At 39.4% G+C, this 264377-nt stretch overlaps 5 protein-coding genes and 1 non-coding gene across 7 annotated transcripts; 4 read left to right on the forward strand and 2 right to left on the reverse strand.

The window, feature by feature from the left end:
• Positions 1-27272: 27272 nt before the first annotated feature.
• Positions 27273-27710, reverse strand: LOC100346996 (small ribosomal subunit protein eS26). The gene has a single exon (XM_002717313.6). It carries the CDS (start codon positions 27693-27695, stop codon positions 27348-27350), a length of 348 nt encoding a protein of 115 aa, XP_002717359.4. The 5' UTR covers positions 27696-27710; the 3' UTR covers positions 27273-27347.
• A 15832-nt stretch (positions 27711-43542) lies between these two features.
• LOC149122621 (rab proteins geranylgeranyltransferase component A 2-like) lies at positions 43543-45692 on the reverse strand. The gene is given in 4 exon segments (XM_089311653.1): positions 43543-44554; positions 44557-45140; positions 45142-45441; positions 45443-45692. Coding segments are annotated over 4 exon segments (1953 nt in total). The 5' UTR covers positions 45631-45692; the 3' UTR covers positions 43543-43673.
• Positions 45693-48359: 2667 nt separating this feature from the next.
• LOC149122622 (uncharacterized) lies at positions 48360-58123 on the forward strand. Of its 2 annotated transcripts, XM_089311655.1 has the most exons (3): positions 48360-52394; positions 56252-56412; positions 57811-58123. In XM_089311655.1, the coding sequence occupies exon 1, from the start codon at positions 51250-51252 to the stop codon at positions 51922-51924; it is 675 nt and encodes a 224-aa protein (XP_089167781.1). In that variant the 5' UTR covers positions 48360-51249; the 3' UTR covers positions 51925-52394; positions 56252-56412; positions 57811-58123. The 2 variants fall into 2 exon arrangements, with proteins under 2 accessions (XP_089167781.1, XP_089167782.1); XM_089311656.1 differs by lacking the exon at positions 56252-56412.
• A 9094-nt stretch (positions 58124-67217) lies between these two features.
• On the forward strand, positions 67218-228861 carry LOC100345702 (WD repeat-containing protein 64). Its single transcript, XM_008268195.5, has 28 exons — positions 67218-67490; positions 72206-72336; positions 80131-80233; positions 83890-83993; positions 87178-87207; positions 91186-91296; positions 93185-93399; positions 95679-95813; positions 131610-131689; positions 143635-143774; positions 168399-168525; positions 171240-171388; positions 175470-175593; positions 178809-178984; positions 180556-180732; positions 187745-187875; positions 191943-192044; positions 193182-193248; positions 194492-194528; positions 195070-195209; positions 196309-196414; positions 198768-198826; positions 210539-210648; positions 214886-215071; positions 218651-218756; positions 222263-222343; positions 223129-223242; positions 228644-228861. Exons 1-28 carry the CDS (start codon positions 67346-67348, stop codon positions 228725-228727), a joined length of 3270 nt encoding a protein of 1089 aa, XP_008266417.4. The 5' UTR covers positions 67218-67345; the 3' UTR covers positions 228728-228861.
• LOC149122623 (N-acetyltransferase ESCO1-like) lies at positions 87915-90385 on the forward strand. Its single transcript, XM_089311654.1, has one exon. The coding sequence runs from the start codon at positions 88008-88010 to the stop codon at positions 89385-89387; it is 1380 nt and encodes a 459-aa protein (XP_089167780.1). The 5' UTR covers positions 87915-88007; the 3' UTR covers positions 89388-90385.
• LOC127483639 (U1 spliceosomal RNA) lies at positions 220594-220755 on the forward strand. Its single transcript, XR_007910077.3, has one exon. It is a non-coding gene; the product is annotated as a U1 spliceosomal RNA (small nuclear RNA).
• Positions 228862-264377: the final 35516 nt, after the last annotated feature.

The raw sequence follows: 264377 nt of genomic DNA on the forward strand, positions 1-264377 counted from the left end.
AAGAAGATGTGTAAAAGAAAAATGTACTAATTTCATTATTTTCCCTGCCTTTACAATAATTAAATAGCAACTTAAAAAAATAGAAAAAATAGTTTTCCACATGAGTACTGAAATATGGTCTACTATTAAATATAAATTAATAAATACTAATACATTAATACATTCAAATATCAGAACATTATACCAAGTTTAATTCCAGGAATTAAAGGAAGACTTAAGAAATCTAAAAATATAGGGGCCAGCCTTTTTGGCATAGCGGTTTAAGCTACTGCCTACAATGCCGATATCCCATATGTGCATCGGTTCCCAGCTACTCCAGTGCCAATTCAGCTCCCTGCTGATGGCGTGGGAAAGCAGTGGAGGAAGGCCCAAGTGCTTGGGCCCCTTCCATGCATGTAGCAGACATAGGAGAACCTTCTGGCTCCTGGCTTCAGTATGGCCCAGCCCTGGTCACTGTGGTCACTTGGGGAATGAACTAGCAGATGAAAGATCTCTGTTTCTCCCTCTCTCTTTCAAATAAATCTAAAATATATGTGACTATATATATAATGTATAAAAACTATATATAACTCAGTTCATCCCATTTACAAATCAAAACCAAAAAAGATCATTAAAATATGTTAATGTTGCTATTTGCTAAAATTCAACAAGCAGCCCCTAAAAAATAAGACTGAGTAAATACTTCTTGAATCAGAAATATTCAAAGACATGTATTGCTATCATTTTTCTTTAACACTCCACAAATGTTTTAACCATGTCATTGAAATAGATATAAAAGGTGGTAAGGATTAAAACAATCATCATTTGCAAACTGCAAATCTAGAAAACTTAAAACAATCAGCTCAATTCAATCAATTACTTGGGGGAAATCAATTCAGCAAAATTAACAACACTTTATATATACAACTAAAAAACAAATTTAAAAGACCTCTATTACTTTTTTTTTGGACAGGCAGAGTGGACAGTGAGAGAGAGAGAGACAGAGAGAAAGGTCTTCCTTTGCCGTTGTTGGTTCACCCCCCAGTGGTTGCTGCTGCCAGCACACCACGCTGATCCGAAGCCAGGAGCAGGTGCTTCTCCTGGTCTCCCATGTGGGTGCAGGGCCCAAGCACTTGGGCCATCCTCCACTGCCCTCCCAGGCCACAGCAGAGAGCTGGCCTGGAAGAGGGGCAACCGGAACAGAATCTGGCACCCCGACCGGGACTAGAACCCGGGGTGTCGGCGTTGCAGGTGGAGGATTAGCCTAGTGAGCTGCAGCACCGGCCAAGACCTCTATTACTTATAACAGCAACAAGAAAAACAAAATTCCTCGCAATAAATAGAAGATGTGGCAAAATCTGTACAAAGAAATTCTGAAATGCTATGGTGCCGAATATGAACAAATGGGAATTATATGTGTTTTGTTTGGGTGGGGGGCAACAAACCAGCAAAATGAAATTCCAATTTATTGTTGGAGAACACTATTTCACACATACATCCAACAGGACAAAATAAATAAACAGCAACTTCATAGAACAAAAAGGGTAAGTGGTAAATCAAAATTTTATCTCTAGTCTTAACTGTCTCATACAAACCAAATACAGCACATCTAACCACATACACAAAGTTTCTAGAGTGCCTGGAATAACCTTTGTTATATTTTTTCCTGTTTTTTACAATTTTTTTTTCCTCCTGAGGGCACAGAATGACCATGGTCACACACACGGAGAACACGCCACAGGCTGCCTTGGCCGAGATAAAGGATGGCCAACTGCTAATGCGCACAAAAATACAACTTACTTAATCAAAAACACAAATAAATCCTCCTAGTGGAGGATGGCCCAAATGCTTGGGCCCTGCACCCGCATGGGAGACCAGGAGAAGCACCTGGCTCCTGGTTTTGGATCGCATGGTCTCAGTGCGCTCGCTGTAGTGGCCATTTGGGGGGTGAACCAATGGAAAAGGAAGACCTTTCTCTCTGTCTCTCTCTCTCACTGTCCACACTGCCTGTCAAAAAAAAAAATGTACTCTTATTTTTCCAAAAGAGCAAAACCTTTTAAGTTTCGGTTCTGTATCCTTCATACTTTGCAGAACACTCAACTCTCCGGGTGCAGAACTCTTGTCACCGGGGCAGGGCAAAGGCATTACCGGTAGTGGTGGGTGGGCTTCTTGGCGGAAGCTGATTCAGTTCCCACTCCCAGACAGGAAGTGGAAGGCAGGGAGGCCACAGCCCTTTTTCCCAGTCTGGCTGTGCCTTTCCTGGCTAGTCAGTCATCCTGATTACTTCTGTAGCTGCCTCAGCTCCTCACCTACATCTCCACGCTCTTCCTTCTCTACTTTCTTCATCTACTGCATCTGTCGGCCCCTGTGCCCACTTCCCTCACTAGCAGTCATTAGCAGGGGCATCACTTCTGTTCTCTGCCTCCTCCTTTAAGTTTTCGGGGGTAACCTTATCTGGTGTCCAGAGCCATGTGTGACAGGGTGGCTGGCCCACGCCAGTGATCTGGAGCCAGGGATAAAGCTAGGGGGCTCCACCGAGGTGGATGCATGGGATGAACAGTGCAGCAGACATGGCTTTTCAGAGCAGCCAGTGGGGCAGGAATTCTGACAAAGATGGCATTTTGCAAGTGTTGTTGGAAATGCTGATTAATTAACTAATGTATGGCATGAGGACTAGAAAAAATAATGATGGTACCCTACCTTAGTCTGCACTTCTATATTTTAGATCACATTTAAATATGAAAAACAAAATCACCAAATTATTAGAACAAAAACACTGGACAGTGTTTCTCACACTGATATTGAGAAAAAAGCCTGAAGGCATTATATGACTAACACTTTTACATCAAATCAATTTCAAACACAAAAAACAAAACCTGAAGTTAAAGTACACATGACAAGCTGGCAGATTCACCTGCATAGCACAAAACACCTAACAAGTCCTACAGATTTGTAATACATAAGGAACTCCTGCTTATACAGATTGATTATCCATTATCTGAAATGTTTGGAATCAGAAGTATTCAATTCTGGAATTTTTTGGATTTCAAAATATTTGCATAGACATAATGATGTATCTTGGGAATAAGACCATAGTCTAAATATGAAATTCATGTGCTGTGATACCAAGAAATTTAAAAATGTCCATATTTTAAAAACTTTATGTTCCTGAAGAAGTGAATAGGTGGTTTGTTTTCACAGCATAGCCTAACCAATTCTGCCTATCAGGAAAAGGTGTGGAGTTGTTACACAGTTTGAGTATCCTTTATTTGAAATGCTTGAGTCCAGACATGTTTCAGATTTTGAGTTTTTCCCGATTCTGGAATATTTCCATATATATATATAATGAGATATCTTGATGATGGGATTCAAATCTAAACACAAGGTTTATGCCTACTTTATACACATAGCCTGAAAGTAATATTATTGAATATTTTAGTGAGCCTGTATTTTGACTGCAACTTGTCACATTAGATCAAGCATGAAACTTTCACTTGTAGTACACTGGCATTCCAAAATTTCAGACTTTGGAGTATTTGTATTTTGAATTAGAAAAGCTAAACCTGTAGTAATATATTTCATATCTGTCAGATCAATTTGGTACTATTTGCCAAAAATAGAAGTGTACTCAGCCTTTGATCCAATAATTCTATTGCTAAGGACTGGCACTGTGGCATTGTGGATGAAGCCGCCACCTGCAGCACCAGCATCCCACATGGGTGCCCGTTACAGTCCTTACTGCTGTACATCCGATCCAGCTCCCTGCTGATGCACCTGGGAAAGCAGTGAAAAATAGCCCAAGGCCCCCCTGCACCACATGGGAGGCCCAGGAGAAGCTCCTGGCTCCTGGCTGCGGCCTGGTCTACCCCAGCGGTTGTGGCCATTTGGGGAATGAACCAGCAGATGGAGGACCTCTCTCTCTGTAACTCTACTTTTCAAATAAATAAAAATCTTTTCTTTAAAAAAAGAATTTATCTAGACAATTCCTTTTGGAGCTAACTTTGTAGCAGGGAAATAAATACAAATGTGATTAAGGTTATGAAAACATACAGGATTCTCTGAAGTGAGCCACTATAAGTAACAGGAATATGGAATAACTCTCCAATGAGATGAGGCAGACAAAACAATGGAAATTGATCTTAAACACTTAACCTCTGATTTTTTCTCCCTCTTTCTGTCTCTCTCTCCCCCTCACCTCCCAACTTCTTTCTTTGCCCTCTTCCTTCTCTACCTCCCTCCGCCTTCCCTTCCTTCCTTTCCATCTTCAGATGAAGCTAATAAAATCAAGAATAATAAATATGAAAATAATAACTAAAATAAAAAATCAATATTTGGTAGGCAAATAAATTTTTTGTATTTAATTTAAAAACTATGGATCCTAAGACTTGGAGAAAAATATACCTTGACACCATTTAAGGTCACACTGATGAAGAAAGGAGAAAAAGGAATGCTTTTCAACAGTCTTTACTATAAAATGAGAAGAGAAATGCAATCATGTTAACCTCTGTCCTTTACTACACTTTAAAATATGTGTACATGTATACACACAGCCATTACGATAATCCAACAGAAACCTGCATCATTACTGGAGAAGTTCATCCTCCTAGTCCCGCAGTAGCAGTTGGTTACACCCTAACATTAGCACTCACAATGGAAGATTCTGATGGCTTCTTAGAGAATTTACCTAAATCTTCTAAGAAAGATGTCACAGATTAGAAAGACACGATAGTCTGAAGAAGTGAAATAATTCACTAAAGCCCACAGGATTTTATCTTAAAAATCACATCTAAAGAATACTGTCTTACTTCAACACTCTTTTGTAAATAATTTTGATATATAAGAACTGTATTTTTAAAAAGTCTCACCCATGGATTACTGATGCCATAAACAGGAGTGTCAATTTGTAAAGTCAACAACAGGAGTCACTGTGCACTTACTCCTCACGTAGGATCTCTGTCCTTAACGTGCTGTACACTGAGGCTTAATGCTATAACGAGTACTCAAACAGTATATTTCACTTTGTGTTTCTATGGGGGTGCAAACGATTGAAATCTTTACTTAATGTACACTAAACTGATCTTCTGTAAAAAAAAAAAAGAAATTAAAAAAAAACATGACAATAGGTCTGATCTGATTTCATCATCATTTAAAAAAAAATCATCTATTATTTTTCACTTTATGTTTCTGTGCGGGAGCAAACTGTTGAAATCCTTACTTAAGGTATACTAAGCTGATCTTCTGTATATTAAGATAATCGAAAATGAATCTTGATGTGAATGGAAGGGGAGAGGGAGTGGGAAAGGGGAGGGTTGTGGGTGGGAGGGACGGTATGGGGGGGGAAGCCATTGTAACCCATGAGTCGTACTTTGGAAATTTATATTCATTAAATAAAAGATAAAAAAAAAAAAGTCTCACCCATGAGAAAATAGTTAATGGTATTTATTCTTTGAGATTTTATGAGAAATGTTTCTAATGATCTCCTTATAATGTACATGTATTTAGTTACTATGCCTCAAATTATTTGCTTTATTTAAACACATAATTAAGGTAATAATTATTAAGATAATAATTATTGCCGGCGCCGTGGCTCAATAGGCTAATCCTCCACCTTGCGGCGCCGGCACACCGGGTTCTAGTCCCGGTTGGGGCGCTGGATTCTGTCCCGGTTGCCCCTCTTCCAGGCCAGCTCTCTGCTATGGCCAGGGAGTGCAGTGGAGGATGGCCCAGGTGCTTGGGCCCTGCACCCCATGGGAGACCAGGAAAAGCACCTGGCTCCTGGCTCCTGCCAGGATCAGCGCGGTGCGCCGGCTGCAGCGGCGGCCATTGGAGGGTGAACCAACGGCAAAAGGAAGACCTTTCTCTCTCTGTCTCTCTCTCTCACTGTCCACTCTGCCTGTCAAAAAAAAAAAAAAAAAAGATAATAATTATTAAGGTAATAAAAATTATTACCTTAATTATGCGTTTAAATAAAGTAAATAATTTATTAATAATTACTCTTATTTTCCACACAATGATATTTATTTTTTATCTATTTTTGTTTTGTTTTCCCTATTAATCTACGGGAGCTAAGAGTTGTAGTTAGGCAACTTAAAAGTATACAAAGGATGAGTGTACAGTTAGATCAGATTAGGGGACCAGCGGTGTGGTGTAGCAGGTAAAGCCACCGCCTGCAGCAACGGCATCCCATATGGGCACCTGTTTGAGTCCTGGTCGCTCCACTTCCGGTCCAGCTCTCTGCTTTGGCCTGGGAAAGAAGTAGAAGATGGCCCATGTCCTTGGGCCCCTGCACCCATGTGGGAGACCTAGAAGAAGCTCATGGCCACTGGCTTGAGATCAGTGTAGCTCTGGCCATTGCGGCCAACTAAGGAGTGAACCAATGGATGGAAGACCTCTCTCTTGTGTGCTCTTTCCCTGCCTCTCCTTCTCTCTGTGTAACTATTTCAAATAAATAAATTAAAAAAAAAAACAGCTTTTAACCTCAAACCTTTCTCTATTTGCTGTACCTTTGCTCTTAAATTATCTTTAACATCTTCACTGGGAAACAAGGAAGAGACAGAAACATAGGGAACTAAATTGTGTTACTTGTTTTTAAAAGCCAAAACCAAAGGCATTTAAGTTATGAGCTGTTATACATTATCTGTCCTCTACTTTTACAGAAACATCTAAAGAATACAGAAGGAATATGTATAAAAAATCTGTCCAAATTAACAATAAAACATCATCCACTTTAAAAAAAAGAGATAAATTGTTTACTCTTTTAAAAATACACAAACTGGCCAGCTTTGTGGCACAACTGATTAGGTGGCCACTTGAGATGCCCCTGTCTCAACTCAGAATGCTGGTTTAAGTGCCAGCTACTCCAGTTCTGGTCCAGCCCCCTGCTGATGCACTTGGGAAGCAGCAGGTAATGTCCCATTAGTGAAATAATTCATAATCTGTCAGTTGTACCAATTCCTGCTGATGACATTCAATACAGATAGTTAATACTTAAAGCCCATTTTTTTTATTAAATCTTATGCAACTTATTGATCAAGAATATGTATAGGGGCCGGCGCCGCGGCTCACTAGGCTAATCCTCCGCCTTACGGCGCTGGCACACCAGGTTCTAGTCCCGGTCGGGGCGCCGGATTCTGTCCCGGTTGCCCCTCTTCCAGGCCAGCTCTCTGCTGTGGCCCGGGAGTGCAGTGGAGGATGGCCCAAGTCCTTGGGCCCTGCACCCCATGGGAGACCAGGAGAAGTACCTGGCTCCTGCCATCAGATCAGTGCGGTGCGCTGGCCGCAGCGCGTCGGCCGCGGCAGCCATTGGAGGGTGAACCAACGGCAAAGGAAGACCTTTCTGTCTCTCTCTCTCACTGTCCACTCTGCCTGTCAATAAAAAAAAAAAAAAAAAAAAAAAATATGTATAGGGATATCCCTGGCAAATAAAACTGAGTCATGTAACTTGGTCCCTAAAGCAAAGTGGTGATATAAATTCAAATTAAAGGTTTATTCAGAGGCAGGGGTGTTTGGCACAGAGGTTAAGATACTGGGATGCTTGCATCCACTGTCAGGGTGCCTGGGTTTGGGGCCCAGCTCAACTTTCAATTCCAGCTTTCTGCTACAGCATACCCTGGGAGGCAGCAGTTGATGGCACAAGTTCCTGGGTACCTGCTGCCCAGATAGGAGACAGAATCAAGTTCCAGATCCCTGGCTTCAGCCTAGCCCATCCCTGGCTGTTGGGCATTTGGGGAATGAACTGGCAGGAGAAGATCTGTCTCTGTTTCTGCTTAACTAAGTTATAAATAAAAGTTTTAAAAATAAAGTTTACTGAACTACCTTTCAGACTAAAATTAAGAAGTTAATGATATAATAATGAAATATGGGTCTAAGGCCACCAAAAATTCAACTACTTTGGGAAAATAGAATTGTTGGTCCTGGGAAAATAATAAAAAAAAAGCACAATGAAATCAAGAAAACCCTAGAATAATAGAATCTATGTTAAGATCTCAACTTTGATAAATTTAGGTAAGCAAAATCTAATTGATTTAATGGGGGAAATATTTGGGTATACATTGGAATAATTTAATTCTATAATCTGAAAAAAATGGTATAAGCTATATATGTTAAAATTCTCAAACGTGGTGAACTTACTTTCATTCATTACTATATGATTATGAGGTGCCTAGCATAAAGCTAATTGGCACCTAAAAAGTACTCAATAAATATTTAATTGAGAGGATAAATTTCAAGACTATTTAAATTTTAAAATAAATGTTGTAATTATGCCAAAACTTTCAATCATAAATTCTATCAGCTGTAATTATTTGGAAATATTAAATTACTAGTTTAGCAATAACACTTAAGGAAGTATATGGGGGAATAGTTGTGCTCCCCTAAGCAAGCTGAAATATTGGTATTTTGAAACTGAATGAAAAACACATTTGGAACCATTTGTCTATTACCTAAAGCTGTTCTTAAGATCAATGTGTAATTAATTATATTAAAGGTTATAAAAATATCTATCAAAATTTTAAAAAATACAAAAGCTTGTAATATAGGAAAAGCTTTATTACATAGCTTCCAGGTTAGTAGTCTATTTACTTACTTTAGTTTTCTAACCATTAAGGTATAAAAGTTCTCACCATTTTAGTTTTCAAAAGTAATTTTTGGGGCCAGTGCTGTGGCATAGTGGGTTAAAGCCCTGGCCTGAAGTGCCGGCATCCCACGTGGGTGCCGGTTCTAGTCCTGGGTGCCCCTCTTCCAATCCAGCTCTCTGCTATGGCCTGGGGAAGCAGTAGAAGATGTCCCAAGTCCTTGGGCCCCTGCACCCATGTGGGAGGCCCAGAAGAAGCTCCTGGCTCCTGGCTTCAGATAGGCGCAGCTCTGGCCAATGTGGCCATCTGGGGAGTGAACCAACGGATGGAAGACTCTCTCTCTCCCCTTCCCTCCCTCTCCTCTCTCTGTGTAACTCTGACTTTCAAGTAAATAAAATAAATCTTTAAAGAAAAAGTAATTTTCAAATAGTTTGTTGGTATACCTAGTGCTACCAACATGGTAAGGCAATTTGCAAATAAATAGCAAAATAAATGGCGAATTAAAACATCCACACTAAGCCTGACCTCCGCTTTCACTGAACCTTTTCTTCATAAGAAAACTAAAAATGCTCTCAATAGCGTTTGTTTTGCTTGACAGCATAATTGAGTAGTAACCAAAGTAGTCATTTGTGGTTTTTTTATAAAAAGCATCTATTCAATCAGTGTGCCTGGCACACATTTTGTGCCCAATAAGTACTTGCTGAATAAACTATTCCAGTAGTGCTAGACTTGGGTCAAGCCAACCAAATTCTCATAGACTTTAAGGAAACAGCATGCAGAGAGAATGAAAAATGCAGTTTGAGAGACTCAGGAGGTGAGCAAAGCTAATTGGCCCAGCCTTTCTACTATTAGATGATACACTAACCACTCTCCTCCTGCATGCCCATTTACCAAACCTAACAACAAGTCGTTATCAGCAGTTTGTGGGCTCCTGGTGTTGTGGTGGGCTATCAAAAATTTCTGGAAGCAATGTCTTTTTCCAGAGTTCTGTAATAGACTGCATTTTTCCACGAGATATTTTCCCACAGTTTTCACCTTCTTTCATAAAGTTCTATGTAGGCCAGCGCCAAGGCTCACTAGGCTAATCCTCAGCCTTGCCATGCTGGCACACCTGGTTCTAGTCCCGGTCGGGGCGCCGGATTCTGTCCCGGCTGCCCCTCTTCCAGGCCATCTCTCTGCTGTGGCCAGGGAGTGCAGTGGAGGATGGCCCAAGTGCTTGGGCCCTGCACCCCATGGGAGACCAGGAGAAGCACCTGGCTCCTGCCTTCGGATCAGCATGGACTTTACAGATAATAAACACTTTCTGTAATTCATGTGGTCCAGGATACAGAATCTAAGGTGCAAGATAAACAACAGCTCTTCCACAAACTCTCAGAATCAGAAGTAGATGCACAGTGTAGAAAAGGGATGGGGTAGGAAAACCTATAGCATATCCGAGGAACAGTGAGTGGGATGGGTTTCCTGGGACAGCAAGTGCAGGAAGGGATAGTTACACTGAAAGCCTTGATAGTATTTATTTATCAATGTATTTTAAGGAATTTAAGTGTTTCTAAATTTTTATATAACCTAATTTGAATTCTTGATACTAAAAGACATTAAGTTAAGTTGTACTTACTGCCAGAAATGTTATTGATTGCATCTGGGGAAATAATTTGCATTAATTCTCCAAACTGTTCATTCTTCTCACAGTTTTCTTTAAAAGATTGGAAAAGCAAAATGCAGGGTTCCTTTCCATTTTAACTGAACAGCAGCTTTCGCAAAACATGAAAGGCAACAGGAGACTGAAATTTTACCTTCCCACAGGGGGTTACAGGAAATGACTTCAAATAAAAACACATCTATAAAGCACATCTAAAAGTGAAGATGGTCAATCCAGTCTCCAAAGGGACTTTAGAAGATGATTGGTAATATGTTATAGTTCTCTAAACATATTATATTAAACAGAAAAAACAAGACATATGAAAAGTTTCTGAGGAGTTGAGCCTAGCAGTCAAAACACCCACATTCCACATGAGAGTACCTAGTAGCTTCAGCTCCTGCCACCACACACAGTAAGAGGCAGACAGTAACAGCTCAAGTAATTGGGCTCCTGTCACCCACACAGGAAGCCTGGATTGAGTTCTTCATTCCCAGCTTTGGCCTCAGCCCAGGCCTGACCACCATGGGCATTTGGAGAGTGAACCTGAAGATGGGAGTTTTCTGTCTTTTTCTTGTATATCTTTCAAATGAATAGATTTTTTTAAAATTCAGAATGCTGTTTAAATGACAATAATTTGAGGATAACTTTTTTGGTAAGATCATCCCATTCAACATTTGAAAAATGCTAAATTATGAGCACTATGGTCCAAGAAAGTAAATTGGGAAAATATCTTTTTCCTTGCAGTTATCTAGAAATGAAGTCAAATTATCTATAAAGCAATATTACTAAAGTAGACCATACTGAACTGATTTCTCCCAACCATTCTCCATCCTGACCATCTTGCTTTTCCCACAAGAAGCAGTCCAGGAGTTAACTTATTACTATTTCTTTTCATTCAAATGTTCTATTTTAAATTCTTTCCTTAAACAAAGGGCCGTTCTATCCTTTTGTTATTGTGTGCTCCTTTTGAATAGTTTCCAGGAATAACAACTGATGGTGAAAAAAATATTTGCTCTTAACATCCTTTGTATAAAGTTATTGGATGATGGTAGTTTTCATGATTAACAACCCTAGCATACCACAGGCCACACATGGTGTGTTAAATGTTTCCATGACAATAGACATCTTTGGGCATGCACATGATGGATTTTAGGAGAAAATGTAGCTGTAGAGGAGACAGTGTTACTTTTTGTTGAGAATATTTTCACATCACCAAAGGGACAAAAAAACAATGAGAATACATCACATAAGGCAGCTTTACCCTGCAGTTTTAATGCTGCATAAATGTTTATTCATTCCAGGGCATCACTGAGAAATATTTTTGGAAATCTTTCCTTCGAAACTTAATTACCATGGATGTATAAAAGTAAATAACAGGGACTGGCGCTGTGGTGTAGGGGGTAAAGCTGCTGTCTGCAGTGCCTGCATCCAATATGGGTGCTGGTTCATGTTCCGGCTGCTCCACATCCAATCCAGCACTCTGCTACGGCCTGGGAAAGCAGTAGAAGATGGCCCAAGTCCTTGGCCCCTGCACCCATGTGGGAGACCCAGAAGAAGCTCCTAGCTTTGGATTGGTGCAGCTCTGGCCATTGCAGCCAATTGGGGAGTGAACCAGCGGATGGAAGACCCCCCCCCCCCCCGCCTTCTCTCTCTGTGTAACTTTGTAAAACAAATAAATAAGTCTTTTTTCAAAAAAAGATAACTAGTGTATGGTGAAGTCAGAGCTTGCCCAAGGCAATCTAACCAGACATACCAGCATTAATCATATCTTTGAATACTATTTGCATCATATTTTCCATGGCATTCTGTTCATAAGGTCACTTTGGCTATCACATCATGAGTTTATTATCCTGTGGGTACCTTGTCTCTTAGGGATAAATTCTTTCTTTCCTGGAACATGCATAAATAGTCTTAAGGCTTCTAATGCAACAAGACAACCAGCAGCTGCCTCCTAGGCCTCTCCTAACACTGGCTCTATAGGGATCCAGCTTTGGGATAAGAAATTACACCTACTGCCATGTAGTGAGGAAGCCAAAGTGAGCCAAGTAGAGACACGGCCTAGAGGAATAAATGGTTACCTTCCGTCAACTTAAAACAGCCTCATGAATTAAGGAACCATCAGCCCCACTCACCATCAGACTATACACACAAGGGACTCCAAGTAAGAACCTCCCTTCCATCCCCATAATCATGAGAAATTAATATTATATAATCCACAATGTTTCACGATGGCTTGTTACATGGGATGAAAAATTGCAATGAATTTCTTTCTGCACCGAGGATTGCACTGTTTTTCAATATAGGACCTTCTAATTTATTGTGTTTAATGCTAGACCTGGGACTTACTCTGTGATTCAATGATGCTGACAAATGTTTATGAGCACCAACTATCTGTTAGGGGTTCCTAACACCCTGTTGAACAAAACAAAATATTTTGCCATCTCAGAGAGCTTATGTTCTAATGAGGTTTAAAACAATAAAGGCAAAACAATTAGAAATACAAGAGTACTTCCCAAAGTTTATGGAAACTGATGTTTACAAGTTTATTTTGGTGCAGTTTTTTTTTTTTTAAATCCATGCATGTGAACTTCAAAAAGCTCATGGAAATTCCCCTCATGAAACACCCTCATGACCAACAGCATGAGAGAAAGCTCTGAACTCTGTATTGATGGGAAGGTATAGCACCAGGTATGGAAGATCAGAAAGCCAGGGCTGATGGGAGGCAGGCAATGAGAGGAGCACAGCTCAATGAGATGACATCTCAGCAAAGACTGGAAGGAGGTGAAAGAATCCAAAGAGTATCAGAAGAGTCATTACAAAGGTGCTGAGGGCTGCTTGTGAATGCATTGTTCAAGGAACAGCAGACAAGCATGGTCAGCTGGAGTAAGGCAAAGATCTCAAAGTTAGAGGGCAGTGGGGAGCCAGATTATGGATGCTTGTGAGGTTGTTATGCTTATGACTGGTATTCCTCTGAGAAAAAAGTAGGATTGTTGAAAATCAGGGTTGACAACAGCAGATCTGACAATCTAAAAAAGTTTTCACCTACCATGTTCACATGAAAAGAAGGTGTATTACTCAATTTTGCATCAGAAGATCAGAGGCAACTAACTTTATAAGGGGAAATGTTTTTTCAGCTCACAGATTGGAGGTTCAAATCAAAGATTGAGGGAGAAGTATGGCACAGGCAGAATGTATGTGGAGGAACAGCTGGCTGGCAAGTGGGGAGGCTGAAAGCAGTTAGGCCCAATTCAGTCATAACCACCATCTCACAAGAACTGTTCTCTGAGGACACACCCCTAATGGCCTAAGGATGTCTCTCTAAGTCCACCTTTTAAGACACCATAATTGAATTAAGTTGCCACCCTCTGATTACAATTAATATATGGCTTTAAGTTTCAATGTCTGCATGATGTTGGGGGGCAAGGCATATTCAAATTATAGCAGAAGGCAATGACTAGAGCAATGAAATACACAGAAACCTGCTAAACTACTGCAAGGGAAGGATGATGGGGTGTGAAGCAGACTGACAGGTGTTCAGCTGATGAAGTGGTCTGGGTATACCAGTAGAGCCAAAAGGATTTCCCAATGCATTGGCTAAGGGAAGTGAAAGAAGAGGAAACAGCAACAGGAAGGTAGAGTTGCCATCAACTGAAAAGGAGAAAGATACTGGGTGGAACAGAACAGAATTGGTGACAAGTCCAGAAGGCAGAAATATCTACTAGATGTTCAAATGTGTACTTCAACTATGCAGATGGATACAAAATTTTAAAGATCCTAAGAAAGGTCTGGAAGAGAAGCAACTCCTGGCATCACTGGTATAGAGAGTTTTTTTTTTAATTTATGCAAAATAAAAGCACTTCTGAATATGCAGAGAGGGAACATTTCAACATGGAAGGGTTACTTGGTAACAGATGAGGATACATGCTGTCTGCTATTTCTACCTTCCTGGAGGGTAAATTATGGACCTGAGAAACAATTTTCCCACCTCTGGCCCAATCTTCCTTTTGAATCTTGCATTGTTGAAGATCTACTTTCATACTGCTTTCCAAACTCCCATTTATCAGAATTCCCTGATCCGTTATTAGTGCAAAATCTTGTGTGAAAATGAGCTTAACACTCAATAGTACAAAGTAGATTTTGTCTGACATTGGATAAAGCTGAGTGGATCTGGAGGTGTGGTACGAAGGGTTAAACTGCATTTGGGACACCAGCTTCCCATATGGGCCTTTCAGTTTGAATCCTGGCTCTTCTGTTTCCGTTCCCGGCTAATGCATCTAGGAGGGCAGAAGACGACAACCCCAATGCTTGGACATTTGCCACCCATGTGGTAAACCTGGATTGAATTCTTTGCTCCTAGCTTTGGCCTAGCCTGGCTGTTGTGGCCATCTGGAGAGTGAACCAGTGGATAACAGACCACACTTTATCGTGTGTGTGTGTGTGTGTGTGTGTGTGTATCTATCTACATACACACACTATACATGTATATAAAATTCAAGAAATCATTCTTGAGGCTGATATTGTGGCATAGCTGGTAAAGCCACCACCTTCAGTGCCAACATTCCCATGTGGACCTGGGAAAGTAGTAGTGGATGGCTCAAATACTTCGATGTCTGTTTCCATGTGGGAGACCTGAAAGAAACTCCTGGTTTCGGAACAGCACAGCTCTGGCATTGTGGACATCTGGGGACCAAACCAGTGGATGGAAGACTCACTCTCTGCCTCTGCCTCTCCATAACTCTGCCTTTCAAATAAATAAAAAGAAACCATTCTCCATGCATGTCTCCAGATATAGACAGACAACAAATTACAAAAACAGTTACAAACATTCATGCAAACATAAAGACAGGACACATAAAGCTTTGTAAGCAAGAAATGAAACCCAGTGTATTAGAAAGTTAATTCTACTTGTAAGGAAAGAAACGCAGATCAAGTAAAAGTTGACATAAAAGCTTTGTATTACATATTTATTCTATAAAGACTTTCATCATGGACTGAGGTCTCTGTGCCACACATTTTCACAATTAAAGTATTCAGAGATAAAAAGAAAATGATAATTACAAAAAGCCATAACATTAGGTTTGACAAAGGTGTATCTGGGCCAAACAGACAAATTAAAACTGAAATTACATTTCGGCCTGAATAAAAAATGACAACTTTGCATAAGAATCTATCCCGTAGGAACAAAACAGCAAAGTTTAAAAATTTACATGTTGGCATATATAAAACTAGTCCAGGTCAAATTAATGGGAAATCTAGAGGGCCAAAATATTAAAGTCATATGCATTGTATTTAAAAATCATTAATCCTAGATTTTTAAAAAGGGAAGTTTCATGAATTAGTACTTACTAGCCTTTATCATTTCAGTGTCTCATGAATACAGACTCAGGTATTTCTGAATTCAGCATTAAACACAGATGGTTTTGATAACTTCTAAGGAGCAAGAGACAGCAGGAACAGAAATCAGCACAAGACCTAGAGAACAGGCAGAAGGTAACAGAGAATCCTATTCCTTTCAACCTATCTATGCTGAATTCCTACTTCCCTAGCCACCCCAAACCAGAAAGCCTCTCTCCACAATCAACAGGCAGATACTTCTATGATCCTGGAAACTATCTGCAATACTGCTCCTCAGCTGGTCTAGCACTGAGGCACAGGTTAACCACAGCCTGTGATGCTGGCATCCCACATGGGCACTGGTTTGACCCCATAATGGGGTCAAGTCCATAATGGTTCAAGTCCCAGCTGTTCTACCGCTGACCCGACCTCCAGCTAATGCACCCAGCAAGGAAGCAGATGGCTCAGTATTTGAGCCTTCCCCGCAATGTGGGAGATCTGGATTGAGTTCCAGGCTCATAGTTTTGCTCTGACCAGCCCTGAAATGGCAAACATTTAGGGAGTGAACCAGTCAATGGAAGACTCCCTGGCCCCCATCATTCTGTAACTATCTGTAACTATGCCTTTTAAAAAATTTTAAAGAATGTTTTTCAGAAGTTAACCATTAAGTTCAAAAAATTTTATTCATTACCTCACATCCTACCCAAAATACCCCAGAGAAACATAATTTTACTAGTATTGCTTCGCTTTTTTGGCTATCAGCTACCAAAAAAAAAAAAAATTATGGAACAGGCCACAACCTTTCAGAAGCTGCCAAGTGTCAAGTTGTTTCTGACACATTGTCGTACAAACTTTGAAGTAAAGACTAAACAGAAAATCCAGTGCTAACTGTAAGGAAAAGGGTGCATGCAGTGCAGTGCCTCTGCACACTGGGCACCAAATGTAGGGAAAAGGATGCAGATCAACAGCAGTTGGAATACAAACTCATAGCTAGGTCAAATTTAGTCAAAGAAAATAAACTCTCAGAGTTGGACCAAATGCCAGCGAGCACACAGACTGAACACATGGCAGATGGCCCAGACCCCAGTAAGCTGGGCCTTTTTATATCTTAAGTGGGCTGGGGGTGGGGAGCCATAGGCAAAGGGGAGCATTCCATAGAAGTTTTTCAAGTTTTGCCTCCTGGCTTTGAAACCTGGGGAACAATGAGAATAATAGAATGAGAGGTGAAATTGGCCCCTTGAAAGAAGGCAGGAGTAACCAGAACTTAAAATGGCTGAGGCTTGTATACTTGTTTCCTCAATCCAGATTCTGAGTATAGATAAGGAGGTGGGGCATCAGTTTCTTTCTGGATACTTCCTGCTGATATGTGGTGTAGACATGGGAAGGGGTATCTATACACTGGATTGGATTGATTGGAGAAGGAAAGCAAGCAGCCTTGTGTTGCTCCTGCATGATGGCTCCAGATCTAGAAGTCATGCCCTCCTCCAAGGGCTTTTGAATCATGTTAAAATGAACATGGTAGGAATAGGAGCACTGTGACTATGAGGATAAATGGAGAAATTTTAAAAAATTGCCCCAGTGGGAAAGATGGCCAAAATGAGGACAATGGAGGATATAGGACAGAAAGAGGCCTGTCCAATTAGTGGGAAGACAGTTGTATGCCTGACTGCTCCCATTTTGTTTAGGGTGTCTAACAAGCAGATCAGTACACAGGGAGTAAAACAGAGGACAGAGTCATTATTAGAGTATCAAAGAGAGGTGGGAGTTTTCCTATTTAGAGGTAGGCAGAAACTGACAGAAGGGGCTTGATAATAATCAGGTAGGCTTTAAGGCCTGGCCCAGGTATGTTGTGAGGCCCAGACCTATCTATCTCTTCACAGGTAGCACTGGATGAGACACAGTTGTTGTGGATTCGTTTCTTGGAGGAGGAGCATGCTGGGGGCAAGAGGCGCGGAGTCACCACACAGACCCCGGGAGTCAGGTGAAAGCAGGCCAGAGGCAAGCAGCCTGCAGACTCGTTTATTTCAGTTGCTACAGCAGCTTATATAGCCAAGGCAGCCAATCTGGTCAAGGGGCGGTCTATGCCCTAACCAATCACACCCTGTTGCCAGGCAGTTTCTGAAGCCATCCAATCACAGTCTGTTGCTAGGCAGTTTCTGTTGCCAGCGGCCATCTTGGCATGGCTTTCTCATTCCACCACATTTCCCCTTTTTTGTTTATTTTTGAGCAATGGGAGACATGATTCTTGGCCATACTATTGTTGACCCCATTTCCATGTGGTCTCTGTACGCAGCCGTGCCTGTCTTAGGTTGTCCCCCAGGGGATCTTACCCATCATTGACTAACCAGTGCTCAAAATGGGAGACCACAGGAGTGCTTTCTCAGATGGGGGTAGGAATGAGGAACAATGGTAATCAGGAATGGCGTGACTGCACACAGGCTGTGGGCCATTTGAGTGGCTGACCAGAGCTAGTGGAGTATAATAGAAAGTGTTGTTGGAGTACGTTTGGGACTATGACTTAATGACTGTGCCTCATCTTTGAACTCACTTTGTGTTCTGATATCACTTGCCAAGTCTTTAAATTCAGAATCCAGGTCTCTGTTTTCAGCATCTACTGCCAATCCAGTGGCTTCCTCTTCATAAGGGAGGTGTGAAGCTCTGTGGGGGAAGACACCCCATTGACAGCCATTACCTAGCTGGCTGGGGAGGAGGGCTGGCCTGAATAGGAGGTTAGTATCGAATAGGTAGCCTCTGTGCAGCATTGCCTTGATTGGTACTGACCCTAAGCTGTCCTACTGATGGCAGTGGTTACTTTGGAAGCTGGGCAGAGGGAAGGGCTTTGTAGCCTGGGGCCAACAGGGTCTGTGATTATGACCCAGGAGTCCTCCAACCCCTGGGGCAGTTCCATTTCCAGTGTCCTGGCTCCTGGCAGAGCTGACAGGGCTCTTCATGACAGCTGCTTGCCCAATGCCCTGACTCCTCATTTCCTAAACAGGTGCCATCTGGGGGGGGGGCATAAACTGGCCTTATTGGGTCTCCTTGATGGCAGATCACCATGTAAAGCAGCCATTAATTGGCCTACCACCTATCCTTACATTGTTCCTGCTGCCTCATTCACTCCTCTTTCTTCTGGTTTCTGTTAAAATAGAACACAGAAGCAGTCTTTAGGAATGTCTGCCAAGGGGTTGCTCAATCCCTTCCCTAATTTTGGTGGCCTAAATGAGATACTTATGGTCACAGGCATGTTACAACAATATTCTTCCTGTGAGGCAAGATGATGCCCATGAGGAAAGCTATGTCCTTCTATGTAAGATCAAAAGATAAGACCACCTTATCCAAATTGTCTTCTATAAGATCTGAAGATCAAACTACACCCTGATGGAGAGTCCTGCAGAATAGAATTAGTTTCCCATCTTGAAGAGACTAGAGAAACAAGGGAACAAGTCAGGCATCCCAGATTGCTTACTGTCAGTAACAAAATCAAGTGAAAACTTAACAATTTAGGCTGTCAAATAACTTACAAAAACATTTATCAAAAGGTCTAATGCCTTCTACCAATTTTAAGAGTACATGTAGTTGGAAGTATTTCTTGACTATCTAACACAAGTACAAGCCAATTGAAACAGAGCTGTTAGTAAATTCTCCCATGTAGGGCCCGGCGCCATGGCTCACTTGGTTAATCCTCTGCCTGTGGCACTGGCATCCCATATGAGCCGGCATGGGGTTCTAGTCCTGGTTGCTCCTCTTCCAGTCTAGCTCTCTGCTGTGGCTCAGGAGGGCAGCGGAGGATGGCCCAAGTGCTTGGGACGCTGCACCCTCATGGGAAACCAGGAGGAAGCACCTGGCTCCTGGCTTTGGATCGGCACAGTGCCAGCCGTAGTGGCCATTTGGGGGGTGAACCAATGGAAGAAAGACACTTCTCTCTGTCTCTCTCTGTGTGTCTGTAACTCTACCTGTCAAATAAATCTTAAAAAAACTCTCCCATGTAGATATACAATATGTACACAGATATAACACATTACAGGAGAGAACAACAAAACACTTCCAGTTATTAGAAGAGAGAATTAGGCTGCCAGTACACAATGGAGGGGAACATATAGAAGATGATCAGGGGCATTGTTTGCAGCAATGTTGTTCAGGAATTACTGCTATTCTTGAGTTTTTCCTTGATAGCTCTGCTTAGAGATGGCTGAAACAGAGGTTTTGTCTTTGTGTGAGACAGAATTTAGATGTGATACAGAGTAGCAGTGCGAGATGCAGCTCCATTATGTTAGGTTTAGGATTTTAGGGTTCATAGGAGGAGAGGAGACAGCTAGTTTTAGAGAAAACTATTTTAGGGAGGACAGAATGGGGGGGGATGGTAAGGAGAGAGTAGGGGCTTGAGCTCCCTGGGATAGAGGGCCAGGTGGGGTGTGTGGGTATGGTGTTGAAGTCAGGCTTCACTGCACTTGAACAGCCTTTCTTTCCTTTTTTATAGAAAACTTTTATTTAATAAAAATAAATTTTGAAACTAAAACTTTTGGATTATAGTGATTCTTCCCCCCATAACCACCCTCCTACCTGCAAAACATCCCATCTCCTACTCCCTCTTCCATCCCATTCTTCATTAAGATTCATTTTAATTATCTCTGTGTACAGAAGATCAACTCTATACTAAGTAACAATTTCAACAGTTTGCACCCACACAGACACACAAAGTATAAAGTACTCTTTGAAGACTAGTTTTACCATTAATTTTCAACACATTAAGGACAGAATTCCTACATGGGAGCAAGTGAACAAGGAGCCTGTTGTTGATTTAACAATTGACACTTTTATTTATGACATCAGTAATCACCCAAGGCTCTTGTCATGAGCTGCTAAGGCTATGGAAGCCTCTTGAGTTCTCAAAGTCCAACCTTAGTTAGGCAAGGCCGTAATCAAATTGGAAGTTCTCTCCTCCCTTCAGAAAAAGGCACCTCCTTCTTTGATGGCCCCTTCTTTCCACCGGGATCTCACTCACAGAGATCTTTCATTTAGGTCATTTTTTGCCACAGAATCTTCCTTTTCCATGGCTGAAATACTCTCATGGGCTGTTTAGCCAGATCTGAATGCCTTAAGGGCTGATTCTGAGGCCAGAGTACTGGTTAAGGCATTTCCATTCTATGAGCCTTCTGTGTATCCTGCTTCCCATATTGGATCATTCTCTCCTTTTTAATTCTATCAATTATTATTAGCAGGACACTGTTCTTATTTATGTGATCTCTTTGACACTACAATGTGACTAGTTTTGATATGCTAAAATCAGTATTTTCCCTATTTGATTGATCAGTTACATTGAACCATTGATTTTTGGCTATACCCCTCCCAATACGGAACAAGGTTCGATTGTTCCTTACCCATTGTACAAACCCTGCTGTTTTAATTCCATTATCATGAGTACATAAACAATTTAAAACGACCAGTGCACCAACAGAGGCGGTGACATAAGTTTGGCTTGATGTGAGCCGGCAAGCTTCATTCATTTTCAGGGGGATCCCGATCAGTAATGTTATCATGATGAAGATCAAGGGGCTGCTTCGTGACATTGTCTGTTTGCTGCACCAGTCACTCAGGTAACCACCATACTTCATTGTCTTTCTGTGAGAATATAGAAACATGTCCACATCCCCAGGGTCAGGTCCATACCATTGAGCAGTTAGAGGGTCTTGTTGTCTTTTGGTTTCAGGATGCCAGTGATGATCGGCTGCAGATTTCCCTTGATTATCCAGTATTAAAAAATTTAAGATGAAAAGAGCATGTGATAGCCATTTTTGTGGGGAATTTGCTGTGACCCCATATTACCCCTTTTTTATTTTTTGCAAATGATTTTTTAATGTGGCATGTGCACGTTCCACAATACCTTGTCCCTGGGGATTATAAGGAATCCTGGTGATATGAGAGATGTGGAAGTTAGTACAGAAGTGCTTAAAAGAGTTGGAAGTATACACTGGCCATTATCAGTTTTTATTTGTATAGGGGTTCCTAAAACAGCAAAGGCCTGAAGGCAATAAGAAATGACATGTTTGGCAGCCTCACCCAATTGTGGGGTGGCGAAAACAAAACCTGAACATGTATCTAAAGAGACATGTATGTATTTTAGCTTACCAAATTCAGGGAAATGGGTGACATCCATCTGCCAAAGCTGATTAGGTGTAAATCCTCTAGATTTACACCATAGTGAGGGATGGGGAGAAATGTAACACAGGAAGGGTAGGATTTTACAATTTATCTTGCCTGTTCCTGGGTGATTCCATGTCTTAGTCCTACGGTCTGGGCATTAAGGTGATGTAAATCATGACCATGGAATGCTTCTTAGACTTTGTCAGTCCCTCTTTAAAGGGTCTGGCTTCTGTGCCAGAGACTGGAGCAGCTAGAAAGAAACACGTTTATAACTGAAGTTTAGCATCATTTCACATCTTGGCACCACTTTTAATCTAAACAGCCCGATTGGTTATTATCTCTGCAAGATGAAAGATGTATCTTTTGACATCTCCAGAGGCCCCTCTGGAGATATCAAAAGTCCAGATAATTTAGAACTTTGACTTTCAGAAAGTCTGTTAAAGGTGCCAAGAGATCTTAGATTATCTGGTCAAAACGGAATTTCTCAACATCCTGAAATGATAGTCATTCACTTAGGTCGATTTTAACACTTTTAGACCAGATCTGATAATGCTTTTCATCAATCTGAACTTAACAGAGACAGTGGAGTACTTTGGCAGAACATGAATTCTAGGTTACTTGTTGTCGAATAAACCAGAAATAAAAACCTTGGACATAGGAATTAGCACATGAAATTATCATATAACTCAAAACTATTTAACAGAGTCAAAAAGAGCTTACAGGACCTAACTCTAGAAATGGCAGAGTAACCAATTAAGCAGACATTGTTAAAAAGAGATGTTACAGTTTTTGCAAGAACAGATTTTAAGATTTACAATTGAGACAATTTCCAGATATTTACTAACATTAGTACACATTTTTTAAAAACCCCATTGTTGTAAAAGAAGATCAGACTTCAACTTTAGGTCAGTATAATTTTGGCATTAACACTCAATTTATAAAAAAAAAACCCTGTAAACAATGTTTTAAAATCATAAACTTTTAAAAACTTTTCATGACTTGCTCACACCTTCTGAAACTTACACCCATAGTTACTTTTACATAGTCTTGAATTGTCATGTATGGACAACCTATGAGAATACATGCTAAAAAAAAAAAGAAGAAAAAAAAGAGAATACATGCTAACAAACTCAAACAGTCTCTTATCGAATTTAAGATGTTAAAAGTACACATAATACAATTTCCCAAGCTTTACTTAGCACTGAAACCTAGATGACTTAAGACCCTGAGTTATTAATGAATACTGTTAGGAAACTGGTGCAGTTTTAGCCAGGTGGCCGCATGGCCCAGCTACCTGAGCCAGGCTCCACCCCCATCCTAATGGGATTCGCTGCTCCTGCTTCCCTTCCCACCCTCAGGTGTGAAGTTTTAAAAGGGCCTGTTCCTGCACATGTGCTCTCTTGGCTCTTGGCCCTTCTCTCCTGCTCTCTCTTGGTCCTTCTCTCCTGCACTCTCTTGGCCTCTCTTGGCTTCTCTCCGCCTCTCATCTCTCTTCTCCCTCCTCTGTCTCTCTCTCTTACAGTCTCCTTCTCTCTTTTTCCTTCGCCGCCCCTTCACTCCGGTCTGTAGGGTGTTCCCCAATAAATCCTTTCCCTTACTCCAGAGTCCGCTGTGCTTTGTGACGGCTAACATTAAGATATAACAAATACTGTTAGAGTCGAATTAGAGTTGAATTGCTCTTGCCACCCCAAAAACGCTCCAAGAGACCTTCTCTCATGTAATTAACAAAGGGTAAAGTTTATTGATGTTCCGACATGTCAGGGCCCCCGTCCCAGTACAGGCGAGCGGCCTCGAATAGTCTTGGGTTGGGGTTTTTATACACGTTTAAACAAAGAAAATCAATCATTGCGTAGAGCAGACAGTGGTATAGAGTAAACAATTGATACAAGTTAAGTGATTTTACAATCAGTTGATTTATGAACACAGGGAGTATCAAAAAGCCTCCTATTGCCAAAAGGGAGGGCCACACAAGATTGCAGGAACTGCCTTGATGATACCTAGGAATGCAGCCGAATGGTGATAAGGGACACCTGGTGGGGTCAGGGTTCCAGGAGGCAAAGAGATATATGGTGACTTCTTCTATCTTACTTAGGTGAAACTAAGGTTAAGCTCACATTGGGGTAATTTACTGACCAATTAACTTTATAGAGAATGGCTATGCAGAGCAAGTCTAACAAGGTCAGGAAAGTTCACCAGAGGAGGCTGGGGGGGGTGGGGGAAGCGGCTTTTAACTTTTTAACCCTTCAATACCACACCATTATCTGAATTAAAAGTCAAAATTACTTTTCCATGCTTTTAAGTAACATAAGGTTAACACCTCCTGAGCAGCAAACACAGTCACTAGTGCATCTTTACAACTTTGAAAAGATCTTCATCCTTAAGAGAAACAAGTTTAAAGCATATCAAAGACATGTAAAACTGAGCAAGCAAACCAAGCAAACTGAAGGGCTTTTGCATTAACCCAATTTTCTGAACCAATCTTACTTTAATTAACAACATAAAGGCTTGTATACACAGAATTTACTCTAGTTTTTATAAGACCATTTAGCTGGAAAGCAAAAACATGAATACAACATAGGTCTGACATCATTTACAGCATTTTAATACACTTCGCATAATTTAAATTGACTCAAACAGTTGTACTTTAACAAATTTAGAGTTTCATCCTTTGAGAGTTTCAGGGATCCAACTGGAAGCCCCGAAGTTGGAAGACTCAGTTTAGAACTGTCAGAGAGTCAAACTGTTTTAGCCAAAAATTAGTATGTTTAACCTGAGCATTTTAACCAAGGCTGTGGGCTAGATCTGATCAGTTAGGTAATCACTCAAACATTAAAAACAGACAAATAACGTAAACAACTTCACACTGCAGTTTTCCCAATCAAGACTCTCTACTGGCAATAGAAAAATGCAAAACCTTCAAGACACATGAAAGCTCTCATCAGATAAGTTAGCTACAGTAGCACAGAAAAGAGCTGATCGTCAGCGTATGAGCCCATTGCTTAGGTTTCCATTAACTGGGAAGAGAAAAGCCCATCCATCAGGGTGGAAAGGGTTAATGGATTAAGGTTCTTGCTCCCTTAGGAAAGGCCAGAAGTAGCCAAAGCATTTCCTCTGCCCCCCTCCCAGTGAGGAGCAGTATTGAATTGGAAATAGAGAGAAAAAAAAAGCAGCCCTGGGGAGCTCTTTTCCAAGAGATATCTTGCTATGCCTGCATGGGTGAAGCAGGCCACATTGACTGGAATAGAGTGCAGAGAAAGACCGTGGTCCCCCATTCACAGGGAAGACTGCACATGCCAGGGCCTAGCAGGACTGGCCGTGGGGTTGGGTATCGGCAGGATTGATTATCCTCCCCATCACTGCTTCTGGCTTTCTCAATTTTCTCATGTAGGAAGCCAAGAGCTCCTTTTAGCAAGGTTTTGTCTCTTTTGTAGGACCCCAAAAGCGGTGTCCTCTTGTGACGACCCCAGAAACACAGACTCCAGACCAGACGATGCAATAGAGCAGGAGGTAATTTTATTTCATTTGCGCAAATGGGCCCTCTGCTGCTGCAAGCAGCGAGAAAGAGAGAGGAGCCCCGAGCAGCTATCTCACACAGCTTTTAAGGGGCAAAACCACAAAATTAACATACCATAGGGTGGCGTAAGTTTATTGGGTAACTACAAGGGGAGGAGGTCGTCGAGGAGGAGGAGAAACGGGGGCGGGGGCTACGTGCCCTACGTGTCTAAGCTTGGACAAGGGGAGGTTGTCCTTGAAGAGCAGAAAGGGATGGCTACGTGCCCTACGTGCCTCGCGGTTTCTTTGTTAAGCTTGAACAAGCACAGGGGAGGGGGCTTAGGTGCATACCAGGATGTTCTGTCGCCCTTATCTCTGGGTAGTAGCCCTTATCTCTGGGTAGTAGCTATCTGCTTTCTCTGTGAACTTAGTTTACTCCCCATTTCCCAGGACTGTTTTATTAAGGCCATTTTTTTATGGCGGCTCTTGGCTCCTTTCACTTTGTTGGGTCAAAATATCCTTTACTAACAACCATAAGGAGAAAGTTAACAAGGGTAGTGAATCAGGTCCATGTTTTTGTAAAAATTAAGTTTGTTGTCAAGTTCCTCCCAATGTGCCTCATCAACAAGGCCTTCTTCAATAAATTAAGGACATGCAGTTTCTATGGTTTCTATAAATTGCTCTATTGCTTTCTTTTTTAACCTTATTCCTTGCATCTGTAATAATGCCTTAACTGCCTTTACTATTGACGGTTTTCCTAATGCTTGTCCCATATTGCCTGTTCAAAAAAACCTCCACAATTTTGGTGTTGGGTACTCACCCACAAATTGTACATATCTATAGTCGTGACTCCATGAATCTCAGTTTCCTCACTGCTTCTCTAATTCTCAGGTCCCTGTTCGGGCGCCACTTGTGCTGGCCTGCAGCACAAAGAACCAGGCTTCCTGAAACAGAGAGTGGGAATGGGGACAAGGACACAAAGAATGGAGCCAAGGCAAATCCTGATCAAGGCTTGTTTATTCTAAGTTTCCAGCAGCATTTATATATAACTGGCCGAGGTAGAGAGAAGTACAAAAGATAACATACATAAACGACTCATTGGGGTCACAGAGAGTTCTCGACAGGGTGTCTCTACTTAATAGGTCATAAAAGGCTTCTAACTACCAGACTGTAAATTAGTAGTTACAAGGGTACAATAAAACACTTAAAGGATAAATGCAGGTTTCAGGTGTGATTGATCATCTGTATCTGTTTTTTATAAGAAGCTTTAACAGTGAGATAGGTTTCTTCCTGCTTTCTCCTGGAGCCCTGTTAATCTTTTGCCCGCATAGTGATATCTCCCTCCATATGTTCAAACATAAACAAAAGGCGATAGTTTTCCAGCTGCCCACAAAGGCTGAATCCTATTCGGATTCTAAGATTTCAAGCTTTTCTTCCACATCATCAAATTGGGATTAACTTTAACTTTCCCTTTTGCTGTTCAATTTAAAATTCCCTTAATCAGAGCAGCAGATCTCTTTCCCTCCATAGGAATAGTGTTTTCAAAGGCCAGCTCTTAAAATAGCTACCTACACATCTCCTGGGAGATTGTTTAAATTGCTACTTCCAAAGCTTTGCTCTTGAATGATCCAGGAAGCCTGAGACAAAACTCAGGAATCTATATAATAAAGACCACTGATGATACTGACTTTCAGAATGACTGCTCTAGATTCAAATCAAATCTTCTCTAATATAACCTCATGGCTGTTTGCTCATTTGCCTGGTTTTCCTTTCTAGACCTGATCATCAGAACAGTGCAAATGTCTAGATAGTGTGGTTTGTGCCCACACAGCCTGTTTGCATTTCAGCCCCAGACATCCTTCCTTTAGTCCTGACCTCCATCATTTGCAGCATAGCAACGGCACACCCCATTCTATGTCTCTTTGTCTAGGCAGTAGCATAAGGTTGCAAAGATATTTAAGGACCTCAGCACTCTCTGGAATGATTCTGTGCAATAAGCAGAATGAACAGATATGCTCTAAGCCCCCAGTGGAGAGATCAGTTTATATGTATTTTTTCAGATATAACAGGATCTCCCCAGGCAGGGAAGCAGCCTATGTATCAGTGCTACTGTATTTTTTTTTTAACCATAGATTCCACTTTATTTTTCCAGAGGACAACTTTTCTTCAGCCCTTAAAGATTACACTCCTTACATGGGCTTTGGTGGAGGCGGTGGGGCAGCACCAGCAGGTCTAAATCGCGGAGGTGGCGTCCGGTCCTTGCGGGCTTCACGAGATCGATTTCTGACCACCTTGCTGTGAATGGCGCAACTCACACAATAATGCAGCTTCACATACAGCTTGGGAAGCACATAGGCATCGAAAACGCTCGCTTCGGATATGTCCCTGACGGCCGCGGCCTCCACTATGTTGCGGATTACGAACTTCTTAATGGCCTTGTCCTTGGGCACGCAGCGAACGCAGTTAGTGCAGCGAATAGGCTGCACGTGGCCGCGGCCCTTTTTCGCACGGCCGTTGTTCCTTCTTTTCTTTGTCATCTTGGAACCGAGGACCTGAACTGTATTTTTGTTCTTTAGAGATCTTTTTGTATCAACATTCTCTCATCTCTTGGCACTCAAGAACAAAGGAAACCCCCCAACTGCCTCAATAGGGCAATGAAACACGCTTATCTTTCTCCCCACCTGCTGCTCAGCAGCTGTGTATTACAAGTCTGTAAATTGCCCCCACAGAAGAACTGAATAGAACCATCTGTTTAACATTTCACAAAGCTATCCTGCACAGGGACTGGAGGGTAGTGTTACACAATATGTTCCCTCATTCAGAGTGACAACAGGAGCCCCAGGGTGCAGAGCCGGGCCAGCCCTGAGGAACAGGGACATTCTCTGATTGACACAGGCTGCTCTGATTTTCACATTTTATTCATTTCTAACTTCAGTTCCTCTCTACCCGTTGCTTTGCCTCTTGCGATCCTGCTGCTTCTTCTAGTCCAATAAGCTATACTAATGCCATGCTTTGTAGAACTAGACAGAGCATCTCAGGAAATAGCTGGAGGTGATGTCATTTGAAAAGGAACTCTTCTAAATCTACATTTAGATGTAGCCTCATACATGTGAGACTTGCCCTGGCTCAGCCAGTTACCCAGACTCCAGGACCCATGAGGAACTGAGAAACTTGTAGGGGAGACAAGAGCAGTTTCATCATGGAGGAGGAGGCACAGTGAAGACAGATGTTATTTCCAAGGGAATTATATCCTATATTGGAGAGCAGAGTGAAGCCTGGATGCAAAAGAAATTTGAGGCATATTCTAGGTAAATAAGATACAGTTGTTCCAGGACACATTATAGCATAAAAGTGGTCACCAGGCCAGGAGTATCTAAACTCCTAAACAAGACTGAGTGTCTCTAACAGGCAAGGCCGTTGAGTTTAGGGCTGAGGAAACAAAGTCCTAAGATATGACCCTTCGCATAAAGGGGAAAAGGTAGTATAACAAGATAAAATACAGAGTTGTATAGTGGAAATAAATGCCACATGAGACATATGGATGTAAACATCATGGGAGTTCATAGAGAAAAAGTTTACCAAGACCTAGAAAAGTAAAAGGTGAGACTGAAGCAAGTAGAAAATGTTTATTTATATCCACTAAGTCAGTATTCTTAAGTATAAATATTATGTGAGCCACATACATTATTTGAAATTTTCTACTAGCCACATTTAAAAAGTAAAACTATGATAAAATTAATTTTAATAACACATTTTACTTCATTCAACTATTACAGACTGAATCTCCTGCAAATGCATATTGTCGCTCCCCCATTCGCGGAGGAACGACACTGGACCCTGCACTGTTCTTTCTGCCCAGCTCTTCCCGGGTTTGCTGCCGGTCCCTCACTCAAGGAGGAACGACGCTGTCCCGGGTTAGCTGCCAGCCCCTCCACCTCCGTGGAGGGGCAGCACCCCCTGCCGCTTTCCCCGCTTCCGCGGAGGAGCGGCATACCGCCAGCCGGCTCTCTCGAGGGCTGCTCAGATGTTATCCGGATGTTCCTTCAGATGTTTCTGGTGCATGTTGTCTCTCTCCTCCTTTATAGTCCTCTTCCACCAATCCCAACTCTGCTACCCACACGCCGAGCACGCTGCTCTCCTCCAATCAGGAGCAGGATCAGCTCCTGCAGCTTATCAGTCAAATTGGCGAGAGGCAGCTGCGTTTAAGTTTTACTCCTCCCCAGCGCCATATTGTGGGAGAGCAGATGCATAGAATAAGTCTTAATTCCAGTAACTTAGTCCAGTCTCAGTTGCTCCCCACACATATGTTGAAAGCAGGACCCTCAATGTGACAGTATGTGCAGTGGCGTGTTTATGAGGTGATGAGGCCATGAAGGAGAAGTTCTTGTGAATGGGATGAGTGCTCTTATAAGATGCCAGAGAGGTAGCTCACTCTCTGCCAGGTGAAGACACAAGAAGTTGGCAGACTGCAGTCTAGCAGATAGCCCTCATCAGAACCCAACTATACTGCTACCCTGATCTCAAACTTCCAGCATCCAGAACAATGAAAACTGAATTTCTACTGTTTATGGTACTTTGTTACAGCATCCTGAACTAATACAGTAATATTTTCTTTTTTTTTTTTTTTTTTTTTTTTTTATTGACAGGCAGAGTGGATAGTGAGAGAGAGAGACAGAGAGAAAGGTCTTCCTTTTGCTGTTGGTTCACCCTCCAATGGCCACCGCGGCCAGCGCGCTGCGGCCGGTGCACCGCGCTGATCCGATGGCAGGAGCCAGGAGCCAGGAGCCAGGTGCTTCTCCTGGTCCCCCATGGGGTGCAGGGCCCAAGCACCTGGGCCATCCTCCACTGCACTCCCTGGCCACAGCAGAGAGCTGGCCTGGAAGAGGAGCAACCGGGACAGAATCCGGCGCCCCGACCGGGACTAGAACCTGGTGTGCCAGCGCCGCTAGGCGGAGGATTAGCCTAGTGAGCCGCGGCGCCGGCCAAATAATACAGTAATATTTTCAAAATACTATATTACCATTTCAATCTGCATTCAATGTAAAATATTTTATATTTTTTCTCATAGTAAGTCTCTGAAACTTACTATTTTATTTTTACTTGTTTTTTTAAATTTTTACTTCTTAATGTAGATTCAATACATGTCAAATGCTCAAGAGACATGTGACTAGCAGTTACCATATTGGATAGTGCAGCCCCCAAAACTGTAATTGGTTAGGAAGAGATGTTACAAGGATACCTTTTAAGCATTATTATATTATAATTAAAAATGAGAAAGAATCCAATATCCACCCAAAGGAAGAAATGGGTAAATAAACCGTGACCTATAGTGATGGTCATGCCTATGGTGACCTCTTGGAAGGAGAAGATATGGACTGGAGAGAGGAAATGCATAGTTGTAAATTTTCTGTAGTATTTTATTTCTTTAAAGATAGATTAAAACATTTGTTGGAATATTTATTCATTTTGGGTGGTTGATACATGGGCACTTATTGTAATTATCCTTTGTACTTTCCTGTATTTAAAAACTTCTAAATAATTTACAAAACTTAAAAAAAAGTCATTGAGAATATAGAGGTAGTGAGTAATTTAAGACTGGGTTTTTAAAGAAAGACTGGAAAGAGGTAGTCACAGTCAAGGGATAATTGGAGATGGCGGCTAGTCTGTCAACTGATAGGAATGATCCAGGAAGAGATAAGACCGTGAATGAAGGATGATTGCTAAAGAAGCTTAATATTTCTTGCACATCAGTATGATAGCGTGAGTTAGATTTTGCAATCTCACAATGGATGAGTGTGGATGAAACAAAGGGCTTTACAGAATGAGGTAGCAATGCTTTGGAAGTGGCGGTGATACTCAAGGTGTCACCTACTCTAGTACCTCATCCTGGGGTTTATGGGGTGCTAGGATAAAGTTGGAAAGCTGGGAAATCAGGATCCTTGGTGGAAGCCAGGATAAATTTTAAGTTAGAGGGTAGGAGAAATGTTCAGAGATCTTAAAGACAGAGGGCAGGCTCCAGAGGGCACACAGTGGGAGCTCAGGATTGCACCAGATTAAGAAATATATTGGTCTGTAAATAGATGTGTCTAATCATGGCAACTGGAGAGGCTCCCCTTCTGCAAGGACTGACCTCAGCCTCTGAGGGAGGATGGGATAGCTTCTGATCATCTTTGGGGCAGCAAACAGTGTTTCCAGCATCTGGATCCTGAATGATTTGCGTTCTAATGTTGCCATGAATACAGCCCATTTAACATAGCAATCAAGGGCCCTGAGTTGAAGTTTCATAGTCTCCACTTTTTGTGTGCCCTTGAATAAGTTAATCCCCTAGTACCTTAATTTCTTTAACTATCAAATGGGGTAATAATACAAATGGGGTAATAAACCTCACAGAACTGAGATGACTAAGAGTTAATAGGCATAAACCACTTATAATAGTATGTGGTATATGATAGTCACTTAGTAAGTGTTAGTTCTGGACATTATAATCCATTTAGCTATATGTTTACATACAAGAAAAATTACCTCTCTAATTCTTGGCAATATGTTAGATGAAGAGTACAAAAAGTGTCGATGCTTGCCATACAACTTGCCAAAACACCCCACTAGCAGAGAAATTGCGACCACCATAACATCAGCTGTTCATTTTATTCTTATTTATGTCACAATACATGACAACCCACCACTCATCCAGCAATTGATTGCAATTCCCCTTTGAATACCCGCTGAGCCTACACGCAGGAGTGGTGCCTGAGGATCTTTATTTTAAACAACTTCCCATTTGATTCCTATATATTCCTCAGCTTAAAGTACTGCTTATTGCATTTATTCAATCAGTAAGTCAATCGTTGAAACATTAGTTTACCCAACCTCTTTGCAGTATCAACGCTTTGGACCAGACTCTTGAGGAAAGTCCTCTTAGGTTCTGTTAACACCTCTCTCCTGCATCACCTGCTATTTCAATGTCATGTGTTTTTTTTTTTTTTTTTTTTTTTTTGACAGGCAGAGTGGACAGTGAGAGAGAGAGACAGAGAGAAAGGTCTTCCTTTGCCGTTGGTTCACCCTCCAATGGCTGCCATGGCCGGTGCGCCGCAGCCGGCGCACCGCGCTTATCCGATGACAGGAGCCAGGTACTTATCCTGGTCTCCCATGGGGTGCAGGGCCCAAGCACTTGGGCCATCCTCTACTGCACTCCCTGGCCACAGCAGAGAGCTGGCCTGGAAGAGGAGCAACCGGAACAGAATCCAGCGCCCCGACCGGGACTAGAACCCGGTGTGCCGGCGCCGCAAGGCGGAGGATTAGCCTAGTGAGCCACGGCACTGGCCTCTATGTCATGTTTTAAGGAAACATGTAACTGGCATGTCCAAGTGACTCTGGAAATAAGTGAGCCACATAATCTAGAGCCTGAAATCATGTCAGCAGGCCCTTGTCTCTGTCCCTCCCCTCCTATCATCGGCTTGTTTTCTATTTGACATATCTTGGATTGACTCTGATAATCAAAATACTGACAGTCTCTGGATCAAATCCTTAAGTTTTAACAAGCCCAGGAAGGGGTAGGGGGGAAGGTATACCTAAAATGAGGTGGGGCATCATGCTTGCATCCTCATCACTCCTTCTTAAATTTCTTTGGATTGCTTTTTCTATCCTGCAGCATCCACATCCAATCAATTACTGCCATGCAATCTCAGATCTGCCCTATGCTCTCCTGACCATGAGTGATCTAATTCAGACCCTCACCACCTCTTGGCAAACGATTTTCATAGCTTTCTGTCTGGCTTTCCTTTTCCATATCTGTCTCACTTTGATTCATCCTTTGTACAAACACCAGAGACTGCAACTGATTTCTTTGTTCAATAACATTAAGGACTTCTCACTAGGGTAAAGTCAAAACTCAGCATGGCATTCAAAACCCTCCAAGATCTTCCAGAATCATCCTGATTACCTTGTGTGACAAAAAGCAAAGCCATTTGCTTTTCTTCAAAACCAGTTCCCAGTCTTGGCTAAATGTATTATACTTAATCAAGTATTAAAGCAATAATTTTAGTCATTTTCAATTCCTTCCTCCCTTGTTTGAAGGTATAATCAACCTCCAAGTCCTGTGTGTCTAACTCCAAATTATTCTCTGCCTTGTTCATTCCCCTCACCCTGCCCTTCCCAGGCCTCTCACATCCTTCCTCCTTACCAGTCACCTGCATTTAGTCTCTGCATCTTCTCTCCAGCCTTCTCCATGCTGCCATCAGGCTAAGCTTTGAAATGTTAAGTCTCATCTAGCAAAACTTTCCACAGCATCTGTTTAAGCACATAATCAGTGTCCCAATTTTGGTTAGCATGTAATTCAAGACTACTGAGCCTGGGCCCTCTCCTACGTGTCCCACTTCTCTGCACCAGTCCAGGGACCCCATGTTTGAGCCATGGAGGACATGTCCTTGATGCCTCCATTCCTTTGTTTCTGCTATTCTCACTGTATGGTATGTCACTTCTCCTATCAGCCTGTGGATATCCTTCTCAACCTTCCACGTCCTGCCCAATTTTTTTTTCTTTTGTGAAGCATTCCCAGATTTCCCTAGAGAGAGGGAAAATATCTTCTTTTTCTCTGACATGCAGTAACTAATAGAGTACAAAAAAACCCTGAATGTGCAAGAATGAAACTGACATCTTATTATTTGATTACTATTTATAGTCCATGTTTATATTGCTGCGGAACAGTGGTCTTTTACTTGTTGAATACTATGATTAGTGGTGCATTAAGCCCAAGATTATAAAGCAAATTCAAATTAGGTTACTGCAAAAAATAAAAGAGATGAAAGAAAGGAGGGTGGATGGGGAGAGAGTATGTTTGTCTTCTTAGAATTGTTATCTATGAAATCCATGAAATATTCTTTATATTAATAAACATTCTAAAAATTTAAAAAATAACTGCATCCATTAAAGCTTATCTTTGTCACTGAGATTTCAGGCTTATTAATACAGTGGCTAATTGGGGCATCAATGTCAGCCCCAGTAGACTGAGAATTCTACCTCTCACCAAATAACTTTGGGAAGTCAGCTTTTCCATCTACACATCTATACATGGGAATTTCAGTATCTACCCCATATGACTGTTATAAAAACTGAAATATGTTGAGAAAATGAGAACAATTCCTGACACATCTGTTGTTACTTGTATTTCTGCAGTTATCCTGACACCTCTTTGAAGACCACCTCACATCTCAGTTGTAGCCACCTGAGTGAAGTGTGTGGGCTATGAAATCATACTGCCCAGGCTTGAAGCCTGCTTCTACCACTTACCAGCTGTGTGATTCTGGTCAAGTTCTTTGTCTTCAAAGTGACTGTGTCTCTTTCTGCAAAATGGGTATAATAATGGCACCTACCCAATCAAGACATTCTGAGGACTAACTAGAGCAAACACTTAGAGCAGGACTATCATACAATAAATACTCAGTAGGTGTTGATTAAAATTACCACCTCAGCAAATGTACAAGTTAGTGTGAAAACAAGAACACAGTCCATGCTCAGTAAATGTTTCATTCACTTTTCAGTACAATCTAAAGCTCTTATCAATTAAGAATATGGACTCGTGCCATTACATACAATGAGGTATTGCCTATAGGTAAGACTCATCTATAAAACATCAAGTTGCTGCACTATCTTATTGCTTGGTCAACCACTAGTGAAGGTAAATCTGAGTACAATTCAATTACAGATGGTTTAGTCTTAATACTGGCTTCTCCGAAACTCACAGGATATTGTCATATGCGTATACTTTGATTGGTTTACTCATACAGGTGGAGAACCTTTTTGCTGTCAAGGGCCATTTGGATATTTTTAACATCATTAGTGGACCATACAAAATTACCTGGTTTAAAATTAGCCTGCTATAGATTTATGGAATTTTGGGTGCCACCTACAGTTGCCTTGGCTGGGCCAAACCAAATGGTTTCATGGGCCTTACATGGACCTCGGGCTGGACATCCCTCAGCCCTCCGTGAATAGCCTTTCTTCAAAAAAGTGGGCTGAAATATTTTCCCATTGACTTTGAGGTAGTTGACCAGGACACACAGCACATTTCTCCATAACATTTCCTTTCATTCTAGGAAATTAACTATTATTAATTGCCTAAAAAACAAGATTTCTGATTCATGTCAGAAGCATATTCCTCTACGCTTCTTCTTCACATTAACAAAAATACTGAAATTGCTACAAAAAACTGAATACAAATTGAACTTAGATATAAATAAATTTATGTAAAAATACTTTTCCCATACTGCATTAGTAATATTCCTGTTATTTTTAAATATTAGGAATGAACAAATAAACTAAAGCAAAAATAAGGGCTTTAGTTTATATACCTGTAAGAAAAACTGATTTTATAAAACATTGTACCAATGTTCCCAAAGATTCCTATTTATAAAATGTCTAAAGAGGTTCTCACTGAACTCTAAAGAGGTTCTCATCACACTGTTGCACTGTCATTCCTTTTTTCTCTGGAATGCATATGCTTTTATTAATACTAAAGAGTTGCTCAGCATCTGTTTAAATATATATTCAGCAACAAATATAAAAAATCATAGGGTAACAGCAAGAACTAATAATTAAACATAAGGAAGTTCTTGACTTAAATATGAGAATAAAGAGTTTGTTTTGTTTCAGGTTTGAGCTTAAATCAATTCCCTTTTCTTTTCAACCACATCAATCCACTTTAATAATAGATTTTCATTTACGGGACTTTTTGTTGTTGAAAAACAAATGTACTCTAAAATTCTAGGGGCTGGCGCTGTGGCATAGCGGGTAAAGCAGCCACTTGCAGTGTCAGCATCCCGCATGAGCACCGGTTCGAATCCTGGCTGCTCCACTTCCGATCCAGCTCTCTGCTATGGTCTGGGAATGCAGTAGAAGATGGCCCAAATCCTTGGGCCCCTGCACCTTCATGGAAGATCCAGAGAAAGCTTCTGGCTCCTGGCTTCGGATTGGTGCAGCTCCGGCTGTTGCAGCCATTTGGGGATGAACCATTGGATGGAAAATGTCTCTTGCTCTCTACCTCTCTCTCTTTCAAATAAAAATAAATAAATCTTTAGAAAAATTTCTAGAAGCCACCACTTTTAAAATAGTGATTTATATATTACATTTGATTATTTGCAACAAATCACTATTTTGAGATGGTGGCAAAGCAGACAGTAAAATGTCAATTCTTACTGATGGAACTGAATACTTACTAGGAGTTCAGGCAACTCACTTAATTCCAGGTCTTATACATAGAGTTAAGTACAAGCACCTGCCCTTTCTTACCTGAAATAGTTGTCCTGAGGATCACATTAAGAAAATGCAGTTGTCAGGAGAAAAATCATTCCTACAAATGCCACAGCACAATTGCTGTCATAATAGGCATGTTACAGTCACATTCTTTCAGTTGAATCACTCACCTTCCGTACAGTTTGTGCCTTACAGAAAGCTGAAGGTTCTGTGCCCCTTGCTTTCAAAATGTGAATACATTTGGTTGTTGGTAAAATGGAACTATACTGGACATAACTGTCTCCTTTAAATGAAGATAAAAATGATAGAGTGAAAACTTAGGAAGTAGCTACTTCAATGCCGATAGGAGCATGACTTCCACCTGACCCAACAAGAAGGTAAATAAAACATCCTAATCAGAATTTCTTGGTCTTAACACTGATTTATTCTCATTTTGATTTCTTTACACTTCTTATTCTGTTGCACTTCAATGACTTGTGCTTCTGGACCTAATCTTTTGTACCTTCTCTTGAACCCTTCCCCAGGCAACAGTGAAAGGGACTGATGACCAGAAACTTAATTAACTGAATGTTGCAGAAATAGATTTCAAAGAAGCCCAGCTTTTTTTTTTTTTTTTTTTTTTTTTTTTTTTTTTTTTTTCAGGAGCCAGGAGCCTGGTGCTTTTCCTGGTCTCCCATGGGGTGCAGGGCCCAAGCACCTGGGCCATCCTCCACTGCACTCTCTGGCCACAGCAGAGAGCTGGTCTGGAAGAGGGGCAACCGGGACAGAATCCGGCGCCCTGACCGGGACTAGAACCCGGTGTGCCGGCGCCGCTAGGCGGAGGATTAGCCTAGTGAGCCGCGGCGCCGGCCAGAAGCCCAGCTTTTAATCTTTCAGCCAGTTCTTTTCAACTTTGTGTAATAAAAGATTTTGGCAGCCAGCACCATGGCTCACTTAGCTAATCCTCCGCCTGTGGCACCGGCACCTGGGGTTCTAGTCCTGGTTGCTCCTCTTCCAGTCCAGCTCTCTGCTGTGGCCCGGGAGGGAAGTGGAAGATGGCCCAAGTGCTTGGGCCCTGCACCCGCATGGGAGACTGGGAGGAAGCACCCAGCTCCTGGCTTTGGATTGGCGCAGCGCCGGTCATGGCGGCCATTTGGGGAATGAACCAATGGAAGGAAGACCTTTCTGTCTCTCTGTCTCTCTCTCTCTCACTGTCTATCTCTGCCTGGCAAAAAAAAAAAAAAAAAAAAAGATTTTTGGCATCCTTTAGAAGAATGCCATGCAACAATAAGATTGCTCTTCTTTCTTTTGCAGGGCCAGGGTACTGGTAGTTACTGAAATGTCTTAAACACTCAAAAGGTAAAAGGAACCTTAGTATAAACTGAATGTTCCTCAGATAGTGAGAATTTGCCCTTTTCTTTAAATTTCTAGCCCTAGCATAGTCCCAATTCATAACCCATAGTTGGTATTTGACATCTATTGACTTCAATAACCCTGACTTGCATCTCAAGTTGACTGGATGAAAGGGTCTGTGTGCATCTTCATAATCTGAGATCTATCCTTACCAAAAGTTTCCCTGCACATTACCCTCAGGCCACAACTGACCCCTTTTTCAAGTCCAATCTTCATCTCCCTGGGTTCCAAGACCCCTGAATGCAGTATATGTTCTTGGGTTGAGGACCACACTTTAGATGTTATGTCTTCCTGCTGATGGCCTGGGATGTATCATTTCTCTATTATTATCCGTAATGCCTGACAACTAAGAGAAGAAACAAAGTCCATTTCACCAATAATTTCTTCCCATTCAGACCTGTAAAACTTTCTGCCACACATGTTTGGAAATAGTTTTTTTGATTAACATTTAGAATTGTTTTCTCTTTAATTTAAAAGAGAATTTTATAAGTATCCAAAAAAATCAGTAATTTTCTCACTCATTTAGTAAAAACACTTCACCATTCACCAGTTAATCTTTATTTTATTGCACACATCAACATTTTACAGAAAAAAAGATAGAGCCCTTTAATGTTACATTGCAATTACCTGTTTTGTGATTCAACAGGGAGACCTAGGTTTTCACACAAATATAATCAATAAACATAATTTATGTTCTGATGAACATTTTGAGTCTTGTTTAAACATTTCTTTGCATACATTACATATTACCAGTTAATTTTAAAGGCTATGTAACAGTTTATGATGCCAAGAGTAATACATCAAAATTATTTATCCATTTTTCAGTTGATGGATTTAAAAGAAAAAAAATGCTTGTATGGAAAGCTAAAGCATTTATGTACATTTTGCTTTTAAATATTCTTCTAGGCATATGTTACTCAAAGTGAATCAGTATGGCAGATGGTAGATCAGGAGCTGGAATTTGGCCTTGTGGTTAAGATACCCACATTCCTTATCACAGTGCCTGGGTTCAATCCCAGGTCTGGTTCCTGACTCCAGTTTCCTACTAAATGAACCTTGGGAGAATCACTGAGAGGCAGCAGTGAAGGCTCAAGTAGTTGGGTTTCCCTGCCACCCAGTCAGAAGACTTGGTTCCGAGTTCCCAGCTCCTATCTTCCACCTTAGCCAGTTATAGGCATCTGGTGTGTGATTAGGGGTGGGGACTGGAACCAGCAGATGGGAGCTCTTTCTGCTCTCATGTTAAAAAAAAAGTTACAGAGCTCTTGTTATAGGCTTCTAAATATTTATTTAAGTAGTTCTTTATAAGGGCACATGCAAGATTTGTTTTTGGCTAATCTAATGGCATGAATTAGTTGATCTACCTTGTCAATAACTGTTTTTCATTACCATAAGGTTCCTTTGTGCCACTACTGGGATGAAAATTGTTGTCTTTTTATTTTTACCTTTCTGTTTAACATTTTAATTCATCTGGAATAAACTTCATTATCATACATGAAGTGGATCATTTAATAGCTTTCCCCATAATGACATTCAGCTAATCTTTTCACCAACAATTTTAGGTATTTCTTTCTAACTGGCTTACTAGTCTTTTTTTAAAATTTTATTTAATGAACATAAATTTCCAAAGTACAGCTTATGGATTACAATAGCTCCCCCCCATAACTTCTCTCCCACCCACAACACTCCCCTCTCCCACTCCCTCTCCCCATCCATTCACATCAAGATTCATTTTCAATTATCTTTATATACAGAAGATCAATTTAGCATATATTAAGTAAATATTTCAACAGTTTGCACCCACACAGAAACACAAAGTGTAAAATACTACTTGAGTACTAGTTACAGCATTAATTAAACACTTAAGAGTAACTGTGTATTAATTACAGAGTTCAACCAATAGTTTTAAGTAGAACATAAAAAATACTAAAAAGGTAAAGTATTAAGTTCTTTTTTTTGTTTGTTATATAATTTTTTTTTATTTAATAAATGTGAATTTACAAAGTGCAACTTTTGTATTGTTGTGGCTTCCCCCCCTCCAACCTCCCTCCCTCCCGTGGCCCTCCCCTCTCCCACTCCCTCTCCCATCCCGCCCTTCATCGAGTTTCATTTTCCATTACCTTCATATACAGAAGATCAACTTAGTATACACTAAGCAAGGATTTCAACAGGCTGTACGCACACAACCGCTCAAGGTATAGGGTATTGTTCGACCAGTAGTGTTGTTTTTAAGTTTCATAGTAAAACACATTAAGGACAGAGATCCTATGTGGGGAGCAAGTACCCAGTGACTCCCGTTGTTGATTTAAAAATTGGCACTCTTGTTTATGACGTCAGCAATCACCAGAGACTCTTGCTATGAGCTGTCTAGGCTATGGAAGCCCCTTGAGTTCACCGCCTCTGAACTTGTTTAGTCAAGGCCGTATCACAGTGGAGGTTCCTTCCTACCTTCAGAGAAAGGTGCCTCCCTCCTTGATGGCCCGTTCCTTCCACTGGGGTCTTGATCACCAGGATCTTTCATTTAGATTGTTTTGTTGCCACCGTGTCATGGCTTTCCATGCCTGTGAGACTCTCATGGACCTTTTAGCCAGATCCGAATGTCCCAAGGGTTGATTCTGAGGCAGGAGTGCTGCCATTCTGAGTCCGCTGTGTGTCCTGTTTCCCCCGCAGGATCATTCTCTCCCTTTTAATTCTATCCTTTCTACTCAGTACTACAGGATACTTAGCAAGGTTGCTTAATACCATGCTTATGCTCCCATTTTTCCCAGTTATTTTTTTTTTTTAAAAACAAACTTTGCTCACTCTTCTAAGATCACTTGCCACAAATCTGTCAAATTATATAAAGCATCTAATTGGAATATTAAATGGAATTGCTAAGTCCACATATTAACACATACTGGCACTCCTTTGGATGTCATTTCATTTACATTATCTAACTTAATCCTCACAATTTTGTGCAGTATTATTTCCATTTTATAGATGATAAAATGGAAGCTAAAAGTGATTCTCCCAAGATCAGATTACTGGTAAGCAATGCAGCAAGACTCCCCATTTATCATTTTTCTTTACACCAGGATGTCTCTTATGGAAGTATGATCACATTTTAAATTTAGTTTCTTCAACTGGCTTTTATTTAAATATCTTACCTAATTTATCCCAACATACCAGTATAATTTTCTTTAAAAGGCTCACATATTTTAATACCCAAGCACTTTTTAAATTGCCATCACTACTGGAATCTAGAAACAATATTAATTAAAAAAAATTGTACCTCCTGCAACTTCTTGAATTGGTCTTTTATTGATAGTATATTTATAAATACTATAGGTTTAGCTAATTATAAAGCCATGTTAACAGAAAATAATATTTATGCTTTATCTTTGTTTTATATATTTTATTGCAGTGACAGGCTTAATATATAAATAATAATAAATAAAAATGATGCCACCATTAATTTTTATTTGAGAAATGTTTCTTATATATATTTTCCCAATAGATTTAATTTTAGTTAAGTAATTATCACTTTGTGAGAAACCTAAAAAATCAATGATAGTGAAAAACTTTTCAGTAGATCTGGATTTTCACCTCCATTTTAATATCTTAAATCTCTTTTTATTTTAATTACTATTTTGTAAGTCAGTTCATGCATCTCACTTGTTTTGATAGGTTTAAACTTTAGGATCCACTCAATCATACCTCTTTACTATATTCAAGAAAACCAGTATTGATACCAATCAATGACTTTTCTACTTAACAATAAGCTGTCCAGTATTTAAGTCTGTCTTACTTCCCTCATATTAGAAGAGGAACAAAAGACTATTCAGAGTATATTTTGGCCAATAGTTGTTTTATATAACAATCTTCAGACCAACAGATATGTTACTGAAGAGCATTATTCTGTTAAAACTTAGCCAAATTCTGCTTCTATGAGATTCGTAGCTTTAACATATATTTACTTATAATTAATCTTAATCTTCATATTTCTCTTATTCAATAGTCAACTGCAAGACTGGCGTCTGTCCACTTTTCTCCCCAGCAATATTAGATTCTGGTTTTCATGGGCACCTTTTCCTTCTAATACAGTATGTATAGTATTGTAACCATGAACAACAGAAAAAAGGGCTTTGTAAGCCTGTTGGGCTCCAGTGATGGCTCTTGTACACAGTGCACTGAGAAAATTATAAATAATTGTTTCCATCATCTCTTTTTAAAAGTGTATGGCTTAATATCTGCTTCACACTGTTATTGAGAAGCTGTAGTGAGAAAGCACGGTATTAAATGCCTGGCACACAGTGAATGCTCTGTTCGGGAAAGGGCTTGCTTCCTATAGGACCACCATTCTCTGCCTGAAGAACAGACATGAGACTAAATGAGGAACCTCTCCTGATAGCTCCAGTGGAGTACAGTCAGTTTTGTGCCTTCTAGTGGTTCTGCGAAGAGTTTTTGTTCTTCAGAACACAGCCAAGAGGCAGACGTGATTATGAAGACTGTTTACCTATTTGTGGGGTGGGATATAAGCAAAGAGCACAATAAATCCTCCTCTGACTTATTCCTATTAATTGCAGTCAATGCTGCTAATTAAGGTAGTAGAACCAACAAGGAATAGGTTACACCCTGAGAAAACTGCAGGTAAACTACTTACAGAGGGTTTTTACAACTGGCTGTAATCTCAAATTTTAAAAGTGACTCATCCTGTTTCTCCATAGGACTTCCTTTTCAGGAATTTCAAACAGCCATTCCAAACCAACTTTTTCCTGAGGTGATTTATTTTTCCTTTGGGCCTGAGTTATTTGTTGGAAGTCCTTTTCTTTCACGTGCTAGAGCAGGACTCTGCAGGAATTTTCTGAGCTCTTCAGTTAAGTGAACTCAGATTATTTTCACAAAGTAGAAAGCAATGCTGGATGGCTTCACTGCCCCATCAGTTATAAGAGTCTTCTAGGAGAAATAAATGGCAAAATGTAAAATTCTTCACAAAGAATAAAGAATCACGCACAGCTAATCTTTTAACAAATATAAACAAATGTCTTTTTTTTTTTTTTTGACAGGCAGAGTGGACAGTGAGAGAGACAGAGAGAAAGGTCTTCCTTTGCCGTTGGTTCACCCTCCAATGGCCGCCACGGCCGGCGCGCTGCGGCCAGTGCACCGCACTGATCCAAAGGCAGGAGCCAGGTGCTTCTCCTGGTCTCCCATGGGGTGCAGGGCCCAAGCATTTGGGCCATCCTCCACTGCACTCCCTGGCCACAGCAGAGAGCTGGCCTGGAAGAGGGGCAACCGGGGCAGAATCCGGTGCCCCAACCGGGACTAGAACCCGGTGTGCCGGCGCCGCAAGGCGGAGGATTAGCCTAGTGAGCTGCGGCGCCGGCTAACAAATGTCTTTTATCATATTGGCACTTATATTGATATTCCTACTATGAACTCTGCGTTTTTATATTATATACAAAGACCCACATAATTTACTATTTATGTATTTCACTGTTCAAACAGATGTGATAGCTGCCAAAGTAACTAAAATATTCCTAAGGTCCTATTTATTGTCCTGTAGAAAATGACAGTCTGAAGATCAATAGTATATACAATGTTACCTTTAAGTAGAGTTGCTAACATGGAACTCAATGCATACAATATTAAAACAAAGGTATCCCTGTTTTAAGATTCTGATCACAGAGCAGATTCTGAAACAAAGACTCCAACAACTGACAAGTCAAATTAGTGACAGGTTAATAAAAAACACCTAAGGCTGAATACCCTAAGCGGAGTCAAACACAAAATCTGCAGAGCATTCACCATATAACCACTTCCAATTATTCATATGGAACCATGGCCTTCAAATGAGAATATTCTGATGCCAAGATGAAGAGGATTTCCACTTTTTTCTTCTTCTAATTTTGAAGCTGCTTCCCTGGACTTTCTAAGTTTTTGCTGTCCTCAGAGGATTCTTGTTTGGCCATTGTTGTATCACTGGTTCCAGAAGCCTCCAGTAGCCTGTCATCACCATCATAGATAATGTCTTCTGGATTTGGAGGTGGAGGGCAGAATTCTTCACCTGGAAAGATCTCCTGAAAAAGTGTTTCGGCTTGCTTGACTGCATGCTCATTTCCCAGGCCACAGTCAGGCCCAGAGCAGACATAAACACTGGAAGGTAAGCCATCATAGGAGCCTCTGCTGACTCCTGAGGAATCTCTCATGTTAAAATAAAGAGCCCACAAGAGTCTTGGTTTTGTAGGCCCTTCCTGTTCCATTTCTGTTTCAGCATAAGGAGTGAATAATTTCTGCGTCACTGGTTCTAGGTCTTCTCGTGCCGTTTTTGAAGATGGACAGGTTAGCTGTACCAGATACGTGTCTTCCATGCATGTCATAGTTGAAGAACATAATTCTGTGACCTGGACAGAACAAGTCTGTGCTTCCACTGGAGGCACTATCAAAATGGAAATCTGCTGATCTGAATTTGTCTTTAGTAGAGACTGATCTGTGATGAGCACTGCTCTTGAGATCTGCTTATACTGCACATTTGAGCATGTTTCCTGAGAAAGGTAACTATCCTCCATGATAAAATACTTAGCATTTATTCTTTGACCAAAGTGATCTATAATGGCTTGACATCTTCCAGATTCTTTGTCAACTACAAGACATTGTACTTTATGATGAAGACAGTAGATTCCACCAAAAACTGCACACATTCTGCAGAAACACTGGGGGATTTCACCTTGGCCATACACAGGAAATAAAAAGGGAGTGTTGCTGAACCATCCAAGACACCGAAAAAATTTTTTGTTGCTTTAAGACCATCTAATGTAGTGCATGAGATTTCTGATGTCATTGCAATTGAATGTAGCACAAAATGTTGGAGGTTAGGGGTTAGGTTTTTAGTTTTCAAGTACTCTGAAAATGAACATTGTTTGAAATCTTGGTATTCATCAGGATGCTGCTCATAGTCTAGACAGAATGTAAGAAATTTCATTAGCATCCTCTTTTCAACCATGGTGAGTTTTTTGCTATTAAAGACATCTGCTCTAGAACAAGGAACCTGTTCCACCTTCCCTTCCTGAAATGCAACAATCCTGGTGACATTTTTAAATTCAGCATAACGACTAACATTGGATTTTATTAAAAGATCAATTAAGGATCCTTGAGAATATAGCAGCCTTGACACCAAATCAATATTAAATCTCCTCTCTTCTTTAATTATTTGAGAATAAGTAGTCCTATTTCTTTTTTGTTGGTCAGTATTGTCTTCTTTAGGGTTGTTTTTATCTTCATCGCCATCTGAAACTGTGTATGCAGTTTTGTCTCCACAATACTTTTCTTTCTCCAGTGATTCTTCTATATCAGTTACTTCAAGTGAAATCTGTTTCATTTTTTTGAGTGTGTTTTGCAGACATTTCATAGTGAGCAAAGTCTGATGAGTGCCTTCCTTTGGGGAAGGCTGCAGAATTCAGAGGTTCTGTGAGGATACTAGATGCCGCTGAGGAAGGATTTTTTGGCACAGCACCAATGTCTTCAACACAGTCCTCCATATCTTGACTGGCGTAACAAAAAACTTCTGTATGTTGGAAGCTTTTATCCTTCTTGCAAAGAGGGATGGCTTCTTCTGTTTCATGGATTGAGTCTTGCCATGTAGCAATACTTTCTTCCCCAATGTCAGTTTTGTTGATACTCATTCAGCCAGGATAGTAATCCGGAAAAGCTGAAACTAGCCCAGTTTCCTCCACAATAACTTCTTGAATCAATATGCAGAACCCTCTGACCACTTCTTGCACATGCAGCTGCAAGGATAGACTCTGGCAAACCTGTCCCTATTACAACCACATCAAACTCTGTGGGGAGACTGTCCGCCATCCTAGGAGGAAACCGTCTGCTGACAACTACTGATGGAGGAAATGCATATGAATATAGGCTGAGGGCTCAGCTGAGATGTGATCATGCTGAAATAAAATCTCTGCTTGTGATGTTCCAGCTCATCTCAGAAGCACTGAAGCTGCAGGTCCTAGCTGTTTAATGGTTACCCTTTTAAAGTATTTTTTTTTTAAGTCAGCAGCAGAAAAACATGATAAAGTACATTTATTCACATCTGAGAATACTAAAATGGATGTGTAGTTTTCATTTCTGCATTTCACCTCAGCAGTAAATGTCAAAATGCATCATATATGCATTTGTGACTGGAACTCATCTCTGAAAGAAAAAAATTCAAGGAAAAAAAAAAGAATACTGTGGTGGAATGAGAAGGCCATGCTAAGGTGGCCACTGGCAAGCGAGTGTCAGTTACTCAGAAATGGCTTTGAAACCCACCTGGCAACGGAGCCTGCCTGGCAACAGGCTGTGATTGGTTGGGGCATAGACCGCCCCTTGACCAGATTGGCTGGTTTTGGCTATATAAGATGTAGTTCCAACTGTAATAAACGAGTCTGCGGGCTGCTCGCCTCAAGCCTGCTTTCACCCGACTCCCAGGGTCTGTGTGGTGACTCTGTGCCTCTTGCCCCCACCACGCTGCTCCTCTCAGAAATGAATCCACTGCAACATTGTTGAGAAATCAACAGCAGCAGAATAAAATTGAAAACAATCTAAAAGTAATTTCATGCAACAGCAATTACACCATTGGAGCCTGACTTCTTACTTGGATATAAACTTCTACTAAAGCAAGTCATTAAATTCTTTCTCATGTTTTTTAGTCCCTTGAAAATGAACAATGAAGGCCGGTGCCATCGCTCACTTGGCTAATCCTCTGCCTGCAGCACCAGCACCCCATGTTCTAGTCCCAGTTGGGGTAGTGGATTCTGTCCTGGTTGCTCCCCTTCCAGTCCAGCTCTCTGCTGTGGCCCGGGAAGGCAGTGGAGGATGGCCCAAGTGCTTGGGCCCTGCACCCACATGGGATACCAGGAGGAAGCACCTGTCTTCGGATTGGTGCAGCACACCGGCCGCAGCAGCCATTTGGGGGGTGAACCAATGGAAAGGAAGACCTTTCTCTCTGTCTCTCACTGTCTAACTCTGCCTGTCAAAAAAAAAAAAAAAAAAAAAAAAGAAAGAAAAAGAAAATGAACAATGGAGATATAACCCCTCAAATCAAGCAATATAATATAAAGAATGGTCATAATGTTTTACAATAAAGAATAATTAAAATAATACAATTTCATAGCTTTTAGAAAATATTTGAATAAAACTATACACAGCTGTAAGCTCTTGACTAAAAGAAATGTGTGTCTCCTCTTTATTTATGGGAACAGACAATATACTGTGCACAACATCATGATTAGGAATATTTCTGTGACCAGGATAGTTTGTGAGTGATTCCAGAACAGCCAAATAGAAGACCTTTCCATACCCCAACTACCCTTAGGATTTTTTTTTTTTTTTTTTTTTTTTTTTTACAGGCAGAGTGGACAGTGAGAGAGAGAGACAGAGAGAAAGGTCTTCCTTTGCCGTTGGTTCACCCTCCAATGGCCGCCGCGGCCAGAAGGCTGTGGCCGGCGCACCGCACTGATCCGATGGCAGGAGCCAGGTACTTCTCCTGGTCTCCCATGGGGTGCAGGGCCCAAGCACCTGGGCCATCCTCCACTGCACTCCCTGGCCACAGCAGAGGGCTGGCCTGGAAGAGGGGCAACCGGGACAGAATCCGGCACCCTGACTGGGACTAGAATCCGGTGTGCTGGCGCCGCAAAGCGGAGGATTAGCCTAGTGAGCCACGGCACCAGCCTACCCTTAGGATTTCATGGTAGCAGTTAACAAGTCAGATTATTACAAAAAGATTATTGATTCAGTTAATGACTAGCATTTGAAAACATTTAGGTGTGTACAAGAAAAGGCATACTGATAGGGAAAATATCTAAAAAATGTTAATCTCCATATGCATGTATGTTTTGTAAGTGTAAAGTATCAAGAAAGTTGGTTCCTGGCTTAGTATATCAAGCATCTTAATATAAGTAACACTTCTAACATTTGAACAGGGTAGTGTTTGCATTTTGCCAGACTGCCTCTGCCATCTCTAAATCTCTGTATCCCAAGAAAAAGGTCTTAAGTATCTCCTGCCAAGATGACCCATGTTGTTTGCTATACTTACTTTTCAAAGGGTAGTGAACAAAGGCATAATGCTGGCTAAGTGCCACATGCAGAAAAAAAGGTGTATGTGATTCCAGGGTGTAGCCAGAGGGAGAACAATGAAGAAACTGAAGGGCATACCCACCTGGAAGTCTTTAAGCTAAAGCACTACACACACCACATTGCTAACCTTTCTATCATTCATCAATGCAGAGTATCAGTGAGGGTTCTCTGACCTGATTTTTGCTGTCACCAAATCTACTGAAATCTAGATTAATACAAGCTGCATCTTGCTGATGCTAAAATGACTAATTACTCTGAATACTGATAAAATAAGTCATTCAATGGGAACTTATATCAAATTGACTAGGTCACTAACCTCACTGCTCAGTTTAAATGAAAATGATAATCTTCATAGTCCTGTCTAATGAGGACCTCTGACTAAAAGATAATTTTCAGCATTCCCTGAGAAGCCATGATCTGAGCACAAAATAAGCCAGTTGCCTGGTCTGCTCATGTATTTTTTTTTATTTTATTTTTTTTTTGATTGAATGAAAAATATTTCTGAATCTTTGCATATCAATTCATTGATGAATTACATAAGGAAAATATAAGAGCTTTGAACAGTTCCTGCCTTTTAGGCTTTTGCTATATTGGGGACCATAAACCCTGCTAACTAAACAAGAAAAGAAGGTACAAGATCATGTGTAGACCTGTCCCTGAGGTCTACAGAAAGAGGGAGTACTGTGAGTGTTCACTGACCACCAATGAGAGTAGAAAATACACAGGGCTGTTTAATAGATGTTTGGAAAAGTCTCAGATGGAGGATTTTTATTGAACATCAAAAAATTTAGTCTCATTAAAAAATGAATGGAAAGAGAGATGAAGATCAGAATTCGGCACTGGCAGGTTTTAAAACCAAATACATTGGAATCCCCACCTCTTATTTACCCCTCTTACCTTTCTGTTTAATTTCTCAGTCTTCAGTCTAGCAGCAAATGCAAATCCTGACTGAACCCCCAAGTAAGATACCATATGTGAAGTGATTAACATGGTGATTAACGTGGTGCCTGCCATAAATGTTAGAACTATTACTTTGTATTCTTTGTATCATGTAGGAAATCATAGAGTCAGAATGTCAGAGCTATGACACCATCAAATATAACTCAGTATGATCTAGAGGGAATAAGCTTTCTATTTACCATTTGATTTCTGAGGACAGTTAGAAACTCAGCAAAGATGTTTTATTTGTATTTATCTATTGAGATATGTCTATTGATTTTCTGAATGTCAGGGAAGCACCAGAGGGTCTTTAAAAGACCAACTTAAATCCGAATGTTTCCATTTTGATCAAGGATTGTAGCCAAGGTCATTCTGTATAGAGATGGTGTTTTAGCAGAAACAGTGATTATACTATGCTCAATAGTTCCATCAAAAACTCTCCTAGATAACGACAAGAGTAAAATATGCCCATGTTCCTCCCTTGTCCCCTTATTAATGAATTAGAGTACAGAGAAGCTCAATAGAAGTGACAGAGGAGGCTCAAGAGCATCACGGGATTATCTTTAAAAAAGGCCTCTAACATCTCTCAAAACTATGTTTCTATCCCAGGACCACACCCAGGGCAGGATGCCACCTTCTACCAGATTTGTACTACATGTAGTTAATTGGTCTGCTCATGTAAATACGTTAGTGTGTCTGAATTACTTCTTCCGCCTTCCTCAGCAGGGTGTGAAGATGGAGATAGAACCTATGATGTTACCTGAAGAAGTACGACCATCTTCTTGGCTTAGAAGGGGACAGAGCTGAGGGTGGGATAAAGTGGTCACAACCACTAACATTAGGCACTCTCTAGCCTACAGATATCAAAAGTCTTATCAAAATACAAAGGAAGTGGATGGCCTTAAAGAACAGGGAGCTCAAGTACCCCATAACAGAGAAAACCAATGCTGTAGAGATTAACTCATTCTTATGTCAATGATCTTCCCATTAAAGAGGGCAGCCTCTCCAAAAGCCTCTGCAGCATTTCTTTTATTTCTGCCACACCTGCAGTACTCCACAGCTAGTTGCTTGGTTGGTTGGTTCTTGCTCAGAGATAACCGGGGAAGTGAAGCACCTTTCCTTTCTTCATCCTTAACCCTAATCTAGAAGCACAATCCTTGGAATTTACTCCAGGCAAAGAAATTTTTTATCTTTGCTACGAACAAGTTGAGCTCCACAAAAACCTCATTACTGACCTGTCTTAAATAAGACTCTGATCCTCTTAGCCAGGATTTTTAACCCCTAATTTAAAATCAGAGGACAAAGTGAAAGCACTAGCTAAATGCCCCCAAGAAACAGAGCAGCCTTTAGGTGAAATACCATGTGCTAGCTTCTAGCAGTCTTAGAAAATCATTTCTGATTGGGATGGGGCCCCAGCAAGGATGGCAAGGGAGAAGAGACAGGAGGGTGGGGTCTGCAGAGGAAAGGGATGAGGAGGGTGGGTGGCAATGCTTATTAAAAACTCAATACAGTCTTGCTTTCAAACTCCCAGGCACAGATATATAATTTCCCACCACAGAAAACGTGCTTCATAGAAACAAGAACTTTCATGTCTATGAAAAAAACAACTGTTATCCTCCAAAAGGAGCATCCCCCATACTTTAGACACAGGCTTAAAACATGTTCCTTAAAGCGTGGCCATGCCTAAAAAGTTGCCTGGTATTTTTTAATGAAAATAAAAAGTATAATCACACAGCCATCTACATTACTGCCTACATACAGTGACAGCTATCTCCCCATGTTTCAAATCTTTGTACAAATGAAATACTCAGACTCATGCTCACTGGAGAGGAAAAGAAAATATTGGAATAAATGTAATCATGGTATCTATGAGATTTCCTTCTAAAAGCGAAAATTAAATCATTATGAATATTTGAGTCTTAAAGGCTTGGCGGTTGATGAATAAGAAAACTATTTTCGATAATGCTACCAAGACTTTGTGCTCTAAAACCCGCCAAGACAAAAGTCATAAATTACGAATGGATTTCACGATCAAAACCCGAAATACTAATACCTGATATTCTTTCAAATCTTTGTACAAATGAAACACCTGGAGCACACACACAAAAATAATTTCTTTCCCAAGGTTACAAAATCATATCTTCAGGCCGGCGCTGTGGCTCACTTGGCTAATCCTCTGGCTGCCGCGCCGGCACCCCAGGTTCTAGTCCCGCGGCAGGGGCACCGAGGCCGAGCCGAACCCGGCGGCGGGGCAAGGCGAGGCGCGGGAAGCAGCGACTCACCGAAGAGGCTGCTGCTAAACCCGTCCCACACGCAGCCCACGGTGTCCCACACCCAGCCGTTCCTCAGGCAGGACACGAAGGTAAAGGTGACTCCGAAGACGGACACCAGCAGGTCGCTGAGGCTGATGTTGACCAGGAAGAGATGCGTGGGAGTGCGCAGCCGCTGGAACTTGTAGTAGAGGACCAGCACCAGCAGGTTGTTGCCGACGCCCAGCAGCCCGATGGAGCCGAGCAGCAGCGCCAAGCGCTCGTAGGTGCTCGGACTGAAGAGTGGCGCGGGGCTCAGCGTACCCGCCGGCCCCGGCCCCTCAGCGCCCGCGGCCCCGCCGCCCTCCCAGTAGCCCAGTTCGCCGCTGCGGTTCCCCGAGTACATGGCCCGGGGCCGGCTCGCTCGGCGGGCGGGCGGGCGGAGGCGCTGGAGCGGGCGGCGCGCTCCGCACTGGGTGGGGCTTCAGCCCAGCCGCTCGCTGTGGCTACCGCACTGGAAGCGGCGTCCGCGCCGCGCGCCGGCACCGCCCTCCCCCGCCCCTTCCGCTCAGCTCAGCCCGTAGCCACGCCCCCAGGCGCGCGCGCGCTCGCAGCGCTGTCCCGCTCCGCGCGTCCCCTCCGTCCCTGCGCTACCGTGCGTTGGCGCGCGTGGACTGGCGAAGGGGCGAACCCGGAAGACAGGACCGCAGGGAGAAGACACCCTCGGGGCGCGTCACCCCGTTCCCCTCAGCTCGAAAGCGTCGTGTCCTTTCACCCGTTCAGAGTATTCATGAGCGCCTGGGTCAGCCCTGAGCTTGGGAGAGGGTCGGAGGAGGCTCTGCCGCCCTAGGTTTCTTTCTCAGGGGGCTGTACTAACCCACCACTGGTGTGCAAGGCCCACCCCGCCTCACACACTTATGTGGAAAAAAAGAAAACACGACAGTGAAAAGCGTGGGATACAGCACCCGCCAAATGGCCTGACAAACAGGACAACTGAGGAAGAAAACTGGGAGAGTGATTAGAGGGGAAAATGACCCACCTCCCCGACAGCTGCAGGATGCGAACTGTTCAAGAAATTATAAGAGAATGTGTCGCAGTGGCCAGGCGAAGGAAGCCTGGCACCTCTGAAAGTTTCAGGATAAGCAAGGAACTGGCATTAGAGTGGAATGGAGGTTGAGCCCCTGCCTGGACACCAAGACCGGCAGATTCCTCCTTTCTGCCCTGGTCTGAGTGGCGGTAGATCTGTCCTGTTCTCATGGCCTGCGGAAGCCCTTCACCGGCAGTGACTACCGGGGCTGTGCGTCAACCTGAATCTAGCAGGTATGAAATCGGTCAAGACCCCCTAAAATTTATACAAAAATGTGGTCCCTTAGAGTTCCCCAGAAGCACCATCTGAGATGCCACATATGCTACCGGAATTTGGGGTGCCATATAATTTCACCATATGCTTATTAATAAAGCCCCACTATTATATGCCTGAGAGGGTTCTTGCCTAATATTTAGAGAATTCTAAATACTGGCACAGATAAACGAGGCAGCATGGTACATTTTAAGCCTTTATTTATTGACAAAGATGCATAGGAGAGTGAGAGCTTTATTGAGAGAGGTAAATCTGGGTTTATACTGAGCACCAGGAACCAGCCACGTGGAAAAGCATCTAGGCCAGGAAGCCTGGAGGCGCAGGGCTACAGCAAGCCCCATCCTGGCAAGAGGCCAGGGAAGAAGAGAAGGGCAGGACACACCGTGTCCCAGGCTTTTAACCCACTTCCAAAGGGGAGTGGTTAATTAACTGATTGGCTGGTGGGCACCCAGGTGTGGCCAGGTAGGGGCATGAAATCACACGGGGCATGGCGAAGGTATCAGGCAGGGCATGAGGTCACACAGGCATGGGGAAGGTGTGGTCTTCCAGCTCACAAACCTAATCGATTTTAACCTATATGCCTGCCTACTTCAGGTATAGGGCAGTAGGTGCTATATTTAGAACACACATTTTCAGCTAGGCCTTTGCCCCAGTAGCGATGAAAATATAGTACAAGTCAAATATAGATTGTGAACGTGATCACATTCTGCAAGGGCTGCTTTTGTCTTTGTCATTGCATGGTCCATACCAAGGCCTCACAGGAGGATAGCAATCCTGAGTCACACTGCAGGCTGTCCTGGGCACCTGTGACTGGCACAGAGTGGAAGCTAAAGTAGTTGCTCTCCATGAGGGTGTTTACACCTCCCACCTCTGTTCAAAAGATCAATAAAGTGTGACTGGTGTTTTAATGAACCCCCTTTCCACATTCCCAGGGGACAGATGGGCTAGTCAGTCAATTCTTCATCCTGTGCATTGGGCAACAGCTGAAGGGCAACATGCTATGCCTGCAAAATGTTGATTTTCTTTTGAGATTTCTAATATGGACTTGCTACCTATGATACTGTCTAGCCTGCCCATATATATATATATATATATATATATATATATATCTTTTAGATTTATGCAACCATTTCACAAGTTCTATATGTCTAAGGTCCACTGTATTTTCAGCATAGTGCCTAGACTATAGTAAATTCTGAATAAATATTTTCTGAAGGAATGAATAAGGGACTCACTATATTTCTTTCTAGAGTATTCATTTCATCTTTGGTGCTGAGTCCCTGCCCTCATAACGCTCACATTCTGGTGGTGTTAGCTGGACAGACAATAATCAAATGAGTACATACAAAGGGTATCAGATGCTGATAAGTTCCACAAAGAAACAGAAGGCAGTAAGGACTGTACTGAGTATTGCAGGCACAGCATACATGTATGGAGAGGACTGCATTTAGCACACCTTGAAGGAACAAGGAAGCCTGCGTGTTTGGGGCAGAATGAGAATTAGGAAGTGAGGTCAGAGATGTGCTTGAGTGGGGATTAGCCGGGCCATGCAGGGTCTAGGCCATTTTCATAAAAGGACTTTGGCTTGTCCTCTATCACAGTGAAGCCTATGCAAGGGCAAAAACAGAACTGAAGGAAAAGGAGTAAGAGGCTCTTGGCAAATATTAAGAATTTTGATCCAGTTATTTTTACAATACTATGAACTGTAAAAGATATTTATTCAATGGCAGAAATAGGCAATGATACCACATACATGATTTCCTTTTTTAATAGTGAAGTATGTTTCAATTCAGTTTCAGAATTTTACAGTGATAGGATAATGGCAAAATACGACAAGTAGAAAAGCCAGTGAAGTACTGGCATGAGGAACACCATGCAGACCAATGGAATAGAACAGACAGTCATTATATAAGCCCTCACATTTGGTTAATTGATTTTCAACAAGCATGCCAAGACCATTCAGTGCAGATAGGACAGGCTTTCCACAAATGCTGGGAAACTGTATATCCATATAACAAAGCATGAAGTTGGATCCTCAAAATACATGACAGACCTAAATGCAGGAACTAAAAGTATAAGATCATAAATTATATGAGCACAGACAACAAGAGAAAATATATAGACTTGATCAAAATTAAAACATGCTGTGCCTCAAAGAACACTTTCAAAAAAGTGAAAAGATAACCTACAAAATGGGAGGAATATTTGCAAATCTTTTACCTTATAAAGGCCTAGTATCCAGAATATATAAAGAACTCCTACTCAACAACAACAAAAATCTCCATAACCTAATTCAAAAGTGGGCAAAAGATTTGAGCAGACAGTTCCCCAAAGATACGCAAATGGTCAGTAAGCACTTGAGGGACCAGCATTGTGATCCAGCAAGTTAAGATACCTCTTGTGGGGCTGGCATACCATGTCAGGGTCCAGTTCCTGTCCCAGCTCATCTACTTCTGATCTATTTTCCTGCTAATGTGCCTTGGAAGAGAGCAGATGGTGGCTTAATGCTTGGGACCCTGAAACTCATGTGAGACCTGGCTGTGGTTCCTGGCTCCTACTTTAGCCTGGCCCAACCCTGGCTATTGCAGCCATTTGAGGAATGAATCCGGAGATGGAAGATTTTTCTACATCTCTCCCCACCTCTCTCTCTCTCTCTCTGCTGTTCTTGCCATTCACAAAAATAAATCTTTTTAAAAAAATAAGCACCTGAAAAGAAGTTCAACATCATCAGTCAGCAGGGACAGTGAAAATCAAAACCAAAAGAAATACTGTTTCATACCTACTAGAATGGCCATGAGGAAAACAAATGGCACAAAAAATAAGTGTGGACAAACACGTGAAGAAATTTAAACACTGGGAAACTGCCAATAGGAATGTAAAACGGTACAGCTACTGGGGAAAACAGTTTAATGGTTCTGGAAAATGTTAAACGTAATTAACATATGATCCAGCAATTTCAATCCCAACTACATACCCCAAAGAAGTGAACATAGGGACCTAGACTGTATACCAATGTTCATAGCAGCATTGTTCACAATAATTGAAAGGTGGAGATAACTCAAATGCCCATCAACAAGTGAATGGTATATGTACATGATGAACTATTTTTAGCAGCAGCAAGGAATTAAATTCTGGAACATGTTATAGCATGGATGAACTTTGAAAACATTAGCCTAAGTGAAATAAATGACATAAAAAACAAATATTTTATGATTCCACTTATAAGTGATATGTAGAGTAGCCAAATTTATAGAGATGGGAAGTAGGATGATGGTTACCAGAGGCTGGAGGAAGAGGCAATGAGGAGTTAGTGCTTAATGGGTACAGAGTTTCTGCTAGGATGATGAAAAAGTCCTGGAAATGGATAGTAGTGATAGTTGCACAACATTGTGTATGTCTTAATGCCTCTGAATTGTGCACTTAAAAGTGATTCAAATGGTAAATTTTGTTACAGATGTGTTACCACAATTTAAAAAAAAAAAAAAAAAACAAGAAAAGGAAGGAGTGGAGGAGAAAGCATGTGGAAATTGTGTTTGTGCCTCACCCTCTCAGAGTAGAGGGAAACTAATGTGATCACTTAGCAAGTTAGACTCAGTATAGTACAAGCAAAAAGTAAGTTTGCTTTCTCCCACTACTCATTTCAGATGTCTTTTTTTTAATTTATTTTTTTTGACAGTCTGAGCTAGACAGTGAGAGAGAGACAGAGAGAAAGGTCTTACTTTTTCTGTTGGTTCACCCCCCAAATGGCTGTTATGGCTGGCGCACTGTGCTGATCCGAAGCCAGGAACCAGGTGTTGCCTCCTTGTCTCCCATGCAGGTTCAGGGCCCAAGCACTTGGGTCATCCTCCACTGCCTTCCTGGGCCACAGCAGAGAGCTGGACTGGAAGAGGAGCAACCAGGGCAGAATCTGGCGCCCCAACTGGGACTAGAATCCCAGGTGCTGGCGCCGCAGGCAGAGGATTAGCCAAGTGAGCCAAAGTGCCAGCCTCAGATGTCTTTTTTCTATTTGCTCTTTCCTGTCCTTTGATTAAACGTTGACAAGTTCCAAATATTTTCTGATCACTATCAGTTAAGTTTAGAATGTTGTCATATGAAATGTTAAAACCCATGTAAAACTCATTTGTCCACCCTCCAAAATAGGATCTGCTCAGGCCTAGAGAATTTCTGTGGGATGCAAGTGGGGAAGACAAGTTACTTCTCCCATTTCCTTGATCCACTACTTGCTAACGCTGCTATTTCTCCTCCAGATTTGCAAGGAAAAATCCTTCCCTGATTGGTAAAGTTGTCCTCTGATGTTTGTGCTTTCTGATTGTATTGAATTTAATTGTTGTTTGTTTCTTTTATGGTGATTTGTGCATTCCTTAGAAAACCTGTGTTCCCTGAAACCTTTCTTGCATGCCTCCCTAGATAGGGTTAATGACTTCATCAACTGGCTCTTTGGGGCTCCCTTTCAGACCCTGCTTAGGGCTGCTAACAACAGGGCTAACCTTCTTCCATCGAAGTATTAACCAGGGCTGACCCTACTTACAAGATCAGATGAGATCAGGGGCATTTAGGGGGGTATGGCCATAGACAGAGGAAGTCTTCTCAGCAGTACCCTTCCCAAAATGATGCAGTATGTCTCTTTTACACAGTCCAGTATGTGACCCACTAGAAATTCCTTGCTCCACCAAATTCAGCAAGTGGTCTTCTGTAGACAGCTGGCCAGCCTCATTCTTTCCCCCTCAGTGTCCTTGGGTAGAAAAAGCAGAGAGAAGTCATGGTTCCTCCACTACTCTGAGAACTCTAAGGAAGAACTGATCCAAAGTCTTCCCAAGTGCCTGATGAATTCCTTGCTTTCTCTTAAGCAGTTTGGAGGTGAGAATAGGCCAAACTATGCAGAGCAGGCTTCCAGTTCCTCCTGTGAGTGCTACCCAGCACTGCCCTTTAAGGTAGGGGAATTCTTCAAGTCTTTTGTATTGTAGGGCCACTCCCAAAGCAGAAAGAGGGTCATTGTAATAACAAAAGTCTTCAAAAAGTCCACAGAAAAATGCATATTCTGATGCGTATTCTGGAAAAAAATACAAAATACAAAAAAAATACAAAATACAAATACAAATTTCATTTTTTTTGCAAATGAAGTTTATGATTTAATTCCATTTTTTTCCATAAATTTTTTGAAGTATCCTCATATCCTTCTACATTGGAGCAGAAAATCATTATCATTTCTATGTTTCAAGAAAGTCCTTTGCAAAGCTTAAGGGAATAAATAATGTAGGTGGGTATTATCTGACATTGTTGTTTGGAATAATTGGTAACCCTTAGCCTTCCGTGTCCTCCATGTGTCAGTGGGGAGGAAATATCAACCTTTACTCAATCAAGTAATCTTCTTTCTAGGACTAGGACGACATCCTTCCCTGGCCTCTCCACCCTTGGTCCCTGGTGACAAGCAGAAGAGCCCTTCCAGAAAATCCTTCCAAACATAGCTGCACCTTTTCTTGCCTTAGGAAATGTAATTCGGTGAATGTAATTGAACTGAAAAGAGAAAAGACAGTCTAACATGTCTTCTGTTCTGAATGGCAATTCTCCTTGTGCAAACAACACAAGGTGGGTGAGTTGTAGGGATCAGCTTAATGTGTAAACAGTGTACTTGTCCACACTTCCTCTCCCTGCCACTCTTCCTCAAATATATACATTTGTTTTGAAAGTGAAATCTCATTTGTACTTTGCTATTAAAAATACAGTTTAGGTGACCAAGGGGTTAAGAAAGAGTGGATATTCAGTTACTTAAAGAAACTGGTTAGTGAATTTATGGCTAATTTAAATATATATATGCATATGTGTGTGTGTGTGTGTGTGTGTGTATAATGGGGCCCACCTTGTGGTACAGCTGGTTAAGCCACTGTTTGTTATACTGGCATCACATAACAGATGATCTCTTGAACTAGGCTCAAGTCCCAGATGATCCACTGTGGGGAGCAACTCGGACTAGACTAAGTTACTGGAATTAAGACTTATTCTATGCATCTGCTCTCCCACAATATGGCGCTGGGAGAGGAGGAAACAGCTTCTACACAGCTGCCTCCAGTTCAGCCAATAAACTGTAGGACTTGCTCCTGATTGGAGGAGAGCAGCGTACTCGGCGTGTGGGCAGCCGAGTTAGGATTGGCGGAGGAGGACTATAAAGGAGGAGAGAGACGGCATGCACCAGGAACATCTAAGGGGAACATCTGAAGGAACACCTGTGCAGCCCCCGAGAGAGCCGGCCGGCGGTGTGCCGCTCCCCTGCGGAAGTGGGGAAAGTGGCCAGGGGGAACCGCCCTTCCACGGAGGTGGAAGGGACAGTAGCCAACCCGGGAAGGACCAGCAGCAAACCCGGGGAGGGCCGAGCAGACAAAAGAACAGCGCAGGGTCCTGGGTCGTTCCTCCACGAAGACGGGGAGCGACATAATGGTGCCGTGACTCGGATATGAAGCCTAGGCAAGGTTTAGTGTTGCTCCTCCACGAAGAGGGGGAGCGACATACTGGTGCCGTGACTCGGATAGGAAACCTAAGAGGGAAGAAACGGGAAGAAGTGGGAAAATACCGGAGCGAGAGACTAGCAAAGAGCCTAGGTGCCGGAAGAAGCTATTGAAAGCCTAGGCATAGACTCGGATATGGACTGTGGGAAAGAAGTTAGGATTGAAAGCGAAAGTGAAAGCTTTCATAGACTCGGATGCGGACTATGGCGGGGAAGCTAGGAGATTGAAAGCGAAAGTGAAACCTGGAGGAGGCTTGGACTCGGATATGGACTGTGGGAAAGAAATTAGGATTTAAAGTGAAAGCAAGAAGAAACTTAGACTTAGATACGGACTGCAGGTTGAAAGTGAAAGTGAAACCTAGAAGAAACTTAGACTCGGATACGGACTGTGGGGAGAAGCCAGGAGAAATGAGGGAGGAATATTGTTGGAAGAAAACTTAGGGAAACATACCGGGTAGAGAAAAATGTTAGGGAGGATGAAGCCGCGAGTGCAGGCCGAGGCGGAAACGTAAGCCACCTTGGAATTCTTCAAGTCACCCCGGGGAGCAAGAGGCGAAGATCTGGAACCAGAGACGTGGGCCGCCAGGTTGGAATTCGCCAGGTTAGTCCGGGGAACTTGGATTGAATACTAGTGGCGGAGACGTAAGCTACGCTGTGTGACTCGCGGAAGCCGCTGCGTGCAGAGAGAGCACGGGGCGTGAATAGATAAGGAACGCGGGGCAGGCGCGAGGCCGTGGTGCAGGCGCGAAGTGCGTGGAGACCGTGGAGCGTGCGCGCGAAGCCGAGCCGCGCAGAGCCGGGAGCCCGCCGGCGGGGCGAGGCACCGGGAAGCCGCAGAGCGCAGAGCCGTGAAGCTGCCGCTGGGCGAGGTGCCGAGAAGCAGCCTCGGGGCGGGCGCTGGGAAGCCGCAGGGATAAGAGAAACAGAAGTTTAGAAGTAAAATGAGAGAAATAGGAATGCTGGAAGACAGAAGTAAAATGGGAGAAATAGGAATGCCCGGAGATAGAGAAATAGAGAAATAGAAAGGCCTCCCCACAATACTGCAATGAGAAGGCTTGGATTCGGTCTGCCTGATTAGTGAGGCGATGAGCACCTGCGGGCGGCTAGCAGCTTATGCGCCGCAGGTCACCGAAGACAGGCACGTTATCAACACCAATAAGTCACCCCACAACATGGCAATGAGAGAGCTTGGATTCGGTCTGCCTGATTAGGGCGGTAAGCACCAACAGGCGGCTCGACCAGAGTATGAGCTGCAGGTCACCGAAGATAGGCACGAATCAACACCAATAAGCCTCCCCACAATATGGCAATGAGAAGGCTTGGATTCGGTTTGCCTGATAGGGCTTGTAAGCACCTGCAGGCAGTTCTGGCAGAGCATGCGCTGCAGGGCACCGAACTCAGGCACGCATCAGCGCCTAAAAACCTCCTCACAATATGGCGAAGAGAGGACCCGGATTCGGTTTGCCTGATTGATAGGACTTGTAAGAACCTGCGGGCAACTCTAGCAAGTAGAGCAGAGTGTGTGCCGCGGGACACCGAAGACAGTCGCGTATCAACGCCAAAAAATAAAAAGAAAGGGGGATCTGTGGGGAGCAACTCGGACTAGACTAAGTTACTGGAATTAAGACTTATTCTATGCATCTGCTCTCCCACAATATGGCGCTGGGAGAGGAGAAAACAGCTTCTACACAGCTGCCTCCAGTTCAGCCAATAAACTGTAGGACTTGCTCCTGATTGGAGGAGAGCAGCGTACTCGGCGTGTGGGCAGCCGAGTTAGGATTGGCGGAGGAGGACTATAAAGGAGGAGAGAGACGGCATGCACCAGGAACATCTAAGGGGAACATCTGAAGGAACACCTGTGCAGCCCCCGAGAGAGCCGGCCGGCGGTGTGCCGCTCCCCTGCGGAAGTGGGGAAAGTGGCCAGGGGGAACCGCCCTTCCACGGAGGTGGAAGGGACAGTAGCCAACCCGGGAAGGACCAGCAGCAAACCCGGGGAGGGCCGAGCAGACAAAAGAACAGCGCAGGGTCCTGGGTCGTTCCTCCACGAAGACGGGGAGCGACATGATGGTGCCGTGACTCGGATGTGAAGCCTAGGCAGGGTCTTGTGTCGTTCCTCCATGAAGAGGGGGAGCGACATAATGGTGCCGTGACTCGGATATGAAGCCTAGGCAAGGTTTAGTGTTGCTCCTCCACGAAGAGGGGGAGCGACAATCCACTATCTGGTACAGCTCCTTGCTATTGTGCCTAGGAAAGCAATAGAAGATGGCCAAGCACTTGGGTTACTGACATCCTTGTGGAACACCAGGATGAAGTTCCTGGTTTCAGCCTGACCCAGCTCTTGCCATTGTAGCCATTTGGGTAGTGTGGTAGTGTATCAGTCTCTCTCCCCCTCTCATGTCTCCCTCTGTCACTCTTTCAAATAAAAAAAATCACATTTATATCTCATATAGATATATGTATAAATGTATATATCTATATCTATACCAACAACACACACAATAGTGATAGTTTGGTACACTGGGGACAAACAGAACATCTATATTTCCTGAGGGGGGGAAATTAAAAAAAAATTTTTTAATGAAGGATCAGGAGTTAGCATAGCTTATTGTCAGCCACAAAAACTAATCAAATAGAACCCAAGACTAGGCAAAAGGACAATAATATATCTTAAAGATATTGAAGGAAAACATTTTCCAAACTATGATTCTACTCAAATATTGAACAAATACAGAAAAAGATCAGGATATTTTCAGACCTGCAACCATCAAACATTTATTTCCCAGGCACTGTTTCTGGGTGTGAGCCACCAAAATGAGGGAATGGACCATGGTAAAGAAGGTCATAGCATATAGTCTTGAAGTGAAGGCAATTCCCAAAATGAAGGCAAAGGGAGATGGTTTCAGTAAGACTGTATGAATATGACTCAAGACAGACATGTGGATGGATGTTGTTACCACGATGCCTTCTGCTTACGTATCTTTTTATCTTAAAAAATGCCTGAGTGAGGCTGGCCCAGATTTTTAGCAGGACTTTGTCATCCAAGGCCATATATTTTTGAAGCTCTCACTCATCTCTCTGTGCCCTGCCACATGCATCAGCTGAGAATATGCATTTTATTCCAGAGGAATTTTTTATTGACTTATCCTTAGAATTTGAGTTGGCCATATTGGACATTCATGGTAACATATTGGCCCAACAGGATTTCTACCTGGTGACCGATAGCTGACTTACTTTTTTTTTTTTTTTTTGACAGGCAGAGTGGACAGTGAGAGAGAGAGAGACAGAGAGAAAGGTCTTCCTTTGCTGTTGGTTCACCCTCCAATGGCTGGCGCGGCCGGTGCGCTGCGACCAGCGCACCACACTGATCCGATGGCAGGAGCCAGGTACTTCTCCTGGTCTCCCATGGGGTGCAGGGCCCAAGGACTTGGGCCATCCTCCACTGCACTCCCTGGCCACAGCAGAGAGCTGGACTGGAAGAGGGGCAACTGGGACAGAATCCGGCACCCCAACCGGGACTAGAATCTGGTGTGCCGGTGCCGCAGGCGGAGGATTAGCCTAGTGAGCCGCGGCACCGGCTCCGATAGCTAACTTACATGATGAACTAGCTGAGGACCCAACCATGAGCCTTGTGTTATAGTCTAGCCTGCTGACATCCACATATGGGCTTGCATACTATTCATTGAACCTAAAGCCAGAGTAGCTCAGAGAAACCATGCCACCTATTTTCTTCCTAGAGTCTTTCTCTGACAGCCAGTGTGTTTCCTTGTCACCATTCACAACCATTTATATGTAACAAGTAATTAACAAAAATAAAATATTTGAGAAAAATGATGGAAAAGATGAAAGAAAAATTATTCTTATGAGGTATATTAGAAACATAAGGACAAGTTTATTAAAATTTAAATAATGTGCATGGTTCTACTGAAACTGTGAAATTATCAAAGTATGTGACCTGAGTTTAGAAGGCAATTTTCTGAAATTAATATTTGTTAAAGATTTGCTTATTTTTATTTGAAGGGTAGAGTTACAAAGAGGCAGAGGCAAAGAGAGAAAGAGGCAGAGAGAGAGAGAAGTCGGTCTTCCATCCACTGGTTCACTCCCCAAATGGCTGCAATGGCCAGAGCTGGGCCAATCTAGAGCCAGGAGCCAGAAGTTCTTCCAGGTCTCCCATGTGGGTGCAGGGGCCCAAAGACTTGGACCATCTTACTACCGCTTTCTCAGGCCAGAGCAGAGAGCTAGATCAGAAGTGGAGCAGCTGGGACTCAAACCGGTGCCCATATGGGATGCCAGCACTGCAGGTGGTGGCTTTACCTGCTACACCTCAGTACCAGCCCCCAAATTAATATTTTTAAGACTTTGAGAACACAGGTAATTTCTTTTGTTCTTTAAATTTGCAGCCATTGGGGGCAGTGTTGTGTATTAAACCACAGCTTGCAACACCAACATCCCATATCAAGAGCGTCAGTTCAAATTCCAGCTAATCTACTTCTGACCCAGCCATCCTGCTAGTGTGCTTCAGAAGGCAGCAGGAGATGGCCCAATTGCCTGGGCCCGTGGCATCCATTTGGGATCCCAGGATGGAGTTCCTTGACTCCTGGCTTCAGCCTGGCGCAGACCTGACTTTTGTGGCCATTTGGGGAGTGAATCAGGGAATAGAGAATCTCTCTCTCTCTCTTTCCAGTAAATAAATCTTTAAAAATTTTTGTGGATGTGTAAGTTTTGCAATTGAGAAAATATAAGTAAAAATGCATCCTACAGCTTTATAAATGGCCATAATAGCTACGAATTACTCCAGAATGCATTTTTAAGATGTTTCCAAAAGATGTTATGATAACATGTGCTTATACCTACCCCCCATTCTCTTTTTCTGTCTTTAAATGCTTATTTATTTATGTCTACTTGAAAGGCAGGACAAGAAAGAGAGAGAAAGGGATGGTGAGAGACCTGGTTCACTCCTCAAATGCCCTCAACATGCAAGGCTGGGTCAAGCCAAAGCCAGGAGCCAGGAACTCTATCTGGGTCTCCTTGTGAGTGGCAGGGACCAAGCACTTGAGACATTGCCTGTGACAACCCAGGATGCATTTTCAGGAAGTTGAATTGGAAGCAGCAAAGCCAGGACTCTAACTGGCACTCCAAAATGGGATATAGGCATCCTAAGCAGAGGCTTAACCAGTGCAACTCAATGCCTACCTCCTCTTACCCTTTCTTTACCTCACCATTCCACCAATATCTTTCCTCAAGGTATCTATAATCATTCCAATTGTTAATTTTCAAGTCCTCACTTATGTAGACTATCAGCAGCAGTATTTGGCATAGTTGACTGCTCCTTCTGCTACTTTAATGCTAATCTGTAAACTTTTCAGAATGTAGCTCCAAAATACAATATCTCGTTAATACCAATTTTATAATATGAATGCTTGTATCCCCCTACGGATTCATATTTTGAAACCTAACTCCCAAGATGATGGTATTAAGTGATGGAACCTTTGGAAAGTAATTAGGTCATGAGGGTTCTACCTCATGAATGGGATTAGTGTCCTTACAGTAGAAGCTTAGAAGCTTGAGGGATACTCTTTTTTTTTTAAGATTTATTTACTTATTTGAAAGGCAGAGTTACAGAGAGGCAGAAGCAGAGAGAGAGAGAGAGAGAGAGAGAGAGAGGTCTTTCAGATATCTGCTGGTTCACTCCCCAGATGGCCGCAATGGCCAGAGCTGCACTGATCCAAATCCAGGAGCCATGAACTTCTTCTGAGTCTCCCACCCTGTGCAGGGACCCAAGCACTTGGGCCACCTTCTACTGCTTTCCCAGGTCATAGCAGAGAGCCGGATTGGAAGTGGAGTAGCCAGGATATGAACTGATACCCATGTGGGATGCCAGCACTGCAGGTGGCGGCTTTACCTGATACACCACAGTGCCAGTCTCTGGGGGATACTCTTTACCCCTCCCCCAATGTGAGGACACTTGAAGACACCATCTACTAGGAATGAGCCCTCACCAGATGCTGAATCTGCTACAGCCTTGATGTTGGACTTCTCAGCCTCCAGAACTAGAGAAGGTATTTTGTTCACTGCTTTATCCTTAGTGCCTAAAACAACTCCTAGCATGAAGTTGGTGTTCAATAAAGATTTGTAGAATGGGTGGGTGAACAAAAGAATGCATGCATTAGAATTGGGAACGGTGGTCTTTCAGATGTCCACATCGCTTTGGGTTTCTGCCCAGGTGTCTTCCTATTGATGTGAAGGAATTCACCTTTCCTGAGCCCCCCCCAACATACACAGTTTTATGTTCTTTCTTCAGAATGTTTGCAACCTTTGGATATATTAGTTGCTTTTTCATTTGTTTGTCTTCTCCATTAAGATTATAAGTTCAGATATCAATGCACAGTACTTTGTAATGATTCAAAGGAAAAAGAGAAGGAAAATGGGGTTAGGAGATTTTCTTTCTATAAAATGTTAAATGGGGAGTTGCTTTCTAACTCCATAGCTTGCCAGAGGTAGGTGTAAAGGAGACAGTAGTGGGACAGGAAGTGCCTACTTGCCATCTATTTCACCTCCCCATGCCAGGCCTTACAGGATGTTTTAAAAGACGGACTACCATGGAGTAGAAATTTTATCTGGGCTGGCATCGTGGCACAATGGGTTAAGCCACTGCTTGTGATACCAGCAACCCATATGAGTAGCTGGTTTGGATTCTGGCTGTTCTACTTCCAAACCAATTCTCTGCTAGTGTGCCAGGCAAGGCAGTGGAAGATGGCCCAAGTGCTTGAGACCCTGCCACCCACATAGGAGACCTAGATGGAATGCCTGGCTCCTGGCTTTGACCTTGTCCATCCCCCATCATTGTGGTCATTTGGGGAATGAACCAGCACAAGGAAGATCTCTCTCACTCCTTCTCTCTAACTCTGCCTTTCAAAAAAAAAAAAGAACCCTTTTTTATTGAAAAAAGAAACTTTATCCACCTAACCTAAACCACAAAAAGTTAACTTACTGTTGATAAAGCCCATCAGAAGTTGAAGATTAGAAAATGTGAGTCAACAGCAATTGGACTAAATGGGACCAGAGATTGCAATTAGAGAGATACAGAAAGACTTCTTGTTCAGCCAACACCTTCAATTGCAAAACTTTCCCTACAACCAGGAACTACTCCTTCTTTATCCTTTGCTCTATTATTTTAACTGAAGGACAATGCATAAAGAGCATTTGTATTCTCTATGACCTTTAAAAATGTCTTCATTTATGCTTGAAATGTCAGGTGCTAAAAAACATGTGTTTTTTTTTAAAGATTTATTTCTTTGAAAGTCAGAGTTACACAGAGAGAGGAGAGAGAGAGAGAGAGAGAGAAAGAGAGAGAGGTCTTCCATCCAATGGTTCACTCCCCAATTGCCCACAACAGCCAGAGCTGTGCTAATCCAAAGCCGGGGCAAGGACCTTCTTCCAGGTCTCCAATGTGGGTGCAGGAGCCCAAGGACTTGGGCCATCTTCTACTGCTTTCCCAGGCCATAGCAGAGAGCTTAATTGGAAGTGGAGCAGCCAGGTCTTGAACTGGCGCCCATGTGCCAGTGCTTCAGGCCAGGGCTTTAACCTGATGCGCCACAGCGCCAACCCCAAACATGTTCATTTTTGGAAGTTAGTTTGCACATCCAGTACAGCTATAAGAATGGGTGTGAGCTCTACTCTGTAGAATCTTGAGGGGCAAAAATGCTTGAGGTGGCCAGCACAGAGGCTCATTAGGCTAATCCTCCACCTGCGGTGCCGGCACCCCAGGTTCTAGTCCTGGTTGGGTTGCCGGATTCTGTCCTGGTTGCTCCTCTTCCAGTCCAGCTCTCTGCTGTGGCCCAGGAGTGCAGTGGAGGATGGCCCAAGTGCTTGGGCCCTGCACCCACATGGGAGACTGGGAGAAGCACCTGGCTCCTGGCTTCAGATCAGTGCAGTGCACCGGCCACAGTGCGCCGGCCGCAGTGGCCATTGTGGGGGTGAACCAATGGGAAAAAAAGGAATACCTTTCTCTCTGTCTCTCTCTCTTACTGTCTACTCTGCTTGTCAAAAAAAAAAAAAAAAAAAAGCTTGAGGTGAGAAAAGATATGGGAGGGAGAAAGTAGTGCTCAGTTTCCCATCTTGGTCTTTATTCACCCCTCACCCTTGTTGAGAAATGCACACATAAGCAATCTGTGGGGAAACCTCAGTCTCCTTCTTGTGAACAAAAGTCAGCTGTTACAGAGCCATTATGATGCAATGAGGACCACTAGGATTCTTCCTGCTGTCTCTGCCTTTATGACATGTGTTAGAACCAAGTCCCTTTTAACATTCTGGTGGCCAAAACTAAGACAGCCTGGAGGCAATGTAACAACTGGAAGGTTTTCCATGTTGGCAAATTTGCAGTGCTTTGTGCAGAAATAAGATTACTTTTATTCAATGGATATAAGGGAAGAAAAGTATTACAGTGCTACACCTCAGAGTAGCAATTTCAAAACAGCCTTGAATGAATTTGAAAAATTGATTGAGCAGACAGCAATCCAGAAAAAAGAAGAAAGAGCAGGCTTATTTATTCAAAAAGAAGGTAAGTTTAGTGAAGTCCAGCTGGGTTTGAAGATTAGAACTCGGGAACATTTCAAATCATCAGAGAACAGCAATATAGCTTAGCAGCAAAGAAGCTGCATAGCGGGTCTTCAGAACTCCTCAATTTCTGTCTCTTAAATAGTCAAATAGACTGAAGAAGCTTTATTCACTTCTCTAAACTACAGCTGCCTCCATTGTACAATTGGAGGATTGCATTAAATGACATCTCAGAGTTCTGTGAACTCTACCATTTGGTTCCAGTTAATTTGGCCTCTCAATGGAGTATAGTTGGCATTGGCAAGCCATGTGTACCATCTGCCACTTCTTTACCTAAGGGTATCATGAGATTGTACAGTCTTTCCTAAGTAGCACAAAGTGACCTGCTTCACCATGACTCCATTGTCTGGGCCACTCCTCATGTCTCTAAGCAGGAATGACTGGAATGTGCCAAAGTAAGGGGAATGGTGTGGATGGTGGTCTACCAAGAATAAGAGCAACAGAGAATCTGATGTAGAGCTTAAAGTATGGCACCATGGCCAGCATTCAAGGGGAGTTTTGCAGTGAGTGGCTTTTGAGAATAACAGATGAACAGCAGAGTAAAAGACTAACAGAAGTCTTTCTGTTTCAATAAAAGGAGCAGTACCCACATAACTGCTAACGGGATGCTATGGCCAGTTTATTGATGTGCCTGGTATTATTTGAATAGTCTAATAATTTCTAAGGCATTTTTATAAATATAAGTCAATTTACATGATAGTTTGAATAGACAAAAATTTGTATTGCTATTGTGTCCATTTTATTTGTGAAAAGATAGGAGGGGGCAGGTGCTGTGGCACAGTAGGTTAATCGTCCGCCTGTGGCACTGGCATCCCATATGGACACCAGTTCTAGTCCCAGCTGCTCCTCCTCTGATCCAGCTCTCTGCTGTGGCCTGGGAAAGCAATAGAAGATGGCCCAAGTGCTTGGGCCCCTGCACCCATGAGGGAGACCTGGAAGAAGCTCCTAGCTCCTGGCTTCGAATAGGCTAAACTCCAGCCATTGTGGCCATTTCGGGAGTGAACCAGTGGATGGAAGACCTTTCTCTTTGTCCCTTCCTCTCACTGCCTGTAAATCTACCGCTCAAATAAATAAAATAATATCATTTAAAAAAGGAAAGAAAAGATAGGAGATACAGTCATCTGCTTGAGTCACTCAACTTTGAAGTGTTAGAGCTAAGACTTAGACCTTTGAGATACACACTCTTAGGTGAGTTTCAGCTTGGCTGGGCTGCTCAACAAAAATTTCACTGTCAATTTGTTTTTACCTCTCTGAGCTAATCTTTCTGCTTCACAAGAGAAAGCAAGACAAGACACAGAATTTTCTCAAACTGTCCCTCCTCCACCTCTAATTCCCCATCACTAGGAACACCTGTCTTTGTTTTCTTCTCTCACCCTTCCAATGCTACACTATCACTTTGCTGCAATCTCCTTTTATGCTGCCTTTGTCTTCTTAATCTAAAACTACACTCAAGTGTTCTGATCTTGACTTTCTCTTCCATTCAAGTCATGACCATGTCTCTCCTTTGCTTTTGCACTGAATTTCTCCGCATGGCATCACCACCTAATTGTCAATGTACTTGAGTCTGGTTTCCCTAATCTTTTTGCTGAGAATGCTTTTACCCAGGTATTTGGTAACTTAATATGGTTGCCAAATTCAATTAATTGTTTTCACTTTTCCATCTCACTTTGGCCATTGTTACTGCATTAGCACTGTTAGCTGCTTCTGATTTGAAAACAACAAACAAACAAAACAAAACAAAACAAAAAAACCTCTTCTTCCTGCATCTGCTCTCATATTTTTCCCTGTTTTTGTTCTTTCTTTATTTGTCACTTTTTCTCTTTGAGCTTTGTCCCTTGTGTCCTTTCTCAGTTTATGAACACCATCTACCTTGTTTCCAACACCAGTTATGTTATGTTATTGTGTCTTCCTCTGTTATACTACAACCTTTTCACATAGCACTCTTCTGGCCAAGAGTTTTTTCTTTCTCTATACTTCTGTTGAAAGCATACTAGCTCACCTCTAAAACCCATATATGCTAACTTGGTACTCAGCGCCATTCAAAATCATCTTAGCCTGAATCTTCTGTCATAATATGCACTTTTCAGTATTAGCAAACTGATTTTACATACATCATTCACCTAACATGGAGTTCATTTCTTCCAGTGTGTGTATACTCCTGTAAATATCTGTTCTCTTGCTCATCATACAAGACTCAAACCAAATGTAAACTCTTTGTAAAATATTCCAAATTTCCCTTAAGCAAACTCATACTCAGCACTGCCCATGTACTTTATTACCATCTTAAGGAGTTACTTGCTGCATTTTACCTGCTGAAATTGACATATAATTGGACATGATCATTCCTGCCCCTTCTCCCAGACCATTCATCTGTGAGTGCTTGAAACACTAGGGCCTTGCAATTCTATGTCCCACCGTGTCTCACTATTTACACTCTATCTCTAGGATTCTTACATCACTTACCATCCAACTGGGGACACTTTCATGTATCACTTATCACCCAAAAGAGGTTGCTAAATTGGGAAATGGGCATAAATGAGACTTTCTGATGGCAGCCCAGCATATATGATTGCCCTAGGTATCACCCTTGCCCAAACCTCTAATGCAATAGCTCCTCTCAGCAGCAGTGTGCTTTAGCAAAAAAAAAAAAAAAAAAAAAAAAAAAAAAGAAAAAAGAAAAAAAAAAGAAAAAAAAAGTCAGATTGTGTCATTTCCTTTCATAAAAGCTTCCAGTGAAAGCTTTCCATCACCTTTACAGTAAAATCCCAACTTCTGACTCCATTTCAGCCCTCATTCATCTCTGGTCTCACCTTACAGCAATTTCCCAGTCTCAGCTATATTCCATCCTCACTGACCTTCCCAGAACACGTTCACCTCTTTCCAGAGGTCTGTGTTTGCCAGCCTCTGCCCAAATGCTCTGATGGGATTTCTACATGGCTCCTTTTTGCTATCATTTGTCAATTTAATTTTCATACCCACTTCCTTAGAGATGTGTCCCAGAAGTCCACTGCCATCCATCTTATAGCTCTTCATTGGTTTCCTTCCTTTCACTTATCTCATTCTATAATGACATGTATTTTTACTTTGTTACTGACGTATAACATACATACAGAAAAGCTGTAAAGTGACCTAATATTAAATATGTAGCTTCATAAATTTGAATACTGGTGAGCATAGTTGTAGCCATGAATGAGATAGGGAACATTTTTAGGATCCCAGAAAGTTGCCACACGTTCTTTTGTCCAATATTCCTTTTTTGCTTTATACTTAGATAACTAGCAATTTAATGTCAGTGTTTATTAATCCACTTTAAATGTCACAATCTGTAAGTAATTTGTTTGCTCTCTTGTTAATTTTCTGATTTTCCCCATTAGAATATAAACTTCCTGAGGGCAACTATCTTATTATCTAGTTTTCCAAGTCCAAGGTCTAGCTCGGTTCTGACACATAGCACATGCTCAGTAAATTTTTGTTAATTAAAGAATCTAATCTTATCTATACAATTTGAGTGATCCCTTTTTATTCTTTTTTTAAAGATTTATTTATTTGAAAGTCAGAATTACACAGAGATAGAAGGAGAGGCAGAGAGAGAGGTCTTCCATCTGCTGATTCACTCCCCAAATGGCCGCAATGGCTGGAGCTACACCAATCCGAAGCCAGGAGCCAGCAACTTCTTCCGAGTCTCTCACGTGGGTGCAGCGGCCCAAGGACTCGGGCCATCTTCTACTGTTTTCCCAGGCTATAGCAGAGAGCTGGATTGGAAGTGAAGCAGATGGGACTTGAACTTGTGCCCATATGGGATGCCGGCACTGCAGGTGGTGGCTTTACCTACTACTCCACAGTTCTGCCCCCACCCCGTTTATTCTCAGTTTCAATAATTTTTCTCCAGGGAATGATCAAACTCAGCAAAATAAAAATTCAAGGATTGAATACTCATGTTTACTAGTGTTAAAAAATCAGTAAGAACCAACCATAAACTGCTCTTTGCACACTTTTATCTTCTACTTAAGATGTATTCTAGCAAACTCTTAGTGAGACTTTTACAATAGGAAAGAAGTAAATTAGCTCTTTGCATTCTTGAGCAAAACTACTCAATGCACTAAAACAAAAGTGTTAGAAAAAGCATGAAACACCAAAATAAAAGATTTTCCTCTGATTTAGTAATATTTTAGCCAAAGGTCTAGTTATATTTCCAAAGACAGGATCTTTGAAATTCAGAGAAATCTTGTTGCAAAAAATAAAGAAATAGAATGCTATGAAATTGAAAAAACAGCTGAGGTACAGGCATTGTGGTGTAGCAGGTTAAGTTTGTGATGCCAGCATCCCTTATGGATGCTGGTTCATATCCCAGCAGTTCCACTTCAGATCCAGCTTCTTGATAATGCACCTGGGAAAACAGCAGACAATGGTTCAAGTGCTTGGGCCTCTGCCACCCTTGTGGGAGATCCGGATGGAGTCTCCTGGTTTCAGTCTAGTCCAGCCCTGGTGCTGTGGCCATTTGGGGAGTGAACCAGCAGATGGAAGTTCTCGCTTTGTCTCTCCTTTCTCTTGTAACTCTGCCTTTCAAATAAATGAATTAAACTTAATAAAAAGCAGCTGAAATACAAAATATAGTCCTTGTAATTTGATGAGCATGTACTTGTGCTTTTTCCAATGCAGCTGCAATTGATTATGACAAGTTTTATGCATCAGTTCAGGAAATCTTTGGTCCAGAAGTGAAGAATCAAGATGTGAAGTGCTTTTACAGGAAACTCTGCAAAAACCCTGATGCACCTATAGACTGGTGTGAGGTAGTCATTTTCATATTTATAATATATCCAAGTATTATTTTTCTTTGTTCAGCATAAATTATCAAATCATATTATTTCCAGAAGGTTTAAATCCACAATTTGTAACGGGACACACTGTAATGCTACACCCCTTAAGATGTGGTCACTGTCCAGGTAGCTGTTTAACTGCACTATTATTAAGCAACTTTTACACACTTTTAGTTAAGCTGCCTACTGGCAGCACCATAAGTGTCCTTAACAACAACCAAATTTTTAATGGCCTTCATTATTATCTAAATGAGATACTTCTTTTCAAAAGTGTCAATGTATACAAATTCTTAATATAAAGACTGGGATTGGTCACCTGTTTCAGTCCATGAGTTGTCGTCTGATTGGTATAATGTTGACTATTAAAAAAATTGAAGGATTTAAATTTATCTGGCTCTTCTTCAAAGCTCAATAGATATAATATGTAAAAAAGAAAGATTTAGATAACTTGACTGTCACATTTAACAGGCTGTTAAATATGTACCAGTGGTGTTTTGAACCCAAGATGCAGGAAAAGACAACTCTCTCAAACTCTTATGGGGTCATCACAAAAATTTACATGTACTAATCTGAAAAGAACATTTCCATAAATTCCAGTACATTAAATTGGAAACCCATAATAAAAGACAGCCCAAATCTCTAAAACCAACCCAGAAAAATTATTTTGGGAAAATACTGTAAACAAAAAAGGATATACTATGAAAATTTGTAAGATATCTCACTTTTTATACTGATTATGTGTAAAAATTACATTTTGGTTATACTGGATTAAATCAAATGTATTATCAAAATTAATTTCACTTGTTTCTTTTTACATTTTTAATTTGTAGCTACTAAAAATATTTTAAGTTGCATATGTGGTTAACATTGCATTTCTTTTGGACATCACAGAACCTGTCAAAATAGACAGAGGAGGAATTCCTCCTGATCGGTGAAGACATTCTTTGCTGGTAAACACATCTGATAGGAGTCTGACTTTGAGGTAGTGGTTTTGTAGGATTGCCTTATCCTACAAAATTAATTGAACTAGCCATGAAATACTCCAAATTATTTTTTGAAGAAAAAGAATAGCTAAGTTATCTGTGCCATAGCCTGATTTGTCTCTGATTTCCAAAGACAGCAAAGAGTTAGACATGAAGTATTGTCCTCCAAGATCACAAGCATATTAGAACAAAGGTTAAGATTCACACATTTAAATGTCAGATCAATGAAATAGATCAAGTTAGGCAGTGCATTTAGAAATGCCTATTGGAATAAAGTGATATCAAAATTTTTATTACCATCAGCTAGTTTTACAAAACAGGTCAAATGTGCAGGCCCTCCTCTTAAATTTGAGCAAAACCACAAATAGAGGCTAATATACCATGATTCTAAATATTTTAAAAATTTAAATCCAGCTTACTACTAAGTAAATATATCTATCCTCCAATCTTTAAAATATACCATAAGAATGTCCTGGACATCTAGATCATAATTTAAAATTTCCTCTTATATTCCTTATAGTTTTACAGTGAAACATTAAGACAAGGATAGAGATGTTCCTGGCTCTCCTCCTTTCTTTGCCATTAGTAGCTCCATCCCACATCATGAGGAGCCAGGCATGTACCCTATGAACACCCCAGCCTTCCACATTCTCACGCTCACCAATACTTTTCCTTGTCTATTTCTCAGACCTAGGGGTGCAGTGATGTGCACTCTACCTTCATGGGTTCAGTCTCATAGGCTCTGGGAGTAGGAAATGAGTACTTTGGGCAGGGAATTCTGAGATCCCAGGAATGTAGGGCATAATTTAAAAGCATTGGCATGAACTCCTGAAAGACAATGGTCCCTTAGAAAGAACTATACTGAGATGCTCCAAAGTTGGGCAGTCCAGACAGCAGCTACTAGCCACCTGTGCTATTCACATTTAATTTAACTTAAAAATTCAGCTCCTCAATTGCATTAGTTATATCTCAAGTGCTCAGCATCCACATGTCACTGGTGGCTATCATACTGAGGAAGACACATTGTGGGGTATTTCTAACATCACAGAAAGTTCAATTGAACAGAGCTGCTCAATAGGCCTGGGTCCCAGGAGCAGTGGTCTAAAAGCAATACTGCAAATGGAAGGGAGGCTGATTTGTTTTTATAACCTACTGGTTCAATCAAGCAGGAAACGAATACGTATATGTTTCTTAAGAAAAACTCTTGGCCATCCAAAGATTGAGAGTGTGGAGGAATCACGTGAACAGTGAAACAGTTGGTGACCTTATCTCAACACAGACAGACAGACAGACAGACAGAAAGCCTATGTTTCCCCTCTAAATCATGGAAGTGTACAGTGTAGTTCACTTTTCCCCAGGATCTTGGCTCTATGACATTGTATAAACAGCTTGCACAGTCTGCTACATATCTGTAGCTTGAATTCTATGTCACTAATCTTTGAGTAGATGTGATTTTAAGATACTCACATCTTCACTGTTCCCTATTTTTCAAGTGAATATTTCTCACACAATAAATGGTTTATGTTCTTGAATTTCAAATGCAATAATTTTGGGCCACTAAATGTATGAAAATATGTGTAAAACAAACGTTTCACATCAACATGAAAAATTATGCACATCTGGAAATTAGAGAAGTATGTTCATACTACACTATACTTAATTTCAGAAAACCAGTGCTCTAAAATGCCAACACGAGACACAGCACTTTGTTGTAAATCCATTTACATGGAGTTACATAGTAACAGAGAATTTGGCCTCTGAATGTGATGAAAGACATATTGGTCATATAGCTGAAAACATTGAACCTCATTCTCTCCAACAGCTGCTCCTCTCTTTCTCCTTTTTTTTCCTTTCCAGTTAGAATCTCACAACCTTATTACATTTGTAAAATGTCTTCCATTTTTTCAAGCACCTCCCTTTCAGGTTCTCATTTAATCTTCACAATGGCCCCAAAGTATTGATGAGAGAGAATAACAACAATAATCATAAAGATGAAGAAAAGGAAGCACATAGGGGTTAAATGACTTATGTAAAGCCTCTCAGAAAGTCGGTTTTGGTATTGCTGGTGAGGTTTTAGTCTCTATGTAGTAATTTCATTTGACATTATCCTGTCACATAGCTTGGGTTCCTATCAGTCATAAGAGAGTTTAATAGAAAGTCCTGTGAGCAGCCTCTGGTCACAGTGTGTATGTGAAGAATCACCTGAGGTGCTGAGGCTGTGGTGTAGTGGGTAAAGCCACATCTTCAGTGCTGGCATCCCATATGGGCAGTGGTTCAAGTCCTGGCTGCTCCACTTCTGATCCAGCTCTCTGCTATGGTCTGGGAAAGCAGTAGAAGATGGTCCAAGACCTTGGGCCCCTACACCCTTGTGGGAGACCTGGAAGAAGCTCCTGGCTCCTGGCTTCAGATTGGCGCAGCTCCAGTCATTGTAGCCAATTAGGGAGTGAACCAGCAGATAGAAGACCTCTCTCTCTCTCTGCCTCTCCTTCTCTCTCTCTGTAACTCTTTCAAGTAAATAAATAAATCTTAAAAAAAAGAGTCACTTGAGGTGTGAGAAAATGACACAGAACAGTATTCTTTTATTGCACTTGTCATTTTCCTTACTATCTGTGCCAATGCCTCTAACAGGCATTCTGTTTCAAGGCATGGGAGCTAACCTTTATGAACTTCAGATTGGTCTTCTGTAAAATCCAAATGCTGAAAGATTAACTTCATTTCAGGACAGATCACCTGTTTGGCTTTGCTTTTATTTTTTTAATCAACTGACTTTAATCTTATCAGGTAATAAGAACTGGGTTTACTTTTTTTAATTCAGGCACAGATGTTCACATTGGATTCCAAATGTAAATCTGATATAGGAATACCACACATGATTATACTTCCTTTTCTTAGATTTTAGATGCGAATGCAATTGAACTTGGAGAGCTTGAGATTCATAGAATAATGGAATCTTAGAACTCAAGGAAAACATCACCTAGAATTGCTCTTTTCACTTACAATGAGAAATATTAGATGTAAAGAAATGTGATTGCCTTATGTTTGAATAAATATGTTAAAGCTAATCAGTGGAAGAGTGTGGTGCAGCTACAATCTATTTTTCCTACAATTCCTTGTTAGTGGTGTTGGGCAATTCATAAACACAGTAGCATAGTACAAATTAATTCAAAGAACAATGTAACACCATATGAGATGCCTATAATTATGTTCCTTCCACAAAGTGAATGTAAAGTGAATTATTATAAATCTAAAATTACATTTGCTAACTCCAAAAATAGGAAAAGAATGTCCCAGGGTGGCTTAAAAAGTAAGTTGCATACAGGTTTTTATTTTCCTCTGTCTGCTTTTCATTTTCTCCATATGTTCCATAATGAACATGTGTTCCTTATGTAATCAGAAAAAAATAGGAGAAGATGAGTCACTTGAAGTATGGAGCAAGCCCTGTAAATAGCATAATTAAAATTAATACTTTAATAGTCATAGTATGTCTAATAATCATAAAATACTCAAATTGTATCATAAGTATAATTGTTTTACTGAAATTTAAAATGTTGAGAGAGAAATTTGAGATCCTTGAGGCAAATGTCCATTATAGGAGGACAAATTTTCTGCTCTTCAACCTCAATATTTGCTTGAAATATTTATTTTTAAAATGTAGGGGTGGATATTGTGGCACAGGGGCTAAGCTGCCATATGCAATGCCCACATTTTCATGTAGGAGTGACTAGTTCTAGTCTCAGATACTTCACCCTTCTGATCCAGATTCCTGCTACTGTGCTTGGGAGGCAGCAGATAATGGCCCAAATAGTTAGGTTCCTACCTCCCACATGAGAGACCTGGATGGAGTTCCTGGCTCTGGTTTTGACTTCACCTAGCCTCGGCCGTTGCAGGCATTTGAGGAGTGATCCAGCAGATGGAAGATTCTGTCTCTCTCTCTCTCTGTGTGTGTGCCATCCAAATAAATAAGCACATTTTCAAAATGTAAACTTTTAATCGTATCTTCTGTAGTAGTTTATCTGTATAATATAATAAGCTTTTCCTCAAGAAATGTTAGTAATTTGATATTTTTAGTATCCTTTGAAAGCTATTGTTGGCAAGCATTTCAATATTGTGCCATTTCAAATGAAAGTAGCAAAAACATATCCTTAAGAACAGGTGTCCTGCACAATAGCACATATCTCCTACATATGTTTGATTATAAAATATATGAATGATTAAGTGCATGACTGATGTGTTGCCTACACAGGCAACAACAGTGCTTAGTGGGCAATTTTAAACTGGCAAGGATGCCTCCTGAGTTCCATCTCTGGAAAAAGTGGGAAATACAATTACTCAAATGTTGACATGATTGAGCTCCTTCCTGGTACTCGGTATAATCAAAGTATTTCCTCATCTTCCTAACTACAAAGTACTCTAATCTTTTACTTCTCTAGTTAATTCTTAGAAAAAGGCATAAGATGGGGTTATTACTGATTATCTCTATTTTTCCAGATATGGAAAAATCAGGCACAGAGAAACTAAGGGAGTTGCCTGTGGTCATGTGACTAGTAGACAGTAGAACCAGGATTTAGACTCCTGCCCAAGTCCTAAAGCATCTAGTTATGCCTCCCAAAGGGCATTGCCTCTTGACTTCTCACAGCTGTTTTCAGATTTTTAACATAAACATTGTCATGATCTCCAAAAAAATTACATAAATGTTACAAATCTGGTTAATCTACTATACACTTCTCTTTGAGGCTAAGTGTCACAGACATATGGCACATTATTTCAAATTAGATGACAGCACATGTTCTCTGGAGTTCTTTAAGTCATTAGCATAGAAATGAAGAACCATGATTCCCACTGTCATTTCACATTAATATCTGAAAATTATTATTTTACTCTATTTCAGGATAAATTTGCAGCTAGCATTATCAACTTTTTGTTATATTCTGTGTAATTTAAGTTGTACTGAGTAGCGTTTATAAAATGAGGATGTGATAAGAATTCTTTTTAAAAATTATTTGATAGACATAGAGACACACAGAGAGAGACAGAGGCAGCTCATTTGCTGGTTCACTCCCCAAATGCCTGCAACTTCCAAGGCTGAGCTGGGGCTGGAGCCAGGAGCCATAAATTCAATTCAGGTCTCCCATGTGGGCGGCAGGAACCCAGTGACTTGATACAATACAGTCTCTCAGGGTCTGCATTGGTTGGAAACTGGTATCAGGAGCTGGATCTGAGAACAGAACCCAGGCACTCCAATGTAGAATGCTTGCAGTTTGATATAATTCTAAAGGTATTCCTCTCCTCCAAGATTCTTGTCTCCTGGTTGGGCAATTAAATACTAATCTAGGTAATGCTGTGAAGGGCCATTACAGAAAAAAATTAGATACTAATTAGTTAATCTTCAAATAGGGAGGTCATCCAGGATTATCTAGGTGAATCCAATGTAATTGCAACTCCTGGGAGGTAGAAAAGAGAATCCAAGTATAAAGAGAGCTTTAAGCTCTCTTGCTGTTGCTGAGATATATGGACCCATGTACTCAGAATGAATAGAGGCCTCTAGGAACAAACGGCAGTCCTAGTTTATAACCAGTAAGGTCATCCGGCAAGGAAATATACCTCAAGCCAACAACCTCAATGAATGCCCAAGCAGAGTCTTCCCCCAGTGTCTCCAGTAAACAACTTATCTCTACAAACACCTTGATTTTACACCAGTGAGTTCTGCAGAACTGTGAACCAACAGACATTGTTTTAAGTCACTATCTTTGTGTTGATCTGTTTTGGTAGCCATAGATAACTAACACAGAGAGGAAAATGTCAAGTTCACACACTGTGTGTCTGTTGTTAGAAACAACAGATAGGGGCCTGCATTGTGGCACAGTGGGTTAACGCCCTGGCCTGAAGCGCTGCATCCCCTATGGGCACCGGTTCTAGTCTCGGCTGCTCCTCTTCCAATCTCGCTCTCTGCTATGGCCTGGGAAAGTGGTAGAGGATGGCCCAAGTCCTTGGACCCCTACACCCGCGTGGGAGACCTGGAAGAAGCTCCAGGCTCCTGGCTTTGGATCGGCGCAGCTCCGGCCGTTGAGGCCAATTGGGGAGTGAACCAACAGATGGAAGACCTCTCTCTCTCTCTCTGCCTTTCCTCTCTTTGTGTAAATCTGACTCTCAAGTAAAACAAAATAAATCTTTAAAAAAAATAGATAATGTGTAGCCATAAGATGAATTCAAACTGGCAATTTCAGGAGGTAGGAGCATTTGGAGAAGGCAGCTTGGGGAAAGTAAGAAAAGGCCTCAGGATTACCTATTTTGAGTTTGGAAGCTATATTGTAATTTTTGTTTTTAAGATGGGAGAGATATGAACATGTCTGAACCCTGAATGGAAAAGGCAGTAAAATGGGAAAGAGAAAGGAGGCAAATTCTGAAGAAGAGTCATTTGAGAGTGGCCAAATTCTGTGTCAAGGTTCTTATCTGGGGCCCTGCCTTGTGAAGGCTGATTTGATTTCCAAATCAGTACCAGTTCCTGAACTGATGTGTCAGTTTGAGAAAGCACATCAACCTGGTACATCGATTCTTCTATTTGAAAGAAAAATCAGCGACCACTCACATCGAATGCTCCATCAGTATTCATTTTGTTGAATATATTAAACTGCCTCCTTTTAGTATGAGGAATATCCTATGTTTATGAAGCAAAGTGTAGGTAGTTAATCCAAATTTGACTTTAAATTCAGTCTATATAAACTCTTATTTTACAGCCCATTTCAACATAAAATGTCATGTTAATGTGTGTTGTTTGGGATTTCAGATCTTTGGATATTTCTCCAATGAAAAAGATGCTCTTTCTTCAAAGATGGATGAAGAAAATTTGATTTTCCTGGTCTCCAGAAAACAACGAGTTAAAATTGCAGGTGACAAATTTCCCTTCCAAATTAGTGTATGCTATTGTATTTTTGTCTCAAATATAAATATTGTGAACATGGTGTTTCCATAGAATCACTTTTCATTTTATTTACTTGCTCAATACTTTGCAGTATAAAGGGTAAAGTGACAGTTCTAGCTGAAGTATCAGAAGAAACTGCACCTGCTGTTGAAGCTGAAATATTATCATTTCTCTGAAGGACACTAACTAGGAAGTATGAGGGGACAAACTCATATTTTCCTGAAAGGCTCAGAACTCAAACTTCTAGGCGGCAGTATTTTAATTATCCTCCAATATAAAATAAAATCATGTTTGTTTTTAAAGTATTCTTAATTTAAGTTTTCACTAGTTAGGCCTCCTCCCCATGTGCTCATCTGCCTTTGATTATATTAGTGTAAAGGTTTGCCTTAAATCCCTAAAGCTGTGAGTCTGGGCCAGTCATGGAAGTGTGTTCTCTCCTGTTAGGAAGGCTCCAGTTCACAGTCATTTACTGTCAAAGTGGAGCTTAGGTTCTGGGAACTCACATAACTCTCTGCTATTGACACTTTGCATTTCCTTCATTTTCTCTTTCATGCAGGGTGGGAGAAGTTTGGGAAGAAAACAGGCAAACTCTTGAATCTTTTCCAATCTTGCAGCATTTTAGTCCTTTATGAACTAAGTCCAGTTTTATCCTGCCCTTCCCTTGGCCCAGTCATAGGCATCATCAGTGCCCAGTTTTTGGTTGTGGGAACTATGACCCAAGAACAAACACAGCTGGTTGTACTGATGTCACCACTGCTGAGCTGAGGAAGGACTAGTGAGTGAGAGAGAGATGCTGCCAACATCCTAAATTAGAACCTTGGGAGTGTTTTTCTAGATGGTAGTTAGGTTTTATCATTCATTTAGCACTTAACAAATATTTTTGTGGTCTACAATGTGGGGCGGGAACAGACATAAATTCCTCACCTCATAGAGTTCACATTCCTTTTTAAAATTTTATCTATCTATCTATCTATCTATCTGAGAGAGAGAGAGAGAGAGAGAGAGAGAGAGAGAGAGAATTACATTCCTATCCCTTTGTCTACTCCCTAAATGGTTGGTGTTGGACCTGGGTCAAAGCCAGGAGACAGGAGACAGAAATATGATCCAGATCTCCCACAGGGATAGCAGGAACCCAGTGACTTGAGCCATGACCACTGCCTTCCAGTATCTGCATTAGCAGGAAACGAGTCAGGAGCCAGAGCTAGAATGCAAACTCAGATACATCTTAACTGCTAGGCCAAACAACTACTCCCAAGAGTTAAATTGTGTGATAATCTAACTGTTCTTTATTCTTTTCTGAATTCTTTAAAGTATTTTCCAATAAAAAAATAGAAACAAAATAAGAGTTTATGTTCTAACGAGGAGAGACAGAGACAACAAAAACAAAACAAAAAAAAATCAAAAAAAATATGCAGGATACCAGATGGTCATAAATGCTGTAGGAAATAAAAATAAAGTAAGCAGTTTGTGGAGAAAAATAAAGCAGGAGTGTGGGAAGGAGCAGTTGATTTGGAGAGTGGGAACGTGGTATCAACAGTGGCCAGGGAAGATGCCACTGAGAAAGCAAAGCAAGCCCTGGAAGATGTGAAAGAGCACACCACAAGGAGGAGTAGAACTCATGGGGGTTGAAACTAGAAGGTGAGGCTGGCGAGGCCGCAGTGGGCAGGAGGACATTGCCTAGGACCTTGTGAATGAGACAAAAAGCCACAAAAGGGCTATGGGTAGAGGAGAGACATGATATGAGTTACACATTAAATGTGATTCTGATTTGAAAACAGTCTATTCTGAGGAAGAAACAGGAGCAGAGAGAATGATGGTGACTTGGAATACGACCAAGTGTCTCAACCATTTCTTCATTCTGACCAGTGAGGAGCCCTCTTAGACCGTTTTTACCTGTTCATTATCCTCTCCTCTACTCCACCCTGCTCCAGGACATTGTAATACCGCAGACATTAATTATTAAGATTAATTATTAAGTGTATCTGATGATGTTCTATATATCCACCTGGGACTTGTGCAAGAAAAGAGTAAGAATTACTCATGCTCCTAATCCACAAAACAAATCTGTACCCTTTGGATGGCAGTATCTTCTCTAGTGAGATGCCTGAGGGTGGTAACACTAGAATAAGAGATTTGTTCACTTGATTTCCCTAAGAGTTTACAGCTATAAAGATCAGATCACCCCAGAAGTCCAGTAAATATATATGGCTCAGGACTGGCGCTGTGGTGTAGCAGGTAAGGCCTCTGCCTGCAGTACTGGCATCCCACATGGGTGCTGGTTCGAGACCCGGCTGCTCCACTTCTGATCCAGCGCTCTGCTATGGCCTGGGAAAGCAGTAGAAGATGGCTCATGTCCTTGGGCTCCTGCACCTGCATGGGAGACCTGGAAGAAGCTCCTGGCTTTGGAGCGGCGCAGCCCTGGCCATTGCGGCCAATTGGAGAATGAACCAGTGAATGGAAGACTTCTCTCTCTCTGCCTCTCCTTCTCTTTCTGTGTAACTCTGACTTTCAAATAAATAAATAAATCTTTAAAAAAATGTATATATATGGCTTTATCATTCAGTACCTCAGCATAGAAACATGCAAGTGTCTAGTGTTTCAAAAGGCACAAAGTTCAAACAAAGCCTTTTTAAACATTTTTTTTTTTATTTGAAAGGTAGAGTTCCACAGAGAGATGGGGCGACATCTTCCATCTGCTGGTTCACACCTCAAACCATCGTAATGGCTGGGGCTGGCCAGCCTGAAGCCAGGAGCCAGGAGCCGGGAGCCAGGAGCCAGGAATTTCTTCTGGGTCTCAGACATGTGGGTGCATGGGTCCAAGCACTTGGGCCATCCTCTGCTGCTTTCTCAGGCACATTAGCAGGGAGCAGAATTGGAAGTGGAGTAGCTGGGGCTCAAACCAATGCCCATATGGGATGCTGGCCTCACAGGTTGCAGCTTACCCTGTTATGCCACAATGTTGGGCCCCCAAACACAGCCTTAATAACAGTATTGAAGCACTTTCATTGTTTTATACTGGAAAGCCTGAGAGAATATTGGGTTTTTATTCTGTGTAAGCCATAATGGTGCCAGTTTGAAGAAAGGATTCTTAAGACATGCTAAAATTTTTACTGTGATGTAAATTAAAATACATTCTCTCAAAAACTAAAAAAAAAGGTAGAAAAAAGATAAAAGTAGGAGGGTGAGAGGGAGGGAGGAAGGGAGTATCATTATGTTCTTAGACTTGTATCTATAAATCATATTGAATCCATTAAAATGAATTAAAATTAAAATAAAAAATAAACAAGTAAAAATGGTAAAAAGAAACACATTCCAAAACCATATTTAGAAAATTCATTCTCTGTGAAATGCGCACATGTGCATGTGTGGGGAAGGTATGAATATCTTAGATTTTCTCCAGGAATTCATGCATCGTATTTAATTGGAAAGCTCTGTACTCATATTCAGGTTAGTATCTCTGGGAATCATTAAAAAGCAAGAGTAACTGGTTTTCATGGTTTAGTCTTCAATTTTTAAGTAACTTGGAAGCTTTTAGCAAAAAGTTGTTTTTCTTTTTAAGCAACTTAACCACTGAGTTTTAGGGTCTTCACTGCTGGAAGTTAAAATGAATATTGTTATTGATAGGTAGTAGAAGACGGGATGAGATCAAGTGCATTGTCAAGATTCCTCAATTGGATTTACTAGTAACAGCTTCTCAGAAAGGATTACTCACTGTCTTTAATAGCCAGGTAATTTGAAATCTTGGATCACCCTCCTTCCCTCCACACATCCCTTGGTACCTTCCTACCTTCCTTTCTCCCCCTCTCCCTCTTTTGTCTAAGTATTATGCATATGTATCAGGTATAGCAGAAACCACAAACCACATTTCAGAGTTATTTCCCAAAATAAAACCAAATACTTAGTACAGAGGAGACTGCTGAGCAGATTTGTGATTGCACTTCCCATTTTTCCTCAGGATGTCATATTGAACCTTGTGGCATCAGTACAGTGAAAGAGTGATCCTGGACAATTTCTCAGATTAAAATAAAAAACACTCGAGAGCCTTGGATTTGGAGTAAAAATATGGTTCAAATTCTAGCCTCTGTATTTGACTAGCTATGATGTTAAGTACGGAACTTAGTGAGCTATTTAAATCTTTTTGTAACTCTTTTTTGCACTGTAGAATTAAAATAATAGGACCAGTCCCTTCTCCCTTAGTGAAGTACTGAAGGTCAAACGAGACAACATAAGTAGAGATAAACAATAAATCCCTATATGAACATAAGGCATCGCTATTATCAATGTCACTTTTTATAAATTTATAAATTTTTATTTTCATTTCCAATTAAAATATAAGTGATTTTAAGAGAATATATGATGATATACAATATATAATTTTTCACTATGTTTACAAATAAATCTTTAAACAACAAGAAAAAGACAAAAGATGGATGTTTGATGATGAACATAGAAATATGTAATTATTAGTTTATTTCCAATGAGAGGCAAGCATAACAGAAGTAAAATATATTCCCAGCTGTACTTTGGAAATTTATATTCATTAAATAAAAGTTAAAAAAAAAGTAAAATATATCCCCAATAATCATCATATGATTAAAATTTCTGGTGATTTCCAGCCCTTCAGTAATGTCCAGCACAGAGACTCTTAGAGAAGTTGAAGTCACAGCCAACCAGGTTCTGTCAAGAAGAGGGCTGGCTTTGACCAGACATGGTCCAGTGAAGGATCTGAAGGGTGGGCATGGACCCTGGGTCCATCCTAGCACTAGTACCTACAGCTGTGCATAGTACCTCGTATCCCCATGCACTGGATCCTCATCCACAACCATAGCCCTTCTCTCCCAAGGGAGACCTACCATTTAAATGAGTTAGTAAACATGAAGTATTCAGCATTACTATAAGCACTCAGTAAATGGAGGCAATTAATATTAAAGACAAATAATGTGAAGACCATCTCAGTCTCTTTTTCTTTCAGTACATTTGTCTTCTACTCATTTTTTACTTTTATTTTCATAAAAACAGAAATAAGATGGTATCTAAAGAAAAATGCAAAAAGGAATGTCATGTCAAATGTAAACAATGATCTGCCTAATAAAATTGTTCAGAATTATGTGACCTAATGAGGTAGCATTATGTTTCTAGAGATGCTTTGTACACACACACACACACACATACACATATGCAGACTTATATGTACACACATGTATACTCACAAATGCAGACACTCACGTATGTTTCTTATAATTGAAAATGAAATATTACTAAAGATTTAAGATTTGACACATAAGTAATAAATATTACTTTGAATATTAAATGCCTTATAAATGATATACTGTAAGAAAACAGTAATTTGGAAGTATAGGTCACAGGAATAATTTATTCAAAAGTATTCATTAATAACTCAAAATATATTATTATTTTAATCTGTAATTTAGACTCTATCTGATGAAGAATAAATAAATACAGTTGGTGATTTTCCTGGTAATATAGATGCTAAGTGTCATAATAAAAATTTCTGCAAATAAAAGCTAGATTTTCAAAATTCAGAAGACATCTATACGAATTATGAAACGTATAAAGAAGGTAAGAGTAACTTAATAGGTGACTTCCACAAAACAAAAGGTGGATGTAAACAGATAGAAGAGGAAACCATCTGTTTTGCTGCTCACCAATTTCCTTACAGAGCTTTCTTTTCCCACCTAGAAAAAAGGCCCTGTTTGGAAGACACTTTCTGAACTCTTCCAATGAAAAGACCATCTGCAGGAGGTCACGACTAAGAGTTTTAGTGATCTCCTTGATCCACTTTTTCTTATTTCACATAATCCATTCCTTCTGGGAAGTCATTTCCTACATATTCCCCAGGACTATCTGAGACCAAAAGAAACCAGGTCATGGAGCTATGTCAACTACTTCCTTTATCTTGGGGGCAATTAGTATGCCTTTAGGGTATGAGAGGCTGCTCAAATATGCACCAGTTCTCTGCAGGAGCCAAATCTCTGATTCTCAACAAGTTGAATACTCAGGGCATGATGCACTCAGCACATACTTGTTGAACAGAAGATGAGGCCCATTGGTTAGAATGTTCTTTGTCTTTCAACAACTTGAAAAGCTAACTATTTCTACTTCACTGTATATTCCTATTGACTTATTTAGCATTCTTTTTTTTAAATGGAAGTTCTTTCTTTCTTTCTTTCTTTCTTTTTTTTTTTTATTTGACAGATAGAGTTAGACAGTGAGAGAGAGAGACAGAGAGAAAGGTCTTCCTTCCGTTGGTTCACCCCCCAAGTGGCCGCTACGGCCGGAGCTATGCCGATCCAAAGCCAAGAGCCAGGTGCTTCCTCCTGATCTCCCACGCGGGTGCAGGGGCCCAAGCACTTGGGCCATCCTCCACTGCCTTCCTGGGCCTCAGCAGAGAGCTGGACCAGAAGAGGAGCAGCTGGGACTAGAACCCAGTGCCGATATGGGATGCTGGCGCTGCAGGCGGAGGATTAGCCAAGTGAGCCACGATGCTGGCCCCTATTTAGCATTCTTTTAACCTCTCTTGTCACTGCTGTTCATATTATTTTGCATTCCAATTTTCTATATCAAATATTGCTCTGAATAATTAAAAAATATGAGGTAGCTTGCAGATAGAAGAAACATAACACATAGTCAAATGTAGACTCTTCAGAGTAGAGACACCAGGTTTAAACAGGAGCCTTACAGGTAAGTTTAAATGCCTTGCCCTAAGTAAACCATGCATATTATTCCACAGATAGAGATGTTTCAGAGGAAGGAGAAATAGGGTAGAGATTCATGAAGGTGGAATAACATGTAATATTAAACTGAGGACATACTGTTTTATTTTAGAGTCAGCATTCTCATCTTTAATTGTAGTGCCAACTAAGTTTCATTTTTCTTTTCTGCTGTCCATAGATGAAAGTTCAGACCAGCATCAATGTTACAGTAAGTACATTTGCTACTTTAGGGCTATGATAATGGTTCTACTGTAATTAATAATAATCTCAACATAGCTGCTTGCATATGGCTTTGAGTAAAAGATATTTTGTGGAATGTAAATTCATTTTTATGTACTAGGATCAAAGGTAAATCTTGAGCAACAGTGAAGAATAGCCAGGTCTTGCTTTCTGGAGTTAAATCGACTGCAGAGGATTGCTTGGAAACGGATTACTTGTGGGAAGCTTCAGTTTAAAAGCTTCTAAGTTTTCCTAAGCATCCCCTACTGAGGACACAATCCAGGTTGTGAGAACAAGGAGGTACCCATGAAAACAACCGGAAAGCAGTTTATTTTAAACTTGAAATTGAGTACAAATTTGCACTTCAGTCAGTGCATACCACTGTCACTCATAGGAATAGTAATCTTGGAACAGATGTTGTAAAGTCACAATGACTTGCTTGTAGAACCCCACCACAGGTTTATGAGATGCGAAAATGCCTGAATTTCTCACCTTCCTTGCATAAGTACATCAAACTACAAAGCAGTGCTAAGGAGTCTGGATTCTCTCAAAATGTCTGAGCCTCCATTTCTTAAGTTGAAAAAAAAAATCAGTTAGAATTCTTAACAGATGTTACAGAAGTGTCAAGGGCAGGCCCAAGACACATGTAGCAGTGTCTGGCACACTGGATATTAAAAAAATGGGAAGTATCGACAAATACTTCATCAGAAAGAAACCAATCAGGATGTGCCGTGTAATCGTTTTTTTCCCAGTAGAAAAACAAAGCCTGTGAAATGTATACTAAATGGAATGAGTAGCTCAACTAAGAAGAACTCTAACTGGACTAAAATTAAACTCTCAAAATTCAACCCTGTGCAACAGAATAAGTCAGACACTCAAGTATCCCCTAAATTGGGCTTATTACAAGCCAGTTTTTCACCACCATCTTTAGAAATCCATCATTCAGTGACTCACAGTACATTTTTAGGGACAAAAACACATGATAAAAATATAGCTGGCCAGCAGAACAAAATGGAAGAAATTAATTCTGAAGAAGTTAAAGTAAATGACATTACAGTTGAAATTAAGGCTGTAAAAAGGGCTCCCAAAAACTGTCATTTGGATAATCAGATAAAATCTTCTGACCCACCATTGGAGAATCAGATGAAACATTGCTTTGAATCCACACCAAATAAGAATTTCAGCTTATGTTTGGAATCCAAATTAGAAAACAATCTAGTGGAAAATACCACTGCCGTTTCAGCTCTGCTCAGTCAAGCAAGAATTGATACAGGAGAGAGTAAATTTCCAGGTTCAGCTCCCAAACAGCACAATATACTTGATAACCAAACATCTAAGAACAAAGATAACAGGGAGACACCACCCAATCATTTTTGGCCTAAGTGTAATTCACATTTGGAGATAACAATCCCAAAGGACTTGAAACTAAAAGAAGCAGAGAAAGCTGATGAAAAACAATTGATTATAGATGCAGGGCAGAAAAGATTTGGAGCAGTTTCCTGTAATATTTGTGGAATGCTTTACACAGCTTCAAATCCAGAAGATGAAACACAACATCTGCTTTTCCACAACCAGTTTATAAGTGCTGTAAAATACGTGGGCTGGAAAAAAGAAAGGATTCTGGCTGAGTACCCTGATGGCAGGATAATAATGGTTCTTCCTGAAGACCCAAAGTATGCCTTGAAAAAGGTTGACGAGATTAGAGAGATGGTTGATAATGATTTAGGTTTCCAGCAGGCACCGTTAATGTGCTATTCCAGAACTAAAACACTTCTCTTCATTTCAAATGACAAAAAAATAGTTGGCTGCCTAATTGCAGAACATATTCAGTGGGGCTACAGAGTTATAGAAGAGAAACTTCCAGTTATCCGGTCAGAAGAAGAAAAAGTCAGATTTGAAAGGCAGAAAGCCTGGTGCTGTTCAACGTTGCCAGAGCCTGCAATCTGTGGGATCACTAGAATATGGGTATTCAGCATGATGCGGCGGAAGAAAATTGCTTCTCGCATGATTGAATGCCTAAGGAGTAACTTTATATATGGCTCGTATCTGAGTAAAGAAGAAATTGCTTTCTCAGATCCCACTCCTGATGGAAAACTGTTTGCGACCCAGTACTGTGGCACTGGCCAGTTTCTGGTATATAATTTTATTAATGGACAGAATACCACCTAAAATAAGTTCTTGCCTGCAGTACTAGAAGAAGTCGAAGAGAATGGATTGGTTGCTGACTTTAACCAGGAACTAGGGCCATTTTTATTACAATGAACTCAGGACTGGCAACAACCATGTGGTTGTTCCATTTTCATAAAATTGGAAAAATGCAGTAATAGCTTATTGTTTTGTTTTTTAAAGAAGATATTTTATTATCTTTTACAGAAGTTTATGATGGATGTATTTTATCTATAGTTATTTAGACATGTTTACATGCAGCAGATAATTGTTCATAATGGACTGAAAACTAACGCAAGGACTTTGGTCTCAGTGATAAGTATATCTTGAAGTTCTTAACATGGAAATATACCAGTGTAGCTTGGTACTGTATTTTTTTATATTGATCTGCTGATACCAGTTATAAGTTTAAAGATTGTATTTTTGGAGTGGAAACCAATGTTTTCAAGTCATTATTCAAGGAGGGTACAATATTATGTGTTGAGGAATTTGAAAGTAATTTGTAGAAGTTCTGAAATTTACTTTTAAGAGACTCTTTCAGAAAGGAAAAGCTCTAAATAAGCAGGAAGAATTTACAGTACAGAGCTTTTCCTCCCTTGATGTCAGGAAGAAGTGGAAGGTGGTAGAGTTGAGGCTCCCTCTCCTAGAGACCTGGGACTGACGAGGATTATGAAGGGTACCCTCTGAGTTTATTATTCTTTCATTCTAGTTACTTTTTTTTTTAACATGGCAACTTGGCACATTTAGCCTAACAAATTTCAAAGAGGTTTATAAAAACCAGTGGACTAATTACAAGTAAATACGGATGACTCGGTATCTGCTTTGTTATTCCTCAGAAATACTGCACTGAGTATATGCCCTCATTACTGGACTTCATTTCATACTTGTCTATCCTTCATAGTGCCCTCTACTTTTAAAGGGTTTATATGTTGAAAAACTGCTGTGGCCTTTTATGAACTGTATATAATGTAGAATAAAATAATAAAATACTTGAAAAAAAATGGGAAGTATCATTTTTCTTCCACAGTGTGTTGTTGATATTATAGATCCCAGCTATGCTGGCTTGGTGACACAGGACACAAATAAAATTTTACTATGGGAACAGGGCCAGACAACCTGCTTTACTGAGTACCCTAAATCTAGTCTCCTTGTTCCCATGTGGAGAAATAGGAGTCACTGTACACTTATTCCTCATGTAGGATCTCTGTCCTAAATGTGCTGTATATTGTGATTTAATGCTATTACTAGTACTCAAACAGTATTTTACACTTTGTGTTTCTGTGTGGGTGCAAACTGTTGAAATCTTTACTTAATATATGCTAAATTGATCTTCTGTATATAAAGAGAATTGAAAATGAATCTTGATGTGAATTGAATGGGAGAGGGAGCGGGAGAGGGAGCATGAGAGGGGAGGGTTGCGGGTGGGAGGGAAGTTATGGGGGGGAAGCCATTGTACTCCATAAGCTGTACTTTGGAAATTTATATTCATTAAATAAAAGTTTTAAAAAAAGGTGAATGGTGTTCAGAGATGGCTGATCTGCCAGCTGCCGTGTGCTTCCAGAGACTGCCTCTGGCATTAGCTGATCATGGTGCAGCCGATGGCAGTGAGAAATCAGGGTCACAATGAAAGGGGGAAAGATGGGAGCCTCTCCTCAAGATACTCAAAGGATGCTGTGTAAGGTTCTTCCCTAAACAAAGTCACAAAATGGGGCTCATCACGTAACTAAGCTAGTCTTTAGTACCACTACTATGTCAAAAGAGGAAACCCATTGTACCCCCCAATTCTGTGTGTTCCTATCAGGGTACCTCCTGGATTACAGGATGTGATTACCTCTTACAGCTGAAACGAATTGTTGCCATTACAGAAAGGAGCATCATTATCTGGGATTATAAAGCTCAAGAGAACAGCCAGGTACTGTGCCAAGAGAAATACTCAAAGAAATGGGGTAGCCTGAGTGGTTGGCCTGGATTTGATCAAATCCAATATTAATATCCTGTAATTAAAAGGGGTGCTTTTTTCTGTTTAATGTATGTGTATTTAATTCTGGATTTTCTGTTTAATTTGGTTTTGAGAGGGAGAGGCTAATTCCTTTCTTTTTTAGTACCCTTCTCTGAATCCAAGTAATATTTTTCTGGTTATGCTTATGTTATCAAGTTCAAAGCTTCTTTCTTTAGGTAAGAAAATGGCTAAAATAAAATGTTTAACTCTGACCAAAAAAAAAAAAAAAGTGTAATGAGGCAGCTCATCTATGACTGACATGTTGCCATGCCAGGAATAATCTTTGGCACATAGCAGATGCTCAATAAATATTTTTTGATGGATTGAACTAATTTATACAGACTGAATTCCAGAAGAGCAATAGCTGTAGAGCTTAATGAACCATTCAGTAATAATAATTGGCTTGAGAAATGTTTGCTGAGTATTTCTAGATAACTTGGATGTTAGGATATTTTTACTCCTGATAAATCTCCGTAAAATAATTGAGACTGATACTTGAGTTTCTTGATTGCCATCTAGGTTTATGTCAATGATATGGTAACATCTGGATCTTTTTAGGCTTCTTGTGAATATTTTCTGATAAATCCAATAGATAGCAATACATCAGAAAATCCTTAACTATTGAGCCAGAGGTAGGTCCTGTACCCACTTTCCCATAAAGCACCCAAAAGCATTATGTTGGGCTCACAGTGTTTCTTAACCTTTATTTGGTAATTTTGTCTTTTTAAAGTTCCTTTACCCAGCCATCCTATGCCTGGGAATTTACCCAAGGGAAATGAAATCAGCAAATAAAAGAGTTATCTGTACCCTCATGTTTATTGCAGCTCAATTCACAATAGCTAAGACATGGAATCAACCTAAATGCCCATCAACTAAAGTCTGTATAAATTATGGGATATGTACTTTATGAAATACTACACAGTGGTAAAAAAAATGAAAACAGTCATTTGCAACAAAATGGATGAATCTGGAAACATCATACTTAGTGAAATAAGCCAGTCCCAAAGGGACAAATACCATATATTCTCCCTGATCTGTCATAACTAATAAAGCACCTAAAAAGAAATCTGTAGAAATGAGATTGACACTTTGAGAAGCAATGACTTGAATATCCCTTGTCTTGACTGTCGGGGACAGTTTTGTTTTTGTTTTTTTCTTAATGGAGAATGGGACTGGGAATGGTAGAGGGAGGAGGAGGTAGGGGTGGAGTAGGGGTGGGAGGGCAGATATGATGGGAGGAATCACTATATTCCTGAAGTTGTACTTATGAAATTTGTACTCATTAAATAAACAGTTTCTTTGGGAAAAATTTTTAAAAAATAAAGTTACTTTTTCACTGTGGAAAGATCTAAAATGAGAAATATCAGAAAGTAAAATTTTTATCAAATAATAGGGGTGATAAACATTAAATAGAATAACGGGGCTGGCACACTGGCTCACTTGGTTAATCCTCTGCCTGCGGCGCTGGCATCCCATATGGGCCCCGGGTTCTAGTCCCGATTACTCCTCTTCCAGTCCAGCTCTCTACTGTGGCCCGGGAGGGCAGTGGAGGATGGCCCAGGTGCTTGGGCCCTTGCACCGCGTGGGAGACCAGGAGGAAGCACCTGGCTCCTAGCTTCAGATCGCCGTAGCTCCAACTGTGGTGGCCATTTGGGGAGTGAACCAATGGAAGGAAGACCTTTCTCTCTGTCTCTCTCTCTCACGGTCTGCAACTCTACCTGTCAAATAAAATAAATAATAAATAAATAAATATTAAATAGAATAAGACAATAGCTCATTTGAAGTGTTCTTCTGTTTCTAGGAAAACTACTTTGTGATTGAGCCCATGGACCCCCGCCTCCTGTGTGTGTGTGTGGTGCCTATGCCTGAACAGCTCTACAGAGATGACATCCTCTTTGGGGATGACAGTGGTTTTGTGAGCAGATTCACCATAAATAGTGTTGACTTTCGACTAAAGCAGACAAAATCCAAAAGGAACTGTCAAAATCAGGTCTTAGATTCAAAGAACTTTAAAAGGTAAAGATATTATATGAGTGGTCCTGTTGTTTTAATAATTATAGTCATTGCTCATATATAGAGAGGTTCCGGATTTCATGGTAGAGGTCTCAGATACGAAACTGAATGAGGCTTCTTGCCTCAACGAACTTCTATAGGGCAGGCAGACAGAAATATTAGCAACTGAAATTCCTTTTTAAAATATATTTGGCAACTTCAACCTGCAAGTCCTTGAATGAGTTGAAGAGTTAAATGAAAAAGTTTAAATCATGAAAATGCTATAATATTTATATATATATGACTACTTACTACCATATGAATGTGGAAGATGATTCTAACTATAAAAACAATGGATACAGAATACAAAGAAAACGTTTGAGAGATCTGTCTATATTCAAAATAAAACCATCTGGACATCAAAAGATAACATTTGAAAAGTAAATATCAAATGAATAAATATTTGTGACAAATATGATAGGCAATGGATTGATGCTCTTTAACAGGTCTTGGAATTCAATTTAAAAAATTAGGCCCCAAGAGAAAACTGAACAAAGGCCATGGACAGATAATTCACACACATGCATACATAAGTACAAATGATCAATAAGCATTTCAAAGGGATCACTAGACAAAAATGCTAACAGTTATCACCACATGATGAAATTTTGGGTTATTATTAGCTTTCTTGTAATTGAAATGTCTTCAAAGTTTTTAGAGTGAGGTATATATTACTTTTAAAAGCAGAAAAATATAATTTGTATTATATGTATCTTCCTCATTAATCAAATTACAACTTAAAATCAGATACAATATTTCACTTATAATATTAGTGTGGGAGGCCAAGACTGAGTTTCCAGCTCCTGGCCTCTGTATGGCCCAGGCCAGCCTAGCCCTGGCTGTTGCAGCATTTATGAACCATGGAACTCTGTCTCTGTATCTCTGCCCCTCATGTAAATAAATAGGAGCTCAGTACAACTATAACTACGTAGAATTAAGATTACCTCCATTACTTAAACACTGAGATTGACACAGTAGTTGACTGGGTACATTTTCTATCCTCCACATAGGAGCAGTACTTAGTCCAATCAAAGTACTTGTCACTAGACCTGAGGGAGGATTTTTCCTATATATGATATGCTCCTCTATCTATCAGGAAGCATCTCATTCTAATTATGCTAGGCTATTAGAATAAACGCTGATACATGAATCTTCTTTTGACTGAGATGTGTGCCACCTGTCAGAAAATTCCATGGATTTTTTTCAATCCATGTTCCCATTAGATAGATATGTCAGACATGAGATTTGGGTATCTCAGGAATTTGAGGAATCTTAGTGCAGTTAAAATGAATGCTAATTCACATTGGTTCTTATAAGAGATTATTTACATGTAGATGATTTAATAATGTGGTTCATAATCAGGGAGATGATAGAATGCTTCCAAGAATGAGGTGTTAAATAGGCTGAATATAGAGATATTATCTTACCAAGATATTCTTGTTCAACAAAAAGAAAGTATTAAGGCCAAAGGATAATTAAATTCTGGAGTCATCATAAAGGTTTGTTTGCAGTTGATATTCACAGATATGTGGAGTGGGTGGAGTTGGGATTCAAACACTGAAACATGTTCCATTGGGATTATCAGATTTTTTTCAGTAAAGTAAGCACAATAGTGCTAATAACAGACTGAGATTTCTCTACATTATTCCTTTTGTTCTGAATTTATACCTCAGTATTTTACAATAATCTTTTTTTTTTTTTTACAGGCAGAGTGGACAGTGAGAGAGAGAGACAGAGAGAAAGGTCTTCCTTTGCCATTGGTTCACCCTCCAATGGCCACCGCGGCTGGTGCACTGCGCTGATCCAATGGCAGGAGCCAGGTACTTATCCTGGTCTCCCATGGGGTGCAGGGCCCAAGCACTTGGGCCATCCTCCACTGCACTCCCGGGCCACAGCAGAGAGCTGGCCTGGAAGAGGGGCAACTGGGACAGAATCCGGCGCCCCGACCGGGACTAGAACCCGGTGTGCCGGTGCCGTAAGGCAGAGGATTAGCCTAGTGAGCCGTGGCGCCGGCCTACAATAATCTTATAAAGTCATCTTTTCATCTTAAATAGGCTAGATTTGGAAATTTAGTTACCTATTTCAAAGTGGCATTATGCATAGGATTGTTATACATGACGTAATTAGCAGAGCATACAGTTGAAACTCAGTTAAAGTGTTTTCAAATGCTCAGTAGAAAGAAGCTCAGCGTAATGTGTCTGTGTGTGTCTGAAAGTAACCCTCTCCCCTCTTTAAATCCCCAGTGTTAAAAGGAAGCTGCATAATGACTGGGTTATGAAAATTAGATATATTCCAGCCCTAAATTGCTTTGGATCCTGCTCCTTAGACAGTATCCATTCATTTGTTTTGGGATCATTGAGGAGACTTGAGGATAATTTGTAAGTACAACAGTTCATATATGTGAACATTCTGTGACTTTCATAATTTATACAATGATAGTCCCATGGCTGCCTTGGAATTTTAAAACTGGTTTTCATGGAAATCAGATGCTAACATTTTCATTTGTTTAACAAAGTTCATTGGATTTTTCAGAAGAGAATTGAAGTTACTCAGCAGATCTGAATAGGATGTGTCCTAACAGGAATTTTGTTCATTGGTTGTTTATTGTTTTAACTTACTGGAATAATAAATACAGATGTATCTATAACTACAGTTTCTAAGTATCACTCTGATGATAAACTTCATTCTTTTTAAATCATTCTTTTGGCTAGCCAGTCTCCTATGAATGTGATCTATAGCACAATCATTATATTTCCTATGTGATATAGAGGATGGTGTTCTTACAGAGAGATGATTTTAAAGAATGTTCCATCTTTCAATTTGGCTAAATGTTTATTCAAAGCTAGAAAACAGCTACTGTATTTTAATTTTGCATAATAAATTCACTAGATACATGATAAACTTTATTTTTTATTTTTTAAGTTTTTATTTAATGAATGCATTTTTTCATAGATACAACTTGAGGAATATAGTGGTTCTTTCCCCCATAACCACCCCCCCCATCATTGATAAACTTTAAAAACACTGTGCTAAGTGGCAGAAACTTGACAAAAATATTGCATATTGTATGAATTCATTTATATAAAATGCCCAAAAGGGCCAGTTTCTAAAGATGGATAGCAGATCAGTGGTTGTTCAGGGCTGGTGGTGGGAGCAGGGATCTCAAATGGACACAAGGGAATTTTTGGGAGTGATGAGACTTATTGTTCTAAGACATATTGTGGTGATTGCTATTCAACTCTATAAATTGACTAAGAACCATTGAATTGTACACTTAGAATGAGTGAATACTGTGGTATGTAAATTATACCTCAATAAACATATCTTAGAAAAATAGACATCTTAGCCGGATCCAAATGCCTTAAGGGCTGATTCTAAGGCCAGAATGCTGTTTAGGACATCTGTCAGTCTATGAGTCTGCTGTGTATCCTGCTTCCCATGTTGGATTATTCTCTCCTTTTTAATTCTATCAGTTAGTATTAGCAGACACTAGTCTTGTTTATGTGATCCCTTTGACTCTTAATCCTATCATTATGATCAATTATGAACTGAAACTGATCACTTTGACTAGTAAGATGGCATTGGTACATGCCACCTTGATGGCATGAGAGTATTTCAGGTATGGAAAGCCAAGACACTCTGGCAAAAAAATGACCTCAATGAAAGATCTCTGTGAGTGAGATCCCAGTGGAAAGAAGGGGCCATCAAAGAAGGAGGTACCTTTCTCTGAAGGGAGGAGAGAACTTCCACTTTGACTATGACCTTGTCTAAATAAGATCGGAGTTGGTGAACTCAAAAGGCTTCCATAGCCTTGGCAACTCATGACAAGAGCCTAAGGTGATTACTGATGCCATAAATAAGAGTGTCAATTGTTAAATCAACAGCAGGAGTCACTGTGCACTTACTTCCCATGTAGGATCTCTGTCCTTAATGTGTTGTACTATGTGAATTAACGTTATAACTAGTACTCAAACAGTATTTTACACTTTGTGTTTCTGTGTGGGTGCAAATGTTGAAATATTTACTTAGTATATACTAAATTGATCTTCTGTATATAAAGATAATTGAAAATGAATCTTGATGTGAATGGGATGGGAGAGAGAATGGGAGATGGGATGGTTGCGGGTGGGAGGGAGGTTATGGGGGGAAAAAGCCACTGTAATCCAAAAGCTGTACTTTGGAAATTTATATTTATTAAATAAAAATTTAAAAAAAGAAAAATAGACTTCTGAATTCCAGTGTGGCACTTAGGACCTTGTAAGTTGTCACTCCATCATAACAACCAGAAAACCAAAAGGCAATAGCTCTTCACAGATTGGTCAGAAAAGTGAGGTCACAGGGAAACTTTGGTGCCCCACACTGGGGAGACAGACACAGAATAGGAGGATCACAATTTACCAGAGCAGAAATCCACAATCAGATTACCTCCAGAGTAACAAGTACCAGGGAGGGAAAACCTAAACAGCAACTCACAACTTTTTGGGGACTCAACATGGACACCTTTGATAGTAACAACTCCAGTGATCCCAGCCATGGTAAACCATCACACTTTCATAAGTTTTACGACCAGAAGCTCAACTAGGTTCTCACGGTGAACACTGGGGAAAACCCCAGTGCTTTTGGTAGGGGGAGGGGAAAAGGAGCCATTTTTTAAAACATACCAAAGCATTCTATTGTAATCAAGGTGTACCCACAAGATAAACCATTTCACCAGAGCCTAAGCTACTGAGGTTTTACTAGATAATAACTGACCCGGCAGAAGCGAACTACATAACCTCAATCCACTCTATCCACCTGGTTCCAACTAAAGGCAAAACTAGGATGTGCTTGTGAGGTTCCCAGTGCAGATGCACAGGCTGACTAAAAGACTGAAATCTGATGACAACAGGAATGGCATAGTAGCACCTTCTCCACACCTCACCACCACATTATGAAAGGCCTATTTATAGCAGTTCCTTTTATCCATGTTTGAGTATCAAGCAAAAAATTAAAAGGCATCCTAAAAGGCAGAAGAGATGGACAAGCACCAGCATCAGACACAGTTATGAGAGGACTGTTAGATATTTATGTGTAAGTAAAGGGACAGAAATAACATAAGGGGCTAGAGGAAAGAACTAGGATTATTAAGTGATCATAAAGTGTCGCTCCCCCTCTTCATGGAGGAACGACACAGGACCCTGCGCTGTTCTTTTGTCTGCTCGGCCTTCCCCGGGTTTGCTGCTGGTTCTTCCCGGGTTGGCTTCCGTCCCTTCCACCTCCGTGGAAGGGCGGTTCCCCCTGCCACATTCCCCACTTCAGCGGGGGAGCGGCACACCGCCGGCCGGCTCTCTTGGGGGCTGCACAGGTGTTCCTTCAGATAGATGTTCCCCTTAGATGTTCCTGGTGCATGTTGTCTCTCTCCTCCTTTATAGTCCTCTTCCACCAATCCCAACTCTGCTACCCACACGCCGAGTACGCTGCTCTCCTCCAATCAGGAGCAGGTCCCACAGTCTATTGGTTGAACTGGAGGCAGCTGTGTAGAAGCTGTTTCCCTTCTCAGCGCCATATTGTGGGAAAGCAGATGCATAGAATAAGTCTTAATTCCAGTAACTTAGTCTAGTCCGAGTTGCTCCCCACAATAAAGTACTTGCGTTACTAATAAAGCTGAATAATATTATTTCAAAGTGAACTTAGGGGCAGATGTTTAGTTTAGTCGTTAAAAGACTCTGCCCTGAACATTCATATCCCATCACAATGTTCCTGAGTTTTGGTCCTAGCTAAATTTCCCCTGATTCCATCTTCTTTCCAATTCACACTCTGGGAGACAGCAGGTGATCCCAGTTGAGTACTTGGGACACTGATACTCATATGGGAAATGCAGATTGAGTTCCTGGCTCCTGGCTTTGGCATGACCCAGCACCAACTGTTGTGGGAATGAACCAGCAAATGGGAGATCTCTGCCAGGACAGTTCTCTCTCAGTAAATAAATAAAAATTTTTACAAAGGAAAGTGAACAAAACTCATTTACTGTATATTACAAACAATAGGGTGCTTGCTAAAGAGAAGAAAAAGTATCATTGATATTAAAAGCAGATAAAAAATCATATAAATATTCAATTAAAACCACAAAAGCCACAAACCAGTGAGAGAAAAAAAGAGGGACAAAGAACAAGGGACAAGAGCAATAAATAGAAAACAGTATCAAATATAGTAGACATTAATACTGCTAAATTGGGGCCTGCGCTGTGGCTCACTTGGTTAATCCTCTGCCTGCAGTATCAGCATCCCATATGGGTACCGGGTTCTAGTCCCAGCTGCTCCTCTTCCAGTCCAGCTCTCTGCTGTGGACCAGGAGGGCAGTGGAGGATGGCCCAAGTGTTTGGGCTCTTGCATCTGCATGGGAGACCATGAAGAAGCACCTGGCTCCTGGCTTCAGATCAGCACAGCGCCGGCCATAGTGGCCATTTTGGGGGTGGTGAACCAACGGAAGGAAGACCTTTCTCTTTGTCTCTCCCTCTTACTGTCTAACTCTATCTGTCAAATAAAAAAAAGAAAAAAATACTACTAAATTAAAAATAGTTTAAACATTAATGCTCAAACAGACCAATCCAGAGAGACTGTCCAAGTGATCAAAAAAACAAGATCCACTTTTATGTGGTCTACAAGAAACATACTTTCAATATAAAGACACATGTAGATTAAAAATAAAGGGACGGAAAAAGATATATCATACTAAAATACTATAATCAAAGGAGTATAAAAATAGGGTATATTGATTTTAGATGGAAAAGACTTTAGGACAAGAATAATTGCTAGATATAGAGAAGGACACTATGTAATGATAAAAAGGTCAATTTTCTAAGACATATCTTTAATGTACCTAATAACAGAACATCAAAACCTTTAAGAATAAAACCAACAGACCTACAAGGAGAACTAGGTGAGTCAATTGTTACTGTTGGAGATTTCAACAGTCTTTGGCCATAAATGGAGAGATCCACCAGGCAGAAGACATGAAGTTGGAGCATGGTGCTATGGTGTTAGCAGTTTAAGCTACCACCTTCAATGCTGGCAACCCAAATGAATCAGTGGATAGAAGACCCCTTTGTCTCTCCTCTCTCTGTCTGTACATCTGTCTCTCAAACATAAATAAATCTTAAAAAAAAAACCACATTTACAAAAAAACACATGAGTCAAAGAAGAGGCACAAGAAATTGAAATGTTTTGAATTAAATAAAAAAGAAAATGTAACTCATTAAAACTAGAAGGATTTAGAGAATTCATCATTTAAAGGAAATTTTACAGTGTTGAGTACAATATGTCAGAAAAAAAGTTCTAAAATCAGTCATCTTGTGAAACCAGAAAAGAAGAGCAAATTAAATTTGATCTAAGAAGGAAAATAGAATTAATCAAATACAGAGCAAAAATCAGTGAAATTAAAAATAGGAAATCAATAGACAAAATCAACAATACCAAAATAAAAGTTATAAGTTCTAGGAAAATGTAAATAAAATTGATAACCCATATTGACTAAGTAAAAAAGAAAGTACCAATGATAATAAACAGAAGCAGGTTCCATGATGGTGGAGTAGGGAGGGAGCTTACTGCTCTAGCCAGGAGAAAATAGTTTTAAAAAAGTGGAGATAGTATAGTCTCAAGGAAGAGTTTGGGAAAAAACAGCAGAGGAAATTAAAGGGACATGGTGGACCTACTTGGAGAGCGTGGGCACCCCGGCTCACACTCCAATAGCCAAGAGCCCATGCACAAGCACTGGAAAGAGAGGTGAGACGAGACTGCAGTAGCCCGAGCCACTGGTGGAAAAGCTACAGGGAGAGCCTAAAGGGAATGAGGCCTGAAGCTTCTCTCTCCAGTCACCTCACAAAAGCGTACATGCCAATAGAGCTAGTGCCATTTTGGACATACATAACAGCTGTGCCAGCTCGTGTCTGCACCCTGCAATCAGCCGAGTGGAGACTCCTGACTCTGGTGGGGAGAAACAACAGTGGACTAGGAGCTTGTGATTGTGTGAAGCTTCTGAACTGGGACTGTGAAAAAAAAAAAAAAAACCGAGAGTGTGTGGGAAAAGTCACAGTGTGGCTGGGACTTAAAGCAGTCTCAGTGGGAAAAAAAAACAAGCTTGGGGGCTCCTGGTTACCTGGTGAGAGACATTGCTGGGGAATCTGAACTTATACTGAGGACTATACAGATCCTTTGTGTGGTCCTTGGGACAGAGCAGAAGAATATTACACCCACTGGAGCTAGTGCTCAGGCACTGGTCTCCAGCAAGGAGAAGAGCTCAGCTGAGCAGAATATACTTCCCTTCTGATTAAAAAAAGAGATTTACCATGGCAAACCTGGGTGTGTCACTTTAGGCATGCCCTTAACCCTGGAGAACTGAACAGAGCTCCCTGAACATGAAATTGAGATATTAAAGAGAAATCAAAATGAAATGAAGAATTCAATAGAGCAAATAAAAATGCAATGGAGAGCCTTAAAAATGGAACCAGTGGGGGCTGGAGCTGTGGCGCAGAGGGTTAAAGCCCTGCGCTGAAGTACCGGCATCCCATATGGGCACCGGTTCTATGCCTGGCTGCTTCTCTTCCGATCCAGCTCTCTGCTATGGCTTGGAAAGCAGTAGAAGATGGCCCACGTCCTTGGCCTCCTGCACCCATGTGGGAGACCTGGAAGAGCTCCTGGCTCCTGGCTTCGGATCGGTGCAGCTCTGGCCGTTGCAGCCAATTGGGAGTGAACCAGTGGATGGAAGACCTCTCTCTCTCTCTCTCTCTCTCTCTCTCTCTCTCTCTCTCTCTCCCCACCCCCACTGTGTAACTCTGACTTTCCAATAAATAAATAAATATTTTTAAAAAAGAGTGCAATTGGTGGATCATATTGTAAGGTTATGTTTAGCTTTAAAAGAAACTGCCAAACTCCTTTAAAGAGGCTGTATCGCATTCCCACCAACAAGGAATGAGAGTTCTTGTTTTCAGAATTTGGTGGTGGTAGGATTTTGAACTGTGACCACTCTCATAGTGATATCTCATTGTTCTAGTTTGCAATTCCCTAACATTTATGACATGGATAATATTTTCACAGGCTGGTATATATCTTCTTTTTTGTGGTGTCTTCAGATATTCTGTCTATGTTTCTGTCATCCATTTGTTTTAAGAGTTCTTTGTATATTTTGGATGACAATCATTTGCAAATACATCTTTTGGAAGTACTTTCTCTCAGCCTGTGGTTCAAGTCCAGCTTATCAGTTATTTCTTTCATGGGTTTTGTCTTTGGTGTTTTATCTAAAATAGTTGCCATATCCTAGGTTACCTAGATTTTCTCCAATTAGTTATCGTCTAGGAGTTTTATAGTTTTTCATTTTTATTTAGGTCTGTCCTTTTTAAAGTTAATTTTTGTGAAAAGTGTGAGGTCTCTGTATAGATTCTTCCATTTTTTTTTTTTTGGTATGTGGATGCCCAGTTGTTTCAGTATCATTTATTGAAAAGAATTGCTTTGTTCTATTGTATTGTTTTTGCTCCTCTGTCAAAATCGGTTGACTATATTTATATAGGTCTATTTCTGAATTCTATTCTGTTCCATTGATCTCTTTGACTATGCTTTTGCCAACACCATATTGTATTGAGTGTTTTAACTTTAGTGTAAGTTTTGAAGTCAGGTAATGTTAGTTCTCTGATTTTGTTCTTCCCTTCAATATTGTCATTTATTCTAGGCCTCTTGCCTCTTTACATAAATTTTAGAATCAGTATCTTGAGATCTACAAAATAGGTTACTGATATTTTGATTTTGATAGCATTAAATCTATAGGACAGGGTGAAAATCGACATCTTGACATGTTGTTTTCTTATTCATAAACAAGGAATATATCTCCATTTATTTGGTTCTTGATTTCTTTCATAAGAGTGTTATAGCTTTCCTTTATAGATATTACTTATATTATTAGATTGATACTAAAATATTTTATTATTTTCTTTGCTAATTTAGATATTATATTTTTAATTTCAAATTCCACTTGTATATTGCTGGAATATAGGAAAGCAATTGACTTTTATATACTTGATTTACCTTATATTGTGCAAACTTGCTATAATTACTTACTAGTTATGAGTGGGTTTTTAAAATCGATTTTTGGATTTTCTACATAGAAAACTGTATCGCCGGTGCCGCGGCTCACTAGGCTAATCCTCCGCCTAGCGGCGCCAGCACACCAGATTCTAGCCCTGGTTGGGGCGCCAGATTCTGTCCCGGTTGCCCCTCTTCCAGGCCAGCTCTCTGCTGTGGCCAGGGAGTGCAGTGGAGGATGGCCCAGGTGCTTGGGCCCTGCACCCCATGGGAGACCAGAAAAAGCACCTGGCTCCTGGCTCCTGTCATCAGATCAGCGCGGTGCGCCGGCTGCAGCGCGCCAGCCGCAGCGGCCATTGGAGGGTGAACCAACGGCAAAGGAAGACCTTTCTCTCTGTCTCTCTCACTGTCCACTCTGCCTGTCAAAAAAAAAAAAAAACAAAACTGTATCATCTGTGAAAAAAGACAGTTTTATTTCTTCCTTTCAAATAAGTAACCATTTTATTTCATTTTTTGTCTTTTTGCAATAAGTAGGATGTACATATGATGCTGAAAAGAAGTGGTGAGTGGGACATCCTTGCCTTATTCTTTGAACTTAGTGAGAAATCCTCTAGTTTCTCACTATTGAGTATGTTGTTAGCTCTGTTTTATAGATGTCATTTATAAAATTAAGACTTTGTTATTCCTACTTTGCTAAATGTTTCTGTTGGATTTTGTCAAATATTTTTTCTGCATCTATTGATATGATCATGTGATTTTTCTTCTTCAGCATGTTGACATGATTGATTACATTAACTGATTTTTTAAAGTAGATTTTTTTATAAATCACACTGGATTATTGAATAAATGTTTAGGCTTATATAACAAATATTATGGATAAGGTGACTTCAGCAACAAACTTATTTCTCACAGTTTTTGGAGAAAAATCATGGAGCCAACATACTAACATTTTCAAGTCCTAGGGGTGGCCTTCTTTCCAGGCTGTAGATGGCTGTGTTCTCCCTTTATAGTCTCCTGCCAGAAAGAGGACTAGAGGGTTATGTACTTTATTTTATAAGCTTATTGTGTTAGTTAGGTTTTCATTACTTCAGGTAAAATATCTTAAAGGAGCTTCTTGGGAAGGAGTATATTTATTCTGGCTTACATTTTAAAGGTTCACTGTTCAAAACTGGGCAGCCCTATTAGTCTGGCATCTGGTGGACATGCACAATGGTGAGCCTGAAGGCAGAGGAGGAAACTAAGCCAAATGTGGCTTCAATAAACAACATTCTTTTAAGAACTATCTTATGAGAGCAATCCCCCAGTGACCCAAATACTTCCCAGTGGCTCTATCTTTCAGATACTTGAACTAGATAAAGTGTCTATCCTAACACATCAACAACTAATATAAGACTTTGAGATTTAAACTTCTGCATGAGTTTCAGGAGCCAAGTCCTGTTCATGACACTAATACATGGGAATTGTATCCTTATGACCTAAATTACACTCCAAAGACATCACCTCTTAATATCATCATACTACGTAGAATTTCAACATTGAATTTGTGGTGGACACAAACATTCAATCTATTAAAGCCATTGCATATAATTCTTTCTATACCTTGTTGGATTTTATTTGTTTTTTTGTTGAAGATTTTCCCATGTATGTTTATGAGATATTTGTCTGTAGTTTTCTTTTCTTGGACTATCTTTGTCTTATTTTGATTAGGTAACATTGGCCTCATAGAATGAAATAGGAAATATTCCTTCTTATTCTATCCTCTAAAAGAGATTAATGAGGATAGGTATAATTTATCTCTTAAGTGTTTTGTGGGGGTGGCGCAGTAGGTTAATCCTCTGCCTGCAGTGCTGGAATCCCATATGGGCACTGGTTCTAGTTTCAGCAGCTCTTCTTCCCATCTAGCTCTTTGCTGTGGCTGGGGAAAGCAGTAGAAGGTGGCCCAAGTCTTTGGGCCCCTGCACCCACATGGGAGACCGGGAGGAAGCACCTGGCTCCTGGCTGGGTGCAGTTCTGGCCATGGTGGCCATTTTGGGGAATGAACCAATGGAAGGAAGACCTTTCTCTTTGTCTCTCCCTCTAGCTTTCTGTAACTCTACCTGTCAAATAAATAAATAAAATCTTTAAAAAAAGTGTTTTGTAGAATTCACCAGTGACCCCCACCTGGGCCTGTCATTAATTATTGATTTAATAGCTTTAATAGATGTAGGCTTTTTCAATTTATTTCTTCTTGAAGGAGTTTTAACAGATTGTCTGTGTATACAAATGCTGTTGATTTTTGTGTATCGATTTTATATCCTGCTACTTTACCAAACTCTTCTAGATGTTCCAATAGTCTCTTAGTAGAGTTCTTTGGATCCCCTAAATAAAGAATCACATTGTCTGCAAACAGCGATAGTTTGATTTCCTCATTCCCAATTTGAATCATTTTGATTTCTTTTTCTTGCGTATTAGCTCTGGCTAAAACTTTCAGTACTATATTGAATAACAATGGTGAGAGTGGGCATCCCTGTCTGGTACTGGATCTCAGTGGAAATGATCCAACTTTTCCCCATTCAATATGATGCTGGCCGTGGGTATGTCATAAATTGCCTTGATTGTGTTGAGGAATGTTCCCTCTATGCTCAATTTTCTTAGAGTTTCCATCATGAAAGGGTGTTATATTTTGTCAAATGCTTTCTCTGCATCTATTAAGGTAATTGTATGGTTTTTCTTCTGCTGTTTGTTAATGTGATCTATCACATTGATTGATTTGTGAATGTTGAACTATCCCTGCATACCAGGGATAAATGCTACTTGGTCTGGGTGGATGATCTTTCTGATGTGTTGTTGGAATCTATTGGCCAGAATTTTGTTGAGGATTTTTGCGTCTAATGTTCATCAGGGAAATTGGTTCGTAATTCTCTTTCTCTGCTGCATCTTTTCAGGTTTAAGAATTAAGGTGATGCTTGCTTTGTAGAAAGATTTGGAAGGGTTCCTTCTCTTTCAATTGTTTTGAATAGTTGAGAAGAATTGGAGTTAGTTCTTCTTTAAATATCTGGTAGAATTCAGCAGTGAATCCATCCAGTCCTGGGCTTTTCTTTGTTGGGAGGGCCTTTATTACTGATTCAATTTCTGTCTTGGTTATGGGTCTATTTAGATTTTCTATGTCTTTATGCTTCAATTTAGGTAGGTTGTATGTGTCCAAGAATCTATCCATTTCTGATAGATTTCCCAGTTTGTTAGCTTACAACTCTTTGTAGTAATTTCTGATGACTCTTTTTATTTCTGTGGTGTCTGTTGTTACATTTCCTTTTTCATCACAAATTTCATTGATTTGGGTCTTCTTTTGGTTAGTTGGGCCAATGGTGTTTCAATTTTTATTTTTTTATTTATTTTTTCAAAAACCAGCTCTTTGTTTTACTGATCTTTTTATCTTTTTTGTTTAAATTTTGTTGACTTTTTTTCCTAATTTTGATTACTTCTTTTCTCCTACTAGTTTGGGTTAGATTTGCTGTAGTTTTCTAGATCCTTGAGATGTATTCATAGCTCATTTATTTGGTGCCTTTCCAATTTCTTGATGTAGGCACCTATTGTTATAAACTTTCCTCTTTGCACTGCTTTTGCTGTATTCTGTAAGTTTTGATATGTTGTATTGTCATCTTAATTTGTTTCGAGAAATTTTTTGATTTCCTCTACAACACAGTGTTCATTCACGGGCATGTTGTTCAGTCTCCATGTGCATGCATATGCTCTAGGGATTCCTGAGTTGCTAATTTCCAGCTTCATTGTGTGGTCTGAGAAAATGTATGGTGTGTTTTTCAATTTTTTTTTAATTTTATGAGACTTGTTTTATGGCCTAGTATGTGGTCAGTCCTGGAGAAAGTTCCATGTACCGCTAAGAAGAATGTGTATTCTTCAACTGTAGGATGAAAAGTTCTGTTGATAACTGTTAGGTCCATTTGGTCTATAGTGTCGATAAAATCTTCTGTTTCCTTGTTGATTTTCTGTCTGGTTGATATGTCCATTGCTAAAAGTGGAGTAATGAAGTCCCACAGTACTATTGTACTGGAGTCTAAGTTTCCCTTTAAATCCATTAACCTTTCTTTTAAATATACAGGTGCCCTGTAATTAGGTGCATATAAATTTATAATAGTCACATCTTCCTGTTGAATTGATCCCTTAATCATTATATAGTGCACTTCTTTGTCCCTTTTAACAGTTTTTGTGTTAATGTTTATTTTGTCTGATACTAAGATGGCTATGCCAGCTCTTTTTTGGTTTCTGTTGGCATGGAATATCTTTTTCCAACCTTTCATTTTCAGTCTGCATGCATCTTTGTTGGAAAGTTGTGTTTCTTGTAAGCTGCAGATAGATGGGTTTTGTTTTTAATCCATTCAGCCAGTCTGTGTCTTTTAACTGGAGAGTTGAGGCCATTAACGTTCAATGTGACTATTGACAAGTAGTGACTTTGCCCTGCCATTTTTCCAAAGATATTCCTAATTTATACTTTGAGCTTCTTTGATCTTTTACTGAGAGAATTTCTTCCTTAACCTTCTTTCATATTGATCATCATGTTTCTCTGTTTCGGTGTGTAACACCTCTTTAAGCATCTTTTTCAGGGCTGGATGAGTAGTGACAAATTCTTTCAATGTCTGTTTGTTATGAAAGGTCTTTATTTCACCTTCATTTTCAAATGAGAGATTTTCAGGGTATAATATTTTGGGATGACATTTTTTTTCTCTAAGGACTTGGGTTATATCTCGCCATTCCCTCCTAGCCTGTAGGGGTTCTGATGAGAAGTCTGCTGTGAGTCTAATTGGAGATCCTCTGAGAGTAATCTGACATTTCTCTCTTGCACATTTTAGAATCTTTATGTTTCACTGTGGTGACTTTGATTACAATGTGTACTGGCAAGGAACTTTTCTGGTCATGTCTATTGGGAGTTCTGTGTGCTTCCTCTTTTTGAAAGTCTCTTTCCTTCTTCAAACTCTGGAAGTTTTCTGCTAGTACTTCACTAAAAAGGCCTACTAATTCTTTCTCTCTCTCCATGACTTGAGGAACTCCTAGAACCTGAATGTTGTTTTTTTTATAGTATCCTGTAGATTCCCAACAGTGATTTTTAGATTTAAAATTTCCCCTTCTTGTCTTTGGTTTGATGGTATACTTTCCTATGTTCTGTTTTCTAAGTCCAATATTCTCTATTATACCTCACTGATTCCATTTTTTAAAAAGATTTATTTTATTTATTTGAAAGACAGAGATATATAGAGAGGTAGGAACAGAGAGAGAGGTCTTCTATCTGCTGCTTCACTCCCTAGATGGCCACAGTTAAAATGTGGCAATTCAGATAATAAGCTTTTTCTCTAAAGGAAAAAAATGAACTTTTAAGTCATAAAGACATAGAAGAAACTTAAATGTATATTACTAAGTCAAAGAAGACAATCTGAAAAATATATATTGTATGATTCTACTACATGACATTCTGTAAAGGCAAAACTATGGAGACAATAAAAATAATAATCAGTCATTTCTAGCACTGGGGTGTGGTGGAGATGAGAAGGAAGAACAGAGCATAGATTTTTTTGGGCAGTGAAATTATTCAGCAATGATACTATAATGGTGTATATGTCATTGTACATTTGTGAAAACCCACTGAATACAGAACACCAAGAGTGTACTATAATATAACTATGGAGTTTGGATGACAGTAATTTTGCAATATAAACTCATAAGTCATAATGATTGTAGCACTATAGTGCAAAATTTTGATTATGGGTGAAACTGCATCTGTGGGAACAAGGAATAATATATGGAAAATCTCTGTACCTTCCATTAAATTCTGCCACAAACCTAAAACCATTATATATATATATATATATCACCATTATATATAATATATAATATATACATGTATATATACATTATATATAATATATATAATATATTGAGCTACAAAGAATTTAACTTATTGTTGCAATAAGAGGTAACAGGAGTCATACTACTCAAACTTTGTTGTTTTTTAAATTTATTTTTATTTATTTGAAAAGGGAGAGAGATCAACAGAGTACCAGTCCTATCTTCCATCTGCTGGTTCACTCCCCAAATTCCCATAACAACCATGGCTAGTCTAGGCTAAAGCTAGGAGCAAGGAATTCTATCTGGGTCTCCCAAGTGGGAGGCAGGGCCCCAAGCTCTTATCCCATCACTTGCTACTTCCAGAAAGATGGATGGGAAGCAATCCTAGGCACCTCAGTATAGCATGTAGATGCCCCAAGCAGTGATTTAAATCACTGTGTCACAATGTCCAACCCAATCTTTGATTCAAGAATGAGCCTTACCCTATCTAAACCACTTTTGGGTAAAACATATAACTGCAAAGTCTTTCTGTGGTGATGTAGTGCCATTCTTAAAACTTATTTTTTAAATATTAAGCAATATTTCTGAATTTCAGTTTTTCTATATAAACAATGGATAAACTGAAATGAGATTAAATCTTAGCTAGTGAAAATTGAGTATGCAAAATCTTTAGCAAGGTCAAAAGTGCCTGCCTGCTCACTCCCTGAAAGCATCCAATCTTTTTTCTTTTAGTTGCAATAGTCTCTTTTCAATATTTTTAAAATTTATATTAGGTGAACAAATTTCATGTATTTCATATTACAAATTTAAGAGCACAGTAATACTTCCCACCCCTCCATCCCTCCCTTCCATACTCCCACCCTCTACCCTCCTTCCTTTCTTATTCATTCTTTTAATTTTTTTAAATTTTTTGACAGGCAGAGTGGACAGTGAGAGAGAGAGAGAGAGAGAAAGGTCTTCCTTTGCTGTTGGTTCACCCTCCAATGGCCGCCGTGGCTGGCACACTGCGGCTGGTGCACCGCGCTGATCTGATGGCAGGAGCCAGGTACTTATCCTGGTCTCCCATAGGGTGCAGGACCCAAGTACTCGGGCCATCCTCCACTGCACTCCCTGGCCACAGCAGAGAGCTGGCCTGGAAGAGGGGCAACCGGGACAGAATCCGGCACCCCGACCGGGACTAGAACCCGGTGTGCCGGCGCTGCAAGGCGGAGGATTAGCCTAGTGAGCCGCGGCGCCAGCCCATTCTTTTAATTTTTATGGCATACTTTCTTTTTTAGAAAATTTTTATTTAATAAATATAAATTTCAAATGTACAACTTTTGGATTATACCAGTTCTTTCCCCCATAACCACCCTCCCACCCACAAACCATCCCATCTCCTATTCCCTCTCCTATCCCATTCTTCAACAATGACATACTTTCAGTTTATTTTATAATCATAAGATTAATCCTCCACTAAGTAAAGAATGCAACAAATAATAATAAGAAACAAACACTGTTCCTCACCAGTGGAGACAAGGGATGTAAATAATAATTAATTCTCAAAATGTCAATTTTGCCCCTATACATTAAATCACGTTATCTATAAACTGATAATTTGACTTCTTCTTTTCCAATTTGTATTCCTTTGATTTTTTTTTCTCACCTAATGATTCTGGCTAAAACAACTCAGAGCATATTGAATACAAGTGGTGAGAGTGGGCGTCCTTGTTTGGTTCCAGATTTTAGTGGAAACACTTCCAGTTTTTCCTCATTCAATGTAATGCTGACTGTGGGTTTGTCATATATTGCCTTGATTGTGTTTATGTATGTTTCTTCTAAACCTAATTTTTAAAGGTCCTTACTGTGAAAGGATGCTGTGTCTTATAAATTGCTTTCTCTGCATCTATTGAGATAATCATATGGTTTTTGTTCTTCACTTTGTTGATGTGATATATCACATTTATTGATTTATATCCCTGGGATAAATCCCACTTGTTCATGGTGGATGATATTTTTGATGTGTTGTTGGATTTGATTTACTTGTATTTTGTTAAAGTTATTATATCTCGGTTCATTAGAGATTTTTTTCCCCAAAGAAATAATTTATTTAACGAGTACAAATTTCATCAGTACAACTTTAAGAATATAGTAATTCTTCCCATCATACCTGTCCTCCCATCCCCACTCCCACTCTACCTCCTCATCCCTCTACCATTCCCAGTCCCATTCTCTGTTAAAAAACTGTTCCTCAACAGTCAAGATAAGGGTTGTTCAAGATATTGCTTCTCAAAGTGACAATTTCACTTTTACAGATTTCCTTTTAGGTGCTCTAGTAGTTATCATAGATAAAGGAGAACATATGATATTTGTTCCTTTGGGACTGGTTTATTTCACTGTTTGATGTTTTCCAGATTCACACATTTTGTTGCAAATGACTGGATTTCATTTTTTTTTCTTTTGCTGCTGTGTAGTTTTCCACATACATATACCATAATGTCTTTATCCGGTCTTCAGTTGATGGGCATTTAGGCTGATTCCATGTATTAGTTATTGTGAATTGAACTACAATAAACATGGGGGTGTAGATAACTCCTTTATTTGCTGATTTCATTTCCATTGGGTAAACTCCCAGGAGTGTGATGGCTGGATCATATATTCAGATTTCTGAAGTATCTCCAAACTGATTTCCATACTGGCTTTACCAGTGGATTTGGGTACCCTTTTCCCCATATTCTTGCCAGAATTTGTTGTTTCTTGATTTCTGTAGGAAAGCCATTCAGCTGGGGTGAGGTGAAACCTCATTGTGGTTTTGATTTGCATTTCCCTGATGGCTAGCGATACTGAACATTTTTTCATATGTCTGTTGATCTTTTGGAATTTCTCATTTGAAAAGTATCTGTTTGAGTCCTTAGCCCATTTCTTAACTGAGTTCTTTGTTTTGTTGTTGTGGAGTTCCTTGGTCTCTTCATATATTCACGTTATTAATCCTTTATTTGTTGCATAGTTTGCAAATAATTTCTCTTATTCTGTTGGTTGTCTCTTAGCTTTACAGTTTTTTTTGCAGTACAGAAGCTTTTCAATTTGATGTAATCCCATCTGTTGAGTTTGGCTTTTATTGCCTGTGACTCTGGGGTCTTTCCCAAGAACTCATTGCCTGTGCTAAAGTCTGGCAGGGTTTCCCCAGTGTTCTCAGATAATTTGATGGTATCAGGTCATAAATTTAGATCTTTAATCCATTTTGAATAGATTTTTGTGTAAGGTGTAAGGTAGAGGTCCTGCTTCAGTTTTCCCAGCACCATTTCTTGAAGAGACTGTCTTTGCACCAAAGATTGATTTTAGTTGCTGTGTCAAAAATAAGCTGGTTGTAGATGCATGTATTGATTTCTAGAGTTTCTGTCTTTTCCACTGGTATATCCATCTGTTTTTAGCCAGTACCAGGCTATTTTGATTGTAACTGCCCCATAGTATGTCTTGAAATCTGGTATTGTGATGCTTCCAGCTTTTTTTTTTTTTTTTGTATAAGATTGCTTTAGCCATTCAAGGCCTCCTGTATTACCATATGAATTTCAGCATCATTTTTTCTAGATCTGAGAAGAATGTTTTTGATATTTTGATTGGTATCACACTGAATCTGTAAATTGCCTTTAGGAGAATGGACATTTTGATGATATTGATTCCTCCAATCCATGAACATGGAAAATTTTTCCATTTTTTTGTATCTTCTTCTATTTCTTTCTTTAGTTTTGTAATTCTCATTGCAGAGATCTGTGACATCCTTGGTTAAGTTTATTCCAAGATATTCGATTTTTCTGTAGCTATTGTGAATGAGATCAATCTTAGAAGTTCTTTTTGAGCCATGGCATTGTCTGTGTATACAAAGACTGTTGATTTTTGTGTATCGATTTTATATCCTGCTACTTTACCAAACTCTTCTATGAGTTCCAATAATCTCTTGGTGTATTGTCTTTAGGATCTCCTTTTTATAGAATCATGTCATCTGTAAATAGCAATAGTTTATTTCCTCATTCCCAATTTGAATTGTTTTGATTTCTTTTTCTTGCCTAATTGCTCTGGTTAAATTTTCCAGGAATATATTGAATAGAAATGGCAAGAGTGGGCATCCTTGTCTGTTTCCAGATCTCAGTGTGAATGCTTCCAACTTTTCCCAATTCAATAAGACACTGGCCATGGGTTTGTCATAAATTGCCTTGATTATGTTGAGGAATGTTCTTTCTATACCAGTTTGCTTAGAGTTTCCATCATGAAAGGGTGTTGTATTTTATCAAATACTTTCTCTGCGTCTATTAAGATAATTGTGTGGTTTTTCTTCTGCTGTTTGTTAATGTGATGCATCACACTGATTGCTTTGCAAATGTTGGATCACCCTTGCATACCATGGATAAATGCTAGTTGGTCTGGGTGAATGATCTTTCTGATGTGTTGTTTGATTCAATTGGCCAGAATTTTGTTGAGGATTTTTGCGTCTACATTCATCAGGGAAATTGATCTGTAGTTCTCTTTTCTCTGCTGCATCTTTTTCAGGTAATGCTGGTTTCATAGAAAGAATTTGAGAGCATTTCCTTTCAATTGTTTTGAGTAACTTGAGAAGAAATGGAGTTAGTTCTTTAAATATCTGGTAGAGGCCAGCGCCGCAGCTCACTAGGCTAATCCTCTGCCTGTGGCGCCGGCACCCTGGGTTCTGGTCCCGGTTGGGGCACCTGATTCTGTCTCGGTTGCTCCACTTCCAGTCCAGCTCTCTGATGTGGCCCGGGAAGGTGGTGGAGGATGACCCAGGTCCTTGGGCCCTGTGCCTGCATGAGAGACTGGGAGGAGTCACCTGGCTCCTGGCTTTAGATTGGCACAATGTGCTGGCTGTAGTGGCCATTTGGGGGGTGAACCAACAGAAGGAAGACCTTTCTCTCTGTCTCTCTCTCTCTCACTGTCTAACTCTGCCTGTCAAAAAAAATATCTGGTAGAATTCATCAGTGAAGCCATCAATGGTCCTGGGCTTTTCTTTGTTGGGAGGGTCTTTATTACTAATTCAGTCTTGTTAGTGGGTCTGTTTAGGTTTTCTATGTCTTCTTGGCTCAATTTAGGTAGGTTGTATGTGTCCAGGAATCTCCACTTCTTCTAGGTTTCCCAGTTTGTTGGTATAGAGCTCTTTGTAATAATTTCTGCTGATTCTTTTTATTTCTGTGGTGTCTGTTGTTACATTTCCTTTTTCATCTTTAATTTTATTGATTTGTGTCTTCTGTCTTCTTTTTTTGGTTAGTTGGGCCAATGGTGTTTCAATTTTTTTTTAAATTTTTCAAAAAACGAGCTCTTTTGCTATCTTGTATTTTTTTGGTTTCAATTTTGTTGACTTTTTCTCTAATTTTAATTGTCTCTTTTCTTCTACTAGTTTTGCGTTTGTTTTGCTGTTGTTTCTCTAGATCCTTGAGATGTACTGATAGCTCATTTATTTGTCATCTTTCCAATTTCTTAGTGTAGGCACCCATTGCTACAAACTTTCCTGTTAACACTGCTTTTGCTGTATTCCAAAAGTTTGATATGTTGTACTGTCATCTTAATTTGTTTCCAAAAATGTTTTATTTCTCTTTTGCTTCTTTTATGATGTGCTGTTCATTCTGGAGCATTATGTTTAGTCTCTATATGTTTGCATATGTTCTAGAGATTCCTGAATTGATGATTTATAGCTTCTTTGCATTGCAGTCCAAGAAGACACATGGTATGGTTTCAATTTTTTTTTTAATTTTCTGAAACTTGTTTTATGGCCTAGCATGTGGTCAATCCTAGAGAAAGTTCCATGCACTACTGAGAAGAATATTTGTTCTGCAACTGTAGGATGGAAAGTTCTGTAGATATCTGTTAGGTTCATTTGGTACATAGTGTTGATTAACTCTGCCATTTCCTTGTTGATTTTCTGTCTGGTTGATCTGTCCATTGCTGAAAGGGGGGTATTGAAACCCCCATTACTATTGTATTGGATTCTATGTCTACCTTTAGATCCCTTAACATTTCTTTAAAATAGCCAGATACCCTGCAATTAGGTGATATATGTTTACAATAGTCAAATCTTCCTGTTGAATTTATCCTTTAATTATTACATACTGTCCTTCTTTGTCTGTTTTTACAGTTTTGGTGTTACAGTCTATTTTGTCTGATATCAGCATGGCTACACCAACTCTTTTTTGGCTTCTGTTAGCATGAAGTATCTTTTTCCATTCTTTCACTTTCAGTGTGCATGCAGCTTTGTTGGTGATATGTGTTTTTGTAGGCAGCAAACAGATGGGTTTTGTTTTTAATCCATTCAGCCAGTCTGTTTCTTTTAACTGGTGAGTAAAGTTCATTTACATTCAAGGTGACAATAGATAACGACTTTGCCCTGCCATTTTTTCCATGATATTCCTATTTTTTACTTTGGATTTCATTTGAACTTTTACTGAGAGCTTTCCTTCCTTTACCCTCTTCCATAGTGATGACCATGTTTCTGTGTTTCTCTGTGCATCACATCTTTAAGCATCTTCTGCATGGCTGGATGGGTGCTGAGAAATTCTTTCAGATTCTGTTTCATGGAAGGTCTTTATTTTACCTTTGTTCATAAAGGAGAGCTTTGCAGGATATAGTATTCTGGGTTGACAGTTTTTTTTTTTTCTCTTAAGACTTAGAATCCATCTCACCATTCTGTCCTAGCCTGTAGGATTTCTGATGAGCAGTTTGCTGTGAGTCTAACTGGATATTCTTCAAAAGTAACCCAGTGTTTCTCTTGTGTATATTTTAGAATCTTTTCCTTTATGTTTTACTGTAGCGAGTTTGATTTCAATATATCATGGTGAAGATCTTTTCTGGTTGCCGCTCCCTTGCCCGCAAAGGAACGACACTGTTCGCAGCTTATTGGTCTTCAGCAGACTTTTAATGGGAAAATAACAGGGACAGAGAAAGAATGAAAGGAGGAGAGTGGACAGGAAAGCCCCCTCCTTCCTCAGCACATAGCTTATATACAAAATCTGGCCAATTGCAAGCGGGCTCAAGTCCATTCACAGAACACTCCAATCCGCTGTCTGTTCACGCAGTGTGCACGCATCCTCGGGCCAATCAGATGAGGTGTCACGCAGCAGGCAGGCTCACCGCGCGGTCCTCGGCGCCATCTTGTTGTTTACAACATTCTCAACTCCTCTGGAACGTCCCAACCGTGGGAAAGCATTGCCCTAACTGAAACTAGCAACATCCGCCTTGTGATAAAGACACAGCAACAGCTATCAGACCGACCTTGACGTGGGGGCTCCATGGCTGTGCATCCCATGGAGCCCCACATCTCCCCCTTCTTTATTATTTAAATGGCATGGAAACGTGCCTGTCTTAGGTACCCAATGGCGCGCTACCTGCTTACCCATCATGGAGGTAATAGGAAGCCTGTCCTACCCTCTGTCTTAGGTTGCTAGGAGCGCCCATCAGTGTTTGCCCGTCTTTGACTACCGCTCCATCATACTAAGCCATACTTCTTTATTGGGGTGAGATCGCAAGGTGGCCAGCATAGCCTGTTGGATTATCAAGTTGGTATTCTGCTGATGGAGTGCTAAGGCTCTGATCCATCTGGCTATGAAGGCAAGGCCCAGTAGTATCATGACACACAAGCAACCGATAGCGACCCATTCTTTAACTTGAGCCCTGTCTTAGGTAGGTACAGGATGTGGAGTGTCTTACCCGTTTTTGAGTACCATTTTAGCCCAACATTAGGTGAGAGATGAAACATACAGCCAAATATTAATTATTTTTGATTACAAAGGAGGTTTGGTACAAAGTTTTAAGTGATGAATGTCAGTCCATACAGACTGTAGCGAAGATAGCACAAATTGTAGAACACATGGAAAACATCCCATACAAAGTATGAAAATCAGTAACAATCCAGCCCGCATTAATAACCAACGAATCCATTGAAACCCTTCAAATGTTAGTGGGTTAGTAATAAACATATGTTGCATTTTACTCATAAGTTTATCAATAACAGACTCTATAAATGGCATTGTTAGTAATGTTAAAACAACATTCCCCTGGAACAGATTTACAGCTTATATGATCTTTTAACAGCAAATAATCGATAGCTGCTCGGTATAAGAGTTTCCTGAATGAACTTGATCCAATTCTTCAGCTATATTGGATAGCGCAGTAGCAGTAAGATTGATTGTTTTGGTCACCAAACGTGTAAGCCTTCGTAGTCCACAATTATTTCCATAAGCCAATCCAGGAACTCCCACTAGCTGCATAGCCATGGTGAAAGCAGGTCTCCAATTAAGATGACATCATCATCACAGTTCTCAGGTAATGAGCATCACTGTTGTGCCTTTGGAAATACAGATGTTAGCATTGGGGCCACACGGCCCAATGAGCAGTTGTGAAAATCATTAGGGGCTAACAATGTAAAAGCAAATTGGTTGCATAAAAATACCCATCCCTTAAGAGCCCATGTCCCACACCAGTACTGGATCAGGTCCATTCCATTGATTGGTGATAGGATCCTTTCATTTTACCATTGTTCTTACCCCAGCTGTTTGTGGATGCCACTGTTGAATAGCTGCAAGACGACCATCTTTATCCAATGTGAAAAAATTTAAAATGAATAAAGCACGTGAGAGCCATTTGTTAGGAGAATGGGCAAGAACCCTAAACTCCCCCTTTTGTTTATATCATTAAAATATTGTTTTAAAGTGTTATGTGTATGTAGAATATTGTCTTGACCCTGAGGATTATAAGGAATATCAGTAACATGAGATAGAAAGTTACACAAAAATTTCTAAAAGAGGCAGAAATATAAGCAGGTCCATTATCCGTTTTAATCTGCTTTGGAGTTCCTAGGGAAGCAAAAGCTTGTAAGCAACGGACAATAACATGTCTTGTAGCTTTACCTGTATGTAAGGAAGCAAAAATAAATTTAAAACAAGCATCAATAGACACATGTATATATGTTTGTTTACCAAATTCCATGAAGTGGGTGATATCCATTTGCCATAGTTGATTGGGGGAATAAATTACGAGGATTAATTCGAAAGTGAGGTACTGGTAACTGGATGGAGCAAGTAGAACAGAATTTTACAATTTGTCGAGCTTGTTCTTGAGTAATATTATGTTTTAAGTGTAACGTATGAGCATTTAAATGATGTAAAACATGATCTTTTGTTGCTGTAGCAATAGAATATATTTATAGAGCAGAATCTGCCAAATGATTACCCTCTACCAATGGTCCAGGAAGATTGGAATGTGCTCGAATATGACCTATAAAGAAAGGGCAGGTATGCTGTCGAATGACAGTGCAAATGCGAGAAAACAAAGGAGAAGCAGCTGAGGATCCAGGAAGGAATGAACAAGTGTCCAATTGAGGCACTGATAGGAACACATATTTGCTATTGGTGTATGTGTTAAGCGCTACATCCAAAGTAGACTGCAATGCAAGTGTAACAGCAGCTAATTTAACTAGCTGTAGAGATGAAAAAGAGGTGTTAATAACCATACGGTGACCATTACAAATTACAGAAGCTTGACCTCCTGTTAGGATATTGAATAAAGGTTTAAGGTCTCCTGTTGTGAGGTGGAGATGTACAGAAAGCAAATTAATATTCCCTAGAAGTTTTTGAAACTTATTTAAAGTCTGTAAAGAATCCAATTGTAAGGTGACTTTCTGTGGAAGTATTTTTCATGGGTACAATTGGAAGCCTAGATATTGATAAGGATATTGAAGTTGCATTTTCTCAGGGGCTATGATAAGACCAAAAGCAGATTTGCTCTCTTATTACTGTATCACCAAAAATTCCTCGGGTCCAGCTATCAAAATATCATTCATATAGTGTATAATACATAAATTGTTATACTTTTTGTAAATATTTTGAAGAGCAGCATCAATGAATTGTTGGCACAAAGTAGGGCTATTAGCCATTTTTTGAGGTAAGATCCTCCATTGGCATCTTTGTATAGGTTTTTTAAAATTTACTGATGGAACACTGAAAGCAAATCGGGGACAATCTTTTGGATGTAAAGGTATAGTATAAAAATAATCTTTTAAATCTATTATTGCAATGTAAGAGTCCTTTGGAATTGCAGTAGGCAATGGTAAACCTGGTTATAAAGCCCCCATAATTTCCACAGTAGCATTAACAGCCCTAAGGCCTGGAAGCAATCGCTATCTCCCAGATTTTTTTCTGATAACAAAAATAGGACTATTCCAAGGAGAATTAGAAGGAACTATATGTCCTGCTGTTAATTGTTCTTTCACCAATATCTGTGCAGCAGTTATCTTTTCCTGTAGTAAAGGCCACTGATCCACCCACACGGGATTATCTGATTTTTATTTTATTTAATTTTTTGCATGGGGCACAGGCTGACCAGTAGCCATCAAGGGAAACCCAAGCCTCTCTGGTCATGATTGACAGTAACAGTAACTGGAGATGTGATGCTTTGTTGTTGTTTCTCTAAACCCTTACCTGGCAAATGACCTTGTTGAAGTATGTTAATGGTAACAATCTTACTTGGACTATGTATAAAAGCCCCCATTTGAGTTAGAATATCACGTCTCCAGAGATTAACAAGTAACGCAGCCAAAATATAGGAGCGACAGGCTCCAGCATTACCTGCTTTATCCTCCCATTGTAGCAATTTGGAACTTTGTGTTAATCTTTGACTCCGACCAATACCTTGCAATTGAGTTATGGTAATTTTCTTTTTTTCCAATTTGTGGGCCAGCTTGCTGCTGAAATAACAGAGACATCAGCTCCAGTATCTAAAAGACCACTGAATAACTTTTTATTTAATTTTAAGAAAAATTTGGGTTGGCCCTTAGTTATGGGTTGTATTCAATAAGCATTAGAAGATCCAAAACCGTTATTTTCTCTTTTATTTAAAAAAGACCTACCAATTGAAGAGAAGGGGAACAGAATCAAGTGAGCAATGCATTGTCCTGGAGGTAAAGTTACATTATTGGCTTGAGTCATAATTTTTATCTCACCAGTAAAGTCAGTGTTTATAACTCCAGGAAAAACCTGTAACCCTTTCATAGTTATACTACTTCTGCCCAGTAGGAGACCAAAAATCCCAGTTGGCAAAGGACCAAAAATCCCAGTAGGGAGGCCTTGTGGGCCCATCTCAGGGGTCAATACTGTATAGGAGGTGGCACTGAGGTCCAGTCCTGCACTACCATCTGTGACTCCGTGGAGGAAATTGACGGATTTAGGGTGTTCTGTTGAGGAACAAATGTCATGGCCCCCAAAATTTGTTGGGATGGGGCCTGGGGCCAGCCCCGCTTTTAGTTTTCTGAACTTTATTTATTTAAGGAATTATCATTTTTATCAGTTTTGGAGTGACATTTATTGGTCCAATGCCTTTCCCTTTAGCACCAGGGGCAAATCCCAGGAGGAGGGGCTTTTTTGATGTTTGACTTTTGGACAATATTTGTACATGTCCCTGTTGCCCACATTGATAGCACCCTCATTTATCAGGCATAGTCCTCCTTGTTGATTTTTGTAATGACATACCAAGCAGAGTGGCAGGTCCTGAATGTTCTGTTTTTTAAATTAATTTATTTTGTTAATTTTTTATTAAGGGGACTGTTACAGAACACCTCAGCCACAATAGCCAATCGATTCATATTTGTGTTGTACTTATGCTTTGTAGAATTTACAGTACTGTGGGCATTACTAAGCAATCTTTACACAGCACCAGAAAAGGATCCATACTGAGAATCAAACATTATTAGTAATCATCACGAGCACGTTTAACGTTCAGCTTGACTGCGTGTTCCCCCGGGATGAAACAGCAGCAGCAGAGGCTTGCTCTGGCTTCCCCTTAAAGCCCCCAAGGACAAGGGTGGCTCATTGCCAAGATCTTAGGCAAGCAGTGCGTCCCATCCCGGATCTTGGCCAGAGAGCCGAGACACGAAGCATGCCCACCTGTTTATCAGAAAACATTCCTTTATCCCCTCCCCGGGAGCTGGCCAGGCTCCCAAGGAGCAGGAGAAGGTTATCTGGCAGACAAGTTACTTGTTTATCAGAGCCAAACAAAGACACAAGCCTCTCCATCCCAAAAATCTGTCCTTACATTTGGCCCTAGAGTTGCACCAAGGTATAGGCATAATTAACACATCATACAAATATAATACAAATTTTCTATACAAATATACATCCAGCAATCAAACACAATATTCAATATGTTTTAAGGATAAATTGAAACATATCTGAGGGAACTAGCCTCTTATTATCTGTAATTATTACATTTCTGCAGGTGTGTGGAATCTTAACTACTTGTGGCATATTTTGACTTACTTTTTTTTTTATTTTATTTTAAAGCAAACCAAATATAATCTGCTCAAGCATTCCTATCAATAATAGGGGTAGAGTTAGTACATAAAACAAAAACAAAATGGGTAGTCCGGACACTTTGTCACCACAATTTCTCATTGCACATAGTAATATTAACTTTATAACAGAGAACATTTACTTCAAATGAAATATTTAAATGCAAGGTGAGGGCTGTCCAGTGTACACTGATCTATATTTTTTACTCCCAGTGTTTCTTATTCACAACACCCTCTTCAGCAAACCAAGGACTAATTGTTTCAACAGCACTGATAAGCTGCTCTACAGTTTGTTTCTTTAACCCTACTCTCTACATCTGCAACAAAGTTTTTACAGCCTTTGTCACGGCTTGCTTTGTTTCTTTAAATGCACATTTAAGGTTTTTTTTTTTTTTTTTTTTTTTGAGGAAATCCCAATGTTGCTTATTCACGACTCCTTTTGCGAACCAAGGACTGACTATTTTTATAGCATTAATGAACCGTTCTATGGCTCGCCTTGTTTAACCCTATTCCCTGTATCTGTAATGGAGTCTTTATAGCTTTTTTTTTTTTTTTCCTAGGGGCCGATTTAGGGAGAGTCAATGGACGATACCGCAGCGGCAGTTCGTCCTCTAAGGACAAATTCGCTAGCCTAGTCAAACTGGGATATAAATGAGATGGCCCCCTCGAGCACAGGGGTGCACTCGATGGGGGATGGTCCTTCACTGAATTTTTCTCTGTCTCATCCGGTGGCTGGTCCCTACAGGGACCTTTGTCCGTCTGTTTCCTGTCCCACTGACTACCACAGTCACTAGACTGACTATCATGCCGAGACTCCTCCTGAACCTTCTCTAGGAGCTCGCATCCTTCATCAAGTAAAAGCCCTATGCTCTCAGTGGGGTCCTGAAGTGTCTGGTCAGTGAGTTGCCATAATCTAAGTATTTCTGCCGGCTCTCCGGCTGCTCTCAACTGTCCCCCTACTCTCCGCCACTGTTGCTCATCTAATTCTCCACCTTCCACAAACCATGGTGACGTCTTGGCAACAGCCCTAGTGAATGCACACACTGTGGCCGCCTTAACGGGCGTCCCCGCAGCTTTTAACAAGCAGCTCAACAGCATGTGCAACCTAGTGGTGGACGGAGAATAGTCCATTTGGAGGTAAAAAGGAAGTTTCCGAGTGTTGTCCATTTCGAGGTAAAAAGGAAGTTTCCGCCTATTTCCTGGCGTTTCTTAACACTTTGTACTCCCGCCTTTTAAGGGATTCCTTTACCCTTTTTACTGGAGCTTAATTTCCCCGTCTTTCCTCGAAGGAACCGTGGTTTCTATTCTTTCCCCAGCTGGATTTCCGTGCACTCGCACGCTTACCTTTTGTTCCTTACCTATTCCTGCATGTAGAAAGTGGTCCGGATCCAAGTCACGGCACCACTTGCCGCTCCCTTGCCCGCAAAGGAACGACACTGTTCGCAGCTTATTGGTCTTCAGCAGACTTTTAATGGGAAAATAACAGGGACAGAGAAAGAATGAAAGGAGGAGAGTGGACAGGAAAGCCCCCTCCTTCCTCAGCACATAGCTTATATACAAAATCTGGCCAATTGCAAGCAGGCTCAAGTCCATGCACGGAACACTCCAATCCGCTGTCTGTTCATGCAGTGTGCACGCATCCTCGGGCCAATCAGATGAGGTGTCACGCAGCAGGCAAGCTCACCGCGCGGTCCTCGGCGCCATCTTGTTGTTTACAACATTCTCAACTCCTCTGGAACGTCCCAACCGTGGGAAAGCATTGCCCTAACTGAAACTAGCAACATCCGCCTTGTGATAAAGACACAGCAACAGCTATCAGACCGACCTTGACGTGGGGGCTCCATGGCTGTGCATCCCATGGAGCCCCACATCTGGTCATGTGTGTTAGGAGTTTTGTGTGTTTCCTGTACTTGGATCCCCCTTTCTTTCTCTAGATAGGGGAAATTTTCTGTTATTATTTCACCAAAAAATCCTTCTAATCCTTTCTCTCTTTCCACGCCTTCAGGATAGTATCCTGTAGATTCCCAACAGTGTTTTAAAGTTTTCTAATGTCTTTTCCTTGTGTTTGATCTGACTGTATAATTTCCTGTGCTTCGTTTTCTAAGCTGGATATTCTTTCTTCTGTTTCACTGATTCCATTGTTAGGGCTCTTCACTATATGTTTATTTTTTCTATTGAATTCTTCATTTCCAATATTTAATTTTGATTTCCCTTTAAGATCTCAATTTTGTGGGAGAAATTTTCTTTCATGTCATTATGGATTTCATTAGTTCATGCATTTGCTTCTGATTCCTTCTAAGTAATCCTATGATCAATTTTTTGAATTCTACTTCTGGCATTGCTTCATTCTCATCATCTTCACAATCTAGTATTGAGGTATTATGTTCTTTTGGTGGTGTCATTTTGTCTTCCTTCATCTTGTTTCTTGGATTGGTGAGTTTATTATTCATCATTCATGGGGATGTTCATTGGTTTCTTTGATTTTTTGCTATGGCAGTTTTTATCTTTGGACTATGTCTAATTGGATTAGTAGAGTGTCTGCTTTCAGGGAATATTTAGAGGCATGTAGTGGATGAAAAACATGTCCAAGGTGACACTCTCAGGTTTGGTGTAGTTAATCTCCTTCTTTTTTATCAGAGGGGTGGTTTCCTCTGGACTGTTGGCATGGGCTCAGCTGAGCTCCTCTTCTCAAAGGAAACCAGTGCCTGGGCACTAGCCCTGGTGAGTATATTATTCATCCACTCTGCTACAAGGACCACACAAAGGATCTGTGCCTGTCTTTAGTATAAGCTCAGGTTCCCCAGCAATGTCTCTCACTAGGTAACCAGAGAGCCCTGATCATGTAGAGCCTCCCCCAGTGAATTCCCAATGTCACAGCCACACCCTGAGCCCTCCCACACAGCCTCAGTGTTTTCACAGTCCCAGCACACAAGCCTCCCACAGTCATGAGCACCCAGCCCCCTATCTATCCTCTCCACCAGACTCAGGAGTCTCCACAGGAGTTGCCGCTGCTGTTACATATGTCCAAAATGGTGTTTGCTCTCTTTCAGCTTGTTACAGGATGCCTTTGCAGGATGATTAGGGAGAGAGAAAACATTCCCCCGTTTGTTTTTTCTCCACTAGTTTGGCAGGTACACTATTCCCCACGGGGCTCCAAGCTGGATTATTTCAAGGCTTTTCCTGCAGTTTTTTTTTTTTTTGCGAGTGGCTTGAGCAACTGGGTCTTGAACTGGCGCCCATAAGATGTCAGCACTGCAGGCAGTGGCTTTTACCCCCTACACCACAGCACCAGCCCCATCATCTATGTTCGTGAGGTTTTTACATCTTCAAGAACATAGAAATACTATATAGTGGCATGCAATTACAAATGTCTCCTCAACTCCGTGTTCAGAGATGTCATAGCCATGGTATGAATCTTTATTCCATGGAAAGAAAACCTTACAAAACAATGGCCCATCACCCTCCTTGGCCATCCAGCTGAATATTGGACTTTTCCTGGCACACCACTGGCAAGGGTGATAATTAATAGTGCAAAGCAGAATGTGTTAAAGGCCACTTAAACATTTTAGTATTATAGACATGAGAGTTTTTAGAAAACGGTGTGATAAATAATGGTCCTCAGAAATAAGAACAGGAAGTTTTACAAAGGGGACTAAAAAATAAACTTGGCAGTGATTTCATGACCAAGAAAAGCTATAGACAGAACAATAAACACACTAAGTCTACCTGTTGATTACGTGGCTTATTTCTTCCTCATTAAAGATTAGCTTTATATTGGCATATTCAGTTGTGTATTTTCTTTTTTAAAATTAATATAAAGAGAACAGATTTCATGCATTTCATAGGTATAGTTCCAAAAGATAACCATACTTCCCTCCCTCCCTCCACCTGCACACTCCCTCCCTTTCTCTCAGTTTTTGCACACATTTTAAATCATATATTCACAGGCTTAATTCACCACTAACCATAATATTCAACAAGTAAAATGTAGGAAGACCACAGTTCCACGGGAGTATAAAGCAAGGGCTAAAAGCAACAATACAACATAAAATAGGAATCAAATTTGATATTAACAGGCCCTAAATTACAATTTTTTCCTTCAGAAACTCTGGTATTGTTTCTGACCTCTGTGCCTTATCTTATTAGCTCTTGAATGCTCTAACTTTCACGGTACCTACTCAATGACCTTTAACAATTTTCTGTCTCCAACACAGCACTTCTGTAGTCTGGCCCATGCATACACCTTTGCTTAATCCCTTTAACTGCCTAAACTTAGCTTCCTATAACACTAAACTCTTGCTGCTTTCTGGGTGAGTTCTAGGACTTCGTACACGTTTAGGGCCTGGAACAGTCCTCCTTCTTTCCCCTCCCCCACACTCTTACTTTAAGGATAACCTAGCTGATACCTACTCCAGGGAATTTTCTTTTTATTTATTTATTTATTGGTTGATTGATTGATTTTTAAAGATTTATTTATTTATTTGAAAGTCAGAGTTATACAGAGAGAGGAGGGGCAGAGAGAAAGAGAGAGAGAGAGAGAGAGAGAGAGAGAGAGAGGTCTTCCATCTGATGGTTCACTCCCCAGATGGCTGCAATGGCCAGAGCTGCACCTATCTGAAGCAGCTTTAACAGACCTCATATTCCAGTGAGACAGACAATAAATAATCAAATAATACATGATATAAATGACATAGGACTGAGGGATAGAGAGTGATGAGAGGCAATATTTTTGAGAGGCTTGGTCAGCAGACAATGCTTTGAGGAGGTAACATTTGAGCAGAGATATAAATAAGGTGAAGATAAATTATGCAAAGATCTAGAAGGTTGTTCAAGCAGCAGGTATAGGCTCCTGGTTAGGGAGGCTGTTTACATGGTACTATTTCCTAGGATAGAATTTAATTGAAGGGACAGAATTGTGTGGGAGCAAATGAATTCTTTTTCTTTTTTTTTTTTTTTTTTTTTGACAGGCAGAGTGGACAGTGAGAGAGAGAGACAGAGAGAGAAAGGTCTTCCTTTGCCGCTGGTTCACCCTCCAATGGCCGCCGCTGCAGCCGGCGCACCGCGCTGATCCTGGCAGGAGCCAGGAGCCAGGTGCTTTTCCTGGTCTCCCATGGGGTGCAGGGCCCAAGCACCTGGGCCATCCTCCACTGCACTCCCTGGCCATAGCAGAGAGCTGGCCTGGAAGAGGGGCAACCGGGACAGAATCCGGCGCCCCGACCGGGACTAGAACCCGGTGTGCCGGCGCCGCAAGGTGGAGGATTAGCCTATTGAGCCACGGCGCCGGCTGGGAGCAAATGAATTCTAAAGTCCTTTCTATCACTAGTGTATCAGACACGTGGTCTTGGGCATGAAACAAGTTATTTGAACCTCAATAACATTATTTGTGAATGAAAACAGTACTACCTTTCTTACCTCGTGGGAAATTTGTACCTCCAATTAGCTAAGATGGGTGAAAGTGCTTTGAAAATTCTAAAAGGTAACAATTCAAAGTGTCATTATGTACTTACTGTTGTTTCAGTTGTTTTCTGGAGGGCAAATTTTTGAAGAGGGCTTTGACATTCACCTGCTGTCAAAATCCATCATAATATTTCTTTGGGAACAAGTTGTGGATGTGCCAATATTCCTTTTTCCAAGCTTAAGGATCTGATTGGCAATCAAGTTGTGAATGTTTGTGTTAGGCTTGAAACAAGGAATATTAATCTTTTTTAAAATCTCACTCAGATGGGATGCCTCTTTTTGAGAAAATCTGCTGGTTCAAATAGAATAACTCTAGGCAAATTGCAAACATTTTTTTAGATGGAGAAACTCAAGAGCAGAGTTGAGTTGTCACAGTCTCCGCAACTTATTTTATTCCTTCTGTTCTTGTACTCCGTTACACACACACACACACACACAGAGAAGCAATCATTATGTTGGGTTTGATGCAGTTTTTATGTGTTTCCTTCAAAATTTATGTTTGAATGTATTTTCAGTTTGTTATGATACTGTAGATGTTTTACATTTCTGTTCTCCATAGTGTTCCCATAGATTTGGTACTTATAGCTGTAAACATTTAGTTTATCTAGATTCTAGAATGTTTAATTTTCTAGATGGTCTAATTTTCCACCTAACACTTGTGCTATGGTCTTTGCTTTAAAAAGCATCTATTTTGTAACAGTCAGGTGTTTGTCTTTGAGCCCAATTCTGGGGCTTCTTAGTAGTTGTTCATCTTTTGGAGCTTAGTTGGTGAGAAGGAGTTACAAACTTGTGATAAAAATACTCATTCAATCTCAGCAAGCAATGATCTTGTTCTGTTCAGTCAGATTCCAGCTGAGCATTAAAATTACTTCCTCACTTGGGCCACTCTCCTTCTAAATGTGGAAGCTAAAGAGTTTCCTCAAATGATTTGGTATAGTCCTGTTTTCAGAAAGCTATTGCCACTGCAATAGCTTCCATGAGTCATCTCATGGAAGGAAGATTGGGCCACTTCATTCCCAGATTCAACATATTCCTATTTCCTCAATTCCCTATAATGAGTCTTATGTTGAGCAAGATGAAACTGCATTTATACAAATACATAATTGGCCAGCTGTTAAAGTGGGAGCCAGCACAAGCTTCCAAAACAGCAGAAAAAAATCCTTTCAAAAAATTTCCATTTCAGAAGTGTTATAGTTTTGTATCGAAATTTCATAAATGGAGTTTTGTACCAGAAAGAAAATGAACACCTGCAATTAATTATACCATGTAGAGCATACTGGCATGTTGCAAGACACAAGTTGAACCTTTAACCCTCTGAGTATTTGACAGCTTCCAAGAGATAAGCAACTAACTACTTGGCATTGCTTCTCATTAGTTACCCAGCTTGGCGGCAGATTATTATACTGAAAGAGTACAATGTCCATGTGCTTCTGTGTAGTCATACAGAAATGGTTTCTGTCCTAGCACTCACTAGCTCTATAATTATTGAATAGGACCACCAGCTCTCTTAGTCTGTTTTCCCATTTTTTATAATGGGACAAATATATCTACCACATAGCCTTAGAAAAATTACTTAAGTTAATTCATGAAATGTTCCTAACTTAATGCTTGGCAGATAGTTCTTGGTCAATAAATGTTAGTTCTATTTTTTGTTCCCCCAAGAAATAAATGGAAGAGCATATAAAAAAGATAGAAAAAAATTTTACTGCTGAGAAGAGGTGAGACTTTTATAAACTTACACTGCTCTAAGCTCGTTGTTCCTCTTTTTTTTTTCTAGGTTTATTTATTTAAAAGGCAGAGCAACAGAGACAGATTGACACACACACACATACACAGATCTTCCATGGGCTGATCCACTTCTCAAATGGCTGCAAGATTCAGGAGGTCTGAGCCAGTTTGAAGACAAGAGCCCAGAATTCCAACCAGGTCTTGCATGTGGTTGGCAGGGGCCCAAGTACTTGGGCCATCTTCTGCTGCCTTCCTTGGATCACATTAGCAGGAAACTAGATCTAAAGCACATCAGCTAGGACTAGAATGGGCACTCCAATATGGGCTGCTGGTGGTGTAAGCAGCAACCCAATCTGCCGTACCATATTGCCTATTCCTGCATGTTGAACAGGGATTTGCAACCCATGGTCCACGGGCTAAATGCAAAGATCACAAGTGTGGGGAGCAACTGAGACTAGACTAAGTTACTGGAATTAAGACTTATTCTATGCATCTGCTCTCCCACAATATGGCGCTGGGGAGGAGTAAAACTTCTACACAGCTGCCTCATCAGTTTGATAAGCTGCAGGAGCTGATCCTGCTCCTGATTGGAGGAGAGCAGTGTGCTCAGCGTGTGGGCAGCAGAGTTGGGATTGGTGGAAGAGGACTATAAAGGAGGAGAGAAACAACATGCACCAGGAACATCTGGGGGAACATCTGAAGGAACACCCGAGCAGCCCCCGAGAGAGCCGGCCGGCGGTGTGCCGCTCCTCCGCGGAAGCGGGGATAGTGACGGGGGGTGCCGCCCCTCCACGGAGGACCAGCAGCAAACCCGGGAAGGACCAGCAGCAAACCCGGGAAGGGCCGAGCAGACAAAAGAACAGTGCAGGGTCCAGTGTCATTCCTCCGCGAATTGGGGAGCGACACACAAGGCTTTATAATGTCAGCAAACTAAGAATGATTTTTACATTTTAATAGTTGAAAAAAATTTGATACTTCATGAACCATGAAAACGACATTAACCTAAAATTTCATTGTTCATAAATACAGTTGCATGGGAACACAGCCACTTACTCATTTGTGTCATCAATGATTGTTTCTATGTTCTAGTTGACAGAGTGGATGCTTTTCAACTTAGGATGTAGTTTCATCCCAATAAACATATTTTAAGGGGCCAGTGTTTTAGTGTAATATGTGGAGTTGCCACCTGCGACACAGCCATCCAATATGTGTACCAGTTCATGTCTCAGCTGCTCTACTTCCAATCTAGCTCCCTATTAGTGATCTGAGAAAAGCAACATGTAAAACCAGCTGTTTGGGTCTCTGCCACCCAAGTGGGAGACCTGGATGAATATCCTGGCTAAGAGTTTCCACATGGCTCAGCCTTGGCCATTGTGGTCATCTGGGGAATGAACCAGTGAATGAAAAGCTCTATGTGTATGTGTGTCTTTCCCCCTCCCTATGTAACTCTGACTTTCAAAATAAATAAATAAACCTTTTTTAAAAACCCACTTTAAATTGAAAATGCCATAAGTAGAAAATATGCTATATAACATCATAACTTAGCCCATCCCACCTTATACATGCTCAGAACATTTACATTAGCCTATATTTGGACAAAATCATTTAACACAAAGTGTACTTTATAATAAAGTGTTAAATATCTCAAGTACACATAAAAATGGGTATTTTGTAGACAGGACAGGATACCAAAACACAAAATCAAAAAACTGTAGAGTTATAACTTGTTTCCCCTCCTTGTGACTGTGTGGCCAACTAGGAATTACAGCTGCTTCCACTGACCATCATTTCAGGAGATGTCCTAACACACATCACTAGCTTAGAAAAGATCAAAGATCCAGATTTGAAGTGCAGTTTCTACTGAATGTATGCATATTGCTTCACATAACAAAAACATCCTAAGACAAGCCATCATAAATTGGGAACTATCTGTAGTTGGCAAAAATTCTAAAATATTCATTATGTCCTTTTATTGAAAAAGTTTACCAACCCCTGATTTGGAATTTTTTATTGTATGCTCTCTTGATCCTGGGAATGGGCACAATATGGATGAACAAGAGGCAATAATCCAGAGTGGGAGCCACTTTTACAAAATGCCTTCACCTGAGGCCCTCCCAAATTTTTTACTTCTAACATAATTGCCTTTAATTTCTTATCTCCTGTCCTTCTTTTTTCCAATTAATTGCACCATCTTTGGGAGAAAAGATAGGATGCTGCTTGCTCCATGACCCTACTTTAGCAAGCACACAACTGGCCTGGAATGCCTCCCTGTTTAAGCTGAGACATTAGAAGTTTATTGCAGTAATTCTGGTGAGAGGATGGAGGGTTGAACCAAGATATTTTAGTAGAGTAGGGATAAAATGGCCAGATTTCAGATATATTTTAGAGGAAAAATTAATGGGACATGATAGCCATTTCATGTGGGTGATGAGGGAGGGAGAACAGTCTAAATGGGTTCCTGGCATCATGTTCTACCAAATGGACTTGTTTAGCTGCCCATATCCTTTCTGGATTAAGAACTGATACAGCTCTGCCCATCCTCTGCATCAGTAAAACCACAAACCCAAGGTGGAGGATTAAGATTTCATTTTACACTGCAACATATATAAAATACTATGCAAATGATTCTGTGGGGCAGGGAGGACTTAAACATGACTTACATTATTTTCTGTGTGCAAATAGATTTACAACTGATTTAGAAATGAACTTATTGAATATAGTCTATTTATAAATTAGGGTTTCAAAGAAAAATATCTACTTCTCACACCTAATTTGTGTTTTCCAGGCCTGTCAGAGAGTTTGCCATGCCAAGAGGAGCCAACACATTTTGCTACTGTTCCAAAGCAAATGTGATTGTTACTGGAGGTAAGGACAGATCAGGATACAGATAGATTCTTTTCATTAAGAGAGTACTTTCCTAGATTTTTTTCTGGGAATAACATTTTAGGAAATTAAAAAGCCCTTTTTGGCTTCTGAATTTGATGGTAAAGTTATAAAAGCCCAAGAATATGTGAAACAATTTGCTCTATATTTTACTATAATTTGTTTTATTGTTTTGTGTTTTGGCCATAGAGCTTTAATCCATCTAGAACATATTTTATGTGTGAAGGTGTGAGTTCTTGGCCAGCGCCACGGCTCAATAGGCTAGTCCTCTGCCTGCTGCGCCGGCACCCCGGGTTCTAGTCCTGGTCGGGGCACTGGATTCTGTCCCGGTTGCCCCTCTTCCAGGCCAGCTCTCTGCTGTGGCCAGGGAGTGCAGTGGAGGATGGCCCAAGTCCTTGGGCCCTGCACCCACATGGGAGACCAGGAGAAGCACCTGGCTCCTGGCTTTGGATCAGCGTGGTGTGCTGGCCATAACGCGTCAGCCGTGGTGGCCACTTGGGGAGTGAACCAACGGCAAAAGGAAGACCTTTCTCTCTGTCTCTCTTTCTCTCACTGTCCACTCTGTCTGTCTCCCCTCCCAAAAAAAAGAAGAAGAAAAAAGAAAAGAAAGTGTGAGTTCCTGAGCTCTAAGGGAACTCTAGAGTCCCCACCAATAGAGGTTCAGTTGTGCAAATATGTGCATTTTTCTGGAGGGAAAATCAAAAATTTTGTCAAATACTCAAGAAGGTCAAGAGCTACTCATCTAGAAGCAACAAAGAAGGCCACGGCTGGGAACTCACAGAACACTGACATTTAAGAGATAAGCAAGGTAGAAGACAGGAAGCAAGGTCATCTACTGAGAGTAAAGGAAAAAATAACACTACTAGAGATTTCAGCAGAAAGGTAGCACTGAAGTATTTCTTGATGCTCAGACTCCTCATTTACCATACTGGAGTTTTAATATATTTTGTTGGCTTTGAGTCTGGGCTCTGGAGTCAGACTGTTTAGATACAAATCCTGTGTCTCTCACTTGCTAGCTGTATGGCAAGCAGGTTATTTATTCCTCTAAGCTTGAATCTCATCCACAAGTGAAGTTGAATGTAGTTCGTACTCATAAGGTTATTGTAATAGCTAAGCAAATTCAAATAAAATACTTAGCATCTTACACATAGTAAGCACACAGTACAAGTTTGCTAAGAATATCATAAACAATAAGAAAAAACCCATATACTTTGTATGTTGGTATTTAAGGTTCATTGAGATAATGTATACCTGGTATATTTCTAACAAATATTAATTGAATTTATATAAACACATAGGCAAAATCATTTTTTTCAGACTATGGAAGATCAGTTAGAATAGGATGAAATCTGAGGTTCCAATCAGGAGGCTGTTACTAATGCCCTCAGTAACGAGAGTATTTGAATTGTTCCCGTGCTATGGGGAAAGAAAAGAAAAAAATCATTCTCAAAGACATGGGGAATGGATTATACAAAAGGTCTGGAAACAGAGTGATTCTGAAGATTACTAAAGTAAATCAATCACTCCAAGTCTGCACGGTGAGAGAGAGAGAAGAAAAGCAATTGTATTGATGGTTATGTAGAAATTAGGAAGATGTACTCACATGGAGAAGAGGAGCAAATGAAAGCCCACTTTTGGACTTCAACGTGAAGTGTTGATTACAAACCCAGGAGGAATTTCCTTTTGCTGAAAAAAAAAAGCCCATTAGAAAAGTGGGACATTAGGGTTCCCAGGCTGCCCACAGGGAGGAGAGGATGAGCTCCTGGGCCAGATCACCATACAGGAAACAGGAGGTGTGTAGGCTCACAGGATGTCTGTGAGCAAAACAGAAACACAGATACAAGGGAGTTGTGTTGGAGACTTGAGCTTTGGAAGAGAACAAGAAGACTTTTTTTAAAAAGAAGAAAATTCTATCATCAACAAGAAAAAAAAATCATTAAATATACCATTTGGCCAAAGAGTTAGAGAAATAATGCAAAAGAAGAGCCAAAATGTTAAATAACTAAGTGTTATTGGTTTTTTTCCTTCTAAGACTTCTTTAAATGTCTTACCTCCAAACATACCCAGCAGGCAATGTTTGGTTTCCTACCTCAAGTATCTTGATTTACCTCTGAAATATCCGTATTACAAAGTATTAGGGCAGCCAAACTTCGACTTCCTGGCTGGGTCGTTTCCCCTAAGGGAATAAATAACTTTTTCTCCATATATTATGCATCCAAAATCTTTATATAAAACAAATTATATATTTAAGTCTATACTGTTTTGGGCCTCCCACAATATCTATCTGAAATTAGCTTACAATTCAAACATAATTACAAAATAATATAGCAGTCCCTTGGAAAGTACAAGTAGAAACAATGCAGAAGGTAGAGAAGCTGAGTTTCATCATCACCTGTCCATTAACCAACTGTTCAAATTTCAACAATCACTTGATCTTTCCCTGTTGCTCATTTTCCTCATCTAGCAAAATTAGGAAGTTGGACTTGGGCCTGCCTGTTCATATGCAGACTTTAAACTAAATAAACTAAATACCTCCCTGGGAAAATTCAGAATACAGTTTGTCAAGAGATGCTATTCAAATATAGTTAGAGCATTATGAATTCAGAAAAATAAGGCATCCATTGGCCACATACTTCTAAAATTCAATTAAGGACATCAAGAAAAGAAAGGAAAGGCTTGTGACTAAGAAGTCTGCAAAGTAGTACATGGGAGTCATGGCTTGGACTGGGAGCAAGTTTCCTCAACCTTGTTACTGATTATTCTAAGAATCATTCATCTTTCTAAACTGTGCATGCCAAGAATAATTACCTTTTAAAGAGCTCCCATACCTAGGTGTAAAACACACAAAGATAGATGCTAGGATTATGTTTTGAAAAAAAAAAAAAAAGTGGGATGCTTCTATTATGATTTTGTGATCCACTGCTGTCTGTTTCTGAGTTGATAACTGTCTTAACTTGAAATTAAATGAAAATGGGAACATTCCCTGGCCTCAACCACAAGTCAGAGGAAGGTGGTAGGCACTCCAGGAGATGAGGAAAAGATTTCCTGGTGTGGTGATATTCATCCAACATGGTTGAGAATCAAGTGCAGTTGGTGCTATCCACACCACTGCATGCCTTTAGTTAAAAATACTAGCCTTCTCTTTCACTTCAAGTCAAATCCTGTACACAAGACTCCCTGAGAAAGGAGAGCTTAAACATGTGGCCAAAGTGAGATTTAAGTTCTAAAATATGATGACTGTCACTTGATGCTGCACACCAAACTTGACCATCTCCTCTGGACAGCTTGCTGTTCTCACACAAAAGAAAACAAAATGTAAGTATTGACAGTTTTCATCTACTTTGCAATCTCAGTATTTTAGTTATTTCTGGAATTAAAAATGTGTTTGGTAAAGCTCTGGGACTTAAACTACTTCAGTGTTTGTGGATTCAGGCATTTGACTCCTATTAACCTTAGTGTTCATTTCATTATAAAATTCTGATCTAGAGTTTGAAAACTAATTAATTATATGAGTTTTCTAGCTCTTTCACAAAGGTAAGAAAACACTGAGCAACATAACTGACAAGCAGCTCATACTTATCACCATGCATACTTTACTGAATTATCACAGTTATGGAGCCTCTATTAGTAGAAAATGCAAATCCCTATAACTGACAATACATTTTCTCAGGAGAATGCTCTTGTTGATTAGTCAGTCAGCCAAGCACACTGCTAAATGTACAGTATGTACCAGCTGACGACTCAAAATACACCACGAAAGCAGCTTTCTGAGGTATAGTTGAATGTGTTAAATGTACTGAGACATTTGATGGTCTTGACAAGAAAAAAAAAAAAGCAAAACAAAACACCAAGACAGAGTATTTACCAAAAAACAACTGCTAACTTCCTGAAAGTTATTTTGGTGACCATCAAGAATTTATTACCCATAGTGTCTCCACTAGCCATTTTAAGAATTAAGCTCCTAGTATGGAAAGCCAGTGTATAAAAACAATTAATTGCCATCAAAGATGTCTTGGGAGCTTTGCAAATGCTTTTTCATCAACAATTTTTTTTACACCACTGCTGTGGACTAGGCACCATAAATACTATAAGTATCAAGTCATATCCTTTTTCTTCAAAAGATTCACTCAGGAGTAGGTGCTAAGCCTGTGGGGAGCAACTGGGAGCAACTTGGACTAGACTAAGTTACTGGAATTAAGACTTATTCTATGCATCTGCTCTCCCACAATATGGCGCTGGGAGAGGAGGAAACAGCTTCTACACAGCTGCCTCCAGTTCAGCCAATAAACTGTAGGACCTGCTCCTGATTGGAGGAGAGCAGCGTACTCGGCGTGTGGGCAGCTGAGTTGGGATTGGTGGAAGAGGACTATAAAGGAGGAGAGAGACAACATGCACCAGGAACATCTATCTGAAGGAACACCTGTGCAGCCCCCGAGAGAGCCGGCTGGCGGTGTGCCACTCCCCCACGGAAGTGGGGAAAGTGGCTAGGGGGAACCTCCCTTCCACGGAGGTGGGAGGGACGGTAGCCAACCCGGGAAGAACCAGCAGCAAACCCGGGGAGGGCCGAGCAGACAAAAGAACAACGCAGGGTCCTGTGTCGTTCCTCCACGAAGACGGGGAGCGACAAAGCCTAGCAGTTAAGATGCTGGTTAAGATGCCTGTAACCCACACCAGACTGCCTGAATTCAATTCCCACCTCTGGCTGCTATTTCCAGCTTCCTGCCAATGCAGTCCCTGGAAAGTTAGCAAGTGATGGCTCCAGTAGTTGGGTTCCTGCTGCCCACATGCAAAATCTGGGTTTCCAGATCCTGGCTCTAGTCGGCACTGTGGGCCTTTGGGGAATGAACCAGCAGATGGTAACTCTCTGTGTCTGTCTTCTTTCTGCCTCTTAAATAAAAACAAGAATAATTCAAAGTTTCATAGTACAAATAAGAGTAGTCTATAGATAACCATACTATAACATAGAACATGAGTCAACAGATGATGATAATCATAACAATAATAATATAGATAAAATACTCTGGTCACTTAAAGCTTAGTTTCAGGTCCCTTTCTGCTCATTCTGGATCCAAAAAGCCATGACACAGACTACATAAGGACTTCCTTACTATTGATGAAAGCAAGCAGAGATGGGGAAGTCTGGCAATACATGTAGGGAACCTCTGGGAGATCAGGTTTCTTTCACAATATATGTTGGACAAAACTCTTAATTGAAGAGACTTGGACATTTCTTAGGTGGCATTCTTCTATTTTGTTTGTCATCACATGATATATAAGTTACAGATTTTCTCTGTGGACCGGTTAATCTTATCTTCCAGGAGTGATAATGCCCATTTCAACGGTTCCCCAAACCAACATTTTCTAGGACTATCTACGGGTCTGAGGTTCGAGTTCTGAACATACCTAAGTATTATGATACTTCCTGGCCATTTCCAGTGAAAAGAACATGCAGACAAGTTAATGTATTATTGGAATTATTCAGTTTGAAACATATAACTGAAAACCTGAAGGTTTTCTCTTACATATAAATATTCCACTTTGCCCTGTAATCTCACTATGGTAATTTCTCCTTCCAGAGCACACAGTCATAAAACTTTAGAGCTGAAAGAACTCTTGAAGATCACAGTTTTACAGACAAAGAAATTGAGTCCCCAGAAAAGAAGCAATGTTCCATAAGTGGTGCAACTGGTTAGATGCGGAGTTGTGGCTGAGTCAGTTCTTTGTTCCCATCCCTGTGTTCTTCCTTGACCACAGCAATTTGGTTCGCTAGAGGCTGGCTCCCTCTTGCTTTTCTCTGTGAACTGAGCCAGCTCATCTCATCAAGAGTGATGCGCTTGGATCAAGTGACTCACCAGCTGAGATAAGAGTTTGCTAAATGAAAGAACAGCTGTCTTTAATGTGTGACTTTATCTAAATCCTGGCTTGTCAAAAAGAAAAAAGAAAATCAAATGGAAAATAACAAAGAAACAGTGAATTAACTCCTTATGAAAAATAACACTTTTTAAAACTTTATTTCAGAATTATTATTAATTTACAAAGCAAAAATTGTGAAGTTGTACAAAAATTCCCATATACCCCATACATAGTTTTCCCTTTTATTAGCATCTCATATTACTATATTTTTCACAATTAATGAGACACATCACGCTTCCCCAATTTTCTTTTTTTATTTTATTTATTTATTTTTTATTTTTTGACAGGCAGAGTAGACAGTGAGAGAGAGAGACAGAGAGAAAGGTCTTCCTTTGCCATTGGTTCACCCTCCAATGGCCGCCACGGCCGGCGCGCTGCGGCCGGCGCACTGTGCTGATCCGATGGCAGGAGCCAGGTACTTCTCCTGGTCTCCCATGGGGTGCAGGGCCCAAGTACTGCACTCCCTGGCCACAGCAGAGAGCTGGCCAGGAAGAGGGGCAACCGGGACAGAATCCGGTGCCCCGACCGGGACTAGAACCCGGTGTGCCAGTGCCGCAAGGCGGAAGATTAGCCTAGTAAGCCGCGGCGCCGGCCCCCCATTTTCTTTTAAACCAAAAGCCCTCTGTTCTGCTTTATTCTCCCAGTATCTGGTAATCCCCTTTCTGTGTTCAGATTGGTGGTTTAGGTTTCATTTGTGTTGAAACTCTCCCATATGAGGGATAATATGTTGTATTTGTCTTTCTGTGTCTGGCTTATTTCCCATAGCATGATGTCCTCCAGCTCCTTCAATTTGAAGCAAAGGACAGCATTTCGTTCTTTTTCATGGCTGAAACTATTCCATTGTGTGTATATACTATATTTCTTTTGTTTACTTATCTGATGATGAACACCTTTGTGATTCCAAATCTTATCTATTGTGAACAGTGTTGCAATGAACAAGTTTATCTCTTTGATACAATGATTTCATATATTTTGGATATATACCCAGTAATGGGATTGCTGGGTCACATGGCAGGCAATTTCGAGATTTTAAATAAATCTCCATACTGTTTTTCATAGTGGCTGTATAATTTGTACTCCCACCAACAATATATGAGTTACCCATTTCTCCACATCATCGCCAGATATTTTTACTTTCTGTCTTTTTGATAATAGCCATTCTAACAGAAGCAAGGTAAGATAGCTCATTGTGGTTTTGATTTGCATTTCCCTGATGGCTAGTGATATTAAGCATTTTTTCATATATTTGTTGACCATTTCTATCTCACCTTTTAAAAATGTCTACTCAGGTCCTTTGCCCATTTCGTAACTGGAGGTTGTTTTTGTTGCTGTTGAGTTTTTTGAGTTCCTGATATATTCTGGATATTAATCCTTTGTTAGATAAGTAGCTTGCAAACACTTTCTCCTCCCTGGTGTCTCTTCACTCTAATAATTGTTTCCTCTGAAGCTTCTGAGTTTGATATAACACCATTTGTCTGGTTTTGCTTTTGATTCCTGTGCTGTGGGGTCTTATTCAAAAAATCATTGACTAAACCAATGTCTTGAAATGTTACCCCTGTTTTCTTCTAGAAATTTCATAGTTTCAAGTCTTACATTTAGGTGTTCAATCGATCTTGAGTTGATTTTTGTATATGATCCAAGATAGGGATGTAATTTCATTATTTTCTTCTATATATGTGTGTCTGGTTTTGCCAGTAACATTTATTGAAAAGAATTCCCTATCTCCAAAGTATGTTCCTGATACATTTGCCAAAAATTAGTTGGCTTGGCCGGTGCTGTGGCTCAATAGGCTAATCCTCCACTTAGCGGTGACAGGACACCAGGTTCTAGTTCCAGTCGGAGCGCCGGATTCTGTCCTGGTTGCTCCTCTTCCAGGCCAGCTCTCTGCTGTGGCCTGGGAGTGCAGAGGAGGATGGCCCAAGTGCTTGGGTCCTGCACCCCATGGGAGACCAGGTTAAGCACCTGGCTCCTGGCTTCGGATCAGCGCGGTGCACCGGCTGCAGCGCACCGGCCACGACGGCCATTGGAGGGTGAACCAACAGCAAAGGAAGACCTTTCTCTGTCTCTCTCTCTCTCACTGTCCACTCTGCCTGTAAAAAAAAAAAAAAAAAAAAATCAAAGAAAGAGGTCTCTTTCTCTGAAGGGAGGAGAGAACTTCCACTTTGACTATGACCCTGTCAGAATAAGATCGAAGTCGGCGAACTCAAAAGGCTTCCATAGCCTTGGCAACTCATGGCCAGAGCCTAGGGTGATTACTGACGCCATAAACAAGAGTGTCAAATTGTTAAGTCAACAACAGGAGTCACTGTGTACTTACTTCTCATGTGGAATCTGTCCTTAATGTGTTGTCCGATGTGAAGTAATGCTATAGCTAGTACTGAAACAGTATTTTACACTTTGTGTTTCTGTGTGGGTGCAAACTGATGAAATCTTTACTTAATATATACTAAATCGATCTTCTGTGTATAAAGATAATTGAAAATGAATCTTGATGTGAATGGAATGGGAGAGGGAGCGGGAGATGGGAGGGGTGTGAGTGGGAGGGAAGTTATGGGGGGGAGCCATTGTAACCCATAAACTGTACTTTGGAAATTTATATTTACTAAATAAAAAAAAAAAACAAAAATTAGTTGGCTTTAGTATGTGGATTAATTTCTGGGCTCTCTGTTCTATTCCACTGATCTATGTGTTTGTTTTTATTTTAATGCCATGCTGTTTTATTTTTTTAAAAAAGATATCCATTAATTGAAAGAGTCCTGGAAAATGTAAGAAGAGAGAATATGGATTTTCTGAACAGCTAACTAACCTTTGTCATAAAACTAGACGTGTGTGCATACACATGATAAATTTTTGATTAAATATTTATTATCACCAGAGTTCTAATACATTATCAGTACAGAATTTGGTCCATCAATGTACAGAAAAAGATAAAATTAGCAGATACATACAGGAGAAAACACTCAACAGAATTAGCTATCATAAACTTAAGTTTTTAAAAAATATATCATTTCAGGCCTATTAAAAATCTTAAACATTTTCTTTTTTTTATTATATAAAAGCTTCATTTATTTTGTTTTTTTTTCTTTTTTTCCAACTTTTATTTAATAAATATAAATTTCCAAAATACAACTTTTGAGTTATAGCAGCTTCTCCCCCCATAACCACCCTCCCATCTCCCACTCCCTCTCCCATCCCATTCTTCATCAAGATTCATTTTCAATTATCTTTATATACAGAAGATCAACAATATATACTAAGTAAAGATTTCAACAGTTTGCACCCACACAGACACACAAAGTATAAAGTACTGTATGCATAGTAGTTTTACCGTTAATTCGCATAATACAACACATTAAGGATGGAGATCCTACATGGGGAATAAGTGCACAGTGACTCCTGTTGTTGATTTAACAATTGACACCCTTATTTATGTTGTCAGTAATCACCTGAGGCTCTTGTCATGAGCTGCCAAGGCAACAGCTTCATATTCTAACTTGCTAATTCTATCATCTATTCTTTCTTTATGTGAACATTCTCAAAGTTTCATTCTCTGCTTACATTTCTTGTTCAACTCAATCAAAGTAACCTAATAGAAGAACTAGTGAATTTTCAAATCCAGGATGCAAAATGGTACAGCTTTTGCTATGGTTTCATATGATCCAACTACCAGTAGGAAACAGAAGAGCATTTTGTCCTACCTGTAAGCCCTCTTTAGAAGTGTAACTCTGCAGGAACTACTTATAGTTGCATCTCTCTCACCTATTATTGTACTGGATCACCAGGGGCTCAATAGATATTTTAAAAATGAATGCAACATAAAAAAAAGAATTCATTAAATACTTGAATGCATACTTACATGACAAGTATTATAGCTTTATTTTATTCAAGTACCCATAAAAGTTTTTGAAACTGGAAAAGTATCATTGAAACAAATTACATATTTTCCTTCTTACACTTCTGGGTTTAAAAGTTTATATGCTATAATGAATGTACTAAGGATGTGGGGGTGGCATTTTTATACTAACTAGAGTATCATTTTTAAAATATAAATGCCTAGCCCCAGCTGTTGGGCATTTGGGAGAGTAAACCAGTGGACAAAAATTCTTTTTTCTCTCTCTTTCCACCCCCCCCCCCCAGCTTCTCTCTCCCTCTATCGCTCATTCTCTCTTCCAAATAAAGAAAAAAAAATCTTAAACATTTTCAATAATAAAACTATGCTCTGGCCATAATTTGATGACATTAGTATAGTTACATTTAACTGATGGCCTTGGAAGTTGTTACAGTTATTTGGGAAAACAATCTAGTAATAGGTTTTAAAGTCACAAAAATGTTTATAGCCCTAATATAGCAACCAATCCTGGAAATATATCCTCAGTAGTAATCCAAAAAGGAGGAAAAAAAACCCACATAAATAAAGTAATGATTCACTTCAATGTTATTGAATAAAGTAAAAACAAGAATCAGTGGAATAATCTTAAGAAGCTATGAAACAGCAAATTAAAAGGATAATTATGAGGGTATGAGTCCAAGATCTTCATAAACATAAAAAGAAGCAGGTATAAAATATATCTATAAAGTATCGAATTTGTGTATTTTAAAAGGTTAACTTTTTTTTATAAGGAGTGGAGCTATTATGAGGGAAAGAAGCCACTTTTCACAAAAATTATCCCTTTCCAGTCTTTCCAAATTTTAACAGTTAAAGAATAGTATCTAAGCTGATAGAATAAAAAAGGGAGAGAACGATCCAACATGGGAAGCAAGATACACAGCAGACCCATAGAATGGCAGATGTCCTAAACAGCACTCTGGCCTCAGAATCAGCCATTAAGGCACGCGGATCTGGCTGAAAAGCCCATGAGAGTATTACAGGCATGGAAAGCCAAAACACTCTGGCAAAACAAACAAACAAACAAAACAAAAAAAACAACCTAAATGAAAGATCTCTGTGAGTGAGATCCCAGTGAAAAGAACAGGTCATCAAAGAAGGAGGTACCTTTCTCTGAAGGGAGGAGAGAACTTCCACTTTGACTACGACCTTGTCTAAATATGATCAGAGTTGGTGAACTCAAAAGGCTTCCATAGCCTTGGCAACTCATGACAAGAGCCTAGGGTGATTACTGATGCCATAAACAAGAGTGTCAAATTGTTAAGTCAACAACAGGAGTCACTGTGCACTTACTCCTCATGTAGGATCTCTGTCCTTAATGTGCTGTACATTGTGATTTAATGCTATAACTAGTACTCAAACAGTATTTTTCACTTTGTGTTTCTATGCGGGTGCAAACTGTTGAAATCTTTACTTAATGTATGCTAAACTGATCTTCTGTATATAAAGAGAATTGAAAATGAATCTTGATGTGAATAGAAGGGGGGAGGGAGAGGGAAAGGGGAGGGTTGCGGGTGGAAGGGAAGTTATGGGGGGGGGAAGCCATTGTACTCCATAAGCTGTACTTTGGAAATTTATATTTATTAAATAAAAATTAAAAAAAAAGAAAGACCAAAAAAAAAGAATAGTATCTATGTTATTATAATGACTACATATAAGTTATCTACACTTATGGACATGTGCTAGAAGAGGTGGAAAAAATAAAAACATTTGATTAGTTATAATGGTGGAGACATCTGCAGCTTCCCTCTTCCTTTGATTTCTTTCATTATTATAATGTTCATGTAATTTAAGAATGTGAAAATGAAAGAAAAGCTGCCTTAAATACTTTTGGGAAGTAAATAAAGTATAAATAATACATTAATGCATGAACGAGTAGGAAAGTATTGAATCAAGAAAAGTACCCATAAAATATTTTAAGACTTCCCATTTATGTGTGTAAAAATGATTATCACAAAACAGCATTGACAGGAGCAATAGATCCACAACTAACTAGTCTCTTAGCAAGTCAATCACAAACTGACTGGGATTTGATAATAAGAGCAAGAGAAGGATATGATTGAAAGGGGGACTTTTAAAACTTGATCACTTGAGAAAATCAATAATCTTTCCTTCTTCTCTTCTTCAGGAGAAGATAAGGTACTCCGTCTGTGGCACCCCAACATCAGCACCAAACCAGTGGGGAAACTTGTGGGACACATGTTCAGTATCACTGAGATTGTAACCAATGAGAAAGATCAACACGTCATCAGCCTTTCCTCTGCAAAGGTAGCATATATAGGTAGCCATGTACAGTTTTTGACTAAGTAACTTATAGTCACTGGGAAAAATATTGTCTCTCTGGAGAAGGAGATGATGAGCCATTGTTCTGTTTCTGTAGATTAGTGCATAGGAGCAACATGTTTAAAGATAAGTATAAAAGGATACAGTACTGGGAAGAGAGCTAAAATTATCCTCAATACTAAAACACAAGAGGTCTGTTCATTATAAATAGGAACATCATCATTAAAGACAAAAAAATAAAAATAAGGATTTCTGCTACTGTTGCACTTTACTTAATGGTGTTTTCAATGTTGTAGGCAATGTGATACCACAAAAAATGAACTATTAGTATTACAAAGTGATTGAATTATGATATTTGAAAATAATGTGACTGCTTGAAAAATTCAGTAAAATCATGTTAAACATTTAGAGCAAATAAGTTCAATAAGATAGTTGGTTATAAAAGCAATTTATAAAAAATGAATTTCTAGTTTTTTCTATTTTTATTAGAAAAATAAAGGATAGCATTTACAAGAACACAAATATGAAATACCTAATAATAATCTTAATAAGCGATAGGTACCATTTATGTAAAAGTAAGTATGAGGTTTCACTGAAGAACTTTCCTTTTAGAACATGAATAAAGAAATATGCTACATTCCTACATGGAGATCCTAGACCTTAGAGGATATTCTCCATTAAATTTATGTATACTTTCAAGGTTGGTCAGGATTATTTAATAATCAATTTGCCAAGTTTAAAGTTAATGTAGAAATATTGATATAAAAGAATATCTTAGAAACTTTGGAAGGTTTGGTATTTTCTCTGTCATATATTAAAACATAGTATAAAACTACAATAAAGAAAACAGTGTTAGTTATTGTAGCAATAGACACATCTATGAAACAGAAGAGAAAATGTAGGAATTAGTAAATGTTCATTTGGTAATTTTGTATAAAATATACTTAAAAATTTTCTGTATATGGGTGAAATGGTCATTTCTCCATTCAATCATTATTTATAGCTGTTGTCTATATTCCCACTAAACTAGGGTCTTTGTGATTTGCTTTACACCTGTTATCATTTAAGTTTCTTATTCAGTGAAGTATTAAGCCTTTTAACTGTAATTTTAATTTAAAATCTGTTATTTCAAAAACATACAAAGGAGAAGGAAGGAGAGCAGGAGGGATAAAGTAGGAAGGAAGAAGTAAATATTATGTTCTTAGAATCGTATCTGCAATCGCCCTCTTCCAGGCCAGCTCTCTGCTGTGGCCCGGGAGTGCAGTGGAGGATGGCCCAAGTACTTGGGCACTGCACCCCATGGGAGACCAGGATAAGTACCTGGCTCCTGCCATTGGATCAGTGCAGTGCACGGGCCACAGCGCGCCAGCCGTGGCAGCCATTGGAGGGTGAACCAACGGCAAAGGAAGACCTTTCTCTCTATCTCTCTCTCTCACTGTCCACTCTGCCTGTCAAAAAAATTAAAAAAAAAATAAAAAAAAAGTTAAATCAAAAAATAAAAAAGAAATACAAGGGTACTTCAAAAACTTCATGGAAAATATAATTAAGATATTTTTATTTTGGTGCAAAAAGTTTTTAAACCTATGCATAGTGTATGAACTTTTTGAAGAACTCTTTTATGCATGGTATTCAAAAATTTTTGCATTGAAAGAAACATCTTTTAATTCCAAAAAAAATAAAAAAGTAGCCTTTCAAGTCTATAAGCAAAGGATTGTTTGTCTAATAAATGCTGGGAAAAGTGATTAAACATATAGAAAAAATTATGTAATCTGATCATTACATCATAATATGTAGCAAAATTCCTGGTGGATTAAAAATTTTAAATATAAAACCAGAGAATTTCCAGAATTTATGATGGTGGATTTTCATATAACTTTTATATAACTAACATTCATATAACTGGTAATTCCTAAGCATAGCACCTGTAGCTAAAGGAAAAATAAATATAACTACTTAACACTCAAACTTTCCATAAATTATAATACATATGATGTATCTTATGTTTACTAAGTGTCAGATAATGTACTACTAAGTATTTTATATATACACCTCACTTGATTCTAATAACTGTCCTATAAAGTAATTATATCAAGATTACACTTGTGAAGGAAAATCACATCTAAGTAACTTGTACAGGGCCACACAGCTACCTAGTTGCTAAGTGTAGCCTATCCTATTTCTGATTCTACCCCAGACTGCCTCCCTAATATTCATAAACAAAGCTAAAGACAGAGGCAGAGTAGTCAAAAATTCAATAAAGATGACAGAAATGGGAATTATATCCTTAAACAAACAAATAACATCCACAATCAAGAGAAATAATAAGAGGAATGGGGAGAGGTAAATGTATAAGAACACAGCTTTTTTTTTTGAGAGGCAGAGATAGAGACAGAGAATGCATGCTTTTACAACAGAGAAGCTTCTTAATTTTAAAAATAGGAATGAAAAGACAGTGAAAGTTTTGAGATACTAAAATATTCTGAATTTAGTTTCCTCTTGAAAATTTAAAGAAAAATAAAGTATCTTTCCAGCAAAAGTGGAGATCATTCATCCTAAGTAAAGCAACAGAGACAACCTTTCCTATTTCTTTTAAATGTATTGGACATGGAAAGATGATTTTCATTTGCACGTCCTAACAGCTCTATTCGGCAAATTACTTGTTATCTTTCACTTGGTTTCTTCATCTGTAAAATGTAGAAGTGCTTAGCCCAGAGGGTTGTTATAATGATGAAACATTCACAGCAAACATTTATTTCTTTAATGTCTATATGACAGGGCTATTTGGGTTTTACAGAGAAAGTATCCAACAAGGACAAGAGTCCTGAGGGAGCTTAGTTCCTAGAAGAGAGACACAAAGTAACAAATGTATATAAGAGATAAGTATGTTAAGAATTATACAAAATGGCTGGTGCTGTGGCTCATTTGGCTAATCCTCCGCCTGTGGCACTAGTACCCTGGGTACTAGTCCCGGTTGGGGCGCCAGGTTCTGTCCCAGTTGCTCCTCTTCCAGTCCAGCTCTCTGCTGTGACCCGGGAAGGCAGTGGAGGATGGCCCAAGTGCTTGGGCCCTGCACCCACATGGGAGACCAGGAGAAAGCACCCGGCTCCTGGTTTCGGATTGGCGCAGCGCGCCGGCCGTAACAGCCACTGGGGGGGAACCAATGGAAGGAAGACCTCTCTCTCTCTCTCTAACTCTGCCTGTCAAAAAAAAAAAAAAAATCATCAGGAATTACTACAAAGAACTGTATGCCAACAAATTTGGAAAGCTAAAAGAAATGGATAGATTCCTAGACGTCTGCAATCTACCAAAATTGAGTCATGAAGACATAGAAACAGACCAATAACCACGATGGAAATTGAATCAGTAATAATGACCCTCTCAACAAAGAAAAGCCCATGCTTAGGCAGCTTCACTCCTGAATTCTACCAGACTTTGAAAGAGGAACTAATTCCATTTCCTCTCAAGCTAATCAAAACAACTGAAAGGGAGGGAATCCTTCTATGAAGGCTGCATCACCTTAGTTCCTAAGCCAGAAAAAGATAACAACAGAGAAAGAGAACTATAGACCAATATCCTGAGGAATATAAATGTAAAAATCGTCATCAAAATATTAGCTAATCGAATCCAATGATACATCAGAAAGATCATTCACTCGGACCAACTGAGATTTATCTTTGGTATGCAGGGATGTTTCAATATTTGCAAATCAATCAATGTGATACTTCATATTCAGAAACTTAAGAACAAAAACCCTATGGTTACCTCAATAGATGCTGAGCAAGCATTTGATAAAACACAACAGTCTTTCATGATGAAAACCTTAAGAAAATTGGGTATAGAAGGAACATTCCTCAGCACAATCAGGACAATTTATGATAAACCCATGACCAGCATCCTACTGAATGAGGAAAAGTTGGAAGCCATTCCCCTGAAGATCCAGAACCAGACAAGGATGCCCACTCTCACCATTGCTATTCAATATAGTCCTGAAAGTTTTAGCCAGAGCCGTTAGGCAAGAAAAAAGATCAAAGGGGTACAGATTGGAAAGGAAGATATCAAACTACCCTTATTTGCAGATGACATTATTCTATGTTTAGAGGATCCAAAAAATTCCACTGAGAGACTATCAGAACTCATAAGAGTTTGTTAAAGTGGCAGGATATAAAATTAACATGGAATAATCAATAGCCTTCATATACACAGACAATGTCATGGCTGAGAAAGAACTTTGCAGATCAGTCCCATTCACAATAGCTCCAAAATTTAAATACTGTGGAATAAATTTAACCAAGGATGTCAAAGATCTCTACAATGAAAATTATAAAACACTGAAGAAACAAATAGAGGAAGACATTAAAAAATGGAAAAATCTTCCATGTTCATGGATTGAAAGAATCAAAATGTCCATATTACCAAAAGCAATTTACAGATTTAATGAGATCCCCTTCAAAATACCATGATATTCTTTGTAGATCTAGAAAAAATTATAATAAAATTCATATGGAAACACAAGAGACCCCAATAGCTAAGTTAATCTTAGAAAACCAAAACAAAGCCAGAGGCATCACAATACAGTATTTCAAGACATACTGCAGGGCAATTAAAATCAAAACAGCCTGGTACTGGCACAAAAGCTTAAGCTTGAATGATAAGAGCTAACCTAGTGAAGATTTGTAAAAGGGCAATTTAGGTAAAAAGAACAGATAAACTGGCACATTTATTTTCGCTGAAATTATAATTTATTGTTTTTAATTTTTAAAAAAAGATAAGTCTTTCACATGTAGCCTTCCTTCAAAGTGCTTCATACAAATTTCATCACACCAAGCTTAGTAAAGCACTGTGCTAAATTGGGTGCAAAGCTACATGCCCTCTTGTATACTCTTAAAAGAGAGATTTTCATCCTTCCTTCTAGTTTTGCAGTGCTTCCACCAGGATATTATTTCCTCCATCAGCGTCAAAAATTGTATTTCCCCTTCAATTGAAAAAAATTATATGTCTAGTCACAGAACTCAAATGTTGAATGGCTAAGCCACATGCCACGTTTACTATTCTTTTTTTTTTTTTTATTATTTTTGACAGGCAGAGTGGACAGTGAGAGAGAGAGAGACAGAGAGAAAGGTCTTCCTTTGCCGTTGGTTCACCCTCCAATGGCTGCCGCGGCTGGCGCGCTGTGGCTGGCGCACCGCGCTGATCCGAAGGCAGGAGCCAGGAGCCAGGTGCTTCTCCTGGTCTCCCATGGGGTGCAGGGCCCAAATACTTGGGCCATCCTCCACTGCACTCCTGGGCCACAGCAGAGAGCTGGCCTGAAAGAGGGGCAACCGGGACAGAATCCGGTGCCCCAACCGGGACTAGAACCCGGTGTGCAGGCGCTGCAAGGCGGAGGATTAGCCTAGTGAGCCGCGGCGCCAGCCTGCGTTTACTATTCTTGAAGAAGAGTCGACAAATGTTGAAAAATCAGAGACCAATATATACTTACTTTTATTTCATTAGCAAAACCAATGGAACAATGGTTGGCAACCTTCTCAAGCACAGCTTTAATACCAAAAGCATTTTCTTCCTTTTTTTAAGAAAAGGAGAAATATACTAGTTTTCATGATTTATAACAGATTGCAACTGGGCATAAAAGTTGCTATTTTTCTAAAATTTTCACTTTGGAAGTGATAAGTAGGAACCCAAGAAAAGGCAAAGCATGAAGACTGTGGATGTGCTTTAGAGCAGGAAGATATGTCTTAAAATCAGGTGCCAAGTTGATAAGCTCAGAGGAAGCCTCTTGGGTTGCTAACCTAGCCCACAGGTGGACTGAGCTTCAACTATCTATGACCACAACTAAAGTATTCTCATAGGTGATGATTATGCTACTATCCCATCTTCAGTAAGCATGGCTAAGAGAATGACTTCTAGAATCAGGCAAACCTAAATTTCAGCCTTGCTCTGGCAGTTCCTAGTTGTGTGCTTGCATGAATGATTGAAAATCAATGAGCATCTACCTTACAGAGCTGATGAGAGGCTTAAATGAGATCATGTAAGTCAAGTTGCAACATTGTACCTCATACGTAGTAAGCCTTTAATAATTGCTAGGAATTATCAGAAAGACATGTGCTCTCCTCTCTCCAGGAGTAGTGATAGGATCTGTGTTTATTTATCCCTACTCATCTTGAACCCCCTTTTTGACCACACAAATAGAGATTATCAGTGCAGTTCATGGCATAGAATAGGGTGTCTTTCTTTAAAAATGCTGCAGATGCTACACAGTCATTATAGTCATTTCTTGCTGCCCACTCATCAAGTCTACTTGATGGTTAGATGAGTTCTCTCTACTTTCCTTGAGCCCCTGATACCACTCTCACTCTGAAAGCTACTTCATCTTTTGCTTAACCAACCATTTTGAGCTCACTTTATTGCTTTCCTTTTTTCTACCTCAAAATGTTTATTTTACCTATACTCTCTTCTATTACTCCTGTCTCCAAATAAGCTCTTTTATTCCTGCCTAAATCAAATTCCGCTTCTTTATTGTAAGCTAAACACTGTCCTATCAAGAACCTTGTTTTATCAAACATGCTTCTCTTCTTCTTATGCTGTTTCTCTAATTTCAAGGTTCCTCCTCTTCCTCAGCTGCAAGTAAGTTATTATTATATTTAAATTTTTTTGAATATCTAAAACTGAGCTTATTTTGCACTTCCGTCTCTTTTTCATAACTCTGATTTTCCCCTAGATGTTACCAGTGTCCTTATTTCCCAATGAACACTGATCCATCTTCAAAGCTACTTTGGACCCTTCTGCCTTCCCAAGTCCTACCACTGCTTAGTCTCAGAGCCTCTGAAATGTATCTCATATTGATAACTTCATTCTTCTTCCCAGAGCCTTGACTTTAGTTCAGATCCTACAAGTGCTCTCAGTTGAAGGTGGCATATTAGGAAGTACTAATAATTGTACTACGATCTTATGTCTCTTCCCTCCCAAGTTACCTGGTCCCATGACTCCTCCCCTAATCCATTTATAACATTGTCAGAGCCTTCTTAAATGTCTTGAAACATACCTCATGCCTCACAAATAAAGTTCAAATTCTATTGTTAAGGTTCTCTATGGTCTGGAACCGGAATGTCTTTTCAGCTTCATTTCTCCTGGTTTAATTCACCTTCAGACCTTCTAAGCTTCATCAAACACTTTACCTCTTCCACAGATGCTTTGCTATCTTTGAAACAACTCCTCTGTTCCCAGCTATTCTACCCATCCTTGAAATCTAAGAGAAATATGGGGTTCTTTCCCCTTTGGTAAATGAAAAATGTGTAAATCTGAAATAGGTCCAGGATACAGATAGGAAAGACCCTTTAAAATATCTGCTACAGTTTGGATGTAATTTGTCCACTAAAATTCAGGTGCTGGAAGCCTCATCCTCAAAATGGTGATGCTGAGAGGTACTGGAACTATTAAGAGGTGGGACCTAATGTGGGATAGGTAGGCCACTGAAAAAATTGCTCTCTGAAGGCAATAATGTAGCTCTGTGAGGCCATAGCTAGTCTCCCTGGGAGTAACCCTAGCAACTGAATTTCTTTGACTCTGTGTCTCACTATATGATTTCTCTCTGCCTTGCCCATAACTTCCACAATGAGGCCATCTTCCATGTTATGATGTATCCAGAAGGGCCTCAACAGAGCCAAGAGGCACTGGTGCCATACTCTTGAATCTTCAACTATGATCTAAGTAAACATATTTCTTTATAAAGTATCTAGACCTAAGAATTCTGCTATAGCAATGCAAATGGACTAATGCAATACGTTATCTTTAAGTTGTAAAAATCTGACATCTTTCCTTACTATAGTTCCTTATATGGCTTATATGGAATTATTATAGGTGATATAAATTCAAGTTGCTTTTTTTTAAACTACTTTTTGAATAACTGAAAGTATCCAAGCCGGCGCCACGGCTCACTAGGCTAATCCTCTGCCTTGTGGCGCCGGCACACCGGGTTCTAGTCCCGGTTGGGGTGCCAGGTTCTGTCCCGGTTGCCCCTCTTCCAGGCCAGCTCTCTGCTGTGGCCAGGGAAGTGCAGTGGAGGATGGCCCAAGTACTTGGGCCCTGCACACCATGGGAGACCAGGAGAAGCACCTGGCTCCTGCCATCGGATCAGCGCGGTGCGCCAGCTGCAGCACGCCAGCTGCGGCAGCCATTGCAGGGTGAACCAACGGAAAAAGGAAGACCTTTCTCTCTGTCTCTCTCTCTCACTGTCCACTCTGCCTGTCAAAAAAAAGGAAAGAAAAAGAAAAAGAAAGTATCCCTGATTGAGAGCTTGGTTTCACTACCTTCAGAATTTTCATACCTTCTATGCTTGTTCTCCTTCTTGGGACATTCATTACCTTTTGTGTAAGGTGTGATTTGTAACATTAAGAGTAAGAACTATTTATACCAAAACTTAATTCTAAGAGACTACTGGAGAATCTTCTGGAGAAGACAAAGATTTGTTAGAAAACTTCAATTAATAAATTCTGATAGTCATCTGGCAAGAAAAAAAATACAAACCAAGAAAAGGGCATATGGTTTGAGATTCAGTATTCAGCTTGCTATGCTTTTTGCTGTGTGTAGGCCCAAGCGCTTTTCTTTGAGTTTGTCACTTCAGGACAGCTCATCAAAAACCGTAAAAGGAAGTCTTTCTTGATGGCTGGGAGCCCTGGAAACAAACATACCTACAAGGAGAGGGGTAATTAGTCCCTACACAAAACTTTTGTTTATGGCTGCCATTCTCTATTTATATAACCTGGAAATCTTTTCTGTTATTGCATCTTTGCTTACAAGGATCCATGCTGTTTCAGATTGTTTCCCTCTAGGACACTTGTGGTTCAAACAGTATTTCAGAGAGGCTTACAATACTATTCTATCCTCTAGAGTTTTTCTTCACCCTTCTAGTTTTCATGCCCTTGAGACCCCTTCTATACATATTTCCACACACATCTATTATAGCTTATCTAAAGTAACTTTCTCTGGGTATTCTGTTGAGGTTAACATTCATTCCTCATAAAACATGGCTCCCAAGAAAGATTAGGATTGTTCATTAGTTGGTAAACAAGTTGTGTCTCATGGTTTTCTTTTTGGTAATCCTCACTTCCTTCTATGTTAATGTGTGTCAAGTCATTAGAAAGAATGAGGTATACCTAAGCAGATAAATATGCCCTGATATAGATGTGAAATCTTTTATAAGAGAAAATGGAATTAAAAGATAAGCTTATTTTGGTGCCAAAAATTGAAATCCTTGCAAGGTTGTTTCACAATACAGAATTTCCATGAACTTTTTTTTTTTTTTTTGTCTGTTTTTTGTTTTTTGACAGGCAGAGTGGACAGTGAGAGAGAGAGACAGAGAGAAAGGTCTTCCTTTGCCGTTGGTTCACCCTCCAATGGCCGCCGCGGCTGGCGCGCTGCGGCCGGCGCACCGCGCTGATCCGATGGCAGGAGCCAGGAGCCAGGTGCTTTTCCTGGTCTCCCATGGGGTGCAGGGCCCAAGCACCTGGGCCATCCTCCACTGCACTCCCTGGCCACAGCAGAGGGCTGGCCTGGAAGAGGGGCAACCGGGACAGAATCCGGCGCCCCGACCGGGACTAGAACCCGGTGTGCCGGCGCCGCTAGGCGGAGGATTAGCCTAGTGAGCCGCGGCGCCGGCCTTCCATGAACTTTTGAAAATCCCCTTTATGTGGTCTCATATAATGTGAACTCTAGAGATAAGTAGTGGTATTATTCCCTCACCCATAAAAAGTAAGTCTCATAGAAGTTAAGCGATTTGCCAAGGTCACATAACTAATTGTGGTGCTACAGGATGCAACTGAAGTAATCTGTCTCGAAAGGCAGTATCTTCAAACAATTATTACCTTAACAAGTGCAATTAAGGAACCCACAGAATATAACAGGTAGGGAGGAGAACTGTTTAAATTCATTCACTCAGTACATTTAATAATTTGGTAATGAAAACATTAATTTTAAAAATATATTCTGGCTGTCACTGTTTCATTTTGTATTTGCCAATTATCACAGAAAAGAAGTGAGATAAAATTAACAGGTTTAGTTTCACACACATTGCTAAACATATTTTTTTACTTAAGCTATGTGTAAGAATTTAATAAATGCATATATTTTAATATTTATTTATTTATTTGAAAGTCAGATTTACACAGAGAGAGAAGGAAAGGCAGAGAGAGAGGGGTCTTCCATCTGCTGGTTGACTCCCCAATTGGCCGCAATGGCTGGAGCTGCGCTGTTCCAAAGCCAGAAGCCAGGAGCTTCCTCCAGGTCTTCCCACGCAGGTGCAGGGGCTCAAGGACTTGGGCCATCTTCCACTGCTTTTCCCAGGCCACAGCAGAGAACTGGATCAGAAGTGGAGCAGCCAGGCCTTGAATTGGTGCCCATATGAGATGGTGGCACTTCAGGTGGCAGCTTTACCCACTATGCCACAGCTCAGGCCCAAATAAATATATTTTATTTGAATTCCCTACACACATAATATTGAGTGCCTACCATTTGCACTGCACTGTCATATAAACCCCAATCTTCAAATACATCATTTGTCTCTATTACTATGATAACTCCTAAAACAGTTTCATAATCTCAAACATCTTTAGGCTCTTCCCATGTAAAATCATTTAATCCATCTAGTGACCCTGATTTGATTCAGTTGGGGAATAAAATCTTATTAACCTCTTGTAGCCATAGCATAAAATTAGGAAGGCAAGCCAAATCCCAATTTCCCCTGACAAGTCAAAAAATAGTAAATTCCCCCATGTCCCTCATTCTATCAAAATGATGCTGCGATTCTAAGGGTTTCATCTACAGCTAAAATCTGAAGATGCAATATTCATCATGGCATGATGTTCGATTTTTCATTGATATGAAGTATAACTATTTGTCCTCTACTGATTCTTTTGCCCAGACCTGACCCATTCAAAAATAGTAATAATGCTTCTAATATTTTTGCATCTCTGGCATCTAACCCAGAATCCTATAATTATCTGATGTACAATAAATTGTGAATTATGTGTGTCTTTTTAGCATTGTACCTTTTTATAACTAGAGGTACCATTTTTTATATTTATACCTGAGACCAACACCTAAAAAATTCATAAATTCTATAGCAGGAACTCTATGATAAATAGACATCAAGGGATAAATAGACATCAAGGGAAAAATGGATCCTTTATTAGTGCACTTAAGATAATAGCGATTGAGATGAATTTCACAAGAAGAAAACCCAGGAAACACAGTTGGATCAAAATAATCCTTACTTCTGGCGCACATACACATATCTATTTTTTAAATTTCTGTTTCACCATTATTTATTAATTATTCCTCAAAAAAGGCTGCAAGCAGTCTTTCACTTGTCCTTGCCTTTGATATTTTGTGATTAGTGACTTTAGTTTCCATTTTAATTCTTGTTGTTACTGGAAGCTGAGTTTTTTGTAATTTCAGTTTATAAGCACATGTGTAATAAATAATTTAGAACTTATAAATATTCCAGTTTGCCACACTAGGGCTTCTTTAGTGAAAGCTTCTGGAGAAGAAACTCTTCTGATTTTCTCTCTATAGCAACTCCATCTCCTTCTGAAATGTCCTGTCTCTTGCTTTCTTCTTAAAGTTCTTCAGGGCTGACCTGGCTCCACTTCTTTGCTATCAGCTTTGAAGCACTAAAACCTACCACAAGAATACTGTTGACTTCTGGGGGAATAACTGAAAGTAGAGGACTAGCACTGGGGGAGCCTAATTGTTATTACTACTCCTGTCACCAAAAAGTAACTGACACAGGATGACCACCTAGGAATGATATACAGAGATTATGTTTTCTGAAACAGTTTCCATTTATTGATTTATTTGACTACAAAACAGTGTTAGTGCAGGCATTCAACCTGCAGTTAAGACACTGGTTAGGATACCTACATCCTATATCAGAGTATCTGGGTTTGATTCCCAGGTCTAGCCCCCAGTTCCATCTTCCTGCTAATGCAGACCCTGGGAGCAGTAGTTGGGCACTTGTCACCCAGGTGAGGGATCTGGATTGCCCTCCTGTCTCCCGGCTGCAGACCAGGACCTATCCTAGGTATTGTGGCTATTTGAACAGATGGGAGCTCTCTCTGTGTGTGTTTCTGTTTCCTAAATTAAAAAAAGATGTATCGGGTATTTATCCAGTATAAAGCCACTGTAACCTCCTGTCGGACCAAGACAGAGAAACTAAGCAAACAGATCAAAAACCCACTAACCCCAACCATATTACACCTGATCTTAGCCAAAAGGCCAAGAAGTGATAACCCCAACCATATTAAACAGAATACATAGACATTGAGGAAATAGAATCAGATCAGATGTTTCTCCTCTTTCAAGGAAGTTTTAGTCTAATAGAAACAGTCACTGGATAATTGCTAAATGCTATTAATATAGATAGGTATTGGGGCTGGCACTGTGACTCAGCGGGTTAATGCCTGGCCTGAAGCACCAGCATCGCATATGGGTGCCGGTTCTAGTCCCAGCTGCTCCACTTCCAATCCAGCTCTCTGTTATGTTCTGGGAAAGCAGTGGAAGATGGCCCAAGTTCTTGGTTCCCTGCATCCACGTGGGAGACCCGGAGGAGGCTCCTGGCTTCTGGCTTCAGATCGGCGCAGCTCTGGCCATTGCAGCCATCTGGGGAGTGAACCATCAGATGGAAGACTCTCTCTTTCTCTCTCTCTCCCTCTCCCTCTCCGCCTCTCCTCTCTCTGTGTAACTCTTTCAAATAAATAAATAAATCTTTAAAAAATATATAGATAGGTATTACAAAACCTAGAGGAAGACCATTTAAATTGGAGAAAGTAAAAAATGGAAACTGTTCAATAGAAACAAATTTTTATTGAGTTATTGCTAATTTTTAAAAAGCACCTGTTTTTATTTTGAGTATATGTATGCGTCTCTAACAGTTTTATTTTATGTGTTTTCATCTATATTTAAAATATAAATATTATAGTGAATATATCATCCTGTAATTTTCTTTTATTTTCCTCAACCCTGTATTTTGAGACTTAACCATGATATCATATAGCTCTGGTTCATTTATTTTCACGTTTTGTGGTATTCTGTTTGACTAATGCATACCATTTTATTTATCCAACTTGGTCAATTAATTTTTAAAAAATATTTATTTATGCCGGCACCGTGGCTCAATAGGCTAATCCTCCGCCTAGCGGCGCTGGCACACCGGGTTCTAGTCCCGGTCGGGGCGCCGGATTCTGTCCCGGTTGCCCCTCTTCCAGGCCAGCTCTCTGCTATGGCCAGGGAGTACAGTGGAGGATGGCCCAGGTGCTTGGGCCCTGCACCCCATGGGAGACCAGGAAAAGCACCTGGATACTGGCTCCTGCCATCGGATCAGCGCGGTGCGCCGGCTGCAGCGGCGGCCATTGGAGGGTGAACCAACGGCAAAGGAAGACCTTTCTCTCTCTGTCTCTCTCTCTCACTGTCCACTCTGCCTATCAAAAATAAAAAATAAATAAAAAAATATAAAAAAATAAAAAATATTTATTTATTTATTTATTTGAGAGGTAGAGTTACAGACAGAGAGAGGGACAGAGAGAAAGGTCTCCATCCACTGGTTCACTCCCAAAATGACTACAACAAAGCCAGAAGCAGGAGCTTCTTTCAGGTCTCCCACATGGGTTCAGGAACCCAAGCATTTTGGTCATATTTCACTGCTTTCTCAGGTTTTAAGTAGAGAGCTGGATCAGAAGAGGTGCAGCCAGGACATGAACTGGCAGCCATATTGATGCCAGCACTGCAGGCAGAGGCTTAGCCTACTTCACCACAGCGCTGGCCCCACCAATGAATGCTTGAGATTTTATTTTTTCTACTCTTTGTGCTTTTGTTTTTTTTAAAAAATTATTTATTTATTTATTTATTTTTGACAGATAGAGATAGTGAGAGAGATAGAGACAGAGAGAAAGGTCTTCCTTCCATTGGTTCACCCCCCAAATGGCCGCTATGGCTGGCGATGCGCCAATCGGAAGCCAGGTGCTTCTTTCTGGTCTCCCACGGGGGTGCAGGCACCCAAGTACTTGGGCCATCCTCCACTGCCTTCCCTGGAATCAGCAGAGAGCTGGACTAGAAGAGGAGCAACCGGGACTAGAACTCGGTGCCCATATGGAATACCAGCGCCGCAGGCAGAGGATAAGCCAAGTGAGCCACGGCGCCAGCCCCTCTGTATCTTTGTGATTGTTGCTTTTGTTGAATAGAGGTCTTCAATTTTAATTTAAATTTATCAGTCTTTTATTGTTTGTGATTTTTGTGCTTATTTAAGAAATTCTTCCCAACTCTTAAGTTCTTAAATTTACAAAGATACCTTGTTCTATATTTTTCTAAAAATTGAAGACTCCTTTTAATATATAGGTCTGTATGTATGCGTATGTGTGTGTCTGTCCCTCTGGGTCTCTCTGTGTTTGTCTCTATATGCTCACTCCTCCCAGTCTACATTATCCTCCATCTGTTCACTTGTACCTCAGTCAAGAAACCAATCTAGTCTTTGAGCCAGAAGTTACCTTGGTTTAGTTCTTGGTTAGCAGGAAGTATCCTCCTCTTTTCTGAGATTTCACATCTTCTAAAAGGTTCCACCTTTAGGTAAGAATGAAGCCTCCCTATTGTGAGCCAGGAGAACTGTTGCTGTGTCTGCCATGGATCAGCAGGTGTACAGCGCTTCTGATCCGATGTTGCAGGAGCTATTCTGCCACCTTTGTGTACTCCAGATCTAGTGCCATCTCTGTGGCTTCAGCCCACTCATTGCTCTGTGATTCTCTAATATCTGGGTCTGGAGAGAAATATATCTTGCTTTGGGCCTTTCTGTTTCTTTTTCATATTTTTGTTGTGTGTGGAGAAGAAATTGCATATAAAGGCTTGGACTGCTTAAACTATTCTCACTTGAGCCCTTCTTCTTTTTATGGTAGATTGAAGAAGAGAATGGGAATTAGCTAGATAAAGTGGAAGTGGAGACAAACTGAATATGAGCAGAAGAATTTGTGTGAGTGCACAAAGACAAAAATAAAAAAGAGGATTTGGGGGGATTTGAAGCACTTCATTATGACAGTAACCAAAAGGGTATATGCAGACAGACGCAGCAGAAAAACCTAGGGAATAGGTCTAGCATCACAAGGAAGAAATTTTTTTCTATTTTTTTTAAAGATCTGTTTATTTACTTGAAAAGCAGATTTACAGAGAGAGAGGGAGAAACAGAGAGAAGGACATACTGAGAAAAAGAGATCTTCCATCTGCTAGTTTACTCCCCAAATAGCTGCAATAGCCAGAGCTGTGTCAGGTCAATGCCAGCATCCAGGAACTCCATCTTGGTCTCTCAAATGAGTGACAGAGGCTAAAGTATGTGATCAGTTATCTGTTGCTTTCCCAAGCACATTAGCAGGGAGTTGGAGCATAAGCCAAGCAGCCTGGACTCAAACTGACACTCCCGTATGGGATGCTGGCCTTGCAAGTGGCCACTTAGCCTGCTTGCCATAATGCCAGCCCCATTGGGAGGTCTTCAAGCCTCCCAAAGGGCAGCTATTGCCGCTTCTGAAAGACGCACACAAACGACACACAAACGACTGAAATAACTGAATGCTGAAGAAGAGAAATAAGAAACACAGAAGAAATCTCACAGATTTCAAGATATATTCACATCAATATGATAAGATGGAGGGAGCCTGTGTCATTATGTCCATTCTAATATCAAGAAAATGGAAACTCAAGCAGTTTAAGTGATATACACCTAGAAACCCCAGTCCTTCTACCAACTACAATTCCTAATGTATACAAATGAAGCAAAATGACTGTGGACCATGAACATTTCTCAGCCCTAGCAATAAAATCAAATCCAATTTGAATACAGATGCTCCTTCTGCACTCCCTGAATCCATTTTTGTGTCTCTTCCCCTAGGAACCTGAATTCATTAATTTTACTTGTTTATTCTGTAATAAAAAACTGAAAAGATTCAGTGTTCCTTTTTGCTCTCTCTCTCTCAAAATTGACATGATTACTAGAAAAAAGGAAGTAAATTCTAATTGTACAAGTTTTGAGTACAGTTGGCTTATAGACAGTGTGCTTCTGAACAAAGGCCCCTTGCCAGTGTCCCCTAAATCACTTAGACATCTTTGTGCTCTTATATAAGGACCAACCTGCCTTAGCAGAACTAAAGGTTTGAACTCAATTAACACAATTAACTCAATTCCACATGCCTCAAATTAAAAGTCAGTACCTCCATCAACAAAACTACTTTTCAGGCTAGAGGGGATGCCATCTTTTTGGAGCAAGACATCCAGCAACCAGTAGAGAGAAAATGCCATCTAAATAAGCCAAGTATAGGCTGCTATGGCCCATATCCAACTGGAAGATTTTATTGGAGGGATAAATCCACTGACTTTGAGTCTAGCCTGGAGGGTTGGAGGGGGCCAAGGCACCCACATAGGCATGTGAACCTCACCTCTCCCCCTTACTCTAACAAGGCACACAGACTCACCTTGCCAAGGCAGAGCATAGATACCCCTATTGGTTAGGCAGCTGGCTCTTGGAACACCATGGCTCTTTCAGCAAACGGGGGAGGCTTGTGGGGTTAAGAGTGGATCCCCTGCTCCCTGTGACTGTGAGAGACCTATACCTTGTGGCTGTGGGAATTCTGTGACAGCACGATAGGGTGTTCAATAGGGTGTGGCTGAGTCTTTGGGTAGTCATTGCATCTGGCTTCAGAGGCTGGGGGTTCTGCACTCACAGTGAAGACTACATGGATCCTTTGTACAGTTCAGGCCCTGTGTGGACGAGGTGCCTGGGCACTGTTATGACTGAAGGCAAGCTCCCCTTGGTAGACACAGGCTGCTACCGAGATCATGCCAGTCAATGTGATCACATACTACCCCCTGCTGAAGACAGAGGAGATCTACCACCCCCAACTTGGGTGTTGCCCTGGACTCTTGCCCCACTCTCCAGCACTGGCCAGAGCTCCCTGGCCCTACCCACTATACTCCTCTGGATATCCACTGAAGAAGCAGATACTCCACAAAGTAACAGAGGCATATTTTAAAGACAAAATCTGACAAAGAAGAAAACTATCAATTATTTTCATAAATGCCTAAAAATAAGTAGAAATACAAGAAACATGAACAAGGAAGACAATATGACTACCCCAAAGGACAACAATAACTCTTGAATATTAGAATATGAGGACAAACAGATTGATGAAACACCTAAAAAGAATTTAAAAGAATGATCATAATATTATTAAAAAACACAGGAATAATTTTGGAAAAATGGAAGGACGAAGTTGTTACTTATCAATAACAGATTTGAATGTAAATGGCCTAAATTTTCCAATTAAAAAATAAAGACTTGCTAAATGAATTTAAAAATAAGACTCATCTATTTGCTGACTACGAGAACCAGATCTCACCAAAAGATATAGGCAGACTGAAAGTGAAAGGATAGAAAAAGCTATTCATTGCTAATGGAAGGTAAAAACTAGCAGTTGTAGCTATCCTAATATCAGACAAAATAGACTTTGACACAAAAACTGTTAAAAGAGACAAAGAAAGGTATTTTAAAGTAATGAGTAAGGGATAAATTTAACACGAAGATGTGACTATAGTAAATGTATATGCACCCAATGCTATTGAAAAATATTAATGGATCCAAAGTGAGACATAGGCTATAATACAATAATAATAGGAGATTTAAACACTTTACTTTCATCAGTGGATAGATAAACCAGACAAAAAATCAACAAAGAAACAGCAGAGCTAATCCACACTTTTGCTCAAATGGACCTAATTGATATCTACAAAACATTTCATTCTATAGCTGCAGAATACACATTCTTTTCATCAGTGTGTGGAAATTTCTCTAGGGTAGAGCATATGCTAGGCCATAATGCAAGTATCAACAAATTCAAAAAAACTGAAATCACTCCATGTATCTTTTCTGACCAAAATGGAATGAAGCTAGAAATTAAGAACTTGAAACCCTGAAGAACATGAAAAAATATGGAGATTGAACAACAAGCACCAGATTGAACAGCAGGTTGTAGAAGAAATCAGAAGAGAAATTAAAAAAATTTTAGAAATGAATGAAGATGACAACATAACACATCAAAACTTATGGGATACATCAAAAGCAGTGTTAAAAGGAAAGTTTAGAGCAATCAGTGACCACATCAAGAAACTGAAAAGACATCACATAAGTCATTTAACAATGTATCTCAAGGAGCTAGAAAAACAAGAACAAGAACAAGCCAAAATCAAAATTGGTAGGAGGAAAGAAATAAGTAAAATTAGAGAAGGAATAAACAAATCAAAACAAATAAAATCAGAGATGAAAAAGTAGATGTTACAATGGCTATCAGAAATAAAAAAAAAGAATCATCAGGAATGACTACAAACAGCTATATGCCAACAAACTGGAAAATCCAGAAGAAATGTATAGATTTCTGGACACATACAATCTACCAAAACTGAGTAATGAAGACATAGAAAACCTAAATAGACCAATAATCAAGATGGAGATTGAATCATTAATAAAGACTCTCCCAACAAAGAAAAGCCCAGGACCAGATGGATTCACTGCTGAATTCTACCAGACTTTTAAAGAAGAACTAATTCCAATTCTTTTCAAATTATTCAAAAAAAAAGGGGGGGGGAAGGAATCCTCCCAAACTCTTTCTACAAGACCAGCATCTCCTTAATTTAAAAAGCAGAAAAAGACACAATAAAGAAGGAGAACTATAGACCAATCCCTGATGAACACAGATGCAGAAATCCTTGACAAAATACTAGCTAATCGAATCCAAGAATATGTCAGAAAGATCATTCAGAAGACCAAGTAAAATTTATTCTTGGTATGCAGGGATGGTTCAACATACGCAAATCAATAAATGTGATACATCATGTTAACAAATTGAAGAGTAAAAACCCTATGTTTATCACAATAGGTACAGAGAAACATTTGATAAAATACATCATTATTTCATGACAAAAACCTTAAGCAAACTGGGTGTAAAAGGAACATTCCTCAACATAATCAAGGCACTATATGACAAAGCCCCAGCCAGCATCTTAATAAACAGGGAAAAGTTGAAAGCATTTCCATTAAGATCATGAACCAGACAAGGATGTCCACTTTCACCATTCCTATTCAATATAGGTCTGGAAGTTTTTGCCAGAGCCATTAGGCGAGAAAAAGAAATCAAAGGGATACAAATTGGAAAGGAGGAAGTCAAATTATCTCTGTTTGCAGATGACATTTTCCTATATAAAGGGAGATCAACAGACTCTACTAAGAGACTACTGGAACTCATAAGAGAGTTTCCTAAGTTGCAGGACATAAAATCAACACACAAAAATCATAGCCTTTTATATTCAACAATGCTGTGACTGAGACAGAACTGGTAAGTAAGTACCATTCACAATGGCTACAAAAAATGTAAATGCCTTGAAATAAATTTAACTAATGATGTTAAAATCCTCTACAAAAAATTTTAAAAACATTAAAGAAAGAAATAGAAGAAGACACAAAAATGGAAAAATATTACATGTTAGTGGGTTGGAATAATTAATATAATCAAAATGTCCATACTACCCAAAACAATTTATGGTTTCAATGTGATCTCAATCAAAATGAAATGACATTGTTTGTAGATCTAGAAAAAAAATGATACTAAAATTCATATGGAAACACAAGAGACCCCAAATACCTAAAGCAATCTTATACAACCAAAACAAAGCTGGAGGCACCCCAATGCATGATTTCAAGACATACTGCAGGGCAGTTATAATCAATATAGCTGGGTACTGGCAAAAAGCAGACACGTAGGCCAATGGGTCAGAACAGAAACCCCAGAAATTAACCCATGCAGTTAAAACCAACTAATCTGATAAACAAGCTAAAATTAATCCCTGGAGAAAGGACAGCCTCTTCAACAAATGAACATAGATGCAGCTCAAGAAACTCAAAAACAACAAAACAAACAATCCAGATAAGAAATGGGCAAAGTACATGAACAGGCATTTTTCCAAAAAATGAAGTACAAATGGTCAATAGACACATAAAAAAAAAAAGCTCAGGATAACTATCACTCAGGAAAATGCACAATGAGGTTTTATCTCAACCCCATTCAATTGGCTATCATCCAAAAATTTAAAAAAAATGAATAAATAAATTCTGGGGCTGGTGTTAAGCTGCCTGTAGCAACGGCATCCCATATTTGTTCCAGTTCATGTCCTGGCTTCTCTTTTTCCAATTCAGCTCTCTGCTCTGGCCTAGAAAAGCTGTAGAAGATGGCCCAAGTCCTTGGGCCCCTGCACCCATGTTGGAGACTCAGAGGAAGCTCCTGGTTTCTGACTTCAGATTGCCCCAGCTCCAGCTGTTACAGCCATTTGGAGAGTAACTGGTTGATGGAAGACCTTTCTATCTGTCTCTCCCTCTCTCTGTAACTCTACCCCTCAAATAAACAAATAAAATCTTTTTAAAATTGAAAAAAAAATGCTGGCAAGCATGTGGAGGGAAAGATATATTAGTCCACTGTTGGTGGGAATGTAAACTAGTACAACCATTATGAAAGATAGTATACAGATTGCTCAGAAATCTGTAAATAGATCTACCATGTGACCTAGCCACTCTACTCTTGGGAATTCACCCAAATGAAATGAAGTCAGTATATGAATGAATTATTTGTACCTCCATGTTTATTGTAGCTCAATTCACAATAGCTAAGATATGGAATCAATACGGATGTCCATCAACTGATGACTGGAGAAAGAAAATGTAGTATATATACACTATGGAATACTACTCGTTCATTAAAAGAATAAAATCCTGTCTTTTGCAACAAAATTTATGCAACTGGAAACCATTATAAGTCAGTCCCAAAAAAGACAAATATCACATTTTCTGTGATATGTTGTAGTTAATATAGATTAAAAAAATGTATAGGAATGAAACAGACATCTTGTGATTTGATTGTTGTAAAATTTTTAGTCCTTGTTTACACTTCTATGTAACTGTGGTCTTTACACTTCCTACTTGTTGTACATTATGATTAGTACTGCATTAAGTCTGTGATTATGGGGTGGTTTGAAATTATATATTGGCAAAAATTAAATAAGAAAAAGGAAGGAAGGAGGGGGATTGAGGGAAGGAGAGGTTGAGGGAGGGACTTATGGTTATCTTGTCAACAGGATTGAATCCAAAAAAACATTACAAAAAACCAGCCAAAGGAGGAGCTGGTTTTGTGAAAAAATAAACAAAATTGACACGCCATTGGCCCAACTAACTAAAAAAAGAAAAGACCCAAATTAATAAAATCAGAGATGAAAAAGGAAATGTAACAACAGACACCACAGAAGTAAAAAGAATCATCAGAAATTACTACAAGGACTTGTATGCCAGCAAACAGGGAAACCTATCAGAAATGGATACATTCCTGGACACATGCAACCTACCTAAATTGAACCAGGAAGACATAGAAAACCTAAACAGACCCATAACTGAGACAGAAATTGAAACAGTAATAAAGGCCCTCCCAACAAAGAAAAGCCCAGGACCAGATGGATTCACTGCTGAATTCTACCAGACATTTAAAGAAGAACTGACTCTAATTCTTCTCAAACTATTCAGAACAATCGAAAAAGAGGAAGTCCTCCCAAATTCTTTCTATGAAGCCAGCATCACCTTAATTCCTAAGCCGGAAAAAGATGCAGCATTGAAAGAGAATTACAGACCAATATCCCTGATGAACATAGATGCAAAAATCCTCAATAAAATTCTGGCCAATAGAATGCAACAACACATCAGAAAGATCATCCACTCAGACCAAGTGGGATTTATCCCTGGTATGCAGGATGGTTCAATGTGTGCAAAACAATCAATGTGATACACCACATTAACAGACTGCAGAAGATAAACCATATGATTATCTCAATAGACGCCGAGAAAGCATTTGATAAAATACAACACCGTTTCATGATGAAAACTCTAAGCAAACTGGGTATGGAAGGAACATTCCTCAATACAATCAAAGCAATCTATGAAAAACCCACGGCCAACATCCTATTGAATGGGGAAAAGTTGGAAGCATTTCCACTGAGATCTGGTACCAGACAGGGATGCCCACTCTCACCACTGCTATTCAATATAGTTCTGGAAGTTCTAGCCAGAGCTATTAGGCAAGAAAAAGAAATTAAAGGGATACAAATTGGAAAGGAAGAACTCAAACTATCTCTCTTTGCAGATGATATGATTCTTTATTTAGGGGATCCAAAGAACTCTACTAAGAGACTATTGGAACTCATAGAAGAGTTTGGCAAAGTAGCAGGATATAAAATCAATGCACATAAATCAACAGCCTTTGTATACACAGGCAAAGCCATGGCTGAGGAAGAACTTCTAAGATCAATCCCATTCACAATAGCTACAAAAACAATCAAATACCTTGGAATAAACTTAACCAAGGACGTTAAACATCTCTACGATGAAAATTACAAAATCTTAAAGAAAGAAATAGAAGAGGATACCAAGAAATGGAGAAATCTTCCATGCTCATGGATTGGAAGAATCAATATCATCAAAATGTCCATTCTCCCAAAAGCAATTTATACATTCAATGCAATACCAATCAAGATACCGAAGACCTTCTTCTCAGATCTGGAAAAATGATGCTGAATTTCATATGGAGACACAGGAGACCTCGAATAGCTAAAGCAATCTTGTACAACAAAAACAAAGCCAGAGGCATCACAATACCAGATTTCAGGACATACTACAGGGCAGTTGTTATCAAAACAGCATGGTACTGGTACAGAAACAGATGGATAGACTTATGGAACAGAATTGAAACACCAGAAATCAATCCAAACATCTACAGCCAACTTATATTTGATCAAGGATCCAAAACCAATCCCTGGAGTAAGGACAGTCTATTCAATAAATGGTGCTGGGAAAATTGGATTTCCACGTGCAGAATCATGAAGCAAGACCCCTACCTTTCACCTTACACAAAAATTCACTCAACATGGATTAAACACTTAAATCTACGACCCGACACCATCAAATTATTAGAGAGTATTGGAAAAACCCTGCAAGATATAGGTACCGGCAATGACTTCTTGGAAAACACCCCAGAAGCACAGGCAGTCAAAGCCAAAATTAACATTTGGGATTGCATCAAATTGAGAAGTTTCTGTTCTTCAAAAGAAGCAGTCAGGAAAGTGAAGAGGTAACTAACAGAATGGGAAAATATATTTGCAAATTATGCAACAGATAAAGGGTTGATAACCAGAATCTACAAAGAAATCAAGAAACTCCACAACATCAAAACCAACAACCCACTTAAGAGATGGGCCCAGGACCTCAAGAGTGTCAATTTGTTAAGTCAACAACAGGAGTCACTGTGCACTTACTCCTCATGTAGGATCTCTGTCCTTAGTGTGCTGTACATTGAGATTTAATGCTATAACTAGTACTCAAACAGTATTTTTCACTTTGTGTTTCTGTGTGGGAGCAAACTGTTGAAATCTTTACTTAATGTATGCTAAACTGATCTTCTGTATATAAAGAGAATCAAAAATGAATCTTAATGTGAATAGAGGGGGAGAGGGAGTAGGAGGGGGGAGGATTGCGGGTGGGAGGGACGTTATGGGGGGGAAGCCATTGTACTCCATAAGCTGTACTTTGGAAATTTATATTCATTAAATAAAAGTTAAAAATAAAAAAATTGTACCTGTGAAATAATAAAATCGGTTCTCTTTATAGTAATAAAAAATTTTTAAGAAACCAAAACTTCTTATCAGATGATTATATATATTTCTATAAAATAACCACCCATTTCTGCAATCAATATTTTGCTTGAATAGGTTAATAATAACTATTATAATATGAAAATATTATTTACAGTTAAAGCATGATTAGGAAATATAATCCTTGGTCACACTTATCTGAAATTTAATTGCATCATAGCTTGCTAAAAATAATTTAAAAGACTAAGATCAGTTATTATGGGTGACAAAGTGTAAATTTGACCTAGTTTGGCTGAATTTGTACTTCATTGTTCTTTCTATTCTAAATTCATAAATTCAAGTCCTATTTGAATAATTACATAATTCTCTTTCTTCCCTCAAAGGAGAGCTCTAATAATCCAATTTCCCATACTCTACCTACATCTACATTGTCCTCTAAAACTGATTTTTATAATTTGTACACTCTAGGTAAGAGGAAAGGAAACCTTACTAAGATATTCCTTTACTCATAACTCATGAAAGGGAAATTTGAAAACATCCATCTGAAATACAAATATTCTGTTTGTTCCTCCATAGTAGAAAGAGAAATGTGACTTGAACAAGCAATAAACACATGCTCTGCCCCAGAAAATCCAGTTCCTTAAGATATATACTTATGTAAAGCTTGAATCACTATTGCTAATTTCCTCTGATACAAACCAATATTCAAATTGGAGCTTGGCAAATGTGTGTTCACGATGTCAATTATACTTTTTGGCAAATTTATAAAAGCATATTAAAGACTCTAAAAATGTTTTACCTAAATGTCTTGGAAGGGTAAAGAATAAACAATACTGAACTATGTTTTTCCATCCCAAGGTTTTCAGGGTGTGGGATATACAGACTCTCTCACTACTTCAAATCTTCCATGATACCCAGGGAGGACCAGGAGACATGCAGATTTATTCTATGATATATGATGCCAATCATGGCATGCTCATAACAGGTAAGCGTACCCAAATAATGGCAAATGAAACTCATATCTTGATTTTAACCTCCTTTAAACTAGCATTTGAGCACTAACTAGGAAAAAAAAAAAAACAGAAAGAGAAATTACAAACCATAACTAACCAAAGTAGATTTTTATTTAAATTCCATTCTTCCCCATCTTTCTATGGCCAAGTAGAGGACATGTATAACTGCATGTATCTAAAAATACCAAGTCAGTGCTGTAAGTTCTTGAACCTAGGGACGCATGACCTGAACTTAAGCAGAAAAAGATGATGTAATCTGTTGCTAAATATAGTGCAACTCCAGCTCCCATGCTCAGCTGTTGAGGTTCTCAGAACAGGAATGTGATCCTATCTTCGAGCAGCTGCAACAGCACACATTGGCATGATCCCCTTTCTACAGAAAAGCAATATGGCCCCATGCATTTTGGAAGTGAGTCAGTAGCTCAGATCAAGGACTGTACTAACCCTTCTACTTGCCTTTGCCTCTCAGCAAAGACCAGAGGGAGGACAGAGTCTAGGATGACAGAACTAGACAGATACCAATACAGAGACAAGGGGCCCTGCTAAGCACTTAGTTTGAACACCATTCATAAGTGTACCCTTAAACTTTAGAAGAAAAACAAATGATACTACCAGTAGTTTGTCCTTCTGGAATAGTAAGCCAGAATATATGTCCTAAGCATTTTCTACTGACCACTTGCTCTGAGTTCCAATAGGATTAACAAAACAGGGAAGTGGTTGGTGTCGCCTGCTAGTGAAGAATAGAATTAATTTTTAACTCTCCCACCTCTGGATTAGGAGTGAACTAGGACTTCATGCTCAATAAATAACTTCTGATCTAAAACAAAACTGTTCTAGTTGTAAGCACCCTTCCTCTATTTCAACACCTCGAAAAAAGTACATATGAATGAGTATGAATAAGTTTTCTCTCTTAGTTCCCCAGCTTGTGTGTTTGATTACTGGGTTCAGTACTTCATGCCATTTGCCATCAGAGCAACTAAGAACCCAAATAGCAAGGCAAAAAAAGGAAGGAGATGAGGAAGAAGAAAAAACCAGAAAAATCAAGACTTCTCAATTTTATGTAATTCTGATTAGTACTTCTGCTTGCAAAAATATAGAGCTCTATGCATCGCTTAATCACTGAAATTACATATATTGACTACAACCATCAACTTACCATCAGAATTACAGGAAGCATATTTCAGACTTTAATTTAGCCTTTGATTCCAATGCAGCAGTCAGAGTGCTCTTTTAAACCCAATGAACAGGCACAGTGCCTGGAAATGCCATGTAGAGTATGTTTTTGTGAGTGTCACAGTTGTTATCATTATTGCTCTATGACAACTACTATCTGTATAGCTCTTTTTCAAAAGCATTCATAACATTTTTCATTTGACCCACACAACCATCATGTGAGATAGGAATTATTATATTCATATTTTATAAGTGATAGTACTGAATCTCAAACAGTTCATCTGGTAAAAGGACACGAGGTAGAATCATAGAGCAGGAGTTTGATCTCAAAGCCTTCTGATTCCTGAATTCCTGTGCCTTCTCAGGACTGCAATGTGCCCATAGTATTAATATAACAAATCCCCTAAAAGTAGAAGCATATCTAGATTGTCCACAGCATCTGCGGCATTGTTGAAGTCTACTGAGTAAAGTTAAGTTACTCTCAGTGTAATAATAAGGATCTACCAAGAAGCTCCAAGTGGGATTTGATTATCTGGTAACCAGATGCCTCTCACATTTGCATACCAAGGTGTTTGAACTGAGATACATAACCAGATGAGCCATCTCAATCCTTCTTCACACATGAACAGATCTTATCCCAAAACACCTCAGTAACTTTGGCTGAAACTTCTCCTAGAGTTAAAATTTCTTTGGAGAGACTTGAGAAATTCAGTGCAAAATCTGCCTTTGGTAACTCAGTCTCCATATTCATAAAATGGGGAAAATTTCATATTTGAGCTAAAGAATGTTTTGAGATCCTTATTTCTATTTCCAGACATTACACAAAAACAGAAACAGAACACACAGTTAATTGATTTTCCCAGCTAAATCAGACTTTCACTCAATAATATTATATTACAAAACCAAGTCAAACAACCTTAGCATAGTGCAAGCCAAGAATACCTGCTCTCCATCTAATGGTTACACTAACTACATTTATCACCATGGTGACTTGGAAATTAATCTTATTTATTATTGATGTTGCAAACACTAGCTTGCAAACATTCTATTTCATTATACTTATTAAGATCATGTTCACAGAGTGCTTTATCTTTTGTTGTTTGAAAAGGGCTCTCTAACAATAAATTTAAATCATGAAATGGGAGCTTACCTTCAGCAGAAATCTGATCATCACAATTCTTGCTGTGCACCAATGGAGAGGCATGAAGTAAGCACAATAAAGAAGAGGGAAACTGGATTATAAAAAATAGGAAATTGAGGGTCACTAAAATGAGGATGTCAATGAAGTCCCAAATAGCCTTGTATTTAAAAAGTATGAAGCACCAAATGAATGATTATTAGTCAAAAATGGTTTAGAGTAAATGAACATACTTTCACCTCATTAAGTTTCCTAGGTAAAGACATTACTAAACTAACTGATACACTGTTTCCAAACACAATTGCTTGAGAAAAACGCTTTGGGATTCGAAATTTCAAGTGCTGAGTGTTTATGGGATTACTGCTTCTATTCCAGGGTCTAGTGTTATGGACATGTACCCTTTGTCAAGGATGATACAAGATACAGAACATGTTCCTCACACACATAAACAAGAAATCAATGTCATGCTTTACAACAAATCTTTTCACCAAGTACTCACTATTTGCTCTGAATCCATAATTAAGGTGGGTACTTATTGAATCTTCAGAAAGAAAAAGGCAGAGCAAATAGAATTTTCTCTTCTTCCAGGTAAATTATTGAGTGATGAGGTAAGTATAGTGGCACATGTAAGATTTTTTTGCAAGGTTTAATTTTTATAGAAAGCTTTTATTTAATAAACTTCATAAGTACAATTTTTGGATTTTAGCAGTTCTTCTCCCCATACCCACTCTCTCACCTCTAAAACATCCCACCTCCTACTCCCTCTTCCTTCCCATTCTTCATCAAGATTCATTTTGAATTATCTTTATATACAGAAGATAAACTCTATGCTAAGTAAAGATTTCAATAGTTTGGACCCACACAGACACACAAAGTATAAAGTACTGTTTGAAGACTAGTTATACCGTTAATTCTCATAGTACAACACATTAAGGACAGAGGTCCTACATGAGGAGTAAGTGCACCATGACTCCTGTTGTTGATTTAACAATTGACACTCTTATTTATGACGTCAGTAATCCCCCGAGGCTCTTGTCATGAGCTGCCAAGGCTGTGGAAGCCTCTTGAGTCCACAAACTCTGACATTATTTAGACAAGGCCATAATCAAAGTGGAGGTTCTCTCCTCCCTTCAGAGAAAGGTACCTCCTTCTTTGATGGCCCCTTTTTTCCACTGGGATCTCACTCACAGAGATCTTTCATGTAGCTAATTTTTTGCCACAGTGTCTTGGCTTTCCATGCCTGAAATGTTCTCATGGGCTTTTTAGCCAGATCTGAATACCTTAAGGGCTAGTTCTGATGCCAGAGTGCTATTTAGGACATCTGACATTCTATGTGTCTGCTGTATGGCCTGAGTCACATGCTGGATCATTCTCCCTTTTTTAATTCTATCTATTATTATTATCAGACACTAGTCTTATTTATGTGACCCCTTTGACACTTAATCCTATCTGTATGATCAGTTATGAACTTAAACTGATCACTTTAATTAGTAAGATGGCATGATACTTGCCAACTTAATGGGATTTGGAGTCCCATGTTAAGTTTTTAGCTTTACCCTTAGGGATAAGTCCGAGGGAATGTGTGCTGAACGTACATCTCCTTCCTCTCTTATTCCCACTCTTATTTTTAATAGGGCTCAATTTTCAATTGGATGTAAACACCTAAGATAATTCTGTGTTAAGTAAAGAGTTCAACCAATGGTATTAAGTAGAAAAAGAAAATACAGAAAAGAATAAAATAGTAAGCTGTTCCTCAACAGTCGGGATAGAGGGTGATCCAATCATTGCTTCTCATAGTGTCAGTTTCATTTCTACAGGTTTCCTTGTTGTAAATGACCAGATTTCTATTTTTTTTTACTACTTTGTTGTATTCCATAAAGTACATATCCCATTTCTTCATACAGTCTTCCATTGATGGGCAAAATGGCACTCACTCTATTGGCTTGTATGCCTTTGTGAGGTGATCAGAGAGAGAGAAATGTGTCTATACCATCCTTTTTTTTTTCCTCCTCTATTTAGGCTGATGCACTTTCGCCCACAGGGCTTCTAGCCTCATTCCCTCTAATCTCTTCCTGCCGCTTTTTCACCAGTAGCCTGGGATACTGTGGTCTCTTCTCACTTCACTTTCCAGCACCGGTGTGGGGGCTTTCAGCTGTTAGAGTCCCGAGCCGTGGGCACCCACATCTTCCACGTAGGTCCACCATGTCCCTCTAATTTTGGTAGAGTTTCCTCTGCTGTTTTTTTCCCTAACTCTTTCCTGAGACTACACAATCTTCACTCTTCTTAAACCATCTTCTCCTGGGCTAGAGCAGTAGCTCCCTCCCTATTCCACCATCTTGGAACTGCCCCATGGCACACATAAGATTATACATTAGAGCTGTCTTTACACTTTCATGAATACATGAACAACAAACATTTGAAAGCCAGTTCAGACTACTTGCTTCCAAGCCACATATTCAACTGAATAAATAAAGCCCGCAATTACTGTCAAAACAGAAATTTTAAAGAAAAATACATCAAGGAAAGAGAATTATTCTGTATTTTGATTGTTTTGGGGCTGGACTTACAGTTAATTAACAAGAAAAATATTTTTTATTAAATTTACATGAAAAACAGTTTGAAGAAATGACCAAAGTACTGTACTTTTATTATTTTTGGACAATGTAATGACAAAACATATGGATAGCTAGACCACAGAAGTGAATTCTGGTTATTTTACCCAAGAAATATATATGGGACTGAGGAGGAACTAATGGAAAATAAGGTTCACTTCAGAGAGCTTGCTTATTCAGCTTCATTGCAATCTCAATTACCAGTCTGCGGAGATTTTCTAGCCTGGGAGTGTGAATGATTTCACTCCCAAAAGGATCTCAGTGGCTTGCTGTATGTAGTACATAAGAGTCCAAGTGGCCCTTTCTGAGGTTACAGTTCCTCATGTCATTTCAGCCTGATCTACTGAATAATCCATAGACCAATCTGACATATTTTGAGATGGTACATGAACCCAGATGAACCCCAGTGTGTCTCGCCAGGAACACTTACACACTTCTGCTGCTTTCCTGAAGCCTGTCACCACTCTGTCCTCTAGGGAACAGGCTGTGTGGTCAACTAACAGCATCTGTCATTACACCCACAGGGGTCACCTGGCAGTCATGCTGGAGGTGTTTGCTTCAGGTGTTTATTCTTTTATTTCACATCTGCTCTCCAAAGGAGACATATGGACACAAAAGTGAGCTTTCCTCTGGAGACTTTCCAACCACCTCTCATTGTTTTGGACTTTTGTACTCATCTCAGGCTAAAATCTCCCGAGTTTGGTGCATTATCATTTATTTCTGGTAATGCCTTAAGGGAGAATAAGTAGAGGGAAACTAAAACAACTACCTGGTCTGCTTCCTCACTATACTGACTCTTAAGGGGCAAATGACTTTGCTGGGTGGGATAGAAGAGTAGAAATAATCCAGGTAAATTTTCATAGTTGACTGGTTGGACAGGGATTATACTATGATGCTGGAGATGGGTGACTCTGAGATCCATACATACAATGACTCACACTCTTTTTTCCTTTTAGCACCCTCTCTATACCTAGGGACACACAAAGAATATAAATATGGGCCCTAGGGCCATACTGATGCCATTCAAGTCCTCATTCTATCGATCCCAGTCAGTGGTTCTTCACTGTCTGAACTCTAGACTGTTTCCTTAGATGCTTCCCTAACAATCCCCACTCCCTGCAATGGCAATAGCATCCTTCCAGTTCCCTGGAGAAAAACTACATCTTCTCATCTCCAGTGTTTTGCACGTGCTGCCTTCACCCCTCCAAATACCTCAAGTCCAGCCATTCTGTGGCCAATCCAGCTCTATTACTCTCTGGTGGTCAAATTTACATCTAAACTTGGCAGATCTGTGACGACAGATTCTGATGGAAAGTCTGCAAGTCTCAAGTCTCTTCTATGTTTTCAAAGAGAGAGAATGATGCATGCTGAGATGCTTCTGGATTTTCTAATTACATCCAGCCTAACTACACAGATGGTTTCCTGTAAAATCACAACACCATCCCCACCTCTCTCTCTCCACCTCTTTCTCTCTCTCTCTCTCTCTCTCTCTCTCTCTCTCACTCTTTCTTTCACTAGGCCCATGTTCACAGTCAAAATACTCTTTGAAAAAGTCAATGAATTCTTTCCTCAGGGTTGTCTCACATTCCAAGATATTAACCATGGCATCTGTCCCAAACCCCTTAGCAAATTTGGGATAGCATCAACAGGGAATAAATCTAGTTTGATTTCCTGTTTGTGTACTTTTCAAAGTTACATTTCTATCTTGCTGTTAACATCTTTACAACTGATGACTCCAAAGACAGGCAGTGTCCAGAATACACTGAATCACTACCTGATTCACCCAACTATTGGCAACAGAGGAGGAGACCACAGTGACTGTTAGCACTGCACCTTTCAGAGTTTTTCTTGATCAAATCAACATTCAGGGTCAAGTTCTAGGAAAGGTGTCATGTGTACAGCACCAGTTTTGAAGTTATTTTGAATATTGCAAATGTTAAGAATCTAAGGGCACAGTGGATTACTTTTTAGTTGTTGGTGTTTTCTTTTTCAGGTATGGGAACTCGAGACTGGTTTCCAAATATACCAGATTTCAGATGCTCATGGCTACGGTGTTGAAGTGACATCAGGAGATATTGATGAAAGTGGATTTTGTTTTGCCACAGGAGCATATAATGGTCAGAGTTAGATCCAGAATTTAGCCTATCTGCTGCGGCATCCTGCAAAGTTGTGCTAGTAACTCATTAGTTTCCTTTGGTTATAGGGAGAGTATGAATCAAGCTGGACTATGTAAGCATGCCAGTGAATAGTAACAGATTGACTTACCTAATGGGAATTAATATCTTGATATTGATGCTAAAAATAATCAGTGCCTTACAATGTGTTTATATAGTTGCTTAAGTAGTTTGCAAAAGTCACATAAACCATCTAATTTAATCTTTGACAGGACTGAAACTATGTTGCTCTGGCTTAATCAATGGTATTTTAGGGTACCATTGGCTAGAGATACACATTTGATTTGGTAGTTACTAATTATATTTTCAATTACAGTAGATTTGGGGACAGGGCATAATTAGCCAACTTTGTAATACAATACCTAGAATTCTATATTTGGCTTATGTGTCTAGCTCCTTGTGAGCATGTGCCATGCCAAAGGTGGGAGGATGTCAGACTCAGAATGTGTTATTTCATCTCATGTTCCTCATGATGTGGAGTATTGCATAGAACTTTCAGGAACTAGAGAGCCCCAGACTGCCCCATCTTTCACTTCAACTTGTTCTGAAGCCTGTGAAAGAACTGCTGTAGCTGTACAATCTGACCAATTGAATACACTATCCAGAATATATTTTTAAAAAATTTTTTTATTTGACAGAGTTAGTGAGAGAGAAAGAGAGAAAGGTCTTCCTTCTGTTGGTTCACCCACCAAATGGCCGCTACGGCTGGAGTTGCGCCTATCTGAAGCCAGGAGCCAGGTGCTTCCTCCTGGTCTCCCATGCGGGTACAGGGGCCCAAGTACTTGGGCCATCCTCCACTGGCTTTCCGGGCCACAGCAGAGAGCTGGATGAAAGAGGAGCAACTGGGACTAGAACCCGGTGCCCGTATGAGATGCCGGCGCCACAGGTGGAGGATTAACCAAATGAGCCATGGCGCTGGCCCCCAGAATATATTAATCTAGGGATAATTTTCTAAATAAGCAACTGCTCATAAGCTAACTGATGGAATGAGTGAGCACACTGATGTGAAAGTCTGATTTAAAAATATGAATTAGAACAGGTCTTTTGCCTAGCAGTTAAGATATCTGTATCCCATGTTGGAGTGTTTGGGTTGATTCCCAGCTCTGGCTCTTGATTCCAGCTTCTTGCTGGGAGGCAGCAGTGATGGCTCAAGTAACTGAGTTCCTGTCACCTAATGGTAGTCCTGGATTGTGTTCCCAGCTTCTGTCTCTCCCCAGCTCAGTCCCAGCTGTTGGAATCATATGTAGAGTGAACCAGCCATTAATATCTCTCTCTCAATTTAATTAATATTTAAAAAAATGTTAGCAGAGGACAACACAATATGAAATAAATAATAAATAAATAAAAAACAAAAGGGTATGAATGCAACTTCTCTTCATATGGAGCAATTCATAAGAAAGCACTCTTTTCCATAAGTACACTTTGCACTTATATGACAATAAGTTACAACAGAAACCCTAAGCAACAATACATTATCATCATCAGGTATGAACATTAAGCAATTCAATATATGACTGGCAATATTACTATTTTCATGCAAGGAAGTCATATTTTACTTTTTTAGTCCTATGACTTAGTATTCTTTCAGTGACAATTGGTCCTCTTTCAGAGGTACATTTGTTAAATTGACAAAGATCCTGGGTCCAGGACATCTAGAAACTAGGATTCTGTATCCCCCAGAGCAGCTCTACCCACAAGCCACCAGTGCCCTCACCCCCCAACTACAAATAGCTGAGCTGTACCTCTCCCTGCTCTCTGCCTCACTGATTGCTGAGGACCCAGTATGACAGGAACTCTGGGCCATGGCAGTGATTTGTCTAACCCAAGAGTGAATGAGGACATGGGACCTTCTTTTAATCATTCGCATGACTATTTTCTTAAAGACTATGAAGTGTTAAAGGGCAGGAACTGTGACTACCCACTTTAATCCTGTGCTTTTATCACCATATTGCGTATACAGGGAATATTTAAGCGATGCTTAATTATGTTGTGAGGGAACATGATTCGGATTAAATATTAATGATGGGGAAAACCTGGCACATGGGAAGGAAAACAGCACAGTGAAAACACTCTGGATGTACAGCAGGATTAGAGCTAAGGGATAGCAAGTAGTGGGTAGGGAAAGGTGTGGAGGTTAAAGGGGAAAAGTGCTAAACCTGAGATGGCTACTATAAAAATCCCATGTGATAATTTCTACACTGAGTAATGAACTCAAAATAGCTATTCAGCAATCATTCTGATTATCATTCCTTCTAGCCCCTTCATCCAGCCCCTCCCCCACAACATGAACAAAGGTAATGATAATGAAAAGCATCTCAGTGCATTTGGGCTGTTACAATAGAACATCATAAGACAATATGGTTTTTGGGCCACAGAAACATACTTCTCAAGGTTCTGGAGGCTGGGAAGTCCAAGCGGAAAGCACCAGTAAATCTGGTATCTGTAGAGGACCTGCTTCTTGGTTTATAGACAGCACCTTTTCATTGTGTTCTCACGTGGCAGAAGGGGCAAGGGAGCTCTCTGGTACCATTTTAATAAAGGCACTAATCCCACTCATGAGGGATTAGGCATGAGTTAGTCACTTCCAAAGATTACATTGGAGATGAGATGTCAATAGAAAGTACAATTTCAAAGGTAAGAAAGAAACTACATTCATTTTTCATTCTTCTCTGATGTAACCAACAAAACAACTCCAAGCCTGATAGTTTCCTACCTGTTGCAATTTCCTCAAGCCTTCTATTATTCAATAAGAGCTAGGTCACCTTGAGAAATGTGACAGTATACTAGAATGATCTTTGACTGTTAATAAGAACTATATTGAACGAGCTGACATTCCCATATTGGTGGTGTTCAGTCAATCGGAAAGCGCTGGGGAATGGACAGAAGAGGAACATAAAGGGAAGCTCAGACAGGAGAATCAGGGACTTAAAGAAACTTGTCACAGATTTCTAAACACTGCTGGCCCTGATCATTTTTACCAAGGTTTACAGAAACATACTGCATGCACAGCAAGCCTGAGGAAACTCATGTGTCCGTCTTAGTAAGAAATATAGGATAAATTGTTGGTAGAAAGCTTCCAGTGGGACCAATTTTCTCTGAGTGAAAAGCCAAGCATTCGTAAATCATTTTACCCACATAGCCTTTTCTCTGTGCACCAGGAACAGTGAAAATCTGGGACTTTGGCAGTGGGCAAGAGATGAAAGTGCTGCCTAAAGGGAAAGAATGGAAGGAGGAAGAGCACTGGGTGAAACGTCTGATTTTCCTCAAAGCTCAAGAAAAACAGCAGAACTTGATCCTTGCTTTGGAGCGCAACGGAGCTATCAAAATCATGCAGGTAGATTTACAGTCCTATTTTGTTATTTGTACTGTTGCTGCTCTTCTTGGGAAAGCTGAATGAGTCAGTGGATAATCCCCATTTAAGTCCTCTCTTGCCAGCCAGCTGAACACAGTATTTGTCTATCAACCTTCAAGTGAGGTTTCTCATTAACTTTGTCCAGGCCCATGCAATGAACAGTTACCTGGGCACAGCATCCCGTCCATCAAGCTTCAACGATTAGTCAGGACTCCAAAGTGGGTATCAGAAAGGTTCACTTGCAAACACCTGCCACTCTGACATTGCTCACCTGCTCATTTGGGAATAATTCATGGCTTCCCCAGAATGGCTGCTTGTTAGTAGGCTCTGTCCCTTTTAAACCATAATGTGTTCTGAGATGAGCATGTCTCTTTTTCAGTTTGTCATCAAAATTGTTTTATTTATTGTAAGGTTAATGATGCAATCTGCTCAAGGCTATTTTGGGAGGAATGAGATAGGCTAATTTATTTTTCCAGAAGATTTCTGACTACCTAGGAATGTTAATGCCTTCCTCAAATTTAAAAAGACTAGATCATTTATTTGGCTTAGTGGATCTTATCCTGTCACCTCAAACTCCACGACTCATTCCCTTCATTATTCCCCATTCTGAAAGCTAAGATCTGAAAACAAATCTTTAATAGGAGCGCAATCATGGCATACTAGCATTGAGTAAGATGACTGATGACCTTACAGATAGAATAAAGGAATGAAAAGCTTCCCTGGTTCAATACATTCTGCCTTTGATGTCTGCGCAATCCAAAACAACACTACAGAAAGGAATTTCCTAGTAATACTCTGACACACAACAATATGTTGATTTTAAGTTAGTACAACCAGATACCCTTCCTAACAGACAATGTCTGCTGTTACACACTCCTTTTAACTCTTAAACATTCTCACTCTTTTTTTAAAAGCTATAAAAGTAGCATGTAATTGTCCTACGTCAAAATTGTTTTTCATTTTACTGTGGCATTTTTCTCTTTGATAATTCTGATTCCCTATTCAGAATCTGTAGATTGAGCTTGATAACAATCAACAACCTCTCTTATTCATAAATACAGGTTAATATATATCTATTTGCTCCAAGTCCAAATCTATCCAGTTGCACCAAAACAATTTATTGAAAAGTCTGTTCTTGTCCCACAAGCTTGTTCTGGCACTTTCATCTATGGACTCGGTTTTGTTCCATTAGTCTACTCACTTTTCCCTAAGCCCAGATTTCATTGAGTGCTGGGTTATTTTGACTGTGGCCTGAGATGAGGGTACATTCCTCTTAACTGGATGTGTTTGTTTCTGCCAGATGCCTCATGGAACTACATTTGCCTGTTGCATTTATTTGTACACAAACTTTCATGACTAACACTGTATTTCAGTTACTAGGTACTCTGAAGAGGGAAGAAGAGGAATCATATTATTGAGGGATAGATAGAGCTTAAGATATGAGAAAGTTAGATGATGGGTATATTGATATGTTCTGTTTTTCTCTATCTTTTAAAAACAGCTCAAAATAAAATAATTTAACTGTGCATGTACTCACTGGATTTCTATTAAAGGGCAAGGAAAATGATATTTTCCTCACTGTGATATGGGAGCTGCCTGATGCCATGCCTTATTTCCAGAATGGGATACACGTGGTGCATCTGGAGATGTCTACTAGAGACAGGAACATGGCTATTCCTTTCCCAGATGTCAAATTAATAGTTGAGAAAAAGTTTCCTCATCACACTACTGTAAGTTTCATTTCTTTATTTTAAATGTTCACTTTTTGTTATGGAAAATTAAAATTAATAAGTATAGAAAATAATATAATGAATTTTTCTATGTACTGTTTTTCAGACTCAGGACTACTCTGTGCAAGGTCAAACATTGTTTAATCTCATTTCCTCCCCATGACTAACATCAGTGAATTCTGAAGTAAATCCTAGACATTATGTCATTTTATCTATAAATATTTCAGTATATCTCTCTAAATAATAATGAATCTCAGGGCTGACGTTGTGGTGTAGCAGGTTAAAGGTACTGCCTGTGATACCGGCATTCCATATGGGTGCTGGTACGGTGTTCCAACTGCTGTACTTCCCATCCAGCTCCCTGCTAATGGCCTGGAAACAGCAGCAGAAGATAACCCAAGTGTCTGGGCCCCTGCCACTCATGTGGAAGACACAGATGAAGCTCCTGGTTCCTAGCTTTGGCCTGATCCAGTGTTGGCCATTTCAGCCATTTGGGAAGCGAATCAGCAGATGGAAAATCTGCCACTCTTTCAAATAAATAAATAAACCTATTAAAATGAATATGAAAAATTATAATTTCATTATTTCTGAACTATTTCAAAAATAATTTACAAGTTTTAATATAGAGATCTTCCAAAAGTTCATGAATATTTATATTAAGAAAAATCTATGATTTCAAAACTTTTATGCAGCAAAATAAATTTATCTTTTAATTCCATTTTCCATTAACTTTTTGAAGTATCCTGAAGTATGGGCTCATTATGTCATTTTTATTTTTAAAAATTTTTATTGATTGATTGATTTGAAAGGTAAAGAGCCAAAAATAGAGACACAGATCCCCATCTGCCTGCAAAATTGACTCCCCAAATGCCTGTAACAGCTAAGGCTGGGTTAGGCTGATTTTGGGAGCTGGGACTTTACGTCTCCCACATACATGTCAGGAACCCAAGTAATTGAGCCATCTCCTGCTGCTCCCAAGGGACACATGAGTAGGAAGCTGGAAGTAGAACTGGGATCAAAACTAGGCACTCTGGTATGGGATGCAGGCGTACCAAAATGTCTCAACTGCAGTGCCAAACACCTGCCTTCATGTTAGGTTATCGTACCGTACATTATATTCTAGTATCAGAAAGACAACAAAATTACTAAAAATATTAAAGCTGAAACAGCTGAATATGTTGCTTGCTCTGCAGTTCTCTTTGTCCTTAGCATATAGGAGTGTACTGTCAAACTACTGTGCTTTAAAATTACTTGAAATAGTTCCTTGAGGGCTGGCGCCGTGGCTCAATAGGCTAATCCTCCGCCTAGCGGCGCCAGCACACCGGGTTTTAGTCCCGGTCGAGGCGCCGGATTCTGTCCTGGTTGCCCCTCTTCCAGGCCAGCTCTCTGCTATGGCCAGGGAGTGCAGTGGAGGATGGCCCAAGTGTTTGGGCCCTGCACCCCATGGGAGACCAGGATAAGCACCTGGCTCCTGCCTTCGGATCAGCGCGGTGCGCAGCAGCGCACTGGCCGCGGCGGCCATTGGAGGGTGAACCAATGGCAAAGGAAGACCTTTCTCTCTGTCTCTGTCTCTCTCTCTCTGTCCACTCTGCCTGTAAAAAACAAAAACAAAACAAACAAACAAAAAAAGAAATAGTTCCTTGTGCCATCAACTGTACACAGGTTAACTTGCTTAATTTATATTTGTTGCTTTTTAAATTTGAATTTTGTCATTACATTGTATATATATTTAATAGCTTTAAAAGCAAATCTAGGCCAGCGCCGCAGCTCACTAGGCTAATCCTCTGCCTTGTGGCACCGGCACACGGGGTTCTAGTCCCGGTCGGGGCGCTGGATTCTGTCCTGGTTGCCCCTCTTCCAGGCCAGCTCTCTGCTGTGGTCAGGGAGTGCAGTGGAGGATGGCCCAAGTGCTTGGGCCCTGCACCCCATGGGAGACCAGGAGAAGCACCTGGCTCCTGCCATCGGATCAGCGTGGTGCACCGGCGGCAGCATGCCGGCCGCGGCGGCCATTGGAGGGTGAACCAATGGCAAAAGGAAGACCTTTCTCTCTGTCTCTCTCTCTCACTGTCCACTCTGCCTGTCAAAAAAAAAAAAAAAATCTACAAAAGAAGCCCCACTCTGAGATATCAAACCAAGGAGTAGTTTAGCTTCTATTCCTGTCTTTCCCTCTTGTTCTCTTCCTAAACTAAGTAGTTAACCTTTCATTTTTAGGTTTTTGACTTGTCTCTAATGTTTTTTTTTTTAAATATAATCAAATGCTTTTCTATATTTGGTTGCTTCTCACCTTTCTTTAAGCTAATGATAGAAAACTATACAACACATCTTCAAACATTGTTGGCAAATGTATATTACATTCAAAATACTTTGTAACAAAATAAATTTTAACTCCAGTTTTTCATGAACTTTTAAAAGTATCCTTATGTCTATTATTTTATTTTTACTTGTTTTATTTAATAATATATTCTGAAGATCATTATAAAGCAATATTTAGAAATATTCATCCTTTAAAAAGGATGTGGTAAAATATATATAATGTAAATTTTGCCATCTTAAACATTTTTAGATGTACAATTGGTGGCATTAAGCATATTCACATAGGAGTGTCCATCCCCAGAAATACTTGAAACTCTATACCTGATATGCAATAATTTCCCAACTGTTCTTCTTTTCTAGCCCCTGGAAACCACCATTCTATTTTCTGTATCTATGAATTAACCTACACTAGGTACCACATTTAAGCAAAAATATACAGGCTTGTTTCACTTAACATAAAATCCTCAAAGTTTAACCATGTTGTAACATGTATCAGAATTTCCTTTCTTTTTAAGGCTGAATGCTACATATTCTATTCTATGTATATACCATACATTACTTTATTCATCCATTGATCAGCGCTTGGGTTGCTTTTTCGCTTCTTGGTTACTGAGAATAATACTTCTGTGGACATGGTTATAAACATTCATCTATTTTTTGAAAGCTCTATAACATCATCTGAATGGATGTACCATAGTTTATTCAACTAGTCCCCTGTGGGTAGACATTTGGAGTAATTCTTACTTTTTCCAATTAAACATAATGCTGCAACAAATATAGCATTATATATGTGTGCATGCATAGATTCATAGTCATATTTTTTTAAAAAATTGTTAACACTGTATCTTTGGGATAGATTCCTAAAAGAGGAACTGAGAGTCAAAAAGTAAATGCTAATATAATCTTCCTAAATATTGCAAAATTCTACAGTTGAACAATTCTGCACTTTTACTAACAACATGAGGATAAGTACTTCCTCACGGCCTTGCCAAAACTTTATATTGTCACGCTTTTAGATTTATGAGTACAAAATCATAATTTGGTAAATTTTAATTTGCAATTCTCTTGTAATAAGTTAGCAGAGCATTTTTTAATATGTGTATCTTTTTTCTCTTTTTTATCTAGGTGTTCTTTATCTTTAAATGCTTTAAAAGCTTTTTCTATATCAGTTATATTAGGAAACGTATACATATGTATACACAAATATATATGTATGGGTATATAATTAGGTAAATGTATTAGGTATATTGGCCTTTTGTGATTTAACTTTAATTTCAGTTATCTATCAGTGTTTTATTTTTAGTTAAAATCATTTCAGCCATGGCAATACTAACATCTGGGAGGCTAAGTGCAGATGAAGTTTCTGGTTAACAGGCACTATTATTTTGGAAATAATAATCACAAAAGTTCTCCAGGCTTCCCACAAGGAGTCCATTGTCCCTCTAAAAATAGCCCATCTATCTATGTAGATAAAATAACTCATCTCCCAAAAAATAGCTAAGTCTTCCAAATTGTCCTAGATTTTAACAAAAAGAGAAAGTTTGGAGTGTGTCAAAAGGTCACAAAATGGTTGTTCACTTTTTATGGTCATTATTATTTCACCATTTTTGCAACTTAGATTTTTTAAATGTTGGTTAACAAAATTTCAGCTTTCTTTTTTCATAGGTTTCTTTTTTTTTTTTAAAGTTTCTCATCTTCACCAGTGACATCAACTGAACGGTTAAAGACATCTATTTTGTGGTTGATGTTTTAAAAATCTATAAAAAGAAAGTGTACAATCAGACTGACTTTCTTCAGGATAGTCTCTGAATTCCAAAATTATAAGTAGACTGAAAGGAGCCAGCCTTATTTCTTCCAACAGAGAAAAAGGAAGCAATTTCTGACAAGTACTAAATAAGATAATTCTTCAGAAGTTACAGAGCCAGGGTCTTTGTCCTGGGATCCATGGGCTTCCTTCCATGGGTAGACTTCTGGGAAGTCTAAACCGACTCTGAATTTGTCTGTAAAACTTCTTTCCTGAAAGTACAAAGTTCATGGCTTTTTCTATCCCAGAATTTCATTATAAAAATTTTCAAACACACAAAAAAGTTTGAAGAATTATACAGTGATTACCCATCTATCCCTCCACTTAAATTTTATTAACATTTTGCAATATTTGCTTTATCACCATCATTTAATCCAACTTGTTTTTAAAATCTATTTCTAAGTAACTTGAAGGTATTAATACATATCACCCCTAATCACTTCACTCTGTGCATCATTAACTAGGGTTGACTGTTCATGGTTTTGTTTATAGTAAAACTGACATAAAATGAACAGAATCTAAGTGTACTATTCACTGAGGTTGAAGAGGAGCAACCCAAACCCCATCAAGATAAAGAACATTACCATCACCCAGAAAGTTCCTCGAAGCCCCTGCCTAGTCAGTACCTGAGTCTCCCCAAAAAGGCAACTGCTGTTCTAATTTTTTCACCATAGATTTTTTTCTTACTACTCTAAATTGTCATGAAAGTTTAATCACATGGTATAGACTTAAGGTTTTTCTTTCATGCAGCAAAATGCTTGTGGGATTTGCCCACATCCCTGCAAATATTAGTAGATCATTCCTTTTTATGCCTTTGTAGATATCACTTGTTTTGTGTAGGATAACTGCAAATATTTCTGTGCAGCCAGAGTAATACTTGGAGTGGTATAAGATGAAAAGAAACAAATTGGTATGGACTTGATCATGCTCACAAAGGAGTTTTGGATTCCTATTAAAAAATGGGAATCCACTGAAGGGCTTTATTATTTTTAAAATGTTTGTTTATTTGTGCGTGTGTGTGTGTGTGTGTGTGTGTGAGAGAGAGAGAGAGAGAGAGAGAGAGTAAGAGAGAGAGCTCCCACCAGCTGGTCATTTCCCAAATGCCCACAACAGCTGGGTCTGAGGCTGGACCAGGCTAAAGCCAAGAGCTAGGAATTTGATCTGGATTTCCCCTATGGGTAGAAAGGACCCAACTACTAGAGTTATTACATGCTACCCACCAGGTGCATAAGGAAGCAGAGCTACAATTTGAACCCAGGCATTCCAATAAGGAATGTGGGTGTCCAAAGTGGTATTTTTACAGCTGTGCCTGACACCTGCCCCTCACAGATTAACTTTAAATGACATGCTCAGATTTGCATTGTGAGTAGTTCACTTTTGATGCTGCCTGAATGACAGACTGGATGGACCAGTAAAAAGATGGAAGATTCAGGCAACAGGCTACTGTTTTCCTTGAAAAATATAGAGTCATGATAGTCATGGTGGTGAGGAAGGAATGTTCTCAGCAAGCATTTAGGCGGTAGAAGAGGCAGTAACTGATTGTAACTGATTATTGGTGATGCCACGAAGTTGCAAGAGGAACCAAGGACTGCTCCAGGAATATGCTTCCAAGAGATGATGGCTTAGACATATTTGCTTTGAGCTATCTGTAAAATTTCTAAGAACTAATTAAATTTTCAAGCCTGAAACTTCTGAAGGGAGGAATGTTATTAAGCCATTAACATTGGGATCATTATTACTAAAACATAAGAGAATGAGGTTGCCCAGAAAAAGTTGGAAAAAAAATAAGGGGGAATTCAAGCCTAATGATATTAATATTTAAAAAGTTGGCAGAATAAGAAATTACCAAGCAGGAAACAGCAAAGGAAGGATAATAGAGATATAAATAAAACCAGGAGAGCCTGGTGTCAAGAATGTCAGAAGAGGAGGGAGTTTCAGGAAGGCAAGGACCACTGAGAGCAGCAATGGGGCTGACCTCTAATCTTACTTGCACAGATGTCCCTCTCCCATGTTCCCATCAAGTGTTTTACATGCCTTTGATATAGCACTTTCAAATTATACAGCAATTAACCATCTATATGAATCTTTAAATTATAAAAAGTTTCTTGACTCACATATATCCTATTTGACTTTGTTTTCCAAGAACTTAACATACTATACACCCAACCAATACCCTAGGCAAGACAATTGAAACGTTATCAAATAGAAACTGATAGTAGGAGTCCTTAATGTTACATACAAAAAGCTTCCAAAGAGTAGTATGCAGCAGAAACTAGTTGCTAAGGAAAGAAAAGGCAGGAAGTTGGAATAGTTAACACAGAATATTCTTTCAGGGTAGGCATTTCGCATAGTAGTCAAGATCCCAGGTGGGATACCTGTATCCCATATCACAATGTCTGGGTTCCAGTCCCAATTCCAGCTTCCTGCTGATATGGACCTTGGGAGTTAAAAGGTGATAGCTCAAGAAACTGGTTCTTGTCACTGATGTGGAAGACCAGGACTGAGTTCCCAGATTCTGACTATGGCCTGACTCAGCCCTAACTGAGGAGATTTTCCCCCTCTCTCTCAAAATAAATAATAAAAAATATTTTAAGGAATATTATTTCAATTAGTTTGAATAAAAGGAAAACATATAAAGGTAATTTAATGATTGGTAAAGAATAAATAAAGTTGGAGAGAAAGCAGAGATTATTTTCATTTTAATGCATTCTGAAAGTTAAAATGTTTTAATGCCAAGGAAAAATAGATTTTACTCAATTTCCATGCTCTAGTGTTTAAAACATCATAATAATACATTTTCAACTTAATGAAAATTACAAAGTGTGGACCCAGCACCTGTACTGTCATTAGACAATGTACTCATGACACTCATTGTCTACTCTCTTCTTTCTTCAGAACCCTGCCATTAGTACTGAAGTCAACTGTGTTAATTTGTTACAAGTAGAAGGATATAATTTGATAGCTGTTGGAACTGTAAATGGTGTGATCATCTTATGGAATTTTGTAACAGCTACTGTCAAAGAAGTGTAAGTCTTCCCTAAACAATATAAAATTTGCACAGTGGAAGACCCAACTTAATGTATAATACTCCTAATAAAAGAGAGAGAAAGAAATAAATGAAAGTGGTGACACCTCCTAGTGGAGGCTTCCCTGGAGATTAGATTATGTTCATGAAGAGACCGTGTTCTAAGTGTCTAAATTCCAGAATGATATGAACAAGGAGCACCTTAAGTGCTGGTATTCCAAAGACCTTTATTTTCACATTAGTATATGCTTTTCATGTATAATCTTGTCCAAATTCATGACCTCAACAAATATTTAAAATACAAAATAATTTCAAACACTAATCTCCACAGAGATTCAAACATGCATATCAATTGCCTACTGACAAATTTCCATCTGAATTTCCAGCAAGATCCTTAAAGCCCCATATGCCCAAGATGTCTTCCCAACCTACACCTCCCCTACATTTTTCCTCTTTCTTTTTTTTTAAGATTTATTTATTTATTTATTTAAAAGAGTTACACAGAGAGAGAAGAGGCAGAGAGAGAGAGAGAGAGGTCTTCCGCCTGATGGTTCACTCCCCAGATGATCGCAACAGCTGGAGCTGAGCCGATCCAAAACCAGGAGCCAGGAGATTCCTCCGGGTCTCCCATGCGGGTGCAGGGGCCCAAGGTCTTGGGCCATCTTCCACTGCTTTCCCAGGCCACAGCAGAGAGCTGGATTGGAAGAGGAGCAGCCGGGACTAGAACTAGCACCCACATGGGATGCCGGCGCCTCAGGCCAGGGCGTTAACCCGCTGCACCAGAGTGCCGGCCCCCATTTTCCTCTTTCTACATTCCAGTGCAACCACTATCCTTCTAGCCACCGAAATCAAATGGTGAGAGGCATCATCAGTGGCCTTTCCTTCTCATTCAGCATGCCCGGTGCATCCAGTTCAATAAATGATGCTAATAAGGGCCATTGTGGCAGATGCGATTCTATTTTTCAACCAATTAGATTTTCTCCACACCAAATCCTAAGTCTTTGCCCTTCCCTAGCCAGTCACTTGCAAATATTCTTTCTACTGTTTGTAAAGGAATGAATGTAGTATTGTATTATTTGTATGGATGGACTATAAATAATAAGCCCTCTCCCATTGTGTAACTGGGATGGGTGCAAGGGCCATAGGTGGACACAGTACATAAGGATGGTCTGTAAAACTTACCTTCAGGGTAAAATATGGCCAAGGACCTTACCCATAAATGAAAATACAATCAAGTTTTAGCATTTAGGGAATGGGAAGAAGTATAAGGGAGGTGAGAAGAGGCAGCTGGAAATGACAAGGGAAAAGAAGAGGGAGGAACAGAAGAAAGCTCTGCCTCTCTATTATAGTACCCTATATATCAGTAGTCTGCTTTTACTCCAGGTGCCTTTCCCATCCATGTCTGAGTCATTACTTTCAGCCAACATTTGAGAGAAAATAATTCTTTCATGTTTGGACTCTGGATTTAGTTCTTTTGAGCCTTTAGCTGAAATAGCTCTTTGTGCAGACCCTCCTTCTGCACCTCCACCATATTATCCTGGGCTCTTCTTCTAGAATTCCTGCCATCCTTCTGTTACTTCTCTTCCATTCTTGCCCATAGCCCTTTCTTGCAGACTCCACACCTATCACTTGATACTGATATTTACTTGCACTGCACAATTCCTCACACACTTAGTAATACAGTCTTTACACTGCGTCAGCTTCTTATATCTCATTACTAAGAAGGGAAAGAAGGTATTCTAAAAAGACTATTATCAATTTGGGGCATGCTCGGGCTGACTTGCCCCAATTGGCAGAGTTGGAAACATACCAGGGGATTCCAATTCAATCCCATCAAGGTGGCATGTGCCAATGCCATCTCACTACTCCAAGTGATCAATTTCAGTTCACAATTGATCATAATGAAAGGACTAAGAGTCAAAGGGAGCACATAAACAAGTCTAGTATCTGCTAACACCAACCGATAGAATAAATAAAGGGGAGAGTGATCCAACATGGGAAGTGAGATACTCAGCAGACTCATAGAATGGCGGATGTCCTAAATAGCACTCTGGCCTCAGAATCAGCCCTAAAGGCACTCGGATCTGGCTGAAAAGCCCATGAGAGTATTTCAGGCATGGAAAGCCAAGACACTCTGGCAAAAAGATCTCTGTGAGTGAGATCCCAGTGGAAAGAACAGGTCTTCAAAGAGGGAGGTGCCTTTCTCTGAAGGGAGGAGAGAACCTCCACTTTGACTATGACCGTGTCTAAACAAGATAAGAGTCGGAGAAATCAAGGGGCTTCCATAGCCTTGGAAACTCATAACTGGTGCATAGGGAGATTACTGATGCCATAAACAGGAGTGTCAATTGGTAAAGTCAACAACAGGAGTCACTGTGCACTTACTCCTCATGTGGGATCTCTGTCCTTAACGTGCTGTACACTGAGGCTTAATGCTATAACGAGTACTCAAACAGTATATTTCACTTTGTGTTTCTATGGGGGTGCAAACGACTGAAATCTTTACTTAATGTACACTAAACTGATCTTCTGTAAAAAAAAAAAAAAAAAAAAAAAAAAAAAAAAAAAGAAATTATCAATTCCCAACTTGACTCGCACTGGGATTAAACATGACAATAGGTCTGATCTGATTTCATCATCATTTTAAAAAAATCTATTATTTTTCACTTTATGTTTCTGTGTGGGAGCAAACTGTTGAAATACTTACTTAAGGTATACTAAGCTGATCTTCTGTATATTAAGATAATCGAAAATGAATCTTGATGTGAATGGAAGGGGAGAGGGAGTGGGAAAGGGGAGGGTTGTGGGTGGGAGGGACGGTATGGGGGGGAAGCCATTGTAACACATGAGTCGTACTTTGGAAATTTATATTCATTAAATAAAAGATAAAAAAAAAAGACTATTATCAGTGTCATGGCCTAAAATGAGTATTGATCCTAATTGTGGATGCCAGGCATTTTGCCAAGGGGTGCATGCAAATCCAACACTGAATCAGAGAAAAGTAAGTAACTATAATGTGTCATACAGAATATCCCTTTCACACAGACAGTTAATTATATAGAAAAATTAATTTAGAATCACTGGAGTATTTCTGAAAAACACAGAATTTAGTACAAAATTGTCTAAGGTAATTTGGGACAAGCTTTAAAGGTTCTAATAGGAAAAAGGTTTTCATATCCATGATGAAGGTCATTCTTATGGCTACCTGAAACGTTGCCTAAGATCCCATTACCAGTCAGGAACCCTTTTCTTCCTGATCTACACCCTCCACCCCCGTGCATTTTTGGTCCCAAACTTATTATTTGCTTGACAGTTAATAGCTCACTTCCCTCTTCAGGTCATCTGTATAACAGAAAATCCAAGAAGTTTGAGTGCAACATGTCATCAAGCCCATGGGCTGCTCCTTTGAGCTTGGTGCATTCCAGGCTACTTTTTCACTCATGAGCTCAACTTAGCAGAAATAATTTCCCTGAAAAGAGGGGTGTTTTGCTCTCAGGTCAATTTTCTACAACGAATGGTAAATGTGGCTTTAAGAACCAAGCATGAAGTGCCAGTGTGAGTGGTTAGAGACTATTGCTTCTTCTCAAGAAACTGCCTAGGGAGGTTTATGGTTCCTTGCAATACAGGTCAACAGGAGACTTGATCAGGCAGAGCACAGCTCTCACTGAATGCCCTATTCTTCTCTACTCCATCATAAGTTCCTTGAGGGTAATAGCTATATTTTATTCAAAATTTTCACTCTGCTTATTCAAAGAGTAGAATTATAAACTCGAAAATGTATGAAACATCCCAGGAATTTCTCCACAGGATTAAATAAACTCACTCTGTGAGCTATAGGTAGGAAGACTGGACCAGTTCACTGAATTAAAAGACAAATCACTAAGTGACCACCTTAAGAGTAAGCAGAGGCTTATTAAAGAGGATATGTTCAAATTCTACACCTTTGGGTTTTCTTTGCATATTCAGTAACAATTTAGAAGCTGGTTAACTCTGCAGGGGATCCATGTTGTAAATAAAACATTACTTAATTTTTGAATGTTTAGCATGTAAATGTGTACTTATTTCAAGGTACCGACCTGAAGATTCCTTCATTGTGGACAGTAACGTGGATCCCAAACACTTAAGAATAAATGATATACTGTTCCTCTTTCGTACACCTGAATGTGAAAGGTAATTCAAAACTGTCTGATTAAGTAATACTGTCTAGGACTATGTGAGTGACAAAAGAGTTCTTTTCATGACTGCACTAATGAAGAAACAACTGGAGGAAGACATAAGTTCAGTTGACTTCTTGGATTTGACTTTCTTCCTTGTTACTATTTGTACGTAGAAATGCTGGTCATCAGGGATCTAATGGGCTGTGGGTTCCCTTTGCCCTGGCAGCTTCATGGCTCATTTTACCACAGTGGCAGAAATGGAAAATGCTCATGTGACCACACTTTTGGTCAAAATGTAATGCTATGAGCACTTGTGCCAGGAAAGGGAAGGACTTGCGGCACAAATGTAGAAAGTCAGACGGGAGATTTCAAACACCAGCCACTATAACTGAGCAAGCCCCATCCATTCATTTAGAGAACAGAGGACTGACTGCCAGCTGTTACAGGCATTGAGTGAATCAGTAGATCAGTACTTGCTTCTGTCTCATAAATAAATATTTCTAAATGCTTTTAAAACAATGAATTCTTAATAAAAAGCACTTTTTCTATTTATATTTGCTTGAGAACTCTGATTTTTCAGGTAGTACACAGTGTTAAACACATCTTTGGAGAGAAATGCAAAAGGTCTGTACTAGTCTGGAATTGCCCATTGGTGAGCTGGAATAGAACACCTCCCCTACCTGTCAGCTGGAAATTTCGTCAGAAGTATTCTGAGAACACTGGAGGACTCATTATGTGTACACGCATGCCATCATCCTAAGTCCCTTAGTCCAATAAAAGCAGAGCATGACAGAGGCAGGATCAGGTCATAACTAAATGCTACAGTAGCTTTTCAGCCTTGTCAGTCCCCATCTACATATCCCCACCTTTTGAGTGTCAGATTCCCCAGGACTAAATCTTGCCTTGGTAGTGGAGCAAGCCAGACTTGTGCATATTTTTCAGACCCAGGTAGCAGTAAATCTTAATTGCTGAGGTTCCTCAATACTACACCGATGAATGTTCGCTACATAAAATTTAGGATGTGATTTGTTTTATGAGTGGCTCAGAATCCACCCATGAAGAAGGTAGCAGTCGTCTGAATTTGAAGTAAAAAGCACCCTCTGAGTGTGACTGTAAACTCTTCTCTGTGGATCTCCTCCTTCCCCTGTAGATCAAGTCAAGATTCCATTGGTTCCTCAAGCCAGTGTGACTCTAGCAAGAGTCCACAGAGTTGTAAGGTAAGAACAGAAACAGTGTCTTCCTGTCACAAGGATTGCTCAAAAATAGTGACATTGTGGGGTTGTGAGTTAAGCCACAGCATGGGATGCCTATATCCCATACTGGAGTGCTTGGGATTAGTACTGCCTCTGCTTTTAATCCAGCTTCCTGCTAATACACACCATCAGGGACAGCAAGTAACCACTAAGTAATCCACTGCTTAGGTCCCTGCCACCCATTTGGGAGACACAGATGGAGTTTCTGGCCCTTGGCTTTGGCCTGGCTCAGCCCTGGCTGTTGCAGGCACAAGGAGAGTGAATCAACGGAAGGATGATCTCCCTCTCCCCCTCTCTCTTTCTCTCTCTCTGTCACTCTGCCTTTCAAAAAATATAAATAAATACATAGACATTAAAAATTAGTGATATTGAGCATCTGAGCCCCTCCTTTGGTGGAAGGTAAGGGTAGAAAACTCATGTACCTAAGACCTTTTTGTTTTCTTTAAAAATTAGTGTCTAAATTGTTTTCTTCACTATTTTCAATTTTTTTCAAGGCTTTTACATCCATGAATCATGTATACATGATCACAAAGAGAATAAATTATTCCTCTTATTTTATATTCATCAAATAATTTTCAACTGTCGCCTTGGCTAAAAACTGTTATCCTATTTCCCAGGGAGAAAAGATAGCAGGCCATGTAGTTATATTATAATCCATTATGTAGTGGAGTTTTCAGATTATCCTCTCAGTTCTAATTTTGTGTATTTTTACAAATTACATTTCTAGTTAAGATTTTGTTTCAAGGAAAGTTTTCACAGCAAAATAATTTTAAACCACTAGCATGGTGGAAGAATAACATTTTATGGATATAAAAGCCAGACAGATTTGTACATGAATTCAAGTCATCCATTTATTACCTGATTAGCTTCCAAGATGCCACTAAATCTGTTTCTTTCCTCATCATAAAAAGAAATAAAAAAGAAAAAGTTGCCTGTGTGTTAATAGAATTACAGATAATATACACCAAGAACTGGACATGAGTTAGGCATTTAATTATTCTAATTATGAAGATACTTCTGAGTCACTAAGAAAGTATTATTATGGACTCCCTATTTATGAAACTGAAAATCCCTCCAATACACTTTTTTCAAAGAGTTCATTGTAAAAAAATGTTAAAAATAATACAAATTCAACCATCATGAGAATCTAGTCATCCAGTATATCTCATTATAATGTCAGAAATATTTTTCTTCTCTCCTAATTCAGGGAAGCAGACAAAGTATACATGATGGTGATGTTAAAGGTCAGTGTGAAATCACCTCTCTACAATAAAACAACTCTTTTGCAATGGGGGTTTAGGTGATAGAATATTCTTAATGAATATACTTATACGCTGTTTTTAAAACAAAGTGTTGAGATGCTATAGATTCTATTGTCCAAAAGGTAGCATTTCCATTTTGATGATGCCTTTTTAAATACTAATTCTGGGTGTTAAAAAATCCAAATATCACTGAGAGTCTTACTCTCCAGTCCATTTTCCTAAAACTTATACTGTTTTATAAGTCATTCTGGATGTGAAAGACATACTGGATATATGTAGGCCTTAGTTATAATGTATAATACGGCAGCTTTTATAATATAATAAAAAATATGCCTTTTAGAAATTTCAAATGACCCAGAATTCCATTAGAAAAAAATTTTTGTTCTCTTTACTGTTTGAAGTTCTTTGGTGTTTAAAAAAAAATAAAGGAACAATATGTTTGTGTTTTTGTTATTTTTCCCCGCATAAAATTTGGAATTCTAAATATTGTAAAACTGTGGTACCTCATTAATTTTTCTGATAGGTGAACATACAGATGTTACAGTGAGAGAGACACATGCAGTGGACAAAAAACATTTCGGAGCTGCCAACATAATAGAATCTCAGCCACCCATCCTTGCCACTGCTCATGAAGATGGACACCTCCGCTTGTGGACTATGGAGGTGACAGAGCCTGATATTTTCTGAAATAGGAAAGAATGAAAAAGATTAAAAAGAAAATTAGATGAATCTTAACCTTCTTCCAATGGCATTAATTCTAATATTTTTCAGTCTTCTAGCCAACTTGTTGGCCTCACAAACTGCATCACTAATAATGCTACTCAAACTTTCACTCAGCCAATTTCATAACTCAAGAGAAAAAAACTGACAAGAGTGCTAACTTAGCTATTTCAAATCTTTCTTTTGAGCTGTGAATATATGCCACTAAATACTTTATCAAATATTTAAATAATATTAAAGGATATTAATGATGTACTAGAGCAGAAAAAGATAAAAATACTAAAGATTTGCCAGATCCATTATATTTTTAGTTCTCTAAATTATTGGAAGATGGTATTCGATTTTATTAAATGTACTTAAACACTTTACAATGAAAAATTGACTTGGGGAGGAGGCTGGGCACAGTTTGAATAAGGAATTCATAAGATTATGAAGGAAAGTATCTCGAATAGGCTGGGGATGATGACAATAAGATCTTCAGAGAGACAATAAACTCTCAGGAAATGAGGAGAAGATTAAAAATATTTTTCTCAAACTTGATATTACTACCTAAGCTAGATAAAATATGTGAAAGTCGTTTCTTGTGCTGAGTTACACGATGTGCTGGGAAAAAATATGAATTTGAATCTTTTGCAATCCCTTATCTTGCCCCAATATTCAAGATAGAAGCTTATGAAAAGGCGAATATTATTGTTGAAAACAACTGAGATCTCTTTAACCTGAGAAGAATGTTTAAGAGAAGAATATGTATTCTGAAGAAATATATGAAGAGTCATGTGCAAAAGGCAATCTGAAGTATAATCTATAATAGAGTTTAGATGTTTATAATTAATAGTTATCTATACCTTTAGATTATTCAATCTCAGGAGTCAATCCCTATTGATAGCTGCAAAATATTTTTATTACAAAGAAGAGAATCATGTTTCAGAACTTGAGATAATTCTTGGGATATAATATTTATAGAGCAATTCAATTTCAGTATTAAGGCTTTATAGATTTATTATCACACAAAAAAACTTCATTTGCATTGTCCTCTATTTAGGGAAGGCTAATAAAAGATACGCTACCTTTCACAAAACATTCTGCCATTCCTCTGGCATCACTGTATACTGATTCATGCGCCAGGATGCTACTGACTGGAAATATGGGTAAGTTGTTACTCATATATTTAGCCACAGGCATTGTAACAACCTAAATGACATAAAATGGTTATAAATACATAATCTTTATTGAGACGAGAGAAGATCTAAGATGTATGCTTAACCAGGAGAGAATGTCATGGGTAGCTTGCTGAATAAATAGAATACATGAATGTTGGGAGAACCTATTGGCATTCTACCTCCTTATTTAGAGCAAGGCTTTCTGTCTCTTCTGTCTTATATATAAATACATGGCTACCCATCCTCATACCTTACTTTATTGAGAAGAATACAGAGTTTTAACTTTGAACATTGAAAGTTAATAATAATTATTAAAGGGATAGTAATAATTATTAAAGGGAATGGTGACAAATATTAGAGAGGAAATTTTTTCTTCATGGAGGGGTATATTTTGCTATAATTAATATAATTGATCTTAACTCTTTCATTTAATACTGTTTTTTGTTCTTCCTATTTTTCTTCTTCTATATTGTGAATTAAAAATTTTGTGTATATATACATGCAGGTGCTCATACATGTGTAAGACAGTTTCTAATTTCACCAGTGTTTAGGTTTTTTTTTTAAATCTGAATGAATCAGCATCTTTTCAGTTAAGGCAGAAAGCTTAGCCCACTGTAATTTTCTCTCTTCTCCACATGTACCCCTTCACTTGTTTGCTGATGTAATTTGTGAACTGTAAATCCAGAGTAGATCTGCTAGTATATTAATATTTCCATCATAACTTTTATGAACATTTTTCTCTTTTCAAAATTTATTTTGTAAAAACCTCAACACCCTATATTGTACTACCAATTGTTTGAGTCTTTCATTCAGTACTATCATATATTTACAAGAGTTACAGAGAAGCCGAAACAGACAGAGATGGAGAGGGATGTTTTCCTTTACTTTTAATCTATACGTGCCTGTATTTAAAGTGGACTTCTTATAGATAACATGCTTGGGTTATATTTTGAGATCTACTCTGACAATCTCTGTCTTTTCATTGGTACTATTTAGACCATTGGTATAGTTAGACTGGCATAGATGGACTAACATCTACTGTCCTCTGAAGAACAGTGTTTTTAATTCTTAGTAACAAATCCTTAGAAACCTGAGGTGCTGGACAATAGGCTTCCTTTCCCCTGTGTTGGGGCTATGATCTCCCTCCATGATCTCCCTCCAATAATCACTTGTCCATGTCCTGGAAGCATAGGGTCCACAGTCCTCCCTTCAGTGAAACACAGACAAGACACCTCTTCTCCTTGGAGGAGTTCTACATTTCCTGGGTCAACCAACACTTGTTTAAAACGATGGGACTGTGTAAGTTTCCAGGCCAGTATATGTCCTCTTCTTCCATTGCCAATTACATGTACTTGGGTTGTCATTGCTGTGTGCAAGGCAGAAATTTCATAGGAAAATGAAACTGACACCAGGAGACCATGTCCCTGCACATGCCCAATTTCAAATAACACAATATCACTTCAGGAGTATTAAAAGTACTTTGTAATACCAAAGTATTCCTAAATATCCTCTCCTAACTTTTATAACACTGTCATTCATTTCAAGCATTACAATAATCAAATATATTGTTGCTATTATAATTTTGTATCAACTATTATCTGTAAATAATAAGATAATACTTGTCATTTTAACTTTACTTATTCTTTGTCTAATATTGTTTCTTTATGTAAATATGAATTTCTGATCTAACTCATTTTCCTTTTCTTTGAAGAAATTGTCTTAATATTTTTTGCAGGACAGGTCTACTAGTGAGAAATTCTCTCATTTTTGTTTATCTGAGAAAGTATTCCTTCTTCACTGTTGAAGGGTACAGAATTCTAGGTTGGTGGTTTTTATTCTCACAACACATTAAATATTTCATACCACACTTTTCTTGCTAACAGTGTTTCTGAGAAGTCGTTTGATTAAATTCTCAACTTTCTTTCTGTCTGGTTTCTTTCAAGACTTTTTTCTTTATCCTTGTTTGGGTACTATAGGTCTAGATGTAGTTATGGCATTTCTGTGTCTTTTTAAAATGCACCTCACTTGGTTTGTAGGATGAATATCTCTGTAAGAGTTAGGATTCTATTTGGTAGTGCTATATTCAGTCCTATTATCCACCCTGATCTCCAGAAGAATTTTCATTATGACTGGATAAGGCAAAATCATTATAACTAATTCACCCAGAAAAAAATTATTACCTATAAGAGTTTGTATGAAAATTCTTCTTTCATTTTTTTTCACAGATTCTATTTTATTTATCAATATAAGCACCTCATTCAAAATTACTTAACATTAGTAGTAGTACCTATTTGGTCAACATGGCATTAAAGATTCTAATGTTTAATTTAATTTTATACAGAAGGACATGTTATCATATTCAGCATTAATTCCTTCCTGGAACCTCCTCATGATGAAAAGGTAAGCAATTTAATCTTCTACTTTAATGAATCAGCACATATTTATTGAGCATTTCATTTATGCTAGATACCAAGAAAATAGAAATTAAGACTCCCTGCTCTCAAGGCACATATATTCTTGAAATTTGAGCTAAATGACAAATAACAATGGTGTACTGGTAAAGAGGGAATAGATGAGGGAGAGGGATTGAGTAGGTCAGCCAGGAGTCTCTTTGCATCTTCTTCATGTTTTGACTTATCTGTGAGTATTCATTTAGCAACCTATTTGTTTAAAGGAGTTCATAGGTAATCCTTCTCCATCATAAGTTCGTCTATCTTATACATCTTCATGTCATTTCATAACCTTTCCTTGCAAATCTAGTGCAGAATTATAATTATTTTGAAGAAAATCTTCTTCATATATAGTCTAAATCTAATCTTCCTTATAATTCAGGTACTTTTAATTCTATTTTTAGTGTTAAAACAATGTAAATGTCACCATCCTTATTTTATAAACATTTAAATATGTACCTCTAATATGTATATGAATATCCAAATATATCTATATTTATTATATATTTAAATCGAACACTGATTAAAGATTGTACTAAAAACACACTATCTGAGTGTGGGCTTATTTCCCTTTAAGTTAGTATTTCAAATCCAGAAATTAAATATTAGCATAAACAGTAATGCTTCACTTTTGAATCATAAGGATTAGCATATGAAAACACAGATTAAGATTTGATTCTTCAGCCCTAAAGGCGTTCAGATCTGGCTGAAAAGCCCATGAGAGTATTTCAGGCATGGAAAGCCAAGACCCTCTGGCAAAAAAAAAAAAAAAAAGACCTAAACGAAAGATCTCTGTGAGTGAGATCCCAGTGGAAAGAACAGGTCTTCAAAGAAGGAGGTACCTTTCTCTGAAGGGAGGAGAGAACCTCCACTTTGACTGTGACCTTGTCTAAACAAGATAAGAGTCGGAGAAATCAAAAGGTTTCCATAGCCTTGGAAACTCATGACAAGAGCCTAGGGTGATTACTGATGCCATAAACAGGAGTGTCAATTTGTAAAGTCAACAACAGGAGTCACTGTGCACTTACTCCTCATGTAGGATCTCTGTCCTTAATGTGCTGTACATTGAGATTTAATGCTATAACGAGTACTCAAACAGTATATTTCACTTTGTGTTTCTATGGGGTGCAAACTGTTGAAATCTTTACTTAATGCATACTAAACTGATCTTCTGTAAAAAAAAAGAAATTATCAATTCCCAACTTGACTCGCACTGGGATTAAACATGACAATAGGTCTGATCTGATTTCATCATCATTTAAAAAATCATCTATTATTTTTCACTTTATGTTTCTGTATGGGAGCAAACTGTTGAAATCTTTACTTATTGTATGCCAAACTGATCTTCTGTATATAAAGAGAAACAAAAATGAATCTTGATGTGAATGGAAGGGGAGAGGGAGTGGGAAAGGGGAGGGTTGCAGGTGGGAGGGACGTTATGGGGGGGGAAGCCATTGTAATCCATAAGCTGTACTTTGGAAATTTATATTCATTAAATAAAAGTTAAAAAAAAAGATTTGATTCCTTTTTTTTTTTTTTTTGGACAGGCAGAGTGGACAGTGAGAGAGAGAGAGACAGAGAGAAAGGTCTTCCTTTGCCGTTGGTTCACCCTCCAATGGCCGCTGCGGCCGGTGCACCGCGCTGATCCGAAGGCAGGAGCCAGGAGCCAGGTGCTTTTCCTGGTCTCCCATGGGGTGCAGGGCCCAAGCACCTGGGCCATCCTCCACTGCACTCCCTGGCCACAGCAGAGAGCTGGCCTGGAAGAGGGGCAACCAGGACAGAATCCGGCACCCCAACCGGGACTAGAACTCGGTGTGCCGGCGCCGCTAGGCGGAGGATTAGCCTAGTGAGCTGCAGCGCCGGCCCAAGATTTGATTCCTTAAGGTATGCAGAATGATTATGATTTCAACATTATTTTATTTAACCAATATAGTTTTTATTTCATTCCAAAGAATCCATGGTAGTTAGCAAAAAGTTCAGGTACTCAATTTTAAAAGTATTATGTCTCAAAGAGCATAAAACAGAGAATGGTTTGCCCAGGATGACACAGTCCATTAATGACAAAATCAGTGTCAAAGATAACGGTTCTTCTTCTATAATCTAATGTACCTTCTGTATGTAACTTACGTTTATCACATGGAAAACAACAAGGTCCAAACAACTGTGAAACACAAAGTTTCATTTACCAATAACTACAAATTTCTTATAATCAAGACATGAAGTAAGCTGAACAAAATAAAATCATCCATTTCAAGTACATACAAGTGAATGCTTATCTACTCTTATCTACTTGTTTTTTCCTACTGTCACAATTATCAATATTGTATTATTACTTTTAACAAAAAATATGTTTTTGCAAATTAACTACAAATTGGCAACTAAAACATTTTGAAATTCAGAGAAAAGCTTCAAAATATACAGATATAAAGAATATTGTTACTGTAATTTTAAAGCATTTTTACCAATTTAAAAGAAGATAAACTATTTTAATAACTTACTTAAAATTCTTCCATACCGATCTCACGTCAACCTTTTCTGTACTTGAAAAATGATTATGCGATTTGTTCATGGCTGCTAATTTATAAATACACAACAAAATCTGAGTATACAATCTGGCTATATTACATAGATTAACATATGACAATGCATTAACCAGGCCCAGCTATAGATTAAAATTGCAGTGAAAATCTAATATGTGCATGTTAAATTCAGAGGTTAATCTTTTTTTTAACTTTTATTATATGAATATAAATTTCCAAAGTACAGCTTATGGATTACAATGGCTTCCCCTCCATAACTTCCATAACTTCCCTCCCACCCGCAACCCTCCCCTTTCCCGCTCTCTCTCCCCTTCCATTCACATCAAGATTCATTTTCAATTATCTTTATATACAGAAGATCAGTTTGGCATATATTAAGTAAAGATTTCAACAGTTTGCACCCCCATAGAAACACAAAGTGAAAAATACTGTTTGAGTACTCGTTATAGCATTAAATCACAATGTACAGCACATTAAGGACAGAGATCCTACATGAGGAGTAAGTGCACAGTGACTCCTGTTGTTGACTTTACAAATTGACACTCCTGTTTATGGCATCAGTAATCACCCTAGGCTCTTGTCATGAGTTTCCAAGGCTATGGAAGCCTTTTGAGTTCACCGACTCTGATCATATTTAGGCAAGGTCATAGTCAGAGTGGAAGTTCTCTCCTCCCTTCAGAGAAAGGTACCTCCTTCTCTGATGACCTGTTCTTTCCACTGGGATCTCTATCACAGAGATCTTTCATTTAGGTCTTTTTTTTTTTTTTTGCCAGAGGGTCTTGGCTTTCCATGCCTGAAATACTCTCATGGGCTCTTCAGCCATATCCGAATGCCTTAAGGGCTGATTCTGAGGCCAGAGTGCTGTTTAGGACATCTGCCATTCTATGAGTCTGCTGTGTATCTCGCTTCCCATGTTGGAACTTTCTCTCCCTTTTTTATTCTATCAGTTAGTATTTGCAGACACTAGTCTTGTTTATGTGATCCCTTTGGCTCTTAGTCCTATCATTATGATCAATTGTGAGCAGAAATTGATCACTTTGACTAGTGAGATGGCATTGGTACATGCCACCTTGATGGGATTGAATTGGAATCCCCTGGTATGATTCTTATTCTACTGTTTGGGGCAAGTCAGCTTCAGCATGTCCCAAATTTCACATCTCTACCTCTGTTATTCCCACTCTTATATTTAACAGGGATCACTTTTCAGTTAAGTTTCAACACTTAAGAATAACTGTGTATTGATTACAGTATTCAACCAAAAGTATTAATAGAACAAACAAAAAATATACTAAGAGGGATAATGTATTAAGTTGCTCATCAACAGTAAGGGCAAGGGCTGATCAAGTCACTGTTTTGCACAGTGTTCGTTTCACTTCAACAGGTTTCCTTTCTGGCACTCGGTTAGTTGTCACTGATCAGGGAGGGCATATGATATTTGTCCGTTTGGGACTGGCTTATTTCACCCAGCATAATGTTTTTCAAATTCCTAACAGGGATCACTTTTCAGTTAAAATTTAAACACCTAAGAATAATTTTGTGTTAATTACACAGTTCAAACAATAGTATTAAGGAAAACAGAAAAATACTAAAAGGAATAAAGTAGTAAGTTGTTCCTTGACAGTCAGAACAAGGGCTTATCAAGTCATTGTTTCTCATAATGTCTACTTCACTTCAACATGTTTCCTTTTAGATGCACAGTTAGTTGCCATTGATCAGGGAGAACATATGATATTTGTCCCTTTGGGACTGGCTTATTTCACTCAGCATCATGTTTTCCAGATTCCTCCATCTTGTTGCAAATGACCGGGTTTCATTTTTTTTGACTGCTGTATAGTATTCTACAGGGTACATGTCCCATAATTTCTTTATCTAGTCTACTGTTGATGGACATTTAGGATGACTCCAGGTCTTAGCTATTGTGAATTGAGCTGCAATAAACATTAAGGTGCAGACAGCTTTTTGTTTGCCAATTTAATTTCCTATGGGTATATTGCAAGGAGTGGGATGGCTGGGTTGAATGATAGGGTTATATTCAGGTTTCTGAGGAATCTCCAGACTGACTTCCATAGTGGCTTAACCAGTTTGCATTCCCACCAATAGTGGGTTAGTGTCCCTTTTCCCCCACATCCTCTCCAGCATCTATTGTTGGTAGATTTCTGAATGTGAGCCATTCTAACCGGGGTGAGGTGAAAATCATTGTGGTTTTGATTTGCATTTTCCTGATTGCTAGTGATCTTGAACATTTTTCCATGTGTCTGTTAGCCCTTTGGATTTCCTCTTTTGAAAAATGTCTATTGAGGTCCTTGGCCCATCTCTTAAGTGGGTTGTTTGTTTTGATGTTGTGGAGTTTCTTGATTTCTTTGTAGATTCTGGTTATCAACCCTTTATCTGTTACATGGTTTGTGAACATTTTTTCCCATTCTGTCGGTTGCCTCTTCACTTTTCTGACTGTTTCTTTTGCAGTACAGAAACTTCTCAATTTGATGCAATCCCAAATGTTAATTTTGGCTTTGACTGCCTGTGCTTCTGGGGTCTTTTCCAAGAAGTCTTTGCTGGTACCTATATCTTGCAGGGTTTTTCCAATGCTCTCTAATAATTTGATGGTGTCGGGTCATAGATTTAAGTCTTTGATCCATGTTGAGTGAATTTTTCTGTAAGGTGAAAGGTAGGGGTCTTGCTTCATGATTCTGCACGTGGACTTCCAGTTTTCCCAGCACCATTTATTGAATAGACTGTTCTTACTCCAGGGATTGATTTTGGATCCTTGATCAAATATAAGTTGGCTGTAGATGTTTGGATTGATTTCTGGTGTTTCAATTCTGTTCCATTTGTCTATCTATTTGTTTCTGTACCAGTACCATGCTGTTTTGATAACAACTGCCCTGTAGTAGGTCCTGAAATCTGGTATTGTGATGCCTCCGGCTTTGTTTTTGTTGTACAAGATTGCTTTAGCTATTCGAGGTCTCCTGTGTCTCCATATGAAATTCAGCATCATTTTTCCAGATCTGAGAAGAAGCTCTTTGGTATCTTGATTGGTATTGCATTGAATGTATAAATTGCTTTTGGGAGAATGGACATTTTGATGATATTGATTCTTCCAATACATGAGCATGGAAGATTTTTTGGTGTCCTCTTCCATTTCTTTCTTTAAGATTTTGTAATTCTCATCGTGGAGATCTTTAACGTCCTTGGTTAAGTTTATTCCAAGGTATTTGATTGTTTTTGTAGCTATTGTGAATGGGATTGATCTTAGAAGTTCTTCCTCAGCCATGGCTTTGCCTGTGTATACAAAGGCTGTTGATTTTTGTGCATTGATTTTATATTCTGCTACTTTGCCAAACTCTTCTATGAGTTCCAATAGTCTCTTAGTAGAGTTCTTTGGGTCCCCTAAATAAAAAATCATATCATCTGCAAAGAGAGATAGTTTGAGTTCTTCCTTCCCAATTTGTATCCCTTTAATTTCTTTTTCTTGCCTAATAGCTCTGGCTAGAACTTCCAGAACTATATTGAATAGCAGTGGTGAGAGTAGGCATCCCTGTCTGGTACCAGATCTCAGTGGAAATGCTTCCAACTTTTCCCTATTCAATAGGATGTTGGCCGTGGGTTTTTCATAGATTGCTTTGATTGTATTGAGGAATGTTCCTTCCATTCCCAGTTTGCTTAGAATTTTCATCATGAAAGGGTGTTGTATTTTATCAAATGCCTTCTCTGTGTCTACTGAGATAATCATATGGTTTTTCTTCTGCAGTCTGTTAATGTGGTGTATCACACTGATTGTTTTGCGCACACTGAACCATCCCTGCATACCAGGGATAAATCCCATTTGGTCTGAGTGCATGATCTTTCTGATGTGTTGTTGCATTCTATTGGCCAGAATTTTATTGAGGATTTTTGCATCTATGTTCATCAGGGATATTGGTCTGTAATTCTCTTTCAATGCTGCATCTTTTTCCGGCTTAGGAATTAAGGTGATGCTGGCTTCATAGAAAGAATTTGGGAGGACTCCCTGTTTTTCGATTCTTCTCAATAGTTTGAGAAGAAATGGAGTTAGTTCTTCTCTAAATGTCTGGTAGAATTCAGCAGTGAATCCATCTGGTCCTGGGCTTTTCTTTGTTGGGAGGGCCTTTATTACTGTTTCAATTTCTGTCTCAGTTATGGATCTTTTTGGGTTTTCTATGTCTTCCTGGTTCAATTTAGGTAGGTTGCATGTGTCCAGGAATCTATCCGTTTCTGATAGGTTTCCCTGTTTGCTGGCATACAAGTCCTTGTAGTAATTTCTGATGATTCTTTTTATTTCTGTGGTTTCTGTTGTTACATTTCCTTTTTCATCTCTGATTTTATTAATTTGGGTCTTTTCTCTTCTTTTTAGTTAGTTGAGCCAATGGCGTGTCAATTTTGTTTATTTTTTCACAAAACCAGCTCCTCATTTGGCTGTTTTTTTGTAATGTGTTTTTGGATTCAATCCTGTTAATTTCTTCTCTGATTTTAATTATTTCTCTTCTCCTACTAGATTTGGGTATGGTTTGCTGCAGATTTTCTAGATCCTTGAGATGCATTGAAAGCTCATCTATTTGGTGCCTTTCCAATTTCTTGATGCAGTCACCTATTGATACAAACTTTCCTCTTAACACTGCTTTTGCTGTATCCCATAAGTTTTGGTATGTTGTGCTGTTATCCTCATTTACTTCCAGAAAATGTTTGATTTCTCTTTTAATTTCTTCTATGACCCGTTGTTCATTCAGGAGCATGTTGTTCAATCTTCATGCGTTTACATATGCTCTAGGGATTCCTGAGTTGCTAATTTCCAACTTCATTCCTCTATGGTCTAAAAAGCTGCATGGTATGATTCTAATTCTTTAGAATTTGCTGAGACTTGCTTTATGGCCTAGTATGTAGCCAATCCTAGAGAAGGTTCCATGTACTGCTGAGAAGAATGTAAATGCTTTATGTGTAGGATGAAAAGTTCTGTAGATATCTGTTAGATCCATTTGGGCTATAGTGTCATTTAAATCTGTCTCCTGTTGATCTTCTGTCCTGTTGATCTGTCTATTTCTGAGAGTGGAGTATTGAAGTCCCCCAGTACTATTGTATTAGGGTCTAAGTCTCCCTTTAAGTCCCTTAACAAATCTTTTAAATAAAGCAGTGCCCTGTAATTAGTTGCATATACATTGATAATCGTTATATCTTCCTGTTGAATTGATCCCTTAATCATTATATAGTGCCCCCTCTTTGTCTCTCTTAACAGTTTTTGTGGTAAAGTTTATGTTGTCTGATATAAAGATGGCTACACCTGCTCTTTTTTCATTTCTGTTGGCATGGTATATCTTTTTCCAGCCTTTTACTTTCAGTCTGTATGGATCTTTGTTGGAAAGATGTGTTTCTTGTAAGCAGCAAATAGATGGGTTTTGTTTCTTAACCCAGTCAGCCAATCGGTGTCTTTAACTGAACAGTTCAAGCCATTAACGTTCAATGTGACTATTGATAAGCAGTAACTTTGCCCTTCCATTTGCCAAAGATATCTTCTAATATATGCTTTGAACTTCCTGTGATCTTTTGCTGTGAGGTTTCCTTCTTTTACCTTCTTTCATATTGACGACCATGTTTCTGTGTTTCCGTGTGTAACACATCTTTAAGCATCTTTTGCTGGGCTGGATGAGTGGCGACAAATTCTTTCAATTTCTGTTTGCTGTGAAAGGTCTTCATTTCACCTTCATTCACAAATGAGAGCTTTGCAGGGTATAATATTCTAGGCTGGCAGTTTTTCTCTCTTAGTACCTGGGCTATATCTCGCCATTCCCTCCTAGCTTGTAGGGTTTCTGATGAGAAGTCAGCTGTGAGTCTGATTGGAGATCCTCTGAGAGTAATCTGATGTTTCTCTCTTGCACATTTTAGGATCTTTTCTTTATGTTTCAATGTGTTGAGTTTGATTACAATGTGACGTGATGAGGATCTTTTTTGGTCATGTTTATTAGGGGTTCTATGAGCTTCCTGTACTAGGATGTCTCTGTCCTTCTCCAAACCTGGGAAATTTTCTGCTAGTATCTCACTAAAAAGGCCTTCTAATCCTTTCTCCCTCTCCATGCCTTCAGGAACTCCTAGAACCCGAATGTTGGGTTTTTTAATAGTATCCTGCAGATTCCTGACAATATGTTTTAGATTTCTAATTTCCTCTTCTTTTCTTTGGTTTGACTGTATATTTTCCTGTTCTCTGTCTTCTAAGTCCGATATTCTCTCTTCTGCTTCACTCATTCTGTTTTTAAGGCTCTCTAATGTGTTTGTCATTTGATCAATTGAATTCTTCATTTCATTATGATTTCTTGTCACTATCACAGTTTCATGTTCTACTAGTTGTTTCACTTCATTTTGATTCCTCCTTAATATTTCATTTTTGCACGAGAGATTTTCTATCTTGTCCATTAAGGATTTCTGTAGTTCAAGAATTTGTTTTTTGAGAACTTCTTAATGTTCCTATCAATTTTTGAGATCCACTTCTTGCATTTCTTCTATTTCATCATCTTCATAATCCTGAATTGGGGTGTCTATTTCATTTGGGGGCGTCATACTGTCTTCCTTGTTCTTGTTACCTCGGTTTTTCCATTTGTTGTTTGTCATATTGGAGATATTCTTTGGTTTCTTCACTGTGGTGTTTTTTTCTCATTATACTGTGACTCTAAATTAAGTGGACCGTCTGCTTTTGATGGATCCTTAGAGGCTGTGATGGGTGTGGCCAGAGAGCTCTGTTTGGTTCTTCAGGGTTAAGGGTGTGCCAAAGTTGACTCACCCAGATTGTTCTCTTGCTCGCTTGCTCGCTCTCTCTCACTCTCTCTTTTTTTTTTTTTTTGATTCAGTTGGGAAGTAATTCCACACAGCTGAGTGGGATTGAGGGTAGTTGATGTATGAAATCTGGCCCCTGTGGGTATTTGTCTGCTTACCCCTGGGACCACACAAAGAGTTTATGCAGCCCTCAGTGTGGTCTCAAGTTTCTCCACAGTCTCTCACCAGTTTGCCCAGGTTACCAAGTTTGTGTACTTGGTGAGTTCAGAGGTTAATATTGTTCTCCACCCCTCCCCACATTATTGTTGAAAAGAAGTTTCATGGATTTTAAAACAATAGGGAAAAACTCTCCATAGCAAGGTAAATGATACATATGATTATATATACACAAATACACACAAAAGACAGTCCTACTTTCTAATTTCAGGTTATACATTGAAGGATCAGGAAATCAATTTAGTGAGTTGGAACCAATTTAATGAGTTAAGTAAAAGTAGAAGAGATTTCAGTGTGATGTAATAGAATAGAACAGACAATACTGGCAGGCATTAGGAAAGTTAAATAGCCAGTTGAGAAACTTGCTTCAGATGATATGCAGGTGTACATTTGTTTGTTTGTTTGTTTTAAATATTTACTTATTTATTTGAAAGGCAGAGTTACAGAGGCAGAGGCAAAGAGAGAGAGGTATTCCATCCACTGGTTTACTTCCCAGATGGCCACAATGACTGGAGATGGGCAAATTTGAAGCTGGGAGCCTGGAGCTTCTTCCAGGTCTCCCATGTTGGTGCAGGGGCCCAAGGACATAAGCATATTATCAGGGAGCTAGATCAGAAGTGGAGCAGCTGGGACTCGAACCAGTGCCCATATGAGATGCTGGAGCTGCAGGCAGTGGCTTTACCTGACATGCCACAGTGCCAGCCCTGTATATTTGTTTTTACTGAGTCACAAAACAAAATCTGTATTTTACTACAGGTATGGAACACGTTAGAGAAACATTTTCCTTAGAGAATCCCATCCTTAGGCAGAGAAAGAAACCATGAAACACAAGATACTCTTAAATAGTCTTGGGAAAATAAGTTTGCTCTCCAAGAAAGACCAGAAGAAATTGAGTCAGAAGGCCAAGAAATTTAGGAGGAACTATACCTAACCTTTGTTAAAGTTCAAATGTAGGATACTTTTAGGAGAACTTCAAGCTTCTAGGGCTCTAGTCAAACAAATACTCCTAGGTAGATGACCCAGGGTGCAGTAAGATCTTAGTCTGAGTTCATCAGTTGTAAAAAAAAAAAAAAGAACATACCCGGGGTTGGCACTGTGGCGGATTGGGTTAAAGCCCTGACCTGAAGTGCCAGCATTCCATATGGGTCTCAGCTGCTCCTCTTCCCATCCAGCTCTCTGCTATGGCCTGGGAAAGCAATAGAAGATGGCTCAGGTCCTTGGGCCCCTGCACCCACGTGGGAGACTGGAAGAAGCTCCTCGCTCCTGGCTTCAGATCGGTGCAGCTCCACCATTGTGGCCCTCTAGGGAATGAACCAGCTGATGGAAGACCTCTCTCTCTCTCTTTCTGTCTCTACCTCTCTCTGTAACTCTGTCTTTCAAATAAATAACATAAATAAATTTAAAAAGAAAACATACTCTAAGGCCATGTGACTGTAGCACAAACTCCTCAGTTGACAACCCTACCTCACATACTTCAGAAATGTCTTGAGGCCCATAAACGGCTCCAACCTTGAGAATAAACTGAAAGGAACATGCTAATTAAGACTCATGAAGTTTCTGAAAGGCTATGAGTTCCACTCATCATTTTTGTCACTTCCTGATAGTATATACCTCCCATCCCACACCTTTCAAAAAATAATATGGCCAATGTTATGGCGGGGGGGGAAACAATTGTAATCCATTAGGTGTACTTTGGAAATTTATATTCATTAAATAAAAGTTAAAAAATTTGAATACAGGAAGTCTTTTTGCCAATCTTCATTTGAGTTTTACCTTCCAATTCTGCTTCCTCCCACTCCTGATTATATACATGCTCACTCTTCCCATAACCACCTGCTAAAGCATTTCTTTCATCTAGTCATCTACTAATCACCAACTAAATTAATTGCCAATCTTCACTCACATGCTAAATTACTAAGGCTATAAGATGCTTTCTCTCCAATGTTATGTGTGGATTAATAAATCTCTAAAAATGGCACTTTGATACTCAACAAGAAAAGAAGAGCTAATTGGGTAAGGTTCTAGTCATCTACCACAGATGTCACTCATAAGCATGGATCTCTCATGCCCAAGAATAGATTGTGACCAGCATATACTTATTCCAACGGATATGCTTCATTTTTACTATCTAGAAATTCAAGCAGCTGCTTTCCTGGCGTGCCCATGCATTAGAAATTATTCAAGTAATCTACGTGGAAGACAAACAAGTAGTGCTTACAGCCTCCATCGATGGCTCAGTAAGGTAAGACAAGGTGGCTTCATACTGTGGATTCAGGGATTTAAGTATGAGAGGAAAAGGATTTCAAGCTAAAATTGAAGAACACAGTTAAAATGCAATCTTTGTAAGTAAATAAAGTAAAAAAAATAGAATAATAAAAAGGTGACACAAAGGGATTAGAGAAGATGTTCACTGATTTGGAATTATTTTCCACATCCAAGAAAATGAGATGACATCCTCATTATTGTTTTTAGCCCTTGTCTATATTCCTGTGGAACAGTGGTCTTTCTACTTTTTACTTATTGAACATTATGTTTAGTGGTGTATTATGCCTGTGATTATAAACGGAAATGAAGTTATTGTAAAAATCAAAGGAGAAAAGAAAGGAAGGAAGAAGGGTAGATGGAGGGAGGAAGGAGGGAGGGAGAGAAATATGGTTATTATCTTCTTTTTATTTATTTATTTATTTATTTATTTATTTAATTTTTGACAGGCAGAGAGGACAGTGAGAGAGAGAGAGAGACAGAGAGAAAGGTCTTCCTTTGCCGTTGGTTCACCCTCCAATGGCCGCCGCGGCCAGCACCGCGCTGATCCAAAGCCAGGAGCCAGGTACTTCTCCTGGTGTCCCATGCAGGTGCAGGGCCCAAGGACTTGGGCCATCCTCCACTGCACTCCCTGGCCACAGCAGAGAGCTGGCCTGGAAGAGGGGCAACCAGGACAGAATCCAGCGCCTCGACCGGGACTAGAACCCTGTGTGCTGGCGCCGCAAGGCGGAGGATTAGCCTATTGAGCTGCGGTGCCGGCCGGTTATTATCTTCTTAGAATTGTATCTATGAAATACATGAAATCTATTCTCTTTATATTAATAAAATTATTTAAAAAGATATAACAAATGTATTTCCAATAAGAATTTTTTTTGAGTTATTTCAAAGAATCAAGCAAGACAGGTGAAAGAGATATCCAAACCTAGAGAAGATCATAAAAAGAGGCTCAAGATTGAAAATCATAGAAAAGTTATAAACAAATTCTAAGAAAAATGAGTGAGCTAATTAGTCTACTGAACAAAAGTCTACTTGTTTTTAATTACCCAGATAATGCTAAGTACATACACTACAAATGCCAAGACATAGACATATATATGAGGAGAAAGAAAAGACATTTCTGGAGACAAATTACTATCTTTTAAAATGTCTTAAAATCATGGTAATCAATTATTATTTTAGGAGAATGAAGTTAAGCGAGATTAAGAGATGCAAAGTGGTTTCAAAGTATATTAGAGAATTTAAACAAATAAGAATGAAGAGGAAGAAATATTTTATGTTTCATAAAAGCCCTTGAACGAAAATTAAATAGACCTTAACTAAAACTATGTGGGCTTCAGGCCAAAGAGGCAGGGACAAGGCTATGCCATGGTTGGTAGTCATTGTTAGAAACTAGAAACTTTGCTATGAAAGAAATAGCCACTAAAGCATTTTAAACAGAGGAGTAACAGGAGCTAAATTATATATTTAAAAGATACCGTATAGGGATAGACTGTAGGGCAGCAAAACTGAGTACAAGATCAGTTATATGTCTATAGTGAATACAGTAACTTGGATTAGGGAAGTGCCAACAGTGATGGAAATATATGATGTAGAACTGAGTGCTGTCTCAGAGGTAACATAAATTCATAAATCTTAATTGAAAGGGGTGGAAAGTGGAACAAAATCGGAAATATGTCATTGTAAAAATTAAAAGAAAAATAAGAAAAAGAGGAGGGTGAGTGAGAGGGAGGAAGGAAGGGAGGGTAGGGTGGTAAATACTATCATGCTCTTAAAACTATTTATATGAAATATATTAAATTTGTTCCCTTTATATGAGCAAAAGAAAAAAAAGACCCTTGACCTTACACTTAAGTGAATGTTGTTGTTACTAATCAAGATAGGAGTCATTCAAAGACAAAATACTTATGATTATGGAAAGATGAAAGAGAAGGTTTAGAAATGTTCAGTTCAAGGTGGATCTGTAGGGAAAAGGTACTATTCTGGATGAAAAGCAATGATGTGTTGTATTACTTGCAGAAGAGATTAAAAGTATGAAATTTTCATTATTATGGCTGTTTTTAACAACTGTCCCTTGGCCTGTACTTCAGCTTATTTTCAGGTACCTGTCAGCAGAACTGTTAATTGGAGTTTGCAACAAACATGCCCATGTGTGTACACGCGTGCACACACACACACACACACATACTAGTTGTAAGCATTCCCTGTTTGTCTTACTCTGTTCAGGCTGCTTTAACAAGATGCTTTAGACTGGGGAATTTATAAACAACAGAAACGTGTTGCTCACAGTGCTGGAGCCTGGGATGTCCAACACCAAGGCCCCAGCAGATTCAGTGTCTGGCAAGGAATCTCTCAGCTTCTGCAGGGGCTCCATTTATCTGCGTCCTCCTATGGTGGAAGGCAAACAGAACTCCCAAGTCTTATAAAGTGGCTCTAATCACATTCATGAGGCTGAGGACTTCACAACCTAAATAGCTTTCAAAGCTCCACCCCAACCCCATATGCGAGAGATGAAATTTCAACCTAAGAAATTCGAGGGCATATAAGCATTCAGCTCATAGCACTGCTCAAATCAGTTATTCTTGGCTTGGAGAAATTACTTTTATAATTCCTTCAAGTGGAAGTCTCCTTAAATACTCAGTTCAAAGAGCCTAACTATCAATTGTTATCTCAGAATGCAACTCTCTTCACTGTCTTTTGCTGATACTGGCCACCACATTCTAAAGAGCTAGTCAATTTTAATTCTAAATATTATTGGTCAAAAATATTGTGATTTTAATAGGAAATTTACATAATTGATGCTAAACTCTGGGACACAGGACCATCAGTCTGAAGACCAAATTTCAGGGAGGCAAAGACAGGTTCAGGATAGCCAAGGATCCATTTCCAAGGGACAGGAAATCAGGCTGAGGGGAAGGATTCATTTGTTGGGAGTGTTCCACATGGAGATGAAGCAAGGAGACCAAAAGTTATTTCAGTTCTGGTTCAAAGCAGAATAAATTTAAGATTTGTTCTGAGGTTAGTCTCTTGCTATTCTGTTTGTGTTAAAGTGCTTGTCTTTTTCTCTTTGGTATAGCCTTTAACAAAGTGTGACTTTTTTTTAATGCAGGAGAATTAAATCATGAAAGAAATATAAGACATTCATTGAGTCCTCAGGGTACTGTCAAGCATGAGGTGTCCTAACTGGATACCTTTGCTTCTGCTTCATCCTCAGCATCTTCTTTGAGGTGCTACTTGAGCTTTGTGGAGTCCTCTCATAGCTCCTTTATTTTTTTTAAGTTTTATTTATTTATTTGAAAGTCAGAGTGGGGGGGGAGGGAAGTCTTCCATCTGATGGTTCACTCCCCAATTGGCCTCAACAGCCTGAGAGTGGGGCAGCTGGGTCTTGAACCAGTGCCCATATGGGATGCTGGCGCTTTAGGCCAGGGCATTAACCTGCTGCGCCACAGTGCCAGCCCCTCTCATGGCTCCTTTAGCTTGTCTTCTTTGTTCTGAATCACTACTGCAGGGCACATGATGATTGTTTTCATCATTTACTACTCTAAGGTTGAAATCAAGAAAGAAAAGGAAGATCTTCCAAATAGTATGTTCTTTCCCTAAGACATAGGTCACTATGTTTTCCCTAAGACAGTTTTTGTTCCATAAGATATAGATACATGTGCTATTTACAGGAACCTCCTAGAGAACTGATGAATAATAACGCATATGGAGTCACTATTTTGCCATCTTTCTGCAGGACATTAGTATGGTGTTTCCCTAAGAGTAGGAATTATGAATGAAAGTCAAGAGGAATTTTATATTAATAAAAGAATCACTAGTTCTACAAATTCTGTTGATATTGATTTGAAATGTAGACAGCAGAGATAGAGAGTCCACTCTAAGGCTTAATAAAAAATAACAGACTGTCAGCCAGTGTGAGTTCTGATTATCTTAAATAAACAGTGTTATTTTCGGAAAAAAAAAATCTGTTCCTTGTCTTCCAGCTCTGATAAATGGGTGTCATAAATGCAGATTCAAACTGACATTTCACTAAAAGATTGTGGATTGGAGTTCTGATAAAAATGTCTACACTATGATTAGCCCCACGGTATTTACTAGGAAGAGTCTTACACGCAGGTCTAAAATCCTTGATGAACCAATGCAATGATCTAATGAACATAATAACTGCCACTGAAGTCCCCATTTACTTTCTCCTTCCTCTCACCTTTATCTTTTCTCAGGCTTTGGCATGCCCTCAGTGGTCATTACTGTGGCTACTTTGGACAGCGAAGGAACTTTGAATTATCACAGACAAGTGACTTCATTTTGCCTTGTGATGTTAGCGAATATCCCATAGCAATGAAAGAAGAAAGCAATTTAAAAGAAAAGGAAAGATATGAATATCCTCTGGTATTTAACCGAACAAGGTAAGATCATTAGCTTTTCTTTAGATGACCAGAAAAGAATTAAATTGTGACATTGTTCTGGACACAGAAAATTCAAAGGTTATAGGTCTAGAATTTTTCAGTAACATTTCAATCCAATGAAAAGCAAAAAAGAAGTATAAATAAAAAGCTGTGAGTTGGTATAGTACTTTTGGAAACATTTAATTCTTCAAATAATAACAAAAGGCTAAATAAGATTTTACCAAAGAAGATCAAAGAGGCAACTGCCTGAGCCAAGGCGCTAAATAATGAGATTATGATGTAGTCTTTTGGGGCATATGGGGACAATATAAAAGGAAATAAAGCTAGAAAAATCTATAGGGGTCACATCACAATGGGCTTTATAGTGGACCAAGTAAGAACTTTTAAACTTTATAGAATTCCCTGTAAGAGGATACACAAGAGGAAAAGCAGGTCTGGAGGAAATAATGAGCTTGACTTGAGGCAGGGTTAAGTCTGAGATATTACAGTCCAACTCAAGTGAAGGTGGATAATCCAGTCCTTGTCAATGGGGCCAAGTCCGAGTAAGGAGGACAAAGTTTAAGGAAAAAAGAAAGACGAAGCTTAATTGACCAGCATATGAAGATAATACCAGACTTTGAGGGGGCTCTCAATAACTACTGTCCTGGTTGGTGAGTATGCTCTGGGGCTTTTAAGGGATGCAAAAGTGAGGTTGCACTGCTGAGTCAGGTGCTGAAGCCAAGTGTGGGTCTGATAATGGGGTAACTCAGACTCAGCACAGTGCCTTAAGAAACTTTGTTGATGGTTTGACTTCATCATGAGGTGGGAATAGCAGGATGTTCTGCACAACTAAATAGCTAAATGTTATTTGGCTGAGATCTGATAGAGGCAAAGAATTCAGTTAAGAGATTGTTGTGTTTTATTAATCAGCATGAGATTCACTCAGCCTACTGCCCATGCTTACCCATACCCCCTCAAACTCTAGTTACAATAAATTCAAACATCTAGTCATGCTGAAGAGGGCCAGCCGGATTACTTTGCAACTTCAGCTAACTTTCTAAAGACCAGTTTCTGAAATTCACAATCTGTTTGAACAAACTTTCTAGTTAGTTACAAGCTCAGTAGTCATCAGGTATGAAAAGGAAAAGAAAAATGTATTTGGTTAGGTTACAAAAGGTCTTTTTTTTTTTTTTTTGACAGGCAAAGTGGACAGTGAGAGAGAGAGAGAGACAGAAAGGTCTCCCTTTTCCATTAGTTCACCCCTCAATGGCTGCTGTGGCCGGCGCACCATGCTGATCCAAAGCCAGGAGCCCGGTGCTTCCTCCTGGTCTCCCATGCAGGTGCAGGGGCCCAAGTACTTGGGCCATCCTCCACTGCACTCCCTGGCCACACAGCAGAGAGCTGGACTGGAAGAGGAGCAACAGGGACAGAATCTGGCGCCCCAACTGGGACTAGAACCCAGGGTGCCGGCGCCACAGGCGGAGGATTAGCCTATTGAGCTGTGGCACTGGCCAGGTTACAAAGGGTCTTACTGGCCGGCACCGCGGCTCACTAGGCTAATCCTCTGCCTTGTGGCGCCGGCACACCGGGTTCTAATCTCGGTCAGGGCACTGGATTCTGTCCCGGTTGCCCCTCTTCCAGGCCAGCTCTCTGCTGTGACCAGGGAGTGCAGTGGAGGATGGCCCAAGTACTTGGGCCCTGCACCCCATGGGAGACCAGGAGAAGCACCTGGCTCCTGCCATCGGATCAGCGCAGTGCGCCGGCTGCAGTGCGCCGGCCACGGCGGCCATTGGAGGGTGAACCAACGGCAAAGGAAGACCTTTCTCTCTGTCTCTCTCTCACTGTCCACTCTGCCTGTCAAATAAATAAATAAATAAATAGAAAAAAAAAGTGTCTTAATGAGCACCAAGACAGATCTGTCTGGAGTCACCAACACACCAGTGCTTTCACTGTGGATAAGTCATTCAGGTATAGATTGAGAAAAACAGAAAATTAAGGAACAATTTAGGAAATAGCTTCTGAAGAGCAAGCCAAGGAAGAGATAGCAGTGAAATCACTGAAATGGAATAGCTAAGAAATTGAAAGGAAAACCACAAATCAAGTGATGTACAGGGAGTCAAGGGAGGAAGGAGCTGTGAGTAAAGTGATCAACAATGTGTAATGGGACCAGCTTTTTGGCATAGCAGGTGAAGTCGCCACCTGTGACACAGCATCCTGCATGGGCACCAGTTTGTCCCAGCTGTTCCACTTCCTATCCAGCTCCATGCTAATAGCCTGGAAAAAGCAGCAGAAGATGGTCCAAGTGCTTGTGCCGCTGCAACCCACATGGGAGACCCAGAAGAAGCTCCTGGCTCCTGGGTTCAGCCATGGCTGTTGTGGCTCTCTGGAAGTGAACAAGTGGATTGAAGACCTCTCTCTCTCTCTCTCTCAGCCCTTTCAAATAAATAGATCTTTAAAAAAAAGAAAGAATATAGAATGTAGCATCCATAGAATGTAGCAGTGAGGTCACAAAGGACAAGAGAAAAGTAAGCACTAGATTTGCATTTTTATTAGCTGAGAAGTCATCAATGGCTCTAGTGGCGTGATGGGTAAATATCATGTCACAAGACTGAGAAATAAATGTAGATATGAGGTAAAGATAGTATAGACTATTTTTAAAGAATGCAAATAGCCCTAGAGTTGAGAATTTGTTTGTAGAGGAGACTCGAGCATACTTAAAGGCCTGGGGAGAGAGGATGCTTCTTCAATACAGAATAGAATGTTAGAAGTTGTTTTGTGCTTTTGCACATTTCAGTCCTGGTTTTGACTGTGGTGGGATCTTTGTCATAATAGAAAAGATTGGTACTCATCTTAGCTTTCAATACCAACAAAGCTCAAGCTTGGATGATGGATGTCTTCCATGTCCAGTGCTCAGGAGATCAGACCTGCCTTGACTGGTGACAGAACTTGGGGAGTCACAGAGGTTAAATCCCAAATGGGAAAAACCCAGAGGAGTTGTCAAACATAAAGTCCTTTAGGACAATCATTAAACCATAGTTGTGGAGACACAATGACATTATCTAAATGAAAGGATGGTAGAACTATAAATAGGCATTGAAGCTCAGAATTAGAAACTACACTGAATTGAGATCAAAATAGGAGTGCTTTGAGAACACGCAAGAAGGGTTCCAAGTGACAGTGAAAACTAGTGGAGTGCTCAAGGCTTGCCTTTGCTGCCCAGAAATGATATAGTTTTAACTATAGGGAAAACTTTTCTGAAACTCATGAAACTCAAGCTTTGAATTCATATAAAAGGTTTCCCCATTCCTACTATACAGATTTTCTCTTCCAGTGACTATCAATGAATTTAACTATGTGTAATGTCCAGGTAAATCAGGAATCACTGTGGTTACCCTAAAAGAAAATCTGGGAAGTCAAGTGGAGTAAGAATTAGGTGCAGACATAGTATCATTGGGATGAGTGCTATGGGAGCCAGGGATTTGGGGAACCACCGGGAGAGGACACATTTGTTTAGCTGACAAAGAATACACATTTGTTTAGCTGACAAAGAATAGAAGGTGGGTATGTACTTAACATTTTTTCCTTGTATCTTATATGCAGATGGAGGAAAATGAGCTCAATGTCTTTACTATTCAAATGTACACCTCCCAAGCCCTTTGAAGTGGAACATGATTTTAAGTTTTTCAAGTCTCTTTCTTCTCCCAAGGTAGCTTTAAAAAGAAATTTGCTTCTGTTTTTCCATTCCTGAATTAAAATGTCTAGTAAATGTAATATATTTGTTTTCTAGTTCTGCTGCTACAAATTATCATAAATTTTATTGCTGAAGAAATGTAAATTACTTATGTTACAATTCTGTAAGAATCCGACATAGGTCTCAATGGTCTATAACTGAGGTGTCACTAGAACTGTGTTCCTTTCTGGAGGCCGAGGGGCAGAGTCCCCTATTTCTTAGTTTGTGGTCCCTTCCTGAATCTCCAAAGCTAGAAATATTATGTCTCTCAGACCATGTAGTCACATGTCCCTCTGACTTAGCAGGGAAGATTCTTTGCTTTTAAGGATTTGTGTGATTAGATTGGGTCCACATGAAAATCTAGGATAATCTCCCCATTTCAAGATTCTTAACATTGATCCCACCTTTGAAGAATCTTTAACCAAGTAGAGCAACATATTCACAGATGGGGGCAGTTAGTAGAGAGTAGGGCATGGACATCTTGGTGACCATTATCTACCATTCACAGACACAATTTTTTTCATGCACAATTTGGAGAGCAAACATACTTATGTTCTTTCTATTCCTACTTTTAATACTTTTAGAGAATGAATATAGCATGAGTCTTTAGGATAAAGTCAGGTATTAATGAAAACTGATTTCTTCAAGATCTCCTACAAAATAAACCAAACATACTTTCTGAAGTTATCCAGAGCAGGCATTTGGTGCAGTGGTTAAAATGCTGCTTGGAATGTCCCCATTCCATATTGGAAGTACCTGGGTTCAGGCTCTGGGCTGATTCTAGCTTCCTGTTATTGTGCAACCTGGGAAGCAACAAAAGTTGGCTCAAGTAATTAGATTCCTGCCAGGGAGACTCAGATTGGATTCCTAGCTTTTAGCTCTGGCCTGGGCCAACATTAAGTGCTGCAGTCTTTTGGGGACTGAACCAAAAGACATAAGATCTCTCTTTCCCCCTCTCTGTCTGCTTTTCAAATAAAATGGGAATAAATAAAATTTGAAGCAATAATAAAAAAACCAACCTCCACTAATAAAAGACCATTACCCTACTTTCTATATTGTTGTTTCCCTGAGAGTTCCCCTCAGTCTTCTATCTTACAGTCTGTATCACCTGGAAAGTCTTTACAACATTCATAACCTCCCTCCATCTGTCCACCCTACCTTTGTAACACACATATCTAAGAAAAGGTTAGTATGCATACGATGTAAATAATCCCTGAAAGTAAATGAGAAAAAAAGACATCACGCTTAAAAATGGTTAAAAACTTGACTAGATACCTCACAAAAGAAAAAAAAATCATCAACAAACACATAAAAAGATGTTCAAGCTCATTAGTGGTGTATATAAAAATATCATAGGATACTACTTTAGATCTACCAGACTGACAAATGTCAAAAAGTCAGGGAGTAACAAGGGTTACTGTGCTGGTGGCCACAATACAAATTGCAGAACCACTTTGGAAAACAATGTGGCATTATCTAGTAAAGTTAGATTTTGGCCTAACTACCTTGAACATGTTCTTAGGAGATAGGTATAAGGAAGCTCAGAGCAAGTCTGTTTGTAAAAGCAAAACTGAAAGCAGTCAAATGTGCATCAGAAGTGTGTTGGGTCAGTAAATTATAGAATTATGTTATGTTAGTACACTATAAAACAGTGAAAATAAATGAACTAGAGTAACAGTTACATGCACGAATGTCTGAAACATACAGCTAAATAAGAAAAGTTTTGCCTGAGTATATCTATAAATAATTTCATTTGTGTAAAAGCCCATAGTAGGCAAAACAGAACAAAACATTGATTTGGAAAAGTCATATAATACTTACCTGCAGGGGAGATACCATGATCACGAAGGTGGTTTTCCCAGGGCGAGGTTTATCCATTGCACTCTGGATGTGCTGACCCTGTGATTTCCTCAAATGTGGGAAACTTGACTGCATAATTTGTGGTAGTGGAGGACTATGTTAAAATTTTTTTTAAAAAAAGTCATATAAAGTAAAAATATATAAATCAAAGCAAGAGATTGAAAAGCACAAAATCAGGATAGTCACTAGTAACCAAGGGCAGATGAACACTGGTGAGATCAGGTAACTGCACACTTTCAAGTTGAAGTATTGTTGCAATTTGTAAAACAGGGCAGTGGGTCCATGACTTTTCATTATGTCATTATTATTTTATAGTATTTATTTCATATTTAATAATTATTTAATACATTCAAATGAAATAATTTTTCAAGAACCTTACCTTTCTGTCCAAATGGAACTCGGTAGCTTATCTTCCCTGAAGACAAGGTGACAAGCAAGGAAAGCCTGGGATGTGGAGTCTGAAAGACTTAAGTTTAGTTTTAGATAATCTGAAAATCCTTCAAAGAGTTATTGTGAGGATAAATAAGAAAGTTCTCGGGGACAGTGCTGTACACTGCCTGTAGTGCCAGCCCATCCCATATGGGCGATGGTTCAAGTCCTGGCTGCTCCACTTCTGATCCAGCTCACTGCTATGGCCTGAGAAAGCAGTAGAAGATGGCCCAAGTGCTTGGAATCCTGCACCCACATGCTAGGCTCCTGACTTCAGATAGGCCCAGCTCCGCCATTGTGGCCATTTGGGGAGTGAATCAGCAAATGGAAGACCTCTCTCACTCTCTTTGTAACTCTGACTTTCAGATAAATAAATAAATCTTTAAAAAAACCTCAAATATAACAGGTACATTTTAAATTATCACTAAATGTTAATTCTACTTTTCTCAAAAGCCCCAATCTCCCCATGCTCATTATGTGTTCACTTGTCATGTCCTACATTGCATTATAATTATTTGTATACTTACCTTACTTCCCAACCCTACTACAAAATCATAAGCTCATCATTGGCAAAGACACATACATAGTATGTAATAGATACTCAAGTTTTTAAAATAGGATTGAGATAGTGCAACCTAGAAATAAAGACTGGAATTCATTTTTAGTACTCCGTTTAAAGATAAGAAATCATTTTTTAAGTAAGCTAAACATTAATAAAAAACTAGGAAAATCTTTAGAAAGGTTTATAGAGAGCTTGAATCAATTGAATGCACCAAGTACCAAATATTTATTCAAGCTTTGCCTTCTTGTTAGCTAAAGTGTTTGTTAAAATAACAAAGGTTCAATGCTAAATTGCATAGAAATGTCTTTCACTTAGGAGTCCCTGATTTTCACCTGCAATCACTTTTCTTATTCTTTTTCATTCTAAATTATGTAATATTAATCTATTGACTTCTTTCCTGTTAACTTCTTTTTGATATCTTATTGTTCATAATAATAATATAATGACAATAAAATTTATATTTGCATAGCACCTTACTCTATGTTGATCTCATTTGAATCTCACAACTATTCAACAGGAAGGGCTTGCCCAAGATCCTGGAACTAGTGATGGTTAGGATTTGAACCCAAGTATTTTTCAACTAATTGAATGTACCCTGATTTCATTAAGCATTCATTCATTTGTTTTACAGACTCAAAGATATGCCTTGGAAAGTTCCTTGAGTGAAAACATTAAGGCAGGGATTGTATTCGGTTCTCTGCCTATATACAGGGTGAGTTGGAGCTTTCTAAGACTACAGCAGAATCTGACATCTCATTCCTGACCTCAGGTTACTAAGCATGAATGAAGAAAATCACATAACAAAGCCAGCCTCAGCTTCCATAAATCTATTATGTCCAATCCAAGAGAAGGTTTGGATTCTGTGTGTCAAAGGTCTAGATCACTTGTCTTGGCCATTCCACACAGTAGCTACTTTGAATTTTACCCTGCTGGCTCTTCATCACCTACAAGATAAAATCCAAAAGCTTGATTGCCACATAAACCTTCCATGATCTGGTTTCTGACAGAACTGTGTACCCTCATTTCCCACAACATCAGGCCCATGCTCTCCCTATATTATAGCCAGATTAATTACTTGCCATGTCCAAACTTCCCTGGTTTCACCCTTACCTCTGTGATTGTGCCTGGGCTGCCTCTTTGCCTAGAGTTCATCTATTCATTTTCTCTATCTAAGTAAATCCCTACTTATTCTTCAAATTTCCACCACAGGTAGGTTCTGCAAAAGAACTGAGTATATAACCTAAAAAACAATAAATCAAAGGCCAAAAATTTGAAGTTAATCTTAAATGCTACTTATCTTTACCCAGATCGTGTTCATTATTGTATCAAACTTAAGGTAATAGATGATAAGGGTGAATTATCAAGAATTAACAGTGGGCAACAGGGAGGAGTAGTGTATTCTGAAGCAGCTGTATTTCCCCCTCTCCGTCCCGCACTCCTGCATTCACATAGCATTAGTAATAAATAACTTTGTGCGTGTCTATTTATGGCTTCTAGGTTCCAAGTCCCCCTAGTCTAAGATTCCTTCCACTCATTGGTTCAGATGCACGAAGTGAATCTTTAGATGGCATTTCCAGAAGAAAGAAAGGAGGTCATGTTCAACATGAAAAAGTAAGTCAGCCCTAATTCCAAGATTAATTCTAATTCCACAATGTTTCTCATTTCTGTTTGGCTTTCAATTCTTTCTCTGTTCTTAGAAATATTCTGGGGCTACAATTATTTCAGTTCATACTGTTTTTACAACTATTTCTGATGTATGTGTTTTAGCCCATTGAGATGGAAATCATGAATTTGCTACATGGAAAAAGAAACATTAAACAGGATCTGTGAACCTAAACTTAAAGAAGTCTTCCTACAGCTTTATGATAAAATTCACTGAATTGTTTTTAGAAGCTAAGTAATTTGGCACAACATAGCCAATGGATGTGTTTGGGGAGCAACTGAGACTAGACTAAGTTACTGGAATTAAGACTTATTCTATGCATCTGCTCTCCCACAATATGGCGCTGGGGAGGAGTAAACTTCTACGCAGCTGCCTCTCACCAATTTGACTGATAAGCTGCAGGAGCTGATCCTGCTCCTAATTGGAGGAGAGCAGCGTGCTCGGTGTGTGGGCAGCAGAGTTGGGATTGGTGGAAGAGGACTATAAAGGAGGAGAGAGGCAACATGCACCAGGAACATCCGGATAACATCTGAGCAGCCCCCGAGAGAGCCGGCCAGCGGTGTGCCACTCCTCCGCGGAAGTGGGGAAAGTGGCAGGGGGAGCCACCCCTCCATGGAGGTGGAGGGGTCGGCAGCCAACCCGGGAAGGACCAGCAGCAAACCCGGGAAGGGCCGAGCAGACAAAATAACAGCGCAGGGTCTAGTGTTGCTCCTCCGCGAATGGGGGAGCAACAGATGTGTAATTATCCTTGCCTCTTTTATTTATTTTTAAAATTAGTATAAAGAGAGCAGATTTCATGTATTCCATAGGTAGATTTCCAAGAAGACAACTGCAGTTCCCTCCCTCTTATCTCTCCCTCACCCAATCCCTCAGGCTATATCACATCTCATGCTTTCATGAGTTTTTGCAAACACATAATTTTAACCCATTGTATATTCACAAGTTTAATTCTCCACTAACAATAATTGTCAACAAGTAAAAAGTAGGAAGACCACAGTTCCAGAGGAATATAAAAAAGGGCTAAAAACAATGATCAATTACAAGATGTCCATTTCATCCCTATACATTTTTTGTATTCTATATTAACTGTCACATAACAGATAAAATATATGATATTTGTCCTTTTGAAACTGTCTTACTTCATGAAGTATAATGGTTTCCTGCTGCATACATTTTGTTGAAAAAAAAGATTTCATTCTTTTTTTATGGTTGAATAGGACTCCAGTGTGTATATATACCACATTTTCTTTATCTCGTCATCAGTTGATGGACATATGGATTGATTCCAAATCTTAGCTATTGTGAATTGAGCTGCAATAAACATGGGTACACAGTTCATGGGCTGATTCCTTTTAGTTTGGGCAAATCCCCAGAAGAGAGATGGCTAGGTCATATGGTAGACTTATTTTCAGATTTATGAGCAATCTCCATACTGTCTTCCATAATGGTTATACTAGTTTACTTTTCTACCAACAATGGATTAGGGGATCAGGGTACCTTTTCCACACATCCTCACCAGAATTTATTGGCTTTTGATGTTGGGATGATAGCCGTTCTAACTAGGGTGATGTAAGACCTCATTGCAGTTTTTATTTACATTTCAGTGATGGTTAATGATCGTGAGCATTAGTCATTTGAATTTTATCCTTTGATAAATGCGTGTTCAAGTCCTTTGCCCATTTCTTAACTGGATCGTTTTGTTGTTGTTAAGTTTCTTGAGTTCTTTATAGATCCTAGATATTAATACTTTATCAGTTGCATAGTTTTCAAATAATTTCTCCCATTCTGCCAGTTGCCTCTTCACTTTGTTGAGCATTTCCTTTGTAGAGCAGAAGCTTAACGTAATGTAATCATCTGTCTACTTTTGCTTTTATTGCCTGTGCCCCTGGGATCTTTTCTAAGAACTCCTTGCCTATGCCAATGTCTTGCAGAGTTTCCATGATGTAATCCCCTAATAATTTGGTGGTATTTGGTGGTAGATTTAGATCCATGATCTATTTAGAGTTGATTTGTATAGAAGGTCTAAGTTAGGGGTGTTGTTTCAAGTGGAGATCCAATTTTCCCAGTACCATTTGTTGAAGAGACCAGGGATTGATTTTAGCTTGTTTGTCAAAGATAAGTTGGTTGTAGATGTGTGGATTAATTTTGGGGGTTTCTATTCTGTTCTATTGGTCTACATGTCTTTTTTTGTGCCAGTACTGGTCTGTTTTGATTATAATTGTCTTGTAGTATGTCTTGAAATCTGGTATTGTGATGCCTCTGGCTTTGTTTTTGTTGCATAAGATTGCTTTAGTTATTTGAGGTTTCTTGTGTTTCCATTATGAATTTTGGCATTGTTTCTTCTAGATCTGAGAAGAATGTCAGATGATTGGGACTGCACAGAATCTGTAAATTATTTTTGGGAATGTGGACATTTTGAAGATATTAATTCTTCCGATTCTGAACATGGAAGATTTTCCCATTTTTTTAGTGTCGTCTATCTCTTTAATGCCTTGCAATTTTCATTGTAGAAATTTTTCACATCCTTAGTTAAATTTATTCCAAAGTATTTAAAATTTTGGTAGCTATTGTGAATGCAGCTATTATTACTGATCTTACAAGTTCTGTCTCAGCCACAGGATTGTTAGTGTTTACAAAGACTATGGATTTTTGAGTGTTGGTTTTATATCCTGAAACTTTACCAAACTTTCTTATGAGTTCAAATAGTCTCTTTGTGGAGTGTTTTGGTTCCTTAAGACATAGGATCATGTCATCTAAAAACAGGGATAGTTTGACTTCCTCCTTTCTAACTTATATCCCTTTGATTTCTTTCTTTCTCTCTCTTCTCTTTTTTCTAATGGCTCTGGCTAAAACCTCCAGAATAGCAATGGTGAAAGTAGGCATTCTTGTCTGGTTCTGGATCTTAGTGGAAATACTTCCAACTTTTCTCTATTCAGTATGATGCTGCCTGTTGGTCTGTCATACATTACCTTGATTGTGTTGAGGAATGTTCTTTCCACACCCAATTTACTTGAGTTTTTTTTTTTTATCATGAAAGGATGTTGTATTTTATCAAATGCCTTCTCTGCTTATATTGAGATAATCATATGGTTTTTATTCTTCAATGTGTTACTGTGATGTATCATTTTTATTTGTATATGTTGAACTTTTCCTGCATCCCAGGGATAAATCCCATTTGGTTCAGGTGAATGATCTTTCTAATGTGTTGTTAGATTATATTAGCTAGTATTTTGTTGAGGATTTTTACATATATGTTCATCAGGGATATTGGTGTACAGTTTTATTTCTTTATTGTGTTTTTTCTGGTTTATGAATTAAGGTAATGCTGGCCTCATAGAAGAAGCTTGGGAGGGAGTCCTTCCCCTTCAATTGCTTTGAATAGCTTGAGAAGAATTATAATTATTCTCTAACGGTTTGATAGAATTCAGCAGTGAAGCCATCCAATCCTGGGAGGGTCTTTATTACTGATTCAATCTATGTCTTGCTTATTGGTCTATTTTGGTTTTCTATACCTTCATGACTTAATTTTGTTAGATTGTAAGTGTCCAGAAATTTATCCATTTTTTCTAGATTTTCTAACTTGTTGACATATAGGTGTTTGTTGTAATGATTCTTGTTATTTCTGTGATTTACATTGTAGCATCACCTTTTCATCTCTATTTATTATTACTTTGGGTCTTTTTTTTTTTTTTGGTTAGCTGGGCCAATGGGTATCAATTTTGTTTATTTTTTCAAAAAAAAAAACCTGATCTTGCCTGGCACTGCAGCTCACTTGGCTAATCCCCCGCCTGTGGCACTGGCACCCTGGGTTCTAGTCCCAGTCGGGGCGCTGGATTCTGTCCCAGTTGCCCCTTTTCCAGGCCAGCTCTCTGCTGTGGCCTGGGAGTGCAGTGGAGCATGGCCCAAGTCCTTGTGCCTTGCACCTGCATGGGAGACCAGGAGGAAGCACCTGGCTCCTGGCTTTGGATTGGCGCAGTGCACTGGCCGCAGTGGCCACCGGGGGTTGAACCAACAGAAAAGGAAGACCTCTCTCTCTCTGTCTCTCTCTCTCTCACTGTATGACTCTGCTGTCAAAAAAAAAAAAAACTGGTCTTTGTTGCACCAATCTTTTGGATTAGTTGCACAACCTTTTTTGGTTTCAATTTTATTTCTTCCCTAATGTTAATTATTTCTTTCCTCCTACTAATTTTGGGTTTGTTTGTTCTTGTTTTTCCTTGAGTTATATTGTTGGATCACTTATTTGATGCCCTTTCACTTTTGTGATTTAGGCACTAATTGCTATAAACTTTCCTCCTAACAATGCTTTAGCTGTATCTCAAAAGCTTTGATATATTGTTTTGTCATCTTCATTAATTTCTAACAATTTTTTGATTTCCCAGTTGACTTCTCCTGTGACCCATTTTTCATTCAGTAGGATGTTCAATCTCCATGTGTTTGTATGTTTTCTAGAGTTTCTTAAGTTGCTAATATCCAGTTTCATTCCATTGTGGTCCAAAAAGATGCATGGTATGATATCATTTTTTTTTTAATTTGTTGTGACTTGCTTTATGGGCTAGTGAATGGTCCATCTAAAGAAAGTTCCATGCATTGATGAAAAGAATGTGTATTCTGCACATGTGAGAATTTAATGTTCTGTAGATGTCAATTAGGTCAATTAGGTCCATAACATAGATTATTTCTGTTGTTTCTTTGTTGATTTTTTGTCTAGATTTGAGCACTAATGAAAGTGAGGAGTTGAAGCCACCCATTATTATTGTATTGGAGTCTATTTCTCCCTTTATATCCATTAACATTTGTTTTACATAGTTAGGTACCCTGGCATTGGGTGTATATACATTTACACATCTTCCTGTTGAATTGATCTCAATAATTATATAACGTCCTTCTTTGTCTTTTAAAACAATTTTGTATTAAAGTCTATTTTGTCTTATATTAGGATGGCTACTCCTGCTTTCATTTCTCATGTGTGTGATCATCATTTTATTTTTATTTTTTGTGAGTGAATGAATTCCATAACTAATATACATAATTAATTATTACTCAATTCTTACTTTGTTTTAAAGCAACCTTTTTTCTGAACGTGTACCTGAGTCCCATAATGGATAATTGTGCAGTTAATTGGTTCAAAATCTTCTGCTTTTCCACTACAGCCTTTGGGATTCTCAACTCCTACTTTTAACACACATTTACCACTAAAGGCATAAGGAACTACTAAGGAAATAACTATTCTTTTGAGTATTTTTTCCTGGCAGTATTAAAATCACTATATATTAGTAGTGAAACTTGTCTTTAGAAAATTGTGTTTGTCACAGAATGTCAGTTACTAGCTAACATCCCATTATTTCACAGGTACCACGGAGAAGAAATCTGAAAAGAAATTTAGTTCCACAAATAGATCTGACTTCATACATCTTCCCAACAATGCCTAAGTAAAGAGGAACTCTGAAATAGCTGTTGTACATAAAATGCAAAATTCTGGATAGTATTAAACAAGTAGCAAGCAGCCAGTTTGCCAACTTCTTTATGCATTGAAATCAACATAATGAGTAGGCAGTTTTTGTTTTCTGTAAAACAAATCAATAGTATAAGTAAATCTAAAATAATGCTACCAGTGATTAGCTTTTTACCTCCCCTCATTGCTTATCCTAATCCATAACCAGAATTATTGTCAGAAAATATGATACAAATCACCTGTGTGTCATGCTATGTGATATATGAAAAAAAATATTAAAAAGAAAAATGTGCTTAAGAAGGCTCTAGGTATTTGTCTTCTTCGTTTAGGGGAAAGTCATCTGGGAGAAAATATTCAAAGTTTCTTAAAGTAAAAAAAAATTTATATTTAATCCAGAAATGACACAAGAAAAACAGAATTTGGTTATATGGGCTTTCTGGGCCTTTTTATAAATTAATTTTGGAATTTTGACCAAATAATTGCACAAATGGGTACTCATGTAAGCAATAAAAGTATAAAATTTGATAAGTAATAAATGAGATTTTAAATAAATCAAAGGCATGAAGAAAGTACCAGCACTGAAGCCTGAAGACTGACCTGGACCTCATCAGCAAATGATCCTTACTTCTAAGTATAATTTTTAATCATACACATACAGAGTGTTTCAGAAAGTTCACGGATGGATTAAATTAAAAGATAAGCTTGTAGGTTTGTTTTGAGAGGGAGAGACAAAGCTCTCATCTGCTGGTTTACTCCTCACAAGCCTACAACAGCCATGGCTGGGCCAGGTTGTAGTCGAGAGCCAGGAACTCAATCCAGGTGGGTGGCAAGGACCCATCTACCTGAGCTATTACAGCTGCCTCTCAAAGTATGAATATTCAGGATGTTAAAATTAGGTATGGAGCTGAGACTCAAATCCAGGTACTCCAATATGAGACATAGGCATCTTAATCTGTGTCTTAGCCTCTAGGTCAGGTGGTTTATTTTGGTGCAACACATTTGAAATACATGCAAATTATTTTTCTAATATGTATTTTCCATGAGTTTTTATATCTCCTGGTAATATGTAGAAAAAAATGTGTCTTTTCCTTCTTGCATCAGACAATAGAGTCATTAACTTAACCATCTTTTTTAAAAGGCATGACTTACTGAAAAATATAGCATGTTTTATTATATTGTATTTAGTTTGAAGTTGGACACTTCACAGAAAGGTTGGTTACTGATTTCTGTTTCAGGTAACAGTAGGATGGGTAATTTGAACCATCACTCCCACTGACCACAACTAACATCAGAAAACATCTCTTTGAAGGTATCTGAGAAAATAAGCTAGGTATGTGCATGGTGGATTCTGTGGGAGGACTCAGGATGGGATAGGTCAAGCCAACTATTAAAGTCAGCTTTATCCTGTGAGTAAGTGTTCAGTCCACAGGGGAAAGTTAAGAAACTAAGAAGCTGAAGCAGTAATTAGGAATAGCACATCTTCAAGGGATGAATCATTCTCAATCAAAGGTTGTGGAATCAAAGGACCACATCCTAAAAACATGGATTAAACTAAGTTGACAGGTCTTCACAGACTATTTAAGAAGGTATAACAATGAAGAGATGACTGAAACTGTTAAAATTTTCTGAGGCTCTTGAATTTTCTGGAAGAAGGTGAAAGTAACAATAATCACTCAATTCTAAGAACTGTTAATCTAAAATAATCTGATTATATGATATGATAATCAGTCTTACTTAATCTATTAAAAGTGTCATAATTATTTATAAAGAAATGAACTATTAAGCCATAGAAAGACATGAAGGAAAATTCAATGCACTTTACCAAGTGAAATATACCATGATCCCATTTACATGACATTCTGCAAAATTCAAAAGTATAGAGTCAGTGAACAAAAATCAGAGGTTCCCAGAGGTAGAGAGGGCAGAAGAGATGAACTGGTGAAACACAGAGGATTTGGGTAGGGATAGGGGAGGCAGTAAAACTACTCTGCATGATACAACAATGGTGAATAAATGTTATACATGTTCAAACACTATAAGTGAAATCTAATGTAAACCATAGACTTTGAACTCCTTCTTAATTTCGTTGATTATAACAAATCTACCTTTCATGGGGCATACAGATATTAGAGCAGGTTATGCATTAAAACTGCTATAATGTCTATTTTTTAGAGTTACCAAAAACACACAGACATACACAAACACACATAAAGGAGTTAAATTAAAAGGAACTGGGGATTAATTTTTTTTGACAGGCAGAGTGGACAGTGAGAGAGAGACAGAGAGAAAGGTCTTCCTGCGCCGTTGGTTCACCTTCCAATGGCCACCGCGGCCGGCGCACTGCGTCCGGTGCACAGCGCTGATCCGAAGCCAGGAGCCAGGTGCTTCTCCTGGTCTCCCATGGGGTGCAGGGCCCAAGGACTTAGGCCATCCTCCACTGCATTCCCGGGCCACAGCAGAGAGCTGGCCTGGAAGAAGGGCAACCGGAACAGAATCCAGCGCCCTGACTGGGGCTAGAACCCAGTGTGCCGGCGCTGCAGGCAGAGGATTAGCCTATTGAGCTGCAGTGCTGGCTAGGGGATTAATTTTTATAGAAAGCTTTTATTTAATAAATATAAATTCTATAAGTACAACTTTTGGATTATAGCAGTTCTTCCCCCCATACCTGCCCTCCCAACCCCAAACCATCCCACCTCCTATTCCCTCTCCCATCCCATTCTTCATCAAAATTCACTTTCAATTATCTTTATATTCAGAAGATCAACTTTACACTAAACAAAGATTTCAGCAGTTTGCACCTGGGGATTAAATTAAAAGGGGCCGAAAATGCTAAGTGTTGGCAAGAATGTCGAGCAACAGGAATTTGTATATACTTTTCATGGAAGCATAAATTGATTCAATCATTTTGGAAAACAAATTGGTATTCTCTACTCACATTGAACAAATGTGCATTTCATGACTTAGAAATTCCACTGCTAGGTCTGTATGTCTAACAGAAATGAGTGCACATGTCTACCAAAAGACAGGTAAAATAGTGTTTTACATTATTAACAATATCCTGGAACTGGAAACAACCCAAATGTTTATCAGTGATGGAATGAACAAATAAACCTTGGTATATCCACAAAACAAATACGATAAACATGAATAACTCTTATGTACAAAACATGGATAGATCTCACATATATAATTCTGGGCAGAAGTCAGATACAAACTAAAGTGTTTAGAAGTAAATAATTATAGGAGATAATAATACACATTGCAGGGACTGGGACTGTGATGCAGTCGGTTAAGTTACCACTTGAGACACAGGCATTCCATACTGGAATGTGGTTTCAGTCCCAACTGCTCCACTTCCAATCTAGCAGACAGCTAATGTGCCTAGGAAGACAGCAGAAGATGGCCCAAGTACTTGGATGCCTGCCTCCCATGTGGAAGACTAGATAGAGCTCCAGGCTCCTGGCTTCAGACTGGCCAAGAACTGGCTGTTGTGGCTGTTTGGGGAATTAACCAGCAGATGAGAAGATCTCTATGTCTCCCTCTCTCTCTATTGCTCTTTCAAATAATTAAGTAAATATTTAAAATCAATTAATACCAGGAAATGGTTACAGTAAGATTTGATACAGTGGTTTTTTTCTTTTCAGCAAAGGTGTTTAATGACCTGATGATAGTTACAATGGTGTCAATGTACATGTAATGGCATCATAAATAAACCAAAATTGCTGTCATAGCCTGATATTTATAATTATTTGATGTTGTACCTTTAAAAAAATAAACTAGTGTATTTTAATTTCTTTGTGTTTTGTATTTAAATAATGAGTTATGAGAAAAAGGTTCAGGTTGCTAATTACAAGTTCTACTCTAAAAATAACGTATTATAGGTGTTATTCTAGTATTATTTTGAATATATGAGGCCAAATTAATTACAATAATCCCTAACCAATTTTTTGTTTCCCTCCATTTTGCTAAATATAAACTGGTCCCCAAGAATTTTGATCAAATGAATGTAAAAGATAAATTGTTATGACCTTGATGACACTTACTAAATTTTATTTTATCATCCCTTGTTACCTTGTTGCATTTTAAGATCAACATTTCTTAAAATTCCTGACTTCAGTCAATACCTGAGTATGAATTAAATAAAAATAGAAAAATTATTAAAACAAAAACTGAGATCATTACATACTAATCTGACTTCTACTAACTGACATACATGTACCAACTACATATGTTCAAAAATCTCTCAAATGAATTTATTTTAATGAAGGGAAATATTTCTGATTTTTTATTTAAAAAACCAGGAAATTGAAACCAGATACATTACTACTTCAATAACAGAACCACCCAACATATTATTGAAACTCCTGGATACCCACTAATAACCAACTGAGAAATACTATACTGCAAGATCTAGCCCTTATCTAAACATTCAATTTTATCTCCTTGTATAAGCTAAATTATAGGTAAACAAGAATACACACCAGCCCCTAACCTTTCCCTTATTTTTCTTTTCTCATGTTCCTAGACACAAAATATTTCCAATTATTACCAGTACCAAACTTCGAGGATTTGGTAATTTCAAATGTTCCACACAAATCTTTCCCTCTGCTTGCACTCACCAGAAATGCAAGCTTCAGTTTCTTTGGCTTGCATACAGCATTGTGTTATTTTTGCTGAATCTTCCTGATAGTGTTTGACACATTTTACACTGAATTACAGTTATTTCAGGTATTTATATGTGTGGTGGAATGAGAAGGCCAAGCCAAGGTAGCCACTGGCAAGCGAGCGTCAGTTACTCAGGAATGGCTTTGAAACTCACCTGGCAACGGAGCCTGCCTGGCAACAGGCTGTGATTGGATGTATTTGAGACTGCCTGGCAACAGGCTGTGATTGAATGGCTTTGGAAACTGCCTGGCAACAGGCTGTGATTGGTTGGGGCATAGACCGCCCCTTGACCAGATTGGCTGGTCTTGGCTATATAAGATATGGTAGCAACTGTAATAAACGAGTCTGCGGGCTGCTCGCCTCAAGCCTGCTTTCACTTGACTCCCGGGGTCTGTGTGGTGACTCCACGCCTCTTGCCCCCACCACGCTGCTCCTCTCAGAAACAAATTCACTGCAACATTGTTGAGAAATCAACGGCAACATATATGCCCTTCCAGATTTTCAAGGTTTGGTAGAGTGTTACATCAGGGACAGAGATTTGGAAATCATAAACTTTAGTGTTCCGCACATCAGTGGCTATCAATGAGGCCAATCAAAGACACTGTATATGATGAAAAGAGCAGAGACAGACCCCAAGGAATACTTAGAGAGAAAGCTTGGAAGAATAAAAGAGGCAGAAATAGAAAGAAAACGTAATATTATACAAGCAGAGATCCTCAAGAACTACTTTCAAAGAAAAAATTATCAATAGTGTGAAACTTGGCAATGAAATCAAGTAAAATGACAGGGAACTTTGTTTTAGCTCATGATGTTTCCACTCTCTCATGGCTCTGAGCATGTTGAGATATCTAATCTATATTTCCCTTTCAAAAAACAATATATTTTTGGCTGTGAAAGTAGGGTAGCCAGATATAGAATGGTAACTGAGTATTTTCAAGATGGGAGAGGCTTAAACATGTTTAAAGACTGAGAAGAGAATCAAGACAGTAAAGAAAGAAAACACGAAGATATAGCAGATACCTGTGGTATCTGATGGAGTACGATTTGCTTTAGATAACAAACAGGGCTCAGCTTTCATTGTAGCAGCAAGTAATAAGGAAATGGGTTCAGCTAAAGATGAATCAGTAGTGTTTCTGAAGGAGAAAATTGAAAGAATTCAACTTTGCCTCAGTTTCTCCCATAAATAATAACAGTAACTAACATGTACTTAGTATTTATTCTTTGTCAGGCCCATGTTACTACTACGTATGGATTTTCCCACTGAATGTGAATGTGTATGACACTATGATGCTACTATTATGAACTCCATTTATGTATGACAACACAACAGCTTAGAAAGGTTAAGTAATTTGCTTAGTCACATCTTCAGAAAGTGAAAGTGCTAAGAATTAAATCCATGTCTGATTCAGAGCCCACATTATTAACAGCTACAATATCGAACCTAAATAAAATTGGAGATGGGGATTTGGTGGGTTGTCAAAAACCTGAAGAATACAAGAGAGATCTGTCTAGATACAGAAAAGGCTATGGTTAGCAATTAAAGTCCCACTCATCTCTCTGTTCCATAAAATGTGACCCCCTGCTTCTAGGTGTGTTCCTGCTATGATGTGATGCAATCTACCACACTCACCAAAAAGCCAAACCAAAGGAGCTGCCCAATTGTGGACTCTAAACTTCCAAATCTGTATATTACATAAGCATCTTCATTTCACAAAACAAAAATGCACATAAAAAATCTTGATGAGCTTTTAAAAATACGAATTTACATTTACTCCAGTCTACAGTTTTAAACTTCTCTACAGCTCTTGCAGAGACAGAGACGAGAAGCCTCATTTTCTGCATAGGGGTTTGCAGAATGAACCTGATTACATGACAAAGGAGCAAGTGATTCAGTGAACAAGCAAGGCAGCAGAGCTAGTGTTGTGGCATAATGGGTTAAACCACTGCCTGCAACACTGGAACCCATATGGGTACCAGTTTGAGACTGGCTGCTCCACTTCTGATCCAGCTCTCTGTTAGTGTGCCTGGGAAAGCAGTGAAGGATGGCCCAAGTGCTCAGGACCCTGAACCTATGTAGGAGACCCAGATGAAGCTCCAGATTCTGGCTTCGGTGTGGCCATTGTGGCCATTTGAGCAGTGAATCAGAGGATGGCAGATCTCTCTATCTCTCCCTCTCTCTTTAACTACGCCTTTCAAATAAAATCTTTTTTTAAAAAAATTAAAAATAAAAGAGCAAGGCAGTTATTTTATGGCAGACCATGTGATATAGTCTGAATGAGAAGATGGTGAAACTAAAACAGTACTGACAACCTGAGGGAAAGTGAGAGGACATGAACTACTTAATACTGTCAAAGGTATATTGAAAATAAGAGTGAGCTACTATTAGGTTGTGGTTCAGAGTGGGTTAATGAAATTTAAGATTATAGAAATGGAACAATTCTAAGTGATAATAAAGTACAGTTGATATTCACAACAAAGACTTCTTAGAGAAAATGAAGGAGAAGTTCATAAAAATAGAGATCTCTAATATTATAGGTTAAATGAATTACCAACAAGATATGAAAGGTACCCAGGAAAATGGTGGGACTGAGTTTAGAGGAAAAGATCCTGAACCAGAAGTTCACAATAAATGTGAAGAAGTGTCAGAAGTCCACTAAGCAACACTATTTGGGAAAAGAAGGATGATAACAAATCATAAGATCAGAGAGCCTTTCGGTAAGAGTAAAGAAGAAATAATTTTGAAATGACAATGGAGAACAAACTTAGAGTATGTCTCTGTCACCAATGGCTCACAGGTTGTATTGGTTACAGGTTGTATTAAGAGAATGTAGTAGTTTATAATAGAATGGAGATTCTGGCAGCCATGATAGAAAGGCCTAGAAGACAGGGCAGGAGTGTAAGGACAGGTCAGAAAGTACCAAATGTAACTGGACTAAGAGGATGATCCTAAGGGCCTGGGCTTTGGGTTGGGTAAAGGAAGTGAGTATCAGAGAGAAAGTGTTATTAACTGGCCTCAGTATTCTGGCTGAAATCCTGAGATAAAGATATTGTAGTAATGGCTAATACAGAATTACTTGTTGGTGTCCTAATCCGGACTGGTTTGGGGACTGCAAAATACTCATGTAACATTTCATCCATTCTGGCATCAGAGCAATGCCTATAATCATAGGTTTGCTGTAAGCATTAAAGAAGTTCATAAAAGAAAACTGGTTACTGCTCCATTCATAAGAATCACTAAGTATTAATATTCCCATCATTAGTCTTAAATTGTTGTGATTGGTATCATTATTATGATCTCTTGCATTAACAGATAAAAAAATTTTAAAATTACATAGATTTTACTTGTCAACTGAGGCAATGGTTCTCAAATAGTATATACATTGAAATCCTTATAAAATCTATTCCAAAATAACATTGTGCAGAGGAGGGATATAAAGAATATTTTTCTCCAAATATTTCCACATTCTAATCTTCCGAATCTGTAAATATGTTACCTTCCATGGCAAAAGAGACTCTTTAGATGTGATTAAGTTAAATTATCCTATATTCTCCGCATGAACCACAAATCGCATGTAACCACAAACACTTTATAGGAGGGAAGCAAGAGTGTCAAAGTGAATAAAAAGATATTTCACAACAGAAGCAGAGGTTGGAGCGATGTGCTTTGAAGATAGAAGAAGGAGCCACAAAGGAATGTTAGCTGCCTCTGAATCTGGAAAAGCAAGAAAACAAATTCTCCCTGGGGTTTCCAAAAGGAACACAGCCCTGTGCCACTTTGCCTTTAGCACTCTAAGACTCGTTTTAGACTTCTGACTGGAGAACACTACGATAACTGGTGTGTGTGTGTGAGCCATTAAAATTGTGTTAATTTATGAAAGCAGCAGAATAATAACTAATGGGACAAGATGAGAGGGTTACATTTGAATCCACAGGGAGATTATTTTAATCTCCCCCAGAGATCTTTGCTCTCTTGCACCAGGATTGAGAAAAGAGTGAAGGAGAAGGTAAAATATTTTGACACCAAAGAAACTGCACAGTATCACTGGGTAGCTCCATCTAATAAAGAAATTCAAGGTTGCAATGTAAGACATATAATGACTTGATACCAGGCAAAATAATAAAGAAATACTAAACAGAGCATATGCAGACTCTAGGTGCTTAAATAGAATAACCAAGAATCTAACTAATTTCCCATGAAACCAATCTCAACTGTATGCCACTTGTTAGTATTTGACTTGTATGTTACATGTTTTGCTATGTTTTTAGACAAACAAATTACAAATTTTGGGGGTATATTTTATACTTTGCAAAATCCAGTTGAATTACAGAATGAAGTGTAATGGAGGATACAATCTTGGCCATAAAACTGGCTATATTTATTCTGTAATATCCTGAAACTCCATCTGCTATTCCACCAAGTTTTAAGGCCAAATGCACTCACCCTACTATGTGTAACAAGGATATTTTGTGCTGTAGCTTAACACATTTTAGGATGACATAATTAGATTTACTGTAGTCTAGCAGATTTTACTCCCACCAAACTGAGAACATGTCATAAAAATTACTAATGTGATAATAAATATCATAGGCGATTTTTTTCATGAGGCCAAAAATATCTAAAATATGTATGACAAATCACATCCTCTAGCAGAAGCAAAGTATTATAAACAAGTTTTTATAAAACTTGGCCACCACATCTGCTAAACATTTCCCCCAAGCCATTTTCCTACTTCCTTTAGATCTCTGACCAAGCATCACCCTATATCAGAGTCCTGTTGTAACCAGCCTCATTTGAAACAGTAACCACATCCCCGCCTGCCTTCCCACCTCTACTCTTCAGCTTCCTATTTTCCTTACCTTTTTATATAGTATTTAGCAGCAATTGACAATATTAATTCGCTTATTTTTTATTATGTTATTCCTTCCTGGAAGGAAGAACTCTGGTTAGATCACTTGCCATGCCCCTAAGGTCCAGAACAGTGCCTGGCACAGAGTAGGCATCTGTAAGAATTTGCTGAATGGTAGCTTTATGTACATGAAGTACTGGAGAAATTGTGGGGTTTGGCTTTAGGAGATCACTATTAGGAGTCCAGCCTGGGGCAACTCTCAAGCTATGTAACATCAGATAAGTCAATCTTCCTAAATCCTCTATTTGCTAAACTAAAAAGTTAGTTGCAGTAGGGGGCTGTTGTTTTGCCACTGTGGGTAAAGCCACCACCTGCAATGCTGGTGTCTCATATGGGTGCCAGTTCATGGCTTGGCTACCTGCTAATGGCCTGGGAAAAGCAGTGGAAGATGGCCCAAGTCCTTGGTCCCCTGCACCCACCTGGGAGACCCAGATGGAGCTTCTAGCTTCTGGCTTCAGCCTGGTTCAACCTTGGCCATTGCTCTCATTTTGGGAGTGAACAAGCAAATGGAGGATCTCTCTCTCTCTCTCTCTCTCTCTCTCTCTCCTCCCTCTCTCCTCTCTCTCTCTGTAACTCTGACTTTCAAGTAAATAAATAAATCTCTTTTAAAAAAAGGAGTGTTATCTGTCTTACTTACCTATCAGTGTCTTTTTTATTTTTAAATGTATTTATTTGAAAGGCAGAGAAAGAAAGGGGCATAGGCACAGAGAGAGAGAGAGAGAGGTCTTCCATAAGCTGGTTCACTCCCCAGATGGCCGCCACGGCCGGAGCTGAGCTGATCCGAAGCCAGGAGCCAGGACCTTACTTCCAGGCCTCCCACAAGGGTGCAGGGGCCCAAGCACTTGGGCCATCTTCCACTGCTTTCTCAGGCCATTGCAGAGAATTGGATTGTAAGTGATACAGCCAGGACTTGAACTGGCACCCATATGAGATGCTGGCACTGCAGGCGGCAGCTTTACCCACTATGCCACAGCGCTGGCCCCAACCTATCAGTGTCTTAAAAGCTACAGAGTGATGTGCTATTTTTATTCTGTATGGCATGATGTGGTTGTTAACAGCCAGCCTGTCTCATAACTTTTATCCTATAACTTTGACATTCCAATAGAAAAAAAAAATAAAAAATAAACCCTTTGCCCCTTACTAGTTGGCCTATTTATTCTGCACTGGTGGTGAGTACAGGTTTTGGAAACTGGAAAACAGACCATGCAAGTTGCTAATGTAGTCATTTAATTCAACAGTATAGCCACCACCAGTAGTAAAAAGGTTTCCAGAACTCCTGGCCTCTCCAGTTCTTCTAGTTTAGGACAAGCAGTGACTGAATATGTCTATCACTGCTCCCTCCAAAGAGTCACATTATTGGCAGCCATAGTTGTCAGCAAATAATGGTAGAAGAGTTGTTAAAACACAGGGCCTTTGGAGTTTGATGCCTGTGGCAAGCTCCCCATTATGGAGAGTGTCCTTATAAATAATCTTGATGGCTTCTGCTTGCTTTCAGGAAAGTATAAATTATTCCAGTGTCAGAAATACTAAAAAAAGCTATCTTCTTACACAAGATGAATGAAGCTATACCTTTTATTTCTTAAGTTCTTCTTCTGTGTAAATTCCTATTATAACTGGATTTCCTCATTTCATTCCTTAATATATGAGAAAGGCAATTCAGCATAAGTTTTGCTCTCTAGTTGCAAATCATTGTATTTGACAGCTGTGTGCTTGGACTCCCTTATTTTGTTAACTTATTGAACTGATTTTACTGAATTATACTTTGGCTTTGTTGGACCTAAATTGAAGGTCACAATAATGAACAGAACCCATTGTCATATTTATTCCAGGAATATAATAATGACAGTATCATCCCTCAGTCACTCATAGACTTTTTTTAAAAGATTTATTTATTTTATTTGAAAGTCACAGTTACACACAGAGAGAAGGAGAGGCAGAGAGAGAGAGAGAGAGAGAGAGAGAGAGAGAGAGAGAGAGGTCTTCCATCCTATGGTTCACTCCCCAATTAGCCGTAACGGCTTGAGCTGCACCGATCCGAAGCCAGGAGCCAGGTGCTTCTCCTGGTCTCCCATGGGGTGCAGGGCCCAAGCACTTGGGCCATCCTCCACTGCACTCCCTTGCCACAGCAGAGGGCTGGCCTGGAAGAGGGGCAACCGGGACAGAATCTGGTGCCCCGACCGGGACTAGAACCTGGTGTGCCATCGCCGCTAGGTGGAGGATTAGCCTATTGAGCCGCGGCGCCATCCTCTGATAGCTTTTTTTCAAACAAATATCTTATCCTTCTTAGTGCTTCAAAGTAGATCCTGTTCAGATATGTCGTAACTAGTCAGTATGATTTATGCCGGTGCAAATAAAATGAAATCATGTATAATTTTCTTTTAAAATGCTAATTTTCTATGTACTCTTTTAGGATCCCTCATATAGAAACATATTTTGTATTTCAGACTTTAAGAAATAAAAAAATCACAAAATTTGCTTTCAAATTTTCTCCCAAGTTCCTAGTTCTTTTTAATAAATGATTTGGCCTGTTTTCTATAGTTCTTTAATGTATAAGTCCCTTCTCTCAGAGTTGACACAGTGTTCATAAAGCACAACCCAAATAAAACAATGTATTCAAAAATACAATACCAGTTGTATGTGTCTGCAAAAATGATAAGAGTACACCCTCACAAAATGAGACTCACAAAACATCAAGTTTTAAACAATGAATTTTGACCTTCCAACATAATTAAGCATCCAACCCTCAACAATTCACATGCTAATCTCTCCTGAAAACACTTTCACAGACACACCCAGAAATAATCACATGTAGTACTGGAAATTTATAAATACCATGCTGGGGGTCGGCGCCGTGGCTCATTTGGCCAATCCTCCGCCTGTGGCGCCGACATCCCATATGGGCACCGGGTTCTAGTCCCAGTTGCTCCTCTTCCAGTCCAGCTCTCTGTTGTGGCCTGGGAGGGCAGTGGAGAATGGCCCAAGTGCTTGGGCACCTGCACCTGCGTGGGAGACCAGGAAGAAGCACCTGGCTCCTGGCTTTGGATCAGCGCAGTGCCGGCCGTAGCGGCCATTTGGGGGGTGAACCAACGGAAGGAAGAGCTTTCTGTCTGTCTCTCTCTCTCACTGTCTAACTCTGCCTGTCAAATAAAAATAAGTAAGTAAGTAAATAAATAAATACCATGCTAGAGTTATGCAACACCAGATGCTTGAAGTCTATTTAGATAAGTATTAAAGATATAGAATAAATAACACAAATACTAATGGCATTAACTTTAAAAATGCATAACTTAATCTGATTTTACATTTATTGAATCAGATGTATTATGATAGTCCTGATATTATGCTACTACTTATAAATCACTATTTTAAAAATTTATTATTTATTTATTTATTTGACAGAGAGGCAGAAGGAGACAGAGGCAAAGACAGACAGACAGAGCTCCCATTTGCTGGTTCACTACCCAAAATGTTATCAACGGCCAGGACTAGATTGGGTTTTGCCAGGAGCCAGAACTCAATCTGGTCTCCCAAGTTGGTGATGTGGTTCCAGTTATTTGAGCCATCGTGCTGCCTCCAAGGTTATGTCTTATTAAGAAACTAGACTTAGGAGTCAGAGCCAGTTTTTGAACCCAGTTACTCCACATGAGTCCTTTTTTCACTTTTAAAATTTTTATAGAAAGTTTTTATTTAATAAACCTATATTTTATAAGTCCAATTTAGATTATAGCAGTTCTTCCCTCCATACCCCCCTCCCACCCCTAAACCATCCAACCTCCTCATCCCTCTTCCATATCATTCTTCATTAAGATTCATTTTTAATTATCTTTATATACAGAAGATTTACTTTATTTTACTAATCTTTACTAAGTAAAGATTTCAACCAGTTTGCACCCACACAGACACACAAAGTATAATGAATTGATTGAAGACAAGTTTTACTGTTAATTCTCATAGTACAACACATTAAGGACAGAGGTCCTACGTGGGGAGCAAGTACACTGTGACTCCTGTTGTTGATTTAACAACTGACATTCTTATTTACAATGTCAGTGAGCACCTGAGGGTCTTGTCATGAATTGCCAAGGCTGTGGAAGACTCTTGAGTCCACAAACTTCGACATTATTTAGACAAGGCCATAATCAAAGTGGAGGTTCTCTCCTCCCTTCAGAGAAAAGTACCTCCTTCTTTGATGACCCCGTTTTTCCCACCAGGATCTCACTTAGAGATCTTTCACGTAGCTCATTTTTTGCCACAGTGTCTTGACTTTCCAAGCCTGAAATGCTCTCATGGGCTTTTTAGCCAGATCTGAATGCCTTAAGGGCTGATTCTGATCCTGTTTAGGACATCTGACATTCTATGTGTCTGCTGTGTGGCCTGCATCTCATGCTGGATCATTCTCCCTTTTTTAATTCTATCTATTATTATTATCAGACACTAGTCTTATTTATGTGTCCCTTTGACACTTAATCCTATCTTTATGATCAGTTATGAACTTAAACTGATCACTTTAACTAGTAAGATGGCATTGGTACCTGCCAACTTCATGGGATTTGGAGTCCCATGGCAAGTTTTTAGCTTTACCCTTAGGGGTAAGTCCAAGGGAACATGTGCTGAACTGTACATCTCCTTCCTCTCTTATTCCCACTCTTATTTTTAACAGGGATCAATTTTCAATTGGATTTAAACACCTAAGAATAACTCTGTGTTAAGAGTTCAACCAATGGTATTAAGTTGAAAAAGAAAATACAGAAAAGAATAAAATAGTAAGTTGTTCCTCTACAGGACAAGGGTTGATCCAGTCATTGCTTCTCATAGTGTCAGTTTTACTTCTACAAGTTTCCTTTTAGGTGCTCAGTTAGTTGTCACATGAGTTTTAAGCATTATCTTAAGCACCAGGTTAAACATCTGCTATTCACTATTACTATTCTCCTGTAGCTTCACTTCATTGACAGCTTATATCCTTGATTTAAAAAATATTTTTGGTGATTATACACTATTCCTAGTACATACTAGGAACTTGGTAATATTTGCTATTAAATTTTTTTTTAATCTTTTATTTAATGAATATAAATTTCCAAAGTACGACTCATGTGTTACAATGGCTTCCCCCCCATACCGTCCCTCCCACCCACAACCCTCCCCTTTCCCACTCCCTCTCCCCTTCCATTCACATCAAGATTCATTTTCGATTATCTTAATATACAGAAGATCAGCTTAGTATACCTTAAGTAAGTATTTCAACAGTTTGCTCCCACACAGAAACATAGTGAAAAATAATAGATGATTTTTTTTAAATGATGATGAAATCAGATCAGACCTATTGTCATGTTTAATCCCAGTGAGAGTCAAGTTGGGAATTGATAATTTCTTTCTTTTTTTTTTTTTTTTTACAGAAGATCAGTTTAGTGTACATTAAGTAAAGATTTCAGTCGTTTGCACCCCCATAGAAACACAAAGTGAAATATACTGTTTGAGTACTTGTTATAGCATTAAGCCTCAGTGTACAGCACGTTAAGGACAGAGATCCTACATGAGGAGTAAGTGCACAGTGACTCCTGTTGTTGACTTTACCAATTGACACTCCTGTTTATGGCATCAGTAATCTCCCTATGCACCCGTTATGAGTTTCCAAGGCTATGGAAGCCCCTTGAGTTCTCCGACTCTTATCTTGTTTAGACATGGTCATAGTCAAAGTGGAGGTTCTCTCCTCCCTTCAGAGAAAGGCACCTCCCTCTTTGAAGACCTGTTCTTTCCACTGGGATCTCACTCACAGAGATCTTTTTGCCAGAGTGTCTTGGCTTTCCATGCCTGAAATACTCTCATGGGCTTTTCAGCCAGATCCGAGTGCCTTTAGGGCTGATTCTGAGGCCAGAGTGCTATTTAGGACATCCGCCATTCTATGAGTCTGCTGAGTATCTCACTTCCCATGTTGGATCACTCTCCCCTTTATTTATTCTATCGGTTGGTGTTAGCAGATACTAGACTTGTTTATGTGCTCCCTTTGACTCTTAGTCCTTTCATTATGATCAATTGTGAACTGAAATTGATCACTTGGAGTAGTGAGATGGCATTGGCACATGCCACCTTGATGGGATTGAATTGGAATCCCCTGGTATGTTTCCAACTCTACCAATTGGGGCAAGTCAGCCCGAGCATGCCCCAAATTATACATCTCTTCCCTCTCTTATTCCCACTCTTATGTTTAACAGGGATCACATTTCAGTTAATTTTCAACACTTAAGAATAACTGTGTGATAATTACAGAATTAAACCAGTCATATTAAGTAGAACACCCCGGTTAGAATGGCTCACATACAGAAATCTACCAACAACAGATGCTGGCGAGGATGTGGGGAAAAAGGGACACTAACCCACTGTTGGTGGGAATGCAAACTGGTCAAGCCACTATGGAAATCAGCCTGGAGATTCCTCAGAAACCTGAATATAACCCTACCGTTCGACCCAGCCATCCCACTCCTTGGAATTTACCCAAAGGAGTTTAAATTGATAAACAAAAAAGCGGTCTGCACCCTAATGTTTATTGCAGCACAATTCACAATAGCCAAGACCTGGAACCAACCTAAATGCCCATCAACGGTAGACTGGATAAAGAAATTATGGGATATGTATTCTTTAGAGTACTATACCGCAGTAAGAAACAACGAAATCCAGTCATTTGCAACAAAATGGAGGAATCTGGAACACATCATGCTGAGTGAAGTAAGCCAGTCCCAAAGGGACAAATACCATATGTTCTCCCTGATCGGTGACAACTGACTGAACACCAAAAAGGAAACCTCCTGAAGTGAAATGGACACTATGAGAAATGGTGACTTGATCAGCATAGCCCTGACTGCTAATGGACAACTTAATACATTATCCCTCATAGTATTTTTTTTTGTCTGTTCTACTTAATATTTGCTATTAAATTTTAATTTCATGCTAACCATAATTCTATTTCAATATGCCACATGTTATTCTTATAAGCATTTATTAGCAAAACTGAATCATAAGTCATTCCAGCATGACAAGCAACGTGTATATGTCACATATGCAAAAATGTAGACATTTCATTTAGTATAAGGAAAATAAATGTACTTTTTCTTTTCTCTGCGATTTCAATTTACAAAATTATAGGATATAAATATTTTTGAATTTCTAAAAAAATTGTCACTATAAATAGAGAAAAATTAATGTGGCTCTCTGTCATACCCAGATACCTTAATTGGAATCTATTTAGGTGAAATCTGGACCAATGACTTCCAAAAGGTAGCCCGATGCCTCCCTTAGAATCAAATGAGAAGTGTTTTTGTTTGTTTGTTTAAAATACAATACAGATTCCCAGGTCCAATCCCTTAAAACTGCTAACTCCAGCATTTTGTTGTGGTCCAAGGTATCCTTATTATTTTAAAAATACCAAGATGATTTCATGTTCAGACAAGTTTAGGTTGTCAGGGTTGATTCAGGTCAGTTCCAGAAAACATGATCAATCTTTTTTTTTAACTTTTATTTAATAAATATAAATTTCCAAAGTACAGCTTTTGGATTATAGCGACTTTTCTACCCAGAAGTCCATCCCTCCTGCAATCACCCCATCTCCCGCTCCCTCTCCATTCCCATAACATCAAGATTCATTTTCAATTCTCTTTATATGCAGAAGATCAATTTAGTATATACTAAGTAAAGATTTCAACAGTTTGCACCCACACAGACACACAAAGTATAAAGTACATTTGAAGACTAGTTATACTGTTAATTCACATAGTACGACACATTAAGGACAGAGAACCTACATGGGGAGTAAGTGCACAGTGATTCCTGTTGTTGATTTAACAATTGACACTCTTGTTTATGGTGTCAGTAATCACCCGAGGCTCTTGTCATGAGTCGCCAAGGCTATGGAAGCCTCTTGAGAACACAAACTCCAACATTATTTAGACAAGGCCAAAATCAAAGTGGAAGTTCTCTCCTCCCTTCAGAGAAAGGTACCTCCTTCTTTGATGGCTCCTTCTTTCCACTGGGATCTCACTCACAGAGATCTTTCATTTAGGCCATTTTTTTTTTTGCCACAGTGTTTTGGCTTTCCATGCCTGAAATACTCTCATGGGCTTTTTAGCCAGATCCAAAAGCCTTAAGGGCTGATTCTGAGGCCAGAGTGCTGTTTAGGACCTCTACCATTCTATGAGTCTGCTGTGTATCCTGCTTCCCATCTTGGATCCTTCTCTCCTTTTTAATTCTATCAGTTAGTATTAGCAGACACTAGTCTTGTTTATGTGCTCCCTTTGACTCTTAATCCTATAATTATGATCAATTGTGAACTGGAATTGATCACTTTGACTAGTGAGATGGCATTGGTACATGCCACCTTGATGGAACTGAATTGGAATCCCCTGGCACATTTCTAACTCTACCGTTTGGGGCAAGTAAGATTGAGCATGTCCCAAATTGTACATCTCCTCTCTCTCTTATTCACACTCTTATATTTAACCGGGATCATTTTTCAGTTAAATTTAAACACCTAAGAATAATTGTGTGTTAATTACAGAGTTCAACAATAGTATTAAGCAAAACAAAAAATACTAACAGGAATAAAGTAGTAAGTTGTTCCTTTGACAGTCAGAACAAGGGCTTATCAAGTCATTGTTTCTCATAATGTCTATTTCACTTCAACATGTTTCCTTTTAAATGCACAGTTAGTTGTCATTGATCAGGGAGAACATATGATATTTGTCCCTTTGGGACTGGCTTAGTTCACTCAGCATGATGTGTCCCAGATTCCTCCATTTTGTTGCAAATGACTGGATTTCATTTTTTTTAACTGCTGTAGAGTATTCTATAGAGTACATATCCCATAATTTCTTTATCCAGTCTACTGTTGATGGACATTTAGGTTGACTCCAGGTCTTAGCTATTGTGAATTGAGCTGCAATAAACATTAAGGTGCAGACAGCATGTTTGTTTGCCAATTTCATGTCCTTTGGGTAAATTCCAAGCAGTGGGATGGCTGGGTTGTATGGTACAGTTATATTCAGGTCTCTGAGGACTCTCCAAACTGTCTTCAATAGTGACTTTACCAGTTTGCATTCCCACCAACAGTGGGTTAGTGTCCCTTTTTCCCCACATCCTCTCCAGCATCTATTGTTGGTAGATTTCTGAATGTGAGCCATTCTAACCGGGGTGAGGAGAAACCTCATTGTGGTTTTGATTTGCATTTCCCTGATTGCTAGAGATCCTGAACATTTTTCCATGTGTCTGTTGGCCATTTGGATTTCCTCTTTTGAAAAATGTCTATTGAGGTCCTTGGCCCATCTCTTAAGTGGGTTGTTTGTTTTGATGTTGTGGAGTTTCTTGATTTCTTTGTAGATTCTGGTTATCAACCCTTTATCTGTTGCATAGTTTGCAAATATTTTCTCCCATTCTGTTAGTTACCTCTTCACTTTCCTGACTGTTTCTTTTGAAGAAGAGAAACTTCTCAATTTGATGCAATCCCAAATGTCAATTTTGGCTTTGACTGCCTGTGCTTCTGGGGTGTTTTCCAAGAAGTCTTTGCCAGTACCTATATCTTGCAGGGTTTTTCCAATGCTCTCTAGTAATTTGATGGTGTCGGGTCATAGATTTAAGTCTTTAATCCATGTTGAGTGAATTTTTGTGTAAGGTGTAAGGTAGGGGTCTTGCTTCATGATTCTGCACGTGGAAATCCAATTTTCCCAGCACCATTTATTGAACAGACTGTCCTTACTCCAGGGATTGGTTTTGGATCCTTGATCAAATATAAGTTGGCTGTAGATGTTTGGATTGATTTCTGGTGTTTCTATTCTGTTCCATTGGTCTATCCATCTGTTTCTGTACCAGTACCATGCTGTTTTGATTACAACTGCCCTGTAGTATGTCCTGAAATCTGGTATTGTGATGCCTCCGGCTTTGTTTTTGTTGTAAAAGATTGCTTTAGCTATTGGAGGTCTCCTTTGTCTCCATATGAATTTCAGCATCATTATTTCCAGATCTGAGAAGAATGTCTTCAGTATTTTGATTGGTATCTCATTGAATCTATAAATTGCTTTTGGGAGAATGAACATTTTGATGATATTGATTCTTCCAATCCATGAGCATGGAAGATTTTTCCATTTTTTGGTATCCTCTTCTATTTCTTGCTTTAAAGTCTTTAATGTCCTTGGTTAAGTTTATTCCAAGGTATTTGATTGTTTTTGTAGCTATTGTGAATGGGATTGATCTTAGAAGTTCTTCCTCAGCCGTGGCTTGGCCTGTGTATACAAAGACTGTTGATTTTTGTGCAGTGTGGTATTTTGACACCTGTATACAGCAAGCACTGATCCAATCAGGGTAGTCAGTGTGCTTCTATTGTCTTATCACTTCATGTTTACAGGCTTGGAGCGCTTCTCTTCTAGTTTTCTATTTGAGGTCTCCTGTAACTCCATATGAATTTAAGCATCACTTTTTCTAGGACTAAGAAGAATGTCTTCGGAATTTTGATGGGTATCGCATTGAATCTATAAATCGCTTTTGGGAGAATGGACATTGTGATGATATTGATTCTTCCAATCCATGAGCATGGAAGATTTTTCCATTTTTTGGTATCCTCTTCTATTTCTTTCTTTAAGGTTTTGTAATTCTCATCGTAGAGATCTTTAACATCCTTGGTTAAGTTTATTCCAAGGTATTTGATTGTTTTTGTAGCTATTCTGAATGGGATTGATCTTAGAAGTTCTTCCTCAGCCATGGCTTTGCCTGTGTATACAAAGGCTGTTGATTTTTGTGCATTGATTTTATATTCTGCTACTTTGCCAAACTCTTCTATGAGTTCCAATAGTCTCTTAGTAGAGTTCTTTGGGTCCCCTAAATAAAGAATCATATCATCTGCAAAGAGAGATAGTTTGACTTCTTCCTTCCCAATTTGTATCCCTTTAATTTCTTTTTCTTGCCTAATAGCTCTGGCTAGAACCTCCAGAACTATATTGAATAGCAGTGGTGAGAGTGGGCATCCCTGTCTAGTACCAGATCTCAGTGGAAATGCTTCCAACTTTTCCCCATTCAATAGGATGTTGGCTGTGGGTTTTTCATAGATTGCTTTGATTGTATTGAGGAATGTTCCTTCCAAACCCAGTTTGCTTAGAGTTTCCATCATGAAAGGGTGTTGTAATTTATCAAATGCCTTCTCTGTGTCTATTGAGATAATCATATGGTTTTTCTTCTGCAGTCTGTTAATGTGGTGTATCACATTGATTGTTTTGCACACATTAAACCATCCCTGCATACCAGGGATAAATCCCATTTGGTCTGGGTGGATGATCTTTCTGATGTGTTGTTGCATTCTATTGGCCAGAATTTTATTGAGGATTTTTGCATCTATGTTCATCAGGGATATTGGTCTGTAATTCTGTTTCAATGCTGCATCTTTTTCTGGCTTAGGAATTAAGGTGATGCTGGCTTCATAGAAAGAATTTGGGAGGATTCCCTGTTTTTCGATTCTTCTCAATAGTTTGAGAAGAAATGGGGTCAGTTCTTCTTTAAATGTCTGGTAGAATTCAGCAGTGAATCCATCTGGTCCTGGGCTTTTCTTTGTTGGGAGGGCCTTTATTACTGTTTCAATTTCTGTCTCAGTTATGGGTCTGTTTAGGTTTTCGATGTCTTCCTGGTTCAATTTAGGTAGGTTGCATGTGTCCAGGAATCTATCCATTTCTGATAGGTTTTCCTGTTTGCTGGCATACAAGTCCTTGTAGTAATTTCTGATGATTCTTTTTATTTCTGTGGTGTCTTTTGTTACGTTTCCTTTTTCATCTCTGATTTTACTAATTTGGGTCTTTTCTCTTTTTTTTTTTTTAGTTAGTTGGGCCAATGGCGTGTCAATTTTGTTTATTTTTTCACAAAACCAGCTCCTCCTTTGGCTGGTTTTTTGTAATGTGTTTTTGGATTCAATCCTGTTGATTTCTTCTCTGATTTTAATTATTTCTCTTCTCCTACTAGATTTGGGTATGGTTTGCTGCAGATTTTCTAGATCCTTGAGGTGAATTGAAAGCTCATCTATTTGGTGCCTTTCCAATTTCTTGATGTAGGCACCTATTGATATAAACTTTCCTCTTAACACTGCTTTTGCTGTATCCCATAAGTTTTGGTATGTTGTGCTGTTATCCTCATTTACTTACAGAAAGTTTTTGATTTCTCTTTTGACTTCTTCTATGACCCATTGTTCATTCAGGAGCATGTTGTTCAATCTTCATGCGTTTGCATATGCTCTAGGGATTCCTGAGTTGCTAATTTCCAACTTCATTCCTCTATGGTCTAAAAAGCTGCATGGTATGATTCTAATTCTTTTGAATTTGCTGAGACTTGCTTTATGGCCTAGTATGTGGTCAATCCTAGTGTAGGTTCCATGTACTGCTGAGAAGAATGTAAATGCTTTATGTGTAGGATGAAAAGTTCTGTAGATATCTGTTAGATCCATTTGGGCTATAGTGTTGTTCAAATGTACTGTATCCTTGTTGATCTTCTGTCCTGTTGATCTGTCTATTTCTGAGAGCGGAGTATTGAAGTCCCCCAGTACTATTGTATTAGGGTCTAAGTCTCCCTTTAAGTCCCTTAACAAATCTTTTAAATAAAGCAGTGCTCTTTAATTAGGTGCATATACATTGATAATCGTTGTATCTTCCTATTGAATTGATCCCTTAATCATTATATAGTGCCCCCTCTTTGTCTCTCTTAACAGTTTTTGTGTTAAAGTTCATTTTTTCTGATATTAAGGTGGCTACACCCACTCTTTTTTTCATTTCTATTGGCATGGTATATCTTTTTCCAGCCTTTCACTTTCAGTCTGTATGCATCTTTGTTGGAAAGATGTGTTTTTTGTAAGAGCAAATAGATGGGTTTTGTTTTGTAATCCATTCAGCCAGTCTGTGCCTTTCAACTGTAGAGTTGAGGCCATTTACATTCAATGTGACTATTGATAAGTAGTGACTTTGCCCTGCCATTTTTCCAAAGATATTTCCAATATATGCTTTGAACTTCTTGTGATCTTTTACTGGGAGGTTTTCTTCCTTTACCTTCTTTCATACTGATGGCTGTGTTTCTGTGTGTAACACATCTTTATGAGTCTTTTTCAGGGCTGGACATGCGGTGAAAATTCTGTCAATTTCTGTTTGCTATGAAAGGTCTTTATTTCACCTTCATTCACAAATGAGAGCTTTGCAGGGTATAATATTCTGGGCTAGCAGTTTTTCTCTCTTAGTACCTGGGCTATGTCTCACCATTCCCTTCTAGCCTTTACGGTTTCTGATGAGAAGTCTGCTGTGAGTCTAATTGGAGATCCTCTGAGACTAATCTGACGTTTCTATCTTGCACATTTTAGAATCTTTTCTTTATATTTCACTGTGGTGAGTTTGATTACAACATGTCATTGAGGATCTCTTTTGGTCTTGTTTATTAGGGGTTCTATGAGCTTTCTGTACTAGGATGTCTCTGTCCTTCTCCAAACTCAGGAAGTTTTCTGCTAGTATCTCACTAAAAAGGCCTTCTAATCCTTTCTCTCTCTCCATGCCTTCAGGAACTCCTAGAACTCAAATGTTGGGTTTTTAAATAGTATCCTGTAGATTCTCGATAATATTTTTTAGATTTCTAATTTCCTCTTCTTTTCTTTGGATTGACTGTAAACTTTCCTGTGCTCTGTCTTCTAAGTCTATATTCTCTATATTCTCTCTTCTATCTCACTGATTCTGTTTTTAAGGGTCTCAAATGTGTTTGTCATTTGTTCTACTGAATTTCATTTCATTTTGATTTCTCTTCAATATCTCAATTTCACGTTCTACTAAATTCCTCATTTCATTTTGATTCCTCCTTAAGATTTCATTTTCACAAGAGAGATTTTCCATACTGTCCTGTATGGATTTCTGTAGTTCATGCATTTTTTTTGACAGGCAGAGTTAGACAGAGAGAGAGAAAAAGAGAGAGAGAGAGAGAAAGAAAGGTCTTCCTTTATTGTTGGTTCACCCCCCAAATGGCCACTATGGCCGGTGCTCTCTGCCAATCTGAAGCCAGGAGCCAGGTGCTTCCTCCTGGTCTCCCATGCGGGTGCAGGGCTCAAGGATTTGGGCCATCCTCCACTGCCTTCCTGGGCTACAGCAGAGAGCTGGACTGGAAGAGGAGCAATCGGGACAGAATCCGGCACCCCAACTGGAACTAGAACCCGGGGTGCCTGTGCTGCAGGCAGAGGATTAGCCAAGTGAGCTGTGGTGCCAGACATGCATTTGTTTTTGATAACTTCTAAATGTTATCATAAATTTTTTGAAATCCGTATCTTGCATTTCTTCTATCTCATCATCTTCATAATCTTGTATTGGAGTGTCATGTTCATTTGGGAGCATCATAATGTCTTCCTTGTTCTTGTTTCCTCGGTTTCTGCATTTGTTGTTTGGCATTGTGGAGATATTCTTTGGTTTCTTCTTTTTTTCTCGCTGTGGTGGCTTTTTCTCATTATACTATGACTCTAGATGAAGCGGACTGTCTGCTTTTGTTGAATCTCTAGAGGCTTGTAGTGGGTGTGGCCAGACAACTCTGTTCAGTTCTTCAGGGTTAAGGGTATGCCAAAGGTGGCACACCTAGGTTTGGCATGGTAAATCTCTCTCTCTCTTTTTTTTTTTATTCAGAAGGGAAGTAATTCCACTTAGCTTGACTCTTCTCCTTGATGGCAATCAGTGCCTGAGTGCTAGCCCCAGTGGGTATATTTGTCTGCTCTGTCCCAACGACCACACAAAGGATCTGTGCAGTCCTCAGTGTAAGCTCAGATTACCCTGCAATGTCTCTCACTAGGTAGCCAAGGTTACCGAGTTTGTGGCCTCTCCCACTGAGACTATTCATGTCTCAGCCACACCATGAGTTTTCCCACACATCCTCAGTTTTTTTTTTTTCCCCCACCGTGCTGGTTCATAAGCTCCACACATTCACTAGGTCTTAACCTCCTGTTATTTCTCCCCACCAGAGTCAGGTTTTTCTGCTTGGCTGAGGGCAGGTGCAGCCCTGAGCTGGCACAGCCCTGAGCTGGTGCAGCTGTTACATATGTCCAAAATGGTGCCTGCTCCATTGTCTTCCCTGCCATTGTAAGGTGAGTGGAGAGAGAGAGTCGTGTCCATAGTGGTCTCTTTTATTTTTTTTCTCCTCTAATTAGGCTGGTGTTCCCTCTTGAGCTTCGTTCCTTTTAGGCTCTTCCTGCTGCTTTTCCACCAGTGTCTTGGGTTACTGCAGTTTTGCCTCACCTCCCTTTCCAGCACTGGTGTGTAGACTTGGTGGCTGGGGTCCTGAGCTGTGGGCACCCGTGCCCTCCATGTAGGTCCACTGTGTCACACTAATTCCAGAAGAGTTTCCTCTGTAGTTTTTCCCCTAAACTTCCCTGAGACTACAGTATCTCCACTTCTATTAAACTATCTTTTCCCGGAATATCAGTGCACTCCCTCCCTATTCCACCATCTTGGAGCTCTCCAAAAACATGATCAATCTCTAAATGAAGCAGCATACAGAAATGTTTAAAAACAGGAATATCATTTTCTCCTAATTTAATCACTCATTGTGTTTAAAACAATACCTTGCTAACTCTCAGAGTTACTCAATATTTTCTGACTATCTAGTCACTATATTGAGTCACCATAGTCAAAACTAAGATTCTATAAATCTACATTGAGATAGAATTTGAGACCAATTTCTGCCAAAAACTAGGGAGTGTTCTTCAGTGAACAGCCTAAAGTAGTCTAGAAAAGTGGCCTATATTTTTATCTTAGGAACTCAGGTTGCCTGTATGGATCACAAAACTGAGATGGATTATTTGTGTGAATATCTGTATAGATCAGAAAATTGCATCATAAAGGTGGATTTCATTATTATGGTTCTAGTCATTGCAGAATGATTGAACTGAGTCTTTAAAAGCAGATCTTCAGTCTTAGTTATTTATTGAATAGACATTTTCTGAGCCCCTATTTTAGGCCAGAAGCCATGCTAAAATGGAAGAAATTATAAGCATTGAAAATAAGCTTTTTCAGCCAAAACACTCTGGAAAAAAAAAAAAACCCACCTAAATGAAAGATCTCCGCGAGTGAGATCCCAATGGAAAGAACAGGTCATCAAAGAAGGAGGTACCTTTCTCTGAAGGGAGGAGAGAACTTCCACTTTGACTACAACCTTGTCTAAATATGATCAGAGTTGGTGAACTCAAAAGGCTTCCATAGCCTTGGCAGCTCATGACAAGAGCCTAGGGTGATTACTGATGCCATAAACAAGAGTGTCCATTTGTTAAGTCAACAACAGGAGTCACTGTGCACTTACTCCTCATGTAGGATCTCTGTCCTTAATGTGCTGTACATTGTGATTTAATGCTATAACTAGTACTCAAACAGTATTTTTCACTTTGTGTTTCTATGTGGGTGCAAACTGTTGAAATCTTTACTTAATGTATGCTAAACTGATCTTCTGCATATAAAGAGAATTGAAAATGAATCTTGATGTGAATGGAAGGAGGGAGGGAGAGGGAAAGGGGAGGGTTGCGGGTGGGAGGGAAGTTAAGGGGGGGGAAGCCATTGTACTCCATAAGCTGTACTTTGGAAATTTATATTCATTAAAACAAAAGTTAAAAAAAAGAAAATAAGCTTTTTCATGGCTAATCAACCACAAAACACAGATGGACAAATAGATAATTATAATTCATAAAATAAAAGAGGACTCTACCACCAATTATAGAACAAACATTTGAGGGCTGGAAAGGAAGTATAGAGAAGTTGGCAAGCAGAGATCCTAATATCTTGAAACACACTTTGGGAAACAATACACACTTTCAAATGAAAATCTCGAATTACAGACACATTTAGATTGCCCAAATATTTAGAGAAGACTAGATAACCTAATCTAACCTAAATACTTTTCAAAGCAAATGGTTTTAGACTTTTCAGGGAAAAAACATTGAGTGGAAAGAGAAGTGGAGAAAGAAAAACAGCATATGGGTCACCATTGTGGTGTAACGTGTTAAGCTGCCACCTGCAAAGCCAGCATCCCATATGGGCACCAGTTCGAGTCCTAGCTGCTCCACTTCTGATCCAGCTCCTTGCTAATGTACCTGGGAAAGCAGCAGAAGATGGTCCAAATGCTTTGGTCCCTGCACCCACATGGGAGACCCGGAGGAAGCTCTTGGCTTCTGGCTTCTGTCTGCCCAGCCCCAGCCATCGCAGTCATTTGTTGAGTGAACCAGGGGATGGATGATATCTGCATCTCTTTCTCTCTCTCTGTCTATCTTTCTTTCAAATAAATCTAAAAATAAAATAAAAACATCAGATAACTCTAAGGAGTCTCTGACATGCAAGCAGCAGGTAAACTGGAAGAGACAGTGAAGGAGCCTGGTGATGAGTGGTGGCCAGAGGGAGTGTCAGGTAGAAGAAAACCAGAACAGAAAACAGCTAGAGGGACAAGAAGGAAAGTGTTTCACAGAAGCACTATGAATTTTCAAAGGACAAATAATTTATGAGCAGAAAAGCATACTGTGAGTTCTGAGAACTGAGAGGTGTTCAGTGATCTTAAAAAGTGGAGTGGGGAGAACAGACGCAAGTTACAGTGCTTGTGGCGCAGTGAGTAGGGAATGAAATAGTAGAGATGTTGCTGACTCCTTCAAGCTGCTTTGCCAGAAAAAGAAAGAAAGAAATGCAGTTACAGACAAGGTGCAGAGTTAGGTTCTTTTTTCCCTACTTTTGTTTTGAAATAGGATATAGAAGTAGGAGCTATCATTCATCTCACTGAAAGAATTGTGGAACACAGATTTCTCAAAATTCTGGCCACAGCATGGATACTAAGTACCAAGAAAGCACTTAGAGAAGAAGCACTCTATGGAAAAAGGAGAGTTGGAAAGTCCTGGTTTCAAATAATGGTTTGTTCCTTTGTAACTGGGAAAATTATTTAACCTTGGCAAGACTCTCTTAGAACATAATCTCTCACAAGTTTGAGTGAAAGATGAAATAAACTAAAGTACATAGGTGCCTACCATGGTCTCAGCCAGTTATAAATTTCCCTTTCTTTTCATTTGTCTTAGGGAAAACCAAAAAGGATTAATAACAGCCAGTATTTATTAATTCTAAAAGACATGTATATGGTTATTAAGATTTATCTAAGTACCAAAACAGTAAATTCATTCAAACCAATAATTTAATAATTCAAATGTAATAATAGAAAACACAAATAATATATCTACATGAAATAGAAACATATATAATAGGTATCTTTAAATTTGATGAACAAATTAAATCATGTGATCATAAATTCCACATGACATGTAAGTCCAAAAAGGTTGTGAAGAGCAATTTATTAATGTTTATCCTGACCAAGAAAGCAAGCTGTCCTCTCACAACCACAAATCACATCCCATAGAGAAGACTATTCATTAGGCTCTACTTTAACTGAGCTGAAATACTTCTTGCGGTGCAAGAATCACTAGTGCCCAAGGAGAGGTTGTAGAAGTCGGCCCATGTGGACTATGAGGTCCACAGTGTGATTGGTAAAGTGAGTTCCAAGCTTAAGGCTCTATGACATAGCAGGCTTTGGGATCTGAATCCTGTCTCAGCTGCCAAAAAGCAAGGATAATGACAAACATCTTATGGATAATTGAGAATGTGTTCCTTGTCAGCAAAATCGCCTATTAAAATGATTACTCAGACTCCCTGTCGGGATGTGATCTGGCAGAAGAGCTTCAGCCAGAATGTGAATGGTGCCTGCTGTGAGCACCGCTCTCATCCATCAAGTAAGTGGATGTTCCTATTTATAACGCTGTGCAGTATCATTCCAGACTGTTGGTCTTCTAGTGTCTAATCAATCATACCCACTCTTGAATGCACATAGGCAACTATCTCTACAGGATGAGAAAACAACCTCTTTTTAAGTGGCATTTGAGGTGTTTCTCCACCAGGTTGCTATCTGAAAATTAGGCCTGATGTTGGATGCCCTTTGAACTCACGCAGGAGTTTAATCCTCAAAGTCTTAATGTTAATAGCATTAAGAGGGTAAAAATTTAACACAATTATGGTGGTTAGACATGGGGCTTTGAGAAGTTACTAGATTAGATTAGGTAATTAGTGTGGAACCCTGATGATTGAATCCTGGTGGTTTTATATGGTGAAGGGGAAGAGCTATAACACAGAGATACACATATGCTCCACAAATATGATATAGCCTAGGCACGTAAAAGCCTGTGCCATGTTGTTTAGATCTTGTACCTCCAGAATCATGAACCCAAATAAACCTTTTTCCCTTATAAAGTAGCCTGCCTCAGGTATTTTTTATAGTAATGAAAAGCTGAATAATACAATAGCTGATTGGCACCCTCCTGGATCATCCAATGAAAGCATTGTTTCTGGATACCTAAATGTTGAAACTGATATGTGCCCACACATAGGACTTTTATCTGATATTTCAAACAGCTAAAAGGAAAGGATAAGATTCAATAAAGTTAGGTAAGAGAGGAGTGTGGGAGAGGTAAGTGTGTATGTGTTAAGAGAAGAGCTAAAAAACAGAACAAAGCAGAGCAGAAAAGTTAAAAGCTCTCAGGATGAGGAAGAGCAGGTCTAGAATTCAGGTCAGATTGCATTATCCAAGTTATCACAGTAAATACAAGAGTAACAATCTGATATTCTTCACATGATTAATATTTGTATTTGAAATATATATTATGGTATTTTTGTTGTGGATTATCTGTTATTTTGTAGGTTAACACTGAAGTTTAGCTATAAGTTTGCTAAATATTGGTAAAAATTTTAGGTAGAATTCAAAATATTTCAGGGATAATATGTTAAACAAATATTGCCTACTTAATTAAAATGACTGTATTTACATGCCTTTGTATGTATACAGGACTGCACTCATTCTAGTGATAACATATAACATATGTGTATGTATGCATTTATTCTCTCCTTCTATTAATCTAGAAGTACCTTAAAGAAAGAGATCGTGTCTTATATTTCCTTTGCACTTCCCTTAACTATTTAGTTCAGATATTATTATACCCTGGGTTCCCCAAAATGTTACATTATCTGATTATGAGATGCCTATATTAATATCTTTCTTAGGGACACCAAGTTTTAAATAGATGTATGAATAGTTAGGTAAGGACTAGAAAAAGGCATTAATCTGTTCAACAAATATTGTATAAAAAACTAAGTTTACCCAGGAAAGCGAGAAATGATCTCTGTGCCAGAGTTAGGAACTATTATCAGGAAGAGGAAACAGAGAAGCAATCAGATGTAGGCAACAAAATATGAGAGTTGCTCTGATGGAAGTCAGTACAGGCACCACATGCACATAGAAAATTTCCCGGTTCCGTCACATTCACACCCATTCTTCTCAGTTACAGGCATCGTTTGTGCAGGGCTCAGAAATATATACTTTTAAGCTGAATTACAGCTCTTCAATGTTCATGGGAACTGCACATCATATTAAAAGCAGGAAGACAAAAATAACATATAGCAAGGTTCAGGAAAATTTAGAAATTCAGATGGATAGAGATGAAAGGGACCAACTAATAGGACTCATACTTATATAACCAGTCCTCATTTTTATATTAATAAATAATTGAAGATTGAATGTTACATCTACATCAATGTAAACTTTAATTTACAGCTATGTACCATCTGTCCTACTTCCTATTTTTATTATGGCAACTTCTTTGAAGAAGGCATTTGATTTTAAAAAGAATGCCATAGCTACTTATAGAATTTTTTTTCTACAGAAAGACCATAGACTGGAAGAAAGCACAGAGGCACAGGTGGTTCAGTGAAATTTTTCAATGAATAGAAATTAGTTACAGGGGCTGGCGCCGTGGCTCATTTGGTTAATCCTCTGCCTGCGGCACCAGCATCCCATATGGGTGCCGGGTTCCAGTCCCGGCTCCTCCTCTTCCAGTCCAGGCTGCTCCTCTTCCAGTCCAGCTCTCTGCTGTGGCCCGGGAAGGCAGTGGAGGATGGCCCAAGTGCTTGGGTCCCTGTACCCGCGTGGGAGACCAGGAGGAAGCACCTGGCTCTTGGCTTTGGAACAGCTCAGTGCCAGCTGTAGTGGCCATTTGGGGGGTGAACCAACAGAAGGAAGACCTTTCTCTCTGTCTCTTTTTCTCACTGTCTAACTCTACCTGTCAAACAAGTTAAAAAAAATGAGTTAAAAGTCTTTAACATTTCCTTGAAATGTCTTATGATGTTAGAAAAAATTGAATTAGTTTATGTATTGCTCACACATACACATAGTTTATTTGTGACATAATGACCAATGCTGTTTTTGGCTAGTATATGTAACTTCCACACTTCAGTTCATTGCCTGGAAATATTATTTTCTGTAATACTGACTTAATCTTTCACGGGTAAGAATTAACACAATGGGAAGAAGAAAAAATATTTCCACTGTGTGGAACAAAAACTCAAAAAAAAGTCATGTAGATAGCTGATCGTGTGTGAGGAAAATTATATACTGAAGCAATAATTAATATATTTCATTAATTTCATCATTTACACCCTTCTGAAGAAAAAAGCAGAATAGTGGGGCTGACATTGTGGCACAGTGGATAAAGCCTCCACCTGCGACGACAGCATCCCATACAGGCACGGTTCATGTCCTGGCTCCACTTTCAATCCAGCTAATGGCCTGGGAAAAGCAGTGGAAGGTGGCCCAAGTACCTGGACCCCTGCCATCCCTGTGGGAGACCCAGTTAAGGCTCTTGGCTTCACCTTGGCTCAGCCCTGGCCATTGGGGCCACCTATGGAGTTAAACAGAGGATGGAAGATTTCTCTCTCTTTCTGTCCCTCCCCTACTCCCACCCCTGCTGCTCCCTGTAACTCTGCCCTTGAAATAAATAAATCTTTTTTTTTTTTTTAAGTAGAATGGTAAGGGATACAACGTGCAGTTATTTGCAAAACTAGATCAGAAGTCAACCAGAAAAAAACCAATGTACATTTCAAATTCACCTGTGCCATGCAGAATGTCTACAAAATACTTCAATTAATAGAATCTATTTTCCTTTCAAATATCTAGGCCAATTCAGTTCAAGTATGAAACATATTTTATTCCTGGGTCCCAGAACTGTCTCTCTCACTCTTCCATGATTTCTTCTGGAGAGGACTGAGCAGGTGGAGCTACTCTAGTCTGAGTATCACATTAGACAACCACTTTGACCCTGAGTGGCACTGAATCCTCCAGGAATCTCCCTAAACCGTTGCTCTTCATAATTCACAGAGCTAAATCAGACCTGCGTGTTAGGTAAAGAACATAAACTCTGGAATCCTTTCTTGATTCAAATCCTGGTGCTGCACACATATGGTTTGGGAAAAGTTAATGAAGTTTTTTGTGTACAACTTTTTTGAAAAGTGAAAATTATAATAGTGCCTACATTATACTTAAAAAAAAGATTTATTTAAAGGCAGAGTGTTGGGGTAGGGGTGGAAGGGGGATAAATATTCCATCCACTAATTTACTTCCCAATTAGCTGCAACAGCCAGAGCTGGGTCTCTCACATGGGTGGCAGGTACCCAAGTACTTGGACCATTTCCCACTGTTTTTCCACTTGTTACAATGCCAGTCCCTATTATAGGGTTTTTAATGAAGATTAACCTAAGCACTTCATACAAAACTAGTTAGCAAAATACATATACTTATTTAATGTGAATTTGTGTTTACATATAGATATAAATGTACACTTTTATTTTCTTAGTTGCATTTCATCTAGGCATTCATATTACTTTGTTCTTATCTTGCATGTTATATAAAAAATTCTTCCCTTTGCCAAACAGATATAACTAACTAAACCAGAGAGAGAGAGAGAGAAACAAATCTACAACCAAGGAACCCAAGTTTTTATCCATTTCAGTTCGGATATTTCTGCCAGTGCTTGCAGTAACAAGAAGTGAAAACATCTTGGGCATTGATAATTGGTGCTTTTTCCATCACCAGTTAGAATTCTAAGGACCTGGAGGTCATATGGTAGGGGAAGCTTCAGATGTGTTTTTAAAAAAGCAGAAACAACAAATCCACATAGATTTCTGCCTGGAGAGAAAATCCTTTCTCCCATGAATACCGATTCAGTTCAAAGGCAAACCTAACTCCAATCCAATACAGAATAGAATGAAAAGTTCCTAGAAGGAAATGGAAGCATGGGGTTGGGAGAAGGAGAAATAAACATACAGAAAGTTTATCCTTGCATGTATTCTAGTACCTTCCTGGGAAATAATCATTACTTTTGTATCAGAGTTGATGAAATGAAAAGAATCACTAAGCAGATTGGGAAATGTAGAAAAGGGACTGAGGCTCCGGCTTCCAAATTTCGTATTCAGTTCACACAATATTCCCTGTAGCCACTCTGCATTATCAAAGACCACAACAGGACCTGCCAGGTGGTGTTTTAAGTAGAAGTAGGACTGCTTGTCATTTGTTTGCTTGTAGGTTTTGATATAAGAATGAGACAAAGACTGGATATCTCAGGGCTAAAATTGCTGGTTCCAAAGCTAAAACATCCCCTCCAGGGAAATAGGAGTCCTCTCCCCCAGCAGAGTGTGCTGCACCAGGAAGCCATCCACACAGCTGGAAGAGAGTCTAAGTACTCACGTGTCTGATACTTTATTGGTGTAGTACCATTGTCTCATTATTTCAAATATTTAAACTCTGAACTATGTGCATAATGAAATATACTCATAGAATTATATACTGCATCTAAGTTTCATATCAAATAAAGCTTCTCTTGACTAGAAAGCATGTTGACTTATAGTGCTTCCCTCTCAAAATATGTTTAAAATGTTATATGGCTGTATTAAGTTCAATTTCCTAAATGACTAGTTAGGCTGAGCATGTTTTTTCTCATAGTATTTTTATTTCCCTCAGAGTCAGTTTCTGCCCAACCAATTACCAGAAATCCCTATGAGAATTTGAATTCCTAAGAAAAATGGAGTAGCTTGGAAGTATTAGGGAGAAGGGAGGAAATGGAGAAGTTCCTAGAGTATGTTTTTTTTTCCTTTCTTTCTTGAGAGAATCAAAGCTTGGGAATCCTTCAAAAAGTAAAATACACTCCCATAGGATTATTTATTTTATATTCTTATGCAATTGATCTTTTCTAGACAGATTTAGGCTGGAAAGGTAGAAAAACAACATCCTTGGTCTGGCTCTCTCAGGTTCATTATACTATAGAAGAGTATGGTACAATGTTGATGATGTCATTTTAAAAAAATATTTCACTAATAGTATTAGTGCCAGCATTTCAAGATTATAAAATAATTCATTTTTTTCCAGTGTTGCAGTTACTAAGCTTGACTACTTGAAGTTACAAACCACTTACGGTGACTCCTCTCCTGGTCCCTTCTTATATCAGGCCACTCTCCAAGGCCATGAAGGCCAACCACTGTAGGCCCTCATCACAGAGCCTAATCCTTGACTGTTTGCTGATCCCAACTACCACAGAGTGGCTCTTCCTCTACAAAAAAAAAAAAAAAAAAAAAAAAAGCTCTTGCTCTGGGTGAAACTTGGCTTCTGGTAGTACTATCCTCAGTCTTTCTCCCTAGCTACATTCCATAGGGTAAAGAGAGCTAACTATATTCCAAGAAATTTTTGTTAGAGGCCGGCACCGCGGCTCACTAGGCTAATCCTCCGCCTAGCGGCGCCGGCACACCGGGTTCTAGTCCCGGTCGGGGCGCTGGATTCTGTCCCGGTTGCCCCTCTTCCAGGCCAGCCCTCTGCTGTGGCCAGGGAGTGCAGTGGAGGATGGCCCAGGTGCTTGGGCCCTGCACCCCATGGGAGACCAGGAAAAGCACCTGGCTCCTGGCTCCTGCCATCGGATCAGCACAGTGCGCCAGCTGCGGCAGCCATTGGAGGGTTAACCAACGGCAAAAGGAAGACCTTTCTCTCTGTCTCTCTCTCTCACTGTCCACTCTGCCTGTCAAAAATTAAAAAAAAAAAAAGAAAGAAATTTTTGTTAGAACACAAATTTTCATCAATAAGGGACTGATTCATTAAATTAAGACATATCCACATGGTATGATTATAAGTCACTCAAAGAGTGACTAACAGCTACCAAAATCAAAAAGTTAAGATGTGCTTTTAAAATGACAAGAGCGAGTCTGATTAGTATTTATTCTAAGAGCCCATCTTTGAAACTAAAATGCCATGACTTATGGTATTTTATGCTCTTTCTCTAGTTGATGTTCTCAATGTCTATATGAAAATTAATAAAAGTGGTCTGAAGAATGTATTGGACTCCCTAACAGAAATGATTAAATGCACATAAAATTTATTTAGCATACACATGGACATATTTAGCATCCAATTTTTAAAAAGCATAAAAATAAATTTGGAAGCAAAATGTGGATTAAATGCAAAATCCTTTTTGGCAGGAAGAGAGAAGGCTGCCTGCTCATGCAGCAATGGCAACAAGTAAGCCTGCTGGCTAGGAGGGAACTAGAAAGGAGCAAATTGCCCAATCCACAAAAAGGTGATTCTTCTCAACTGTGCTGAGGAGCCCAGCAAGCCCCATCTTGAGAATAGCAAGAGTTGTCTTCCTTTGCTAACAGTCCATTACTGAGTCATAGTCAGTTGTTGAATCCAGGGGTTCTCTCATAACCTTTCTTTTTTTTTTTTGCCATTCCATTTATTAAAAGTCAGTGAGAGCTCCTGTGTCTCTAACTGAGAAAATAAGAAGCCGGTCAGGGTGATCACGGCCCATTATCTGTAGCTTTGGCTGGTGGGAGAAGAGACAGAGGTCCTCTCCTGTCTTTAGCTGCTGCTGCGGCAGGCTTAAGGGATGTGCCCACGGAGCTTAATTATATCACTCTCAATTTTATGGAGGATTCAGCCTGAAAGTTCTATGATAGTGCTATGATTTAAAGACTTAACAGATGTTAATGTCCATGATATTCAAATTCACTACATGTAGCTGACAGCTAACTAGGTTTTCTAATTTTCTTAATGACTGACCAGAGCTCCATTCTCCTTTCTCTCTCTCTCTCTCTCCCTCTCCCTCTCTCCCTTTCTGGTAAATCAACTTCTATCTCTCCTACATGCTCCTTTCCAA

The sequence above is a fragment of the Oryctolagus cuniculus genome, chromosome 13, assembly GCF_051225735.1.
Source record: "Oryctolagus cuniculus isolate XC-2025 breed Fujian yellow rabbit chromosome 13, ASM5122573v1, whole genome shotgun sequence".
NCBI lineage: Eukaryota > Metazoa > Chordata > Mammalia > Lagomorpha > Leporidae > Oryctolagus > Oryctolagus cuniculus.

Coding starts and splice junctions, on each gene's coding strand:
- LOC100346996 (XM_002717313.6), bottom strand. CDS start 27,695: ATGACAAAGAAAAGAAGGAACAACGGCCGTGCGAAAAAGGGCCGCGGC.
- LOC149122622 (XM_089311655.1), top strand. CDS start 51,250: ATGCGTGGGAGTGCGCAGCCGCTGGAACTTGTAGTAGAGGACCAGCAC.
- LOC100345702 (XM_008268195.5), top strand. CDS start 67,346: ATGGATATAAGGGAAGAAAAGTATTACAGTGCTACACCTCAGAGTAGC. Junction 93,400..95,678: donor GATTCAAAGAACTTTAAAAG/GTAAAGATATTA, acceptor TTAAATCCCCAG/TGTTAAAAGGAAGCTGCATA. Junction 198,827..210,538: donor AACCTCCTCATGATGAAAAG/GTAAGCAATTTA, acceptor TTTACTATCTAG/AAATTCAAGCAGCTGCTTTC.
- LOC149122623 (XM_089311654.1), top strand. CDS start 88,008: ATGAGTAGCTCAACTAAGAAGAACTCTAACTGGACTAAAATTAAACTC.